At 46.5% G+C, this 212,555-nt stretch overlaps 1 protein-coding gene and 1 long non-coding RNA gene across 7 annotated transcripts; both read left to right on the plus strand.

Moving 5' to 3' along the window:
- The first annotated feature begins 65,171 nt into the window (after nt 1-65,171).
- Nucleotides 65,172-211,514, plus strand: SMOC1 (SPARC related modular calcium binding 1). Of its 6 annotated transcripts, none has more exons than XM_061429269.1 (12): nt 65,172-65,527; nt 133,127-133,292; nt 134,953-135,065; nt 155,601-155,700; nt 157,803-157,850; nt 172,372-172,428; nt 174,474-174,554; nt 191,276-191,468; nt 192,033-192,115; nt 194,323-194,428; nt 204,719-204,963; nt 209,593-211,514. In XM_061429269.1, exons 1-12 carry the CDS (start codon nt 65,429-65,431, stop codon nt 209,607-209,609), a joined length of 1,308 nt encoding a protein of 435 aa, XP_061285253.1. In that variant the 5' UTR covers nt 65,172-65,428; the 3' UTR covers nt 209,610-211,514. The 6 variants fall into 6 exon arrangements, with proteins under 6 accessions (XP_061285253.1, XP_061285251.1, XP_061285255.1 ...); XM_061429267.1 differs by having other exon boundaries at nt 65,175-65,527; nt 172,339-172,428; XM_061429268.1 differs by having other exon boundaries at nt 65,187-65,527; nt 172,339-172,428; nt 209,596-211,514.
- Nucleotides 204,970-207,481, plus strand: LOC133254897 (uncharacterized). Its single transcript, XR_009738799.1, has 2 exons — nt 204,970-207,355; nt 207,401-207,481. It is a non-coding gene; the product is annotated as an uncharacterized LOC133254897 (long non-coding RNA).
- Nucleotides 211,515-212,555: the final 1,041 nt, after the last annotated feature.

Genomic DNA, 212,555 nt, shown 5'->3' on the forward strand with positions numbered 1-212,555 from the left:
ATCAAGTCAGTGATACCATCCAGCCATCTCATCCTCTGTTGTCCCCTTCTCCTCCTGCCCCCAATCCCTCCCAGCATCAGAGTCTTTTCCAATGAGTCAACTCTTCACATCAGATGGCCAAAGTACTGGAGTTTCAGCTTTAGCATCATTCCTTCCAAAGAAATCCCAGGGCTGATCTCCTTCAGAATGGACTAGTTGGATCTCCTTGCAGTCCAAGGGACTCTCAAGAGTCTTCTCCAACACCACAGTTCAAAAGCATCAATTCTTTGGCGCTCAGCTTTCTTCACAGTCCAACTCTCACATCCATACATGACCACTGGAAAAACCACAGCCTTGACTAGACAGACCTTTGTTGGCAAAGTAACGTCTCTGCTTTTGAATATGCTATCTAGGTTGGTCATAACTTTCCTTCCAAGGAGTAAGCATCTTTTAATTTCATGGCTGCAGTCACCATCTGCAGTGATTTTGGAGCCCTAAAAAAAAAAGTCTGCCACTGTTTCCGCTGTTTCCCCATCTATTTCCCATGAAGTGATGGGACCGGATGCCTAGATCTTCGTTTTCTGAATGTTGAGCTTTAAGCCAACTTTTTCACTCTCCACTTTCACTTTCATCAAGAGGCTTTTTAGTTCCTCATAAGGGTGGTGTCATCTGCATATCTGAGGTGATTGATATTTCTCCCGACAATCTTGATTCCAGCTTGTGCTTCTTCCAGTCCAGCGTTTCTCATGATGTACTTACTCTGCATAAAAGTTAAATAAGCAGGGTGACGATATACAGCCTTGACGTACTCCTTTTCCTATTTGGAACCAGTCTGTTGTTCCATGTCCAGTTCTAACTGTTGCTTCCTGAACTGCATACAGATTTCTCAAGGGGCAGATCAGGTGGTCTGGTATTCCCATCTCTTTCAGAATTTTCCACAGTTTATTGTGATCCACACAGTCAAAGGCTTTGGCATAGTCAATAAAGCAGAAATAGATGCTTTTCTGGAACTCTCTTGCTTTTTCCATGATGTTGACAATTTGATCTCTGGTTCCTCTGCCTTTTCTAAAACCAGCTTGAACATCAGGAAGTTCACAGTTCATGTATTGTTGAAGCCTGGCTTGGAGAATTTTGAGCATTACTTTACTAGCATGTGAGATGAGTGCAATTGTGCAGTAGTTTGAGCATTCTTTGGCATTGCCTTTCTTTGGGATTGGAATGAAAACGGACCTTTTCCAGTCCTGTGGCCACTGCTGAGTTTTCCAAATTTGCTGGCATATTGAGTGCAGCACTTTCACAGCATCATCTTTCAGGCTTTGGAATAGCTCCACTGGAATTTCATCACCTCCACTAGCTTTGTTCGTAGTGTTGCTTTCTAAGGCCCACTTGACTTCACATTCCAGGATGTCTGGCTCTAGGTCAGTGATCACACCATCGTGATTATCTGGGTCGTGAAGATCTTTTTTGTACAGTTCTGTGTATTCTTGCCATCTCTTCTTAATATCTTCTGCTTCTGTTAGGTCCATACCATTTCTGTCCTTTATTGAGCCCATCTTTGCATGAAATGTTCCCTTGGTATCTCTAATTTTCTTGAAGAGATCTCTAGTCTTTCCCATTCTGTTGTTTTCCTCTATTTCTTTGCATTGATCGCTGAAGAAGGCTTTCTTATCTCTTCTTGCTATTCTTTGGAACTCTGCATTCAGATGCTTATATCTATCCTGTCTCCTTTGCTTTTCACTTCTCTTCTTTTCACAGCTATTTGTAAGGCCTCCCCAGACAGCCATTTTGCTTTTTTGCATTTCTTTTCCATGGGGATGGTCTTGATCCCCGTCTCCTGTACAATGTCACGAACCTCATTCCATAGTTCATCAGGCACTCTATCTATCAGATCTAGGCCCTTAAATCTATTTCTCACTTCCACTGTATAATCATAAGGGATTTGATTTAGGTCATACCTGAATGGTCTAGTGGTTTTCCCTATTTTCTTCAATTTCAGTCTGAATTTGGTAATAAGGAGTTCATGATCTGAGCCACAGTCAGCTCCTGGTCTTGTTTTTGCTGGCTGTATAGAGCTTCTCCATCTTTGGCTGCAAAGAATATAATCAGTCTGATTTCGGTGTTGACCATCTGGTGATGTCCATGTAGAGTCTTCTCTTGTGTTGTTGGAAGAGGGTGTTTGCTATGACCAGTGCATTTTCTTGGCAAAACTCTATTAGTCTTTGCTCTGCTTCATTCTGTATTCCAAGGCCAAATTTGCCCGTTACTCCAGGTGTTTCTTGACTTCCTACTTTTGCATTCCAGTCCCCTATAATGAAAAGGACATCTTTTTGGGGTGTTAGTTCTAAAAGGTCTTGTAGGTCTTCATAGAACCATTCAGCTTCTTCAGCATTACTGGTTGGGGCATAGACTGGATTACTGTGATATTGAATGGTTTGCCTTGGAAACAAACAGAGATCATTCTGTCATTTTTGAGATTGCATCCAAGTACGGCATTTCCGACTCTTTTGTTGACCATGATGGCTACTCCATTTCTTCTGAGGGATTCCTGCCTGCAGTAGTAGATATAATGGTCATCTGAGTTAAATTCACCCATTCCAGTCCATTTCAGTTCGCTGATTCCTAGAATGTTGACATTTACTCTTGCCATCTCTTGTTTGACCACTTCCAATTTGCCTTGATTCATGGACCTGACATTCCAGGTTCCTATGCAATATTGCTCTTTACAGCATCGGACCTTGCTTCTATCACCAGTCACATCCACAGCTGGGTATTGTTTTTGCTTTGGCTCCATCCCTTCATTCTTTCTGGAGTTATTTCTCCACTGATCTCTAGTAGCATATTGGGCACCTACCAACCTGGGGAGTTCCTCTTTCAGTATCCTATCATTTTGCCTTTTCATACTGTTCATGGGGTTCTCAAGGCAAGAATACTGAAGTGGTTTGCCATTCCCTTCTCCAGTAGACCACATTCTGTCAGATCTCTCCACCATGACCCGCCCATCTTGGGTTGCCCCATGGGCATGGCTTAGTTTCATTGAGTTAGACAAGGCTGTGGTCCTAGTGTGATTAGATTGACTAGTTTTCTGTGAGTATGGTTTCAATGTGTTTGCTCTCTGATGCCCTCTTGCAACACCTACCATCTTACTTGGGTTTCTCTTACCTTGGGCATGGGGTATCTCTTCATGGCTGCTCCAGCAAAGCGCAGCCACTGCTCCTTACCTTGGACGAGGGATATCTCCTCACCATTGCCCTTCCTGAACTTCAAAGTGGGATAGCTCCTCTAGGCCCTCCTGCGCCCGCGCAGCCACTGCTCCTCAGGCGTGGGGTTGCTCCTCCTGGCCGCCGCCCCTGGCCTTGGGTGTGGGGTAGCTCCTCCCGGCCACCGCCCCTGGCCTCGGGCTGAGGTTGCTCCTCCCGGCTGCCGCCCCTGACCTCAGACGCGGGGTAGCTCCTTTCGGCTGTCGCCCCTGACCTCGGACGTGGGGTAGCTCCTCTTGGCCGTGACCTCAGTGACATGAAATTGAAGTCTTTTTCCCTTTGAGAGTCTCTGACACTAATGATTTCCTCGTGCTTGAGTTGATCTGGCCTCAAGGAAAGGGACAAGACAAGTGGGAATGTTCAGATGCTCATGGGGTGGGTGGGGCATGGACTGAATGTGCCTGGAGAGTCAGGGTAGGCCCAAAAAAGGCTGCTTTCTTTCTCTAAAGCTGGTCAGAAGAGACCCCTAACGGAATTTCTAGGGGAGAATTACTGATCATCAACTGAGTGCTAGGCACTGTGGGAGCATTAAAAACTATATAATCCATGTTCCTGCCCTCAGGAGACTTATGGACCATACCATGATTCACAATGCAAAGCAAAGTGTAATCAAGGGTGGAGTCCAGGCAGGGCTGCCATGAGCAGTTGTTCAGGCTGTGCACTGCACAATCCTAGGGACACCACTCACTCAGACACCCTGTGAAGCCACAGGTTTTTATGCATCTGTCTTATGCCCAAGGAGGTGAGGAGCAATCAGTCAGTATCTGTTAAAAGGGTTTCCTGCGGTCTGGTGGTGACAGCATGGTGGCAGGGATGGCTGAGGTGGTGGCAGCCTTGGTGGATGTAGGCTCAGCTGGGCAATTTGAGGAGCTTCGTGCTTCAGAGCCAAGTCCCTCCTTGTCCATTTCTGGGCACCATGGACTCACGGTGCATCAGATGAATGGTGTGATGGCAGAGCTAGCAGAGAGCATTCCCAGGTTTCAATCATGAAGAAATATTTCTAAGGAGTTTTAGTGCAGTGAAGGTGTTCAGACTTCAGATGCCCTTGATATTCTGGGGAATGGTTTTACTAGTGTTCCTGGTCTGGCCTCAGGCAGCTTTGGCTGCCACCGTTGCCTTTGTCTTATTAAGAGTTCGTCTTCTGGGAGCTCTTTTGTGGGGAGGCACATGTAGTGATCCTCCTGGCTTCAGCAGGAGTTTCAAGAACAACACTTGCTTCCCAGAAGAGTTTTCAGTGAGGGACCCTACTGGAAACCAGCAGGAATATGAGACGAGATCGGCTTTTAGGAACATATAGGAATTCGATTTTATGAGTCAGGATGCTACTTGTTTTCTTCTGGCTTAAGACAGTTACCTTGTTTCAGCCTAGTCTTGCCTGTTTTTTGATTTGTGTTACATGATGATTAGAATCAGGAGTGCCGGCGGTGGGGGTCTTCACTGAGCCTGGCCCAGTGCTGTGTGTCGTGGACGCTCAGCAGCTGTTAGTTGAAAGAGTGACTGGGATGCACTGCCTTTGTCATCACCTTTCTGCTCTTCTTTGGTCTGTGTGTGGAATTGTACGGAAGAATATGGCACAGACGTTCCTTAGACTTTAGAAAGAGTCTCTTTTGAGTAGCTGTCTCTGGATGCTTTACCTTCTCTTTGTTCTTTTTCCATTTTCATTGGACAGTGGGGCTGCTCAGGTGGTGCAGTGGTGAAGAATCTGGAGATTCTTCATCAAGAGATGTAAGAGACACCGTTTCAGCCCCTGGGTTGCTAGGATCCCCTGCAGGAGGAAATGGCAACCCATTCCAGTATTCTTGCTAGTAAAATCCCATGAACAGAGGAGCCTGGCGGGCTAGGGTCCAAGGGGTCACAAACAGTTGGACATGACTGAGCGACTGAGCACACACATTGGACAGTTGACACTGATTTTAAAGTGTATATAGTTTTTCACATTAAAAAATGAAAAGAATGTAAAATATTGCTTCAAAAGAGCATTCTAAAGAAAAAAGAATTAAGGTAGTAAAAGAGCACCCAAGAGTATATGAGATGAAAAGTATAAACGGAAGTCAAAGAACTACCTCAAACTGTATCATTGTCATTTATTTGCATAGAAACACCAGATTGGTTAAAGTTATAGATAAAGATAGTATTTTAAGCCCAGTGGAAATCTTTCACTCTTGGAAAACTATGAGCATATATATTTAAAAACCCTTTAACAATGTAACTTTTCAATACATTTCCTATAGATAAAAATGTGAATCCCCCATCCTGGAATGTGAAGTCAAGTGGGCCTTTGAAAGCATCACTACGAACAAAGCTAGTGGAGGTGATGGAATTCCAGTTGAGCTATTCCAAAGCCTGAAAGATGATGCTGTGAAAGTGCTGCACTCAATATGCCAGCAAATTTGGAAAACTCAGCAGTGGCCACAGGACTGGAAAAGGTCCGTTTTCATTCCAATCCCAAAGAAAGGCAATGCCAAAGAATGCTCAAACTACCGCACAATTGCACTCATCTCACATGCTAGTAAAGTAATGCTCAAAATTCTCTAAGCCAGGCTTCAGCAATACGTGAACTGTGAACTTCCAGATGTTCAAGCTGGCTTTAGAAAAGGCAGAGGAACCAGAGATCAAATTGTCAACATCCACTGGATCATGAAAAAAGCAAGAGAGTTCCAGAAAAGCATCTATTTCTGCTTTATTGACTATGCCAAAGCCTTTGACTGTGTGGATCACAATAAACTGTGGAAAATTCTGAAAGAGATGGGAATACCAGACCACCTGATCTGCCTCTTGAGAAACCTATATGCAGTTCAGGAAGCAACAGTTAGAACTGGACATGGAACAACAGACTGGTTCCAAATAGGAAAAGGAGTACGTCAAGGCTGTATATTGTCACCCTGCTTATTTAACTTCTATGCAGAGTACATCATGAGAAACGCTGGACTGGAAGAAGCACAAGCTGGAATCAAGATTGTCGGGAGAAATATCAATCACCTCAGATATGCAGATGACACCACCCTTATGGCAGAAAGTGAAGAGGAACTCAAAAGCCTCTTGATGAAAGTGAAAGAGAAGAGTGAAAAAGTTGGCTTAGAGCTCAACATTCAGAAAACGAAGATCATGGTATCCGGTCCCATCACTTCATGAGAAATAGATGGGGAAACAGTGGAAACAGTGGCAGACTTTATTTTTGGGGCTCCAAAATCACTGCAGATGGTGACTGAAGCCATGAAACTAAAAGATGCTTACTCCTTGGAAGGAAAGTTATGACCAACCTAGATAGCATATTGAAAAGCAGAGATATTACTTTGCCAACAAAGGTCCATCTAGTCAAGGCTATGGTTTTTCCAGTGGTCATGTATGGATGTGAGAGTTGGACTGTGAAGAAAGCTGAGCGCCAAAGAATTGATGCTTTTGATCTGTGGTGTTGGAGAAGACTCTTGAGAGTCCCTTGGACTGCAAGGAGATCCAACCAGTCCATCCTAAAGGAGATCAGTCCTCGGTGTTCTTTGGAAGGACTGATGCTGAAGCTGAAACTGCAATACTTTGGCCACCTCATGCAAAGAGTTGACTCATTGGAAAAGACCCTGATGCTGGGAGGGATTGGGGGCAGGAAGAGAAGGGGACGACAGAGGATGAGATGGTTTGATTGCATCACCAACTCAATGGACATAGATTTGGGTGGACTCTGGGAGTTGGTGATGGACAGGGAGGCCTGGCGTGCTGCGGTTCATGGGGTCGCAAAGAGTTGGACACGACTGAGCAACTGAACTGAACTGAAACTGGATACTAAGCCATTTAATTTCCGTCAACTCTTTGTCCTTTCCCCTTTTCAGAAAACCCAAAGTTCTGCCTCCTACTGTGAATCTTTTCCTTTTGAAAACACATCTTCTTGCTCTCACTTCGCTTCCCTCCTGACTCTTCCCTTATCCATTTTGTGTGTTCCTTTGCAAAGAATGGAAAAATCTCTTGTAGGAAGCTGACAGTCTTCATCCTTTCTCCATATCTCCTCTGCACCTATTCTAATGGCATAAAATTTGGAAGGCAGGCAGGTATTTTGTGTTACATTAACGATGGCTGGATGGCCTCACTGACTCGATGGACGTGAGTCTGAGTGAACTCCAGGAGTTGGTGATGGACAGGGAGGCCTGGCGTGCTGCGATTCATGGGGTCGCAGAGAGTCGGACACGACTGAGTGACTGAACTGAACTGAACTGAACGATAACTGACAGCTATTAAGCACATGGTATGCGACAGACACGGTGGTTTCAGTTACATTTCTTATTCAGTCCTCACAAAGCCTCACGAAGTAGGTATTATTACTATCCTTATTTTACAGATTAGGAAAGTAAGGTTCAGAGAGGTTAAGCAATCTGCTCAATTTGCACTGCTATTGATTGGTGGAATTGATATTCATACGCAGGTCCGAGAGTCTGGGTGTGGACACCCAGCCTGGCTCTGTGCCCCTGACTGTGATGCTGAGTTGTTTTGTTGTGTTCCTTCTTCTGGCCCATCCTGCCTTCTCCTCACCCTGCTTTTAAGACCTGGAAGCTTTGACTGGAAAAGTGCTTGTAATTACGTGTTTCTTCCCAAATTGGACTGGACTGGTTTTTTCATGGGCTGGATATACCAAGCGACACATCATCCAAATGATTTAATAAGGATAGTAGTAGTTGAGGGAATTTAATTAAAGGGCACTGTAGCTTCAGCTCTAGCAAAACGAGTTGTTTTCCCGTATTCTGAAGTGTCATAAAAAGTCTTCAATCAGCTATTGCCCTAAACTCCCAAATTCTACTTATAGAAAATGATCCTACAGAAATATTTGAGTGTGAGGTTATACATACAAGGATTTCCACTGCAGCACTGTTGGTAACAGTGAAATGTTGGGAACAATCTTGTTGCAGTTGTTTCATCGCGAAGTTGTGTCCGACTCTTTTGTGACCCCATGGACTGTAGCCCTCCAAGCTCCTCTGTCCATGGGATTTCCCAGGCAGGAATACTGGGAATGGTTTGCTATTTCCTTGTCCAGAGAAACTTCCTAACTCAGGGATCAAACCCATGTCTCCTGCATTGGCAGGCAGATTATTTATCACCGAGCCACCAGGAAAGCCCATTGCAAACAACCTTAATGTCTATTAACAGGTGATTGGTTATGGTGCATTTAAATGAATGTAGCCATTAAAAAAATATGCTGGTGATTTATGCTATGAAAGTGGCAGGAGAAATTAGAATTTTCCTTTCTTTTCTTGGAAATCATTCAATGATCATAAGAAAACTGGAGGGGAAAACACACAGAAAAATCCTGCATGCCGCAACAGAGACCTGACACAGTAATAAATAAATAAAGGGGCATGGAGGAAAGAAATAAGAATGGCAAACAAAATAGGAAATCAAGGTGTAAGAATGTAAAGAAAGAGTGGAGAGAACATGATAGATATAGAATACAGGAAAAGAAAATTTATTATATACATAATTGGAGTCTCTTTAGGATAAAACCAAAACAGTGGAACATTTCAAATAGGAACATATTTTTTGGAAATACAGAAGACCCTGTATCATGGGAAATTACCCCAGAAGAGTTAACTTAGAGATACTATCCTGGTAAAGTTAGATTACAAAGATGATCCATCAAGGAAAATGACCAAGTCACTTATAGGGGAGAAAAATCAAGCTTGCTTCCGAGTCCTCTACAGCAACATTCAATGCCAGAAGATGGTGGTTTCATACCTAAAATATCTTCAAGGGAAAAGTGTTACCCAGGGACTTTCAGTTCAGTTCAGTTCAGTCGCTCAGTCGTGTCCGACTCCTTGCGACCCCATGAATCTTATCAACAGCCAAATTTCCCTTCAGCTGTGAAGACATGGTCTCAAACCATGTGAAGAGATGGTCTCGAACATGGAAGAATTCAGAGAATATCAATTCTATGAACCTTTCTTAAGGAAATAACCAGAGCCAACTAAGAGATAATTGAGGAAATTATGGAAAAAAAGATTGACTGCAAGTTTTGAATACATTTATTGTGAAACCACTCCAATATTCTTGCCTGGAGAATCCCATAGACAGAGGAACCTGGCAGGCTACAGTCCACAGGGTCACAAAGAGTCAGATATGACTGAGCGAATAAGCATGAAAGCTAAAGTAATTCTACACATTAGGGTGATAGAAAGTATGTAAAAATGATATGTCCTGAGAATATATAAACAATGTAACTAATGGATATTTGCAGTGGAAGTGAGAGAGTAAGTGAGAAGTAGAATAATAAGTGTACTGATTGCTACACCTTTAATCGGAGAAGGCAATGGCACCCCGCTCCAGTACTCTTGCCTGGAAAATCCCTGGATGGAAGAGCCTGGTAGGCTGCAGTCCATGGGGTCGCTAAGAATCAGACATGACTGAGCGACTTCACTTTCACTTTTCACTTTCACGCATTGGAGAAGGAAATGGCAACCCACTCCAGTGTTCTTGCCTGGAGAATCCCAGGGATGGGGGAGCCTGGTGGGCTGCTGTCTCAGGGGTCGCACAGAGTCAGACACGACTGAAGCGACTTAGTAGCAGCAGCAGCACACCTTTAATAACTGGGAGTCAAAAAAATATTCATTAAAGCTGACATACCAGGTGATAAAATAAGCACTTTTAAATACAAAGGTAAATTCTGAGAACTGTATTACTGACTAAAACTGGCCAGGAGAGGAGACAAAAGAAAAGAAAAGGAAATATGCTGACTTTTTCTTCCATTGTTCATAGTAAGGAGCTAATAGATATTTGAAAACAGATAATAGAAAGCTGGAGGTATTAAAGTTTTTATTATAAAAGTAACTTCCAAAAACTTACAACAAGACCACAGGCTACATGGTAAGAGATTATGAAAAACTATAGAATTAAAAAGTATAATATGGTATTAGTGTGATAGAACTAAGGTTAACATATGAGACATATCAATAAATGTCTAAATAGGCTTAACTCAGCTATTAAAAGAAAAAGAAATTCAGATTATATTTCTCAGCAAAACTGACCTTATGCTGTTGTCAAGCAAATGACCCATTTAAGATAAAGTGTTTCCCAGAAGGCTGAAAATTAATGTATAATTATGCATGAGGCAAATGCAAAGAAAAGAAGGCACGAGTCATAATCTCAATATCACATCAGGTGAAGATGAAGAGAGGCACTTTATAACATTCAAAGATGCAAGTCACAATGAGGATATAACAGTTATGAATGCCTGTCTACCAAGAAACAAAGAACAATAATCATAAAGCTAAAAGTACAGGAGATACAGAAAAAATAGACAAACAAATAGTGGGAGACTTTAATTCACCTCTTTTCAATCAGTGATCTTGAATACCTAGAAAAAATAAATTGGATGTAGAAGACCGAAATATCCTATTTGGAGAAACAGATACAGGTTCACAATTCCTTGTCCAAAACCCTCTGTAATTTTCCAAAGTTTGAAAAGGTGATATGGTACATATCAGTTCAGTTCAGTTGCTCAGTCATGTCCGACTCTTTGTGACCCCATGAACCGCAGCACGCCAGGCCTCCCTGTCCATCACCAACTCCCGGAGTTTACTCAGACTCATGTCCATCGAGTAGGTGATGCCATCCAACCATCTCATCCTCTGTCGTCCCCTTCTCCTCCTGCCCTCAATCTTTCCCAGCATCAGGGTCTTTTCAAATGAGTCAGCTCTCTGCATCAGGTGGCCAAAATATTGGAGTTTCAGCTTCAACATCAGTCCCTCCAATGAACACCCAGGACTGGTCTCCTTTAGGATGGACTGGTTGGATCTCCTTGCAGTCCATGGGACTCTCAAGAGTCTTCTCCAACACCACAGTTCAAAGCATCATAAACATATATTATATATCATCCCAATTAGTATTTGGGATGATATATAATACATATGGATTTGGGGCTTGGGGCAGTACCATAATCAAACACACTGATATTTCTGCTGTAAATCATTATGACAGGATAAATGACTACAGATAGCCTCATACCAGTTCATCATAGGGTTTGCTGTCAAAGGAACTACAGAAAAAAAAAAAAATAATAAAACTTTCAGATTTCAGAACATTTTGTTTAGGAATTGAAGAGTTGGGAGGTGAATCTGTTTCTTATTCTGCACAGAGTGAGCTTGAGGCTCAGAAAGCCAAAATCTGACAGCAGGTGTTGCAGCAAAGGAAGGATTTTTGTTTGCAGGGCCCCAAGCAATGAGTGGGAGGTAAGTGTCAGATCCGTTCCATTTTTGTCTTTGAGTTAGGAATGATTTAAAAAGGAGTAACAAAGAAACTGAGATTCATCATTGTTTTGCGACATTTCTTTGATTTTTTCTTGATTGTGGTTTCGGAAGCTAGAAAGTTTTCTGTGTACAATTCTCTGGGAAGGTAGTCCATGGCTTGTTGTGGAGGGGAGGTGGTGGTCTGTGAGCTCATCTTGTCCTGGAGAAACAACCTGAGTTTCTAAGTTAATGGTGATATCTATAATAGTAATTTTAGCACATTAACGATGGTATCAACCACACCAATCTCAGTCATCTGACTGCTTGATTAGTGTCCAGCTACCAAAGGACTGAGGTCAGAAGGGACAAGAAAGGGATTGTGGTCAGATGAGACAAGCAAGGGAATAAAGTCTGGGATGGAGAGAGTAATTATGAACACAGTAAGGGAAACTGGTTCTTCTGGACTTGGTTTCAATTCCACATAGGGAAAACCTTTAACCTGTAACTCTTTAAAAAAGGATGAAGTACCTTGAGGTGCCTGTCACTGCTGGATGTGGGGTGGGTGAGGTTCAGGCAGAGATGACCCTTTTTCATGAGACTCAATTTTTGTTGTTCAGGCGCTAAGTCATGTCTGACTCTTGGTGATCCCATCAACTGTAGCATGCCAAGCTTCCCTGTCCTTCACTATCTCCCAGAGTTTACTCAAACTCATGTCCATTGAGTCGATGGTGCCATCCAACCATCTCATCCTCTGTCGCCCCTTCTTTTGTCCTCAATCTTTCCCAGCATCAGTCTTTTCCAATGAGTCAGCTCTTCGCATCAGGTAGCCAAAGTATCAAAATAACTATCCAAACAGAGATTCTAGGGTTACACTGGTTGAAGGGGGGGATACATTAGAAGGGGTTCATTCCATCCTAAGCACTGCCTGTTAGTTGCAAGTCTGTTGGTTGTGGTTAAAGCAAAATGGCATCCTCTCAATGTTGTAACGTGTGGTTGGGAAATGTGTATCCAAGACAGCAAACATGGTCTTTCAAACACTCTCGGAGGATTGATCTCCTACAAAGTAAATATGGAAAGTGCTGAAAGGTCCATGTGGGGTGTGGAAAGAACAACTATCTGATCCTTGTGGTTTCTATGGCTAGACATAGTGATACCACTCCTGGAGTATGTCTGGACTTTTTCTAGTCCACAAAACACATCAGTAACTGTCTGATTTGGGGGCTTCATTGCTGGGGCCACAGCCAACTCTCAGGTAGTCAGTGATACTGATTATCAAGAACCTGGCCCACCTCTGTGAGCTCAGAGGCCTGGAGGATTCCCTGAGGCAAAGGCAGTGATGGGTGGAGGGCATTAGGCCTTTGACAGACCAAGATTTGACCTGACATTTATGAGCTTGAACTGGGGGATGGGGAAGACAGTTCGCATTGTCTTACAACTTTTAGTGAAGAAGTTCTTCAATGGTCCTCCCAGTATCGCTCGGGCTGTGATTACTGCCATGCTCACTGTGGTTCCTACTCCACTCAGCCTGGAAAATGCTGAGGCTGGTGGAGTGGAGTTTAGCCCCTCCTGCAGCAACTTCTTACCTACGTGTAAGCAAATATTCCATGGTCAGGAGAGAGCAAAGAGCATAGGAGACTAAAGTCCCTGGGGACAGAGAGCTGTAAACCCAGAGGGTCAGCAGTCCTTTTTAACATTGATTTCTGTTCAGCTTAAACAAAATTACATAAGGGGCACAGGTGGATTTTAGAGTAGGCAGAAAGGGAAGATAAGCACAAAGAAGAAAACAAAAGTCTCACCACCAGCAGCGAGCATGGTTAATATTTCAGCCTGGTGGTTTCCAGCTGGGTTCTTGGAGGAGCCGGAAGGTGCTTTTAGGATTCCAAAAATGCTAGTTAGAATTTAATTAAAGAAGGAGGGAAAAACCACATAAAAGTTGCAGTAAACAAATACACAGGTGAGCTTGACTGAGCAGTCACCTTGTGGGGACCTCCAGCACAGGAGGATGCGTGCCTCTGCTGGCTCTGGGTGTTCATGCGCACCGGTCATAGACATGTCTTGGTCGCCAGGCTGCAGCCTCATGGGGAGGGGCACTCATGAGAAATCGCACAGGGTCCCAGGCGGCTCACGGTGCAGGTCTGGATTCAAGGCTCCCAGGCTTAGGGCCTTCCCTTTTGCACGTGGACGTTCACCTCACAGAGGAGGCACAGCTTGCGCAGCAAGAGGTGAATTTGTAACACACTGGTGCCGTTGCGTCACATGATGGATCATTTTAGCTTCTGTCTTTTGTGTTTATTATTGAAGCATGGTGAACGTCTTTGAAAAGAAGTAACTTTTAATAAGTGGTGGGGTGATAACACTGAATATTAACCTTTCCCATCCCTAAACCCACACGAACCTTCATCCTGAGGTCCCTCCGCTGTCTGTCTGGTGAGTACTCTGGCCTTCAGAGGAGGATTTCAGAAATGCAGAGAGAAAGAAGCAAGGGAATACACAGGCTTTTTATTTAAAACTTAAAACAGAGAGGAGTCTTGATCACTTTCAAGACCAATGTCTGAACAACAGTCTCAGAGGATCCGGGAGTGGTAGGAAAGAGAATCAGAGAGGAAGCCAGAGAGAAATGAAGCCCCTTGGAAAGGTGTTGCACTCTGTCCCTGCATCCCACTCAGGATCATGACCCAGCCTGGGGATGGTCACCTGAATAAATCTGGGGGCTCTGTGAGCAAAGAGGACCTGTAATCTTTCTTGGGTGGGGCCTGAGGGAACCACTGAGCTCTAGCCAGCCCCCTACCTGCTGTGGACAACAGGATCCAGGTTTAGAAAAGAAATTGTGAATAAAGGATGCAGAGGGGCCCTGTACCCTTTTTGAGGGCGGCAGGCCAACCCTAAACCCTGCTGCTTCTTGTCTACTTCTAGTCTGATCTGACCTTCCAACCTCCTATGAATTCTGTGAAAACCCGTTTTTCTTTTAACATCCACCCTTTGGTTTAAGACCATTAAAGTTGTTTTTCCCTGTGGTTTTCAATCAGGCACTCTGGCCCACACAAGATGCAAAAACATTATTATATTGGATTCCCCTTACCATGGTGGGGGCTGGGGCACAGAGATACAGCATACAGGGCCTTAGAAGTCATTGTCAGGTTTTATTTCTTGGTCTGGCAGATCCATACTGAAGTATATATTTTATTATTCATTGTATATATGCACTATTTGGACATAGAGAATATTTTGTAAGAAATATGAACATTTGAAAAATCATTGGAATGAATGGAAATCTCATGCCTGTTTACTCAGGTTTCCACATGACACTTTGTGTCAGGGAAAAAGTAACCTGGTCCTGTTTTCATTGATTTTGTGCTCTAAATTAGGAATAAGAAAATCCTTAAAAAAAAAAAGTCCTTGGTAGCTTCAATCTGGATCTAGTAGGTACTTTTGTGACCTGGCAATGCAACCTCTTCAGTGCAATGCTAGGTTGCACTACCAGCTCTGACTGCCATTTGAAATCAGCTAAAATTCTGAAATCAAATAATTATGACATAGTGTTATCCAATGGGGTAATTTATTATCTCCACTTTAAATCTTTAAATTTGCCTCTCAGAATGTTGCCCAACTAGGCAAATTGCAAAAGAAAGCAGAAGAGAGAAGAAATACAGGAAAGTTGGAAATATGTTGTTTACAAATTCAGAAGGAAAAATTTCAAGCACTTTTGGATATTCTTTTATATCCGTGTGCTTGTAAATGATCTCTTTCCTTGGTTAGAATGATTAGAACTTTATATGAGTTCATGGAGGAGATTTCTTATGTGAGCACAAGGAATGATATAATTTCTGTTTTTATTAAATAGAGAATCCGTACTCCAACTAAACATATGTTAAAACAGGTTGAAGGGGTGCCAAGTTATCATCAGCTGCCAGGAACCCGAATGTCTCCATCTGATGCTGGGAGGAGCGTGGGCATGTTGGTCCATCTTTACATTCCCCGTAGCTCCTAGAGCACTGTGAAATAAACGTTTGCTACAGTGGCAATCATATTGCAATGTATAAGTGTATTAACTCAACATGCCCATGTTAAACTTATAGAATGTTACATGTCAATCATATCTGAATTTAGAAAAAAATGCTTTGTGTGTGCTAGATCTCCTTCTGTTATTTTTACCAGAAAAAATAAAAATGAATACAAAACTTTAGCTGCCCTTGCCAAGTCTACCACCGGATGGCAGCAAGTCACCTCTGGTGGGATTGCCCTACACCCAGGCCAGCTGGGGCTTGGGGACCAGGGGTGTATGTAAAGGCCACGAAAAGGGTAGCAGTGGCATTTTTGTTTGTTTTTTTATTTGCTTTTGGTTTTGGCCATGCCACATGACTTGCGGGATCTGTTTTAAAATTTTTTTGGAAAAATTTTAATTGATGTACAGTTGATTTACAAGCTGTGTTAGTTCCTGCTGTACAGCTAAGTGATTCAGTTATATATGTGTGTGCACGCGTGCTCAGTCATGTTTGACTCTTTGTCACCCCCATGGACCTTAGCCTGCCAAGCTCCTCTGTCTATGGAATTTTCCAGACAAGAATAACTGGAGTGGATTGCCATTTCCTATTCCAGAGGATCTTCCTGACCCAGGGATCAAACCCATGCCTCTTGCATCTCCTTCATTGGTAGGTGGATTCTTTACCACTGTGCCACCTGGAAAGCCATCTATATATATGTGTGAATATATATATTGTATGTATATATAAGAATATATATAATACATATTCGTATATATATTGAGCTTCCCTGGTGGCTCAGACAGTAAGGAATTGGCCTGCAATGCAGGAGACCCTGATTCAACGTCTGGGTGGGGAAGATCCCCTGCAGAAGGGAATGGCTACCCACTCCAGTATTCTTGTCAGGAGAATTCTTATATATGTGTGTGTGTATGTGTGTGTGTGTGTGTGTGTGTGTGTGTGCTAAGTCCCTTCAGTTTTGTCTGACTCCTTGTGACCCCATGGACTGTAGCCTGCCAGCCTCCTGCGTCCATGGGATTCTCCAGGTAAGAATACTGAGTGGGTGGCCATGCTATCCTCCAGCCAATCTTCCCAATCCAGGGGTCGAACCTAAGGCTCCCACACTGCAGGCAGATTCTTTACCATCTGAGCCATCAGGGAAGCCCAAATGGAAGTGAAAGTTGCTCAGTCGTGTCCGATTCTTTGTGACCCCATAGACTATGGAGTCCATGGAATTCTCCAGGCCAGAATACTGGAGTGGGTAGCCTTTCCCTTCTCCAGGCGATCTTCCCAATCCAGGAATCAAACCCAGGTCTCCCGCATTGCGGGCGGATTCTTAACGAGCTGAACTACAAGGGAAACCCAAGAATACTAGAGTGGGCAGCCTATTCCTTCTTCAGCAGATCTTCTCAACCCAGGAATTGAACCGGGTCTTCTGCATTGCAGGTGGATTCTTTACCCATATAAATCAGGGAAGCCCATAGAAATATATATATATATTCTTTTTCTAATATTGTTTTCCATTATGGTTTATCACAGAATACTGACTACAGTTCCCTGAGCTATACTGTCGGACCATTCTATATATACTAGTTTGCATCTGCTAACCAGTCCCAAGCTCTCAAGTCACCCATCCCTCACCCATTCCCCTCCTTGGCAACCACAATCTGTTCTCGACGTCTGGGAGTCTGTTTCTGTTTTGTCGATATGTTCATTTGCATCTTATTTTAGATTCTTCACACAAGTGATTTTATATGGTGTTTGTCTTTCTGAATTCACTTCATAAGGTAATCTCAAGAGGCATTTTTAAAGTCATAGCTTTAATGTGTGACATTCCTACAGTTATTGGCTACCAGTTTCTGGAGACACGTTGGAAACTCCCCGAGCCCTCATGAAGCTCACCCACCCAGGTGTCACTGGCTCTGAGCCATGTCTCCACGTGGCCCCTAATTTCTGCCCAGGGAAAGCTCCATTTGAGGAAGAGCCTTGATTTCCTTTATATCAAGAAAATTTCTGGTGTAGGAGGTTATACTCTGCTTTATGCTTCTGGGCTTAATGTTGTCTTGGGGATCTTCGAAGCAAACATGTGATGCTTGTGGGATCTTAGTTTCCAGACCAGGGATCAAATCCTGGCCCTCAGCAATGAGAGTGCTGAGTCCTAACCACTGGACATCCAGGGAATTCCTGGGATGGTGATTTGATCTAGAAAATTCTTAGTGGAAAAGGGAAAACCTGTTAGAAGTATAACTAAGCTTTACACAATTCACTGTGTCTTGCAGTACTGTGTATAAACAACTTCAACTTTTTTTGTTGATTAGCCGAATTTAAGACTGTTTACATTCATATTTCCTCCTCATCTTTTATACAATAGTTGTGAAATGTAAACTTCTCTTGCTTTCATGGTTTAAATGTTCTCTTCCAAACTCCAACACTTCTAATTGATTCATAAAAAGACCTTTAAGATTTAAAAACTGGCTTCCTTTAGGAGCACCTGTGACCTTTATTGAAGACCTATGTTGTGTGAGGCATTTTATGTATCAAATCCCTTTCATTTCTCACAACGGTGCCCTGAAATATTTACCATTAACCCCATGATACAAACGAGAAAACTGAGGCCCAGGGAGACTTAGAAAACTGGTCCCATAACAAGTCAGTGGCAGAGTCAGGTCTGAACCCCCTCCACTCTCATGCATGTCTTACAAGGTTTTTCAGCATCATCACTGTTAACACTTTGGCCTGGATAATTCTTTGTTGGCGGGGTGGGCAGTGGGGTGGGGGGAGGTGCAGGTGTTATCCTGGTTATGGCAGGATGTTTAACAGCATCGCTGGCCTCTACCCACGAGATGCCAGCAACATCTCCCGACTTGTGCCAACCAAAAATCTCTGCTGACATTGCCAAATGACCTCTGGGAGGCAAAACCATGACCAACTGAGAACCACTGATGTATTGGAAGCTTTGCCTGGGCTTCTGGGTGCTGCCTTAGATCAGAGAGACAGGGCTCTGCGAGGTGCTGGCTGTTTGAAAGTCCTGCTCCAGCCGCCTTCCAGCTACTGCTCTCCCCACAGGGCAAGGAGTCTATGGAACCGAGGAGACATGCCCACCTGGAACAACCCCACCCTTCTGGACCACGTTCTGTTTTCCAGGGCCTGTGAGGACTCACTGCCAGTTCTCCTGGCTGTTGGAGCGCCTGCACGTCTGCTCCCGAGGGGTGGCTCAGTGTGTCTGCTGAGTGGGGAGGGAGGCATGCTAAACATGCAAACTATGCGTTTTGGACTCAAACACGCACGCAGGGCTCCTTCTGTGAAGGATGGTGGTGGAGGTGGGAAGGAAAGGATGGTAGGCTCTTGGCAGGGGCCTCCCTGGAATCTTGACTCAGCCTGCAGATATGCGGGTGGCCTCTCCAGACCCCGGCTGCTGGTGTGGTTGTAGCTCACACATTTTTGACCCATCAACGTGAAGACCTCAGAATCATATCTGCCAACAGAAAAAGCCTGTTAGGGCTCCAGGTTTTCTCCTGAAATCCACATTTTCTCTAGAGAAATTTTCACTGTATTTCTCACTTGGTGGTCATTTCTCACCAAGAAACAGCATGTTTTTTTCCTTCTGGAAAAGCAGAAAGGAGTCAAGGACCCAAAGACACACTGAGAGGTGGGGCTCAGCTAGGCTCTGTCACCAGCCGGGGGCTCCTCACCCACAGCAGCCTTCTGGAGGGGGTACAGTCAGCTTTGCAGAAGAGAGATAACGGCCCCCCAAACCTCCCCTCATCCCCCACAAATGGAACTATCTTTACCATTTTTACTTGAGGAAATAAAATTGAGATGACCTCTAGATACACTTGATCACAACTAGTATGGGGTGGGACTGTTTTAACGCATTTGGAATCACTCAAAGCAAAAGTCTACCCATAATCCTCATTAATGGTAATTATAATGTTTTTCCCAGTTAAATTTTTTTATTGTGATATAATTGAGATACATTATAGTTTCAGGCATAAAACACGATATTTGTATATATTGTGAAAAGTTCACCACAATAAGTCTAGCTAACATCTGTCACCATACATAGTTATAGAATTTTTTTTCTTGTGATGAGAGCTTTTAAGATTGCTTTTATCAACAAGTTCCAAACATGCAATACAGGGTTATTACCATGGTCACCATGCTGTATATTACATCCCCACAACTTATTTATTTTATAACTAGAAGCTTCTACCCTTTGACCCCTTCCACCAATTTTTCCCACCTCCAACCTCCTCAACTCTGGCAAGCACCAGACTGTTCTCTATATCTATGAGCTGTTTTCAGTTTTTTGAACATTATAAATAATACATGTCTGTCAGGGGAGGACTGATTATTCGTTCATAGTATGTCCATATGCTGGAACCCAGTGCAACCATTACAACCAGCAGCAAACTTAAAAAGACCAGCTAAGATTCATTTCTTCATTCATTCATGTAACAAATATATTCTGGGCACATAGTATGTATAGGTGCCAGGTTAAGTGCTGAATAATAAAGAAATACATGTTTTGACTTGCAAAGATGTTCATAAGACATTTACATTATGAAATCTAAAAACTCCAGCTCACAGTGTGTAATAAAATCACATATATGCTATCATATATTGGTATAATGCTAATAATAACCATTTACTGAATGCTGAGACCCATTATGCCTGAATTACTAGACTAAGCACTCAGATATGATAATTACACATAATCCTCATATCTACAAGGATTGTATATCCTATCTATTTTGCAAAAGAGATAGTTGAGGCCTTAGAAGTTTAGGTAACATAGTTAAGTTCATCCAGTACAATCTTAAACTGCAGAGCTGGGATCAACTCTGACTAAAGAGCCTGAAATATCTGCAACTGTGCTGTATATCTTTCCCAAAATTGTGTACACATGTAAGACAATCCAGTAAAATTGTCAAAAGAAGTAATCTGTGCTGTTTAGGATTATGGGTAAATTGCAGATTGTACTACTTTCTATATATTTAATTGAATTATATAATAAATTTGTCAAGTTCCAGAAAGAAATTTGAGATTTTGATTAAGATTGCATTTAACTTAGAGAATACTGTGGGTAGAATTACCATACATAATAGTCAGAATTCCTACCTAGTACTTTGGCTGATTTTCCCATACATATTCAAGTTATTTCTGACTTACCCTTAAATTAAGTGTGATAATTTAAAACGCATAGACCTCACATCTTTCCTGTTCAGTTTAATCCTTGGTACTTCATGGTTTCTGTTGCTGCTTTAAAATGAACTTTCCCTCCAGTTTCCTTTTCTAACTGGGTATTTCTGCTCTATGTCAAGGTAACTGATTCTTGGGTGTTAATTTTCTATTCAACCACTGTATTAAACCATCTTATGTTTAAATTTGAGGTGAAATTCACACAACATAAAATTAGCCATTTTAAAGTGAACGATTCAGTGACATTTAGCACATTTACAGTGTTATGCAACCCTTGCTTCTGTGTAGTTCCAAAACATTTAATCATCCTGAAATCAATCCCCTTGCCCGTTAAGCTGTTATTTCCCAAGAACCATACTATTTTTTTGAATTGATTATCAGGAACTGGGGTTATGAAACCCTCCCATGGAAGTCATCAGGCTGTGTGGCTGTGCCACCTGATGGAGGTGGTCGTGATGGTGTTGTGATGAGCTAGGCTGTGGATCTTCTTGTCTCCTAAATTGTGGGAAAGCCCACAGATGTGGAAATTTTTTTTCCATTACAGAATCTCACTGGGATTCCAATCTTCCCTTCTTGCAGCTGGCCCTCCCCACTTCCAAGATAAAGCTGAGGCCCTGCTGACCTGCTTCCTCTCCTCTTAAGACTACTGCCTCAAATTCCTGGGAGTTTCCAAGGAAAGCCCGGGACAGGACACATGTTTTAGGATGAGCTGTGTCGGAAAATGAAATGGGTCTAAGGTTTCTCCAAGTCTTAGACACATCTCTACGCCCATTCTAAGCCTGCTTGAAAATAAACAGTTCAAGAGATTCACACTGGAATGGCCCTCAGACTTCCTTTGGTCAGTCACAAGCCTAGGTCTTGCTGCCAAGGATAATTGGTGCTTCCGCCCGGCTGGAGCCAAGCTACATGCTGCCAGGCTGGTCAAGAAACCCTGGGGGTTTAGTGGAAGTTGAGGGCTGGGAGTGAGGGCAAACGCCTGGGAAACCTGTTCATCTGTGATTGTCAAGACTCAGGGATATTTGCATGGTATCTCATATTATTTGTATAAGCTGAAATTTATTCTTAAATTTCTCATTCTTTAGAAGGTTTATAATGATGCAAATAACACAGGAAAACTTTTCCAATGTTTTTACTGTCATTGTGAGTCTGTTTTCTATTCCATTTTCCATCCATCACTGAGCCAGTGTTGTGTGTGTATGTGTGTGTATCTGGGTGCCAGGTCCTGTGCTAGGCTGAAGATATTAAGACAGTGTATTTTATTGAGTTTCTGTTGGGAGGACTAGAACCCCAACTCCGTTGGCCTCCACCTTCATCTTATGTTGCTGTCTTCACATGCAGCCACAACTGGGATTGTGGGACTGAGTTAGTTACATGAGCAGAAATGAGGTATAAGGTGAAGTAGGCTCATATGCGAAGAGTCAGCTCCCAGTGGATCCCCGTAGTGCCAGGAAATTTGTGACCTTTAGTGTGGAAACCCTGCATGCTCTGAGCCCCTGCCTTGGGGTTTGGTATCTGTTACAGACTGAATATCCATGTTGCTCCCAAATTCATGTGCTGAAACCCTACCCCCAAAAGTGATGGTATTAGGAAGTGGTTAGAATTAGATGCAGTCGTGAGGATGGAGCCTCATGAATGGGATTAGTGCCCTTTAAGAGTTGTGAGAGAGATTGCTTCCTGTCTCTGCCTTCCTCCGTGTGAAGATGCAGCAAGAAGACAGCCGTCTGCAAGCCAGCAGAACTCAACCGTGATCTCAGACATCCAGCCTCCAGAATTGTGAAAAATACATTTCTGTTTCTTATAAGCTTATAGTCGTAGCCCAAATGGACCAAGACAGTATCTAATGCTGATGTTCCAGTGGTACTGGGCAGGAGACTGATCCTGGAAGACATTCTCGATGATGCTTGGTTTAGTTTTCCTTTTCATCCTCCTCCTGGAGTAGCCTCAGAGTACGTGCAGATGGCTCCTCCACCTGCTGGTCTCACAATTCCTACCCTACGTCTCCCGTCCCCTCGCTTGCTCTCTTTTTCAGTTGTGCATTTTCTTTATTGATAATTTAACTTACATTTTCTCATGGCTAGAGTGCGCTAATTAAGTTAAGCATTCAGTAAGTTGCCAATAATCTCATTGTATTGTGGAAATAAATAACGACTGGTCATAGAAAATAGAGTGAAAAGTTTAAAGTGGAATCAAGCAACAGAGAGCTGCCACAGAGACAAAATGATCCACAAGGGTGAGGACTGGAACCCAGGACTCAGGTCATGAGGTCTGAGTTATACCTGTTATCTCATCTTCACGTGTTATGTCTAGAGTTCTACCTACACGTAAGTCAACAGAAGAATTCTGTGCAGTGGCCTCTGTAACCACCATGGCCAGTGGAGTACGGTGGAAATGATACTACATGCCATCTGAGGCCGGTTCATAAAAATGCCATGAACTTTTATCAGCGTTCCTTTATATTTTTTCTTGCAATTGCTAAAGGTTCTTCTTCATGAACACGGTTGCTGTATATTAATAATTTTACATCTTCGTGGTGAATTACAGGCTTTATCCTTATAAAACGCTCTTCCTGGTCTTTAGTGTCACTCCTTGTTGATTCTTGCATTTACATATTCCTGGCATACCTTTGTCCATTTAAAAATTATTATGCTATCTGAATTTCTTTGTCTTTTGAGTGTGTCCCTTGTACATTGCGTAGGTCTTTGTTTTGTTTTGTTGGCCAGTCTAAAAATCTTTTCCTTTTTTAAAAAAACATTTATTTATTTGGCTGTGCCAGGTCTTAGTTGGGTCATGTGGGATCTTTTAGTTGGGGCGTGTGAACTCTTAGTTGCGATCTAGCTCCCTGACCTGGGATCAAATGGCCTACAGTATTGGGAGCACAGAGTCTTAGTCACTGGACCACCGGGGAAGTCCCCGAAATCTTTTCTTTTTAATAGGTGAGTTAAAAGGAAAGTGGTGTCATCAATATGTTTGGCTCATTTCTGTCATATTATTATGACATGGCACGTATCTCTTATACTCTCATACTTCTTATTGTGTATCTTTCACTATGTGGACTTTTGTGTTCTTTCTCTCTTGATACATCTTTTGGTATTTGGGAAGGTTTTAAGTTTTGTTCTAATGGTCATCTTTATAGTCATACCTTTATATAATGCCCAAAGTACCCTCTCTTCTTTGTAGGTGGCCCATTGTCTTTTGGTGCCATAATACTAAACAATGTTAAAATCAGGTAGTGACGTCTTTCCCCTGCCTCCTCCTTCTACACCAGTATTTGAAGTAGTACTGTCATATTTCCAAAAAATACTTATAAGGCAATCAGCATGCTTATTCTACTTTTCATCCACACCCTCAATTCTTATCTGCTTTATTATGATAGTTGCATTTTATTTACATTATCAGAAATGTAAGCACTACATGCTATCCTGTCTCACGACCATAATTCAGTCTTAATTTTACAGGTAAATATGTATTTAATGGCCACCACCAGTGCTTATGCAGGTATCTTTCCAGTCATTTTTTTTGTTTGTTTGTTTTCTGAAACTAATTCTGTAGTGGATTCCTTAGGAAAAGATCATGGAAAAATGTTCCAGAGTTCTCGCATCTCATCAAAAATTTTACTTGTGGCCTTTATGCTTGAAGGTCAGTTTGGCTGAATATAAAACCCACAGCTCACATTTTCCTTTTCTTGAGTATATGGTTGTATTTTGTCAAAAAGCATTGCTGTCAGAGGGTCTGAGGACAACCTCATTTTCTTTCCATTGTAAGTGATTCAGTCTTTTTGCTTGGATGTCACTTCTTTTCTTTCTTTCTTTGGCTGCACTCTACAGTTTATGGGATCTTAGTTCCCCAACCAAAGATTGAACCCAGGCCCTTGGCAGTGGAAGTGTGGAGTCCTAAGCACTGGACCGTCAAGGAATTCCCAAACAACCCTTTTCTCTTTTCTGTTACTGCTTTTTTTATTTTAAAAAAGTGAATTGAGTATTTTTGGAGAAAAGAGTTTTTTAGACTCTTGGTTCTGGAGCTCCTTCTGTTGTTTTTGCAAAGAGATGAAAAATATGGTGTGGCATTTTCTGACGTTAGTTTCCTCTGCTTCACATTTTTTATCCTTTGCTCCTATTGTCCAGTCCTGTTCCACTTGGAAACTACTTCCAGCACCTTCTAGGTTTTCTTCTCAGATTAACTTGCTGTGTTGTTCAATGAATTTGGGGGGTTTGGGGATACTTAGTAGATTGGGGGTACCCTGTTACCTAATACTGTTGTCCGAGGCCTCTGATTTTGCTTTCCTGATGACTTCATCTGTGTTTAGGGGAGCTATAGGAGATTAAAAAGCTGTGCCCTCGCCACCATTTTCTCTGAATCCACTCTTACCCCTACATCTTAATAATAAACTTTAAATTTTTTGACAGTTTTAGATTTATAAGAATATTACAAAGGTAGTACAGAGAGATCCCATATACCCTGCCTCTGGGTTTTTCCTCTTATTAACATCTTCCATTAGTACGGTACCTTCATTATAATAAATGGACCAATATTAATACTTTATTATTAACTGAAGTCCATATTTTATTCAGATTTCCTCACTTTTTACTAACATCCTCTCCTGTCTCAGAATCCCATCTAGGACTCCACGTTACCTGTAGTCATCATCCTCCTTGTGCTTCCCTTGGCCATGGCAGTTTCCTTGTTTTTGAGGAGGACTGGCCAGATATTTTGTAGAATGTCCCCCAGCTGAGGTTTGTCTGATGTTTTTCTCATGATTAGACTGGGTTTATAGGTTTGGGGAGGGCTTCCCTTGTGGCTTAGCTGGTAAAGAATCCGCCTGCAATGCAGGAGACCTTGGGTTCAATCCCTGGGTTGGGAAGATCCCCCGGAGAAGGGAAAGGCTACCCACTCCAGGCTACCCATTCTGGCCTAGAGAATTCCATGGACTGTATAGTCCATGGGGTCACAAAGAGTCAGACACGACTGAATGACTTTCACTTCACTTCACTTCACTTCATGGGTTTGGGGAGGAGGAGCCCAGAAGTATCATGCCATTCTCTTCCCATTGTTGCAAGGGTACAGACAGCCTCTGTCTTCTTGCTGTTTCTGACTCCTCTGTCCAGCTCAGAGAAAATAAGACTGATTCAATCTGAATAAGATTCCAAAGGTAGAAAGTGACAGAAGCCAGGAATCCAACCCAAACTCAGCCTGCTTCACCTGGGAGCCTGACCTCTTAACCACTCTGCCAAGTTGGGTCTAAGAATTAAATCACTGATGTAGCGTAGGCGCCACACCACTTCCCTCATATCCCAGTTGGTAAAGAATCTGCCTGCAATGCAGGAGACCTCAATTCGATTCCTGGGTTGAGAAGATCCCCTGGGGAAGGGAAAGGCTACCCACTCCAGTATTCTGGCCTGGAGAATTCCATGGACTATACAGACCTATACAGGGCCGCAAAGAGTCAGACTGGACTGCGTGACTTTCACTTTCGCTTTCCACACCATTCTTTTCTTTCTGGTTCCTGTTCCTGCCTTGTGTCCTCTCCCCATTGTGTCCTCATCCAGGGGCCATGTCTCCCCTCCTGTCCTTGCTTTATGAAGGAAGTCCACTCTTCCTCCTACCCAGGGGCAGGGCCATTTGCCCCTTGCCCACCTGCCCCCCACCAAGCTGCCAAGAGGCTGTGTGATGAATGGGAAAGGAAAACGGAAGGGGAGGGAGGGAGGGATGAAGAAGAGGAGGGAAGAGGGGGGAGGGGAAGGGGGTGGGGGTCAGAATGGCAGATCCACAAACCCTAATTTAATCACAGGGCCCCATGCTCAATTTAACAGACACAAGGGCTCAGAATGGGGTCCCTGTGCGGCGGTGGGGCAATCAGCCTGCTGCAGTTCCTGGGAAAGCATTAATTGCGGATGACAATGTGTAAACAGTGGGGATGAATGGAGGGTGCAGGTGTGAGCTGCTGGGGCCAGCAGGGCTGTTTTCACACGAGCTGCGGCTCCCTCACTGCTGACTTGCTCCCCAGAACTGGATTAGTGGTAGCAGTTGGGGACCGTTGAGAGTGCTGGAGTTTGGCATGGAGCAAGGGGCTGGGAGCTGCCCCCCTCCAACCTGTTTGTTTTCATTTCCTTTTTCAGAGAGATGAATTATATAGTTTTTCCCCTGCAAGGTCCAGGCACTTGAAGTGAAGTGACTTTCCAACCACAGGGAAGGTCAATGGTAACCCAGATCTAAAACACTGGGAGTGATAAGCTAGATATTGAGTACTATCTGTATTTTTGCATCATTTTCCTATTTGAATTTCATAACAGTGGTTATGGAGTCAGAGCCTGAAATCAGATCCCAGCTCTGTCACTTGCCAGCTGTGTGATTTTGCACAATCCTTAAGCACTCTCTGCCTTGGTTTCTCCATCTATAAAACAAGGATAGTCATACCTACTGCAGGCTTCGCTGGTGGCTTAGATGGCAAAGAATCTGCTTGCTATGCGGGAGACCTGGGTTTGGTCCCTGGGTTGGGAAGATCGCTTGGAGGAGGGTGTGGCAACCCACTTCAGTATTCTTGCCTGGAGACTCTCCATGGACAGAGGAGCCTGGCGGGCTGCAGTCCATGGGGTGGCAAAGAGTTGGACACGACTGAGCGACTAAGCCCAGCACACAATACTTACTGCATGGCACTACCGTGGGGACCACAGTGTTCACGCATCTACTTGCTGAGGAATGTGTCTGGCTCATCCTAAGTATTAGTAAATATTATGATCCTGGGAGTTTCTCAACTTTTCCTGCTTCAGCCCAAGAAATGCTCTTCTTGGGGAGCCCTCTGGCTTTTCTGCTTCATTGGTCCCTATACAGACTGTGCATCAGCTTTTGGGGCCCTCAAGATGGAGTTCAAAAAGGAAGTCATCATTCATATTCTCATCAGAGATGCTTTAGCCCTGTGGGTCAGACTTGAATGTTGGGATTTCTTGAATTAGATTTAAAAATGAAACTGATAGATACAGACTATTGGGGAAGTGGGAATATTAAAGAAAGAACCATCATTATTTCATGCAGGGACATTCTAGCACCAAAAATGTTGAAAGGGAACATTGGACATTGATGCATTTTGACCACCAAGCATCCATTCACCTGCTTTAGCCAACAGCCCCTGTTTTGCTGTGTCCATCTCTCCCGCACAACCAGCCCCTGACTCAGAGCTGAAGCCTGGGGACAAGTGTAAGTCAGTCAGGGCTCCTCATTCCTCTGCCCCAGCAATGAAGCTCAACCAGATGCTGAGACTGATTGGAATTCTGGGGAAAAAGCAGCTGGTCCTTTCTGATGAGCTGGGACCTGAGAGCACAGAGCCTGGAGGTGGTGCTGTCATATTCCAAGCAGCGGGGAGCCTGAGGCCAACAGGGAGGAAGGCTGAATCAAAGGATGAAGAAGATTTTTGAGCTCCAAGTCCAGCGATGCCTGAAGCTTCAGGATTTTTTTTTTTTTTTACAACCTTTTCATTTTAAAACAGTTTTAGATTTACAGAAACATTGTCAAAATAGTATAGAGAATTCCCATAGACCCCATACCCCATTGCTCCTATTATTAACAACTTACCTTATTGTGGCACATGTATCTCAATGAATGAACTGGTATTGGTGCATTACTATTATTATTTAAAAATATTTATTTATTTATTTGCCTGTGCTGGGTCTTAATTTGCGGCACATGGGGTGTTTAGTTGTGGCATGTGGGATCCAGTTCCCTGATGAGGGATTGAACCTGGGCCCCCTGCATTGAGAACTCGGAGTCTTAGCCACTGGGCCACCAGGGAAGTCCCTGGTATTTTATTATTAAACAAGGTCTATATTTTATTCCTGCTTTCTTAGTCTTCACCAATGCCCTTTCCTATTTCAGGGGCCCACTCTGGATACCACATTCTATGTAGATTTCTTCTTGACTATGACAGTTTCTCAGACTTTCCTTGTTTTTGGTGACATTGACACTTTTGATAAATACTGGTCAGATATCCTGTAAAATGCCCCTTAACTGATATTTGTCTGATATTTTTGTTGTGATTAGGTTGGCGTTGTATGTTTTGGGAGGAAGACCATAGAAGCGAAGTGTTGTTCTCATCACATCATATCAAGGGTGCCAGTGGTCAACAGGACATCACGGTTGATGTTGACCTTGATCACCTAACTGAGGTGGGGTCTGTTGGGTTTCTCCACCGCCAAGTTATTGATTTATTTAAGGAATGCTTAGGTTTATTATTTAAATGTTCTTTAAAAAAGTCTCAAGAATGCCTCACTTGACAATGGTTGCTGGATGCTGTCTTTTTCTTTTTTCATTGCTTACTTCTGGCTGTGCTGGGTCTTCACGGCTGCTCTGGCTTTGTCTAGCTGCGGAGCGCAGGGGCTGCTCCCTAGTTGTGGTGTGATGGCTTCTCACTGCAGTGGCTCTCTTACTGCGGAACACGGGCTCCAGGGTGTGGAGGCCTCAGCAGTTGCGGCTTCCAGGCTCTAGAGCACAAGCTCAATAGTTGTGGTGCACGGGCTTAGTTGCTCTGAGGCATGTGGGGTCTTACCCCATCAGGGATCGAACCCGCGTCTCCTGCATTGGCAGGCGGATTCCTTACCACTGAGCCACCAGGGAAGCCCTGTCAAGTTATTTTTTATTGTCCTTTCCATACTGTTCTTTTTGGAAAGAATTCAGTACGTGCAGCCCATGCTTAAGGAGAGGGGATTTATGTTGCTTCCCTTTGAGGATGGAGTATTCTACATAAATTATTTGGAATTCTTCTGCATGGGAGATTTTTCTTCTCCTTTATGTATTCAATCATTTATTTATGTAAGTATGGACTCCTGCATATTTATTTTATACTTAGGGATATAATCCAATGCTACTTTATTTATTTTGTTGCTCAGACTGTTCCAACTTTGAGTACTGGCGGGTGGGGGGTTGGTGTCTGTCAGTTGGCTACCATCATTGTGGTCACCTTGGCTTTTCAGTGACACAAGCTATCAATTCCTTTTTAGTCTAAGTCAGTTTAAGTGAGGGTTTCTGTCATTTGTAACCACAGGATTCTTAACAGCTCTTACGGGAGTATGTAGGTTGCATTACTTGTTGAACATTTCACATGTTGCCAATATTTCTCTTATGTCAATGCAGCTGACTGACTATTTTACCCTGGAAAGAACCAATCCTCTCTTGGGCTGTGGTGACCACTTTGCTGAGTCCTGTGAAAACAGCCGGAGGCTTGGGAGATGGGGGTGGGTGATGGCGGGGGCAGTGGGACAGACAAGTCATGTAACCAGCCTCTGAGTTAGTAAAGGGGCACAGAGATGAGAGGGGATTAAGTGACGCCACGTTGTGTCCAATCCTGTGCCCCGCATCTGCTGAGCCCCTCATCTGCTGAACTGGCTGCTTCAGAAAGTGAATGAGGCCCCCCCCCCCGCCCCCCCCAGCCAACTAGGCTCCCAGATAAAACACAGGACATGCAACCGACTGTGAATTTCAGATGAGTAATGAGGAATTTTTAGTATATGTATGTCCCAAATATTGTAGTTGTTGTTCAGTCACTAAGTCATGTTCAACTCTGTGACCCCATGGACTGCAGCATGCCAGGCTTCCCTGTCCTTCACCATTTCCCAGAGTTTGCTCAAATCATGTCCGTTGAGTTGGTAATGCCATCCAGCCATCTCATCCTCTGTTGTCCCCTTCTCCTCCTGCCTTCAATCTTTCTCAGCATCAGGGTCTTTTCCAATGAGTCGGCTCTTCACATCAGGTGGCCAAAGGTTGGAGCTTCAGCTTCAGCATCAGTCCTTCCAATGAGTATTCAGGATTGATTTCCTTTAGGATTGACTGGTTTGATCTTCTTGCTGTCCAAGGGACTCTCAAGATCTTCTCCAGCACCATAGTTTGAAAGCATCAATTCTTCAGCACTCAGACTTTTTTATGTTCTCTCACATCCATACATGACTACTAGAAAAACCACAACTTTGACTATATTGACTTTTGTCTGCAAAATGATGTCTTTGCTTTTTAATATGCTCTCTAGGTTTGTCATAGCTTTTCTTCCAAGGAGCAAGCGTCTTTTAATTTCGTGGCAACAGTCACTTACTCCGCAGTGATTTTGGAGCCCAAGAAAATAAAAATCTGGCACTGTTTCCACTTTCTCCCCATCTATTTGCCATGAAATGATGGGACAGGATGCCATGATCTTAGTTTTCTGAACGTTGAGTTTTAAGGCAGCTTTTTCACTCTCCTCTTTCACCCTCATCAAGACACGAGTGTATGCTTATACTTAAAAAGTTATTTGTTGTTTATCCAAAATTCAAAGTGGTGCATCCTGGTGCCCCTGCTCAAATGCCCTCACATGTTTAGGCTCCTCAGGGCAGGAACTCCAGGGAAGGTGACTCTGCAACTTCAACTTGACCCATAGCTTGAGCCTTGTGGTGTCCTGGAGACAGACTTTGTCAGACTCTCATGGGTTCAGATCTTACTTCCCTGCCACTTTTGGCCAGTTGCTTGATAATTCTGAGCTCAGTTTCCACACTCCATCGTGCAAAGGGTTGTTAATTCACAGATGCCCTTATAACACTTTATAGGGTTTCTTTGTGGATTAAATGGCCCAATATCCAGTGGGCACTCAGTCAACGGTGGCTGCTAAGGATGATACTCTTATCTGGACAAGCAAACAGAAAGTCCTGTGAAGGTAAGAGACGAGATTCAAGGTCATGGCAAATCAGCCCCCTCATTCCCAACCTATCCCCTTTTCTGAGCCAGAGGGCAGCCCAAATCCCAGAGGCAGAGGCTGGAGGTGAGGATGGGGTGAGGCTGCTCTGTGAGGACTTCTCTGAGGCCTGGGCTCTATGCTGGAGCTCCGCATCCCCTCACTGTCCAGTTTTCTAAGGCCTTGGGATCTCCAGGTGGACCTGGGCCTGGAGGCTGAAGCCAGGAGCCTGATTGAGAGGGTTTGCAAGGTGCTAGTCCTTGGTGGGGGGGCTTCCCAGGTGGCTCAGTAGTAAAGAATATGCCTGCCAATGCAAGAGACACGAGTTCAATCCCTGGGTTGGGAAGATCCCTTGGAGAAGGGAATGGCTACCCACTCCAGTATTCTTGCCTGGGAAATCCCATAGACAGAGGAACCTGGCAGGCTACAGTCCATGGGGTTACAAAAGAATCAGACATGACTAAGCAACAAAACATGTCCTTGTGGACAAAAGAGGAAACTGGTTCCTGGGGAAAGCTGACTTTTCCTATCATAAACAGGGCAGGTACATACACAATCAGATCAGATCAGATCAGTAGCTCAGTCGTGTCCGACTCTTTGAGACCCCATGAATCGCAGCACACCAGGCCTCCCTGTCCATCACCAACTCCCGGAGTTCACTGAGACTCACGTCCATTGAGTCAGTGATGCCATCCAGCCATCTCATCCTCTGTCGTCCCCTTCTCCTCCTGCCCCCAATCCCTCCCAGCATCAGAGTCTTTTCCAATGAGTCAACTCTTCGCATGAGGTGGCCAGAGTACTGGAGTTTCAGCTTTAGCATCAGTCCTTCCAAAGAAATCCCAGGGCTGATCTCCTTCAGAATGGACTGGTTAGATCTCCTTGTAGTCCAAGGGACTCTCAAGAGTCTTCTCCAACACCGCAGTTCAAAAGCATCAATTCTTCCACGCTCAGCCTTCTTCACAGTCCAACTCTCACATCCATACATGACCACAGGAAAAACCATAGTCTTGACTAGATGGACCTTTTTTGGCAAAGTAATGTCTCTGCTTTTGAATACGCTATCTAGGTTGGTCATAACTTTCCTTCCAAGGAGTAAGCGTCTTTTAATTTCATGGCTGCAGTCACCATCTGTAGTGATTTTGGAGCCCAGAAAAATAAAGTCTGACACTGTTTCCACTGTTTCCCCATCTATTTCCCATGAAGTGATGGGACCGGATGCCATGATCTTCGTTTTCTGAACGTTGAGCTTTAAGCCAACTTTTTCACTCTCCACTTTCACTTTCATCAAGAAGCTTTTTAGTTCCTCTTCACTTTCTGCCATAAGGGTGGTGTCATCTGCATATCTGAGGTGATTGATATTTCTCCTGGCAATCTTGATTCCAGCTTGTGTTTCTTCCAGTCCAGCATTTCTCATGATGTACTCTGCATATAAGTTAAATAAACAGGGCGACAATATACAGCCTTGACGAACTCCTTTTCCTATTTGGAACCAGTCTGTTGTTCCATGTCCAGTTCTTACTGTTGCTTCCTGACCTGCATACAAATTTCTCAAGAGGCAGATCAGGTGGTCTGGTATTCCCATCTCTTTCAGAATTTTCCACAGTTTATTGTGAGAGCACTTTGTATGTGCCAGCCATTGTTTTAAGCACTTTTATATTCCAGTTTTATTGTGATATAATTGACATAATATTATACTAGTCCAAGCTATACCACATAATGATTTCATAATTGTATATATTTTGAAATGAGCACCTCAGGAAGTTCAGCTAACACCCATCACCTCACAGTTACTATTTTTTTTTCCTCTTGTGACGAGAACTTTTAATATGTACTCCCTTAGGAACTTTCAAATATACAACAGAGCATTGTTAAGTATTGTCATATGCTGTGTATCACATCCCCAGAATATTATTTTATCTTATAACTGGAGTTATTATCTTTTGATTCCTTCCACCCACTTTCCCCACCCTCTGCTTCTGGCAACCACCAATCTCTTCTCTGTATCTATGAGTTTGTTTTTATTTTTTAATTTTATTTTTAAATTTATTTATCTGGCTGAGTTGGTTCTTAATTGCAGCATGTGGGATCTCAGTTCCCCGATCAGAGATGGAACCCACATCCCCTGCAGTGGAAGATGGCAGATTCTTAACGATTCCAGAAATAAGTGTAAATCATATAGTATTTGTCTTTCTCAGCCTGACTTATTTTGATTAACATAATGCCCTCAAGGGCCATTCATGTTGTTGAAAATGACAAAATTTCATTCTTTTTCATGGCTGACTAACATTCCAGAGTATAGCCCAAGGGTCCCCACCTCCTGGAATCTAAGGCCTGATGATCTGAGGTGGAGCTGATGTAATAATAATAGAAATAAAGTGCACAAAAAATGTAATGCATTTGAATTATCCTGAAACCATCCCTCCTGCCCCAGGCCATGGAAAAATTGTCTTCTATGAAACCGGTCCCTGGGGCCAAAAAGATTGGGGACTACTGATCCAGGCTTTTTCCATGTCTTGGCTATTGTAAATGGTGCTGCAATAAACATGGGAGGACATATATTATTTATCCTCATTATCCTGTTTTTTCCTTCCTTTGGGTATATACCCTAAAGTGGGATGGCTGAGTCTTAGGTTAATTCTGTTTTTTAATGTTTTGAGGACTCTGCATACTGCTCTCCATAGCAGCTGCACCAATTTACATTCCCACCAATGGTGCACAAGCGTTCCCTTTTCGCCACATCCTCACCAGCATGTGTTATCGTTTGCCCTTTTGATAGCAGCCATTCTCACAGAAGTGAGGTATTATTAAAGTATGCTGGGTCTTAGTTGCCGCATGTGGATCTAGCTCCCTGACCAGGGACTGAACTCGGGGCCCCTGTGTTGGGAGCATAGAGTCTCAGCCACTGAACCACCAGGGAAGTCCCAGATGTGAGGTATTATGTATTTTTTGTGTATTACTTCATTTAATGATCAAAACTCAATTTTATTGGTGGAGAAACTGAGGCACAAAAGAATTACGAAACCTGCCCAAAGTTACACAGTTAGTAAATGCTACGGCCTGGCAGCTGTGTGCCAGCTGCACACTCTGGTCTGTGAGCAGCAGGGTAAAGCTCTGGGAAGGCCCACGGCCCACCTTCCCCTCCCAGCCCCACTAGCCTGGAGTCGGCAGGGTTGTATCTTTATTGTGTAGTTGAGGACTCTGCAGTTTATAGAGCTTGCCGGAGGCATGATTTCACAAGTGAATTTCCAACTTGCAGGTGCCTGGAGGTGTCAAGGAGGGGAGGAGAGGCCAGTGATGACCTTTTCCCTTCACGCCAGCCCTCAGAAGATGTGGAAGTGTGTTCTTATGCCTTGATTTATAGCGGGGGCATGGGATTTAGTTCCCGCTATCAACTTAGGAAGCCACTTGAAGATTCTATTAAAAGAAAATTGCCTTGTAATTTATAACAGTGGGGGTGGGAGCTGGAGAAAAGAAACCAAAAGATAAATCCCAACCAAACAGGAAAACAATTTAAATGATGAACAATAGAGGAACCCATTAACTCAACTATGGTACAAGCCCTTGATGGTGTATTTTTGCAGCCATTTAAAAATATTTTCCAGGACTATTAACATAGGAAAATGCCCCAGATAAAGTAAAAGAAGGAGATAAAAACTTTCTATGACATACCTCATTAAACAATGATAAATTTATAAATGACTTATTACACATACAAAAAGGCCCAAAGAAAAGACTCTGAAATATTGATAGTGGTTCTCTCCAGGCTGTGAAACTAATAGCAATTAAAAAAAATTTTTTTTAACTATACTCTTACATACTTGCCACATATTTTACAAATCAGTTCCTTAACTCAGAGACCACTGGCGTTGAAAGGCATCCAGGTGGTATCCAACCATGGCATTTTAAAGGTGGGGAAACTGAGGTCCAGGCCTGGGAAAGGCAGAGGCCGGCAGGCTCCTTTGCCCCAGGGCCCTGCCTGGAGGGGGTCAGCCCACAACTCCAACTCTGTGGATGGGGGGATCGCGTGGGGCGCCCCTCTCCACGGGGCTGGAGTACAGGGGAGGAGGAGGCAGGTGGGGAGACGATGGGAGGGGGCTGACTGGAAGCGAAGATGGGGGAACCTTTCAAAAAATGGAAACCAGATGAACCGTTCAAAGGGGAGCACATTCTTCACGGCGCGCTTCTTTGTTGCAAGCGTGTGAGGCGGCGGCAGCTGCGAGCCTTGCCCCCAGCCCACGGCCCGACGGGGTGGACACGGATAACTGCATTAGACGCACTCAGCTCTTTTCAATAAAACGCTCTTGTTGGCGGCACAATAGGGGGAACGGGGCAGCAACCCCAGGCCCGGCCCGGGGCGCCCTGCCCTCCCCGCGGAGAGCCCAGAGCGCGCTCATTTTTCAGGGCTCGGCTAATTGACGTTTGGTCGCTGTAGGTTCAAAAGAAAAGGCCGAACTCAAGTCCACTTCCACCGGAAATGAGGCCGCCCTCCCCCACCGCCCCCCCGGGGGTCAGTCTCTGGGGGCGCAGCCGGGGACCACAGTGCAGCTGGCCACAGGCTGCGCGGGGGGAACGCGCGCTTGCAGAATCCTATCCCCAGTGTTGCTTTGATCGGAAGATCAGGTGTCCAGAGGGTGTTTACCCCAGGGCTGGGGCGCCATGCCTTCTAGTTTCTGTGGGAGAAATATCAATACATCGGGAAGGGGGCTGGTGACAGTTGTCAGTGTAGACAGTTTCAGGGCGGAAGACTTCAGTAGAGATTACCAAATGCCACATTCTTTTAGTGATTCTAATAAAGATAGCTCAGCACATTCTTTATAAAAAAGAAAAAAAAAAAAAAAAAAAGGAAAGAATGAGTACAATGCTTTATCTAGGAGTGAGGTATTTACTGTCCCGGGTTTACAGATGTGAGAACCGAGAGGTTATTGACTTGCTAAAATTGCCATTAGGAAATGGCCAAGCTGGAATCTGAACCCAGGGCTGTTGACTTTAAGTTTCTTAACCTGGGAGCTATTGACATTCTAGCCTCAATAATTGTTTGCTGAGGACTGTCCAGAGCCCTGCAGATGTGTGATAGCACCCCTTTTTGGTCATGGTGACCAAAATGTCCCTAGATATTGCCAAATATCTCTTGGGGGTGGGGGCAAATTCACCCTCTGCCGAGAGGCAGTGTTTTCAAACAAGCCTGGCATGCTGCATGTCCTGGTATGCTGGTTTGCACTGGGCTCAGTATTTCATCTTTTGGGGAAACCATTTGGACCAGCAATGTGGAATTCTTTTCATAAAGATCAGCCCTGTGGTTTGTCGAGGGTGTGGTAGGAGAGTCGGCTGAAAATGACAAGGTCAGACTGTCTGGACACCAGAACCCAAAGCTATGTTGAGCACTGGGGGGCATTTTGAATTGGGTGTCTGTCTGTCTGTCTGGGGTGGCCCTCAAACCCTTCAGCTGCTCTCCCCATTTCTCTCTGCCAAGACGGTCCTGCAAAGGGTGAGCCAACCTCCTGCCTCCATTCACTCTGCCAAAGAGCAAATGCAGCCTTCTCCACTGGAAGGGCTGAAATTTGGGAGATCGCAGCCCGTGAAGGCAGTATGAAGGAAGGAAACGTCACCCTTAAGAGAGCCTGAGCCTCACTGTGGAATAAGGGGACCTTGTTGCCGGCAGTCAGCCGCCCTGTTGGCCCACGATGATGGGAAGGGGCTTGAGCCTGACTTTCATAAGTAACTGCTCACAACATTTTTAGCTGCAACTTGTGTGTGACCTTTCCTCCACCTCCTCGTCCTGCTGTGGCCTGCTGCTGCTTTAGCTTCCTCAGTGGTCCCACTCCCCAGTCCCCAAAGCTGCTCGGGTCACTCAAAAGCCACCCCCAGGCTCTAGGGCCCCACTGAACTCAGGCCCGTGTCCGTCCAGCTGCCGCTTTCTCACTTAAAGTTGATTGATAACTGGGCAATCTCATATTTGTTTTTCCAGTGGTGACCCTCCTACTATCTAAATGGCTGTGTTGACTTTTTATGGGAAATGCCATTTACAGAAGGCCCTCTGGAAGGAGTGTCAGGTCCACGAGGAAGTCAGAGACACCAGGACCTACCAGGCTTTCCTCTTGTCCCCAGTACCCTTCCGAGCTGCAGTTGATGGGGATGGGGCCCTCAGAGACTTGGAGATGGAGCTTATCTTTTCTAATGGCGCCCTGTCAAGAGAGCATAGAGGATAAGGACTCCAAGGAGTTAAAGAGAGGAACAGACCTCTGTAAAGAAAGGAAACGGGAGACTGGGATAGTAAAGAGCAATCTACGTCTCAGGTAACAAAAGGTTAGGACTTTTGATAACTGAAGTTTGTGTCTTGGGCTTCCTCTAATATACCTGTAAGCATTTGGATTAAGCACAAAAATGTGTATAGCTGTCCCTCGGGATTGGCTCCAGGACCTCCCCCCATATCAGATCCACGGATGCTTAAGTCCCCCGTATAAAATGGTATACTATTTGCATATGAACTATTCAGGTCTTCCCTTATACTTGAAATTTAAAAGGAAGATCTACAATACCTAATACAATGTAAATACTATGTAAATAGTTGCCTGTGAAGCAAATTCAAGTTTTGCTTTTTGGAACTTTCTGTTATTAAATGTTTTTTTTTTTTTCTTTTGAACTGCAGTTGGTGGAATCCATAGATATGGCGGAAACCATGGATAACAGATGAGGCTGAGTATGTATGCACCGCACACACACATCCTTAGTTTAGTTTGGTCCAAGACACACACTTTTTTGGTTTCCCCTCTTAACCAATGATACATATTTGGTGGCCACAACTTCCTTCTAAAAGGACTGTTTTTTTGTTTTATTTTTTTGGCGGCCCTATGAGACATGTGAGATCTTAGTTCCCTGACCAGGGATCAAACCCGTGCCCTCCGCAGCAGAAGCGTTGAAGTATTAACCACTGGACCGCTAGGGAAATCCTAAAGGACTATGTTAACATAAGGAAGACAGGAAAATATGTGTCTGTGTGCCTCCACCATATGTAACTTCTTCTTTTCTCTGCATGTTCCCCCTCCCCTGGGTGGTTCACACTGGCCCTGTTTTGCTGAGATAATCTGCACTATCCAACTTGATTAGTTGCAACCCCCTCCTTCCCTGGGACAAAAAATAGGGCCAAACTGTTCAAAAGAACACATGGAGACCCCATTAATGCGGGGCCTAATTGTGCCAATTCAACCCCCTCAATAACTCTAATTAAAACCTGTCTTGTGTGGGGAGCTGAATGGCCACACAGCTGTCATTCCAGACAATCTCATAACAGAGCTATGAAAAAAAAAAAAAATGGCTCTCGACGCAATTTTGGGTGGTGGTTGTTATGGAAAGGGTCAGTGGGAGAGGATTAAGACCAGGGTGCAGTTGGGGCAGGGAACCTTGAAAAAGTCTTCTCTGTCAGGCCACAGTTGGAAATCGGAAGACCTTTAGCTTTTCCCTCTGGCTTCCCCCTCCTTTCCCTCCCCTCCTCTGCCCGCCAGGCAGGAACACCTGCATACTGACTGGAAGGGGCCATGACCACCAGACACATGGATACCACAAGTTGATTGAAACATCTGAAAGAAGAGGGGGGGCGGGTGGAAACTCAACCAACACAATCGCACAGCCAAACCCGAGAAAGAGCTTTTTTTCTCTGCTTCCACCCTTGTCTGTTAGGATCCAGCTGCACTTTGCTGGGCACCATAAATAACTCTGCAATTACATTAATTGGTTGCATATTTGTTGACACTGAAGGAGCAGGCCTTGAGGTTGGGGGAGGTGGGTTTCAGCTGCAATTTAACACTCTTCCCCTCTGCCCTCCCTCCGGGTCTGATCTCCAACCACCCTGGCGGGCATTTAGTTTTTCTGGATGGAAGGAAGCAGTGGGCTGCCCGGCCTGTATTGAATAAGCTTTGCCAGTTTCCAGGCACACTCCTGTCTCCTCTGTCGGCTGTCCTTGGATCTGTTCGTTGATCCCCTGGGTTTAGAAGTTATACCCTGCTATGGGAGAACGGAGCGATGGGTTCCTGGCAACACTATGGGGCTGAATTCCCTTTGGAGGCAGAGGGTGTGGTGGACTTTTTGTCAGGCATACTGTTTGGATCAAATGAGAACTGGCTAGACCTTTGTCTGAATCCCCAGACCCGTCCTGGATGCTCCTTTCGGCTTAGCCCACTCGATGGAGTTTCTCGAATTCCATTCCTTGGAAAGAGACAGAATCTTTGTTACCTCGTTCACTCTACCGCAGTCTGTGGGCAAGAGCAGGAGAATTTGGTTGGAAAACCAGCTCTCTCTCATCAGGGAGGACTTCACACAATGAAGTGGAGGGCAAGGAGGGGCAGGTACTGAGCTCCAACTGGCAGTTCAAAGTCTGCTGAGTATCAGAAAATTGGGACTCATTCTCCTTCTGCCAGAACTAGAATGGGAGGGTTCCCCTGGGGTTCTGGCCTGGGGCTGGAGGGTGGGTGAGAGTCCGCATGACACCCTGGCGGGGTGTGCCTTGGCAGTGGCCCTGCTGAGTGATTGGAACCATCCTTGGAAGGAGGAGCTGTGCCTGTCGAGTTCAGCACTGTATCCCTGCAACGGCCAGCAGGAGCCCAGCACACAGGAGGCTCTCAGCTCACACTGGACGGATGGATGAAGACCTGAAGTCTGGTTTCCTGATGCTCTGTGCTCTTAAGAAGGAAGGAATTATATCAGTCTGAAATCACTTGGTTTACTTCCAAATGGTATGATGGAAAGGGCATAGGCTTTGGAGCCAGCAGACTGTAACTTTAAAACCTCTACTTTTCAAGCCATTCTAAGGACAAATAAGTGCAGGTAAGTAAACACAACAAAAATGACTTCCTTTTCCTCTCTCTGTGAAACCAGCGAGGGGAAGAACCTTCTGAATTGAGGCCTCTGATGGCCTCATTGCAAAATAAGGATAATGACGTGGTCCTACAAATTAGCAAAATGGAAAGCAGGCTTAAGAACCTGAAAGGTAGGCCAACCTGGTCTCCAGGCTTGCTCTCGCCACTAGTTCTTGGTATTTGCTGTTCCCTGTGTCTGGAATGCTCTTCCCCCAGATCTCTGCAGGGCTCAGGCCCTCAGTCCTTCAGGCCTTTGCCCAAATGTCCAAAAGACCCATTTGGAGAGGTCTTCTTCCAACACCCTACCCAAAACAGCACTCCCCGCCCCACCACCATCACTCTTTAGCTCCCTTACCTGCTTTGTTCTTCCTTGTGGTGCTTATCACCTCTGCCATATTACATATTAATTGCTTTGTTTGTTATCAGTATTCTCTTATTACATACTAAGTTTTATGAAAATAGGAATTTGTTTGTTTTGTTCATGCTGTATCAGTTCAGTTTAGTTGCTCAGTCATGTCCGACTCTTTGTGACCCCATCTGCAGCCCTCCAGACCTCCCTGTCCATCACCAACTCCCAGAGTTCACCCAAACCCATGTCCATCGAGTCGGTGATGCCATCCAACCATCTCATCCTCTGTCACCCCATTTTCCTCTTGCCTTCAATCTTTCCCAGCATCAGGGTCTTTTCCAGTGAGTCGGCTCTTCACATCAGGTGGCCAAAGTATTGGAGTTTCAGCTGCAGCATCAGACTTTTCAATGAATATTCAGGGTTGATTTCCTTTAGGATTGACTGGTTTGATCTCCTTGCAGTCCAAGGGACTCTCAAGAGTCTTCTCCAGCACCACAGTTCAAAAGCATCAATTCTTTGGCACTCAGTGAAGATTGAGTACCTGGCCCTAAATATTTGTTGGATCAAATTATTTCAAGAGAAACCCATTGTAAGAAGTTGGCGAGTGTCTCTTTGGTTTCCAGTTTGGGGGCTCCTAGAGCAGAGGTAAGATTACGGCCTTTGGAGCCAGATGGATCTGATTTCAAATCTTGGCTCCACCCTTCAAGAGTAATGCGAACTTGGGGTAATCACCCAGTACCTCTGAGCCTCAGTTTTCTTTTCTGAAGATGGTAATAGTAGCCCCATAGGACCGTGGGCTGAATCGACATAACATTTGAAAAGTGTCTTCAACATGTACAACAAATGGGGTACCACTGTCATCGTGGTCACAGTCTTCATCATTATCCTGTTGCTGAAACCCTTCCTAACTGGGCCTGGGGCTGGTCTAAGGCTTGGCAATACCATGGGGGTGACTGATGGAAGAGAGTGCAGACTTCTATTTCAAAATACTCTCCCCCCACTAATCACACGTACGGAGGGGTGAGCCAGGCCCTGTGTTGCTGCCTCTACGCCTCTGCTCACTTACTTTTAAAACTTGCTCTTGGTTGCCAGTCACACAGTTATGAAGATGCAGAAGGACCACAGCTTCCACACCGAGTTTGTTCCCTCAAGTTTGGACAGATGGGGCAGAAGGTCCTGAATGGTATTTGGGTCATTATCACCTTGACAAGAGATCTGATTTCTCTTTAAACCAGAACACATTTCTGTGCAGAGCCAGGGTAAATGCCATCCCTTCAAAGAAGCCAAACAGATGAGTCAGAAGCAGACAAATCTGGGCTATTTTTCAGTGTCCCTGGGAGGTGATAAGTGGGCACACCCTCATTCCTTACCGACCATCAAGAGCTGGTCTCAGGTGTGGGCCGAGGAGACGGCCTGCCCCGGGCACTCAGCCTGTCGGTCCGCGTTTGGACCACCGCATTTTGTGGGACATGGCAGCATCCCCTACTCAGTCCCTTATTTAGGCATTCACCCTGTATTCAACTGCACTGTGTGGCAAGATAGGTCTGTTTACATGCACATAGGGGAACACACACTCCACATACAAACAGTAGTCACTCCCTGCTTTTGGAGACTTGGAAACAGCATGCGTTTTGGAATTATCTAGACCTCAACGTCAAATACTAGCTTTGCCATGTAGCTTTGTGACCCAGAGCAAAAAACCTGGGTTCCCTAGAAGTGGAATGTAGTTCCACCTGTGTGAACACTTTATACATCCTCTCCTTATTTCTCCTGTCAGGAGAGGTGGGGTTGACTAAGGGTTCCCAGGGAGAAGAAAAGGGGAGGGAAAGGGGATAAATAGAGAACTACTGGGCATGGAGAGTGGGGGCAAAAGTGAAGAATCACTCCCCAGAGCAAAACCCCCACGTTACAGCCCACCCCGTGAGGCTGGGGTCAGGGGCCCAGCTATGTCCAAGGGGCACTCAGTGCTATTCACACCAGACAGCATGGCCCTTCGAGGTGTGCAGACCCCAGGGCATGACATTACCTTGGCTGAGCTCTCAAGTAGGGTGTGCTCACCAGCAGCAAGTGGAATGCAAAACAGAGAAAGACTCCGTCTATGGAGATACCAGAGAGTCAAAGAACTGTATTGATAAGAGAATTGCAGTGGTTGACAAAGGGTGGCCCCAACACAGTCCTCTGGACAGTCAGAGGAGAAGAATAGAACTCTTGTTTGCAGTCTTCCTAAAAACAAGAAACACAGGTCCTCATTAATGTTTACTCACAGAGTGGCTCTTATTCCCTCCATTGGTCCATCCATCAGATGCTGTGTGCCATGCCGACTGTGTGAGAGTAAATCTGCATTAGGAGGGGTGCCCTCACCCTATTCTGTATTTCCAGCATACTGTGATGTATTATAGTATACTTGTGCCTGTTAACAATCATGTACAAAGTATATCATTTAGCTTGAACTAGTATCTACCCTCACAAAGTAGACAAGCAGCCATAGAAGATTCCTGCAAAAAAAAAAAAACAAACACTATTTTAAAGATAATATTATTAATCCAATGTTGTTTTGCAAGAAAAGCAAACAATGGCAATGGCTGAGTTGAGACTTCTCCAGTTTTTCATAAATTCCCCTTTTAAACCACAATATGAGGTTAAAAACAATGGTCTGGCAAGAAATCAGCAACAAAAACAAATGGAAATTATCTTAAGTCTACTTGAAAAATGGATTTACGGCAACACTCCATGAAGAGTCTTATCCTAAGTAAATATTTGGCCTTGAAATATTAGTGAGTGATAAATTGAAGCCATCATGGTTAATAAAACATAAAAATACCTCTGATTTCATGTTTATTTTATCCTTAAAATAATTTCTATATGTTGTGTTCAGAATATATCAGTACAAATAATACAGGATGATGGTAAAGCGTCTGCCTGCAATGTGGGAGACCTGGATTTGATTCCTGGGTCAGGAAGATCCTCTGGAGAAGGAAAGGGCAACCCACTCCAGTATTCTTGCCTGGAAAATCCCATGGATGGAGCCAGGTAGGCTACAGTCCATGGGGTCACAAAAGAGTTGGACACGACTGAGCGACTTCACTTCACTTCAGACAAATGTATAGTGAGAATGAATGCTCAAAATGTTTTTACTGGTAGATCAGATCAGTCGCTCACTCGTGTCCGACTCTTTGCGACCCCATGAATCGCAGTATGCCAGGCCTCCCTGTCCATCACCAACTCCCGGAGTTCACTGAGACTCACGTCCATCGAGTCAGTGATGCCATCCAGCCATCTCATCCTCTGTCGTCCCCTTCTCCTCCTGCCCCCAATCCCTCCCAGCATCAGAGTCTTTTCCAATAAGTCAACTCTTCGCATGAGGTGGCCAAAGTACTGGAGTTTCAGCTTCAGCATCATTCCTTCCAAAGAAATCCCAGGGCTGATCTCCTTCAGAATGGACTGGTTAGATCTCCTTGCAGTCCAAGGGACTCTCAAGAGTCTTCTCCAACACCACAGTTCAAAAGCATCAATTCTTCGGCGCTCAGCCTTCTTCACAGTCCAACTCTCACATCCATACATGACCACTGGAAAAACCATAGCCTTGACTAGATGGACCTTTGTTGGCAAAGTAATATCTCTGCTTTTGAATATGCTATCTAGGTTGGTCATAACTTTCCTTCCAAGGAGTAAGCATCTTTTAATTTCATGGCTGCAGTCACCATCTGTAGTGATTTTGGAGCCCAGAAAAATAAAGTCTGCCACTGTTTCCACTGTTTCCCCATCTATTTCCCATGAAGTGATGGGACTGGATGCCATATCTTCGTTTACTGAATGTTGAACTTTAAGCCAACTTTTTCACTCTCCACTTTCACTTTCATCAAGAGGCTTTTGAGTTCCTCTTCACTTTCTACCATAAGGGTGGTGTCATCTGTATATCTGAGGTTATTGATATTTCTCCTGGCAATCTTGATTCCAGCTTGTGCTTCTTCCAGCCCAGGGTTTCTCATGATGTACTCTGCATATAAGTTAAATAAACAGGGCGACAATATACAGCCTTGACGAACTCCTTTTCCTATTTGGAACCAGTCTGTTGTTCCATGTCCAGTTCTAACTGTTGCTTCCTGACCTGCATACAAATTTCTCAAGAGGCAGATCAGGTGGTCTGGTATTCCCATCTCTTTCAGAATTTTCCACAGTTTATTGTGATCCACACAGTCAAAGGCTTTGGCTTAGTCAATAAAACAGAAATAGATGCTTTTCTGGAACTCTCTTGCTTTTTCCACGATCCAGCGGATGTTGGCAATTTGATCTCTGGTTCTTCTGCCTTTTCTAAAACCAGCTTGAACATCAGGAAGTTCACGGTTCACATATTGCTGAAGCCTGGCTTGGAGAATTTTGAGCATTACTTTACTAGCATGTGAGATGAGTGCAATTGTGCGGTAGTTTGAGCATTCTTTGGCATTGCCTTTCTTTGGGATTGGAATGAAAACGGACCTTTTCCAGTCCTGTGGCCACTGCTGAGTTTTCCAAATTTGCTGGCATATTGAGTGCAGCACTTTCACAGCATCATCTTTCAGGATTTGGAATAGCTCAACTGGAATTCCATCACCTCCACTAGCTTTGTTCATAGTGATGCTTTCGAAGGCCCACTTGACTTCACATTCCAGGATATCTGGCTCTAGGTCAGTGATCACACCATTGTGATTATCTGGGTCGTGAAGATCTTTTTTGTACAGTTCTTCTGTGTATTCTTACCATCTCTTCATAATATCTTCTGCTTCTGTTAGGTCCATACCATTTCTGTCCTTTATCGAGCCCATCTTTGCATGAAATGTTCCTTTGGTATCTCTGATTTTCTTGAAGAGATCCCTAGTCTTTCCCATTCTGTTGTTTTCCTCTATTTCTTTGCACTGATCGCTGAAGAAGGCTTTCTTATCTCTTCTTGCTATTCTTTGGAACTCTGCATTCAGATGTTTATATCTTTCCTTTTCTCCTTTGCTTTTCACTTCTCTTCTTTTCACAGTTCTTTTACTTCTTTTACTGGTAGACATATACAATAAAAGAATTTGAATCTCACCCATCCAGACTGACCTTCTGGTAGTATAGATGAGGTAATTGAGGGGAAAGAAATCAGGCCATGTGTTCAAAGTGAGTTAGTCTTGGCACCATGCAGGCACTGGGACTCAGGTGAGTGCCTGTCTAGAACTTTTTAGCTGTTTGGATTGTTGTTGTTGTTGTTAAGGATTTAGCACCTGAACATCTATGCAATCAAGGGAAACAGTGTAGGGTGTTTTTTCCTCTCTGTAGTTCAGCTTTATCTGTACAACATGAGGTGGTGGTACCACTGCCCAGAGAATGGTGGTACCACTGTGTCCAGAGAATGTCTGTCACCTCAAGAATCAGGATCTTTAACAGTAACCCTTGCACACTCATGACAAATATACCAATTATATTTAATTTACATCTATTAAAAACTTTGAGTGCTGCTGTCCTGGAACTCTTGGTAGATAGTGTACATTCTAGAAAGCAATAAAATCAAATTTCTTTAGCTGCATTCCATTCACCAAGTATTTGGAAACAGTCCATTCATCAGGGTTTTGAGTGATGGGACTGCTCTCTTCCCTCCTTTAGGGAAGAAAGAGAAAATTTGAGCTCTCAAAAAGGTGCTGGGTGCTGAGAGGAAGAGGCTGCTGGGGGTGAGCTGGAAGGAAAGGAAGAAAGGGAGGTCTGGATGGGAGCATATTGTGGAGGAAGTCAGAAGAGTGTGTCTAGGGAGAAAGAGCTAAGCAGGAGAAGGAGCAAGGTGGAGAGGGAGGGGGAGGTATGGGGAGGGGAACCCTGGGGTGGAAGGGCCCTGGGCTTACTACTCCCGGCTTCTATGAATCCAATTAAAGTGTTGAAAAATCAGATCACATGTGAAGCTTTTAACATGAATTTTTCATTATTTCATGGGAGGGGATGTATGGAGGAGGCGGGTAGGAAGCAGCAAAAGTCATTCTGTGGGAATGGGAGGTCCCCTTGTCCATCTTCTCCAGGACACACATGCCTATGTGACACTAGGTCTATGCTGCCTTCTGCTCTGGGGAGCACTGGCAAGTCTAACCTCCTCCCTCAAGTACCTTCTGCCTTTTTTTTTTTTTTTTTAATTTATTTATCTTTGGCTGTGCTGGGTCTTTGTTATCCTGTGTGGGCTTTCTCTAGTTGCCATGAGTGGGGACTACTCTCTAGTTCCTCAGGAAGGGCTCTAGGAGGCGCAAGCTCCAGTAATTGTGGCAATCCAGCTTCGTTGCTCTGAGGCATGTGGAATCTTCCAGAAAGAGGGATCAAACCCATGTCTCCTGCATTGGCAGGTGGACTCTTAACCACTGGACCACGAGGGAAGTCCACTTTCTGCCTTCTTTTTATTTCCTGTATTTTCTGACCACCCCATTTTCCAGGGACAGTGCTTGCAGGCAGGGTATTGGCATTATCAGTGAGGACACTGGGTCCCAAATGCAAAGGAGAAAGGACTAAGATACCAATGCCAGTCCATACGTGGGACCTCCGTGTGCTTCAGAATTTGGTGCAAGAGTAGCTCAGAACCCCAAGCACTCAAAAACGTCCCTTCTGATCCTGGGATAGCATCACAGGCAACAGGAAAGGTTCCCTTAGGTGGGAAAGGCAGCTCTCTCTTCGCTCATCAGCATCCCTTCCATACTTTTTCCAGTTGACTAAAAAACTGTGTCCAGGCCATACTTGATGCCTGGTCCCCTGCTAGCTTGTCTGGCTCCAGCCCTGAGCTTGTGGCATCCTGCTGGGTGAGACAGACAAGGATCCAGTGAGAAGACAAGCTCCTTCGGATTGTCCTGGGCAGGACCAAGGAAAGAGCTTCTAGTCTTGGTTCGCAGCCTCCCTGCTTGGAGAGCAGGCAGAGGACCAAGCCGGGGCAATGGTCCCAGGTCTGCCTGGTGAGCTGGTAGAGCCGGATGAAAACTCAGACTATGCCTCCTTTCGGTTCCGCCTCCGATCCCGGATTTCCTTCCAAAATAAGCTTGTTGTGTGATAAATAAATTTGGTAAATTAAAAAAAAAGTGATATCTGGTCACCTTCCCGGCCTTCGCCCTCCCGCGTCTGATGCGGGGGATGGAGCAGGGGCGTGGCCGGGGTGAGCGCGATCCGGGTTGGCCGGGTGGGCTCTTCTTGAACTCCCCGCTCCAGGCTCCGCTCGCCTTCTTGGGGGTTGGGGTGGGGGCGCCCCCCCCCCCGCCCCCGCCCCGCCCCTCGCGGCCGCCTGGGGTTTAATCTCCGCCAGGCCTCCGCACCGCTGGGCCTGCTGGTGTGTGGTCTTTCACACTGAAGTGCCCCTGCAGCTGAAACTAGTGAGGAGGGAAGAGGGGGACCGCGGGCTTAAAACCCTGGCACTTCTCAAAACAAAACGAATGGCCTCCAGCTTTTAATCAGTTTAGGGCTGAGGTTGGGGAATTGCGTTTGGTTGGACATAGAGAGCCCTTTTTTAGGTCTCTGCTGAAATGTCAGAGGATCTTCGACAGCCCTTTGTGCAAGTGGCTGCAGCAGCCTGGGCAGGAGGTGCTGGGGCCGATCCAAGCCGGGCCTGCGGGGAAGAGGCCAGACCCTGGGGCCCAGGGTGGCGCTTCAGCCTTTATCGTGGGGGCCCCTCTTCTGCAGTGGCCGCTGGTACGGCGTTATCCCCTCTCCTGATCTCTGAAGCCAGGACAACCACAGCTTTTGGGACTGTGCCTGGCAGTTGCCTTCAGTTTTGACAGGTGGGCTGCTTCAAAAGTGGGGCTGTTACATTTAAGTTTTAAAAATGAGTTTCTGTGATAAGACTGTTGAGAGTTTGCTATTTATAGGACCTCAGCTGTGAACGAGTATATTTGTAAAGTGAAGAATCCTGTTCCATTCTCTGCTCTCCCACCCGCTGGGCTGTCCAGATTGTTAGATACCAGGATATTCTAGGATCTATAATCATGGTAAGCTGACAGTGCAAAGTAGTGACGGATGAGTGGTACCTCTGGCCTAGGACAGCTAGATTTAACAACTAAAAACACAGGAAGCCCAGTTGAATTTGAATGTCAGGTAAACATGAATACATTTTTAGTATTAGTATGTCCCTTACAATAAAATAAGGTTGTACAGTATTTGGGATGTACTTATTACAAAAAATTATTTGTTGTTTGTCTGAGGTTCATTTAACAGGGCAGCCTATAGTTTTCTGGTAACCCTGCTCTGGTCTTCTTTTGCATGTAGCCCTGAAAAGCTTTCTCTCTCCTGGTCTTTTCTAAGACCTCTTCCTTTCATCCCGTGGTCCTTTTGGGATTTAGGTCTCCCTATTGTCTTTCTTTGGAGAAGGAAATGGCAACCCACTCCAGTGTTCTCGCCTGGAGAGTCCCAGGGACGGGGGAGCCTGATGGGCTGCCGTCTATGGGGTTGCAGAGTCGGACACGACTGAAGTGACTTAGCAGCAGCAGCAGCATTGTCTTTTTACTTTTGTGTCTGGTTGCAATTCCCTCATGTCTTAGTCTGGAGTTTTTCTACTCACCTCCTCCTTTTTCAGTCCTACTTGTTGGCTTGGTCAAGATTCAGCCACTGGTTTGAGAACTAAAGCCAATAATGGTGATAGCTGTAATTTAGTAATGCCGTACTATGCACCAGGCGCTGTCAATTGGTTTGCTATGCTATGCTAAGTCACTTCAGTCGTGTCCGACTCTGTGCGACCCCATAGACGGCAGCCCACCAGGCTCCCCCATCCCTGGGATTCTCCAGGCAAGAACACTGGAGTGGGCTGCCATTTCCTTCTCCAATGCATGAAAGTGAAAAGTGAAAGTGTAGTCGCTCAGTTGTGTCCGACTCTTAGCGACCCTATGGACTGCAGCCTACCAGGCTCCTCCGCCCATGGGATTTTCCAAGCAAGAGTACTGGAGTGGGGTGCCATTGCCTTCTCCTATCAATTGGTATACCAACATTAATCCATTTAGCCTCACAATAAAACTGAAGGAAGGCATTTGTGTGGGAATATATATATATATGTATATATGTATGTGTATATGTATATACACTTTCCCCTCCAAGGAAGATCCCCTGGAGGAGGGCATGGCAACCCACTCCAGTATTCTTGCTGGGAGAATCGCCAGAGGAGTCTGGCGGGCTGCAGTCCATGGGGTCTCAAAGAGTCGGACACAACTGAATCAACTTAGCACTCATATATCATAAAATTTACCTTTTAAAAGAAATCGAGATATAATTGATCTACAGTATTATAATAGTTTCAGGTGTACAGCATATTGATTTGATATTTGTATGTATTATGAAATGATCACACCGCAAGTCTAATTAACATTTTTCTTGTAATGAGAACTTTTAACTTTCTTAGTAACTTTTGAATATACAGTACATTAACTTATATTATATTAACAATATATAATACACTAATATTAACTATAGTCACCATGCTGCACATTACATCCTCATAACTTATTAATTTTTTTATATCTGGAGGTTTTTAATCTTTTGACTCCACTTACCCATTTACTCTGGGCTTCCCTGGTAGTTCAGCTGGTGAAGAATCCACCTGCAGTGCAGGAGACTCCAGTTCGATTCCTGGGTTGGGAAGATTCCCTGGAGAAGGGATAGGCTACCCACTCCAATATTCTTGCTCTTCCCTGGTGGCTCAGACAGTAAAGAATCTGCCTGCAGTGTGGGCTACCTGGGTTTGACCCCTGGGTTGGGAAGGTGCCCTGGAGGAGGGCATGGCAACCCACTCCATTATTCTTGCCTGGAGAATCCATGGACAGAGGAGCCTGGTGGGCTACAGTCCATGGACACGACTGAGCGACTAAGTACAGCATAGCCCAGCACCCATGTACTCACTCCCAACCCCGCATTCTTGGCAACCACCAGCCTATTCTCTGTATCTATAAGCTTGGCTTTGTTGTTACTGCTTTCTTTTAGATTCTGCATATAAGTGAAATCATATGATATTTGTCTTTTTTCTGCCTGACTTATTTCACTTAGCATAAAGCCCTCAAAGTCCTTCCAGGTTGTCCCCATACATCAAGATTTCATTCTTTTTTAAAAAAAAACATTTATTTATTTATTTTTGACTGCTCTCGGTCTTTGTTGCTGCGCTCAGGCCTCTCGTTGCGGAGGCTTCTCTTGTGGAGCACGGGGCTCCAGGGAGAGCAGGCTTCAGTAGTTGCAGCATGAGAGCTCAGTAGTTATGGCTCATGGGCCCTGGAGCACAGGCTCGTAGTTGTGGTATAAGGGTTTAGTTGCCCTGTGGCATGCGGAGGCTTCCTGGACCAGGAATTGAACCTGTGTCTCTTGCATTGGCAGGCAGATTCTTAACCACTGGACCACCAGGGAAGTCCCAGGATTTCATTCCGTTCTGTGACTGTATTATATTCCTTTATATATAAAATTGACCATTTTGACCATTTTTAGGTATATAGTTCAGTTGCATTTAAGTATATTCACCTTGTGCAGCCATTACCATCACTCATCTCCAAAACTGAAACTCTGTACTCATTTAACAATAATTCCCCATTTTTTTTCCTTCCTCCAGTCCCTGGCAACAGAGGTTCTATTTTCTGTCCATGAATTTGACCATCCTAGGTACTTCATGTAAGTGGAATCATCTGGTGTGTGTCCTTTTGTGTCCAGCTCATTTCACTTAGCACAATGTCTTCAAGGTTTACCCACGTTGTAGCTTGTGTCAGAATCTCTTACATTTTTAAAGTAGAGTAATCTTCCACTGTATATACATACCACATTTTGTTTTTCCACTCATATGTTGATGGACCTTGGGCTGTTCACATCTTCTGACTACTGTGAACAAAGCTACTCTGAACACAGGTGTACAAATATCTGTTCAAGTCCTTGCTTTCAATTTTTGGGGGAATATGCCCAGAAGTGGAATTGCTGGGTCGTATGGTAATTCTGTGTTTAGCTTTTGAAGGAGCCGGCACCCTGTTTTACACCACTGTGTAAACAGCACACTTACGTCCTTGTGCCTTTCTACCAGCAATGATTTCTCCACATTTTTGTCGATGCTCATTTTCTGTTTTTAATGTATTTTTATTTTTTTACAATAATGGCCATCCTAATGGGTGTGAACAAGGAAGGCACTTTTAATTACAATTTCACAAATGAGGAATCTGAAACTCAGAGAAGTGGAATGACTTCTCTGTGGTTAGCCAGCAAGTCACAGAGATGGAATTTGAACCAAAGTTTGTCTAACTCTCAAATTGGGACTCTTAACTGTTATATTTCCTGCCTCTAATATGTGCCTTCAAATACAAGTTTTTCTGTCTTTGCACAGATGTCTAATTGTGCAAGACATCTGCTAAAGGCACAAAACTGGGGATTAAATATGTCCAAGGAGTTTTTACATGTTCTTAATGAAAATACACCTCTCACATGGGAAAACAGTAATAGCAAATAATTTCTCCTTAATCTACATTTCATCCTAGTTAATTTTCAAATTTTTTCAAGTTGGCTGACCCATAGCCCTTTACCTCAATGTTATCTGACCATTTAAATGGTCTATTTAATGGTGTGAGTGAGCATGGATTTTGACCTTAGGGGGAAGGGTGGAGAAGCCAGAAAATGGAAGTATGGACCCTAACCTTGAGATATTTGTGGTCTACTTGGTCAGAGAGAGATGTGCCCACTTGAGAGGCATTATGCAGCAGCACAGACACAGGACCACAGGAGGCGGTGGGCTGCTGGGAGGATGAAATTCGGGAGACTGAGGCCGATTGCAGTGACCTTGTGGACAGTCAGGGAGTGTTCCTGGCCGAGGGGCAGGGTGCCTCCATGGCTGGGTTCAAGGCCTGGTGTAATCGCAGGCAGTTCATGATGGAGGAGGCTGTGGCTCTGCAGACCTTTCTGTGGAGGCTCTCCAGCCCCTTTCTGAGTGCCACTTTGTGCAGAGGCCACCACCCCTGATTTCACCATTAGCTTTGGACCCAGGTCCCATGGAGATCACAAGGTCTAAAGGCTGCCTTGTAGGAAAAGCTCCACCTGGCTGTCCAGTTCCTCCAACACAGGCTAGTGGTGAGGAACACAGGCTTTGGGGTCAGATGTGGTCAGGTTGGAAAGCAGCTTTGCTACTGAGGCTGTAGCAGGAAAGTGTCTCAGCCTCTCTGAGTTTCAGTTCCCTCTTCTGAAGTATGGGAATTTTATCAGGGGTAGTAAGGTTGCATGAAGATGAAATAAGATATTTGTAAAGTGCTTGGTATATGGCAAACAATAAATAGAAGCCATTAAAATGCATATATGGGATTCAATGGTAAAGAATCCACCTACCAAGGCAGGGGACATGGGTTTGATCCCTGGTCCAGGAAGGTTCCACACGTTGTGTGACAACTAAGCCCATGTGCCACAACTACTGAGCCCACTCTCTAGAGCCTGTGAACCGCAACTACTGAAGCCCACGAGCCCGAGAGCCCACGCTCTGCGACAAGAGAAGCCGTGGCAATGAGAAGTCCAAGTGCAGCCAAAGAGAGATAATAAGGAAAAAATGCATATACATGTAAAGTGGAAAAACCCACTAGATTGATATTTATTTCTTCTTATGGTTGGACAGTTTTGTCACTCTAGCTACACTGTCACAGTTAACCTCAGTGGAAGGAAGAGGTCAATTGACTTGTGGAAGAAGAGAAAAGATGGTCTAGGTGAGGATGGAGGATGAATTGTCTTCTTTTTTAAAAAGTTTTTATATTTATGTACTTACTTATTTGGCTTTGCCAGGTCTTAGCTGCGGCATGTGGGATCTTTAGTTGCCGCAGGTGAACTCTTAGTTGAGGCATGTGGGATCTAGTTCCCTGACTAGGGATCAAACCTGGGCCCCCTGCATTGGAAGCATGGGGTCTTAGCCACTGGACCACCAGGCAAGTCCCTAAATTGCCTTCTGATCTTGCTGCTGGTGCAGATGCTCAGATGGGCTGGTGGCTTCTCCCCACCATAGCCACATGGAATCCACGGGCCTCCTCTTAAACCTGAGCTCTGGGGCCCAGCTCTCCATGTGTCCCAGTTTTCTTACACAGCCCTCCCAGGATGGAAACATCTCCAGGAAGGTAGTGAATTAGGAAGGCCCCAGCCATGCCACTGCTCAGATGTAGAACCAGAGTCCCTCTGCCTCTCCAGTGGCCAGATTCCTCTAAAGGAGCAAAACTGTTTATAGCACAAAAAAGGAGCTTGCTGTACTCTTTTTTCCCCAGGACGCCAAGGCCTACCGACCCCTCATTTACATGACTTCCCTGGTGGTTCAGATGGTGGAGAATCTGCCTGCGATGCAGGAGACACAGGTTCAGTCCCTGGGTCAGGAAGATCCCCTGGAGAAAGGCATGGCAACCTACTCCAGTAGTCTTGCCTGGAGAATTCCATGGACAGAGGAGCCTGGCAGTCTACAGTCCACGGGATCACAAAGAGTCAGACATGACTGAGCGACTAACACTTTCACTGTAGTCTCACTTTCAAAGGGACTGGAGTGACTTTTCTGGAACAAGGCTCTCTGTTTTAAGATGGGTGTCTGTCCCTGTCTGCACCCCAAGCTAGTGGCAGATTATTAAATACCTTGGTAAATGCTCTGGAAAATAATTCCCCTACATTCTCCTAAAACGCATGGTTTTATTTATTACTCCCAGCAACTTTATGAAGAGTTTGTGATCCCTCTTCAGTAGAGACTGCAATTGAATTCAGAGAGGCCTGGATTGGAATCCAAGTCCTCCATCTCCACACTCAGGACGATTCCACTGCCTCAGGCAGTTTCTTAAATGAGATCAGACTGTCCATCTGCCACCCTGGGAATCCATTCCAACGTTTTGTTAAATGGAGAAAGCATTTCTGATGATTTTAGACAGCTCCTTATTCTAATGACCTCTAAAAGCATTCTTTCTCCTAAACTGCAGTCTACCATCATTAACTAGTCTCCTCTTTGTTTGGCTTGCTTGCATCCGCTCACTCTGCTCTGTTGTGAGTGAGGCCTCCAGGTAGAACAAGAAGAGCCCTATGATTGATGTTTGGAGCTGAAGCTGCTTTATCGTGATGTGGCTTCAACTTGTGTCTTGGTTTAGATTCTCCTGACAGCATATTCTTTTTTTTTGTCCTCCCCTCAATGGCAGATTCTAAAACAAGGAATTTCAGTGCACATAGTTTATTTGGAGGTGATCCAAGGAAGCACAGTAAGGGAGTGGGGGAGTACAATAGGGAAAGGAAGAATGCCAGCTAATGATTCATTAATGAGAAAGCAACTGGGGCTTAATCCTGTTGGGGGCCCACTGAGAGATTATGGAACACACCTCAGAATTGTCTTGCTGGGGGGTGAGGAAGTTGGGAAATCTACCCACTAATCCTGGTTCCGAATTGGTTGAGGGTTTCACTTGGTCGGGAGGTAGGGGTATTATTTTCCAGAAGCTTCCAGCTGCTCTCTGCAAAGAATGAGCTAGCACCCATAGCCAGAGGAAGCCTGGGCAGAAATCTGGGGCATGTGGATGGGGCGTGAATAGTGTCTGCTACAGGTCCTGTCGCTGGTGCCACCGCTCCCAGATCTGCTAGGTTACTTGTGTTAATACCATCCAGGCTCCATTGGACCTAATTTTGTTGATTTTTTTAAAGCACTTGTATCTTTTTATAAAGCATTTCTTGTAAATAGCTTTCTTATAAAGATATTTTTTGAGGGACTTTCCTGGTGGTCCAGTGGTTAAGAATCTGCCTTCCAATGCAGGGGATAGGGCTTTTGATCCCTGGTCAGGGAACTAAGATCCCACATGCCACAGAGCAACAAAGCATGCGTGCTGTAACTACTGAGCCCTTTAGCGCCTCAAGCTGGAGAGCCTGTGTGCCGCAACCTGACATAGCCAAAAATAAACAAATATTTAAAGGTATTTCTCGACTTTTATTCTTTTTAAGGTATATTCCAAGGCACAAAATAAATTGACTTATTTTTTAAAGATAGAATTTTTAAAAGATGGGCTTCCTTGGTGGCTCAGATGGTAAAACGTCTGCCTGCAATGTGGGAGACCTGGGTTCGATTCCTGGGTCGGGAAGATCCCCTGGAGAAGGAAATGGCAATCCACTCCAGCACTCTTGCCTGGAAAATCCCATGGACGGAGGAGCCTGATAGGCTACAGTCCATGGGGTCTCAAAGAGTCGGACATGACTGAGCGACTTCACTTTAAAGATAGAATAAAACTCATTCAATCTCACAATTATGATATGGGTACGTGTGTATTGTTTTGTAAATGTAAGATACGTTATGAGATCTTAATGATCTAATTTTTTCTTATGTCTTAAAACATTGTGTTATTTTGTCATCCTAGGAATTATTTTACCATTCAGTTCAGTTCAGTTCAGTCGCTCAGTTGTGTCTGACTCTTTGCGACCCCATGAATCGAAGCACGCCAGGCCTCCCTGTCCATCACCAACTCCTGGAGTTCACTCAAACTCACGTCCATTGAGTCAGTGATGCCATCCAGCCATCTCATCCTCTGTCGTCCCCTTCTCCTCCTGCCCCCAATCCCTCCCAGCATCAGAGTCTTTTCCAATGAGTCAACTCTTCACATGAGGTGGCCAGAGTACTGGAGTTTCAGCTTTAGCATCAGTCCTTCCAAAGAAATCCCAGGACTGATCTCCTTCAGAATGGACTGGTTGGATCTCCTTGCAGTCCAAGGGACTCTCAAGAGTCTTCTCCAACACCACAGTTCAAAAGCATCAATTCTTCGGCGCTCAGCCTTCTTCACAGTTACTCACCAATTATTCCCAGCTATGCTGAAAAAGACTAAAAAACAGTATGAAAACTGAAGAGCAACAGAATTATCTAGAAGAATGATGGAATAATGTCATAAACCATCCAAATTTTATCATCCTTCAGGTTTCTTAATTCAGTACCTGAAGTGTAATATCATTTTCCAAGAAGATATAAAAGAAAACTGGGGACACCATCTTTGTGGTCTATGTTTAGCTTTCATTGGATACAGTTGGATATTCTGAATTTTTCATTTTCTACTTATATAGGCAACAAGAAAAAAATAATAGAGGAAGAGGTTTCAAATTATTACATAAGTCAGAAGACAAATGCAAAGAGGGAGTAGCATTCTAGAATATAAGCAAATGATGACAGTGAAGTTGGTTATGGAAGAGAAATCTTAGCCTATGAATCTTTAGATGATAATATCCGAGATGTTTTTCCTCAAACTCAACTGAATTTTCTCAAACTCAAAAACCTAGATGGTTTTTCTCAAACTTTTAAGGACAAAAAGGAAATGTGATATTTTCACCCAGTTATTGCTCAACAAGAAAGACTTAATTACCCAATATTTTATGACAAGAGGCTGAACTTTCCTATTTTGCAAAAAAGACGTATGGTAATATTCATTAATCTTTTAGATTTTTGCGCACCAAAATTTACTTGGAATGGTTTGTAAACAGACAAATTTTGAAGGCAGATGTGCACGCAAAGAGGAAATAGATGACGTAGAAATGAAAATATTAACTGGATTGAAGATTTTAAATTATGTTTATAAATCTACAGATAGAAATGTTTTGCAATTACAGAGCGAAGAAGATGGCCGTACTCTCTTCAACAAAATTATGAGCCACCAAAGCTTTCAAAAGTTCTGTCTTGATGGTGCAAATGTAAACAGAAGAACTGTAAGGATTGATAAACTAGACCAATTAGAGATATATTTGAGTTCTGGAATCAGTATTCCAGATGAATAAGTTCCAGGATCATGACATTTGATCAGTGGATGGTTTCATCAAAGTTTGTTGTCTGTTTCAAGTATGTTACGGTTTGGGGTTTATTTTTAATTTTTATTTTTTGGCTGTCCTTTGCATCACGTGGCATATTATTTCCCAGACCAGGGACTGAACCTGGCCTTTGGCAGTGAAAGGGCACAGTGCTAACCATTGGACCATTGGCGCTCCCCAAATTTGGGTTTATTATATTTATTTTTTATAATCTTTTAAAAATTTTATTTATTTATTTGAGTAGTTTAGTTTTGTCTCCACTGGGTCCTTCGTTGCTGCATGGGCTTTCTCTAGTGCAGCAAGTGGGAGCTACTCTTCATTGGGGTGCATAGGTCTCCATTGCAGTGGCTTCTTTTGTTGTGGAGCACAGGCTCTAGGGTTCATGGGCTTCAGTAGTTGCAGCTTGCGGGCTCTAGAGAGCAGGCTCAGTAGCTGTGGTGTCTGGATTTATTTGGTCCCATGTGGGAGCTTGTGGGATCTTCCCGAACGAGTGATGCGGGATCTTCCTGGACCAGGGATCGAACCCGTGTCCCCTGCATTGGCAGGTGGATTCTTAACCACTAGACCACCAGGGAAGCCCTGGTGTTCAGTTTCTCAGTCGTCTTTTTGCAACCCTGTGGACTGCAGTACGCCAGGCTTCCCTGTCCTTCACCATCTTCCAGAGCTCGCTCAAACTCATGTCCATTGAGTCGGTGATGCCATCCAACCATTTCGTCCTCTGTCATTCCCTTCTCCTCCTGCCTTCAATCTTGCCCAGCATCACGATCTTTTCCAATGCATTGGCTCTTCGCATCAGGTGGCCAAAGTAGTGAAGCTTCAGCTTCAGCATCAGTCCTTCCAATGAATATTCAGGGTTTATTTCCTTTAGGATTGGTTTGATCTTGCTGTCCAAGGGACTCCCAAGTGTCTTCTCCAGCACTACAGTTTGAAGGCATCAGTTCTCCGGCACTCAGCCTTTTTTTTATTGTCCAGCTCTCATATCCATACATGACTACTGGAAAAAACATAGCTTTGACTATACAAATGTTTGTAGGCAAAGTATTGTCTCTGCTTTTTAATATGCTATCTAGGTTTGTCATTGCTTTTCTTCCAAGGAGTAAGTGTCTTTTAATTTTATGGTTGCAGTCACAGTGATTTTGGAGCCCAAGAAAAGGTTATTACCCAAAGACTGTGGCTTCCATCTGGGCTCTTTCACTGATCACTTGCTCTCAGGAGAAGCCAGCTATCTTGTGAAGACCCATGTGGAGAAAAATGGAGGTATCCTGCCAACAACCAATGAAGACGGAGGCCTGCTAACAACCATGGGAGTGAACTTGGAGGTGGGTCCTTCAGCCTTAGATGACTGTAACCCTGGCTGCTAGGTCAACTGCAGTGAGAACCAGCTACATAATTGCTGGGGTCCAGTGTAAAGTGAAAATGGATGGTTCTGTTTTCAAAAATTTTTATAAATTTAAATTCAGCAGTTGCAGAGTCTTAAGCTAAATGTGGGACTTTTCATGACTGCACAGCTTGCGTGTCTATGACACTGGACCTGACTGTGACCTCAGAGACCCTGAGCCAGAACCACCCAGCTGAGCCCCTCCTAAACACCTGACCCATAGAAACTATGAGATAATCTTTGTTGCTTTAAACTGTTCAAACAAAGAGTACGTTGTTGCATAGCAATGAATAGCTTATGGAATAAATAGCTTATACACTATTCTTACTTTTGTAAATTGTAAAATGACTTAAAAATATAAAATGAATCCACCAGACCAGATTGTGAATGATGATAACTATTTTTCCTGGGATACTGAGAGTTAAAAGGATGAGTGATCCAGTTGATTGAAAATTTATTGCTATGTTTCTCCTGCCTCAGTGCCTTTGCACATGCTGTTTGCTATGCCCAGAATGCTCCCCTCCTCCAATCTTTGTACTGATTAAACCAGACATCCTTTAAATCTAAACTTAAACATCATATTTTAAGTGGACTCTCAAGACTGAGTTAGGTGCCCTTTTTAATAACTCCTCAAATACCCTGGAGAATCCCAGGGACGGCAGAGCCTGGTGGGCTGCCGTCTATGGGGTCGCACAGAATCGGACACGACGGAAGCAGCAGCAGCAGCAAATACCCTGTACATCTTTGCAGGTACTCTGGGCACTTGTGACTAGTGAGTTGATTACTGATAATTTGTTGTTTAGTGTCTGTCTTCCCACTAAAGTGTAAGGTCCTTGAGGTCAGTTGCCTTCTTTCTTTGTGCTCGCTGTATGACAGTGCCTAGTGCAGTGCCTGGCACATAGTAGGGATGCAACAAAATTTGATTGGTATGTCTCTGTGCTCATGAATCAGAAACAAACAGTGATGATTTGCAATGGAGTCTTAAACCCCAGTCTCGGTGGTATCCTCTTGACAATGCTTTCTCTGGAGCACCCATGCATGGTGATTATGAGCCTATAGATGGGAAAGGCTCCTTGTCTAAGGGGATCCCACGTGAACAATACAGACCAATAAAGCTGGCAAATGAAAGATAAAGCAGGTAAGTGGGGAGAATTCATACACATGGAAATAGGAGTTAACTTTCAGTAATACACAAAAGAGCATGTGCAAATACAGCATGTGCTCTGACTCCTAGGACTGAGAGATTTAAGACGATGTGAAAACTTTATTTTTTATTTTTAAAAACTTTTTACTTTATATCAATGTATAGTTGATTCAGTTATACATACACATTTATCTATTCCTTTTTAAATTCTTTTCCCATTTAGGTTGTTATGTAATACTGAGCAGAATTCCCTGTGCTATAAAGTAGGTTTTGTTGGTTATCAATTTTAAATATAGTAGTGTGTATACTTCATTCCCAAACTCCCTAACTATCCCTTCCCTCCACCCCCATCCTTCTCCTCTGGTAACTGTAATAAGTTTGTTCTCTAAGTCTATGAGTCTGTTCTGTTTCGTTAATAAATTCATTTGTATCATTTCTTTTTCAATTCTGCATGTAAGCGATGCCATAAAAAATTTGTCTTTCTCTGACTTATTTCACTATGACAACCTCTAGATCCAGAGGATGCCAAAACTTTTGGTGTGCCTTGGTAAGGTAATCTTTGTTGGTTAAGCCTCAGTTCTTCATCTGAACAATGGGACTAATAATACTGACCTCATATGCTCAGTCTGAGGGTATAAGATCATGTAGAAAAAGTGCTTAGCAAAAAATTCAGCTCTTGATGGACTGGGCTCAAGTTCTGATTCTGCTATTTGTTTCCGGCTGAGTTATGTAACCTCCCCAAGTTTCTACTTCTTCATTAGTAAAACAGGGAAAACGATGGTACCTACCTTGTAGAGTAAATGTGAGAGTATGTATTAAAGTCTTTGTGTTATTGCTCTCTTAGTCATTTTGAATCCAGGTCACAGAAAAGTAACCAGGTGAAAAGAGATTTCCCTGTAGGTGGATGCGGGAGGGAAAGAAACAGAAACAGAAGAGTACAGGCGATTGCCCAGAATATTTTCACAAAGATGGCATTCTTCCCAGTGGTCCTAATTGACTGCTCGTCTCGTCAGGGGGCTTCTTTCTTGCCACTCTGGCACTGTGTGGCTTGAGCCTCATCCAAGTATGTTCTCAGATCCTCCCACTTGAAGGTGCCTAAGAGAGGGAAATACCAGAAGTAAATTTTTGTGGCATCGAGAGTCTGGGTGTCTGGCCCTTAGGCCATTAATGTTTTGAGCATGAGGGAGCTAGATGTGCAGAGCTAGAGGAAAGCCACAGCTAAACATTCTGGACTACATTGCATTGTCCATGGTTCTTTCATTTGGCAACTCAAGATATGATAATGATGATGGCATCTACTTCTATTTTTGTCCCAGGGTTTTCTCCTTCCTTGGTAACATAAACTCTGATTTTCAACTGGACACGTGTGGCCACCTTAAATTAATAACAATTTTTTTTAGCCTTATTTGTGGCTAAGTGTGGTCAGGTCACTAGGTTTTAACCGATGAGATATGGTGACTGTGACTTCTGGGAGTTATCTTTAAAGAGAGGGGCATGCTCTTCTTTCCCCCTTTTTCCTCCCTGTGGGCTGGAAGACAAATGTGATGCATGGAGATTGAGCAGGCATCTTGGATTATGAGGGAGAAGTTGCTTGTTACAAATAGACAAGCTGACAAATAGACAAATAGAAGAAGCCTGGGTTAGAGAGAGCTACCCTAGACCTTGAAGGGAGTTTGTGTCCAAAAGAGATAATCTAAATTTTTGTCATTCTAAACTATTTTTGTCATGTAGATATATTTTTCAGCTTTATTAAGGTATAAATGACAAGTAAAATTGTAAGATATGTAAAGTGTACAATGTAATATACACATTTTATGAAAGGATTCTGCCCATCGAGTTAATTAACACATCCATTACCTCACCTATTTACTTTTGTGTGTGTTATCAGTTGTCATGTATATTTAAAGTGTAAGGACTGACCGTGGTAAGATTACCTTCTGTGGGTCAATCTCACCTGCATAATGGAAATAATAATAACTATCTCAGCCCAATGCTAAGTTTTTCAGCAAGTCTGTCACAAATCTAGAAACAGAGCCCAGGATTCTTGATGTTCCAGGTTTCTGATCTCCGTCGTATATTTGAAAAGAGTCCTGAACCTTAGACACCACTCACCTTTCTCTGTTGGTAGTGGTATCACACGTGAAGCAAGTATAAATCAAGGTGTATTTATATTACAGAAGCACCTTTCTCCAAAGCAGCATTAAAGACCTACCTTTCTGAAACATTCCCTGCCATTAGGTTTTTAGTAGGTCTCTGCTCTCTGAGTCCCCAAAACACACTGCAGTCTTTATTCTTAAATATATTCTCCAGGTCTCTGTCTGCTGTGTCTTAGATTATAACCTTTCAGAGGGCAGGGTATGCATTCAAAGATCCTTTTTATAATGAGCATTGTGTTAGGCATAGAAAGAGATGCATCAAAGTGCTTGTTAAAATGAATAGAAAGAATCTATTCTGAATATGAGACAAGACTCCTGGCCTGTACAGAAACATATATTTGAAATTGGCGTTCCTAGTTGCTAATAAATATTTGAAGCTCTCAGACCTCAACATGGGATATAAAGTATTATTTTTCCTCACTGAAATATCCCCTTGCAAACAGAAGTCCCACAGGACAAGAAGCAAGGCTGAAACTGGACAGACCAGATGCCAGGAGAGCTAGATTTATTTTTGGACCGTAAGCTTGGCCTCCAGGGAAAGAAGGAACTTGTCAATTTCACTTTTGCTTGGATCAGACGATTGAGCCTGGCAGAGAGACGATGTTTGGGACTAGTAGTTCTCTGGAATTTCTAACCTTCTCTGGGCTTGGGAGGAGTCGGGAGAAGAAAATGCATCGTTTGAATGATAGCCATGGTTACAAAAGGCCTCCCATGCCAACCGGAGGGAAAGCAAAATTACTTTGCTGAGCAAAGTAACTGGAAAGCAGTTGCTCATATTTTAAACTAAGCTATATGGTTGAAATCCAGAATAATGTAGACTTTTGGACCAGCGACCACTTGGAAACAAGCTTTCTGGCTAGAGAGCAGCCTGTGGTGTTACGGATGGAAAGGACTATTGCAGTGTCTTTTCCCTCCGCACTTTGTGCTGCCAGATACTGGGGGGCCATCTCAAGCATATTCACTTACTCCAGTAGATTTCTCAATAATTCCAGCAACAGAAAGAACTTGACCAGCTTGATGGGTGCATGTGGTAAGGTGGTAGAGTCAGGACAAACCTACCGCACTGCTGAGCCTGATGGTGACATTCTCATCCTGGGGAGCCCCTGATGGAGGGGCACTTAGGCAGGCACAGGGAAATTGATGTACGTGCTTCATGAGGCATGGGAGAAACGGACAAGTCCAGCTGGGCAAATTCCCAGGATGCCAGATCACAAGGGCTGTTTCCAGGAAAGGCTGACCCTTGCTGTTTCCACGCTTTTCACTGAAACTCAGTGAAGCTCAGAATCGCAGCTCCCTTGCAGGCCACTGAAAAAATTCCCAGGAAGCACACAGGAACTGTCGAACTCTGTGTGAATGGACATCGCAGTTATCAGATGATGGAGGCAGAATTAGACTCTGAAAACCTGTGCTTGAATGTTTGCTGTCGTTTACCAGCCAAACGAGGCCAGGCAAGTCCCAATCGCATGGGATATCTGCTTTACTTACCTGTAAAGCTGGATCTCTCTGTCGACTTCATAGGATCATTCAGAGGGTAAAATGAGATGAGGCATTTGTACTGCCCTCTTCAGGTGCCCGGTTGTGATATTCATAACACAGTCATTCTAAGGAACTTATATATTCCATCTCCTTCAATCCTGACAACTACTCATGAGGTGGGAACTATTTTTATTCCCATTTTACAGAAGGGAAAGCAGCACCTCAGATAAGCAAAGTGACTTGTACAAGGTTATACCACTAGGTGGCAGACCCAGGATTTGAACCCATGCGGACAGGCTCCAGAGAGCATTAACTATTTCCCGCTATTTCCCAGCAGAGGAAGACAGACAATTCTCTTAGAGCAGTTTCTCATTTTTGTTTGAAGAACCATCAGTACTTTATAATTGTTCTAACATCCAGTCAGGGCTTTTTGATCTGATGACACTGGGGACAGCTGAAGCCTTTTAAGCAGAGAGTGACGATTCAGGTTTGAGTTTTAGAAGGGTGACTGGCTGCTGGGTAGAGGCTAGGTGGCAGGCAAGCCGGGTGGGCAAAACTGAATGCAGGAGTTGGGTGGGGAAGCTTGTTAATGCAACCCAGGAGAGAGGCTGTGAGGGAGCAGAGTTAACCTTTGTCAGGACCTCTTAAGCTCACAGGGAGAGGAGTTAAGCCCTGGCGCTGCTTCCAGCGTGGTTAAAGAACCCCTCGCCTTCAAGTGAGTGGTCCATACAAAAGAAAATAAACACTAAGGGTTGTGTTCCACTTGTGAAGGTAAACCATGGTTCTCTTAGGTTGAATGCAGTGGACCTTCTCGCTCCTTTGAAGGGCTGGTGTGATGTGTCTGTGACCATTCCCAAGATGAACTCCTGGGGATTGTCCTGGGCAGAGCCTTCTAACATCCTACCGGCACTCAAGAGAGGTCTCCCTGCCTCCTCTGACCCATCTCTGGGGTCTCTTCATCCACAGATTCCCCCTCCTATCAGTGCTTTTTCCTCTTTCTTTCCCCGGTCAGGAGACCACGTCCCCTCTGACCTCTCCTGCCAGGGCTCCTGGGCCACAGAGAAGCTGCCTGTTGGCCTTCTAGTTCAGGCAGGGAGCCAGGACACCTGGGTTCTAATCCTGTATCCACCACCGGACCATGGGTTGGCATCATCTCATACCCACAGGGGCCCTCCCCAGCAAGGAGATGCCCAGCAGGAGCTTCCTCTCTCTCCCTGACACTGCTCCCGGGCCGCTGCTGTAGAACTTAATGTGTTACTTTGTCTGCAAGCAGCGAATGCGCCCAAGTCCCACTCCTAACGCTGGTGACCTGGCGACTTCCCAGCTGTTCTTGGTGTTGGTGCCGCCGGGAAGCAGATTTGTCAGCCCCTCCTGTGCCCTAGTACCCTCATCTGAGAAAACGGGGCTAGGAGTGTTTTCCCTACCTATTTCATCCGGCTGATGTGACAACTCACTTACTGAAAACTAAACAAGCTTAAGGTGTGATCATTAGCGGGCGGGCATTCTGGTATGTTCAGGCTGCTGGAGCTCTCGGACACTTTTCTGGACCGAAGGGCCAAGATAAAGTTCCTCGTTATGCCGGTCTCTCCTAGATCCCACTCGGCCGAGCCACCGAGTGTCGCTCCTCGGTGGGGACGGTCGCGAGCCGCCCCTCTTTCCTCTCTCCCATTGGCTTTCACCTGCCCGAGGGGCGGCTGCCACGGGCCTCTCGGCCAGTCAGCCAGGGCCGCCGGGCTCCGCCCCGCCCCTCCCGGGGGTTTATAACGGGAATTCCCATGGCCCGGGCTCTGGCATCCAACCTGCTGCCGCCGCGGCCCAGCCGAGCGGAGAGCGCCGCGCGCAGAGCACACGCTAGCGCTCAGCTCCGCTCTCCGGGCGGTTCATGAGCGCGCGCTTCGGCTGCAGCCTCCGCGATCCCGCGCTGCCGCCGCCCGCCGTCGCCAGGGTCCCCCGGGGTGGGAAGGAAGGCAGGAAGCCCGGCGCGGCCGTGCGCTCCGTGAAGCCCGCCACCCCTGCCCGCAGCCCGCTGCCCGGACCGGCCTGGCACCATGCTGCCCGCGCGCTGCGCCCGCCTGCTCACGCCCCACTTGCTGCTGGCGTTAGTGCAGCTGTCCCCGGCTCACGACCACCGCACCACCGGCCCCAGGGTAAGTGTGCCCCCAGCCGCGCGCCCACCTGCGGAAGGAGACCTCAGGTCGCTGGCCTTCATCCCTTGGGGACCGGAGAGGGAGGTATTAGAACCTGTGCCCCCTCCACCCCCCACCTACTACCCCGTCGCCGGTGGGCTTCTTGGCGAAGTTGCTGAAATTAAAATTTCTCCCATTGTTCCCCCCCGCCCTACCCCTTCTTTCTTGCAGCACCGACTCTGCCTTCCCCCTCCTCCCCCTCTCCCCCTACTGTCACTGGTGAGTTCTCTTTCCCCATCTCTCCTCTCGGGGCATTTTGCTCCAAGACCCATAGAGGTACCTCCTGCATCCGAGGTGCCTCCTGGCTCTCCGCTCAAGCAGGGCTGCTCCGTGGGCTCACCCCGCGCGCGGTCCCAGAGCGCTGGCGTTCTTGGCAGGAGGCGTCGGCGGCGGCAGGGGCGGGGGGCGGTTGGGGGGAGAGCAGCTCTGCCTCCAGGGTTTTAGGTTACCGGAGAGCCACACAAGGACCTTGTGTTGTTGTTGTTTTAAAAAGCGATCGCTGCTCGTAAAACCCACAGCAGATAATTTTAATGCTCCCTCCTGCTGGGCACAGCCGCAGAGGAGGGGTGGAGATGGGGGGCTGTGGAGAGCTGGTGGAGAGGAACTGGCAGTGTTCGAGGAGCTCTTTCCTTGCGTTCCGCCCGGGAGGTTGCACTACTTGTTGAACCTTGGTCTGATTGGAGTTCCTGAACGATGTGAAACGTGCCAATTCTGCGCACAGGGCAGGCTGTCCAGGGCATTGTAAAACATCCGGAACCGACAACATTGTGTTCCTTTCTGGGCTAGATTCTTGCTCCCATATAACCCAGTTGTCAAATGAAGGATTCTACTACCTTAAAAAGTGTACTCTTAAACCACCCACTGGTTCATTTGACCAAACTTATCCAGAGGATGGGGCTTCCCAGGTGGTTCAGTGGTAACAACTCGGGCCTGCCAAGCAGGAGGCATGAGTTCTATCCCTGGGTTGGGAAGGTCCCCTGGAGAGGGAAATGGCAACCCACTCCAGGATTCTTGCCTGGATAATTCCATGGACAGAGGAGCCTGGCGGGCTACGGTCCACGGAGTTACAAAAGAGTCAGACACGACTTAGTGACTAAACAACAAGGATGACTAGAGGATCTCTGGCCAACAATTACCTTATGTCAGGGCAGTTGTCTGTAGAGATAGCTGCCTGCCTTCTCCAGGCAGCAGGGGAGTCCATGTGGAAGGAGCTAGTATCTTTGTGAAAAGATTGGCTCCTTAACCAGCTTGTGCTTTCCTGGATATCGTTTGGCCTAGCCCATTGCCACCTGTTCAGATTGCTTGTTCTTTCTTCCTAGCGCTCGCTCTGTGAGAATCATCTTTATATCTGTCGTGTGTGTGGGAAAAGCCTTGCAAAGCTTGACAAGCCTTAATGACTGCCCAGATGCTGGCTGATTACATCTGAGCCTGGCTATCACTGTGAGATCAGATTTGCAGCCACTTAGGAAAGAAAAGTGTTTGTCCCCATGTTGGGCCGGCCCTTGCTTTTATGACCAGATGTGCAACAGCAGCAGTTAAAGTGCGGCCGATTAGAGCCAGGGCGTGTCATAAATCCTCGACAGCAGGCATTCCCGAAGCTGGGGCAAGCCAGGGCTCCGGGAGTGACTTTTATGGATGCAGATGAGGATGCCTTTTAAATGAAGCTGCTTGGTTTGATATTAGGACTCGCAGCTTTTAAACTCTGAGGTCAGGAGAGCCACGGCGTTCCCTCCAATAATTAGGAACAGTCAAGACAGAGACGCAGACCAGAGCACCCGACTGAAAGCTGGATGCCCGCCCACATGAGAGGCCCGGAGACAAATGGTGGGGGGCTCGTTTGTTGCTGGGCGAGTCTAGGGTCTCAAGCCATATGGCTCTCCTTCCTTGCCTCCTGAAACTGGAGGAAGCAGCTCTTAGGGGAAAGCTAGGGACTTCAAGGGAAAACAGAGACATGGGTTAGTTTTCCCTCGGGCTTCTTTAGTTTATTAATTTGATAGAAATGGTGGAACACAAATAGGAAGTGTAAATAGGCCTCTGTGTGTTCCAGCCGAATTTTTTTCTCTCTCTTTCTCCTTTTCTCTGTCTCTCTGTCACACAGACACACACACATACACACACACACATTTAGAAAGTACCAAGGGAAAGCTGCTGTGTTGACCTGGATGCATTTATAGACCCCAGTAAGAGCCCGCATTTATGAATTCTTGGGCCGGGCACTTTCCATGATCACTTATGTTTATAAGAGCAAGAAGGTGGGTCTTTTTAGTGTCATTTTGAAAGTGAGACTCAGGAGGGTAAAAGCCTTGCTTGAAACATGGTGCATGCGTAGCGGTGGGAGCCACGTTCCAGTATATATGGATGTGCACGTTGTGGGCTTGTGTGCTTTTCACACCACCAAGCAGCTGCAGAAGTGTTCGTCCGACTAGCGGTGCCATTCCTGTGAAATGGGCATCAGGCGAGTCTGTCTGTAAGAAAGCACTATTAACAAGATTTTTTTGTGTCTGCATCGCTAAAGGGTGATGCCTTGAGTTTCAACCTATTCTGGAAGCCTGCAGTTCTCTTCTGTGGCTTCTTGGTGGCGTCAGAAATGCGGTCCTGGTTGTGGGCAGCAGTGTCATGAGAGGAGCAGAAACATCTGGCTGTTGCAGTGTTCCCTTGGGCATCCCTGGGTCTCTTCTGTTAATCTTTTGAGTGACAGAGGCTTAGGGATTGGCATCTTTTCCAGCTGGCTTTCTAGGAAACCCAGAGCATGCCCTTTCGGTTTAACTTTATCTGGCTCACTAATTGAGCTCCCTTGAGGCCTAGACTCCAATCCTTGCCCCCTTATTTGCTTCCTGCCTTCATAAAATGCCTGACATTTGTTTGACTCTGGCTCCCAGCAGCTATCAGTTATCAGATTGGACGCTATTATGTAGGAAGCACCTGATTTCTTGGTCTCTCGGCTCTGAGTGGCCACATGGCTACCTGGGATGCCGGTCAGGAGCTTTTTAATTATGGAGGAGGCAGCCATTTATTTAATCCTGCACAATTTACTGAAAATGTTTCTGGGGAGGGTTAGATGGGGGAGGGGCTCTCTCAGGCCCATGGAGTCTGACGGCCAAGCCAAGCCAAGCCACTGCCTGTCTTTGTCTAAACCTCCATCTGTTCTGCAGACTGGGAGCTGGGTGAAGGCAGGTTCGTGCCCAGCTTGTCCATCGGTGTATCCCCCAGAACTCAGCACAGGGCCTGGCACCTGTGGAATGAACAAATAAATGTAGATGATGTGTGCTTTAACATTTTATTTATTTATTTATGTTGGCCTCCCTGAGTGGCATGCCGAATCTTCGTTCCCCAATCAGGATTGAATCCTTGCCCCCTGTACTGGGAGCAGAGTCTTAAGCACTGGGCCACCAGGCAAGTCCCCAGATAATGCGTGTTTATCAGTGATTCACAGGTTCCATTTTCTTGATACAGGACTGGAGGCAGGGAATAGATTTTAAGAAGTTTGAGAAATAGAAGAAAAATTGGATTTCTTAATTTTTTTAGCTGTATTCTTTATCTTCTCTCCTCTCGAGAACTCCTCCTTTGAAACCTAGCTCTAGCATCACTCTCCAAGTTGGTTAGAATTGATCACTCTCTACCTTTGCACAGCTTCAATATCTGATTCACTTGTGTTCTTAACTTTGGCTAATTTTACAGTGAGCATCTTGAGATCAGACCCACATCTTCATCCTCTTAGCATTAACTTGCCCCTTTGGACTCCGTCCATTATCTTGTCTTGTTAAGTGAACAAGTTTACAACCTCTCGAGGGCAGAGTAAAGATGTTATTTGTCAGTGTGCTGGTCACACTGCAAAGTGTACTGTACATATTTATTGAAATGAATTTGACTGTACTGTGACATCCATGCTGTACTCCCTGCTCTCACTTAAATGAAATCGGTTACTTCACAATTTATTATTTTTTTCCATTTTAGGCTTTTGTTCCTAAAGTGTGTGGTGGTTATGGGAGGCGTGGGGGTGGAGAGACTGAGCAAGCAAAACTTGGATGGGGGAACAAGCTTTGGCTCCATGTAAACCCTTTTAAAAAAATCTTGCATTTGCCAAATGTGAAGCAGCTTGTAGATAGTTCCCTTCTCTTTGACTAACCTGTCTCAGTGTCTGGATGAGGGTGGGGCCTTGTGTCTGCAGAGATGCCCTTCTTATTATCTGTGTTCAGAACAAGAGCCTTTTTTCCCCCTTTTTTCCACGTGGTGGATTTAGCTGAGAGGCTACTCTGGTGTTAGGCCAAGAATCTGATTTAAACCTTTTGATGGAGCTGGCACAAATGAGGAAGACAGGAAGAGGAAGCAATCGTCTTAGAAACTCTAGGAAACCCAAGCAAATGGAAAGCACTTTGGTATTATGTCCTAAAGTTGAAGGTGCGCATTTTTTTTGGCCACCCCGCTTGTCTTGTGGGATTTTAGTTCCCCATCCAGGGACTGAACCCGAGCCCTTGGCAGTGAAAGCTTGGAGTCTTAACCATTGGGCTGTAAGTGAATGTCCCAAACGTCCACATTTCTTACGGCCTGGTGATTCCACTTCTAGGTGTACGCGCCCAAGAAAAACTCATGTCCAGAAGGAGACATATGCAACTGAGTTCACACTACCACGAACCTGGAAAGAGCCAAATAAGCCATCAGTTGGAAGGTGGAGGATTATAGTCAGTCAAAACAAATGATCAACAGTGACATGCAAAAATATGGATGCCTCTGAGTAATACGATATTAAGTAAAAGAAATACAATGAAAGATGCAATGTGACATCTTTTATAAATTTATAAACAGCTAAAGTCAAAGAAAAAACTTTTAGGAATACATAGAGCTGCAAGAAAACTATATGAAAAGAAAAACAAGGTATACAAGATCAGGAGAGGTTAGGGTGAGGCAGATATTGGATTGGCTGGGAAAATCATATTAGTGTAAGTTAGTATCAATACTTTACCTTTTCAGAGAAGGGAGGTGAGGTGAGTTTGAAGTTATTTGTCCATTGACAAAGATCAAAATAGCTGGTGTATAAAAAATAAGTGTGGCTCCTGCATAGGCCAATATTGAGTGTGTCATGAACCAGGTTCAGTCCAGTTCAACCGCTCAGTCGTGTCCGACTCTTTGCGACCCCATGAACCGCAGCACGCTAGGCCTCCCTGTCCATCACCAACTCCCAGAGTTTACCCAAACTCATGTCCATTGAGTTGCTAATGCCATCCAACCATCTTATCCTCTGTCGTCCCCTTCTTCTCCTTCCCTCAATCTTTCCCAGCATCAGGGTCTTTTCAAATGAGTCAGCTCTTCGCATCAGGTGGCCAAATTATTGGAGTTTCAGCTTCAACATCAGTCCTTCCAATGAACACCCAGGATTGATCTCCTTTAGGATGGACTGGTTGGATCTCCTTGCCGTTCAATGGACTCTCAAGAGTCTTCTCCAACACCACAGTTCAAAAGCATCAATTCTTCAGCACTCAGCTTTCTTTATAGTCCAACTCTCACATCCATACATGACCACTGGAAAAATCATAGCCAAAGATTATGATTAATTCAGTTCTTTGCACATGATATCAGATGAACACAAATTCCCTGAGTAGGGACTCCTTTCTTGTCTCCTCCTGCTCCCTCCTGTCATCCTTTCCAGATGTACATAGTTAGAAACTACCCGCAATACCATGTTGGGAGTGATTATTGGTTTTTGTTTGAATTCTTGTCTAGTTAGACTCTGAGCCGGCTGAGGCTCTGGCATAAATACCTACATCTTCCTGGCCAATGGGCTCATTTGTAAAGCTGAGCCCTCTGTGGGCCATCGTGCACCTTCCTTGCTCAGGGGGATCGACCTTGTACATCTGAGTTCCCAGCCCTGCGGAGCGGAAAGGTTCACTAGCTGACGCTTGGGCCAGAAGCCTTACTTGCCTGTGGGGGTGGGGAAGGCATGTTTCTGGCTGATCCCTGCCTTCATTCCGGCCTCTTTCTTCAGTCCCCATGGCAGAGGCTGGGAAGGGGAGCATGGCCCCCACTTAGCAGGTACAGGGCACCCTTTCTCTCCTGACCACATAGAGTTCTATTGTTTAAGCGGCCAAGTTCTTGGCATCGCTGCTGCTGGTGGGGGGGTGATGTCAGTGTGGAGGCCCCCTCCTGCTGCATTTGTCACCGTGAAGCAGTTTGGGAGAGGACAAGGGTTGAGCTGCGGATGGGAAATCGATCAGAGCTGCTTGTGAGGCTGCCAAACAGGGTTAGCGTTGTCCAAACGTGCAGTGCGTGAACCCTGAGTCCCTGAGGGGGTAAGAGAACTGGATCTCCACCAACACTCCCAATAGCCTCATAAGGAGACCCCAAGCGACACAGGTCAGTAGAACAATTAGTTGGACTTCCTTTTGCACCTGATGTCATTCTAAACTCAATTGCTAGATCACGAATTAATCTTAACTTGGGCAGACATATTAGGTATGGAGCTCTGTGTACTTCGGCCGTCCTCTCTGTTGATTTCAGCCTCTTTCTTCTGGAGCTGGAGCTGGGTGGCCTCTACAAAGCCACTCAGAAAGTCTGGAGTCTCAGAAGAAACCCCGCCACCATCAGGGGGGACAGGGACAGAGTGAGGTTCTGCGAGATAATGTGTCAGGTGCTTTGAAACCTGACAGATACTCTATAAATGTCTGTGCCCCTTCCCATTAAAAACTATTTCTCACTGCAGCATTGATCTGATTCTACTAGATAAAGGCCAAATGGTGTTTTTTTTTTTTTTTAAGTGTTGGCAGTGGAGAAAAACTGGACTTACTTTTCCAGAATGGTTCATTTTTAGGACTAGATAGCATCTATCAGACAGCACTGGGAGTTCAAAATATGGGGCATATTAATTATGTCTTTCGAGAAATTCTGCAAAGCCCCAAGGGAGAGGACACAACAGTAGTAATAAGTGAGATAGTGAGGCGGACAGTGTTATATACCTGAGCCCCCCTCCAGGTGCTCAGTGCCCCTGAGTGGCTCAGAAACAAGGACTCCAACGACTTCCCTTTGTCAGTGTTGCTGTGGAGCAGACCTTTTGGCCGGGATGAATATGTCCTATATCTGTCCTGTCCAGTATTAGACACTTGGCTATTGAAGGGAGTTTTGTGTTGTTTGTTTGCTTCTTTGCTATTGAAGTGTTAAATGTGGTGCATAAAACTGTGGTGAAGTGGCTTTTTAACTTGATCGTAATGGATTTAAAGTGTCAATAGCCACAGGTGGCTAGTGGCTATCGTATTGGATGGCATTAGGCCCTCTCCGAGGTACCCCAACTTATCTCTCACCGCATATCCCTGCCCCCACATGGGGATATACAGACTTTGGTTGCCCTGAGCTGAACTGTATTTCCTGACCTCTCCTTCCCTCCTCATCTCTGTCCAAATCCCGCCCATCATTCGAAAGCCTCCACACAGTCCTCCCAGCCTCGCCCCAGGAGGGTTCTCTCGGCCCCCTGTGCTTTGCTTACCCCCAGGGCAGTGTGTGTCCCCATCTGCCCTGGATTCCAGGCTGACCAGAGAGGGAGGGCAATGGGGCACAACCTTCAGGGGTAGACACACCCAAGTTTGGTTCTGGCTGTGTCACCGTGAGCCTGGGCTGGTCGTGTAACCTCTTGGGTCCTTGGTTCCCCAGTTTGTCTAGTGGAAGTCATAGCATCTACGTTTCAGGGTGGGGGGAGGATCAAGTGGGAAGTCTTAGCCTCCTATACCTCTTCCTACTCCTATACCTTTTCCTGTTGTAACAAATAGTACAAACCCAGAGGCTTAAGCAACACAAATTTTTTGGGGTCTGAAGCCTGACACAGGTCTCAGTGGGCTGAATAATCATCAGAGCTGAGTTCCCTTCTGGAAGCTCTAGGGGAGAATCCATTTTCTTACCTTTAGAAACTGCCTGCATTCTTTGGCTTGTAGCCCCTTTCCACCTTCAAAGCCAGGTTAGGGCTTTTTCATGCTGCCGTCTCTCTGGTTCTGACTCTTCTGCTTCCCTCTTCCCCACTTAAAGACCCTTGTGATTGAAGACATCAGGCCCACCAGGAGGGCCCAAACCATTCTCCTTATTTTAAGGTTGGCTGATTAGCAACCTTAATTCCTCCTTGCCATATAACTTGGCAGTTATTAGCATGTATTATTTATTAGTATGTATAGCATGGCAGTTAATAGCAGCATTAGGATTAGGACATAGGCATTATTCTGCTTTGGAGAAAGAAATGGCAACCCACTCCAGTATTCTTGCCTAGGAAATCCCATGGACAGAGTCTGAGCCTGGTGGGCTACAGTCCGTGTGCTTAAGAGTTGGACACGATTTAGCAACTGAACATTATTCTGCCTACCACATTCATTGAAGGTCTAATACAGTGCCTAGGTCATAGAGGATACTTGGTGAGTGGGGGCCATTATTGTGACCTACAGCTGTGAGTTTCTTTCCTTTTAGAATGGAAGTCTCTTAATGGTGTCATTGCTTAATTATCTTTATAGACTTCATTCTGTGCTTAGTATATAATTACTGAATAACAGAATTTTTGATAAATGTAGATTGTCTCTTTCCTTTTAAAGAAATATTACACAGTAGAAAGAAGTAAAATGTAAACCAAAATATGTAATCCCCTTTGTGCAAAAAAAAAAAAAAGTTGATTTACGTTTAGAAAAATGAGGTGGGGTATATGTTATGCTGTTAATGGTGGTCATTATGGGGATATTCCATTTCTATGAGATGTGTCTTAGTAATTATTAAAATAATTTTGTTTACAATGAGCATTTTTAATATCAGAGGAAAGTAATGTAGATTAAAACAGGCATGATTCAAAGAAATCCCTGAAACTGTCTTAATCCAGATAAGCCCCCTTCTACATTAGACACAGTCAGTCCTATGCTCATGTGGGATTGATTTTTAAGTTAGTAACTATTAATATCGGCCTCTGACTCAATTTCTGCATGCTTTGAACTCAGTCTGCTTTAAAGGAGAGTTTTCAATTAACCTCAGCAGGACATAACTGTAAAAAGTATATTTATTGCTGCTGGTGGGGATATAAATTAGTACAACCACTTTGTAGAATTATAGTTGAAGCTGCACACACCCTTTGAGCTTGTAATTCCACTCTGGCCTATACCCCAGGGAAATGGGCTGAAATCTGTATTAAGAGATGTATTTAAGGATGTTCACAGGAGCAATTTTTGGTTGGAAAAATTGTAAACCAGCTAACTGTCCATCAACAGGAAACTAGAAATGGAAATTTTGATATATCCAAATAGTGGAATATTACACAATGCTGAAACTAACATAAAGCATCACTTATTATTATGGATCAAATTCATAATCAAAATATGTGGTGAAGAAAGGCAAATTGTAGAATGCATACATCATGGTGCTATATTTATAAGATGGTTGAAAGCATGTGAAAATTATATGTATTTGATTTAGGGGTACATACGTACATAAAGACTCTTGAGAGTCCCTTGGACTGCAAGCAGATCCAATCAGTCCATTCTGAAGGAGATCAGCCCTGGGATTTCTTTGGAAGGAATGATGCTAAAGCTGAAACTCCAGTATTTTGGCCACCTCATGTGAAGAGTTGACTCATTGGAAAAGACCCTGATGCTGGGAGGGATTGAGGGCAGGAGGAGAAGGGGACGACAGAGGATGAGATGGCTGGATGGCATGACTGACTCGATGGACGTGAGTCTGAGTGAACTCACGGAGTTGGTGATGGACAGGGAGGCCTGGCGTGCTGAGATTCATGGGGTCGCAAAGAGTTGGACACGACTGAGCGACTGAACTGAACTGAACTGAACAAACATAAAAATGTATGATGGACTTCCCTAGTGGTCCAGTGGTTAGGACTTTGTCCTTCCATTGCGGGGGCATGGGTTCCATCCCTGGTCTGGAAACTAAGAACCCACATACCACGCATCATGGCCAATAAATAAATAAATATATGAAAATTAAGGGTAATGATAACTCTGAAGCTCAGATTATGGTGGTTACCTAGGGTGCGAGGGCAGGAGAGGGAGAAATACTGGTTGGTATTGTTTCATGGTTTTAAAGTGGAAGGTGAGTACATGGATAAATTCCTTTTTACATGTATTACATACTATATCATAACATTGTCCATAAAAGATAAAAATGCATTTGGATAGATCACAACACAGTTCTAACAGTAGGAAATAGAAGTGCTGTTTCTGCACAGTGTCCTCTGCTCCAAGTGTCTGATCATGTGTTTCCTTTCCCTCGAAGGTCATGCTCAGGGTCGTTCAACCAAACTTGTGATCCCCACCAAGCACTCAAGTATTGCCACCTCCCTCCTGCCCTTGTGAGGCCCTGAGGCCGTGCCTCCGCCCCTGAGCTCCAGGTGGGCCAGGTGGGCACAGGTGCAGTGGCCTTTTTCCATCCCTGCCTGGTGGGCCCTCTGCTCTTGTTGTCCTTGCTGTCCCTTGTAGTTAGAGATGAGGTTGATCATTTTCTCAAATTTATTGGCCATTGGTTAGGGTCACCAGAGTTGGCAAATAAAAATACTAATATAAGGTTGCCTAAATTGTAAATTGCATAAACTTGAATAATATAATGTAAAATAATGTAAATTGCATAAGTTGACATTTACATAAGCACCAGATAATGTTTTAGTATACTTATTATACTAAATATAATAACTTACTATAACAATTCTTTGTTATTTGTCTGAAATTCAAATTTAACTGGGTGTCCAGTATTGTATCTGGCAAACCTGCATTATTTCCTTTTCTTCCAGGAGTCATCTGTCAAGTATTTTTGCTAGTTTTTAAAATAGGAGTGGTAGTTTTTTTTTTTTTTTTTTTTCTTCTTCACCTCACAGACTGACTTGGGAAGAGTTTTTTTTTTTTTAAATACTAAGAATATCAGTTTGTTTTGCTATCATGTCTGGCAAATGCCTTTCATTATGCAAAAATACTAGTTTCAATCTTCTAAATTTTACGCCTTTGTGTAACCCATCTGTCATTATGGTTTCTCTCTTTCGTGTCAGGATGAGAAAGGTCTCTTCCTCCTAAGTTTATAGAAATTAGGGTGCATAAGTTTCTAAAGGCTGTTAGAAATGCAGTACACGGGTCATCCATCGATTTAATGTTTGATATGCATTTGTGTGGGAAATGGGCTTCCCTGGTGGAACTTCTTAAGCAGCCCCTATGGAAGGAGCACTTGTCCTGTATTTCAGAAATCCCCAATAACATTTAGAAAGAAGATATGTCAACCAGAAATATTCTGTCAGGGTTATTACTTGGGGGAAGTTTATATAGAAAGTGTTACTTTGAGTAAGCAGGCTTTCTTCGAAATGACGCTAAGACTTTGGCAAAGAGCTTAGACTCTGCTTCATCTCTGGGTCTTTTCCATTCATTAAGAAAACTTCCAAATATACAGAAGCAAAGACAAGTATAGTGAATTCCAATGAACAACTCCTGGCCAAACTTGATTTTTTCACCTGTGCCTCTAGTCCTTTGATCATATTATTTTGTACCAAGTTCAGACATTATATCTTATTATCCATAAATATTTTCATATATCTCTAAAGATAAAGACTCATTAAAAAGCACCTAACCACAAAACCACATCACAACCAAAGAATATTAACAATAATCCCTTAATATAATAGAATTCAATCAACATTCAAATCTCCTTGATTATGTCTCAGATCAAGATCCAGTTAAGGTTCTTCTCTTTAATCCTCTTTTAATCTACCAGTTTCCTCTCCATCTCCTTTTCACTTTGTAATTTATTTGTTGAATAAACAGGTTTTTCTAGGGTTTTTCATGCTAGCTTTTTTGGGATTATATTCCCATAGAGCTGTGTAACATATTCCTCTATCTTTTATATTTCCTGGAAAATGATAGTTAGACCCAGAGGCTTGATCAGATGTAGATCTGATATTTTTTTCCATTAAGTATATTTCATGGGTGTGCTTCCATCAGGAGGCACATGCCATCAAGGGATGTTAGTGCAGTGGTGGTCATTTTGGACCCATTGATTTGATAGGCATCGCCACTGGTTTTTAAACAAGTAGCAAGTGATACTGAAAAGCACTTCTCCTACCTTTCGTGTGGCAGGACCATCTTTCTTGTCTCTGAGTTGGCATGGAGGGCTGCAGAGGAAGGGGCTGTGTTCCCTTCTCAGCAGTGGCCTCCCAATGGCTGAGACTACATGTGACCCCAGTGCTGTCAGAGAAACTCTGCCTGATTTCCTGGTTGGTGGCCTAGGAAGGGTGTTTCCTTGGTTTCTGGTGGAAGTGGTAAGAGCACAGGGGAGCTGGTTTTATTCTCTGGTGCTAATCCCTAGACCTTTGAAGTGTGACTGTAGATCAGCTTTGTGTGTGATCTTTGGTACCGTGTGTATCAGTTGGGAATTTATCTTATAAGAAACAGATACCATGTTTTGAACTGGCTTATCCAATGAAGGGGATTCACTGGCTCAAGTAATAGAAGGTACAGATATAAAGCAGATTTCAAGACTGGCTTGATTCAGCAGCTTAACGGTGTCATCAAACACTCAGTGCATTCATGTTCTCCCCTCTGCCTTTTTGTGGTGTCTGTTTAACCCAAAGCCTAGCTTTTCTTGGTGGCAGGATTGCTGCAGTGGTTCCACGCTTCATGTCTAAATATCACACTTTCCAGGGGAGGGAAGAGAGAATTGGCCTCCAGACACACTTTTCTGGGTACTCTCAGATAACTTTGGCTTTTAGATTATTGATCTAAATGGAATCAAATGCCCACTCTTTTAACCAGTCCCTTTGGCCAGGAAAGTGCCGTGCTGTGAGTGATGTAGGCCTGGATTCCTTAGACCATCCCTGTGTAGCGAGGGAGGGGGGATACCCATTTCTGGTGCGGAGGGTCAGGTTATTTTTCCTCCTTCCTCCTGACCACATGGGTGTGTAAGGTGGGAGGGTGGAAAGGATGTTGGGGCAACAAGCGCAATATCCATCTGGGGATTTGTAGCTCAGCAGAGTGGCGGGTGGTATGTGGGGTGGGAAGTCTGAGGACATTCCTGGTCAGAGCCCAGAGAGGGCGATCTCCTGTTGCTGTGTGACCAACTCCTGTACCATCACAGGAGAATAAATGACCTCCAAGCTGACATTCCCAGGTGAGGAGCTGATAGGAAAAAGGGAATGTAGGGAAGGTTTGGACGCTTTCAGAGTAGAGTAGGCCACATGAAGATGATCCCAGAGGGCCCCCAACATGAAGAGAATGTGACATCACAGGCCCACAGATGGAAGGAACACTAGAGGTGCCTTATTTCCTCCGTGAGTTAGCCCTGTGGACTGTCCGGAGTCCACACAGCTAACCCTTGGCAGAGCTGGAGCCAGAACCCAGATCTCCATCTCCATTGCTCTGTCCCTGACTTTTCCATTCAAAGATATCCTGGAGAACTTAGGAAAGTGTCAAAAGTCTGGCCAAGAGGAGGAAATAGCCTGAATTTTAGGAGAGGATTATATTTCTGAGTTGCCTTTGGCCAGTTCACCAGCATAAAGTGGTTGGAACATGTGGCCACAAACTCAGGACATGCAGAGTCTTCAACCATCCTCGTTATTATACCTTCCATTTCCTAGGGTTCTGGTTTCTTAGTCCCTGAAAGACATGGATTTCTGGTTTCTGCAAATTCTGATGGTTTCAGTTAAATGCATAGCAGAGCAAATAGAACAAGGAGCCAGTGATAGATGCAGTTTGAAGTAAAGGTAGATCTGGTGTAAGACTCTTCGTGCTTGTCGGTAGCAATGCAGTCAGTGCACATCTGTCCAAGTTAAATGGCAAATGGTCCAGAGCACAGAGAGAGTGTTTTTTGGTTGGCACAGTGTTTTCCTGGGAGACCTTTTAAAATCAATACTCAATTTGAGGGTTGAAGTGGAAACCCTTTGTGTTTGTTGAAGAGCATCTGAAAGTGTCCACAGCCCTCCTTCTGTGGATGCTTCGTATCTCTTGGGGCAGGTTCACAGCTGCACTGGCCCCAGGTAGCCTAAAGTCAGGAGCTGCCCAGAGCATAAGATGCATCCTTTCCATCCTTCTCTCCTCTCCTTTGCCCGGAGGACCAGGTGCCCTCTCCTGATGGTGTGTTATTGTATTTTCTTCTCCCATCAAGGGAGAGGCTTAGAAAAAGACCAGGCCCAAATCTGTTGTGGATTCCCTTTTCTTTTATTAAAGCTGCATTTACCTTGAGAATGAAATACATCCACCGTCTTACCGCTGAGCAACGGAAGCCTGAGCCATTACCATTCGAGCTTTTTTGCCCATCCAGAAGGTAGTGTAGTGGTTGGGGTCTAAAGAAGCCTAAGATTAAGCCCTGGTTTTACTGCTTTCTAGCTGTGTGTCCTTTGGTAAAGTAGCTAATCTCTAGGTTTCAGCTTCCTCGTCTGTAATTTGAAGACATTATGTATCTCATTGGGTCATTGTGGAACTTAAATGAAGTAATGGCAGGATGCTCAGTAAATATTCAGTTCAGTTCAGTTGCTCAGTCGGACTGATTCTTTGCGATCCCATGAATCACAGCACGCCAGGCTTCCCTGTCCATCACCAACTCCTGGAGTCCACCCAAATCCATGTCCATCAAGTCGGTGATGCCATCCAGCCATCTCATCCTCTGTCGTCCCCTTCTCCTCCTGCCCCCAATCCCTACCAGCATCAGGGTCTTTTCTAATGAGTCAACTTTTCACGTGAGGTGGCCAAAATACTGGAGTTTCAGCGTTAGCATCAGTCCTTCCAAAGAAATCCCAGGACTGATCTCCTTCAGAATGGACTAGTTGGATCTCCTTGCAGTTCAAGGGACTCTCAAGAGTCTTCTCCAACACCACAGTTCAAAAGCATCAATTCTTCGGCGCTCAGCCTTCTTCACAGTCCAACTCTCACATCCATACATGACCACAGGAAAAACCATAGCCTTGACTAGACGAACCTTTGTTGGCAAAGTAATATCTCTGCTTTTGAATATGCTATCTAGGTTGGTCATAACTTTCCTTCCAAGGAGTAAGCGTCTTTTAATTTCATGGCTGCAGTCACCATCTGCAGTGATTTTAGAGCCCCCAAAAATAAAGTCTGCCACTGTTTCCACTGTTTCCCCATCTATTTGCCATGAAGTGATGGGACCAGATGCCATGATCTTCGTTTTCTGAATGTTGAGCTTTAAGCCAACTGTTTCACTCTCCTCTTTCACTTTCATCAAGAGGCTTTTGAGTTCCTCTTCACTTTCTGCCATAAAGGTGGTGTCATCTGCATATCTGAGGTTATTGATATTTCTCCCAGCAATCTTGATTCCAGCTTGTGCTTCTTCCAGCCCAGCGTTTCTCATGATGTACTCTGCATATAAGTTAAATAAGCAGGCTGACAATATATAGCCTTGACATACTCCTTTTCCTATTTGGAACCAGTCTGTTGTTCCATGTCCAGTTCTAACTGTTGCTTCCTGACCTGTATATAGGTTTCTCAAGAGGCAGGTCAGGTGGTCTGGTATTCCCATCTCTTTCAGAATTTTCCACAGTTTATTGTGATCCACACAGTCAAAGGCTTTGGCATTACCAACTCATAAAAAGAACAGATGTAACAAGAAAAGGTGATTCATATGAGAACCCAGTATTTTTTTTTTTCCCTATAGTTTTCCCCTCTGGAATTAAAGCTAAAAAGCTCATCAATATATATGGAAGAGCTCTCTCATCTGTGGTTCTATTTCCTTTGTTTAAAACAAAGTTAGTTTTGTGTGCAATAAATCAAATATCCCTATCCCCCATTCCTTTTGCAATCCAGTGTAGGTCAGGAGAAGCCCCTAATGGAAATGGGTGGAGGAGGAAAGATGCTCTTTGGTGAGATCTTCCTCTGTGTGCCATGTGGCTATGTCTGCTCCGAGGGACTGTACTCTCTCTCCTTCCTGAAGTCTTCTTTCATCTTCTCTTTTCCTGGCATGGTAGGTTGCTGGTAAGAGGTAACCAGAAGGCCCTGCTGACATGCCCTCCTTATTTCTGAGCTAGGGGTCAGGCTGGTGACTGCACAGTACATGTCCAGATCTGGTCCCCAGGCAAAGTCTGTGGAGCCAGAGGAGCAGCGCCTGGTTTTGCCCGGCCACCTCCTCCTCTCACTGGATGCTGAGCGTTCCCTTATCTGGAATCAGAAAGCCAGTCCCAGTGAGCCTGTGGGTGGGCCTGCACCTGATCTCCAGGCTGCTTTTAGAGCATTTCAGAAACAAAAATCCTTGCTGTTAGCATGACTTCCAGAAGGGCTATTTCCAGATAGGATGGCTTGTGCCAACCATATCCACTTTTTTTTCTCTATGATGGCTCAGCAGTAAAGAATCCACCTGCTTTGCAGGAGACGCAGGAGACTCAGATTTGATCCCTGGGTCGGGAAGATCCCCTGGAGGAGGAAATGGCAACCTACTCCAGTATTCTTGCCTGAAAAATCCTATGGACAGAGGACCCCGGCGGGCTTGTAGTCCAAAGAGTTGCAAAAAGTTGGACACAGCTGAGCAACTGAGCATTTAGACCATTGACGTTTAAAGTGACTAGTGGTGCTGTTGAATTAATATCTCCCATATTTGCCAGTTTTCTATTTGTTCTTCATGTTCTTTGTTCCAATTTTTTTTTGTCTACCACTCTTTTTCTGGTGTTGTGCTTTTAATTGAGTGTTTTACATGATTTAATTTTCCCTCCTTTCTTAGCATACCCACTATACTTTATTTAAAACTTTTTTTGTGGGTTTCTCCAAATTTGCAATATACATTTACAACTAATTCAAGTCCACTTTCATATATAACTCTGTACTACTTCCATGGGATCCCACAGAGTCGGACATGACTGAGTGACTTCACTTTCACTTTTCACTTTCATGCGTTGGAGAAGGAAATGGCAACCCACTCCAGTGTTCTTGCCTGGAGAATCCCAGGGACAGGGAAGCCTGGTGGGCTGCCGTCTATGGGGTCGCACAGAGTCGGACACGACTGAAGCGAATTAGCAGCAGCAGCAGCAGCATACTACTTCTTGGGTGGTGCAAGTACCTTATAACAACAAAATACTCCAAATTCCTTCCTTCTGTTCCTTGTATCACTCATTTCAGTTATACATAAGCTATCATCATTGAATACATTGGTGCTATTATTGTTTTGAACAAACTGTTATCTTAGATCAAATAAGAATAAGAAATGTGAACGTTTTTATTACTTCTTTAATGCTGTTCCTTTCTTTATGTAGATCCAAGTTCCTGACTTACATACTTTTCTTTCTTTCTGAAAATCTTCTTTTAACACTTCTTATAAGACAACAAATTCCCTCAGTTTTTGTCTGAGAAAATCTTTATTTCTCCTTCACTTTCTCCAAGTTTGCAGGATACAGACTTCTAGGTTGATGAGTTTTTTTTTTTTTAAACACTTTTTTTCATTGTCTTCTCATTTGGATGGTTTCTGAGGAGAACCCCAATGTAATTGTTATCTTTGCTTTCTTATAGATGAGGGGTTTGTTTCCTCTGACTTTTTAAAACATTTCTTTCTTCATCTTGCTTGTGGTTTGAATATAAAATGCTTGCTGCTACTGCTAAGTCGCTTCAGTCATGTCCAACTCTGTGTGACCCCATAGATGGCAGCCCACCAGGCTCCCCTGTCCCTGGGATACTCCAGGCAAGAACACTGGAGAACCATTTCCTTCTCCAATGCATGAAAGTGAAAAGTGAAAGTGAAGTCGCTCAGTCGTGTCCGACTCTTAGCGACCCCATGGACTGCAGCCTACCAGGCTCCTCCGTCCATAGGATTTTCCAGGCAAGAGTACTGGAGTGGGGTGCCATTGCCTTCTCCATAAAATGCTTAGGTGTAGTTTTTTGGAATTTATCTTTTCTGCTGTTCTCTGAGCTTCCTAGACCTGTGGGTTTGGTGTCTGACATTTACTTGGGGGGGGGGCCGGATTCTCATTTATCATTTCTTCAAATATTTCTTCTATTCCATTTCTCTTTTTTCTCATTCTGATATTACTATTACATGCATGTTACATGCCTTTTGTAGTTGTCCAATAATTCTTGGTTATTATGTTCTATTTTGTTTTAGTATTTTTTCTTTGCTTTTCAATTTTCTATTTGAAAAATTTCTGTTGCTGTATCCTCAGGCTCAGGGATTCTTTCCTCAGCCGAGTCCAGTCCACGAATAATCCCATCAAAAGCATTCTTACTTCTGTAACAGTGTTTATCTCTCGCATTTCTTTGGGATTCTTTTTTAGAAGTCCCATTTCTCTCCTTACATGACCCATTCTTGCATGTTGTCTACTTCTTCCATTGGAGCCCTTAGCATACTAATCATAGTTTTTTAAAAGTTCTTGATCTGGTATGTCTCTGCCATATCTGAGTCTGACTCCAGTGGTTGTTCTAAGTCTTCAAATTATGTGGTTTTTTTTTTTTTTTTTGCATTTTTAGTAAGCCTTGTAATTTTTAATTGAAAGTCAGACATGATATCCTGGGTAAAAGTGACTGCAAATAAATAGACGTTTAGTGGTGTGGTGGGAAGGTGTAGGGGCAGGAGGTGCTTTGTAGGCCTGTGATTAGGGTCAGTCTTTGCGTGGACTTGGGCCTCTGCATGGGAAACCCCCCAAGTGTTCTCAGCCTTTTCCTCTCCGTAGGTGGGACAGGATGGCTGAAGGGGGCTGGAATGGGGGTATTTCTCTTCCCCCAGGTCAGTTAGGCTCTGATTAAACCCTAATAAGTTAGACCCAGGTAAAACAGTTTCTCTTGAGAGTGGGCATTATTAATAGCATGAACAAAATGTTCCGGCTAGTTCAAAAAGGCTGCTTTTCCCTCTCTGTGCTGGAAGCATGGAGGGATTCCTCCCTGATAGTTGTTGTGAGACCCTGGTACCTGTTCTTGCGTATCTCCAGCACCCAAGGGTGTTGTGTCAACTGTGGAAAACCTGCTAATCAGGTATTCTTCAGAGCTAGAGCAAGTCAGCTGTGCATCACAGGGTAGATTGCTTGTCCATCCCTGTGTTAACCGAGGTTGGTTGGGCTCATGACCATAAAATCACAAAAGTCTGGCCCGGTTCATGGACCCTTAAGTCATGCCAGCTCTGAGGAGCTGAGACCCAGCAGATAGGAATCTTCTTACATCCTGTAGACTTGTATTTCCTAAAGTAGAGTCTATAGCTCACCTCAGATGCTGCAAGGTCCAGGAATCTGTATTTCTGAAAAGTGCCTTATGCTTACTCTAGCTTGAGGCTTCTTTAGGCTAAAACTGTAGAAAGGAGTAAAATCTATTAGACAGGGACTGGAACCCATGACCTATGCAACCTGTGACTTAAAAGAACATGTGTGCTGTACTTAGTCACTCAGTCGTGTCCAACTCTTTGCAACGCTATGGCCTGAAGCCTGCCAGGCTTCTCTGTCCATGGGGATTCTCCAGGCAACAATACTGGAGTGGGTTGCCATGCCCTCCTCCAGGGGATCTTCCCAACCCAGAGGTCAAACCCAGGTCTCCCGCATTGCAGGCAGATTCTTTATTGACTGAGCCACCAGGGAAGCCAAAAGAACATGAACAAATGCAAATTCCATTTGCCTTTTTTTTTTTTTTTTTAATATTTACTTAGTTACACTGAGTCTTAATTCAGCACGTGGGGTCTTTGTTGCGTCATGTGGACCCTCTGCTGTGGTGCCTGGACTCTCTAGTTGTGGTGCGCAGGCTCAGTAGTTGTGCCACATGGGCTCCAGAGTACGAGGGCTTGGTTGCTCCGAGGCATATAGGATCTTGGTTCCCTAACCAGGGATCGAACTCATGTTCCATGCATTGCAAGGCAGATTCTTAACCACTGGACTACCAGGGAATTCCTCCATTTGCTTTTGCTGATAATTACTTACATATATTTAGGGCTTCCCTGATAGCTCAGTTGGTTAAGAATCAGCCTGCAATGCAGGAGACCTTGGTTTGATTCCTGGGTTGCAAACATCCCCTGGAGAAGGGAAAGGCTACCCATTCCAGTATTCTGGCCTGGAGAATTCCGTGGACATGGGGTTGCAAAGAGTGAGACACAACTTTCATTTTCACTTACATATATTAAGACAAGCTCCCTGGAAAAAAGTGAGCTTCTTGAAGTCTCTGGCCTCTGCTCTTCCAAGTGTTAAGTTCATGTTTGAGGGTAGAGGAACATCTTGTTTTGGGATGGGAGCCATTCCTGTACTGCCATGAAACTGAGGATCTTAGCTGGGTAGCAGTTTTAAAAGGTTTGTGTCCAATTCTGTGGAAGACAAGTCTTAAGGGCTATGTGCAACTGCTATACCATGTGGTAAAATTTAAAACAAAGATTTATTTTTCCAGCTCCATATCCCATACTCAGGGAATGTCCATGAAGATGAAAAGATGAGAGAGCTCCAATGTAGATTAGTATAGCAGACTCCAAGAAGTTCCAAAGAGACAGACTGGTTGGGTTTCTCTATGACCATCTTTGCTTCTTGGACCTGGGAGCTTTGGATCTGAGCAACTCTGATCAGGGAGGGGCATCTTGATTCATTCTCTCATTCATTTATTCTAGTTGCCCCTTGATGGGTCCTTGGCAGGTAAGGAGAAAATTGTATTTGCCTCTGATCTGGAAAAACCACTGAGTTAAAAGACAAAGCATTCTGCTTCCTATTGGGGAGAGCCATCTTTGGGAGCAATGTGACAAATACCCGAGAAAGGACATCTTTTGCCAGATGGAAGCATTGTGCAAGTGCATGTCACTAGAGGCTTTGTCTGACATCTTTGTTTTTCAAATGCACAACAAATCCTTCAATGGTGCATGTACTACCCCGCTGGGAAACTGGGGCATTTCAGCTGGCAGAATAGCATGATGTATTGGGAGAGAGCTTTTCCTTGCATTCTGTGGGGACTCTCTCCTGTGACCTATTGAGAAGCCTATTGTAATAAACACCTGTGGTTTTGGTCTGCCTAATATCTATTCTCTCTTCCCTGGTGATAGAATCTCTGTCTTCTTTTTACTCTCAGTGCCCGTCATCGAAGTGCACTGATTCCTCCTCCTAGTTGCGGGCTACAGGTGTGACCTGGACTTGATCAATGAGTATGTGCTCTCTCTTGGGTCAGGGATGGTCATGAGACCCAACCTGGACCATGAATTTGATTCTAAGGCTTAGGTACAATTGTTGGGGGATGGAATTCTGGTTGGGCTGGGACACTGTGAGGATATAGGCCTAGACTGGTTGGTGGTCACTTGGTCCTTATGAATGAACAGTTTGCTGGAGAATAAAACCAGCACAGAGCAAAGCAAAGCAGAGAGAGGAAAGAGACAGGTTCCTGATAATATGTTGTGAGCATCTGAATACAGCTATGCTTAAAGAGCCCCTGTTTTCTCCCATTTATATATGTCAGTAACTTCCTGTGATAGATAAAGCATGGCCACAGTTTCTTTGTGGCTCCTTCCACAGGAGGTAGAGTCTATGTCCCTGCCTCTTGAATCTGGGCTGGCCTGTGACTTGCTTTGACTCGTAGAATGTGTTGGGAGCAACTCTTTGTGAGGTCTGGAGACTAGGCCTCAAGGGGCCTTGTAGCTTCTGCCTTCACCCTCTGGGACTTCTGCCCTGAAGCCACCAAGTAAGAAAGTCAGCCTAACCTACTGGAGGATGAGTGGCCATGCATAGCAGAACTGAAGTGCTCTAGCCAACTGCTGATACCAGTTGCCCACCTTGTCAGGGAGGGCCTGACAGCCTAATGGACCTTCCAGCCTGATAAGCAGCTGAATGCATCTGCACGAGTGAAACCATCAGAGGAAGCTCCCCGTCAGCCCACAGAATCGTAAGTTGTTATTTTAAGCCACTAAATCTTGACATTTTGTTCTACATCAATAACAGCCCATACACTCCTTTTTTGGCTTAAGTCAGTTTGATATCTCAACTATCATTGCAAATGAGACTGATTTGCAATAGTTCTGATCAATGTAGTTATGTAATAAACTAAGCTTGATCAGAAATGGACCTTTGTGGGACTTCTTCCCACCTCTGCCATCAAGGTGGTGAAATCAGCTATCTACATATAGATCTTCACTTGTTGGGTGTCTACATGAACTCACTTGTTGATGGAATCCATTTCTCGCTCATGTTAGTGTAACTTACCTGAATGATAAGTCCCAGGGTCCTCAAAAGGCCCTTCCCTGGTGCCTCCATTGGTCAAGAATCTGCCTCCAATTTAGGATACTGTCTGCAATGCAGGAGACCTAGGTTTGGTCCCTAGGTTGGGAAGATCCCCTGGAGAAGGAAATACAGCCCACTCCAGTAGTCTTGCCTGGGAAATCCCATGGACAGAGGAGCCTGGTATGTTACAATCCATGGGGTCAAAAGAATCAGATATGACTTAGCAATTAAACCACCACCACCACTGTCTTCAGAAGGGCTAATTTCTCTAGTACACACACTTGAGGGGAGACCACTCAATAACTCTTTGAGTTTTTCATGGAGCAGAGAAAAACCATTCCCACTGTGGCATTTCTGAATTTCTGACCCACAGAATCTGTGAGCATGGAAAAATTGTTGCTTTAAGTTGCTGAGCTTTAAAGGGACTTTAAAAGTTGACTGAATGTTTGTGTTCCCACCTCTGTTTCTGTGTTGAAATCCTAACCCCTCAATGTGATGGTATTGTGTAGGGGGTTGTTTTGGGAGGTGATTAGGTCATGAGGGTGGGGCCCTTATGAATGGGATTAGTGCCCCGATAAAAGAGACCCCGTGAGCTCTCTTGCCCCTCTCCCCTGTGAGAACATAGTGAGAAGATGCCATTATGAAGTAGGAGTTGGGTCCTCACCAGACACAGAATGTGCTGGTAAAGGCAGTGTGCCTCTAATTCAGTGACACTCAGTAAAATGAGGCTGGATAAGACAGAAATGGAAGAGAAGAATTAAGAATGAACCTAAATAGAAAGTAGGAGAGTAAGATATGGCACAGACCTATGGCACACTCCATAAAAATGGTGCTGCGTTTTTGCAATGAATATGTTCACAGTGAATTTAGAGTGGAAAAAAGGGAGGTCCAAACGTTATATATTGTATTCTGAACTCCCATTTTGTAAATGATAAATATACACAGAAAAAGAGTACACATTAAAATGTTAATAGTTTCCTCTGGGTGGTGGGGTTATGAAGATATTCAGTTTTCTCATGTAAAAGGAAGATGTGGTTCTTGTGTGTATAAATACAATTAGTAAAAATGGAACCACCACTGAACCTGAATATCTGTTCATTGCAAATATGAATGTTGAGTGGTAAGACAGAACAGATGTCTACTGCAAGAAGGTAAGGCTGGCTGTTGCCTTTCTTGACGTTTTGCCCTCTTGTATGAAACCATGTTGCACCTTCATGCTGGCTGCTGCCCAGAGGATGGTGGGAACTGGGACAGATGGGCCACAAGACGGGCTGTGTTTAAGTTCAGAAAAGGAAGGAACACTGCTAGACCCCCAAGAGTCTGCTAGCCAGACTGGGAGGGCCTGGACCTCTGCAGCCTTTCTGCCCTGTGCCTCATCTGGCCTCCGTCCTGTTTCTTTGAAAAATATGTATATCTTGGCCACTTCTCTAGCTCTGATGGTGCCTTGGGTTCTGCTTGTGGTGTGCTGGCCTTCCGGTGCCCTGCGACGTCCTTCCTGTGAGTGTTGGAGGATGGAAGAGGACCGTTTTGGTCTATTGTGGTAACCTCCTCAGGTACAATTAGGACGTGGGGTGTGCTGGCTCGAAACAGGGCAGGGGAGTGTTTTCATTCTCTTTCCTTCCCCCCTTTCCTGTTGATCTGAGGTGTTGGGGTGTCTGTATGTGTGTGTTTATTTGAGGCAGAATTTTATTTGGGAGAATTCAACTCTCCAGATCCCACTCCTCTTCCTGTGGGCTTCCCTGATAGCTCAGTTGGTAAAGAATCTGCCTGCAATGTAGGAGACCCTGGTTCAATTCCTGGGTCAGGAAGATCCACTGGAGAAGGGATAGGCTACCCACTTCAGTATTCTTGAGCTTCCCTTGTGGCTCAGATGGTAAAGAATCTGCCTGCAATGAGGGAGACCTGGGTTCAGTCCCTAGATTGGGAAGATCCCCTGGAAGGGGGAAAGGCTACCCACTCCAGTATTCTGGCCTGGAGAATTCCATGGACTGTATAGCCCATGGGGTCGCAAAGAGTCAGACATGACTGAGCAACTTTCACTTTCACTTTCTCCTCTTCCTGTCTGTCCCCCAGCATTTTATACTCATCTCTGCCAGAGTCCTTGATGTTGATGGGTCGGTTTGTTCACTGTAATTTCTCTTTTTGCCCCACTAGATTGTGGGCTCCTTGAGGGCAGGAACCTCATTACTAACTACGTCAAAAGAACTCAGAAGACAAGATATCTGTCTTCAGTCTCTATATTTCTAGGACCATATTGTATCAGATGCTGAATAGCAACCTCTTGATAATGGTACCAGCCAGCGTTTCATCATAAGTGGGGGTGTTTCCTGCATGTCTGAGTCATACTACATGTTTACTGTATATGCTGTGTAATTTAACATGTGAATATGATCTTATGATCTGAACAGGTGATAAACTCCATCCAATAGCAGGGATTGGCTTATGCCCTTCTCTATTTGTTGGAAACTTATCTAAGCAAATACACGTCTGTGATGGACTTTATGTTGATTTTATAGACTGATACATTGAATTCTGACTTACAAAGTTCCCCCTGCAGTGTCTAGATGCTGTAAAGTTAGCCTGGGGTGGGAGACAGCTTTCAGTTCAGAGGGTAACTGGATTGGGGTAACATGATTTCTGGCAAAAGTTTATGTAAAAGTTATTCAAAATTGTGACTGTATCTTTCATGAATGTTCAGTCTCTTATTTTTGCAAAGAGCTATTTTCTATTGGAAAACAATCTTGGGTTTTAAGTTAGGCTGTGTAAAAGGCTTCCAGAAAATGTCAGGGCATTTTCCAAGAGCACCCTAGGGAGTAGGAACAGTTAAATACTTTAAAAAAAATCTGTGTTCTGATGGACCTTGGCCATTTAACTTGTTTTTCATTGATTCTTGGGCCAGAAAGAATTCCACCTGGGCGTGAGTGAGGATGAGGGGAGAGACCAGAGGCTTATTGGTATAACACTCCCTAGGAAGGGAACCCATGTGATTATTAGTCAAGGTGACATTTTGCTAATTATTAGAGAAATGCAAATCAAAACTACAATGAGGTCAGTCAGAATGGTCAACATTAACAAGTCTATAAAAATAATGAATGCTGGAGAGGATCTGGAGAAAAGGGAACCCTCCTACACTGTTGGTGGGGATGTAAATTGGTGCAGCTATTATGGAAAACAATATGTACGTGTGTGTGCTCAGTTACTCAGTTGTGTCTGACTCTTGGAGACCCCATGGTAGCCTGGCAGTCTCCTCTGTCTATGGGATTTCCTAGGTAAAAATACTTCAGTGGGTTGCCATTTCCTCCTCCAGGGATCTTCCCAATTCAGGGATCGAACCTGCGTCTCCTGCATTGCCAAGCAGATTCTTTACTGTCTGAGCCACCAGGGAGGAAGCCTGCCCTGCAGAGGGGGCCACCTATTATCCCCACTGGTAAATGAGCAAGCTGAGGTTTGAGAAGAGCGCTCAGGCGCCTACGAAGAGACTGGACATGAATCCCAAGTCTGTCTATCACCAAGTCCTTGTGTTTTCCAACGCACGATGCTGCCTTCACAGCCCAGGAGAGTAGGCTTTGGGTTACCAAGCGCAGGTGGGTGGAAAGAAACAGTTGGGAAGAAACCTTCCCGTGAAGGTTTTTACTGTAGTTGAAGCATGTAGGGTGGAGTTTATGATGGCCAGGCAGGAGGCCTGAAGCTGGCAGAGTGACTCTGGCACCTTCTGCCCACAAGACAAGCTCTGTTTATTTCATGCCAGCTAATGTGGAGGCTGCCTTAAATGATTTATGTTAGAGGCATTTCTTTTTTGTCGACAAAAGTACCGCTTTTGCAATAAGTCTTGGATACTCGGTTTTTAATAAACCAGGCTTAGCAGCTGCCTAAGGTCAAGAGAGACACATTGTGTTCATGCAGAGGAGGTGTTTAGTTGAGTGTGCCCCTGGTCGGAATCCCTCCTGAGGCTGATGGATTTTTCATGGCTTGAGTCTCACGAATTAACCTTGGACATGCAAATTTTTAGGGTACGGTGTCCTCTGGCAGGTCATCAGGGAAAACGGTTAGGAAGCCTGAAACCGGGGACTCCGGTGGGAATGGGCCCGTTGTCTGTATTATCCCCAGGGGTTTTTCAAGGACTGAGGCTGTTATGAGCTATAGATTTAACTGACACGTTGAACTGTATCCAGGTTCCATGTTACCCTGGGCAGATCCTCAAGTCCTGGGAGCTGGGCAGCTGCAAAGGCCAGTAACAGGGAGTCACCATGGAACTTGTTGCTAATGTTTATGCAGTGGCTTGTATGGGCCACATACAATATGGCTATTGTTCTGCTTTTCAGGGGTGCCAGTTAGTGGCTGGTGTTAAAATGTATCCAGGATTTGGCAGAGAATCCTCTCTGCCTACCACTGTATTAGATTCTGGGGGTTTGTCCAGACAGTGTCTGGGGCTGGGGGCTGGGGATAGAATAGATTGGGGTAGACAGTGAGGCTGGGGCTAAGAGGGGCATCCCAGGAAGGCTGTGTAGCTCAGGTCTATTTTCCTGAAGGGCCTTCATTTACACTTTTTTAAAATTTGGCTTTTAATGTACATGGAGTAAATGAAACAGCTCCTGGTGTGCAGTTCTGTGACTTCTGGCAAATGCATAGAGTTGCGTCCCCACCCCAGGAAAGGTGTGGAGCAGCGCCATCACCTCCCCGACTCCGGGCCGGATTCTCTCACGTTGCTCCTTTTACCGACCTGGCCTAGTTTAGGCTCTGACAGCTGCTGATCTGTTTTCTCTCCCTATAGTTCTGCCTATTCCAGAATATCCTATAAATGGGATGATGTGGTCTTTTGAGTCTGGCGTCTTCCATGTATTATAGTGCTTTTGAGATTCATCCATGTTATTGCATGATCTATGGTTTGTTCTTGTTTATTGCTGAGTATATGTCACAGTTCGTTTATCTACTCATTACCTGAAGGATATTTGGTATTCTTCCAGTTTGGGGCTGTTATGAATAAAGCTGCTAGAAACAATCGTTTACAGGTTTTTGTGTGAACATGAGTTTTCACTTCTAGGAGTAGGATTGCTGGATCATAGGGTAAGTGTATGTCTAACTTTGTGAGAAATAAACTTCTTTCCAGACTAACTGTACCATTTTGTATTTCTATCATTGATGTATGAGGTTTCCAGTTGCTCTCTGTCCCTGTCAGCACCTGGTATTGTCATGATTTTTATCTATTTTGAGCATTCTAATAGGTATGTGGCCTTTCACCGTGGTTTTAACTTGCATTTCTATTTAAATGTTTTGGGTATTGCTTTCAAATGAGGTTATAATTTTTAGAATTGAAAGAGGTAAATAGCAGTTATAGTAAATTGTTTTTTTGTATGGGAAAAAAGTTTTCATTTGTCAAGTGTATATATTTAAAAGGTAATACAATTTTGGTAACCTTGTTTCAGTATGTCTTTATACGTTCAGTCTTCAGTTCAGTCAACATAGCAGCAGAATAAGCCTTCTGTGCCCAGGATCGGCTCCGTCACTGCCTAGCTTCCCATCTTACAGCGGCCTCCAAGGCCCCGTGGGATCCGCTGTCTGCTGCCTCTCTGAGCTGCCCTTCTGGTCCAGCTGCTCTGGCCTCCTGGCTTCTTCCTGAGTACTCCATGTACACTTCCTCCTCAGGGCCTTTGCACTTGCCATGCCCTCTGTGCAGAAGGGTCTCCTCCCAGAAAACTGCTGGGCTAGCTCGTTCACTTCCGTCTGCTCATGTGTCACCTTCTCAGAGAATCTTCCCTGACCACCCTGTTGATAAGAACTGATATCCTTTGTCGGGCTTTGTTTTCCTCCCTAGTAACATTCATACCTGTTAGATTATACATTTACTTGTCTACTAGCTGTATCCTTCCACTGGAAGCAAAGCCCCAATGAGGGCAGTGACCCAGGGCCTAGAATGGTGCCTGAGATCTAGAATGTGCTGGCAGCGGGCGGAATGAATGAAGTCTCACGTCTCAGACTTAGTTCAACTGCGTCATCATAGGAAAGTGGCTGTCGGACTTTTTAAAAGCAAGATAATTCTTCCTCCAAAAATTTGGAAAGAACGTCGATCTGTAGGACAGATATTGTTGATACTTGATCAGTTTGAATTTATCGGATTTTTATGTTGTTTTTGTTATCTTTTTGTAAAGTGTTGAAAAAGTCTGGTATACTTTACAGTAGCAGAATACCTTTGAGTTAAACTGACCCAGAGTTTGAAGGGATAGTAAAATATATGTATTACAAAGTTGAGTTATTAGCAACACTTAACAGCTCTTTGTTCTCCCCCCACTACAACCCCTGCCCCCATCGTCAGGGAAGAAGTCTCCAGATGTATATAGTGTCTCAACTGCCAATAGCTGGCTGTTACTATGATGTGATAAGTTACACGTTCATGGGTTCTTGCGCAATTGACCCTTTGAAGAGAATACTTGCTGAGTATAGGTGCCTGTGCATTCCCCCTAGTGCACATGTGCTGATGTGGTGACCTTGACTTGTTTTTAGAATTTCACGTGAACAGACATGCACAGCCTGAATTAAAACAGAAAATAGAGACCTACATTTTCTTTGTCAGTGAATGACACATTTAAGAAACATTTCAGTATGGCACAGTGATGACCTGGGGAAAGCCCTGTTAGGAGTGTTGTGCAAAAGCCTTGGGGGGAACGTGAGACTGTGTGTTTGCAGTCTTCTGTGTGTTAACAGTTGGACTATAACATATCAGCTTGTTTAAAGGATAGTTCAACACAGTTAGACTCTTATGACTTACTCTCTTTCTTCACCCTCTTTTTTGAAACAGCAAATGTTGTTTCTCTGGTTTATACATGAACAAAATCTACTGAGCAAAGTGCAGTAGGCCAATGAATTTGATGTCTTTTCCAAAGGGCTGTTAGAGACGATTCTGAAGTCTGGGAACATAGTAGATGCTCAATTAGTGAACGTTAGATGTTGAATGAACACAATGAAAGTCAGAAGGGAAGGCAACATCAGCTGCTGCTGCTAAGTCGCTTCAGTCGTGTCCGACTCTGTGTGACCCCATAGACGGCAGCCCACCAGGCTCCTTCGTCCCTGGGATTCTCCAGGCAAGAACACTGGAGTGGGTTGCCATTTCCTTCTCCAGGCAACATGCAGAGTCCTCTTTAAAAGACAAAACCTTGCCTCACTTCCCTTCCTGCTGCTGCTTCTTGGGGGTCCACACACTTGGTTTGGAGCAGTGCTGACTTAGGGTTATTTTTGTAAAAGTGAGTAGAATGAATCTTTTTTCTCATGGGGCTGGCTTCCTGTTGGGAAACCCTGTTACTGCTCTGTATAGCCAGATCAGGTCCATGGGAAGAGCTGGACTAAGCAACCCAATTCTGGCCTAGAGTGGATGTTCAGAAGCCCATGTGTTCCCACAGGCTGAAGAATGACACCCAGGCCTCTGGTAGGCCCTCCCAGCCCCTTCCACCCAATTTGGACTCTGTCTCCCAGTCTTCCATGTCCCTTGTCCAGCTTGTGTTCCAGCCAGCAAGGAAGTTCCCCACACATACCCTGAATGCTTTGCCTCCTGTACTTTAAAAATTATAATGATGATTATTTCAATCACAGCAAGTATTACTACTAATATTTACTGAGACCTGGAAGATGCCAGGCACATGCCCTATCCTCACAGACCTGTGATGGACATACAGAGGAAACTGGGATATTAAACTTAACCTAAACCCAAGGTCACTTGGCTTGTGAATGTGAAACTGGGTTCAAGCCCTTATGGCGACTTCAGATCTCATGCTCCCAACCCACCATTGTCAATGCAGTCAGGATGGATGGACCTAAGACCTGCAGGGACCCTGTCTTCACTCCCTCTCCTGACTTCAAGGAAATCAGTGGAAACCTGCCAGAGGTAGGTTTTTCAAAAAGTGTGTTTTTATTTTATAATTATTCAGCATAAATTTGGAGGATTAGCCAATATAGAATTAACATATTAATTATGTTAAAATGTTAACATTAGCATCTGGACTCAGTTATCTATTGACAAATAATCCACACACACAGACACACACACACACACACACTCTCTCTCTCTCTCTTTTTCTGTCTCTCCTAGACTGGAGGTAAGGGGCACACATCATACCTTAAGACCAGAGTGGGCACCTGCCATGCCCACCATCTCCTGGGAGGTGTGGGTAGTCTTCCTCTCTCCCAAGTGGCTGCCAAGGCTATGACTGTGGAATGGATGCAGTTTGAGGGATCTCATCAGAGTGAGGCCCAGAGCCCTTATATTCTGCCATGGGAAGCTCCTTCCATGACTGGTTTCTTTAGGGCTTTGCTGTGATTGACTCTGTGAATGAATGAACCCTAATGTGCTGATCCTAGATATGATCCGTGCTCAGGCCAGCTCTGTCCTTGCTCACCTACCTGGCTGTAGGTTTTACTGGTATGCAATTTAGGCAGGTGCAGACTAGAAGGAGGGGGCCTTCACCAGGAGCGGGCAGCCCCTGTGTTATTATTGATCGGCAGCTGTGGCCAGAACTCTGGGACTTGGAGGTATAATTCAGATGCTCGTGCATCATAGCCCATTCCTGTCATATTCAAACTATTGGCTCCACCCCAAATGCCATTACTCTGTCCTCCCAACCGTATCCTAACATGCATCCAACACATTTGCTTCTGCTCTGTGCTGGACTCAGCCCCACCCAGGTGTAGATGCAATAGCGATAGCTCAACAGACATCACTGCTGCCGTCAGTCATGGAGCGGGTAGCTAGTCAGGGAGGCCATAAAATAATCACAGAAACAGAATGCAGCTTCCACGTGGTGAGAGGAGTGGGAGAAGAGCTGCTCGGCCCAGGGCTTTGACTCTTTTTGGAGGATCAGAGGGGCGGGAGGGCTTGCCTGAAGATGTGCTGCTCCAGGTGAGGTCTGGACGGGGAGGAAGGCTCACTCAGCGAGGAGTGGGAGATGGGGGTTGCTCCAGGCCAAGGGTTCAGCACAGGGAAAGGCTTGGTGGCTGGAGGTGGCTGTTGAAATTCCACTGGCCCTTTAAGCCAGTCACCAGTCACCTTGCAAATGGGGAGCCCTGTTCTGTGCCTTTTTAGCACTGGGTTCCTCAGGGTGTTTGACACACCCTGGGCCCTCTGAGATGATTCCAAGGGGCTGAGGGCCCACACTTGGCTGCCAGGAATGGCCATGAGCTACCCCTTCTCACACCGACTTCCTGCCTCAGGGCTAGCCAGGTGCCTCCTAAGCTCTGCCTCTGCCTGAGTCACAGCCCAGGGAGCCCAGGGACAGGGGGAGGAGTGAGCTGGACTCTGCAGTCCCCAGCTTCACAGCCTTCAGGCTTGATTACTCCATCGTGGGCAAGATCTTGCCGGCTGGGGGAGAGACGGAGAAGCAAGAACAGCCCTGCGCGTCTCATGCAGTGTGCTTGGACCTTTCTGGGCCATGAGGCTCACAGCGCCCCTGGTTTTCCATTTCCACTTACTGCAAAATTGAGAGTGATGAGTTCTTCACTGTTCTGGGCCAAGTTTCCCAGGAGAGCAGAAGGAGATATCAATTCATTGAACAAACATTTATTGCACACCCCCAATGTGTCATGTACTGAGCCTCTGGGCTCTGGTTCTTAGAGCTTTCAAGGTGAAATGGCTCCATTCCCTGTTCTTTGGGGCTCCCAGCCTGGTGCCATTCCTAATCCCCTACCCCTCTCTGGACTGGTCTGTGAGGTGGGTGAATGAAACCCCATATCTGTGCAAGGCTTTGTATCCTGGGGACGGAGACAGCTGACATAAACCCCAGGAGAATCTTATTAGTTTTCTGTTTCCAGCAGATGAGCATTCCCCAGGGCTGAGCTGGGGCCCTAACTTGGGTGGTCCAGCTACATCATCCAGCTGGAGAATGAACCGATGCTTCTCATGTTTTTTTTTTTTTTTCCTTTTATAAAATGCTCAGTCAGTCTTGAAGCCTCCGGGACTTTGTGGTGGCAACCAGAAATATTAGGGTGGGCAGCAGGGTGAGGAAAGATGGGGGCCAAGGGGAGAAGGCCCCCTTTTTTCCCCTGGACCCCTGAAGGAACCCCTGGTCAGTTTGGCTGGTGGTGGTCATGGGATGCCCCACTGGGCATACAGATCCTCTGTGCCGCACTACCTCCGTCTCCAGACCCAGTGCTCTGTTGCAAAATCAGGCAGTGCCCAGCACAGAGCCACTGGGCTGGCTACTCCATAGCTCACTGAAGATCAGCTCAGATGTCATGATGCAGAGTGCAGCCTTCCAGGTGGGACTGCCTGGGCATTGGCTGTGCTGTCCTGGGCAAGTTATGCCCTTTCTTGTTGGCAAGATATAAGTGCAAATACCACAAGCTGTACAGATAGATTGAAGACCATGCTCAATGTCCTTCACAGGTGCCTGGCATCAAGTCAGAGAACTTGAGAACCAGAGGCGGATGCTCGTTTCACTCTTCCCATCTTGCTTCAGGCGGTCAAGGTTCTGTGCCTCTCTGTGTGCTCAGGCGTAGTATGTGCTGCTTCTGGAGATGCTGGGATGGGCCCTGGGGTTAGCTGAGCCCTGCTGCTTTGTGGGGGAAGTCACAGCTCAGGTTGACCGTCTGCTGTTGCCCTGGACCCTTGCTGTTGGACGTAATGTGTTCTCTATATATTCTCGATGCTCAAAGTGTGGTCCCCCAGCCAGCATCCATGGCATCGCCTAGAAGCTTATCAGAAATGCAGCATCCCAGGCCCCTTCCAGACCCACTGACGTTATGTTTATTAGATTCCAGGTGATGCATGTGCCTTAAAGTTCGAGAAGCACCGCTCAACACTGTTTTAGCTCATGGGCATAGAGGCCTTACTCTGTTTTTGGTGTGTGGAGAAGGTACCTCTGGAAAGAGGAGGGGAGCAGAACGAGCAGATGAGATAACTGAAAACCAATAGAACTTGACCTGTGACTTTCTGCATCCCAGCAGTTGTCATACGGAACCTCCCTCAGCTGCTGACTCCTTCCTCCCCTAGGTGAGCTCCAGGGGCAGGGTCTCCGTGCTGTCTTTACCCCCTCCATGCCGGCTCACTGTCTGCCTCGCTGGAGGACTCATGTCTGAGTGAACATAGCAAATCTATTTCCATGGACATGTGAGTTTCCTCTTCTTGGTCCTGAAACCAAGGTGCAGATAGGGGTGTGGTGGAAGTGTGGGATGACTTGGTGTAGACTAGAAGGAGCAAGAGACTCGCTGCTGCTGCTAAGTCGCGTCAGTCGTGTCCGACTCTGTGCGACCCCATAGACGGCAGCCCACCAGGCTCCCCTGTCCCTGGGATCCTCCAGGCAAGAACACTGGAGTGGGTTGCCGTTTCCTTCTCCAATGCATGAAAGTGAAAGTGCTAGCCTTCCTTTGATCATGCTGGGTTTTCCTTCTCGGTCTCTGTGGCACATCCTCCTATTCTGCCCCTTTTCAGTGTGGGGTTGACCCGTACCTTGGTCCTGGACGCTCTATTTTTCTCTTGACGATCTCATCGTATCCCATGACTTTAAATCTGTGCCCTGGTGACTCTAACATTTGCATCCCTAGCCCTCATTCCAACCTCCTATGCTAGCTGCCTAGGGCACATCTTCATTTAGGTCCTGTCTTACTTGTGTTCCCTGCTGCAGACAGAGCCTGAGACAGGGGTTCTGGTGCAGGGTTTATGGAAAGCACGGTCTCTGGGGAAAGGGAATGAGGGAGACGAGGTAGGGCAGGGAAGAGGCTAGGCAAGGATGTGGTCCCACTTGCTTCTGTGTGGAATCTGAGAAAGTGAAACTCACAGAAACAGTAGAATGGTGTGGGGTTGGGAGCAGGTGGGGCAAGTGGGGAGATACTGATCAAAGGGTACACACTTCCAGTTATAAGAGGGATAAATTCTCAGGAACTAATGTGCAGTTTGGTGACTATAGTTAATAATAATGTATTGCATAATTGGAAGTTGCTGAGAGAGTAGATCTTAAGTGTTTCTCACCACACAAAAGAGGTAACTTTGTGTGGTGATAAATGTGTTAATTAGCCTTGATTGTAGTAGTCATTTTACAATATTTATTTTTCCAAAACATCATGTTGTATACCTTGAATATATACAAGCTTTGTTCATCATACTTTAATAAAGCTGAGGAAAAAATAATATGCTTCCAGGAAATGTCTGGCCTGGGCCTGATATACTGGATGGGGTTGGGGGAATAGGCATGTACCTGGTGTCCCTGGGTAGAGCTTCATCAAGGCAGGTCTGTAGAGAAGGTATGCAGTACTTTGAGCAATTAGGGGATGGATGCACTAGCCTGAGAGGGATTCTACTACTGTTGTCCAATAAGCATCTATGGCTTTGTTGTTCAGTTGCTGAGTCTTGTCCGACTCTTTACAACCCATGGGCAGAAGCATGCCAGGCTTCCCTGTCCTTCACTATCTCCTGGAGCTTGCTCAAACTCATGTCCATTGAATTGGTGATGCCATCCAGCCATCTCATCCTCTGTTGTCCCCTTCTCCTTCTGTCCTCAATCTTTCCCAGCACGAGGGTCTTTTTCAATGACTCGGCTCTTCAAATCAGGTGGCCAAAGTATTGGAGATTCAGCTTCAGCATTCAGTTCAGTTCAGTTCAGTCCAGTCACTCAGTCATGTCCAACTCTTTGCGACCCCATGAGTTGCAGCACACCAGGCCTCCCTGTCCATCACCAACTCCTGGAGTTCACTCAAACCCATGTCCATAGAGGCGGTGATGCCATCCAGCCATCTCATCCTCTGTTGTCCCCTTCTCCTCCTGCCCCCAATCCCTCCCAGCATCAGGGTCTTTTCCAATGAGTCAACTCTTCACATGAGGTGGTCAAAAGTATTGGAGTTCCAGCTTCAGCATCAGTCCTTCCAATGAACACCCAGGACTGATCTCCTTTAGGATGGACTGGTTGAATCTCCTTGCAGTCCAAGGGATGCTCAAGAGTCTTCTCCAACACCACAGTTCAAAAGCATCAATTCTTTGGTGCTCAGCTTTCTTCACAGTCCAACTCTCACATCCATACATGATCACTGGAAAAACCATAGCCTTGACTAGATGGACCTTTGTTGGCAAAGTAATATCGCTGCATTTCAATATGTTATCTAGGTTGGTCCTAACTTTCCTTCCAAGGAGTAAGCGTCTTTTAATTTCATGGCTGCAATCACCATCTGCAGTGATTTTGGAGCCCCAAAAATAAAGTCTGACACTGTTTCCACTGTTTCCCCATCTATCTGCCATGAAGTGACGGGACCAGATGCCATGATCTTCGTTTGCTGAATGTTGAGCTTTAAGCCAACTTTTTCACTCCCCTCTTTCACTTTCATCAACAGGCTTTTTAGTTCCTCTTTACTTTCTGCCATAAGGGTGGTGTCATCTGCATATTTGAGGTTATTGATATTTCTCCCAGCAATCTTGATTCCAGCTTGTGCTTCTTCCAGTCCAGCATTTCTCATGATGTACTCTGCATATAAGTTAAATAAGCAGGGTGACAATATATAGCCTTGACGTACTCCTTTTCCTATTTGGAACCAGTCTGTTCCATGTCCGTTCTAACTGTTGCTTCCTGACCTGCATATAGGTTTCTCAAGAGGCAGTTCAGGTGGTCTGGTATTCCCATCTCTTGAATAATTTTCCAGTTTATTGTGATCCACACAGTCAAAGGCTTTGGCATAGTCAATAAAGCAGAAATAGATGTTTTTCTGGAACTCTCCTGCTTTTTCCATGATCCAGCTGATGTTGGCAATTTGATCTATGGTTCCTCTGCCTTTTCTAAAACCAGCTTGAACATCTTCAGCATTAGTCCTTCCAATAAATATTCAGGGTTGATTTCCTTTAGGCTTGACTGGTTTGGTCTCCTTGCAGTCCAAGGGACTCTCAAGAGTCTTCTCCAACACCATAGTTCGATCTTCCCTTGCAAACTTTGTCCTCCTCAGACTGCTCCTATGTTAGTGGATGGCATCACCATTCACTCACTCATTTGTTCAAGCTAGAAATCTAGGGGTCACTCTTAATCCTGTTTTTTTTTCCCTTAACCACCCATCTGTTCTGTCAGCTAATCCTGTTGCATCTACATCCCAGATGCAATGACTTCTCACTCTCTCCACTTATACTATCCTGCTCTAAACTGATACTGTCCCCCTCGCCCCTCACCAACCACCCCCAGCTCTTGGCCCTGGAGAGCCTCATAACCTCACTATTGATCACCTTGCTTCTGATCTTTTTTCACATAGCAACTGGGGTGAATATTTTTTAAGACTTTACTTTTTAGGTTTTCAGCAAAATTAAAAAGAGGATATGGAGATTTCCCATATGTCCCCTGCCCTGACATGTGCACAGCCTCCCCCATTATCAGTATCCCCCACCAGAGTGGTACATTTATTACAATTGATGAACCAACATTGATGTATCCCTATTATCCAAATATATAAGGGTTTATATAAGGATTCACTCTTGGTGTACATTCTGTGGGTTTGGACAAATGTTTAATGGCATGTACTTTGACTTTACATTTATATTCATTATTGTAATTTAATATGGAGTGGAGTATTTTCACTGCCATGAAAATCCTCTGTGCTCTGCCTGTTCATCCCTGTCCTGCAACTCCTGGCAACTACTGATCTTTTTTCTGTTTCCATCATTTTGCCTTTTCCAGAATGTTTTGTAGCTGGAATCGTGCAGCGTGTGGCATTTTCTGATTGCCTTCTTTTACTAGTAACATGAATTTGTGTTTCCTCCGTGTCTTTTCATGATAGCTCATTTTTTAAAAATGTTGAATAATATTCCAAGTTTTGGCGATGAGGAATACAGCTGCTATAAACATCCATGGGTAGGTTTTTGTGTGGATGTAAATTTTCATCTCTTTTGGTTAAATACCAAGGAGCCTGATTACTGGATTGCATAATAAAGATATGTCTGGTTTTGTAAGAGACCACCAGACCATCTTCAAAAGTGACTGGGCCCTTCTGTGTTCTCAGCAGCAGTTGAAAAGCGTTCCTGTGGCTCCACATTGTCGCCAACATTTGATGTCAGTGTTCCAGGTTTTGGCCTTCCTTCTGGTGTGTAGTAGTATCTTGTTTCCGTTTGCACTTCCCTGATGATGTGGAGTATCTTTTCATGTGCTTATTTGCCTATCTGTATACCTTCTTTTGGAGAAGGCGCTGGCACCCCACTCCAGTACTCTTGCCTGGAAAATCCCATGGATGGAGGAGTCTAGTAGACTGCAGTCCATGGGGTCACTAAGAGTCGTGTCACTTTCCCTTTTCCCTTTCATGCATTGGAGAAGGAAATGGCAACCCACTCCAGTGTTCTTGCCTGGAGAATCCCAGGGATGGGGGAGCCTGGTGGGCTGCTGTCTATGGGGTCGCACAGAGTCGGACACGACTGAAGCGACTTAGCAGCAGCATACCTTCTTTGGTGAGATGTCTGTTAAAGTTTCTGGTTCACTTGTTTTTTAAAATTTTTCATTTCCTATTGGAGTATAGCCGATTAACAATGTTGTGATAGTTTCAGATGAACCGCAAAGGACTCATCCATGCATATACATGAACCCATTCTCCCTCAAAAGCCCCTCCCATCCAGGCTGCCACATAACAGTGAGCAGAGTTCCCTGTGCTAGACAGTAGGTCCTTTTTGGTTATCCTTGTTGGTTAAATATAGCTGTGTGTACCTATTGATCCCCATTTTTTTTCAATTAGGGGTGAATCTTTAAAAATCTTGTATCAAATCATATCATTTCCTTGGGTAGACTCTTTCAGTGCCTTTCCATGGTACTTAGGATGAAATCCAAACTCCTCAGCCCTGTGTCGAGTCCTACATAATCTGACCTTTGTCCCCTCTCCCCTTCCCATCGTCTCCCACCTCCTGCCTCAGGTAGGGTATGGTAAAGTCAGTAAGGTGTGACATGTCTCTCGTGTTTGTGCTTCTTTTCTCCTCAGCTTGGCTGGGAGGTTCTTGAAGGAGGAGCCATGATTGTCCCTGGATTTTGTGTGGGCAGCACATTCTTGACATTTAAGTCTGTGCTCAAATGTCATCCACCCTCCAGTCTTTCTTCAACCTCATGATCCAGTCACTTGCTGTGCCATCAACTGTTTTATTTTCTTCAGAGCACAAATTCCTGTCTGAAATGATTTGTCCATTTATTTGTGCACGGGTCTGTCTGTCTCAGCCCCCTAAGGTGTAAAGCCCATGAGAGCAGGGGCCTGGTGTATTTTACCCACTACTGTATCCCCCACACCAGCAACAGTGCTGGGTACAGACCAGGTTCACGTATGTGTTGACTGAATGACTGAGCACTAGGAGAAGTAAATAAAGAGATGCGAGGGCTGCAGCTCTCTGCTATCTTCAGGGGCCCATTTAACACCAGGCAGCTCTATCCAGAAAGTTCATTGTAGGTTAGAAATTGTCCTTTTTCCAACAACTTCTGCTTTTTCTTATCAAAATAAGCAGAGCAGGAAACAAACCCCAGTTTCCTGCTTATACCTCAGACCACCAGGAAAGACAGATCTGGAAAAATCTGAGAACACACAGAAGGGGTGTTCTGGCTCTTCCCAAGTGAAGACACACCTCCCCAGGGATGGCTCAACTCCCTGCAAGGGGCTTGTCTTAGGAACCCTCTGGTACTGAGGCCTACAGAGCTGGTTAACATCACAGTCTTTTCTAATTATTTTCCCATCTCCTGACTTGGTATTACCCAAACCCTGACAAAGACTGGAAGTTGCACGTTTAGAGAACAAACACAAGTAAGCTACATTCTCCAAATAACAACTTTGTTTGAAGGGCAAGAAACAGGACTTTTCTGATGACGGAGTCTTAGGCAGTAAGGAAGCTAAGCCAGCTGAGCCTCTAAATGGTGAAGTTCTCCTCTGAGGAGAAGTTCTTGGAGGACTTCAGCTCGGAACTAGGACCAATCACTCCCCTGAAGACTAGGTTGAACTTCAGTGTTTGATTTTGTGCCAGGGGGCCAAGGAGGCCTGAACCATCCTCCCTGCTCCAAGCTCTGGGTCAGGCCATGGTGCAGGAAAGGTCCGGATTTCTCTGGGAGCATGGAGAAGAAGAAGTGGAAAAAGATAGGGTTCCAGGGGCCAGGCCGTGGATACAGGGGAGATTTGGAGCCCTTTTCTTGCTGTATCTCCCACTCATCACTTCTAGTCCCAGGGGCTCTGCTGAGGACAAATGGCTTTTTCTTTTGAGGCAGCTGAGCCCTGCTCTATCTCACAACCAGCACCTCTGACCCAGCCTGTCACTTTGCTTCCAAACCAGCTTGTGGTCTTCACAAGTTCTGCTCCTCCAGGGGGCATAGTTGGGGACCATGTTTGCCTTGCTCACTATTGTAGCTCCTTGAGCAGAATAGTGCGTAGGCATCAAATAAGCATGCTTGGATGTTGAATTGTAGAAAATGCTTTGGGGGAAGAAGACCCCGTTGAAAAATGTGTTCTAGCCCTTCTTTCTCTGGTGACTTTGAAGAAGTTGCTTGACCTCTCTGTGTGCATGCTCAGTCGTGTCTGACTCTTTGTGACCTCATGGACTGTAGCCCACCAGGTTCCTCTGTCCATGGGGTTTTCCAGGCAAGAATACTGGAGTGGGTTGCCACTTCCTTCTTCAGGGGATCTTCCCAATCCAGGGATCAAACCCGCATCTCCTGTGTCTCCTGCATTGGCAAGCAGATTCTTTACCACTGAGCCACCTGGGAAGCCCCTTTGACTTCTCTGAACCTCAGTTAATCTCTGCCAGGTTGCTATGAGAGCCTGAGTGTGGTTATGATGGTGACATGAACAATGACCAGCGTTTACTGAGAACTGCCTGGTACCAGGCGTAATGCTATATTCTTTACATGTCTTTGCTGGCACTTCACTTGATGTCCAATACCCTGACGTGGTGGTTCTGTGATCATGCTCATTTTGCAAATGTGGAAACTGAGGCAAAGATAAGTTAAAATCCCTGCCCAAGGCCACAGACCAGAGCTCTACTTCTCATGACCAATTGAGATAATATGGGCAGGACGTGCTGTCAAGTTCTGGCTGACTTCCAACTGCTTCGGTATTATACTTCCAAGGAGGGTTCAGGCCTTGGGTTTGGTCTTGGAGGTCACTGACATCTGAGCCTTTGCCATGCGTGTGCTGGGCCTGACAAACACCAGACTGGAAGGGCTGGTGATTATGTGAGAATATGAGGGGGCCAGCAGGATAAGGAGCTGGACTCAGTAAGGTGGTCACAGGAAGGCTCTTCCTCATGCCAGTGAGGCTCAGAGTGGGTGCAGGACTGTTTGGGGTGAGGCTGCTTCTCTAGCCATTGCTCTGGTTTTCTGGGCGGAGGCTGGAAGGACTTGGTCCTCTTGTCCTGCTCACAGCTGAACCAAGCACTCGGCAAAACTGCTCAGCTGGGCCACCAAGCCCCCTGGGCCAGGGTTCCCTTCTGTCCTGTAACACGAGGTTAAGAGAGAGCCCTTGACAAAACAAGAAGAAGGGTCAGTGTAGGGAAGAGAGGGTAAACAGGGAGCGGGCAACGAGGTTGTGGACGGCTGCTGGCCTTCGGGCAGTGGTGCTCCTACTGGAGAGAAGGGATGCCTTGAGTAAGTTCAGGAGGCTTCAGACCTGAGACCCGGATGGGAGAAGAGACTGGCCCAGGGTCAGCCCCAGAGGAGCATGTGTGTGCGTGTGTGTGTGTGTGTGTGTGAACATCTGCATCTGGCACCCAGCTTGGGAGGCAGGAGGTTGGGCTGGTGGTGAATCAGCCTCCTCCTCCGGGAAGCGGGCCGGCTTCCTCGGCGCCATTGTGCCCGGGGACAGCTCTGACTCTTTTTTGAGATTTTCCTTGTCTGTATCAGAGATGATTTTTCTTGGCCAACTGCAGCTTTTTCAGAAAGCAAGACTGCAGTCTCCTCCTGGCCCTGATGAGTGTGATCCTCTGTTTGTTTATGCAGGCTCTGTGTGCTTGAGGCCAGAGTCAGAGCCAGATGGGGTCAGGGTCCAGCCCAGCACAGGCGGCTTTGTAGCTGGATTTATAGACTCTAGCGCAGCTCCAGCTCTGGGTCCTCCTCATCCTTGGTGTATGTACTTGGGCGGGGTCTTGGTTTCCTCTGAGCCCTACTTTGGGGTGCTTTCTGGTGGCCCCTTTTCTGCTTCCTGGGACCTTTCCTTCAGAGGGCAAGGGAAATAAGAATCTGCCTTATATGACTACTTGGTAGGAAAATCTAGATTAATTCATTTTGCCCAGTTAATATGTCCATCTGTACATTAGTAACATTAGGGTTACTAATATTACATTACATTTCTTCAGAGCCCAGATAGTTAAACCACATATTTATATGCTTCCTAGGCTTGTGTTTATTCTTATTTTCCACCTTTATCATAAATTCTCCAAGAGTGAGTCAGGAAGCAGAGCTCTTGAACCCCCAAGTGGTAGATGGTGTGAGTGCCGGGATGTTTGACAAGGACAGAAGTGTTTCTGGACAGGGAACTGCCCTCTGCAAGTCTCTTTGCCCTGAAGCAGTAGCTGTCTGGAGTGTCTGGATCTCTTGGTAAGACCTCTTCGAGAAATAGGAGCCTTTTCAGGAGAGACAGGCTCCCAAAGGTCATAGGAAAGGACAATTTTGGGACCAGCGTCTGCCATATTTGAGGTCCCTGGAACCTCTGACCCTTAGCAGAGGAAGAAGAAGAAACTGGCTGGAGCTACCCCACTCGCCTGTCCTATTTTGGTTTGAGAGCGGTGAGTGGTCCCAATAAGCATAGCTACCATTTATCGGGTGTCTACAGTGTGCCAGGCACGGGCTGAGCACACTAATATGCGTCATTTCTCTGGTCCTCATGAGATCCATGAAGTGGGCATTATTCTTATTTTACAGATGAAGCAGCTGAGGCTCAGAGAGGTTAAATGACTGTCCCAGGGTCACACAGCAAGTAAGTGCTAGACTCGGGTTTTGAAGTTCTGCTCTGCCTTAAATGTGCTGCACAGGCCACAGCAACGCCTGGGAAACTGAATGCCTTCTGGGACATTGGGGTGAGTGTTCCAAAGAATGTTCAAGAAGGTTCTGGAAGCCATTTGGGAGCTAAGTCTGGAGCATAGGGTACTGAATCTTGGAGGCTTCTTTTCGGAATGTGAACTCCCAGAGCAGGAGGGGAGAGAGACATGATCTCCAGGGGAAAGTACAAGCCAATAAAGAGCTTCTTGGGACTGGATTAAACACAGGTGGGACTTCTCAGTAGTACTAATTGAGAGTTTGGCTAGATGCCATGGGGCTTCTCAGTGTGGACACAGAAGAGAGAAGGCCCAGGGGTGTCAGGTGGGTGAAGGAGAGAAACTTTCTTACAAGAATACCTCTTTGTGGCGTCTGGACCCAGCTGGACACCGTCTCCTTTCTGGAGGTTTGACCAGGGTCTGGTGCAGAACTCAACAAGGGCCCATATTGGGGTTGGGTGGGGGGTATACAGAGGACATCACTGCCCCTGAGAGGAGCCCGACCCCCAAGCCCACCTCGGAGGCGACTGGGCTGCGGTGTCCACACGTGCTTCTGCTGCGCTTGCTTCTGGATCGTCTTGGCTCTGTTCCATCCTTTGCCTCCCACTGCCTCCCGTCCCTGGAGACTGACACCTCTGATGGGCCCTTCCCACCTCTGCACATCTCCAGTGGGTCCCGTGAGGCCCACCTCACTCAAGAAGCACATGTGGCACTGGCCTTGTGCCAGAGACTTTTCTGAGGGTAGATGGATGTGTGCCTGGGGCAAGGGTCAGGGGATACCAAGTCTTCTCTTGGAGGCATTAATGCCTGAACCGTAGCTCAGTTGGTAAAGAATCTGCCTGCAATGCAGGAGACCTGGGTTCAATTCCTGGGTCAGGCAGATGCCCTGGAAAAGGAAATGGCAACCCACTCCAGTATTCTTGCCTGGAGAATCCCATGGACAGAGGAGTCTGGCAGGCTGCAGTCCGTGGGTTCACAAGAGTCGGACACACTTAGTGACTAAACCACCACCACCACCAATGCCTGAACCAAACTGTGGCTTCCGGGAGGGTGTCTTTTTCCCTTTGGCGGCTGATAGGGTGCAGAGTAACACCACCCAGCCACTTCCGAACACTCCTGGCTGGGAGCCAGCAGCTGGGTCCCTGGGCTGGAGTTCGGAGGGCCTGAGGTCTGAGGAGGGTCCCCCAGGACACTGTAGACTGAGTCAGGGGTTGAAGTTGCTAGGCTCCAGGGCTGGGCTTCGGGAAAGTTCGCTCTGGCGCCAGAGGAGCCTGGTGAGAGGGCACGTGTGAAGCTTGCTCCTGACGAGGACCCGCGTCCCCCAGTGCCTGAAGCAGTGCTTGGCCTGGAGCGGGGAAGGCAGGAGGTGACCCAGTTACATCACATTCACTGAAGTGGGCTGGATGCAGAAGATGGTGACAGCCGTTTCCAGAATCTTCCCCTAAACCATCTCCTGAGCTGATTCTTTCTTTCCATCCCCACTGCCACTGGGTAGCCCAGATCCCTGTCAACACCTTGGGTCTGGATTTCTGCCGGTGCCTCTTAACTGTCCATTTTGCATTTATTCTCTTTCCCCTTCCATCTCTTCTACCCACAGTGGCCAGAATAACTAGCTGAAAATGCCAGTTTTATGAAGTGACTTTCCTGCCCAAGCCTCCCATGTTGCCTCTGGCCTGAAGGACTGAGGGACCCGCCTGGTGCTGACATAGACATTCTGCTGCAGGCAGTTTGGTCTTGCCTTTGTCCCTTGCACATGTGCGGTCATTTTGCCAAAAGCTCTCTCCCTTCCTCCTCTCAGCCATGGGCAGAAATCGTATCTGCTCTTCAAAGAGGTGCCCATGTCCTCTGCCTACTGTGTGGTCCCCTCGATTGCTCCAGCTCATCCTAGACACCCTGTAGCTCACTTGCCTTCACTGCTCGTGACAGTTAGGGGATGAGGCGGGCAAGGTATGGTGCCTTCCTGCTTGTCCATCTCTTCTCTGCAACCAGAGCATTGGCTTTTGGAAGGAAGGAGCCAGATCAAGTTCTTTTGTAGCCTGGGGGTTGGCCCTGGGTCAGACCTCTAACAGGGGCTTCCTGCGTGGCACTAGTGCTAAAGAACCTGCCTGGCAATGCAGGAGACGTAAGAGATGCAGGTTCGATCCCTGAGTTGGAAAGATCCCCTGGAGGAGGGCCTGGAAACACACTCCAGTATTCTTGCCTGGAGAATCCCATGGACAGAGGAGCCTGGCGGGCTACAGTCCATGGAGTCGCAGAGTCAGACATGACTGAGCGAGCGGCTGAGCACACATGCACGCAGGTCTCTATACTCAAGAAAGGGTTGTTGGATGAATCAATAGGAAATCAGCTTAATCAATAGGAAATCAGTTGCAGTGTAAGGGATTTATTTTTTTTTAATTAAAATTTTTATTTATGGTTGTGCTGGGTCTTCGTTGCTACGTGGGCCTTTCTCTAGTTGCCGAGAGTGGGGGCTGCTCTCTCTCTGGGGCACACAGGCTTCTCGTTGTGAAGGCTTCTCTTGTTGTGGAGCGTGGGCTCTAGACACAGACTCAGTGGTTATGGGGCATGGGTTTAGCTGCCCCATGGCATGTGGAATCCTGGTTCTCTGACCAGGGATCGAACCCATGTCCATGTATTGGTAGGCAGATTCTTCACCTCTGGACTACCAGGAAGGTCCCAGTGTGAGGGATTTAGATGAGCCTTAAGGAGGAATTTCTAGAGAGCAGTTAGATGTTTCAGATGTTTTGAAAGGATGACTGAGAAGGCTATAGCAGTACTAGCTCTTGTAACATCTATGAAAAATCAGAGAAGATTCTCCTGAGAATTGTCGTCAGGGTTGTGGAGGCGGTGTTGGCAGCACAAAAAGGGGAGGAAGGAAAAAAAAAAATGCCACGTCTGGTTGTAACTTCCATTTACAGAGGCTCTCTGCCTCTCCATTTCTGATTCTTGTCATTGGTTCAGGGCTTTCTTAGCTTTTCTGTCTTGTCACCCAGCCTTGGTCTGGCTGTAACTGAATCAGATTCAAGGGGTGGAAAGAGAAGGGAAGCAAGAGACAGGCAGCGGGGACGGTGGGGTGGGGAGGTATGCAAAACCTTGCCAGGGCTAAAACTTTGGAGCCATCCTCTTGTTTTGGGCATCCCCAACCAAACAGTGGCTTATGCCATCCTGTCCCCTGAGACCAGAGCGGTTCATCAACCAGCAGCCAGGTGTGTAGTTGTTGGAAGGTGCCAGCATCTGTCCCCACCTTCCCCCAACTCAACTTGGCCACCAGGGAAGTGGGAGGGGGCTTTGGCTTTCCAGAGATGTGTGGAACCACGGGTTTAGCTCCTCCACAGTCAGAGTTTCTCAAAGGATGCTGGGGTGGGGGTGGGGGGGTGGGACACTGGTTTTTTAGGAAACATGTTGTATTATGCAGTAGAATGCATGCCTGCCTGGCTAGAATAGGCCACGCCCCAGGGGTAACCTTCTTCTGCTATTTGGGGTGCTTTCTGGAGTGTATTTCAGATTGCTGCCTGCTGTCCCCTATTTACTCCCATCTCCCCAGGGGTGGGGTGGGTAGCCCTGAGGGAAGGGAGCAGGGGATGTGAAAAACAAAGGAGTCAGGAGGGAGGGGGCAGTGGGAGCCAGAGGGGCCTTCTGGTACCCATTTGGGCTACAGATGTAGCATGGTTCACATGGCTGCAGACCTCTTTCCCGGCTCACCACGGCCAGATGAGTTACATTCAGTGGGTCTCTGCTCCACTGTTCACTCAAGGGCAGTTTTATAGGTCTGGGGACTGATCTTTCTGCTTTGGGAATCTTGAGCCTGAAGAAGAGAGATGCTGGCTGGCACGGCCATGTCAATGGTCTCCTGGTGATCACAAGAGCTGGGATGGGAGGGATGTAGAGAGGGGCAAAGATGCTCTGTCAGGCAGGGCTGAAAGATGTGGGGAGATGGGGATACTGGTTCTCCTTCTGTCACCCCACAAGGAGTTCTGAGCAATTCTGAGATGAGCTATACGAGACAAGACCCACCTAGGGCAGCTGCTCTGAGACTTCTTGAACACATGGTGCTCTTACATGAAATCAAACCATATTTTAGTGTGTGCAAGGGGACACACTTATTATGTGCAAAGCAAAAATTTAAAAGTGATATGCTTCTCTGACATTCATTTTGCAACAAAACTGTACTCTTTGCTCAAGCAAAAAAGGGCATAGTTTTGTTGCAACCCAAGTGTTTTTGTTTTTATTTTAATCTTTTATTTCAAGCCAGTGACCCTTATTGGAAAAAATGAGGTCTAAAACAGTGTTTAGAGGAGTAATATTTACTTTTTGTGGAAGTCAGATGGCAATTGTGGGTTTGTAGTAACATTATTCTCCCATTGAAAAAAACTCATTGTTGCCCTCTCCATAAAGACATTTTGATTACAGTTAGTAACAGTCGTACTATTCTTTAATTTGTAACTTTTTAGAACTTAAATATTTTCCATTTCCTTTTGCCATGGTTCTGGATGATACGGCAGAAAATCACTGTACTATGAAATTAGAAAGAAATGCACTCACACAAATGGAAAATACAAAGAAAATGGGCAATTTCTATCCAAAGTTTAACCTTGCCAACCTATCCCCAAAGATTTTCAGTGAGAACATGTAGAACTCAGAATGTAGTTTGAACAACCTTGATTTAGTTAATAATAGAAGTATTAATATAGTAATAGCTTAGATTTATCAAGAACTTTTAAGGTAACCACCTAATCTTTCATCCTTTAATAGTAGAACTGCTCCATTTCCTATCTCCATAGATGAAGAAACGGAGATTCATCTATGGTCGAGAGTATCTTGACCAAGGTCTGAAGTTCAGGGACTGGATCCCAGGTCTGTCTACTCAAAGCCTGTGCTTTTAACACCTGCATTTTCTGCAGAGTACAGAGCACTTTCCAAATAGCATTTTCTTTGTTGTGTCCTGTGAAAGGCTCAGACCTGGTTCTTATTACAAATGTCATAGCTGCCTGGCAGTTGGAGAATTGAGTGAGTTTGTCATCCATCTTCCCCCCAGCTCATAAATATGGACAGTCCCCTTTCCCCACATCAGATAGAATGGCATTGACTCTGAACTTTAACCCCTCTTATTTTCACCTGTGTCAGAGAGCAGTTCCCCGAGAGATACAGAGCACCTACAATCCAGGATGCAGGTAGCTGGGAAGATGGGGTTGAGCTGAGCTGCAGGGGTGGGGAGTGCAGGGCCCTGGGAAAGTGCTGCTGTGCCAGGTGCTGGGGCCTGTTAAGGACCCAGAGTCTCTGTTTAGAGCTGCTCTCTTCCTTGCTGTCCTCCTGTCCTGTCCTTTTTTAAGGGGGTGTGTGGGAGGTGGTGAGAGTGTGGGGACAGAGTATTAGCAGATGACATTGTCTTGACTCAGTAGTTATGTGTGAGGACATATCCATGTCAGATAGCATTTTTTTCCAGATTGCTGAGCCTTGTTGTAGACCAAGGCTAGATCAGGTAACTCTTGGTAAAATTGTTCTCTGATCCTTGCTAGCTGTGATACTATGGAGTCATAGCTCTGGTTTTGGATTCTGACTGTGTGACCTTGGGCAGTTGCTTAGCTTCTCTGAGCCTCACAGTTTTCTCATATGCAAAGTGGGACACAGAGTATTACCTCTTAGATTGCAGGGTCACTGCAAATAATTTATGCAAGATGGCTGCACTGTGCCTTGCACATGGAAACCCTACAATAAATGAGAACCCCTTGCCTCTTTCTCCCTAATTTATTTCTATTATGACCCTTTCCCTACAATTTCTTTCAGAGTGCTTTTAAATTTTAGCTGTGCAATTAGGCACTTTATAGCCTAGGTTAGATAATATAGTCTTCTTTCTTGGAACTTCTGCACTAAAATATGGTGTTTCAAGGCTGTTTTCTGGTGGACCCCAACAGATTTAGATCTGATGTGGAGAATCTATTTAAAGAAAAGATGCTTCTACTTTAAGCATCTTCAAAATGCTTTAAAATACATCAGGACTTGGGAGGACATACTCTGTTGAGGTAAAAAGGGGCACTTGGAAGTTGTCTTTTTCTCCTTTCCCTGGGAGGATGTTTCCTGCACAAGTTCAAGTGCTAGAGCTTGTTACCCTTGCTGTGCTTAGTCGCTCAATCATGTCTGACTCTTTGTGACACCATGGACTATAGCTCGCCAGGCTCCTCTGTCCATGGGGATTCTTCAGGCAAGAACACTGCAATGGGTTGCCCTGCCCTTCTCCAGGGGATCTCCCCAACCCAGGGACTGAACCCAGGAATCCTGCATTGCAGGCAGATTCTTTACTGTCTGAGCCACCAGGGAAGCCCATGTTACCAATAGCCCTGTCTTTTTGGAGATCAAGCTGGGAGGCAGTCTCTCCTGGATCTTGACACAGTCTGAGCCTGAGCAACATCAGGACTTGGTCTGGGGGCCTCATGAATCCCTTTAACAGCAGGTTTTCAGGTTCTCTTTAGGGTGGGTCTGCTTTTCTGGATCAGCTCATGAAATGGCATTGGCTTCTGGGGGCTCCAGCTGTTATGCTTTAGACCAAGAATGTTCCCCAAGGAGTTTGTTACATGTGGATGGCTTGTCCTGCTTTGACTTATCCCTGCTCTGAAGTCCGTGCCTGGATCCTGACACTGTAGAGCTTGGAGGGACCGAGGACCTAGAAGGACATTATCTGTATGCGAAATATGAACGGGAGCATTGCAGAGACTCAGCACAGCCCTTGAGGGCAGGAACCATGTCACTGTGTCCCTTACTGCACCCACTGCCCAGCACCAGGCCTGGTCCATAGAAAGGTTAGTAAATGTTTATCCCATGAATAAATGTGGCAGTTTGTTAAGCCAGGATACAAAACTACTTTGCAAGTTTTGATTCATTTTGCAAGGAAGGAAATGCAGGGACAATTTTGTTCTAAAGGCATCTTGCAGGAATGGGAGGACAGATGGCCCTCTGTTTCCCTCCTATGTGTGCATGCGTGCTAAGGTGCTCAGTTGTATCCGACTCTGTGCGACCCTATGAATTGTAGCCCTCCAGGCTCCTCTGTCCATGGAATTCTCCAGGCAAGAATACTGGAGTGAGTTGCCATACCTTCCTCCAGGGAATCTTCCCGACCTAGGGATCAAACCCACATCTCCTGTAGCTCCTGTGTTGCAGGAAGATTTTTTTTTTTTTTTTTTTACTGAGCCACTGGGGAAGCCCATTTCCCTCCCATACCTGAAGTTGAGCTGCTTGTCCCCCAAGGCTTCATTTTTAGGCATGGACTTACACTTCTCCTCCATTCTCCTCCAGCCCCCACCCCCACCCCACCCCGCCCCATAAGACAGCATACTCAGCACCCATCATCACCTTGTAGTATGATGGCTGATGCAGGCCACACGTGCACCCTTTGGAAGGCTGCTGAATGCACTGGCAAACCTTGTCATACACAGTGTTGGACTGGAAGATGAGAGTCAGAGTTCCTTCAGTCGGGAAGGTTGAGACTGCCTCACCTGGCCACCTGAACTGGAGCAGGAGATGACGTGGTGACCAGGCTGTTGCCTGGGTGGAGGGACCATCCGGGCCCAGCATGACAGCCCATGGAAAGGAGGCCAAGTCTTTCTGTGTCTTCTTTACAAGAGCTGTGTGTGTGATGCAGAACAGGACAGCTGATCAGACGCCAGGAGATAAAAAAGCCCAGAGGAAGGCACCCTCCCCTCCCACTTCCAGGGAGGCAAGCTTCTCCCAGCCCCTGGCCTCAGTTTTGGTGGCAGCTTAGCTGAAAGAGGCAGGCCTGGGTCAGTGCAGTTTTGAGTGTTCTTCACTTTCAAACTCCCTTGAAACAAGCTTATTGTAGGAACCTTGGGAAATGAAGAGTCTAAAGGAAAAGAGCTGACTCATTGGAAAAGACCCTGTTTCTAGGAAAGATTGAAGTTAGAAGGAGAAGAGGGAGACAGAAGATGAGGTAGCTGGATGGCATCACCAAGTTAATGGACATGAACTTGGGCAAAGTGGGGGACAGGGAGGCCTTGGCATCCATGGGATTGCCAAGAGTTGCCAACTGGACAACAGCATAAAGGAAAACACCAGACAAACCCATCTATATTCCCACCATTTGGAGAGAGCCAGCGTTAACATGTTGGTGTATTGCCTTCTATTTTTTGTCCTCTCTGTCTCTCTCTCCGTCTCTGGAGTGCAAAGAAGATATCCTTAAGTAAACATGTGTACATATATATATGTGTGTGTGTGTGTATGCATGTATATATGTATGTCTAAACACACACATTTGTCTCTTTTTCAGTTCAGTTCAGTTCATTTCAGTCGCTCAGTGGTGTCCGACTCTTTGCGCCAGGCTTCCCTGTCCATCACCAATTCCAGGAGTTCACTCAAACTCATGTCCATCCAGTCAGTGATGCCATCCAGCCATCTCATCCTCTGTTGTCCCCTTCTCCTCCTGCCCCCAATCCCTCCCATCATCAGGATCTGTTCCAATGAGTCAATTCTTCGCATGAGGTGGCCAAAAGTATTGGAGTTTCAGTTTTAGCATCAGTCCTTCCAATGAACACCCAGGACTGATCTCCTTTAGAATGGACTGGTTGGAACTCCTTGCAGTCCAACGGACTCTCAAGAGTCTTCTCCAACACCACAGTTCAAAAGCATCAATTCTTCGGTGCTCAGCTTGACTGGTTGGAACTCCTTGCAGTCCAACGGACTCTCAAGAGTCTTCTCCAACACCACAGTTCAAAAGCATCAATTCTTCGGTGCTCAGCTTTCTTCACAGTCCAACTCTCACATCCATACATGACCACTGGAAAAACCATAGCCTTGACTTAGACGGACCTTTGTTGGCAAAGTAATATCTCTGCTTTTTAATATGCTATCTAGGTTGGTCATAACTTTCCTTCCAAGGAGTAAGCGTCTTTTAATTTCATGGCTGCAGTCACCATCTGCAGTGATTTTGGAGCCCCCCAAAATAAAGTCTGACACTGTTTCCACTGTTTCCCCATCTATTTCCCATGAAGTGATGGGACTGGATGCCATGATCTTCGTTTTCTGAATGTTGAGCTTTAAGCCAACTTTTTCACTCTCCTCTTTCACTTTCATCAAGAGGCTTTTTAGTTCCTCTTCACTTTCTGCCATAAGGGTGGTATCATCTGCGTATCTGAGGTTATTGATATTTCTCCCAGCAATCTTGATTCCAGCTTGTGCTTCTTCCAGTCCAGCGTTTCTCATGATGTACTCTGCATATAAGTTAAATAAGCAGGCTGACAATATATAGCCTTGACATACTCCTTTTCCTATTTGGAACCAGTCTGTTGTTCCATGTCCAGTTCTAACTGTTGCTTCCTGACCTGCATATAGGTTTCTCAAGAGGCAGGTCAGGTGGTCTGGTATTCCCAATCTCTTGAAGAATTTTCCACAGTTTATTGTGATCCACACAGTCAAAGGCTTTGGCGTAGTCAATAAAGCAGAAATAGATGTTTTTCTGGAACTCTCTTGCTTTTTCAATGATCCAGCGGATGTTGGCAATTTGATCTCTGGTTCCTCTGCCTTTTCAAAAACCAGCTTGAACATCTGAGTATTACCTATCTCTATCTCTCTGCACACACATACATATGATATTCTGCTTTGCTTTTATTTACTCTATATTATGAGCATTTCCTTGGCCCTGAGACCCCTTTGAGCCTGGATTAACAGTCTTTAGCATGTTGTCTCTGGGGGCATGAACCTTGAAGCACAAAGCCTGAGCAGTCCCATTCCCTGGGATTGTGCCGGCTTGCCCAGCGTGCCCTGCAGGCTCTGCTGAGTGGCTCCAGCCTGCCCCTTGCCACCTCGTTTCCACAGGATAGGCTACTCAGATGGGATCTGCCAAGCGCAGAGGTAGATGTTCCTTTCCGTCAGGTCACTCATCCAGCATTTGAGGAAGATCTGAACTCCAGAAATGTCTGGACTGAAAGAAAAAGGTCCTCAAAAGTCAATTACAAGTTTTTAATTCTTAAAAGAAAGGCTTTTCTCTGTGCCTAGGATCTGAAAGGATTGGAAGAACCATTCTCTCTTTCTCTCTCTCTCAGGAGTGGGCTTGCTCCGGGTTTCCAGTCAGCTTCCTTTCCTGTCTGTAGAACCTGACATGGTTGTATTTACTTTTCTTTGGCCCCAGTTTGGGTCAACAGGATTTCTCCTCTGCCCAGAACAGCCTCACACTTGTGCAAAGTAAGATGTGAGCCTGGGCTCTGGACAGCAGTAATTAATCCTTGTCTGAGCTGCGCGGCAGGGACTCTCAGCCTGGAGACATGTGACAGCATCAGGTTTTATGTGGCACATGGCCGTCCCACGTGGGCTCCACTCTTTCTTCTCTTTTGTCTGTAAGTGACTTTGAAGGCCTTGGGTGTGTGTGTCTCTGCTTGTGTGTTTGGTGATCTGGAGCTCGGCACGCTGCACCAGGGTCTCAAGATGACAGTGGAAATAGCAGTAAAAAGGAAACACACACGCCCCCACATAATTTGATGACATAGCAGGACTGGGATTTCCTCTTCTGTTTGTTTTAGTCTGTGCTTGTTCAGCTCTCATCCCCAGGGCTTAGCGCTGTAAGGGAGTGGATTTCCTCAAGTGTTGTGGATAAAGTGTTTTTTTCCCCCTCTGTTATCTTCCTTGTCAGGATAAATTGCTCCACTCTTTAAGTAGAGATGAAGATGAGCCTGTGTGTATATGCTGTAGGATCTGGTCCAAGCAAGATGGGCATTAAAATGACATTTTCCTCCGTGATAATTCCATGACATTGAAAGTACACCCGTTTCTCCCTTTAGTTATCATGGAGCCATGAAGTAATTCAAAGGGGCCGAGAGGGTGTAATACGCCTGCCTGTAATACTTCTTGCTGTGTTTAGACTTTGTATGGAAGTCTTTTATCTTGGGTGGGCTGGGGTGAGGCAGTTTGGGGGCCCTTCTGTGATGATAAGGGGAGCAGTAAGAGGAAAAGGCTAGAGGCCTCAACTGCAAAATGGGTGAGTGGACAAACATCTTCTAACGGCAGAACGCCAACAGCAGCAACAGCACCAAGAATTCCAAGGGGTGGATGGTGAGGTGGTAGCCCTCTAGCGAGGCAAGGAGGGAGACTTGGCCAAGACCAGAGTCTGTTTTTCAGGTTAAGGGGTTCAGTGCCAAAGTGGGCTTTGGGGCCTCTCCACCACTCAGAAAAACTGGGGGGAGGGCGGTGTGAGGGGTGGGGGCAGGATCCACGCTGGTAGGGAATCACCCGCACAAGTGACCCATTGTTGAGGGGGCAGGAGCGTCTGATCATGACCTCTGTGGGAACCATGGGGTTCACTAAACAGAGTGCCATTCCCCTCCTTTAAGGAACATTTTGTGATGTTAAAGGACTTACAGCTGACAATGCAGAGCAAATTTACGAGGAGAGGAAAATGAAGACTTCCAGAGTCATTGTTTTAGCAAGTAACTTAGTGAGCAGCTTCCCCCACCCAATGTTCTTAACCCTACACTGTTGAACCAGAGGTGGTGATTATGCCCTACAAAAGAGTACTTGCTCAGGGCTCTTAGCAAGTGTGTGAGTGTGTGTACACACACGTGTGTGTGTCTGTACAGTGGACACACTCAGGCCTAAGCTCACAAACAGATGACCAGCCCTGTGGAGGCTATCCAACTCCCACCCTGCTGTTCTGGGCTGTGAGTTAGTAGTTTTATTTTAGCCACATAACAAGTTACTGAGGCATTTTGTAGACCAGCTTGGGAGCCTGACAGCTGTATCTGGTATTGCCGTTTTGGAAAATGGAGTTTTGGATGTTTAATTGGTCTTTGCAAATCTCCCTATGTTCTGGTGCTTGTCTGACTCCTGCAGCCTGCTGAGTGGACCTGCATTCCCACTAGCATCTCTCTTAGAACTGGTATTTCCAAGTCTCTTCTGTCTGTTGATGAGAAAATGGTGTCATATCGGCCTTTACTCCCAAATTACAAAGGAAACAAGACCCTCATCTGCTCAAACACCAATTCCTCTCAGTCTCTACTTTGGGGTGCTTCCACAAACTAGTCATAATTTCCCCCTTTGCCTAAAAGGAACCTCACTGCTGGCAGTATGCATCAAGAGAACACCCGAGCCTGGGCCAATGGAACTGTTCCCAGCTGTTGCCAAAGCTGTTGGTTCAGTTGCCAGAGCAAGGCTGGGTTTCAGGCAGGCTGGGGGGTGGGGGGAAGGACCTGCCTCGCTTCTGTGTCTCTTGGTCACCTAGACCCTGAAATTGCTCTATGTACACCCAGAATCTCTCAAAGTGATCTTGAACTTCCACACCTCCTACTTTCCCCATAATCTCACTCAGCCTCCCGTGAAAACACTTCTATTTTGGGACTTCATCCTTCCAGCCAGAGGGGCTCAATTACTGCCCAGCACCTGGCTGGATCAGGACCAACCCCAGTCTTCTCCCACAGTAGTCATTACCCCCAAGCCTGACCAATATCATCCCTCATTCCCCTGGATATAAACAAATGTCGCGTATCAGTAAAATGCTGCTAGTGGTAGGGGGAGGGCAGAGGACGGTGGGCAGGGCCAGGATGTGCAGGAGTCGTGTCTGGGCCATGTTGCCACTAGCCAGGATGCTCAGTGTTGTGTGAGATAGTTGCATTCTTAGAAAAACCCACGGAAAACTTGGAGCATGGCCCTAGGCAGAGCCTGTGGGAGCATCCAAGGGTAACCATGTAAGGAGCCACTAGCCTTGGTGGAATAAATTGCTCTTGCCGGGTAGAGAGATAGAGCGAATTTAGCAAACCCTGACTGCCAGACGTGTGTGTCATTGGGACGCAAGGTGGAGTGCCTAGAACAAAACAGGTCCTAAGAACACCTTCACGGTCCTCTGGGCTTTGAATCCCATGTCTGAGTTCTCTCTTGTAAATCGGCATCTCCTGAATGCATCTTGAATACAAGACCAATTTGTTGTTCCTTGTTAATACCATTGACTTAACCTTTATTTTTTTTTCCAGTGCTAATGGACTGAGAGAACTGAAAAAAAAAAAAAAAAATCTGGGTTCTGGATCGTGTACTGTTTATTTGATTTGGAGAGAGAGGAGTTTTTTATTTATGCTGATGGCAGACTTTGAGGGATGGGGCATGGGGGATGGGCGGGTGACTTTCTCTATGCCCTCAGTTCCATTGGCTGGGATTTAGTGACTGGGGTGTTGCAAGCAGGAAACAAAAATAAATGCTCTGTGTCTCTGATCAGAAGGCTTGACACCCTGTAGGGCTAACACCTAAACAGATTTTAAGCTAAAGGATTCCACTCATTCAAAGAAATGTTTTCATCCCTACCTGTCCTCTGTGTCTCCTTCTTCCTTGCTGACACGCATGCTTGTGGCACACCCCCTTTCCCTTCCTGCTGCTGCTGCTAAGTTGCTTCAGTCGTGTCCGACTCTGTGCGACCCCAGAGATGGAAGCCCACCAGGCTCCCCTGTCTTTGGGATTCTCTAGGCAAGAACACTGGAGTGGGTTGCCATTTCCTTCTCCAATGCACGAAAGTGAAAAGTGAAAGGGAAGTCGTGTCCGACTCTTAGCGACCCCATAGACTGCAGCCTTTCAGTCTCTTCCATCCATGGGATTTTCCAGGCAAGAGTGCTGAAGTGGGGTGCCATTGCCTTTGCCTTCCTAGCCTTGCGGAAATCCGGTGGGGCTGTGATGGAGAGCACAGACCGTCTCCTCTGGGCAGCAGCCCTACAGCTACCTGGTTCTTGGTGCTTTAATCTCATCCAGTTGTCTCAATCGGCCACTTCCTTGGCCCACATATGCCCCCTCTTTTCGGGATTCCTCTTGTTCTTCTGTTCAGCCATAGGAACTTTTGAATCAGTGTTTTCGTTGTCTTTCAGATCCCTGCCAGAGATTCTAAAGCTCCCGTCTGATCTTCTGATTTTATCTTTTACTTTCTTCACTGGCTTCCAATTCTTCAAGGAAAAAAAAGACAAATGGACGTTTCAAGACCCTCCATGATCTTACCCCCACCCTAGCCCTAAAGCTTTGTATCCTCTATAAATGGTCATTTTGAAACTATGTTTTGAATTTTGTGCTTAACTTTTGTGCACCTTTTGTTGCTGTTGCTCAGGGTGCCTTCCTGCTTGGGGAAATCCTTTGCCACCCAGATTCAGCCCCTTTTCTGAGAAATCTTCCTTCTTCCTTGTAGTCTGTGTTAGTCTCTTGCTCTGTCTGCTCTGCCCCCAACACTCAGCATGGGTGCTCAGTTATTCTTTGTTGAACGAATGCCTCCTTTTCCTTCCTCTCCTGTCTTCTCTCTCTCAGAGTTAGGCATCTCACATCTTGGATTTCCGGGCACCCCATTTTCAAATATTCTCTCCTTTCGTCTGTTTATGACTCAGGCTTTGCTTCCTGGTTGCTGATTTGGAAAATGTTGTCCTGATGAAGTTAGCTGTACACATGTCCATCTTGGCAACTGGATCAACTTTTGGGGGCAGGGCCTTGGTTCTTGTTTATTTTCACAATCCCCAACACACCTTGCATGATGCTTGGTCATTGAAGGGAGTGGGCAGAAAAATTTCCAGAAACCTCTTTGTGTGCCTGTGGGAGGTTTCATGCCTTTTTTTTGGGGGGGGGGGTTGTGCTTTTCTCTCTCTCTCTCTTTTTTGTTTATTGAGATATGATTTACATCCAGTACACTTCCTCCTTTTTAGGTGTACACTTTGATGTTTTTAAACAAGATTATGTAGTTGTATCAGCACCACCATAATCAAGATAGAGCATATCACCACTTCTCCTTTTCTCCCCCTACGTTCAGTTTCCAGCAATCGCAGATCTGATTTCTATTTGTATTGTTTTGCCTTTTCCAGAATGTCACATAAATGGAATCAGACAGTATGTAGCTTTTTGAGTCTGGCTCCGTCACTTAGAAGAAGGCTTCATATTTTAGAAATCTGATGGCCTGGGCCCTAACTCACGCTTGATTTGTGCTCGCCATTCTGATAGGCTGGCATGGGGCATGGCCTGGGGATACGGATGGGGTCTGAGTCAGGAGGTTTACCTTTGCAACCTTGTTAGTGCTTCTTTCCACCCAGGGTCTCAGCTGCTTTGTTGAACCCACTGACCACCTCCTCACCCCTCCCCAACAATGGCACCTGGTGTAAGACAGCCTTGTCTCCTGGGTCCTGCTTGATCATCTCCAGAGCTGTGGGGGACAGAGTGGAGGAGGGAAGCTGGGTGGACAAGCCGGGGTGGCCACGGAATTCCTCCCTTGGGGAGGGGGCGGGGCTGGGGTGACGGGGGTCAGGCCTCTCCTGGCTAAAACAACACAAGCGCTTCCAGCTGCCCAGCAGCTGGAGGGGGCCGTCTGCTTTCCCTCAGCAGCATGAAAAGCCCTTTAATCGGCATGCTGTTGTCAGGCCCTGCCGGGGAGGTGTGGAGAAGAAGAGCAGACACCGCCACGCTGCGGCCCCCACCCGCTTTGACCTCCCTTATCTCCCCTCCTCCATCTCTGGGACTGCTCTGAGGTGCCCTGAGCGAGGCCCTCCTGTGCGCCTGTGTAAATGCGGGGGCTGTGAGGTCAGGGAAGGGTGAGAGCGCGGGCAAAAGTGGGGATGTGGATTTTCAGGGCCGATGATGGATTAGATAGTGGGTGGGTGAGGGATGTCTTCATGTGACTCGGCTCCTCCTCGTTCCCAAGGACGCGGCCCCCGCCCCAGAGAACAGGGCCGAAACCCGGTTCTGCAGATGGCGAAGCCGGTGACAGCAGGCGGACAGGGCCAGCTTGGGACAGGGCCGAGCTGCAGCTGGACGTCCTGGAGTGTGCTTCTTGACTTACTGGCTCCACGAGTGGCCTTTCCCCCTCTTCCAGTAGTAGATTTATCTCCCAGAAATGCTTTTTAGTGCCTGAGTACTAAAACCTTGAGCTGGACTTGGACTTACAAACATAAGGAGGAAAAAATTCCCTCCCTTAGGAAAGCTCTCTTTGCTTGCAGAGCCAGTCTCCTCTCCTGTCCACCAGAGGGGCTACCGCCAAGAACCCTGCCACTGATACCAGAGCTAACAGCAGAGCTCCCTTTGTCCCACCCACCCCCACTCCTGCCCACCTCCCCAGCCGGCCTCCAGGGCTCAGCCCTGACCATCCTGCCTTGAAGGAGGCCATGTGGTGTCACAGAGAGAATCTGGGCCACTGAGTCAGACTTATAGATGTATTCTGCCACTTACTAGCTTAACTTGGCTGAGCCTCAGTTTCCTCTTCATTCATTCAATCAATAGATATTTATTACACACCCATTTTGGGTAAGGCCCCTGCCAGGCACTGGGGATCCAGCAGGGTGACACCCAGCAGATCATGGTTCCTGCCTGCAGGGAGCAGTGGCTTAGTGGGGAGGAGGGGGCACGAAATGCATAATTAAATAGTTGGTCATTTAATTTCAATCGTGACACAGGCCACAGTGGACAGTAGAGGGTGTGTGGAGGCTTATCATAGGGTCCTGACCTAACAGAGAAGACCAATGCCTTGAGGAAACTGCATTTGCATGGAGATTGGAAGGATGAATAGGAGTTTATGAGGTGGAAACAGTCCAGGGAAAAGGGTCCACACATGCCAAGTCCTGAGGCAGGAAGGAACAGTGTGAAGGGCCAGGGATTTCTACCCGGCTGGGGGGCCTGGCCCTGGAAGCCTTGACTGTGCCTGTTACCTACTCATCAGGCACACGGGGAAGGCTCCTTCTCCTTCTCTTCCTTCCAATTCGACATTAGCATATTGGGCTGGGACACTCACCATTATTTACAACGTTGAGTCTATGGAAAAAAAGTAAATTCAGGGTGTCAAAAATATTTTTTATAAATGAATCTGCCTTTTGTTTTTACTCAAGTACATGCATATTATAGCTGCCAGAAAAACCAGAGTGCTAATCACATTGGCTGTTAAATTGTCAGGGTTTCCTGCCTTAACGTACACATTTCAGGCTTAGCAACCTTGGGCATCTCAGATTACTGCCTGTCTTGTGGGTGACGTGAGTTATCTGGGGGGTGGAGTGACTTCCAAGTTTTGTGAGGAGGATTCTCAGGCTAACGCCAGTTTCACTGGGAATGAATTCCATGGACACTGTCTCAGCCACTCAGCTGCATTCTTTTCAATGGCTCAGGAAATTTTTTCCTCCTTAATTCAAGGGGAAAGTCCTGTGGTTAATGTATGGCTTCCTTTATATAATAGATGTTTCTTTAAAAAAAAAAGGAAAAAAAATTTGCGAGTGTTAAGCATTTGGTGGTAGTTTGACAAAGAATATCTCTTTTTACAGTAAGTGATAGAAAAAGGAGCTTCTTTGGGATATCTTTTAGGTAAGGTTTGATATTCCCCCATCCATTCTTCAAACATGTGTTAAACAACTGCATTGGATCAGGCTCTGGCTTAGGCCCTGTGTATATAGAGAGGAATAAGACACAGTCTTTTCTAGACATGTACATACATAAATGTTAACGGAGTATGTAGAAGGTTTTGATAGATGTGTGAAGACAGTGTAGCAGGAGGTCTGAGGAAGTTAACAGTGGTGTTTAAAACATGAAAGCGTTTGCTTCTTAGAGTGGTAACTTCAGTTAATGTGGAACTGGAACTTGGATGGGGAAAAAAATTTGGTGACAGAAAGTTAGACATCTAGATAAGAGATTAAGGATTGAAAGAAATCAATGTGGATAAAAGAAGAAAGTCTTCTGGAGAGGGAGACCTAACCAGGCCCTCTGCACCTTCAGCCACTCCAACTAGGCACCAGTGTGTGAAGTCACAGTGGGTGTTCCAGCCCCAGCCAAGCTCCCAGCTGAATGAAGCCTGTGCGTTATCTCAGCCAAAACCATGTGGAGCAGAAGAACCATCCAGCTGAGCCCAGCCAACCCACAGAAGAGAGACATGATGAATAATTTGGAGCCACTAAGTCTGGGGATGTTTTGTTTTGTAGCAATCTATAAGTGAAACAAAAAAGTTAAAAGTGAGTAACTGAAGCTGTGTTACAAATGAATTTATTTTTAAAAAACCCAAATTATTTGAGTTTGGCCTGTGATTTTTGAGTCTGATATCATAAAGAGGAGCTTCCTTGGTGGCTCAGTAGTAAATAATTTGCCTACAATGCAGGAGACGTGGGTTTAATCCCTGGGTCCAAAAGACCCCATGGAGAAGGAAATGGCAACCCACTCCAGTATTCTTGCTTTGGAAATTGCATGGACAGAGGAGCCTGGTGGGCTACAGTCCATGGGGTTGAAAAAAGTTGGACACAACTTAGCGACTCAACAACAACAACATCATAAAGGTAATGCTGCTTGCTCTTCCAAGTTGTGGATCTCACACTTCCAGACCATTGCTTTGTATAGTATGGTTCCTGCCCCACTTTCTTCACTTGAGAAAACTATAGAAGTAGGCATGTTACTAGCAAAATGCCATTTTAGAATTTTAGATGCTGGTGAAATCAGCATGGTACAGGTAGAACTGTGAATCCAACTCCCTATTATAAAGAATCGAACATCTCCTCCCCAATGGAAACTTAGGCTGCCTCTGTTGTTCCCTCTGTTGTCATGGAAACTTGGCAGTCTGTTAAACCCAACACAGTTTGTGGTAGTGGAATGGTCTCCCTGAGCAAAAGCTGTGGCAGGGTTTACATTGTACTCTGCTGGAAACTGAGGGCAAGGATCAGCATGTACACATTTCAGAGAGAAGGGACTGTTATCTAATATTGATTTCATTTGCCCACGTCTCTTCTCTGGTGAAGATAGTCCCCATCGGTAGCTTAATTTTCCAGTAGAAAGGATGGATTGTTTAAATATATTTCAAGTGCTTGTCCTACTTTACAAATGTGAGCAGAACACAAAAATTCTGCGTGTTTGCTTTGGAACCACTCACTCCCCAAGGAGAGAGGGAGGGAATAGGAGCCATTTGCAAATGCACAATTGTCTTGGCCCCTTTTGTCTGGCTCCCATATTACACAATCATACTTAACATAATTATTTTGTTTTTGTTGTCCTTTGGTGAGGAAGAAGGAAGGGTTGTGAAGATTTTTATGAAAATGCTGTTTCTTCCTCAGAGGGAAATGGTTTGCTTCTTTGGGGAGACGGTTTGCCTCTGCTTAACTCCAAAAATTTCCACCGACTCTGGTTGCTCTTGAGCCCACAGCAGACTTCTCTGGCCCGGGAGTTCAGTCCCAGCAGGGTGACTCAGACTTTGAGTTTTGTCTGTGTGCTGGGAGAAATGACCCAGTCATGGGTGGTGCTGGGGACTTCCATCCTGTCCCTCCTGTCTTCTGAAGAAGAGAGGAAAAAATCTGCCTTTGTGACTTTAGGTGGACTGTGTTGAACTGCTGGGATGTTCTCTTGTTGAAACCTATAAATAATAAATTCATGTTTTCATGTCCAGTTTCCAAATGCAGAAATTATCTCAGAATCTGCTTCTTGGTCTAATCTGTTGTACCTTGGCTCAACTAGGAGAAACTCCAGCGAGGGTGAGCCATCGCGCCCCCATCCCCTATCCCTTGCAATAGCTGTGCTCTTGAATCTGGCAACCACTAGCTACATATAGCTATTCAAAGTTAACTAAAATTAAATGCAACCAAAGATTTAGTTCCTCAGTTGCATTAGCTATGTTTTAGTGCTTCATAGCCACACATGGCTTGTGGCTTCCATAAACTAGATGGCACAGATATAGAGTGTGTCTATCATTGCAGAAAGTTTTACTGGGCTCTGTGGCTTTGTGGCATTGCAGAGTCCCAAGGATGAAATCTTCTCTTCCTCCAGTGGTTTCCTATTCCCTTGTTAACATGGTCAATGTCAGGTTGCTTGTTCTCGATACCCTAGAGTGCAAGCTCATTGAGGACAGGACTATGCTGGTTGTGTTCTGTTTTCCATACCTTGCAGAGCAGGGCGCATCATAGAGCTTGGTTGTTAAGTATAGAACTAGATCAGTGGATGACCGAACAGTGTCCTAGGGCCCCTGGAGGTTTGGGTGATTCTATTAGGGCCTGGTCATTCTACTGTTCCAAGATATGGAAGCGACTTGTGTCCATCAATGGGTGAATGGACAAAGAAGATGATACACACACACACACACACACACACACACACACACACACAATGGACTACCACTCAACCATAAAAAAGAACGAAATGTTGCCACTTGCAACAATGTGGCATGGACCTGGAGGGTATCATGTTTAGTGAAATAAGTCAGGTAGAGAAAGACAAATTATTGTTTGACATCACTTATATAATAAAAAAGAAACAGGCTCACAGATACAGAGAACAAGCTAGTGGTTACCAGTGGGGAGAGAGGAGAGAAGAGGGGTGAGATAGAGGTAAAAGGTTAAGAGGTTAAAAACAACTGTGTATAAATTAAATGAACTAAAAGTGTATATTATACAGCACAGAGAATACAGACAATGTTTTATGAAACTATAAATGGAGTATAATCTTTAAAAATTGCGTATCACTGCATTTTCTACCAGAAACTTATTCAGTATTGTAAATCAACTATCAGTTCAGTTCAGTTGCTCAGTCGTGTCCGACTCTTTGTACGACCCCATGGACTGTAGCATGCCAGGCCTCCCTGTCCATCACTAACTCCCAGAGTTTACTCAAACTCATCTCCATTGAGTTGGTGATACCATCCAACCATCTCATCCTCTGTCGTCCCCTTCTCCTCCTGCCTTCCATCTTTCCCAGCATCAGGGTCTTTTCAAATGAGTCAGCTCTTTGCATCAGGTGGCCAAAGTATTGGAGTTTCAGCTTCAACATTAACTATACCTGAATAATAATAATAAAAGCTCCATTTTATAAAACTCATCTTTTTTTGGGGGAAAGCAATCACAAACACCCACAGTTCCTAAAACAGATAAAGATGAGACACCACAAATGATTGGAGACGGTCTTTAGCAATGGTCCTGGGCTGTTCTGTTACTTTTTCACTTGGCCTTGGGGGCCAGTCGTTTCTGGATGGACCCTTTTGGGAGCTCTTCTGAAGCCAGGAAGGATCTCGGGGAGAGGGGAGAGCAGGTGGAGCTTATTCTGAAGCTGCCTTTAACCTGTCCATCTCTAGGCAGTGCTCTCTGAGTTATGAAGCAGGTCTCTGGCACAGCTGCCATGGCATTTCTGTTGGCCCAAAGCAAACCATTTCCAAACTAAATTTATGGCCCATAGTTCACCACCACGGGGATGCCCGTATCTCCCCTCTCCTGTGAGCTACAGAGGAAACAGCAAGGCAATGCTCAATCCCTCTTTTTTGAAGGTGAAGAGAGCCATATGAGGAGCTACTTACAGCAGGTTTAAAGTGCATGGAGGGCAGGGCCGTCCTAACTGAGTCTTCAGCAGCTGGTGTCTTACATGCAGTAAGCTCTTGGGTAAATAGTTTTTGACTTGGAAATCCAGTTTATTTGTTTAGTTTTCCGTGATGGTTAATTATAAGATATTGAATGTAGTTCCCTGTGCTATACATTCCGGCCTTGTTGTTTATCTATTTTATATATAGCAGTTTGTATCTGCTAATCCGAAACTGAATCCAGTTTTTCAATTGGGTTAGAGTTTCTGTTTGCAGTGTTTCTCTACAATATTGCCAGGCAGTGTGGTATAGTGGTTAGAAGTTGTGGCTCTGGAGCCAGGCCCTGGGTGTCAAGTTCAACACTGACCCTGCCTCTTAGGACTACTGTGGAGGTTACATTAGTTAACATATCATAAGTGACATATTATTATCAGCTCTTATCACTCTTCAGACAAGGTCTGGCTACCAAATTTCTCTGTGACCAAGGATGAGTTTCTTGACTTCCCCAGGCGTCGGAAGATACTGATATTTCTATCCTTGTGTGATTGTGAGAGCCAGCCCTTCCCTAGCTCGTGCAGATTGACATGCAAAGTTGCTAACAAACAGGTCTCGCTTTCTGTGAAGTAACCCCGACTCCCATGGACCAGGAGAGAGCGGTGGGATAGCAGTGTCTTGACCTGCTCCGGGACAGTTTTGAGGCCACTGGCCGGCCTGCGAGCCAGGGTGTGAGAGCATTGATCTCTGGCCGGCGCCGGCTGCCCACCAGGCAGGATGACGGAGCCAGGTGGCTGCTTTTCCAGGCTGCACACAGATTAGGAGTGGGTCTGAGGGAGGGAGAGAGACTTCGAGGCCAGCTCTGCTGGTTGCAGCCCCCTGGGTCCTGTGCCCACCCAGGTGCCCACGACCAGGGCTTCTAAGCCTGAATCATTCAGCTGGACCTTGGGTCCCAAGTTTTCCCTGGTGCCCAGTTGGTCCAAGGCTGGGAAGGCAGGAGTGGCAGAGGGGCCTGGGGAGGGGATGGTGAGAGAAGAGACCCACCTCTCAGCCTCAGATATAACTTAGGTTCTGAAGTGGAGCTAGGGCAGGAGGCTGTGGCCCACCTCAACCCACTATGTTTTGAGGGAGGAAGGGGGAAGCTGAGAGAGGAGGGCCTGGGGGCGGGGTAGGGGAGTAGCCCAGGGACCCCCCCCCCCCCCCCACCCCCGCTCCCCACCAGGGATGGCAGGAGCCTGGGAGACCATGCCTGTCATAATGTCGTGTGGGAAAGACCGCTGCAGGGATGCGTTTGCCCCCAAATAATCAAGTGCCCCAGCATGGCGCTGGATGCCAGAGATGTGTTCACAGGCTGAAAGAGACAGTCTCCTTGTCTTCTTGGTGCTCAGAGTGGGGGATTCCATTGCTAATCAAATCCCACAAATCAGTTTGTCCTCAAACTGTGGTAAGAGCCCTGAAGGTAAAGTAAGGTGTGAGAGGTTCTTATAGGGGGACCCGTCCTCACCTGTGAGAGTCAGGGAGAGCCTCCCAGATGAGCCCAAATCTGAGCAGCAGTGGGAGGAAAGGGAGAAGGAACAGTGTGTCTAAAGGCCTGAGGCAGGGGTGGGGGGCGTACTTGCCTGGTGGCCCAGGGGCTAAACCTCTGGGCTCCCAATGCAGGGTACCAGGGTTCGATCCCTGGTCAGGGAACTAGATCCTGCATGCAGCAACTAAGACTTGGCATAGCTGAATAAAGAAAGGAAGAAAGAAAAGAAAATATTAAGTAAAAATAAAGGCCTAGGGGTAAGAGCCAATGGGACCTGGAAGGCAGGCCAGGGTGCCCCACTAAGCAGTGAGCAGAGTGAGGTCAGAGCAGGAACAGCTGAGGCCAGAGAAGGGTCAGACATGCCAGGGCAGGAGACCCTGTGAAGGTCCCCAGGGACAGAGGGGCACCACCCAAGGGTCTGAAGTGTGGACGACACTGCCTGCCCCTCTCTCCGTCTGCTCATCCCTCCTCTGTGGCAGCCTGGGGGCGTGGCTGCCTCGGGAGATGACTACATATGACAGATTTTTTACCTGGGGACGTGCTTAGTCGCTCAGTCATGTCCGACTCTTTGCAACCTGTTGGTCTATAGTCTGCCAGGGTCCTCTGTCCATGGGATTTTTCAGGCAATAATACTGGCATGGGTTGCCATTTCTTCCTCCAGGGGATCTTCCCAACCCAGGGATTGAACCTGAATTTCCTGTGTCTCCTGCATTGCAGGTGGATTCTTTACCCGCTGGGCCATCACATGTTACCTGGGGACACTAAGACACTATCAGGACATTCCCTTTGAGCTTTGGACAGGACTCAGGCTGGACGTGTGAGTGTGGCTGTCCAGAGCATCTGAAGAGAGGCTGCATCGTGCTGTCTATCCTGATAAGCCTGTGTGTGCAGGGTGGTCTCAGTTCAGTTGCTGCTTCCCTGTGCCGAGCAGCCAGCATCCAAGCGTGTGGTTAGGAGAGTGGGAGGGACTGGGTTTACAGCTGGGAGGTGGTCTGTGTGTTCACTGACAGGCTTGGACTCTCTTTGGATTTGGCCAGTATGGGCCATGTGCTCCTTTGAAGTGAAGGGTACTGCCTCTGGACCTCCCTTGGATGTTCTGGAAAAAGATCAACAAGTTCTCGTCTATTTGATTCACACGAAGGGCCTGCAGATAGAAATAGGGGGTGTAGTCATACCTTTTCCAAACCTTTATGAGCGTGGTGTGATTATCCAGTCAAATCTAACATCACTGATGGCCAGAGGTGTGTGCACCACATTGCCATGTGCCACGATGGGCTTTTCATTCTCTCAGTTCAGTCTGACAAAGAGCCTTCAGTGTGTCTGGAGCTCTGCTATAGAGGGATGAATGAAAGTGGATCCAGCTCTCAAGGCCCATGCAGTCTAATCATGGGTTCTTCAACAGAAGCTCATGGGTTGTAGAATCCAGTTATTATTTTCCAACTGTATCCTACAGTTGTGAACAGGGGTTCACCGAGAAGGGGGTCCATGGTCAAATAAGTTTGAGAGATACAGCATCATATATGCTCTAGATCTGGTTAGCTATTGCTCTGTTTCAGACTACTCAAACCTTAATGGCTTGCCGCATACCTGAAACATTATATATCAACTGTACTTCAATAAAAAGAATTTGAACTTAATGACATAACTTATCATTATCTCTCACAGTTCTGGTGGGTCGACTGGGCTCAGCTGGGCGGGTCTTGCTTGGGCAGGGCTCTCTCAAGCAGTTGCTCCTTTTCATCTCTGTTAGTTACAATGAAGTGACTGCTGAGACTCATTTGAAGGCTTCTTCACTCACATGTCTCTGTGCCTGTGTTTGTTGGGCATTTCTCTCTCCACTCGGTTTTGCCCCGTGCTAGCTTGGGCTTCCTCCTAGCATGGTGGTCTCAGTGTTGGGCTTCTTACGTGGTGGCTGATTTCCCCCAGGCTGAGTGTTGCAAGAGACCTGGGAGGAGGCTGCAAAGCGTCACGTGACTTTGCCCAGAAGTCGCACAACATCACTGCCACAGCATGTTATTGGTTAAGCAAGTTATTGAGGCCAGTCCAGGTTCAAGGGAAGACTCCACACTCAACGGGAAGAGTAGCAAATACTTTACAGCTATCTAATTTACTGTACCTCTGGGAGATTAATAATGCATAAGAATGTACCAAAGGTGTCTGGGAAGTCCTGCCGTAAAGAAAACTTTAACTCAGCATTTCACAATCTGATGATGACGTTCATGTTAAATTAGGAAATTCCCTTCTCATAGAAAATTACTTAACCTGTATTCTGGCAGAGAGCAGTAGGCAGAAATGGAAGGGTGATAGATTTGGGGGCTCAGTAATACTTTCTAGACAATAAAACTTTCCAAAGATAGAGAGTAGAGATTCCTGGTGCATTCCTGGTTTGGGGAGGTACCCAAGTAGGGCCAAGTGCAGAGACCATCAGTGTGGACCAGAGGCTGAAGTTCCCAGTGGTGAAAGCTTGGACTTGACCTCTGACCAGTCTAGGTTCAGACTTGCCACTTAGAACTGTGTGAAACTGGGAAAGTTACCTCTCTCTAGGGCTTCAGTTTCCTTATCTAAAAAATAGGAGTTCCTATTTCATAGGGTTAATGAGGTCCTGCATGTGAGTTACTGAGTCCAGGATGCCGTCCTTTGTTAGAGTTTGTGGTCGCTTGGTTTCCTACCACTTGTAGGGTTTAATAACTTTGGAATTATTCTGGACTTGCTTCCCAAAGGCAAATTAGTATTGTAAATTGTGAACTCATCTTTCCTGTTCTTGCAAAAGTCAGCCCTGTACCATTTCACCTTTTTTTTTTCCAACCCAGTTTCTCATAAGTGACCGTGACCCTCAGTGCAACCTCCACTGCTCCAGGACTCAACCCAAACCTGTCTGCGCCTCCGACGGCAGGTCCTATGAGTCCATGTGTGAGTACCAGCGAGCCAAGTGCCGAGACCCAACCCTGGCTGTGGCGCATCGAGGCAGATGCAAAGGTGAGTGTGCACGCGCCCCATGGAGGAGAGACAGGCCTGCGCACCACACTCCTTGCGTGGGGCACTCCCGAGGAGGGAGCTCAGAATGAGTCTGTTCATTTGGCAGCCTCTCCCCTACCCTTTCCACCAGGGAATATGGAAAGGAGGACTGGCCCACTGAAAGATAAGTACTTTTCTGGCTTTCAAACACTGCCACCAGAGCTTAGAGAGATGCTGCTATTTGGCTATTGCTTTTAATTTTTATAAATATTTTTTTTTTTTTTTGTAGAGAGGCTTAAAATGGCAAAACATGATGGCTGGCTCTTGACTAGGGATTCCACATTGACAGCCAACAGATGTGTTTTGTTTGGTCTGCTCACACATTTAAACATATTAAAAACGTTTGAGACAACATTTAAAAATTGGGAAATTCAACCTAAAAATCTGGATGTTTGTATTTCCCATAAAAAATTGGCAAGTGTGGTGATATGAGGTCTGTGTTCCCTCCGTCAAGGCAAATGTGTGGCTGCTGCTGAGGAGTGGCTACCTCCTTTAAAAGGGAGCCTGTTCTCCAGCTCGCCACAGTCCTCAGCATTCCCTGTGGCGCCACCACGCTGAGCGCCACGCTTAATACACCCAGCCCCTTCTCTAATTTGTATCGCTTTCCTACGCCCTGTTGGTATTTGAGTTTGTGACCCGTGGACTGATCCGAGCTATTACAGAAATTGTGGGAGGCTAAGTGGCACCCCACTCCAGTACTGTTGCCTGGAAAATCCCATGGATAGAGGAGCTTGGTGGGCTGCAGTCCATGGGATCGCTAAGGGTCGGACACGGCTGAGTGACTTCACTTTCACTTTTCACTTTCATGCATTGGAGAAGGAAATGGCAGCCCACTCCAGTGTTCTTGCCTGGAGAATCCCAGGGACGGGGGAGCCTGGTGGGCTGCCATCTATGGGGTCGCACAGAGTTGGACACGACTGAAGCGACTTAGCAGTAGCAGCAGCAAGCCGGCTGCCCTAGGGCCTCTGATTTCCCAAAGAAAGTGCTTGCTGCGGACTTCTCTGATGGTTCAGTGGCTAAGACTCTGTGTTCCAGTACAGTGGGCCTGGGTTCAATCCCTGGTCAGGGAACTAGATCCCACATGCCACAGCTAAGACCTGGCATAGTCACATAAATAAATAAACAAATAAATAGTGAAAAAAAAAAATCCATGGTGGTGCCAGAAAAAAAAAAGAAAAGAGCTTGCAGGTTTTGAATTGCAAGACATCTTTGAGACTCCTTGGGCTTGCATGCTTTTAAAGTCAGTGAAAAATAGTAGAACTTTTTTTCCCCTAGGAGGGATTAGGGATGTTTGGGAGAAAAGAAATAAACAGAACTGGGTATAAGTATGACCCCCCTGACTTTTTCTAAGAATACCTTTAAGAGGCAGGTGAGGCTGTGGGGCATTCGTGTTCCTGGAACAGCCACTTTGATATGTCTGTGTGCCTGTGTGTCTGTGTTTGTGTGGTGTGGTTTCTGCCTGCGTGTGTGTATGTCTGGGTGTGTGTGGTGTGTGTGTGTGACGTGTGGCGGTGTGTGGGCCCCCACAACACAGTGCTTTTCTCTCAGCGCTTCTACAGCTGGAGTCTGTGGCTCCTGCGTGGGGTCCAAGTGACTCTGATGTGCATACCTCCCTCTTTAGACGCTGGCCAGAGCAAGTGTCGCCTGGAGCGGGCTCAGGCCCTGGAGCAAGCCAAGAAGCCCCAGGAGGCGGTGTTTGTCCCGGAGTGCACCGAGGATGGCTCCTTTACCCAGGTAGGCCTTGGCTACTCTCTCAGGCCCCGGGTCGTGGGGGCCTGGGAGCAGGAGGGCCCCGAGAGCCTTGCTTCCTGGAAACAGACGAGGGCTCTGTGACACCCCCGTGCCTGTGTCCCCTCCCGGGCCCCCCGCCACTCGGTGCCAGCACTGGCAGTGGGTGCTGAAAGGCTTGTGCGAGTTCGAGCCAGGAAACTGGCACTGCTTTGTCCCCATCCTCCTGCTGCCCGTCTTCATTGTTCTCTTCTGTCAAATGTAGGCTGGTTATTTTTTCTTATCCTCGTGGGTTTCCATGGGCAGCCTCTGTATTCCCTTCACTGTTCATTGCTACCCCTTCTGCACACCTCTCAGCCTGTCCCAAGCTTCAACTGAAGCCATGTTCCTTTTGAATGTAAAGTGTCTGTGATTTGTGGAGTGCGTGTATGTGTGTGTGATGTATGAGTGTTGTATGGTGTATGTGTGCCTGTGGGTGGGTGTTTGTGTGTGTTGTGTGCTTCTTGTGTATGTGTGTGTCTCTCTGGGTGTTGTGTGGTTTCTGGTATGTGTGTGGGTGCGTGGTATATGTGCGTGATGTATTATATCTGTGTGCATGTGTGTTTGTGTTTGTGTGGTGTGGTTTCTGCCTGCATGTGTGTATGCCTGGGTGTGGTGGTGTATGTGTGTGATGTGAGGTGTGTGGTATCTGCATGTGTGTCTGTGCATGTATTGTGTGGTTTCTATGTGTGTGGAGGCTGTCTGTGTGTGTGTGTGTGTGTGTGTGGTATACGTGTGTGCTGTGTGGTATATGGTATCTACGTGCACATGTGTGTGTGTGGTGTCTGTGCTAGCATGCGTGTGCACTCATGTATGCGTGCACTCAGATTCTAAAATCTCCTTTCAGGCAGTTTTCCCTCTGATCCAGTGTGATCTTCTGGCTGGAGGCTGGGTAAAAGTAATGCTGGCTATGTTGAAGTTGGCACAGATTGGAACGCAGGCAGCGTGGGACAAAGGGGTGGTAGAGCTTTCAGTCTAGCGGACAGTCTAGCTAGGGACAGTCTAGCGGGGCTGAGACAGCTGGGTGAGAGTGGGGAGGGTCACTGGACAGGGTGGGTCAGCCACTGGATTGGGACAGGGTGACTCCCACTGGAATGTAGTGTCGTTTGGGGACCTCTGCCACAAGAGGGCTGGAGGCGGGCGCCTTGGGAGTTTCAAAGTTTCCCTGTAATCGTCCCAGAATTTTCAAGGGGGTGGGAGAGGAGGGAAAGGATGGGTCTGGCCTTTGGTCTGCTGGGTTTCAGGTTTCATTGGGGGCTGGGCCCAGGGGACTGCTGATTTCAGGCCGAGTGCTGGTGGAGGTGGTGGGGTAGGGACGGGGCCTTGTAATTTTTAGTTTCCAGTGTTCAGCCAAGATTGATAGCCACGGAGTTAAACTGACCTTGGCTGCCCGCCCTGTGAGAGGTGCTTTTATTCATCTTCTCACTTAAGTCTCACCACGAGCCTGCCAGGTAGGCGTTGCTATCCTCATTTACAGAAGATGCAACCACAGCGGGAGGCAGAGTGGTCCAGGAACTGGGAGCCACGCTCAGATGTCTCTAGCACCCAGGCTCCCTCGGAGCCCTCCACACTGCTGTTCTCCGTGCTGGCAGCTTAAAAGGATGCTCTCTGCACTCGCTTTGGGGACACGTACTAAAATCAGAACAATACAGAGAAGATTAGCACGGCCCCTGCGTGCAAAGCATTCCCTGTTTTATCTTGATTTTACCCCCTCTCAAAATTCTCCCAGAAATGTAGCTCTTTACTGCGTAGCTATCATAATAAATAAACACATGGTGCAAAATTTTAGATGAATTTATAAAAATATTTAAACTCATATCTCCATAAAGCAATGGCACCCCACTTCAGTCCTCTTGCCTGGAAAATCCCATGGACGGAGGAGCCTGGTGGGTTGCAGTCCATGGGGTCGCTAAGAGTCGGACACGACTGAGCGACTTCACTTTCACTCTTCACTTTCATGCATTGGAGAAGGAAATGGCAACCCACTCCATGTTCTTGCCTGGAGAATCCCAGGGACGGGGGAGCCTGATGGGCTGCAGTCCTTGGGGGTTGCACAGAGTCGGACACGACTGAAGCGACTTAGCAGCAGCAGCAGCAACATAAAACAAATGCATAGTAAAATTCCATTTTTAGAGTTTAGTCAAGTTCTCTCCTTTAATTTGAATATTACACTGGTTGGTTTCTTTTTGATAGAAACAAAAATGCCTATTGAAGAAAAAGTGAAGGAGGCTCTGAGGTGTGGACTAGAGAAAGGCAGTCTACTGCTGTGGCTAGCGCACCATTCCTAGAGCCAGACCGCCTGGGCGTGAGTCCACCCACCCCTCAGGCACATCATTTAATTTCTCTAGGTCGTAATTTCCTTAAGTGTCGAATAGAGATTATTATCTCTATTATTATTTTATATAGTAATTATCATTATCATGGGTTTCCCTGGTGGCTCAGTGGTAGGAATCCATTTGCAATGTAGGAGACGTGGGTTTGATCCCCGGGTCAGGAAGATCCCTTGGAGAAGGAAATGGCAACCCACTCCAGTATTCTTGCCTGGCAAGTCCCATGAACAAAGGAGCCTGGGGGGCTACAGTCCATGGGGTCACAAAAGCTCAGACATGGTTTAGCAACTAAACAACGACAAATTATTATATTATACATTTTATATGTTACTATTATTATTACTATTATTACTGTAGCTTACCTCATGAGGTAGTGATAAGGATTAAATAAGTCAACACATGTGAAATGCTTGGAACACAGAAATACTGTATAAATATCTGCCATTATCAACATTAGCCCCATCTCTACTCTGGTTCTGTCACTCAGATCTTCTCAAGATGTTACAGACGATGTCACCCAAGAAAAAGAAAATCTTCTGTTGCACCTTTCCTCCATGGGTTCTTTATTTATCATTTTTTCTAGTGAAAAGAAGCCAGGTGATCTTTGTACTGAAAATTCACGTATGTGGGAGAGTATCAAACCTCTTGCAGCTGCACTTGGGGCTGAGACAGGGGTCAAGGTGATAGGGAGGAGGCAGAATCCTTTTTCCCCCCTTTGTAGGCTTCTGTAATCCTGAGTGTGTTGCTTACGAGAACGGTTGACCCCTGCCCTCCTGGTTCTGAAGTATTTGCTGCCTCGTGACAGACAGCCGCTGGCCAGCTTTTGTTTGAGGGAGGCCAGGCTGGACCAGGTGGTGTTTGCCGGGGAGGGGAACTTCCAGATTAGTCTGGGCAGAATTGCTAAGTGAGGGGGCCCCTGAAGTTCAGCAGAGGTTGGATAGACAGTCAAGAGCCCCTCATTTGTTTGACACGCTAAGCGCTGCCATGTGTCTGCAGGCTGGAGGCTGGCTCACCCCGGTGGGCAGCCAGGCAGCCAGACAGCCGGTCCGACCCCATCACAGTGATTGAAATGGATGTGCTCTTTCCCTTGATCAAAGACGCTGCAATAACTTCACAAAATGAGGCTGTCTCTTTGAGTGTGCTTCAATTGCATTGACAGGCTGCCAAAAGGCTATGAGAAAAAAAAATGCTTTTCTGCCTCCCCCAACCTCCACTATCACTGACCTGGACTTATTTTGGTTTTGTTTTCTTTAAGACCAAAACCAGAGACCAGGTCCATTATTTCAACATTGCTTAGACTATTGACATGCATGCATCCTGGTGTTAATGACATATTTTTGTCCTGTGAATTATTATACAGTAATGTGCTCTTGAAGTTTATGGAGGGGACCCTCATGGGACTGGGCTTGTCTGGCATGGGATACAACTTGGGACTACATGACTAGGTTGGCTTTAATGGGGTTCGTATGGGATGCAGTGGTCTCTGTTCTCTAATGTGTTTTCCCTTGACCTCTTCTCTTGCTACCCTGCACCCCAACTCAAACAGCAGAGTGGTGAACACTAGAACATCAGGTTTTTAAAAACCTTGATATCTAGACCACATCTCAGGTCATTAAATCAAATTCCGGGTGAGGGACCCAGACATTATGATTATTTCAAGCTCTCCAGATGATACCAGTGTTTAGTCCAGGTTGTGAATGACCTGCTGTTATAAGGGCTTCATCACTCTTGTTCTTGGTTGCATCACTGGAATATAGAGTTAAGGCTTTTTGATGACCTGCTGTGTGAGGATGGGAGCTACTGATTTTGTCCTTTGCTGTGGTCCTGTCTGCTTTCTCTTCTGGGTATCAGGAATATTAACTCCTGACATCTGTTCTCTGAGTCCTTTGCCAAGCTGTTGTCTGCTGCCCAATATGATGAACTGAAATCACAGCCATAGAGGAATGGTATTGGATCACCACCACTAGGATGTTGGCTTGTCAAGCTTGTGCATCACTGAATAATTGTAATGGCAATTCTTTATTGAGTGCTGTTTGCTGCCAGGCATTGATTTTTACACTCATTAATCTTTACTAGAACCTTTTGAGGTGGTTATTAATACCCTTATTTATACCAGAAAACTGAGTTTCAGTGGGGTTAAATAACAAGTTCAAGGTCACTAAGGATTTGTACCCAGGTCTACCTAATTTCAAGGCCTATGCTCTTAACTTTTTTATGCTACCAAAGTGTCCTTGATGTATATGTACTTAATTTGCATTGCCATTGTTATTCCAGAAGTCCCCTCTCTGATGCTGTTGGCCAATCAATCAAGCAGACATAAAAAAGTCCCTTTGCTTATGGAAATTTTTAAATATACAGAAAAGTTGCCAGAGTTCTCTGGTGGTCTAGTGGTTAAGACTCCAGACTTCCACTGCAGGGGGCATGGGTTTGATTCCTCATCAGGGGACTAAGATTCTGCAACCTACAGGACACGTGCCTCCCACCTGCCTCTGTAAAAATACATGTGTGTGTGTATATATACACACAGAAGTAGAAATAATAGCATAATGAACCCCATGTACCCATCACCCAGCTTCAACAATGATTAACACCTGGCTGATTCTGTTTCATCTTTATCCTATTTTCATCTCCTACGCCAAACTGGATTGCTTCAAAGCAGATCCCAGACACAATATTTTTTCATCTCAGACATTTGGAGCTCTGCTCTGTTCTGGGTTATGAGCTGGTTGCTCTGGGGCATTCAAGAAATGCCACGGCCTGTGCTTTCAAGGAGCTTACATGCAGAAAAGATATGAAAACATACCATGAAGTAGCTAGTATATACGACCCTACATGTACAATTGGGTGTATTTCAAATGCCCAGTTATAAGTCAGTAATTTGGAATTCTGAGTGATTTCATTATTGAGAAAATAAGCAAAATTAAAAATTTATGAACATAAAAATTAAACACTTCTGAACATCAAAATTGAAGATTTCTGAACGTAAAAGTGCCTTAAACAAAGCAAAAGGCAAATGATGTATATTAGCCTTAATGAAAAAGGCTAATATTAGATTTAAAAAACTCTTAAAAACCAGGAAGAAAAAGATCTTAGTAGAAAAGTGGACAAGAGATATCAATAAGCAGATTATACAATAATAACAAATAGCCAATAAATGACTATGAATGATATTTTCCTTAGTAATTAAAGAAATATAAATACTAATGATGTGGCATTTTGCTTACCAAATTGTTAAAACTTGGAAAAGAGTAATATTCAGGCCTGGGTGAAGGGAAAGGATTACGCCCCACATCATACTTGAAAAAGTAAATTGGCACTGACGTTTTATGAGAGAATTTTGCAATATGGGTCAAAAGTCCTTAATTGTGTCCAAATCTTGAGCTTGACATTTCACTTCTAGGAATTTATTCTAAAGAAATAATTAAAAATATATGCAAATATTTAGCCACAAGGATTTCCATCTAAGTTCTGCTTATAGTTGCAAAAATTAGGAAACAATCTAATCTAAATATCCAAAATAGAGAAGTGCTTAAACAAATTATGACATCGCCATACTGGGCAGCTAGTAGAATGATATGTTATAGACGCTCATTTCACACAGTACGTGTGTGTATGTGTTATGTATATATACACACATATATATGAGACTAACATATATATATGAGACATTCAAATATTCAAAAGAAAAAATATTTTCATTTTCTTCTAAATCAAAAAGCTGCACACACTTTGTAAAAAAAAAATTCTGAGAGTGTAAAAGTACATAGGAATAAAGGTAAAGGCAGTGAGTTCATCTCTTTGAAGTAGCAGCTGTTAAGTCTACAGCCCACTGGTTTTTCTTCCTTTGTGTACTTATCATTTTTGAGGGTAAAAATAATAAAATGTCATATATCACTTTCTAATTCTTTCTTATTATTAAAAAAAAATTGCTTATTTATTTATCTTGGACTGTGCTAGGGCTTTGTTGCCACACAGGCCTTTCTCTAGTCGTGGCAAGCAGGGGCTACTCTCTAGTTTGCAGCGTGCAGGCTTCTCAGTGCGGTGGCTTTTCTTGTCGTCGAGCAGGGGCTCTACGGCATGTGGACTTCAGTAGCTGCCGCACGTGGGCTCAGTATTTGTGGTTCCTGGGCTCTGGAACTCTGGCTCAGTAGTTGTGGCACTCGGGCTTAGTTGCTCTGTGGCATATGAGATTTTCTTGCCATAAGAAAATCTGTGGGATTGAACCTGTGTCTCTTGCATTGGCAGGCAGATTCTTTACCACTGAGCTACCAGGGAAGCCCTCTAATGCTTTCCTATATTAATTATACTGTGATTTACTTATTTCCAGGTGTATTGCATATTACCCTATGTCATTTAAAAAATCACCGTATGTCCCATTGTATGAAGGTACCATGAATTCTGGAAATTTGGGGATTAAATTTCAGAAAGTTGAATATTGGGTCAAAAGGACATGCCCTTTCAAAGACGTTTGATGCATACTCCCAAACTGCCTTCTGTTGAGCAACGATGTAGTTGATTTAGTGGTTGCTACCAGATACATCCCCAAGCCATTTAATTTATTTTATGTAGATAGATTGTAGTTCTAATAATACTGTAGAGTATAAAACACCACTTGTAACATTACTGCTACGTGAAAAAAATGTATTGTGTGTCCCACTTTAAGCCCCATGTTCCAGGAACAGTCTTTCTTGATATAGCTCTGTCTGGCACCCACACTGTCCCCATTTCTCTTCATTCCAATCTCTGCTCCCCACACCAGCACACACATATATGTTTTTTTATTTCCCAAGGTTAGTTTTTTTTTTTTTTTTTTTGTCGTATGGGTTTGGGGAGCTGTAATTTCTTCTTGATAATGCTTTGTTTAGAAGCTGGAAGTGCAAAGAGAAAGTTCTGTGGCTTTTGGCATAGATGGTGGGCTCCCCTTGTCAGCATTTCTGTAGCTCCTACAGTTTTCTCAAACCTGGGGACTGCAGCTTGTCTCCTAAGTGCTTGGGCTTGAGCTGTGAAGCCGAAGCCGGCCTTGAGGCTCCTTTGCAGTGACTCCTCTCCCCGCCCCCACAGTACAAAACCGCATGTCCTGCAACCAAAACCCCACCCCCACCCCGGCTGAGTGGTATGACTAGCTTGTCTTGGAAACACCTGTGTTTGCCATCTTGGCCTCCGTCTTCCAGATTCTCAGGAAGTGCTAAAGGTACGCTTTATGCTAAAGGTATGGATGCTTTGCATCACTTGTGAGCCTATGTGGACCAACTGTTGAACCTCTGATAAAACACTGGCAGGCTGGAGCACTGAGTATCATCATGGGGGGGAAGGATTTGTCCTGTCCTTGCTGAGTCCAAGGGCTACATCGTTTTGTGTTAACGTGAGACTATCTTACCTGAAGCAATAGTGTGGGCGTCTCCTCAGTGCAGAGGGTTCTGTAGGTAAAGTACTAAGAGCCTGGCTGCATCCATAGCTGGACTCTTCTGAGCTTCTCTGGCCATATCAAGTTCCTTTGGATGCCCCAAGCACAGCCAGTTCTGTGTGTTTTATGGATGGTGCCAACTTTTTTAAAGCAGTCACACTGTTAAATATTTAAGTCCATCCTCTATGTACAGATGGCACAGTGGTCAGGAGACCCACCGTTGCGTCACTTGTCGCTCTTCTTTGTCCTTTTCTGTTGTGTTCAATAAACATATTATTATTGTTACAGTTTGAGCATCTACTGTGCCCAGAGCATCTTACTAGTTGTTCTACATGTGTTTTTCTTTGAATTGCTTTTGTTCCAAACAGCCAGATGCTGCATATGGTAATTTATACAAAAATGCTCACAACATAGCACATAACTGCTGTTCAGCAAATGTTAGTTTTCTTCCTCTTTGGGCTTGGTTTGCTCAACTGTATAATGGGGGAGCTAGCTGAGCTCCTCCAGAGGTCATCCTGTGGGCCAGCCACATGGTTTTATTATTTAAAATAGCAGCTCTATTAAGGTAGAATTCACATGCCATAAAATGTATCCTTTTAAGTGTATGATTCAGTGGTTTTTAGTATGTTTACAGAGTTGTGCAAACGTTACCACTATCTAATGCCAGAATATTTTCATCACCCAAGAACACATCCATGTACCCACTGGAGGTCATATGAAAGTAAATGTTTAATTCTGTAAATCATGGCAGGGACAGGGCCTGATGCCTCCACATGCAGGAAGGACTTGCCTAGTAAGTTACTCGTCTCATCTCTCACAAATAGTGGGAGCCACCACTGCCATCTTTTCAATGAAAGAACCCTGTGGGCACCCACAAGTACAGAGGAGGGCAAGATGAGGGTGGGTGGAGCTCCAATGCTGTATCCATTGTATTCAGTGGTGACCTGCCTACTCCAACCACTGCTCTGTCCTCCTCTCCAATGGCTGCATGGCCCCTGAGCCTCCTCTCCCAGATTGGCTGGCATCATTTGCTTTGGAGCAAGTTGTAGGCTCTGGGTGCTCCCAACTGGGTATCTGACCTCCCTGCAGTCTCTGGTGAATCTTCCCCTAAGTCTATCGTGGAAATGAAAGGAGCAAGCCCTGGGCAGTACCCACAGCTGCTCTTCTGCAAGGGGGTGTACTTGGGAGGAAGGGATGGATGAGGCCTGCTTCTCTGGTCTTCCTGCTGCTCATGGTAACGGGGAGGCTCAGTGATGGAGGCTTCCATCACTCTCTCTGCTGTTCTTTTCTTTTTCAGATGATAGCAGTAACACCTGTATAGCACTTACTTTGTGCCAAGGTGTTTTCTAAGTACCTGACACCCATTAACTTATTCAGCCCTCACTATGACCTATGAGTAGGTACTATTGTATTCTTAATTAATAGATAAGAAAACTGAGCCATAGAGAAGCTGAATAGCTTTCTTGGAGTCACATAGCTTGCAAGTGACAGTCAGGATTCAAACCCAAGCAGCCTGGTGCCAGGATTCTTGGTCCTAACCATTATACCATACTGCCTCTTAAAGGGCATGGCCTTCTTTTATAGTGGTATTGCCAAACTGGAGCTTATCCAGGAGGATAACTCAGGTGAGCAGGTTGGAGAAATCATGTCACATGAGGAATAGTCAAAGGAGCCAGAGGTTGGTTTGAAGATGAGAAGAACCAATGGGTGGATGAGAAAGAGACAACCAAAGGGATGCATGAGGGCCATCTTCACTTTGGTCTGTGGATGCCAATTGCTTTTTCTTGAGTAGTCCCACAGAGCTGACCCAGGATCACTGAGTGAAATATTTAATGACTCAGATTCTGACTCAAACCCAGGAAGAACTTTTTACAAGAGGAGCAATCCACAGATGGAATATTTTACTCAAAGAGGACTTCCCATCCCAGGAAGAGGACAGACAGGACTCAAGGGGCATTCAGGTGGGGTGCTGTGGGGAAGGAGGGTGCTCCTGCACTGGGAAGGGAATTAAACTGATGACCTCTTGGAGTCTCCTTCATACCTACTATGATTTTATGAGTATAATATTCAGTCTGGTGGGTAGGCACACAGTTGACCCACAGCAAACCCTTCTTCAGGAACCTTCCAGGCAGACCCATTAACACACACACAGTCAAGGCTATTGCCACTCTGCTGTGGGTACATATGACATGCCAGGTGGTGACCCTGCAGGCGCAGGTCATGACATGTGACACTGTGTCATAGTATAATGCTGCCTCTGAAGTGGGGGGGAGGTCGAGTCAACTTTTAAAGTCAACTAAACTCTTGGTGGCTCAGACGGTAAAGCGTCTGTCTACAATGCGGGAGACCCAGGTTTGAGCCCTGGGTTGGGAAGATCCCCTGGAGAAGGAAATGGCAATCCATTCCAGTACTGTTGCCTGGAAAAATCCCATGGACAGAGGAGCCTGGTAGGCTACAGTCTATGGGGTTACAAAGAGTCGGACACGACTGAGTGACTTCACTTTCACTAAACTCTTCTGCAAAATGGACAGGATCAGATTTTTTTTTTTCCCCTGTCAAAGTCTGGAAAAGTAAAAGGAACATGGGAGGGAGATATGACGGCAGAAAAGTTTAATTAAAGTGAAATCAGATATAGGAGGGCTTCCCAGGTGGCGCTAGTGGTAAAGAACCCGCCTGCCAATGCAGGAGACAGAAGAGGCAAGTTTGATCCCTGGGTTGCAAAGATCGCCTGGAAGCGGTCATGGCAACCCACTCTAGTATTCTTGCCTTGAGAATCCCATGGACAAAGAAGCCTGGCGCGCTCTTTGCAAAGAGTCGGACACGGCTAAGTGACTTAGCACGCACGCACGCACAGATACAGCAAGCAAGAAAGAGCCCCCACTCCTGCAGGCCACCCTTGTCCCACCACTGGCCGGATCACCACAGCTCTGCTCTGAACAAAGCTCCTACACAAAGGGACTTATTTTTCATTGGATATTTTGAAAACATAAAAAGTATTTGATACCTTCCCCCCCGAAGTGGAAGTAGAAGTGAACAAATGAGAGGTGCCGTGTTTGCTGTTTACAAAACCTGGGTCATTCTAGGCACCAAACAAGGGGGAAGAAGTCAAGAAAATAAAGTTCTTCTGGAACCCTGACACTAAGATTTGAAAAATATCTTTATGTGTGTGTTGGCGGGATGCTCTTTACACTTTTTGGAAACTAAAAAAAAAAAAAAAAGTTCTTCATCATGGATTTGGAAAAGTGGTCCTAACCCTGGCAAGTAGGTGCCAATTTGTAAATTTTGACCTTACTCTTAAGTAGCAGAAGTTCAACTTGGGGTACAGTTGTAGAATCACAGAAGTTTTGGATCAAAAGGGACCTTAGAGATAATCTGGTTCATATTTTCCTTCCTCTCCTTGTCTCACAACATCCAGGGTTCAGATTCTACTTATAATCTCTCACCAAGCCATCATCTATCTTCTGCTTGATTGCCACCAAAGACAGGAAACGTATTACTACCAATGGCAACATAATGCGTTTTGGGCAAGTTTAGTTGGAAAGTCCTTCTCTGTGTTGACATGAGAGTTGTGATTTCCAATAGATGACCCCCTTTCTATCTAAGGGACTTACAGAATCCACAGAAATCTCATTTTCCACAAAAAATCTGAAGACAAACACCATTATGTCCTTGTAAAGTCCTCTCTTACAGCCAAGAAATATTTCTTTTCTCCCTGGCAAAGATATTTAGTTCTAGCACTCATTCCCATATCATAGAGACTTATGTCTCTCTTTCCTCTTGGCTTCTTTCCTCTGATTTCAGTTTGCTGAGTCAACCCCACCCCACCGCCTCCCCCTCCCCGGACCCTGCCCCACACCGCCACAACCCCACCAACCCTGCCCTTATAGAATGTCCTTCCCCAAACTGGATACAGTATTTCAGGTATGGTCAGAAAGAGCTTAGGAAAGAATGGTATTATCTCTTATTCTTAACTCTCTACTGCTTGACTAATATCACATTGGCAGCAATGTTACACCATCAAGTCATAAAAAACATAGTCAACAAGGACTTCCACAGAATTTGAAATTGAGGGGTTACCTTCCCTCCTTGCCTCTCCTCCATTAAATTCTGGAAGACCAGGTAAATACTCTAAAAAGAAAATCCCTCATTCCCCAGCAGACAGTCCTCCCTAGACTTGGCATTGAGCAGGAGACAGTGTCTACAGCCAGCAAGAATAGCAGTGCTTTGAAGCTACAAAGGACATCCTTTCTGCAAACGGGAAGGGGAAAAGGACAAAATCTGCTTGTGCTGAGTGCATTCTCTACATCCAACACTATTTTAGATGCTTTATGTATCTCGTCTCATTTTGTCTTCTCAATAACCTTCAAGGTATGCACCGTTAGTCTTGTTTCATAAATAGGCTTGGAGAGGTTAAGTGACTTTGTGAAAGTCACACAGAGATGGTGTTTAAACCCAGGTCATTTTGACTCCAAAGCCATGTTTTTCCTTCTGCATCCTGTTGCTTCTCATCCAAACCTGACTAAAGATGAGGGGGACATTTGTGGGATAACCTCTTCCAAACTGAGGGAAAAACAGCTCAAGCTAGCCAGACCAAAAGGATTACACCATCTCTCCTGCCTACCCTCGCTTTTCTCACTGCAGTCAAACATTATTCCATGTGTGAAATCACCCAGAAGCTTTAAGGCCACAATCGCTAGATGCCTGAATTAAAAGACCACGTATCATCAAAACAACTGGAACAGAAAAACTTTGGAAAGAAGTGTTGTCCCATGGCCCCTTGCTCCCAAATTCCCACCTAGAAAAGTGCTTGTTTCTTGAGTATTTCACGATAAATGCTGGAAAGGATGGCGTGATGAAGTGTCTCTTAAAACAGTGGTGCTTGGAGTGTGGCCCTGGACCAGCAGCAGCAGCATCACCTGAGGACTTGTTAGAAATGCATATTCTCCAGCTGACCCCATCCCTAATGAATCCAAAACCTCTGTGAGCAGGGCCTAGCAATTTGTTTTCATAAGCCCTCCCCATGGATCTTACTGTGCAATAAGCAATGTTCTCTTGCAGCTTCTGATGGAGAGAGATTCTAGGGCGATAAGTGGCAACCTCAGATGGCCTGGAGACTCTAAGTCATTCAGCTAGGGTGCGTGGCACCAATGGAAAAACATAATTTTCTACAAGGGGTCCTATAGGGAATGCAGAAGAAAGGAAAATATGCCTGCTGAAAATACTGCACTGAAACTAAGTTGTTGGGTAGATCTACAGCAAGATGTTTAACTTTGTGCATTCGTTTAATCCAAAAAACCTACTAACTGCTTTGGAACAACTGGCCGATTAAAGAAAAAAATATGTTTCATAATCCCACTGCCAAGGAGAGTTAGAGAAATATCCACATGCCTTCTGCTTTTAGTTTAACTTTTTCCCGCTGGGAAATGTTCCTGTACATGATAGTAGTCATTTCATTACAAGTTTGGTAGTTGCTACTAAGAATGCTGAATCAAGCCTGTCTTTTTGCATATGGTTCACATTTTTCTGTTTTACAAAAGAAGCACAAAGAAGAGGGATGTGGGAGGGATGTAGCCACTGGGTTGAAGGTGCCTTGGAGGGGACCCCAGTTGTCAGTGAAGGTCTGAGGCAATTCAAGATGGATTTCTTAATAAATAGAACACGAGAGAGCATTACAGAGAAGGAGGTGGGGATTTGCCAGAGGGAAATTGTTTCAAGAAGAGTGAACTAAATGAAAGCCTGATACCTGGATAGTAAGAAAGTATGACTGGGAAAAAGAGAAATATGGCAAGGCCCTGCACATCATTATACTGCCTTTTTTTTTTTTTTAAAAAAAAAAGCATGTTTCATAGAACGCTAATACTACCGTAGAATGCTCCTGAACTGAACTTGGGTTCACGCTCCCTCACCTATGCACAGCAAGGCCAATTAACTGACACCAAGTACAGGTGAAGGGATGTATAGCATTTATCACAGGGCACCAAGCAAAGAGAACAGGCAGCTTATTCTCTAAAGACCTGAATTCCCTCATGACTTTCAGGGCAGCCTTTTTAAAAGCAACATTTGGAAAGAAGGTTGCAGCTTGTGGACTTTCTTTTGATTGGTTGGTGGCGAGGTAATAGGGTGATGTTTCTGGGATCTTAATCATCAATGTCTGGTTCCATCCAGTCTAGGGTCTATATGCTGTGGTCAGCATGTAGTCATCATCATCCATCTATCTGTGTGGGAGGTCATAGTTTCTGCAAAACAACCCAAAGATATGCATCAGATTATTATGTAGATTCCTTGAGGAGGAACTGGGGCTGTTTTTTAAAATTTATTTATTTTTAATTGAAAAATAGTTGCTTTATAGTATTGTGTTGGTTTCTACGAAACATCGACATGAATCAGTCACAGGTTTACCTATGTCGTCTCACACTTGGACATCACTCCCACCTCTCCCCCCATCTCACCTCTCTAGGTTCTTACTGAGCTGGAGCTGGGGCTCTGTTTTATTGAAGACCTATTGTTTAAGCTATCATTACTTTTCTTGCTTGACGGTTCTTCCTTTGTTTCTGCATTCTCTCACTTCCCTAGTTAGTAACTGCTTGAGTCTGCTCTTTGGAACTCAGGGAAGGCCTAGGAGACTAAAGCCTTTTTCTACAAACAAGGAATGGGCTTTGATACCTGAGAGGGCCACACAGGGTCTTGTTCAGTTTCAACTCCACCTTTTCTTTGATATTCCTCTACCCTCTGAGGGGAATACAAGCAGGACCAGAAAGGGGATAAAGTTTTGGATAGAGAGATTAATCATGAACTCAGCAGCGGAACTCAGTTTTAGGGGGATTTGGGTTCACTCACTCACAGTTAAGGGAAGTTCCAACTGTTAAAGAAGTTTAGGAATTGCTGCAAATGGTATCTTCCTCTTAGAGCTGAATTGTGAACTGATTTAAGGTTCTGAGAAGTCCTGCCATCAACAAATCTTTTTATTTTATTTGGCTCAATATATCCAAAGTTATTTGGCTAGAGAACCCCTTCATCCCCAATAATTCCTGGTCACACTCCAAAGGGCATCAACTGGTATCCATCGCTATAGCAAAGTGACAGATAGAAAGATGGAGGAGCAGCAGCTTCACATTCCAGGAGAAGGGAAGACAGAAGCCACACTTGGGGAGACTGTTCTCCTAGGGAAGCTGGTAGGAAAAACAGCAAAAGTCCAACAACAAATAAGCTACTTTGAGATGTGAGGTGCGACCCTGTGCAAGGAGCCCCCCAAGAACAGCTAGAGGAAAGCAGGCTGGCCAGGGGGCACAGCAGAGGCCCCCGTGTTGTCATCCGAACTACTCCAGAAATGGCCTTCCACTCAAACTGGAGCAAAAGGCTCTTGATTTGAGTATTTATCCCACTTCCTCCCCTTCTCCCTCAAAAGAGTTCCATTTTCCAGAGAATTACAAAGAATAAAGATACCTGGGCAGTTCCCTTATATACCAGCCCTGGGACCCAGGCCTTTCTTGGTCTCCCTTCCAGGTCTGGGGGACTCCCGTCTGCCAGGACTAGGTACTGGCCATCATGCTCTCTCTCTTGTCTCTGGGTCTTGGTTTCCCCATTTGTAAAGCGTTTGGGTGAGACTAGTGATCTCTTTAGATTTTTCTCCAGCTCTGTCAATTCTGAAATTTTGTGAGAGCTTGGAGTTTGGGATCTGAATTCCTGTGCTGTTATGAACTAGCTGTGATATTTGAACAAATAACCTCTGCTCCATGCACCTCTCCTATGAAGGATTTGCACACTGGGTGACCTTGAGGCCCAAATGAGATACTGCCTCAGTCATGGCGGTGTTTGGAAAATCATTGTAAAGACAGAAAGTGGTGCTTTCCATTTGGGGTGTGACATGTGAGTGCTCCTTGGCTCTACATATGGCTCATCATCTGCTTTGCTTTTCTCATGGTTTCCTCCCTTTTGATGCCCCCGTTGGTTTGTTTTGCTCTGTTAGCTGGTGTTTGCTCTGTTCTCTGCTCATCAGTTAGTCAACTGCACTCACTGGCAGTGCTGGCCTCCCACATTTTCCCAGGTGTCCACAAGTTGGGCTAATGTTGAAGACTAACAAGCTTAAAATAATTTCAGATTTGTCTTCATTTGGACAGAGAGGTTGACCCGAAGTAAACCACTGGGCTGTTTTTGCAAAGGGCTTCTTGCCAAAAATATTTAAGTATATGAGTCAGAGATGAAATTTCCTACCTAAGAACACACTGCAGTCTAAGCAGAGAGTAACCTCACTTAGATTGATGTAAAAACACTTTTTGTCTTTTAAGGAAGACCCATCAGTTGACATTTTAACCTTCTCAAGGTTGTTCCAGAGTGGGGTAGGAAGAAATGCCATGGTTTGTATCTATACCTTTGTGGTTAGAACAACCCTGAGATCTGAAAACTGCACTAGATGCCAAACCCTAGAAATGGCCAGTTACCTTGTCAGTTCCTCTTGGTCCATGCTCTTCACATACAGTAAGTCTGAAAGTTCATGAATTGGGGGCTGGTGTTTTGAGCAGGGGGAGATAGAACAAAGGTGTTGTTGTTCAGTTGCTCAGTTGTGTCTGACTCTTTGTGACCTCATGGACTGCAGCATGCCAGGCTTTCTTGTCCTTTACTATATCCTGGAGTTTGCTCAAACTCATGTCTATTGAGTCGGTGATGCCATCCAAGCATCTCATCCTCTGTCATCCCCTTCTCCTCTTGCCCTCAATCTTTCCCAGCATCAGGGTCTTTTCCAATGAGTCTGCTCTTCAAATCAGGTGGCCAAAGTATTGCAGCTTCAGCTTCAGCATCAGTCCTTCCAATGAATATTTAGGACTGATTTCTTTTAGGATCAACTTGTTTGATCTCCTTGCAGTCCAAGGGACTCTCAAGAGTCTTCTCCAACATCACAGTTCAAAAGTATCAATTCTTCGATGCTCAGCCGTCTTTATGGCCCAACTCCACATCTGTACATGACTACTGGAAAAATGATAGCTTTGACTATATAGACCTTTGTCAGCAAAGTGATGTCTCTGCTTTTTAATACACTGTCTATGTGTGCCATAGCTTTTCTACCAAGAAGCAAGCATCTTTTAATTTCATGTTGCAGTCACCATCTAAACAAGGAGGATTGCTTATTAATTTAAAACAATAAAGTTTGCAAGGGAAGAAGGGAAACTAGGTAGGATTTAACATTTGGTCATGTATATATAAACCATTATAATTTACATCCTGATTGCTTTTCTACAAGAAACGTTACTTCTCTCTTCTGAGAGTAATGAAACTATTTCTATATGAAAATAAACTTCCCCTTCTTTTACTCAAACTTTTTCACACTTTTTGCTGATTTCAAATTGCCCCTTCCCTTGGGGCTGGTTGGAATAGAATGTTCTCTAGTTTCCATTGGAGAATCTGGCTGTGCTTTGAGTGCAGATAGTTGGCTAAAAAAAATAACACCATGATAATAAAAATAAATAGCTAAGTTTAACTGGGCACTTACCATGTGAGCTAAGTGCTTTATTTACATTATCTAGTGTAATCCGCCCAGCAACTGAGTGAGGTAGGTATTATTATCTCCCTCTTTCTAAATGGTCATGGACAGTCTGAGGCTTGGTTTGACTACAGGCCTTTTCAAGACTGCAGAGGGTTGGAAAGTTCAGTGGTTAACTGGAAGTGGTGGAGCTGGTTAGTTAAGGCAGGCAGGCTACAGTCTGACTCTGTGACCACTGCTTTCTGTCTTCATATGACTTCTTTTTCTTCAAGAAGACATCTTGGAAACTTCCCAAGACAATTTGCAGACAGCCTGTAGGTGGAGAACTGTGGGTCCATTCACTTGGAGATCCTTTAGCAAAGGAAAGTGACCTTGCCGGGTGCTTCCTGCAGCGGTCTAGGTCCTCTGGGTCTTCTTTTGTTCACTGTTGTTCTTTCCTCTGCAGCACACCTGGGGCAGGTGTGCCCATAACTGTGGATTCCAAGCCTCAGAGGAACATGGCAACAATTCCTCATTCAAGCTCAGTTGTAAAACTCTGAAGGACTTAGAAGCAGCCTTCAGCCTGTGGACTTTGTCGTCTGGAGTCTATTCCTTGGAGCCTGGTCTGAGGAAAATGCTGAGGGCCCTGGGGAGAAAGCGGGGCTGTGTTTGGGCCTATGGGCCTGGCGTGGGGGCTGGGAGCCAGCATCTGTATGTCCAAAGGAGCACAGCGGGTACTCGCAGGTAGCATGTGGCCCTGGGGACCCTCGGAGCCCCAAGGTCAGATTATATCCCCTGGAACAAAGGTTTGGACTCTGTCTCTTCTTCAGGCATGTGCTTCTGTCCCCAGCAGCCTCAGCTGGGACTCTGCAGGCCCAGGAGGAGGGGCACTCTGTGTCGTCTAGGAGCCGGACTTGGAGGGGGGCGGGTACCATCCTCAAGAAAGAGATGCTGGCCTTGGCCGTGAGAGCCAAGGGGCCCCTGGGTGAGTCAGCGTGGCCACTGGCCCCAGGGACAGACTTCCCCACGGAGGAAGAAGCAAACAGTCAGGCCCCATTAAAATGTTGCCCTTGGCGAGGAGCTGTCCCCTGCAGGCTGTACTGAGTCTGAAGGGGTGGACTCTAAGTTTCCGGGAGTACTCCCCACCAGAGTCTCCCGGGCTTCCTGGGGGTGTCTGGGCCCATGTTGGAGGCTGGCTGGCCAGACTCTCTGACACAGCCGAGAGCAATCTTGCCCCAGCCGTATCCAGCCATCGGCCCAGGCCAGGCACTGTCTCACACTCGCTGTTTTCCTGGCCAGTGCCCTCGAGGTTCGGTGCTAGGATCCCCGCTTTATAGATGGGGCTCAAAGAGCTAAGCAACATAACTGCCAAATCCGTAACTGGCTGGGTCCAGGATTCAAATCCAGGTGTATCTGGGTTGCTTTCCATTCCACCCTTAGGCCTCCTCGGAAGGTAGCACTAACCTGCCAGAGGACACTAATCTTGAGTGAGCATCTGGGGTAGCAAGCGTGATCTTGGGATTCAGGGCTTGTCTTCACGAGATGAAGCGGGAGTGAAACGTGGTCCTTTGGTGAAGGCATTGAACACAGTTTCCCTGCATGCGTGGTTCAGGTAAATGCCTTAATTATACAGTCATCATACTGGTAGTAGTGAGATGCCCTGCGTCTTGTTCTTAAATCCCAATTTCTGAGTGCAAGTGTGTAATGAAGCAACTAGTTTTGGGGGAAACTGTGGTGTTTGGTGCCGTCACAAGAGCAGAAGTCTTTTCTGTAGCTTTTCTGTCTTGCTGATAACTTACGGATTTTACAGAGGCTGTCTGACCTGTCCTTTCCTTCTGTACCCTGTATCCCTCACCTCTCAGTTTGTATGCTCAATTCTGATATGTCCTTGATCCCAAGAGGCACCTTTTCCCCACACTTTAATGGCACACATCTTGTAATTGAGGTCTACATTTAATGTGGCAGGGCTGTTTAAATTGATGTTACATTTTTAGGATGGATAGAGACCAAGAATTCAGGAAATATGATAATGCATGCATTTATTCAACTCATCAAATGCCTACAATAAATCTCAGGCATTGTGCTAGATGCTTGGAATATAGAAACAGCCAAGTTTCAGTCTCTTGCCTTTGGGAGGTCACAGTCTAATGGGGGAGATAGACTAGACACATCATCAGGCTCGTTGTAATAGGGGGGATTAGGGGAACCAGGCTGTGTGGAGGGTCAGAGGAAGGAGGCGGAGGACATAGGGAGCCTGGGACCACTTTAAGGAGAAGGTGTATCCTGAATGAGGTGGGAAGACAAAGGTTTGGGAGTAGGCTGGGATGGGTTGGGGAATGGTATTCCAGAAAGACTGACTGGTTGAAGCAAACAGAGGCTTAGAATCATAAGACACTAGGGTGTGTTTCTGAGCCTCAACAAGTTGCTTGTGGCTGGAATGGAGGATATGTGGAGACCTGGGGGTAAAACGGGGATGTGGGGAGAGCAGGGGCCAGATCATGGGGATCCCTAAGCTTGTGCAAATCAGCATCATCTCCATCCTGAGTCCGATGGCAAATCTTTGAGGTATTTTAAGCAGGGGATTGATGCCCAGATTTGTGTAGAAAGTGGGTGGAAAAGGGATAGTGGGGTGAGGTGGAGGAGGTGAGCAGAGTGACAACTATTGAAAGAGAAAGAAGAGTGACCCCGAACGAAGCCCAAAGCCTCGTTTTTATGTACTGTTCCCAGGCAGCGTGGACCTGACCATGGAGGCTTGAAGAAGATCAAGCCGTGGTGCAGCAGGGCATCTAGAACTAGCACCTGCAGGCCCAAGTGGTCTTAGCCCCATCACGTGTGGCCTTCTCTCGGGAAAGTCACGTGATCAATAGGCAAACGGACTGTAGGAGCAGATGCTGGGGAAAGCTAGACAAAGAAGAAAAGCCTTTCACTTGTCTCTGCTTCTTAAGGGTTGTATCAACCTACAGCGATGATATTCCAACTTGTACTTGCCAAGTTAGTTCACCAATCCGAACTTCTTACAAAGAGATGGGACATGCAGTGGACATTTCTGAGTGTGGTGTAAGAGATTAAGTGTTAAATGTCATAAGGAAACAGCGCGAAGCCCAAGATAAGTGGCTGTGGTTGCGCCTGAGAGTCACGCAGAAAACCGTGTTTTCTGGCCCATCTTCAAGGGACACGCTGGGGGAGGGCTGCTGGAGTGAGAGGTGGAAGGAGCGCTCTGCCTTGCCGGGGAGGGTTTGAAATGGATGGGAGGCCACTGTTGATACTGTGACCCAAAACTTATGGTTCTTTTCTACTTCCCACTTCCCGAACAGGTGCAGTGCCATACTTACACCGGATACTGCTGGTGTGTCACCCCAGACGGGAAGCCCATCAGTGGCTCTTCTGTGCAGAATAAAACTCCTGTATGTTCAGGTACCGTAGGGAAGGGCGGGAAGAAAGAAAAGGGTTGGAGAGAGACGCCTTGGCCAGTCTCCTGCTTCTGTGGGTGGACCTTTGAAAGACTGGTGGTGGTTATGAGTCCTCTTCCTGGTCAGGGAGGAGTCCACCTGAGCGCGCTTGCTCTGTTGGGAGTTGGGTGATAGGGTCAGTATATGTCTCTGGGTATGTATTTCTTTATTTTGAGTTTAGGTTTCTGGTTCATTGCTCTTTTCCCAAGTATCAGCTGTAACCTCGAGAGAGCATGGTCTATAAGTTTATAGCTTGGGTGCTCTAGGTTGCTAGAGACCCTAGGCACACTTTATCGAGATGGATTTCAAGACTGCACAGGAGTTCAGCATCAAAGGCTATGGCGAGCAATTAGTGATGCCTTTCACGGGTGCAGGAGAGGGAAGTGGTGGTCTATGTTGCCATATGCTTGACACCGGTGTAACATACAGTGATGGAAAACACTTGTGCCAGTGGCCCTGAAATCCGGCTGTCATCAGCGGTGCCTGGGGAATTCAAAAAGAACCCAAATGTTGAGGCTTCTCCTTCAATATTTGGATCCAGTAGGTCTAGAGTGAGACTGGGAGTCTACATGCTTATGAAGCTTCTCAGGTGGTTCTGATGCTGAGACAAATTAGGGAACCACTCTTTCATAGCGACCCTCCTAGTAAGTCCATAGGAAAAATCAAGTCTTTTCTATTTCCAACTCTATGGGCATAGAGAAACTTTGTTCTTAGGTCAGTTTTGTGGGATTGTGTATTATGGATTTATAGAAGCCCTACACTTCCATTCTGATGGTAAGGAAATTCAAGTCACTCCCTTAATTCACTATGCAGCTCAGCCCATGTTAAAAAAAAGTCTGTCCCACCCACCAGCTGCTTCCTATTTCTCTGTAATCTGTGTATATGAGATTTTATGTATTTACGTATTTTTAATTTTTAAGTGCAAGCAAAGTATAAAACATTATTCTAACGCCTATGGGAAATTCCAAACTCCAGCAGTCCTGTCCTAACATTTTTCTTTTTCCCCTAAATTTATTCATTTTTTTCGACCAGCCCTGCTATATAAGGGGAAGAGTGAGTGGAAAGGGCAGTAAGTATCTACATTAGGAAACCAAAATTTGCAGGCCAAAAAGGAAAGTTTACTTTATTTGTGGTTTACATGGAAACTGGAAACCTTAATTGGGGTTGGTGTGGGGAGGGGGAGGAATGAAACATTCTTGCAAATGACCTGGAAAGTTTCATTTAAAGCAAACAAATGTGCTAGAAACAAGTCATGCAGGGTAATATAATTGAATTCGCACAAAGCTCGTATATGGAGAAGGGATCGGATATGAACAGGGATGGATTTCTTCTCTTTTGTCGTGGGGACCTCCCCCGATGCCCTTCCATGCTTGAGCTGGCTGTGCCCTGCATGTGTGGGGCAGGGCATCCCGGGGAAGGCAGGTGCAGCAGGCTCAGGACTGTCAGATGGGGGTTCAGGGCACCCGAGTACATGCAGGGCACCGCATTTGGCAAACCCACCCGCTACCCACCCTCCTTGAGGATTGGGCTGCATCTAGAAAATTGTTTCCATGCCTCAGACTATTTTGGCCCATTCAGTACAATTGGGCCAACAATTTTCTACTTAATGCAGATGGAAAATCGCCGATTTCCTGCCCTCACCAGCAAGGGATGTCAGTCACTGCATTTGCAGTGAGAGGGGTTTTCTTTGCCGTCGGCCCTACTGACTGAATGTGGCTCAGAACGTGGAACTGGTGGGAAGTGGAGGCGAGGGGGCAGTGAGTGGAATGTTCAACAAAGGAGTTATGTGGATGTGGAATTTTGTAAAAATCTGCTCAAAACTATTGCCAGGGAGCCTGGAAATCATGGTTCATCTCAACAGTGCTGTGATACCAGTGACATTGATGTTAAACAAACCCCACTCACATGTATGTATGTACTCACTTTGTATATAATGTTCCTAGTTGTGTATACAGTATCTATATACATAACCATATGCTCCTAACAGCAGGCTTTACCAACTCTTTGAAAGAAACCAACCGCGATGCATTCTGAACGTCTGTGTTTTTGTTTCCCCTCTCACCCAAGGTTCGGTCACCGATAAGCCTGCGAGCCAGGGTAACTCAGGAAGGAAAGGTGAGTGGAGTTTCACGCTTTATCTAAATGTTTGCTTCTAAAGCCCGTCCAAGCAGGCGTTCTTGGACAAGATGGAAGGAGCCTGGCGTGAAAGCTAAAAGTGCCCTGCAGAGAATCTGCATTCTTATTCTGTTCCCTCCCAGAAGCCCTGGAGGTAAGTAAGGCTCATCACCTCCCAGAATTTCTGAGCGAGATGAGCAGTGCACATTGCAGGGGAGGACCCTGAGACCCTTGGTTCCTGGGAAGTTCAGTCAATCAACTACCGGTGTGTAGCCAGAGTTAAACAGAAAAGCACAGCGAAGGTGGGCATGCCCAAGTCTACCCAGACTCTTCTATTTTGGAAACCCATCTGAGCATTTTTTTCCCTCTTTGAGTCTCCTTGACAATTGTTCTGGCACATCTAGAGTCTCTTCACTAAGACTAGTATGCTCCATGGGCATGTGACCTGGGCAGCTGTGGTCCCGAAATTCTTATTTTGGCCTTGAACTTGGGTTTTGTCAGTGCAGTGCAATGGGACAACTAAGCGTGCATGTGGGCAGTAGAGACACGGGTACTGTGTGCATTCACTGTGGCTTCATTGACAGATGGCTTTTGTGATGAGGGCTACTGGTCTTCCATAACCTGCTTAGAATTTTCATTTTTCTTTGCCTAGAAAGTAAGAAAGTATTTGTTACTCAGTCGTTGTCTGATTTTTGCCACCCCATGGAATGTAGCCTGCCAGACTCCTCTGTCCATGGGATTTCCCAGGCAAGAATACTGGAGTGGGTTACCATTTCCTTCTCCAAGGGATCTTCCCAACCCAGGGATCGAACCTGGGTCTCCTGCATTGCAGGCAGATTCTTTACTGTCTGAGCCACTAGGGAAGCCTTTCTTTACCTAGAACAATGATAAATAGCGAGTTGAAAAACACCATGACAAATCAAGAGAGAGACCATGGAGGAGAGGATCAGACTTAATACTTTAGTGTCTTTCATGGCACCCTTTCTCCTGTGTTTTGAAGAAAAGGCTTTTTCACTCTGCACTGGGCCCTACAAATTGTGCAGTTGGCCTTGATGAGGGCATTTATCTAAGTGCTGGTTAGTGGACCAACCGACATGAGGAATGGGCCTCTGGGATGTGCTGACCATACTTTCCAGTATGGAAGACGCTAAGATTCGCCACTTCTTACCTCCAGAACAGCATACACACAGACAGCTGGTGGTTGCATGGAAAACAGGTTTCAATCTTATTGCCCATGCAAGCACTCCAGAAGCCTCATTTTGGGGTCTCAGGTAAAACCCAGGTGGGAGATCTCAGCTGAGTTTGAGCCCTCCTACTTGACTCTGAGCCTTGGGAGCTTCATGCTCATAAGAGCTATATGGAGAGTTGGGCCTGCAAGGATCAGAGTAGGGCAAGCAGGCTTATCCTACACTGCAGTCACAGAGAGGCCAGGGTGAGGCCCTGGCCCTTGCCCCAGCTAATTCCATGGGGACCCAAAGAGGAGGCAGAGTCCCTCTGCTTGAATGGAGGAACTGAGAGTCTGGAGAACCTGCTCTCCCTGCATGCAGGTGCTCCAAGAAGATAGGGAGTAGAGCTTGGTGATACCACCTCCTTCTAGAAACCATGGACCGAAGGACCCAATGGGCTGCTCCCCTACCAGCAAACTGGAATGAGTAAGTGGGCAAAAAGAAAGTACTTCGCAGCCCCAGGGAGACAGCCTTGAATGTTGGTGGTTCCCTCCTGGGGGGAAGGCAGAAGAGGGGATAAACATTTCTTCCTGCAAAGATCTGAAATCATCAACACTGTGAGTGGCATGTCTGCTTGTAATTGATTGGGGTTGGAAAAGGGAACTGCCTTCAGTTTTGCTTGTTGCCACTGAAGTCTTCAGGAGCATAAGCTTTAATCCTGAGCATGAGGTCCTGGTGGTAGGAAAAAGAAAGAGCAGCCATGCAGAACAGACCACCCAGACTTTCCCCACCAAAGGGAACAGAGTGCATGATGCTGGATGAAGCACCTGCCCCAAGAAAGGCCAACCAGAGGATCTGGCTTTTAAACTGCACAAGGAAATAACTTCCCAGGTTGTCTTGTATGTTGTGAATGATAATAGGAATCAGACCGTGCTCACAGCAGGCTCTTGCTGATCCAGGTGGGAGAAGGCAGGGGAATCTGATTCCTCCAGGGAGGGGGGTGGATAGAGTGTGAAGCCTCAAGTTCCTACCTCTTCACTCTCTTATCCCAGCGGGTTCCTCTGTCCCAGATGGTGGTGTAGGGGCTTCCTCTTTGGTGCAAAGGCCTGGCAGCGGGGAGGGAAAGATGCTAGGGCTCACTTGCCCCCTGGAGACTTGACTTCTGCCCAGTGGCCTCTCTTTCCTTCTACTTTGGAGGGTTCCCAGAGGTGCTGCAGTCTGTGGGGTCACAAAGAGTCGAACACAACCGAACAACAGCAGAGGTGTTGAATCTCTTCTCTTTGTCTGCCGCGGGCAGGGCAGTGAGAAGCCACCTGTAGGAAGGCCCACCTGAAGCCACACCTGTCCAGGAAGCTGGGGTTTGAATGGGGACAGGGTGCGAGAGGGCATTGGTAATATCCTGTGTCGGCCCCACCGAGGTGCCTCTTCAGCTGCCACTTGAGAATGGAATGTGCTCCGGAGGGCAGCAGGTGGGAAGACACAAAGGGCCCTTGTCTGAGCTCGTGCCCACATGGGGGGTCTCCCAGAAGGCATCTCCCGAGAGCCGCAGCTCCAGAGACCTGCCCAGAGGGACGCTCGGCCCAGAGGATGTCCAGAAAGAAGGCGAGGCTGGGGGTCTGGGTGTGTGTGCGTGTGGGGGCTGGGGGGGTGGGAGCAGGGGAGGAGCACACCCAGCTCTTTCTTTCCCTACCCTTCTGCCTTTTTGAACATGCTCCATGGACCGGACTTGGAGGGATCGGTTCTCTCCGCCTGGGAGGAATGAAAAGGCGTATTGTGTGACGGAGGGTCTGGTTGCCGGCCAGGAATCAGTCCTCTGAAGGCAAGGAGGAGAAAGGCAGAGTGGGAGGAGGCCCGGGGAGATAGCAGGAGACAGGAGAGAGGGAGAGAGGCCAGGCGGTAGCAGGTCACAGGCGTCTGGCCAGCAAGCAGGTCTGGGTCGCTCCTGCTCCTGGGTCCACAGGTGTGGGGCCCGAGGGGAGAAGTCGGGGGAAGGAGGGAGGGAGGCCCGGTTATCTTACCCAGATGCACGTGCTGCAGGAGAGGAGGAGGGTCAGAACTTCAGACTGTTTACTTAATCCCCTGGAATGTCTTCACTGTGCTCTGTTCTTTGGGCCCCTTGTGTTTCCCCGGACTCCTTTATGGGCACATGTGTGGTAATTAACACATGCGGGGTAGGTCCTGGGCCATGTGTTTGAGTTTCAAATATCCATTGATCTGGGACACTCCCATCCTGCAGCCGTCCCTTCTCTGATGGTCCTCACCCTCCGAGAGAAATGGAAGGGGTATGTGTGCATTTTGGGGGGTGGGGGCACACGTGCATCCACATGTGTTTTATTGATGCTGACAGAGGAATATCAGAAGAGAGGAAAGGACCCCCAGCAACCCCTGAGTTCTGACCATCTGCTGCTAAAATAGTTGAAAGCTACAGAAAGTGAGAGGAAGGAATTTGGGGTTTCCATTGAAGTAGAAAAGTGACTGGGAAGCAAAATGTGATTTAGAAACAGTGACTTTACCCTGAGCAGCTTCTCCTGGCCCACCAGGGCTTGTGGATGTTCCTGAGGTGCCTCTTTCAGGGGTCTAGATGCTAACAAATGTGGGCAATTTGAGGGAGTTTCCAGGATAACCTAACAGAGTCAAGGACTGGTCCTAGGCTTCATTGCTTATAAGGTGCAGTAAGGATGTTCTCAGCTTCCAGTGGGGTGTTGGTGGGGCAGGTGAAGAATGGGAGACTAGTGGGAGAGGACTTGGACAATGATTTCTGGCAGTTTCTGGGAACTTTTTCTCTGGAGCGCCTAGGATACGTGGCCAATGAAAATTTAGGATCATAGGGAGTTTTCTGCAGTTTACTCTTTTCTTACTTCTAAGAGCTCTGGGAGTGAACAGTGTAAGGAAAGTGAAAGAAGAATAAAAACATTTAGAAAACTGCTCTCTTTTCTGCACGTGCTCCTGTATTTGTCAAGCCAGTCTTGGAGAGAAGCGGAACTTCCAAAATACAACTCATAGAGACTTCTTTTATTGCGCCCCCCACCTCCCGCCCCTCCACTGACTGCTTCATAGCATGTGTTCCAAGTGAAGAATGGATCACAGTTATTTTTCCAGAGTCCGTCTCTGGGTCTCGGTTTTGAGGATCTCTCGTGGTGTTTGGTCTACAAGTTGATGCCAGCTTGGACACCTTGTCACTCAAATGGTGGAGCCATCAGCACTCCCTCTCAGGGCCGAGGGATGTGCTTAGGGCAGGGATGATGGATGGTAGGTCTCCCAGATGAAGGGGCTCATGTGCTCTCCAGCCTCCGCTCTCATGGGGGTTAAGTACACCTGAAGGGGTTTCCTTGCATTGCCTCGAACCTGGTGGAGGTGTGCAGAGTCAGCTGTCTCAGAGCATCCTATACACAGAATGTCACCCCGTTCACGTGTCTTTCACCTCTTCCCAGCCACCTCTTTTTTCTCTTCTCTCAGCCCAGAGAGGGCGGCTACGTTCATAGGTGATCTGTCAGCCTTGCCACCAGATGGCTTAAGTCTGATTACCCTCCAGCCTGGGCTGGATTTGAATGGATTTGAATGGATTTGAATGGAGATGGGCAACTGATGACCTCTATGTGTTGACCTTGGCTCACATTGGATTTCCCTGTGGAGAACCATTCATTCTGATGCGTGCCTGCTACAAACTGTACCTAAGTAGCTCCAGGCCCATGAGATGCAGCTCTTTTCTTCTCTGCATGCAGTCGCTGCTGCTGGCTGGTGTCTGAGCCACCCTGACCAAGCCTGGCATATCAGTATATCAGCTTCAAAGAGATCAGTTGCAGAAGCGGTGTGCATGAGTGTGCTTGAGTATTCACGTGTGCCCCTCATCTCCCACTACCCACAGTTCATTATTCCCCCAGCAGGGAGTAGCTGCATCTACTCAACTGCCCACCCTCCATCTCAGCCCCTATTCTGTGGTCTCCAAAAGAAAGTTTACGAATGGAGGATACCTGGTTTCCAAGGAGTGGAGAGGAAACAGGGTTTGTGATCTGGAAAAGCCCTCTAGCCGTGGATTCTAACGAGTGCCCCGGTGTTGTTAGTGACCTCTGGTGTTTTATACATGGCTGTTTTATTCTTTCATTCAACAAATATTCATTAAGACTTCAGTGCCAGCTTTGTGACAGTCCCTGAGGACCCAGTGGTGGGTGAAATGTAAGAGCCCTCAGCTCGTGGAGCTCACACTCTGACGGTCTTAGCCTCTTCTTGTCAAAGGCATCGTCATGGAGGGAAAGCCTCCCAGAGGAGCACAGACTTCTAGATGCTGGGATACTGGAAAGCAGGGGAGGGATGGCAGGTGGCTCCTCCAAATGCCCTGGCCAGTGGCTTCCAGGATTAGAGCCTCTAAGGAGAGACCCCTGGAGGAGGCTGCCTGGGATGAGCATGGTCCACTGGCAAGTTCTTGATTCTTCTGCCTGGTACCTTTGTGGGGCCCCCGAAGTCTAGGGGACGGCTCCGAGCTTGCCTGGCCACTGAGGATATGTTCCTTGGCTGAATGAGTTCAGTTCCAAGTGTGGCCCAGCAAGCTGGAGGGAGGCAGGGATATCAGCCTGTGGGTGGACAGACAGGCCTTGGGGCCACATCTGAACCACTCTTCAGCCCTAAGTAGCTCTTGTGGTCAAGGCCAAGGAGTTGTCACTCTCCGGTCCTGTTGTACCTGTTGAAGGAAAACCATGAGGTTCAAGGGCTGCTTATTCTAAAATTTATGTGGAAAGGCAATGGTGGTGTTGTTGGTTAGTCCTCAAGTTGGGTCCGACTCTTCCTGACCCCACGGTCTGCAGCACGCCAGGCTTCCCTGTCTTTTACTATCTCCCAGAGAAGGCAATGGTACTAGAGTAGCTGAAACAACTTTTAAAAAGAAAGTGAGAGGAATCACTGTATGTGATTTTTTTAAAACCAAGATATCTTTAATATTTTACTCCCTTCATGACCCTTTATGAATTTTCAATTCATGCTTTCCTTTGGTCATCTAAACAAATGTGGTGACTCCATATTTTTAAATGTCTATTTTATTCTGTTTTTATTTTTGACTTAGTTTTTTAAGAGTAGTTTTAGGTTCACAGCAAAATTAAGAGGAAGGTCCTGAAATGTTCTATATGCCCCCTGTCCCCACGCATGTGTCACCTTCTCCACCATCAACAGCCCCCACCAGAGTGGGTACCTTTGCTACAACTGATGAACCTAAGTTGACACATCATTAACACCCAAAGTTCACAGTTTACATTAGGATTCACTCTTGGCGTCGTATACTCTGTGGGAATAGACACAGGAGTAGTGGAATATCCACCACTACAGTGTCATATAGAGTATTTTCACTGTCTGTTGACCTAAGGATCAACAAAACAGAACAGAGAACCCAGAAATAGACGTACACAAGCTCGGCAAACTGATTTTTGAAACGTGCAAAAGGAATTCAGTGGAGAAAAGATAGTCCTTTCAACAAATGGTGCTGTAGCAATCAGGCACCCAGTAGACAAAAAACAAAAACAACTCCCCAAGACCGTCAGCCTAAACCTCACACCTCATACAAAAATTAACTCAAAATGGCTCTTGGACTTAAATGTAAAGTCTAAAGCTATTACAACTTGTATAAGAAAACATAGGAGAAAATTTTTAGAACTTATAAGTAGGTGAACCTTGAGCTTTAGTGTTTTAGAATACCAAACATGTGATTCAAAAAAATTTTTAATTGATAAATTGGACTTAACCAAAATTGAAAACTTGCTTTCAAAATATCTTGTTAAGGAAATTAAAAACTACAGACTTGGAGAAAATACTTACAAACCACCTATCTGACAGAGGACATATGAACATATAAAGAATGCTAAAAAACTTAACAGTTGAAAACCAATTTAATTTAAAAATGGACAAAATACTTGAATAAGCTTTTCACCTAAGCACATATGCAGAAGGCAAATAAACACACAAAAAGATGTTCAACGTCATTAGCTATAAAAAGTGCAAATTAACCAACAAGGACCTATTGCATAGCACAGGGGACCAGACTCAGTATTATGTAATAACCTATAAGGGAAAAGAATCTGAGAAAGAATATGCATATATATGTGCATAACTGAATTGCTGTGCTGTACACCCAAAGCTTACGTGATATTGTAAACCAGCTATACTTTGATCAAAAATTGTAAACTGCAAATTAAGAACATGGTAAGATATTACTACACACCTATTAGAAGAGCTAAGATAGTGACAATACCAAATGTCACTGCAGAGGAACTGGATCTTTCATAAATTGTTGATAAGAATGTAAAATGATACAGCCACTCTGGGAGATAACTTTGGAAGTTTCCTAAAAAAGTAAACAACAAAACATATGCTTACCATATAATCTAGTGATTGCACGTCTGCTTATCTATTCCAGAGAAATGAAAACTTATGTTCACACAAAAACCTGTACACAAGTAGTCACAGCAGCTTTATGTGTAATAGCCAAGGGTGAAAACGTCCCAAATGTCGTTCAGTGGGTGAAACAAACCGAGGTGCGTCCACACCATGGAATACTACTCAGTAACGTAAAGGAACACACTGTTGACACTTGGGGCAACAGCTGGGTGGATTTCAAGGGCATTAGGCAGAGTGAAAAAGTCCAACCTCCAGAGATCGTCTACTGCATGATTCCATTTATATAACATTCTGAAAATGACAAAATTATAGAGATGGAGAAAGGGTTAGTGGTTACCAGGGGTGAACGATGAGGTGGAGAAGGGGAAGTGTGATTATAAAAGGGTAGCACATGGGATATCTTTGTAGTGATGGACTAGTTCTATATTTTGATCGTGGTGGTTGCGTGAATCTGCACATGGATAAAATCGCATAGAGCTACACACCGCCCACCCAACCAGACACCCAGAGCAAGTCCACGCAAAACCGGTGGGATGTGAATAAGGCCCCTGGATTATACCAGTATCAATTTCCTGATTTTGGTATTATACTCCTATGATGTTATCTATATAATTATGCTACCTGTAAAGATGCTACATGGGAGGAAATTGGGTGAAGGGTACACGGGGCCTCTCTGTGTGCAGTTGCCTGTTGCAAAGTCATTTTTAGTTTAAAAAAATTAGCCCAGGCTCTGGGTGCACCCAGCTCTGAACCAGCTCTGCTGCTGCCAGTGCCACTGATCCCCTACACCCCAGCCCTCTCACCACCCTCTTCCGTCTCTGGTTTACCCTTTTCACCAGCCCTTTGTTTCTGTTCTTACTCAAGAAAGAGCTTGACGATGTGGGGAACTGCTTGCAAGAAGACATTTTGAAGCTTGTTTTCACTTGTATTGGGAAGGAGGGTGCAGGTGGGTAGGCAGAATGTAGAGCATTGATCTCTCACTCTGGAAAGGACCCAAAGTACTCAGATAACTTGTGTTCTTAATGGTCAGAATCAGGGCAGCTCAGAGTACATTGCTGAGCCTTGTTGGTCGTGGGACCTCAGGAAATGTTGAGGTTAACAATTCCATCCTCCCCCTGGTATGATTCGGGCCAGGTTCTTAAGGGACATTTCTGTAAACAGGCACTGTTGTCTTCCTGTGATGCCCGGAATAAGTCCTCTCGACTTTCACACTGGGTCTGAGTCACATGCTGAGGGGGATGATGGTGCAGGAATAAATGTAGTCCCTTCAATAGCAAGAACCTTCCAACACTTCTACAGGGCTGAAGTTTATCTCCATGTCTTGCAGCCTGAATGAATCCGAGAGGGAGGGTGACCAGTGATGGACCAGGGTTTGGGCAGAACCCAAGAATCGAAGGGGATTTGGGATCATTGAGAGACTTTCCGAATCTCGGGTTGGGGGTGGTGGTTTCTTTTTCTCTCATTCTCCAAGGCTCCTCAGTCTCAAGACCCCAAGAGATGCCATTAATACAGATTCCTTCTCTGTCCCCTTTGACACATTTGCTTTTGAAGGACCTGGAAGAGAAAGCTCTTTGTATGTGGTCAGAATAAACTCATTGTACACCCAAACAATTAACTCCTCAATGGACTTGCCAGCCCCTTGAAAGGCCCGGCCCTGCCTCCTTGGACCTCTTGGGCTCTATTCAGTCCCTTAAGCACACCAATGTTTTGGGGGTTTTGTTTTGTTTTGTTTGTTATTCTGAAAAGTCTTTCCTTGCGAATAGTCAGAGCCGGTCAACATTGTCCTCAGCGCAGCATTTAGCTCCACTCGCCAGCGAATGTCAATCAGGAGTCAAAAAGCCAAACAGAGGAGGCTTTGAACAGTGTCATTGGGGGTCGAAGTGACTTCCAGCTGTCTGTGCGTGGGCCAGGCCTTCTCGCAGGGCAGGGAATTGTGGTGTCACACAAACCCACTGTCTGGATGGGCTTACAGGGCCCGTGCGGGGGCTGCGGGTCTCTGGGGCTGCACCTGCAAGGGGAGGCGTGGTTGCGGGGCTGGGGAATTTTGGGGAGGCCAGATGCCTGCTCTGGGCCTGAGCAGTTGCCAGCACCGCTTGCTCACTGCCTCTGGGGTCTTGAACAAATCACTTCCTTACGCTGAAGCTCAATCTCTTTTTATCTGCCTGGTGACTTCCTCTGCCCTGGCCAGTGGCAAGAATAGATGAAGAAAGCAACCTGCTAGGAGTTGAGTGTTACAAAATGTGCTAACACGTATTATTCTTGATCTTGACATCATCCTTGAGAAATTTTCTCAGGTTTGACTTATTTTTCGTTGGCTGTTGTTCAGTTTCTCAGTTGTGTCCGACTCTTTGCGACCCCCATGGACTGCAGCACGGTGGGCTCCCCTGTCCTTCCCTGTCTCTGGGAATTTGCTCAGATTCGTGTCCACTGAGTCGGTGATGCCATCTAATCCTCTGTTCCTCTGGTGCCCCCTGCTCCTTTTGCCTTCAGTCTTTCCCAGCATTAAGGTCTTTTCCAATGAGTCGGCTCTTCACAACATCCTAAGTCAGCCTTAGGATTTCTGTATTTCTGTGCCCAATCTCAGGACTGCATCATTTGGAATAATGAGTGTTATGTTTCTATCTACATATGTCCATGGGATTCTCCAGGCAAGAATACTGGAGTGGGTTGCCATGCCCTCCTCCAGGGGATCTTCCCCACCCAGGGTTCAAACCCTTGTCTCTTATGTCTCCTGCATTGGCAGGCGGGTTCTCTACCTCTAGGGCCACCTGTAAACCCCTATTTTTCTTTAATGTTTCCAAATTTACCTTTTCTCCCTGTAAGAGAAATGATCATCTTTGAATTGGGTTTTTTTCAGTGTTCCATCTCCTCCAGCAGGAAGAGTATTATGGCATCAAAGAAAAATAAAGTCTTACTGTTGCAGGTCTGTAAGAATCACCAAGAGTGAACATACACACATGTGAAATCATCATGTGCATATGTGTAAACTGAATTTCAGATGTATTTTTCTTTACACTCTATGGAAGAGTCTCCCCCCAAATTAAGGGTTGCTCAAATAATCTAGCTACTGCCTCCTGATGGTGTATCTGTGACGGCTTTGGTACTCTGGCCCTCTTTTGATTTAAAATCTTTATTAAGCTATAATTACACACCATAAAATTTACCCACAGTAAATGTACAATTCAGTGAATCTAGTACATCTGTAGAGAAGTACAGCTATCACCGGAGAACATTTCCATCACTTCCCAAAGAAACCTTGTACCCATTTATAGTTATATTGACTCTCTCCTCCAGGCAACCATGTATCTGCTTTCTGTCTTTATAGATTTACCTTTACTAGGTATTTTACATAATGGGGTTGTACCATATGTAGTATTTACGCGTGGCTTCTTTTATGTAGTGTAATATTTTTGAAGTCATCTATATGATTATATGTATCAGTAATTCTTTCTTTTTAACTGCTAAATAATACTCCATTGTATGAATGTATCACAATTCGGTTACCTCTACACCAGTAGAAGAACATCTGGATTATTTCCAGTTTGAGGCTGTTAATGAATAATGCTGCTATGAATATGTGTATATATGTCTTTGGGTGGATATGTCTTTATTTTTCTTGGATAGATTCCCAGGAGTAAAATTTCAAGATTGATTGGTAAGTTTATGTTTAATTTTTAAAGAAATTGTCAGACTCTTTTCCAATGTGGCTACCCCATTTTACATTCCCATGAAAAGTGAATGAGGATTTGAGCTCCTCCATATCCTTCTTACTTGATAGTGTCTTTTAAAAAATTTTTAGCCATTCTAGTAGGTACATGGTGGTATCTCATCATGGTTTTGATGTGTGGTTTCCTAACAGTTAATGTTATCGAACACCTTTTTGCATATTTATTACCTGTCTGTCGATCTTGGAAATGTCTATTGAAATATTTTACCCATTTTGAAATCAGGCTGTTTGTCTTCTTATTGAGTTGTAAGGTTTACTTGATTTTTTATTTTAAAAACTGTCGAATTTTCATGCTGCAAATCCAATTTTAAAAGTAAGCAGTTGGATAAGATGATTTAACACTTGATGATTTAATGCCTTCTTTAAGAGGCCTGTAGAGTCTTTTCTAGCCACAGTGTCCAGAGGATATCACTGCCCAGAGAAGAAAAGCGAGGGGTTCAGGTTATCCAACTTAGTGGATGTAAAGCCGGGGTCTGCACAGTGACCCCACTGGAAACTGGGAGGCCAGGGGTACACGTAGAAGCTTTTCTCTCTCCCCAGGGCCCAGCGTGGGGCCCGGTGTCGCCCCAGGGCTTGCCAGGAAGCAGGCTTGATGTGGACCTTGGACCCAGGCCTTGGACCTGTGTTTGGGAGAAGGGTGCGCTTGTTTGCTGGGTTGGACGCCAGGTGCCCAGGTGCCCGGAGATGATGGTCAGAGGGTCCTGTTGGCTTTGGCTTGGCTCCCCACCCTTGGGGCATGCTGGATGCCACAGGTGGCTCTCCTGGCAGCAGGGCGCCTTGTCTTTTCTCACTTCATAAAGATCTCCCGCTAGGGCCTCCGTGGTGGCAGTGCAGCTGTGTGTCTTCACCCTCGGTGACCCTACCCTGCAGGAAGATTCACTCCCTACACGTGGCTTCACGCTCTGTGGGCTTCTGAACCTGCATCTGGGCGATCGTGGAGGTCCTCGACTTCCCCGGGAGTGGGGAGACTGGAAACCCTCCTTCCTCTCCTTGAGCAGCAGACTTCTTTGCTGATTGCTGGACCAGATGGGCCGTCCCAGCCTCTCCTGTCAGTGATGGGAGAAATAAACAGAGTATTTTCTGTCTTCCTGTTCGAGAGAGAGAGATACAGCTCTTGGAGTATGGGATGATTTTAATTGAATATCAAGATATCACATAAGCCATTTTGCACTTGGCTTGTCACCATTGTCCCTGTGAGAATGTTTGATTTCTCACTTTCTCTTTGTTACCTTTAAGACTCCTGAAAGGAAGCCACCCTGTGTGGAGGGGCTGAGCACACTGTGCTGGGCTATTTAGACTGTGAACCCTGCATCCGGCAGGAGCAACCAAATGTGCATTGCAGCTGTCAAAAGACTTCATTCAGTGGTTCATTGAATTCAACGGAAAGGGTGTTAATAGAGTCGGGGAAGTGATGCTATTTTAAAAAATGACATTGTGTGTTTTTTCACTGTGTTTATTCTCCCTCAATGACTTCCAGATCAAATGGGCAGTTTGGTGTCAAAAGATGACTGTTCAGGACTCCAGTTTGAGGCAAATAAGATATTCAGTTTCATTATTCCTCTCCTCCTGAGGCATCTCATGTCCGGGGATGATTGTCGGCTTGTTCAGGATCTCCCTGGCCCCTGTGGGAGTTGGGTCTTACATCGGCACATGGCAATAATAGCAGGGTCAGGTGTCACACAACTCTCAGGTTGCTGGCCTCAGCCTCCAGCAAGGGTCAGGATCTCCATAGCTATTGAGTCTTAAGATCCCAGAGGTAGGGTATTGGTGTGAAAAAAGGGATCTGCTCTCTGTGTTCTTTCTCCTTCCCCTGATAAGATGCAGGGAAGTCTGCCAAGAGTTCTGGGAGCTCCAAATGCTGGAGGTTGTTATTACTGATGATCTGACCTGCGTTGCAGATGATATGAGAACTTGTATTCTCCATTAATAGTTAATGCTTGGAGAATATAGTGTTTAGTCCCCAAAGATCGCTGGGGGTCTTGGGAAGAAGGGATTGTGTAACCACAGTGTCTGAGACCACAGTGCTCACCTTCCTTCCTCTTGCTGAGGGAGAAAATAGAAAAATCGTGGATCTGTGCATTCTCAATGTAAGTAAAGACACCTGTTCCCAGCTTTCAACAAAGAGGTGAAAATTGTTTTGGGGGGGCACAAAAGAACCCTTTCTATTTTTACATATAAAGTACAGACATACATACAGTACATAAATATGTACTGTGTATACAGAGATATGTACAGTGTATACAGAGATACAGTGTATCTTTGTAATTAAAATTTCATTAGGAAACTAGTTAAGGAGAAAAATGCCTAAAAATGCTCCTTAGACAATAATAAAACAAAAGTTGAGAAACAGTGTTCAAAATTAAGGTTTGGGCATCTTGATGAACATAATTCAAAGTCCTGAAAGGGAGATAAAGTCTGCACTTACTCTGACCTGTAGAGGTTCTTGGTCTGCAGAGAGAGCTGCCAACACTACTATGACCATAAGTATTAGGACTTTGTCACTGAGAACTCTCTGCTCCTAGCATCTGTGTTAGAAATTTCAAAGGAAATCCAGAGTGCAATTACTTATGTTCCCTCTCATTTTGTCTGCCTCCATCTCTCCTTGGGAATTGATTTCACAGTTAAAAGTGTTCTAAGGATTCCCAATTCTTTTCAGTTCAGCATGCTGGAGAGAGAATGGTCCTTCTTACCCTCACTTCGTTTTTAGATGAGGACAGAAAAATAGCTAGGGGTTTGGGAGGGAATGGCGCCATGGTCTTTGGTTTTCTTCAGACTCTTCAGTGAGGGCCACTAGGAAGGCACTGGGTTGGTGCCTTGCACAAGAGGGCAGGAAGGAGCTGGGGACATCAGCACTTGATGCCATAAGCGTGCTAGCATCTCCCAACGTGCCTGGCCAGAGCTAAGGGCTCCTGGGAAGACAGCACTGCCAGCTTTCCTGGGGAAAGAGCAAGGGCTGACAGAGTCATGCTGCCACAGAGTCATGAGACGGGGTCCTCCAGAGCCATGATAACTTGGGTTCCTTCCCTGGAATGGCGAGCATGCACCTGGATTTGTCTTACTGTTGGTGTCTCTTCTGTGATGCTCTTTTCTTTCTTGCTCTTTTCTTCTTTCTTTTCTTTTTCTTTGATCTGTTCCTTGGGACTTGGCCGGGCCATGTGCAAACCCCAACCATTCAACAGTGCTGGAGAGTAGATAGTATTTACCTCAATAATGGTAGTCTCCTTTCGATTCTTTTTAACCCTCAATTCAGATGACGGGTCTAAGCCGACACCCACGATGGAGACCCAGCCGGTGTTCGATGGAGACGGTAAGCTCCTGTATTACTTCAGATTTGAGTTGTCCCACTGTTTTCAAATTTGGGACAGGTCTTTCCTTCGGATGTTTGTTTAAGCTTTACTATTATTTTTTTTTCCTTTTTTAATTTCAATTTTTCCCGGTTTAAGCCAGGCTGTTTTTAACGTTTTTAAAAAATGCAAACCCTCCCAGGAACTAGTACACCCTCCACTTCTGGAAAGGCCCTCTGTTCTCACCAGGCTTCCTGCCTGGCTACTAACATCCAACAATAACACAGCCTGGATGGACCCTGCAAACTGCCAAGACCGAGGAGCCATGGCTGAGAAAGACAGGCCGGCAGCATCGTTTTTCTAAATGAGTCAGCTCTTACAAGTCCTTGTAGTGCTCTGTACCCAGCATTGTGCGAGGCCTGCTGGGGACGAAGGAGAAATAGATAAGATGAAAGCCTTTGCTCTCAACAGAGTGGCAACTATTGGAGAATTTATGTATGAAGCTACATGGTCTCAGTTTTATTTCCTCTGTGATAGACATTTCCAGAAGAAAGAGATCACAGTGGTCTGGGAAAAGATTCTGTGAAGAGAGGGAACTTGAGCTGAATCTGAAAGTGTGAGGGAAGAATCAGGGTGTTCCAGGCAGGGACGAAGGAGGGAGTATGGTGGAAACAGTGTAATGAGGAAAGTCACAGGAAAGAGACTGGTGCATGGAGTCGGCTTGGCTGACTTGTAGGGACCATGAGAGTTGAGTCCAGACATTGGGGGAAGAGAAATGCTAGATCAAGAGAAATAGCGGTAGTTGGTGGCAAAGCAGGCTGGGTATCTCTGGAGGTCTGAGGAGCGGACAACTGGAACTTGGGTGCAGAAGGCTGGCTTCAGTTTGAGTTTGAGCTGCTCAGGGCCTATATCCTTCAGCGTGCTTTGCTAAATACTCCAGGTTCCCATGAGGGGGAGCAGGAATCTTGGCAGAGTGTAGTTTCTAGAAAGTCTGACAACGAGATGTGGCACTCAGTGCAATATACAGCAACCTTTTAGCAGCTTTCAGCTGAGTATATCCAGGCTTGGATCCTAAGACTGGACAGTGAGACAGAGGAACAAAAAGAAGTGATGCCACTTGTTGGAACTGTTGGCTAAGGATGGCCCTAGCCCAGGCTCAGCTCTAGACAAAAACACAAGATATCCTTTGCAGCTGGCCGTGGAGTGGAACACTTGTGTGTTCATGCCTAGAAATTCAAATGTTTCTGTGATCCACAAATGTCCTAGATCATTGGCGAGTCTGGGACCCTGGACCCTGGACCCTGGGCAGTCTGGGTAGGAAATGGAGACCACGTCAACTTGGAAGACCTTTACAACGTACTCACGAAAGGTCTCATCTCCAGTGCTCAGGGGCATCCTCAGATTTCCACAGCACCTGTCCACTGGGTGACCCCAGCCCTGGAGAGCCTGGTGGCCTCCTAGAGCTCTCTGGATGAAGAATTCAGCCTCTGTTTGATGAGAAACCATTAGAAAAGAGATTGAAGCACACATTAGGCCCATTACTTTCTTTCCCATGTGGAGCAGAGTCTCAGCGAGCTAAAAGCTGCTGTGGCTCAGCTGTTTCTTCCAAAATGGTCTCTGTGGTTTTTTTGGCATTGGTTTGTTGATTTATTTCCTTTAAATCTTCTTCCAGGGAAGCAGCTGAGAGAGACTTGGCTTGGCGCATTTTCCTCACCTCCTGGGATAATATTTTTATTCCTGGATGGAGTGGCTCAATGCCTCTGGACTCTGACCACTCTGCCTCCCAGCACAAGAGGCCCTAGCTGGCTCCTCTGAGCAGATAGAGAGGAGCTTCCATAGGGAGGAAGCAAGAGGCTGTTGGGATGCAGTGGACATGGGATGAGCGGATAGAGAGGAGCTTCCATAGGGAGGAAGCAAGAGGCTGTTGGGATGAAGTGGACATGGGATGAGGGAGATGGCTCTATCTTTGATGCCTCAGGCTTTTAAAAAGTCTGGGGGTTACATCCCAAGTTTCATACTCTCTGTTGCCCAGACTTTATTTTCTCTCTTCTTTTTTTTTTTTTTCTAGAAATCACAGCTCCCACTCTCTGGATTAAGCACTTGGTAATCAAGGACTCCAAACTGAACAACACCAACATAAGAAATTCAGGTAAATTATCTGCCTTGGATTATGTGCATACCTGATCTACCCATGGGTGCCACATGGTTACTCCATGACTGTTACTGTGTGGGGTTGGGCAAGTCATTTCACCATTTTGGCCTTCAGTTTCTTCCACAGCTGTAAAATGAGGAGATGAGATGAGTTAATCTCTTCCAACTTCAATTGTCTTCAATTAGGACTCAGGGATCATCTTTCATAAGTAGTTGATCCTTTTAGCTAAAAAAAAATAGTTTGATGGTAGGTTTTAATATTTTAATTGACTTTCTATGTGCAATACAGAAGGATTTGGAAGAATGGCTGGGCATAGAGAAGTTGGACTTCAAACCTTAAGAACCTTGGATCTATGTGTTTTTAAGGCTCTAACTAACTGCCTGCAATCATGTCTTTTCTAATCTGATCTTTCAAGATCTTGTAAGTGTCCAGGTTTTAGTACTGGTTGAACCCTTGTAGTTGTTGTTTGGTTTCTAAGTTGTGTCCAACTCTTTCGCGAACCCCTGGACTGTAGCCCACAAGGCTCCTCTGTCTATGGGGTTTCCCAGGCAAGCATACTGGCATGGGTTGCCATTTCCTTCCTTCCTGACCCAGACATCAGACTCATGTCTCCTGCATTGGCAGTCAGATTCTTTAGCACTGAGCCACCAGGGGAACTGGAATCCTTATAGAAAGGTAATCATTTCTGAAGTGATCAGATTATAGAGATCATTTACCATCAATGAAGACCAAAGTTGAAAAGTTCATTTACCATCAATAGAAACTAGATGTCCATCAATGTGTTATTAACAGACCCAATTTATTTCTCTATCAGGGGGACTTACTCTTCTTTCAGCCTCAGACCTAATTCTGAGAAATGCCACTTGGCATATTTCTGCTGGTTATTGAATTTAGCCATATCATCTTTTCCTGATAAATAGCAAGGACTGTGAACTAAAGATACATCCCTTTCACCTGGGAGGCAGTTTTGCATGAGCATCAGTGAATGAGTGAGCTGCCCTTGCCCTCCTTTTGGCTATCTGTATGGTTTGCCAGCTTTGTCCTAAAGGTTGTGGACACTGGGGTGCGTGGAATGGTTTAGACTGTGAGGTGAAGCCACATGGCATCGATTGATTTTCTTGGCCAAGTACCCGGGCCCGTGTCTGGTTCCCTGTTTGACAGAAGCTGGAGGAGACCTGGGACACTGGGGTGGGAAGGAGCCCATGTGACATCCTGTGGGCCAGAGTCGTTGATAGAACAGGGGCCATGGTTAAAACACCGATTTGGGTTCTCTTTCTGGCTTCAACACTTAGTGAAGTCAAGTGAAGTCAAATCAACTGAAGTCAAACACCCACTGAGGTCAAATGCCTCCCTCCCTCCCCACCAAGCCTCAGTGCTCAGCTGCAATAATAATCTCCCCCTTAAAGGATGGTGAGTAAAGGTTAACTAAGTTAGTCTGTATATTACTTAATGCCTGAGTAAGTGATAAACAGTAAGGGCATGATAAATTGTAACTACATTATATTTATTACTATCATCATCTTTGGTGGGAAAATTGGGACTGTAAAGAATTCGCCTGCAATGCGGGAGACTGAGTTTGATCCCTGGCTTGGGAAGATCCCCTGGAGAAGGGAACAGCTACCCACTTCAGTATTCTGGAGTGGAGCATTCCATGGACTGCATAGGCCATGGGTGGCAAAGCACTGGACATGACTGAGCAAATTTCACTTTTCACTCTCAATGATACTGCTTATAGTGAGAATTCCTTAATTAGGAAAGAATTTGTAATTGTCACCTTAAGCAAAAGCATCTATTAGGAAGCTTCTTCTTAGATCTTTCCTCCACTCTTCCCTCACTGTTAAGCAAATACGATAAGTCAAAGAGAAGTCTTGGTACCTGTGCTATCTGTAAGTGGTATCTGCAAAAAGTCCCCAGTAGGGGGCTCACTTCTCATCTGGTGCCCAAGGGGTAGATAGGAGGGAGAGCTCTCTCTGAAATTATGTGGTACTTTTTGCCTGAAACATTTGACCTTTAGCAACTGCTTTTGTGATTCTTTTCACCTGTGTGTGCTATGTTGCTTCAGTCATGTCCAACTCTTTGCGACCCCATGGACTGTAGCCTGCCAGGCTCCTCTGTCTGTGAGATTCTCCAGGCAAGAATACTGGAGTGGATTGCCATGACCTCCTCCAGGACATCTTCCGGACCCAGGGATCAAACCTGTATCTCTTCTGTCTCCTGCATTGGCAGTCGGGTTCATTACTACTGGTGCCACCTGGGAAGCCCCTTTTTCACCTACCAGTGGTTAATTTCTCTATCTAGGCTATACTCTGTGAAGGCAAGGGCTTTAGTGCCTGTGTGTCATATCTATTAAAGAATTTTGCTTAACGCATTTGATTGCTTCAGAGAAGGATGCAGCAGAAAGGATCTTCATCAATAAAGACAGAATTGTCATTGTCATCACAGCTATCAGCTACCTGTATCAGCTATGTGTTCTCTTTGAGCATCGCCATAACACTGTGAGATAAGTGTTGTCGTCCTTGTCTTATAGATGAAGAGTCAAAGGCCAAGAGAGAGGAAGTAACATGTCCTGGTTCACAGCTAGTAAGTGGTTCATTTCAGTTCAGTTCAGTTGCTCAGTCGTGTCGGACTCTTTGCGACCCCATGGACTGCAGCACGCCACGCCGCCCTGTCCATCACCAACTCCTGGAGTTTACTCAAACTCATGTCCATTGAGTCGGTGATGCCATCCAGCCATCTCATCATCTGTCGTCCCCTTCTCCTCCCGCCTTCAATCTTTCCCAGCATCAGGGTCTTTTCAAATGAGTAAGTTCCTTGTATCAGGTGGCCAAAGTATCGGAGTTTCAGCTTTAGCATCAGTCCTTCCAATGAATATTCAGGGCTGATTTCCTTTAGGATGGACTGGTTGGATCTCCTTGTAGTCCAAGGGACTCTTAAGAGTCTCCTCCAACACCACAGTTCAAAAACATCGATTCTTAAACGCTCAGCTTTCTTTATTGTCCAACTCTCACATCCATACATGACTACTGGAAAAACCATAGCTTTGACTAGACGGATCTTTGTAGTAAGTGGTAGGGCTGAAGAAAACGATTTCTCTGGGAATACAGTGCCTATCTTTTGGGCTATGTTCTTTGTGTGTGATGAAGGGCAATGTCAAGTTTGATAATGTTTGCTTCCACTCAAGTCCTTCTTCTTTCCACTCCTTCTTCCTCTGAGTAGTTTCCAGTTGCATGAGTATGGGGTCATGCTGAGGAATGGTTTCCAGGCAGGTACTACCCCCTTACTTTTGTCAGAGGGGCCCAGTCACCTTATTTTTCCATGGTTGGCCCCAGTTATATCTGTGAGGTTGGCATATAGGACAAGATAGTTGGGAGAGAGCTAAAGGTTCCAAGAGAGAAACTGAGACCAGAGATCATTATCAAAGATTGATACCGTGGGCATTTTCTAAGAAACTGGGACATTCTCCATCATGGTCAAGTGGTAATACTGACAGAGTGCCTGCCACCCTTTTTGATGTAATTCTGTGTGAAGGCCATCATGTCTCATACGTGCATAACAGGCTGGCAAAAGGCCTCATGACTGATTTTGCAAATAAAGTTTTATTTGAACACAGCCATGTTCATTTATTTATGTACAGTCATCTATGGCTGTTTCCATGCTGTAACTGTCAAGTTAAAGAGTTGTGTCAGAGACTGTTTGGCCTACAAAGCCTAAAATATGATCTGATCCTTTACATTAAAAAAGCGTGCTGACTGCTGGTATATGATTGTTGCATTGTTGTTGTTCAGTCGCTAAGTCGTGTCTGACTCTTTGTGGCTTCATGGACTGTCGCCCACCAGGCTTCTGTCCATGAGATTTCCCAGGTAAGAATACTGGAGTGGGTTGCCATTTCTTCCTCCAGGGGATCTTCCCAGCCCAGGGATTGAACCCATGTCTGCTGCATTGGCAGGCGGATTCTTTACCACTGAGCCACCAGGGAAGCCCATATAAGATTGAAGTAGAAGCATTTGGGTGGGATCGTGAGTAGAAGTGTGTCTTTCTCACATTTTGTGGTCTCTTTCTTGGAAGTAGGGGCTGTGTCTCCTGAGATGTTTCCTGACGTGCCGTGGGAAGCCTGTATTAGCGTAAAATTCTTCAGGTGGCTCACGTAGCACTTCCACCTCTCCTGTGAGCTTTAACATCCTTTCCCGTGCATGCTCTCACAAGTGCCCAGAAAGCATCCTGAGGCTTGGCCTTCATAGGTGGGAGGGTAGGGAATCTTTTGTGTACAGAAGAGCTCAACCATGTAATGGCATGAGCATGGTCTGGTATCAGCTAATTCTATGGATGTGAGAGTTGGACCATAAAGAAGGCTGAGCTGAAGAATTGATGCTTTTGAACTATGGTGTTGGAGAAGACTCTTGAGAGTCCCTTGGACTGCAAGGAGATCAAACCAGTCAATCCTAAAAGAAATCAGTGCTGAATATTCATTGGAAGGACTGAGGCTGAGGCTGAAGCTCCAGTCCTTTGGCCACCTGATGCAAAGATGCTGGGAAAGATTGAAGACAAGAGGAGAAGGGAACAACAGAGGACGAGATGGTTGGATGGCATCACCGACTCCATGGATATGAATCTGAGCAAGCTCCGGAAGATGGTGATGGACAGGGAAGCCTGGTGTGCTGCAGTCCATAGGGTCGCAGAGTCGGACACCATGGAGTGACTGAACAACAGTAGAACTGGCTGCTTCCTACTGAGAGGCTGGGTGACCTTGAGAAAGTTAATAATTAGCTACCCTGAACCTTGATTTCCTTATTTATTAGATAAAGTCATTAATGCCTTGCAGGATTTTCCTGAGAATTCAGTGTATCTAAAAGGCCCGGCACACAGTAGGAGCGCATAAATTATTGAAAACACCTCAGTGGACTACCTTGATGTGTTGTGTTGGCCAATTTTCACATGATTTCACTTGGTTTGATGAGAAGTCACATAGACTTGAATGATAACTTGTCTGGGTCTGGGGTCTGGAATGGACAGCAGCCTCTGCATGGGGCCCCTGGGACACTTCCCCATTAGAGTTTGATGAAAGATTCTGAGTCTGGAGAGCTTCCACCCACACCCCTGGGGAGGTTGGAGTGGGACTCTGTGAGCCGACTGAGTGAGCACTCTCCTCCTCAGCTCTCTCTCTCCCAGAGGAAAAAGGCCATCCCAGCTTCTTTTACACCCCAAACATCCTTCTTTCACGCTCAGACCCTGTGACGCCAGGCTTGGTTTCTGGCCTGGGGACTGTTGACGTTGGAAAGGTTCCACCGGGCAGCTGAAGTTTTGCAACAACATGACACTTACGCCTGCAGACTTATCCTGTCTCCTTCCCTCCTCCTGAAGGTTTTGGTCCCTGTTTTTAAGGCTTTGTCGTAGTCTTATCATGGTCAGGGTCACCCTCTGAGTACGTGGCAGGGTCCACAGCAGCAAGTTTGCCTGTTGAACTTCTGATTCTCGCCTCCTTTGTACCAGGAGTTCTTCTTGCAGCCAAGCAGACAATGCACCTGGTGGCGAACATCCTAGAATTTGACAGCGAGCATCTTCTCCTATACACGTGTTGGCCAGAAACACATGTATAAGAAAACATTTTTATAAGAAAACAAACTGCTTTTATAAGAAAACAAACTCTTGCTGAGATTTTGGTACCAGGGGCTAGTGATCAAAGCATTTCTTATTATAACTAGATTAAAAAAAAAAACAAACTGTAATCACTTACATGTTAGAGAAGAGAGTACAGAGATCCAAGAAATGACAAAAACTAGGCTTCATCTCATCTTTCATCCATATCTTAACTGCTTCTAATTTTGTTACATGCGGACATGTGCCTACAGCATGTGATTTATAAAAGTCTTTTTTTTTTCCCCTCTCTCTCTTTCTGTGTGACAAAATTCTGTGCTTTCTCCTCTGGGAAAATATTATCTCTCAGGAAATGTGGTCGTGTGAGCCTTCACTTTGCTGTTCATGGAGACAATGCCCTGAAGGCGTGTACTACAGCCCTTTCCCTCTTTCCTGGCCTGATACCCACCGGTGGCCACCTGTGAGGTCATTTGACTTCTCTCCTCCCATCCCTTTCTTTCCTTTATCTCCATCTTTTCTAGTTAACGTCATGATCTGACTTCAAGAGGCCCTAGCACCTGGCGCTGTGGGTTCAATTCAAATGGACTGTGTCTTTCCTTCCTCACCTGTTTGCCTGGCAGACCTTCCTTCAGTCCATCTGCAAATGCAGCAGCCGCTGGTAACCCTGCTCCCTGGAGACCAGCCACCAGCGGAGACACAGGTGGAAATGCACCCCTGCCCTCCTTGAACATGAGGGTGTTTGCCTCAGTCACCATCCGAGTCACAAATAAGCTGTTTTCAGCATCCTGTCCTGACCTGCCAGGGTCGGAACAGTGCTCTCCTAGGCCTACTTTGGGCCCCTCCGTCACCTTTTGGATACACTTCCCTTACCTGGAAGTTCCTGCTGGGGTGGCTGCTCCTAGAGCTGGGACTTCGGGTCACAGAGCAATAGCACCTCCCGGCTGGATCCCCCACCCCCTAAACCAGTACTCTTGGTCTGCCCAGAAACCGCGGGGTGATGTAATGACCTGAGGCCTGGAAAAATAAACAGTTTTCAGGGAAACCAGCGGTAGCCGTTGTAAGCAAATACCCCACAGCCACCTGGAGACTTGCGCATGACGTGATTGGAAGGAAGAATGAGTAACCCACTAACGTTAGCAGCCGCAGATGGGGCTGGGCTGGTGTGCATTTAAAATATCTGTATAAAAACAAATCCTTGATGTTTATTTCTATCACTGGCCTTCTGGATGTCTGCCCACGTGTCTTCTGCAGGTGTCTTGGTCCATCATGGCCAGCAGAATAAGAGCCAGGGGTGGGGATGGGTGGTCATTCTTATGACTTTCTCTCCGACAACAAAGGCCTTTCTTAAGTTCTCCCTTTGCTAAGAGGATCTGAAACACATTTGGAGGCCCCAGAGAGCCTAGCCTTGCAGTCCATTTTAATCTTGTTTTAAGATCGGTTTTCCCAGTCGCCTTGCTCCTTCACCCCATGTTGTCTGTTTGGAACATAGAGGTGCAGTGTGACTGGGAGGGGTCTGGAACTTGCTCCACTAGCAAAGATTTTATTGAGTTTGTATGCTTGTGGTGGTAAGAGCAAACCCACCGCATCCTAATGTTCTACTTTTGGCCTCTGCTGCTGGAAAAAAAGAAAAAACTAATCGAAGGCCCTGCTGAGATAATTGTAATTGACTTCTTCCAACTTGTTAGAAGTCAGCTGCCATCTCTGCTTTGGTCTGAGCAGCCTCATTCTGGGTTTATTTGTAAGAAGACTTTGGAAGTAGACAGGGTATATAGTTTATGAGCACACTCATATGTGCAGTGTTATTGTTTGGAGGAGAAGAGTGAAATTATGATACTTTATTTGACAAATTAAAAAAGACCTCTCTTCCATCTCCCCCTTCCACGACCCCTCCTTCCTTCTCACCTGAATTTTTGTTTTCTAGCTTTTGTCCTTAAAGGAAGAGCTTGTCAGGTCAAGGTCAGCGAAGTTAGTGAGAAAAACTACAGAGATGCCAGCTTACCACTTCTGAGTACTTGTCATTGCAAAACCACTGTGAAGAGTTTCATATTCTTTTTGGTGGAAGGGTCATATGAGCATGAGTCAATAGAGATGGCGCCTTTTCTAAAATTCGAGTGGCTGTGAGTCAGTGATGCTTTGGGGAAAAAGTTTAAAAAAAAGTGCCTATATGCTATATTGGGATAGTCTATCCTAGAAGAAGTATCTTCTGTAGAATTTAGATCTTGTTTTCCTCCAGTTCTCAGCGTCTGTCTGTGTGGGAAGACAGAGGGTACAACTTCAGACAACGGTGAACCGTGCATGCCCATTTTAGGTGCCCCAGAGAGAAATTATTTAGACAGGCTGGTTGGTTTGTAATTTTCCCTTACGCCTCCTGACCCACAGCACTTCATCCGAGCACCGGGCCCTATTTACAGAGCCTACTGCACACACGCCTGTGAGTGGGTGTGTCGGGGACACGAGGCGGGCATTGTTAGTTTTGTTTGGCGGGGGTGGGTTCTAAGCCACAGGCAGTTGGACGCAGTATGGCCATGGCAGGAGTGGGGGTTGGGGGAGCGAGGCATGGGGGCAAACCGGCAGCCTTGCCCCGTGCTCAGCTGCTTCCTGGTTCTAGGGCTCTCCTGGGGTCGGGGAGCCTGAGCTGGCTCAGGCCCGGAGCCGTGGGGAAGCTCTGGCCTGGCTGTAAGGTGGTGGGCTATTGAGGTGGCCGCCTCAAGTACCCCTGCTGCATTTGCCTTTTTAAAGAGATGTATTGTTGTTGTTCAGTCGCTCAGTTGTTTCCGACCCTTTGCGACCCCATGGACTGCACCCTGCCAAGCTTCCCCTGTCCTTCACCATCTCCCCGAGTTTGCTCAGACTCATGTCCGTTGAGTCAGTGATGCCATCCAACCATCTCATCCTGTCGTCCCCTTCTCCTCCTGCCCTTGATCTTTCCCAGCATCAGGGTCTTTTCCACTGAGTCTACTCTTCAAATCAGGTGGCCAAAGTAATGGAGCTTCAGCTTCAGCTCCAGTCCTTCCAATGAATATGTAGGGTTGATTTCCTTCAGGATTGACTGGTTTGATCTCCTTACAGTCCAAGGGACTCTCAAGAGTCTTCATATTATTTGTTTATTTTTGGCTGCTCTGGGTCTTCATTGGTGCAGGCAGGTTTTTTCTAGTTGCGATGAGTGGGAGCTACTCTTTGTTGTGCATGGGCTTCTCATCATGGTGGCTTCTCTTGTTGCAGAGCTCGGGCTCTAGGTGCCTGGGCTCAGCAGTGGTAGCACACAGGCTTGTAATTGGCTTCTTCCATCTTGCTGGAAGTCAAGTTGCTCCATGACATATGGAATGTTCCCAGACCAGGGATCAAGCCCACTACCCCTGCATTAGCAATTGGATTCTTAACCACTGGACCATCAGGGAACTCCACCACTGCTTCATTCTAAACGAGAAAAAGGAGCCCAGACTAATAAGGGCCTTGCCCAGGGCTCCGAACCCATCAACAGCTCTCATGTCAAGGCCTCTTTGTTGTTCAGTTCAGTTCAGTTGCTCAGTTGTGTCTGATTCTTTTGTGACCCCATCCTCGCTATCCATCACCAACTCCCAGAGTTCACTCAGACTCACGTCCATCGAGTCAGTGATGCCATCCAGCCATCTCATCCTCTGTCGTCCTCTTCTCCTCCTGCCCCTAATCCCTCCCAGCATCAGAGTCTTTTCAAATGAGTCAACTCTTCGCATGAGGTGGCCAAAGTACTGGAGTTTCAGCTTTAGCATCATGTTATTCAGTCTCTAAGTTGCGTCTGGCTCTTTGTGACCCTGTGGACTGCAGCACGCCAGGCTTCCCTGTCCTTCACTATCTCCCAGAGTTTGCTCAGATTCATGTTCATTGAGTCAGTGATGCCATCCAACCATCGAATCCTCTACCGTCCCTTGATTAAAGGGTCATTTGGAGAAACCTATTCCCATGGTAGAGGTGACCATTTTAAATCTGTGCGTATTCTGTGTCTATTCTCTCTACATCTACCCCTGCTTGATACACACCTGAGCAGTTTCAAGGGTTGACTTTGTTCTGTTTGTCAGGGGGTCTGCTTCTTCCCTGCCCTGGCAAGACCTCTCCTTTTCTTGGCCACTGTCTGTTCCAGAGGGAGCTCTGAGGAACAGTTCTGTGGGTTCCCCTCCTCTTCAGGGGTTACTTGGGGTCCCTGGATGACTCTGAGACTAGGGGATTGATGACAGCCAACTGACAGCTCACTGCTGGGCATGACGGGAGGACAGAAAAGCGGTCGCAGGTGCTGACACACATGGCCAAATAAATAGAAAGGGCTGCTCAGTGGTGTCCTGCGAACTGTCCGAGATCATACATCCTGCAGCATCTCCTCCCTGGAGTCCGCATGTCCAGTCACAGGACTGGCTGTTTGGAAACAGGAAGTCAGTGCCTTCAAACCTGGTCCTTCCAGTCCCTCCTTTTGTTCCTGCAGTTTCTTCATCGGCCAGATTCTCTGTGAAACTCCCCAGAGCACACGCCACTCGTGCCAACCCAGAGAATCCTGAGGCAGGAGCCATGCAATTTCTTATGCCTCTGGAATTTCATGTTCTGGAATTTCAGGAAAGGTTTTTTTTTTAACTTGTTAAAAACTTTAGCTTGTTATTTTGTGTTATCCTTCAGCATTTCATTCATTTTTGATAAGAGACTAGGTGGGTGTGAGGTATTTGAAGGGCTTCAGGGTAATTGTAGACGACACAATGCTACTGTTTTCCTTTGGTATTCTTGGCTCAGTGGGACAATTCCTTTTACAACATAGATACACTGCTCCTGTTTTTCAGGCGGGTACCATGTATTGATTTTTCTTTTAAGAAAATCTAGTGCTGGATGGTCTGAGGGTTGAGTGTGGCATTTCCTAGGATGAGTCAAAGGGGCAGATTTTCTTTTTCTAGACTCTGTGGTCTCATCCCTCCCCAACCCCCACCACCCCCAACACACACACTTGACTCAGCGGTGAGGGCCCATCTCTGAAGTGTCAGGCTAGCACAGAATCCTGCAGCTGGGGATGGCGCAGCAAGTATTCAAGCAATAGCAGGGTTCTTGGGCTGTATACTCTGAGCATCCTTTACGCCTGGGTCTCCATGGTTCTCCTATGAGTGAGGTGCTGGGGCTCAGGGCTGGATGCGGGGAAGGGTCAGGAAGGCTGCGACAGGGCCCTTGCCCTTGGGAGCTTGCAGTCTTGTTAAGTCCCGGTGCCCAGGGTGAGGAGTCCAGGAGGAGTGCAGAGGGAGGCCTTGCTCTGGGTGGGGCCCCCAGGGAAAGCTCTGGGGATGGAGGAGGCCTAGAATGAGGGTAGGTCAGGATCTCGTGGCTAGTTCTTTCTTCTTGCTGCCTCTTATGAGACTTTTCTGACCTCTTCCTGAGCCTGCCATGGTGCCAGCGCACACCCAGTCCCGGGGGTCAGGAAGTCCCTCGACCCCCTCTGCATCCTCTCTGTGAGCCCCAATCTCCTGTGTTACCCCAGATCCCACATTAGATTTGAGACCCCAGGAGCACTGATCTCTCTCAGGACATTGTTGTCGGCCCTGTCCACACCCCACTGCCCTGTCTGCAGTATAGGTGGTGCTTGGTTGAGTCAGCCTGAAAAGCTGCCTTTAATTCCCAGCTGCTCCTCCCCTCGGAGGAGAGCTTCTGGTTCTTTCTCTGGGAAGATTGCATCATTCATTGAGGCATCTTTCCCGATACATGTTTCTGGGACCCATGACTCTTCTCAGCTTTTCTGTGTATGGTTTTCTATAAGACTGGGCTTTGTTCTTGGTCTCATTTTTCATAGGGACCCAGTGTCGACTAATTTTAGGGGCCAGCTTGACTAGGCCGCAGTAGTCAGTTTGGTCAAACACTAGTTTGGATGTTGCTGCAGAGGTATTATTTTAGACATGATTAACTTTTATAATCAATTGACTTGAAGTAAAGCAGATGACCCTCTGTGGTGTGGGTGGGCCTCATCCAATCAGTTGAAGGCATTAAGAGTGAAACTTGAGATTTCCTGGAAAAGAAGGCATGCTCCCTCCAGACTGTGACATAGATATCCTGCCTGAATTTCCAGCCTGCTGGCCTTACCTATTGATGTTGAACTAGAGACTGCCCCATCACTCTTACCTGAATTTCTAGCTTGTCAGCTTGGAGCCAAATCTTTGAGATAAATCTCTCTCTCTCCAAATATATAGCCATATCCAAATATATATATATTTATATATATATTTGGTTTTTTTTTGGTTGGTTCAGTTTTTTTTTTTTCTATTGGTTCAGTTTCTCTGGAGAGCCCCCACCACTACTGATGCTCTCTGACTTCTGCCTTCTCTCTCCTCCCGTCTCCCTCTGGGTCTCCATCACTATATGGCTCCCCAGCTCCTTCTCCGAAGAGTTCAAGATATGCCTGGCTCGTCAATACCTGCTCACTCGGGTGTTTGGTTACCCAGCCTCCCAGCTTTTCTGTCTGTTCCTTCCTTCAGCAGGTTCTCTGGAATGCAGCAGCCAGAAAGAAAGACCAGCCCAAGGACCTGAAACTTGAATCTTTTCATGTTTATGTTTGTTGGACATTTTTTTTTAAGTAAAGAAGAAAAAAGAAACAGATGATAAAGAAGAAAATGTTCCCAGAAACAAAGGATAAACTGGGCTAAAATCGAGATGGAGAGTTAGCTGGGGGTTAAAATTGTCCATGCTCTCCGTTGCTCCTAATTACCATGGGTCATTGAGAGGTGCAGAGGCAGGGACTGGCTGTAGCAGACAGGGCTGTTTTCCACACTCCTCCCGTCTTGGCTGGACAGCCGAGAATCTGCACCCTGGGCCTGCAGACAGGGTTTGTGTTGTCTGGTTCGGCCTGGTCTCTCTCTCCCCGGCCCCCCTCCCTGCCCACTCCCACCCAGGCGCAGCCCTGCTTTGCTCCGCTGCTGTGTGATTGGTGGGGAGGGCTGTGTGCTTTCCGGTGGCAAGAGTTGGACCGCGTTTTCATTCCTTCCGCGGGCTACTTCTCTGTTGTGTTTCTTCTCTCAGGCAGCCGGAGGTTTGTGAGTGAGAGTGAAATGACCCACTGCCAGGTGGGGAGTACATCGGCTTTCACTTGTTGTCTGCATTGTCTCGGAATGGATTAGAAGGGCTGAGTGTGCTTGAGTGCAAGAATGTGTGGTTAGGTATTCCCGAGTCGCCCTGAACAAGGCCTGCCTGTTCCCTCTCCTCTGATGTTTATGTCTTCCCAGTGTTTACAGATGTCCCAGCCCATTCTCAGAGTTATCAGGCCAGACCTTCTAATCATCTCATCTTTCCCTGAACTTCCCTGAGCAGAGACTGAATGTTTCAGAACAGCGAGTGTCAACTTCTGAGGAGCTTCCTTTCTGAACCAGTGGACAGACCCTTGAAATAGGTCCCCTGGCTTGCATTCTGGAAGGTGACTTCTTCACAGCTGTCAATTTTAAGATTTGTTTGGGAGTGATTGAGAAGGGCAGAGGGTAGCAATGGCCCTAAGGGTGGAGCTGGCTTCTGCATCTTCAGATGCAGAATAAGCTTATGCCTCTCGTTATGTACTGATCAGCATTTGCATGACCTCTGGAGAAGCACTAAAGGAATAATTGATTGATTGATTGGTTGAGGGGTCCAAGAGGGCTGCAATACTTGTGGGGTATATAATACTTATGGGATGATTTTATAAAGAGGATTCCCAGATGGCACAGTGGTAAAGAATCTGCCTGCCAATAGAGGAGATGCAAGAGACTCAGGTTTGACCCTTGGGTCAGGAAGATCCCCTGGAGGGAGGCATGGCAACCCACTCCAGTATTCTTGCCTGGAGAATCCCGTGGACAGAGGAGCCTGGCGGGCTACAGTCCATGGGGTCCCAAAGAGTCAGACATGACTGAGCAGCTGAGTTTGAGTTAACAAGAGTGCCCATTACTGAGCTGGGCATGTAGTAAAAACTCAGAGAGCACTTAGCTATTATTATTCATGTTACTGTCTGTCAGTGGTGGGTGAGTTACAGATTTGGCTTTAGGTATTCTGGTTCGGAGGCAAAGAGGGAAAAATATGAGGGTATGAGGTCCAGGGTGCGCTCTAGCGGAGAAAAATTTTTGGTTCAGAAGAAGCAGTGCTGTGTCAAAAGGGTAAGCGTGGGTTTTTACACATTTGCTTTAGAATGCAGCACGTTTATGGCAGTCTGCAAATGGACTGGCTGGAAAATCTTCACACCATAAAAATAAATGTACTTCCCCCTAAAAGCAAATGATTAGAGGCAACAATCTCTGTCTAGAGTTCAGCAAGACAGGCTTGATTGTCAGAGCCCTTGACCAGAACCTCAGCTCTCCTCTTGCCTGGCTGAGTGAACTTGGGAAAATTCATGAATGTCTCCTGGTCTATAAAGCGGCAAAGGGACTTCCCTGGTGTTCCAGTGATTAAGAATCTGTCTTCCAATGGGGGGGACATGGGTTAGATCCCTGGTCGAGGAACTAAGATGCCACAGGGCAACTAAGCCCATGCATCGCAGCCCATGCGCCACAGCTAAGACCCAACACAGCTAAATAAATAAATACATATTTTTTACAAAATAAAATGGGCTTAATAGCAGCACCTACTTCACAGGGACGAAGAGATTAGGCAAGTGAAGTCCTTATTCTACTGCCTGGCGCATGCTTCTCAGTGAATATTTGCTTTGACTATTATTAGTATAAAGAGGATTTTAGGAGAGATTTTCTCTCTGTTGGAAGACAAACTCTCTGTGTTTTCTTTGCAAATGGTTAGTACTATGATTATAAACCTTTCCTGCCTCTTTCTTAGAGAAGCACTTGGACTTGCAGAGATCATCATAAAGTAATAAGCAAGCAAGCAAACAAAGAAAAAAGTAATAAACCCTGCGTTTAGCCTTTTCTCAAATTCCACTGCTAGCCCCCTAGTTTTTCCAAGTTAGCTCGCGTCATCATTTGTATGGTTTTATTCTCCGTGGAACTCTGTGCAGCCTCTATGGAAGCGGGCTGCAAACATCTCAGAACAGCCTTCAAGGACGTCCAGAAATCTGTCGACAGCCCCCAGACTACGGGTTCCCACCTCTCCTCGGCTGGCTCCTCTCCACATCCCTGCAGTCTCAGGATCCCCGACGGTGTGAAGTCAGGCCCATCATTTGCTCTGTCCCCAGGGAAGCTTTCTCCACCTCTGTTCACATCTCGCCTTCCATCTGATTTACGGCTTTAGAATGTTGGCCTGGAGGATCTTATAATTTAAAGTCTCTGTCAGAGGTTGTTACATGAACGCGGGGCCAGTAAAAAGCTGTTTTCTTTTGGTTTTGCTCATCTGTCACTTTTTTTTTTGTGGCATGAAATACGAGGTAGGAAAATAAAGTTACCCACTTGGGGTTGGGAGAGCTATTGAAACACTCTTGTGTAATCCTTTGGAAGGTGCCAGGCTCCATCCTAGCCAGGGGCCCGATTCAAAATTCTGGGTCTTCAGGCCAGGTCTCCCCAAAGGCCCCCTCTGTCCAGCAGTTTCTGTCTCTTCCCTAAGCTGGCTCTAGGGGCAGTTCTGGTGGTAGTTATAACTGGGTTTAGAATCATAAGTCTATTGTCTATCAACTGTTCTAAACTCCTGTTCATCTAGCCAAGGAGATTCTGTTCAATTTTGCTATGTTTGCATTATGAAAACAGTAATTCCTTTTTTTTTCATTTTCCGTATCAGAATTATATTTTAATAGCAAATATGCTATATATATATATACCATCCAATATTTTTATGCCCTTAAGGAAATATTCCCTCACTCTGCAATGAGAATTTTTCAGCATTTTTTTTAGGAGACCAGAAATCATTTCCCCATCATCTGATTTTCCTCTAAGACAGCATTGCATCTCTGCACACCTACAGTCTGCTTCAACATCTGTCTGGTTCATATGTGTATCATTAACAGAGCCATTATTTCAAAGGCTTTGGCTCCATCAGAGTTTAGCTTCTGTTATTTTCATCTGTTTGTTCAGTGAGCAGGATGAATCTCCACATTGCTGATGCCAAATTCCTGGCTCTCCGAGTGGTACTTTTGTAACACACTGTGAAAAAGTCACGGGATACCCAAGGTGATTCCTGTCACATTCTTCACGAGGAAAGTTGTGGATTACTGTTCATGAGAGAAAGTGATGATAAAGTAAATGAATAAAAAGAGAAATAAGTAGATCAAAAACAGTGGTACAAGTTTATGATATGGTCCCTTTTATTGTTTTTTTAAAAAAACAACCTCGTGTGTGCATATGTATTTGCATATGTATACATGCAAAAGATCCAGGGTAGGTAGAACTTAACTTTGGTGGGATTAGTGATTCTTCAAATATTTCTTTATAATGAGAAAAGAAACCCAATGCTATTTATTTTTAATAACTAAAAAAAAAAAACCCAAAGCCCCACATAGTATCAACAAAAAAACAAGAAGGGGAAGTTGGGCAGGTTGACTGGTTAGGGGCTGTGGGGTACTAAAGCCCCCGGGGCGCAGGGCACCTTGGGGTGCCTCAAGCTGGGCTTGACTCTGGGAAAACTAGGTTTGGCTGTTCAGACACACTGGCATGGTTTCTGAGGCCGCTGAGTACAGACACCTTCCTGTGGGAAGGTGTGTTGTGTAATGGAAGCAGTGTTGTGTAATCAACTCAGCTCCATTCAGCCTACTTTGTCTGCCTCTGATGGAGCCCTGGAAGGAGTGGGTTTGGGCCTTGTTTCTGCTTCTCTTGGGTACCAGGCATCAGAGCATCTTCCCACCCTGAGGACGGTGACTGTGGCCCTGTCCTACGGGGTCTGGGTTTGGGAGAGTGTCCACACACAAAGGCATTCCTGCCTCAGCTGTCAGCTTGCAGGGCTGGAGCTAGGAGACATGAGCAGGGACTGTTCTGAAAACAGGAGATTCCACTCCCAGGCCAACTGCAGCTCTGATGAGGAGTAGCCCTGCCTCCCAGCGTGAATGCTACTGCAGCCTGGCCATGCAAGGGCCAGAGTGAGGTGCTCTGAGCCTCCAGCTCCTCACTCAGGGCTGGCGTGGGGACTCCACACCCCTTGGTGATTCACCAGTCAGCCATCATCAGTTCCTGGGGGCCAGGCCGGGTCCTGACAGGGAAAGCATAGGATTGGGAAGTCACCACGGGCCGTGTCTTTTCTTGCAGAGAAAGTTCACTCGTGTGACCAGGAGAGACAGAGCGCCCTGGAAGAGGCCCGGCAGAACCCCCGCGAGGGCATTGTGATCCCTGAGTGTGCTCCTGGGGGGCTCTATAAACCAGTGCAGTGCCACCAGTCCACTGGCTACTGCTGGTGTGTGCTGGTGGACACTGGGCGTCCGCTGCCGGGGACCTCCACACGGTAAGCCCCTGGAGCCCATCCTGCCCTTCAGATGGACCCTGGGGCAGGAGAACCAGCTTCCTGTTAGGCTGGCGCCTCGCATCTCCTGGATTTATTGTCCTGGCCGGGTGGGAATTGAGACACTAGGGGAGCAGCATCTCTGCTCATGGGCAGAAGAGGTACTGGTGGAAAGACCTGGATCTTGGATTCTGGTCACAGGGCTGGCCTTTTCTAGCTGGGTGGCCTTGGGGAAAGGAGGTAATCTCTGTGAACCTCAGTTCACTCAGGCAGGTTATTGCCCTGCCTGAGTCACTAGGTTCTATGGGTCAAAAAGATCCTGTGTGCAGACATAAGGGGCACCACTCTACTTGAGTAGCTGAGACCATGTGGCAACATGCCTGAACATGTCTCTGTGGGGACGCTGATGCTGGGATTGCCTTGTAGCTAATGGACAGTGTGGGAGATGTTTTTCCACCAGCTCTGGGTGCTCTAGGCTTAGAGACCACACAGATCATTGCTAGTGGAAGGGCTGAAGTCGGCTCAGGTTCCAGTCCCTCCTTATCCCCTGCCTGTCTCTCTTCTCAGCTACGTGATGCCCAGTTGTGAGAGTGATGCCAGGGCTAAGAGTGCGGAGGTGGAGGACCCCTTCAAGGACAGGGAGCTGCCAGGTAGGAGACGACACTGCCTCTTGCTGACATCCTCACCCCTTCCTGTCCCGCCGCCCCCTCATTGTGCAGAAGCAGCACCCACCTCTGGGTCTGTTTCCTCATCTGTAAGCTGGGGTGGGGACGGACAGTGGGCAGGGGCATGGCAGGAGCCACAGGATCAGCATCCAGTCTGGTGTGTGTCCCTAATTAGTCCCGAAGCCTTAAACACATGGTTTCTCCTCCTCGCTCTTCCCTTTTTCATCTTAAAATGTAGTCCTTGGCTTAAAGGGCTTCCCAGATGGCCCTCATAGTAAAGAACATTAAGGAACGTGGGTTCAGTCCCATGGATCAGGAAGATCCCCTGGAGGAAGCCATGGCAACACACTCTAGTATTCTTGCCTGGAGAATCCCACAGACAGAAGAGCCTGGCTATGGTTCATAGGGTTGCAAAGAGTAGGACACAACTGAAGCGACTTAGCACGCACACGTGTTGGCTTAAAATCCTACCCTCAAAAAATGCTCCAGTTTTTTCTCTAACCTAGGGTGATTGGGTGGAGAAGGAAATGGCAACCGACTCCAGTATTCTTGCCTGGAGAATCCCAGGGACAGAGGAGCTTGATGGGATTCTGTCTATGGGGTTGCACAGAGTTGGACATGACTGATGTGACTTAGCAGCAGCAGCAGCAGCAGGGTGATTGGGACAGTGATCTGGGGACTGTGGACCCTTTTCTCCAGGGCTGCAAAGAGAAGCTAACTCTCAGAACAGGCTTTCCTGCAGGGTGTGGTAGTGTCCGTTGCCAACCCTGTAGAGTGCCTTTGCAATGACCCTTGGTGGCCCAGAACTGTCCCTGGAGTATGGCACAAGAGGCATAGGCAGGGGCCAGGGCCTCTGAAGGGCTGCTGGGCTGGGTTTCCCTTATCTACCGGGTTCTCTGCCCGTGAGTTACAATATGATTACTAAATAGTGATGTCTCGAAACACTGTAGTTTTAATCAGGTCAGTGCTGATGGGAGCTCCCACTGTTCCCATCAAGACTCCAAAGGAGAACTGAAAACAGAGGCTCTTGAAAGTCCGGGGGTTCCCAAGTGAGGTTTGTAGAAATCACTCTGTCGTGAGAACAGAGTCGTAGAGACCAGGATCCCTCTGTCTAGCCATCCCTTCAACAAATGTGAACTGAGATTTCACTGTGTGCCAGGCGCTGGGTATGTCTAGTAATCAAAACGGAAGTGAAGCTTATGTAGTGTGGGAGACAGAGTACACAAATAAAAGAATACAAACACATGAAGATGGTGACAGGTACTCTAAAGGGAAAGAGTGAGGTGCTGGGAGAAGGACAGGAAGAAATCCGTGGCTTCACTGAGAAAGTGGCATTTAACCAGAGACCCGGGGGAACTGCAGAGAGAGGAGAATGAAATGATTGCTGCAGAGAGGAGAATTGTAGGTAGTGCTGAGGGACTGTTTGGGGCTGGCAGTCATGAATTTACAGGAAAACCATCTCTCCAGTGGTGTGGTGGTGTTTACACCAGCAACATGCAGCTCTGGGGGTGTGGATTTGGAGAAGGCATATCTGTGCGAAGGTTCATCCATGCTTGGGGTTTTGCTGGAGTCCCACCATGAGGAATAAACAAAGGATTTGAGAGTACTTCTAAGGGAGGGTTGATCATTATAATCTAAGCTGGCTGAGGAGAGATGTAAAAAAAGGAAGAGGTTCTTGGATAGGTAAACTGGTAGGTCTGTTGAGTCAACTTTGACCTTGGATTTCTTGCATTCCTAATGCCCTTTTACCACTGGTCCTCACCTCTGGAGTAGCCTGGTCTCACTGTACCACTTGAGTTTCCCAGCAGACTATGGACTTTATGAGGAGAAGAGCGCTGTCTAGTATATTCCTAACATATACCATAGTGCCTGAGTTGATACTCAGCAAAAATTTGTGGAATGGAAGAACACCAAAAGCTTTATTGTCCACGTGGTCTGATGGTCCCTTGTGGGCTGTGGGGAGAGGAACTCTGGAGGTTTATGAGAATCATCTGGGGCTTCCCTGGCTCAGCTGGTAAAGAATCCGCCTGTAATGCTAGAGACCGAATCATTTGAGCTGTGGACAATTCCCAAAGTGGATTTGGCTGGACAAGAAGGACTTGGAGAAGTTGAAGAAACAGTGGTAGTGGAGGAAGCTGGTTTACTTGATCATTTACCTGGCACGTGCCTTCAGATCTCACTTTGTCTTTCAGGCTGTCCAGAAGGGAAGAAACTGGAATTTATCACCAGCCTACTGGATGCCCTCACCACTGACATGGTGCAGGCCATTAACTCAGCAGCGCCCACTGGAGGTGGGAGGTGAGAGTGCGAGCAGGACTCAGGCCCAGTGGGACCTCGGGGCCCCTGATCTTTTAGATGCTGCAGGACGCCGAGAGAGTGGGGAGGGCTTGGGTAGCGCAAGGGCTGGAAGTTGATCCTTTTCCTGAAACCATGTAGCTGTGACTTTGTCCAACATTCTGCCAAAAATCTCACCACCCCTCTCCCCTTTCCAGTCCTTGGGAGTTGCTTTTCTCTAGCTTGTAGTTATCTGATTACAGGTAAGTCCAGGAGTGTCTGGGACTTCCTAGGTGGTGCTAGTGGTAAAGAATCTGCCTGCCAATGCAGGAGACATAAGAGACATGGGTTCGATCGATCCATCAGGAAGATTCTCTGGAGAAGAGAATGGCAACCCACTCCAGTAGTCTTGCCTGGAAAATTCCATGGACAGAGGAGCCTGGCAGGCTACAGTCCATGGGGTTCCAAAGAGTCGGACATGACTGGAGCCACTTAGCATGCCACGCACCAGGAGTGTCTGGAGACTTCCAGCACTTTAGTCTCAGCAGTGTATGCCTTAGGGTGAGTCCAGAACGGCAGGAAGTGGGGTGGGCATGTGATGGGGACAGCAAGGAGGAAGTCTGGAGCACTTGGTGGTTTTGTCTTCTGAGGAGGCAGGAGCCACATGCCTGAGAATCCCAAGGGGCTCCGAGTGTTGGGATTGGACACTACCATAGCCAGACCCTACCTAAATCAGGAGCTGATATGCTGACCAAGGCAGTCTTGACACAGGGCCGAAATCCACCTGCTCCTTAACAACCAGCATCACCAGTGCTCACTGATTTGGGCCCATTGGGTCGGTTGGAGCATGCATGCTCAGACCTATTGAACATGCACAGCACAGCAAGCCCTGGGCTAGGGATTGGGAATCCAGGAATGTGAGGCATGTCCTTATCTTCAAAGAAGGCACCTAGTGAGAAGGCAATGGCAACCCACTCCAGTGTTCTCGCCTGGAGAATCCCAGGGACGGGGGAGCCTGGTGGGCTGCTGTCTGTGGGGTCGCACAGAGTCGGACACGACTGAAGCAACTTAGCAGCAGCAGCAGCAGTGAGAATACTAGGCTGTGGACAGATGCAAACTCTGTGGTAAGTGCTAGATAAGAGGTAAAAGAACAGAGAAGGGTTTGCTCATTCAGTCTGGAGGAATCAGAGAAGGCTTCCAGGAGGAGGTGATACCTGAACTGGATTTTGAAGGACAGGTAGGACTTAGCTAGTAAAAGAAGGAAAGCCATTCTAGGAGAAAAAGAAAGGACATTGTGACCCCAGGCAAGTGCATGGCCATAGTTCAGTATGGCTGGGCTGGGGTGGATGGAAGAGGAGAGGAGAGGATGGAGAAGATGACAGAGGTGGCAGATGACGCAGAGAAGGAGGTGGGGACCAAGTCCCAAAGGGCCCATGCGATGTGCTTCCCATTATGAAGCCAGAGGGTGAGGCTCGGCAGAGCTGGGTGGTGTTCAGGTCCCTGAACAGGAGCTACCATGTGCTTGGCAGGAGTGGGCAGCCTGACTCTGAGCTTGTGGGGTTCACCAAGGAGGGAGGGCTGATTCTTCCGCACCTGCTCAGAGGCAAGGAGTGCCACCGTGAGACCGGCCCAGGCCCCCAGGCCGGTGGAAGGCTGACTGCCTCAGCGGCGATCAGCGAGACCACAGGGCATGTATCTAGGGTGGGAACCAGGACTCCCAGCACAGCTGTCAGCACTTCTGTGTCCCAAGGCAGACGAGGGCAGTGGCCCCCCAGTTTTTTTTTTTTTTTTTAAGCGTGCAACTGTTTTCATTATATTCACAAAGTGGTACAGTTACCACTAGCCAAAATTCCACAACATTTTCATCAACCCCCAAAGAAACTCTGTACCCATTAACAGTCACTCCTCAGTGGCCCTCCCCCAGACTACTACTGCTGCTGCTAATTAACTTTTGTCTCTATGGATTTGCCTACTCTGGACATTTTATATAGATGGGCTCATACAGTGAGTGGCCTTTGGTAAAAGCCATTATGTCCCATCATGATGAGTGCAGAGACTGCCTCGTGGATTGCCACTCTAGGAAACCCCCTGTCTGGGGTTGCTTGCCCTCAGCTACTCTGTGGTCCTGTGAGCTCTGAGGCTGGTTTGTTTTGCTCACCCTGTGAATGGGGCCAGGCCTCCCCAGCAGCAGGAGGAGCAGGGCAGATGGAGACAGTGTCTGACAGGTCGGCAGATGGGAACTGCCCAGAGGTAGTGCTCAGCCACTGGAGGTCTAAGACAGAGAGAGCTGTGTCCTCATCTCCAGGAAGAGGGATGGGAAATTACGAACAGATGTATTCAGGATTATGGAGAAGGCAATGGTACCCCACTCCAGTACTCTTGCCTGGAAAATCCCATGGACGGAGGAGCCTGGTAGGCTGAAGTCCATGGGATCGCTACAAGTCGGACACGACTGAGCGACTTCACTTTCACTTTTCACTTTCATGCATTGGAGGAGGAAATGGCAACCCACTCCAGAGTTCTTGCCCGGAGAATCCCAGGGATGGGGGAGCCTGGTGGGCTGCCATCTATGGGGTCACACAGAGTCGGACACGACTGAAGCGACTTAGCAGTAGCAGTAGCAGCATTCAGGATTGTATACCTTTTTGCTTTTCATGATTGGAATGTGAAAACATACCTGTTGTTTCATGCAAAAATGAGTATGAGCTATTTATGTTTTTTTAGAAGAGAGAGACTAAAGAAACAAGGAGGGGACATGGCCCTAAAAATCCAAAATCTGGATCCTCTCTACACACAACTCTTCTGGGCTGCTGGCTCTGACCCACCCCTCAGGGAGCCTGCCTTGTGCTTGTACTTGGGTCCTAAGGAGATAGCACTTCACCTTCCATCCTGTTTGCTTCTGCAGGAGGCCAGCCCTTGAGCCTTGCCTGGCCTCAGATCCAGGCAGGCTTCAGTGACGGGGAAAGCAGAGCCCAGCTGGGTCCTGGGCCAGGAGGTCAAAAGCACAGGCAGGCCTGCTGCCAGACCAAGTTCAGATGGACGCTCTGCCCTCAAACTGCAGGGGAGGACATTTTTACAGAAAATAAAAACTAAGAAGTTTATAAATGCTTTTAATCCTAGTATGTCCTTAGGGAAGTGATTTTCTTTTTCTTTCCAAAAAACTCTCTTTTAGGTATAATGAGAGTTGGAAGAAAAAAAAAATTTTTTTTAATATTCTTTCCTAAACATGTTTTTCATTTTAAGCTCATATGAACTTGACCGTGTTTGGTTCTGATGAGAATGAAAGGTTTGAACTGCATTTGGTAATTGTGTTACCTGGAGGCTATACTTGTAATCAAAAGACAGACAAGATGAATCGAGAAGTAGTTTAGAGATCAAGGGAGTCGGGGTGGGCCTGGGGGGAAAAGGAGAGAGGAGTGGTTACACAGGGGGGTAGTTGGTCAGGGTTACTGGTTTTACTGCATTTAAATCCCTCTCAGATCTCTCTATTATATTGGGTTGGCAAAAAAATTCATTCGGGTTTTTCCATAATTTGTTACGGAAAAACCTGAGTGAACTTTGATGTCTACCCAATGTTTAGGAAAATCAAGCCCTAACTCTGACCATGAATTGGCTCTGAAGGATGGTCTTGATGGCGCTCACCCTCCTTTCGTATGCCACTACCTCCCATCATTACATGCCAGCTGCCGCTGGTCCTTCTCAGGTGCTCAAACAGGCCAAGCTCTCACCACCCCTGCTTCCTCAGGCTGGAATGTGAGTCCCTTATCTTCCCGTGACTTGCCCCATTTAAATAGCACCTTCTCAGTGGCCATCCGAACGAAAGGAACAGCCCTGTCACCTTCTATCATGACACCTCTTTCTAATTTTCAGCCTAGTGCTTATCACTACCTGATGTCTTGCTGGTTTGTTTATTTATATCTGCCTCACCCCACCCAATGAAAATGGAAGTTCGGTGAGAAAAGGAACGTTTTTCACCTTCTTCCCTGCTTATTCCTGGAACTCAGAAAAGTGCCTGGCATACAGTAGGTGCTCCGTAAACGTTTGTTAAATGAATAAATAGCCAGAAGGATGGGTGGCTAGATGGATGGATCTCTGTCAGGCACAGAGAGGGATGTCTCAGTGAGGCCTCTTTTCCTTGGCACACGTCTGAGGGTCCAGCAGCTACTTCAAGACTAACTATGAGGCCAAACCCAGCCCTGAAGCTCACTGCCACCAGAGCTTTACGGTGCCCTGGCTGGGCCCACAGGACTTGGGCGCTGTGTGGACAGCCCCTGGTCAGCGCTTTTCTAGGACAGAAGAGCAAAGGCAGAGGAGCAGGACCAGTGAAGAGAATGAGGGGATCCAGGCTGCCTGGGTTTAGGCCTTGGCTCTGAATTCAGGCAGAGTTGGGACTGCAAGCATGAGGTCAAGGAAGCCACAGCTGATCCCTCCTGCATCCTCTCAGGGTCTGGCAAGTAAAGCTGGACACCAGCTGGGGCCAGTGGGAAACAGTCTTATTTAGTGACGTTGGGAAGAAGGGACGGGGGGACGTTTGGGTTGAGTAGAAGAGAGGGTGTCTTTGTCCCAAACTACCACCTGTCAGGCTTGGAGATTTTAGCTTTGCACAAACTCTTACATCTCACACCCAGTGTAAGCTCTGTGCTGGGTTCTGGGGACATACAGGGATGCAGACTTGGTTCCTGGGCTGGAGAAGCTCCTGGGAGAAGAGCTGTGTAGTCAGGTGAGTGCCCTGTAAAGCCAGTGTGATAACAGAGGCAGATGAAGTCGTGCAGGCAGGGACTCGGGAGGAAGGCACGTGAGAGAAGGCTTTCCATAGGAGGTGATGTTTAAGCCACATCTTCACTTACGAATGAGACAACGTCCTGACCTAGATGGACCAGGAGTAAGAACTTCCCAGCAGAGGGACCCTTGGGATAGTGAGGTATGAACAAGGTAGGGTCTGTGGGCTTCCCTGGTGGCTCAGATGGTAAAGAATCTGCCTGCAATGCAGGAGACCCAGGTTCGATCCCTGGGTCAGGAAGATCCCCTGCAGAAGGGAATGGCAACCCACTCCAGTATTCTTACCTGGAAAATCCCATGGACAGAGGAACCTGGTGGGTTACAGTCCATAGAGTCACAAAGACTTGGACGCAAGTGAGCAACTAACACACACACACACACACACACACACACACATAGGGTCTGTGGAAGGAATCATGAGCAGAGTTTTAGGCTTGGGAGGCAGGTTGTAGGAGATGAGGCTGTAGAGTTGGGCAGAGCCCAGACCCTGGTGGACCTTGTGATCCATGCCAGAGAGGCTGCAGGGAGTCATGGAGTTAGATAGGCATTCCTATGGGAGCTGGACGGGAGGGGTGTTGGATGGGGCAGGAAGGTTACAGCATCATCTGAGTGAAAGGTGATGAGAGCGTGGATTACAGATGTGGGGGGTAGGATCATCTACTGAAGTTCAAGTAATGAAATCAATAGGATTTGAAGACTCATCGGATGTAGGGAGTGGAAGAGAGAAATGTCTACTTCCTTTTCTGGCATCTAGCTTGATTTGTGGGGGAAGCACTGTGGCCCAAATTTAAAAATAGGCCAAGTGAAAGGGGTACCCATGGAAACATCTGTGGCCAGAGCCTGAGAGGGAGCAAATTGCATTGCATGTGTGTCTGATTCTTGGCGACCCCATGGACTGTGTAGCCTCCCAGGCTCCTCTGTCCATAGGATCCTCCAGGCAGGAATACTGGAGTGGGTTGCCATGCCCTCCTCCAGGGGATCTTCCCAACCCAGGGATCTTCCCAACCCAGGGATCGAACTCACATCTGATGCAACACCTGCATTGCAGGTGGATTCTTTACCCCTGAGCCACAGGTGAAGCCCACACGTATCACTAGATGATAGCTTTTCTCAGTGAAGGGTTGATGGATCATTGAACTATGCTTTTGGTCCTTCCTCCGGCAAGAAGCAGAGCCCTCCTCCCCCTACCCCATAGATCAGCCTTCCTAGAAAAAGCCAACATCGAGAGGAGGTGGGCTGAGCTGCATGAGCCTCCCAGCCCCTCACGTGGTCCTGAAAGGAGAGGCCCTTTGTCTTGAGGCTTCCTCCTTCCTGCCCAGTGTGGTTACTTGTTGATGGTCTTGCAAGGAAGAGGCCGAGAATGTGGCTGACTTGGCATTTCCCAGCCCCACCCGCCCGCACAGCTGGTGGGGCCTGGACCCGATTCCAGATGGGGCTCCGTTGGTCTGCTTGGCTTGGCTCGTGCCTCCAGGCCATCCCACCTCACCTTGTTTAAAACTGCTTGGGACAGCAGAATCGGGCCCAAGATCTCGGCCAGCACCGGTTTCCCTGTGGTAAATGGGGCTGGCTCTCCAGCTGTGCATTGCAGCCAAGGCCTGGCCCGGCTGAGGCTGCAGAAGCGACGCAGTGAGGGCTGCAGGGGAAGGGCGGCACCTGCCGCTTCTCAGTGTGGGAGAAGACTCGGTGGGGCCAGTCCAGGGAGGGACCTGGTTCTAGTGGTTTTCCTTCTCCCAGGAGGCGGGAGGCACGAGGACGGCTACCAAAAAAGCCCAGAGGCAGGGCTAACACCAACATTTTACTGGCTCTTCATGCCATACCGGAGAAAACTTGGATCCTCTGCACACCCAAGGAGCCCTTTTAATAGAAGTGGACTTTTACCTGTAGGGAGGCCCATAGCAAGGACCTGGGTGTCACTGTTAGGTGACCTAAGGAGCCATTATTGGCTCTAATGTTGGGTCCTCAGCCCTTGCCCGATGAGTAGCTTTGATGACCCCAGCGGGGTTTCTGTGTGCACGTGTACAGCAGAGTTTGGAGTCCATGTCAGTGTAACCCTGGAACTGGGAGTGCAAGTAGCCTGTGTTTTTAAAGGATTCTGCTAGAAAGCTGCAAGAGCTGGAGGGATCAGTGGGGTGTGGCTTTGAGGTCAGTGGTAAATAGTGGGGAGCCTAGCTGTGATGGGAAGGACTCCAGCAAAGACTGTTGAGAGATTCCTGGGGCCTCTGGAGGAGGCCATCTTGCCCCACCCCCACGCCCCCCTGGGAAAATCCCAGCCTCTCCTCTGTTAACGGAGGTACCCATCTTTCACACATGCCCACTGCTAGTTTGGCTAAATCAGGACTCCTGATAAGTCTCACTCTTAACTAGTTCTTGTATGAAGTATGGTAGTTTGGGGACTTAAAGCTGCTGTGAAGCCAGAAACCTCACTTTCAGAGCTTTGAGCCAGATGCCTTTGGTAGTTTTCTTTCTTTTTTTTTTTTTTTTTTCATTATGCTTTGCTGGAAACATGAAAACTACTCCCAGGCTCCTTCCAAGTGCTGTTTTTTTGTCTCATCCCATCTTCTCCCAGAAGGTGCATACTTATTCTTCTAGGGCCATGTCTGGAGTCTCTTTCCCTCTAGACGAGGGTTCTTAAGTTGAATGACGTTTGGAGCATCTATTAAACCCCTAAAATCCGCGGCGTTCTGGGTGCACGTGCATTTTAGAGAGAGGGACTGTGGCTTTGTTTGTGTTCTCTAAGGGTCCATGATCTCCCCCAGGCTAAGAAATTCTTGCCTTAAATGTACTTGGAGCTCGGCCTAGACAAAAGGTTGGATTCCAAAGCAGGACCCTAGCGCTGCCCAACTATACGTGTAGAGCTGGACCCTGTTGTCCGGGGGAGGATGCAGCATGGGTTCTGGAAGTCAGAGGAGTTCAGAAGCAGAGAGCCTCGCACAGGCTGGGGAGAAGGGAGGGAAGAGGCAGCCTGTGGGTTGCAGCAGAGCTCTGGGAGCCAGAGGCAGGCATGGAGGGCCCCCGGAGCACCTCTCCTGGGCCAAGTGTCCTCAGTGGAGGCTGGGGGTGGGACATGCAGGGGTGTAGCTGTCCGAAGTTGTGGCTGCTCCAGGCTGGGAGGTCCTGCTGGGAGTGAGGAGGGCAGAAACTTGGCTCTCCAGACCAGGGAGATGGAGAAGGGAGGGGAAAAGAAGTAAGGAGCCAAGTGACAGTCACTCTCTGGCCTGAGACGAAACTCTTAGAGGTTGTCGCCTGGGGAGAAGAGCCGCTTCTTGCTGCAGACTAGCCCAAAGGAAGGTGCAGGGACCCCCAGTCACAGAGTCGCCGAGAACCGGGCAGGCAGGCGGGAGCCCAGGAACACGTGCTGGAGGCAGCGAGCCTCTCCTGGCAGGGCGTCTGGGTGGGATGACCTCATCCCTTCCGTCTCAGCAACTGAGGCTTTATTATTCCAGCTTCTAGGTAGACATGACGCTATGCTGAGCCTAAAGGTTAAAGGAAGAGCTGCCTTTGCCAGGGGCGCTCATGGCCCCCCAAGGGAGGGGCTGAGGGGGAAAACCCTGACTCCCTCCCCTGGACGCCTTAGAAAGCTTGGAGGGGAATAACTGGAGCGCCTCCCCTGGGGCCTGTCCTGGCTCTCCTCCCTGGCCTGGGTCCTCCCTCATTTGGGGAAAGTTGGAGGCAGACAGGGTGCTCTGCAAGGGAGCTGACCACTCTCCTTCCTGCTCCAGGAGCATCCTGATAGAGACGTTTCTGGGGCCCTCCTGGTATATGCCCCGCAGGCTCGAGAGTGAATATTGGAGTGAAAATAAAGGAAGCTCAAAACCACCAAAATGCCATGCACTGGCAGAGACAACAGTCTGAGCCCTGTCTGTTTGCAAGCCGTTCCAAGCCTGGTTTCTATGACAGACCTAGCAGATTCCCCAAGAGCTAGAAGCAGACAGTCCCTCACACCTTCCTCAGGTACTCCCTGCTCCAGACATGTCAGGATGAGGTCCTGCTGGCTGATCTACTCACTGTGCTGTCTTGGACCTGGCCCAGGGTGCCCAGTGGGGCCTGCCCAAGACCATAATACACTTAATTAGGAATGGGCATTCAGCAGGGACGCCTGGCTTTTTTTGGTAATGAAACTTCTTTTTCCCTAAATGGTGAGGTCACTTGGGGGATGGCGGGGGAGGGAGTTTGCCGGCTCATTCATAGAGGAGGGGTCAGGGTTGTCCCTTCCCTCCTGGAAACCTCGGCAAATTCCAGAGAAGAACCCCAAGGCATTGGCAAGTGCCTTGAATATTTTTCTTGCTAGGTACAGCTTCAGAGTGTGCTGGCAGGTCCTGAATCCCTGCTGTAGGACCCCTGGTGTAGTCTGTCTGGTTCCCTGCAGACGATGGGCCAACCTCAGCCTCAGTCCCCCAACCGAGGGAAGGTTACCCAGGGCTATAAACACAAGGTTCTGGGCCACATTCACTCCGTGCCAATCCTGGCAGCAGGAGCCATGGGACTCGTGTGGCTCCGTTCTCCTGGCCAGTCACCCGCTCTAGAACAGACTCATCATTGGCTTTTAAAGTTTTCAGTATAACCTAGCACCCTGAATCCTTTTGGGGAAAAATTTGAGGCATGAGTAAGTAAAATGAATGGGTAGACCTTGTGTATGTTACACGTGTGGCCGTTGCTCTTGTCATGTTACAATCAGGGGCGTGTTAGATGCAGTCACCACCATGCATCTCGACCCCCAGAAAGCTTTCTTGGTTACTCTAGGTTACTCTGCTTCTTAGCAGAATTCCCCAGGTGTTGGAGTTAACATGTGGTTTCCTGGGTCTGCCCTCTCTTAAGACCTCTGTATGGAGAGACTCACCGTTAGTAGATCAGGACTCACCAGTGATAGAACCTCTCTTTGTGTCCGTCTCAATTGCCTCCTTCTCTCAATTCCTACCGCACTTGGTATCCGACAGCGATGGCCCACGGGAACTTCACACTTTACGTTGACTTGTTGCTGCCTGGTTTCACTCTTTCTGACTCTGTCTTGCCAAGACAACAGTTTGAAGCCAGGGGCTGCTCCTGCTGCTTTGGAAGCCCTCCTGGGACCCAGCCTGGACGCTGATTACGTGGTACAGGCTCCAAGCTCCCTTCATAGTCACTCATTTGGGTGTCAAGTTCATGTGTGATGGCAGTTTGTGCATCAGCCACACTAGGCTAGGAGAAGAACAGTTTGGATCCCTGTGGTTTTCTCACGTGGATGAAATCCAGTCCATATGTCCTGAGCATCCCTCTTGCACGAGAACATCCCTAGCTATGGTGCAGGGTGTGGCGGGTTCACCTAGTTGGGGATCCCCCAGAAATGAACTGTCTGGGCTGGAGGCTAAGTTGGAAAGGGTGACATGATTCTGCTGCAGGCTGAGCAGGGCAGGGAGGGTTTGGGCTTGGAGGAGCCATTTCTACCTGGCTGCCAGCAACCCTTGGCTTCTTAGCATGTGGGAGAGGCTTGTGGTGGGGCTGGTGGTTCCTGCAGGATCCTGAGTGGGGCTTGGGGGTGGGTGTCTGCCCGTGGCCCAGGTTCTCGGAGCCAGACCCCAGCCACACCCTGGAGGAGCGCGTGGTGCACTGGTATTTCAGCCAGCTGGACAGCAACAGCAGCAGCGACATCAACAAGCGCGAGATGAAGCCCTTCAAGCGCTACGTAAAGAAGAAAGCCAAGCCCAAGAAATGTGCCCGGCGTTTCACTGACTACTGTGACCTGAACAAGGACAAGGTCATCTCACTGCCCGAGCTGAAGGGCTGCCTGGGTGTTAGCAAAGAAGGTGAGTGATCGCCTGTGCTCCTGGCCCTCCAGGACTTGCCCCTCCTGGAGGGAGGGGACCAAGGGAACCCCACACCCCGACCCTGCAATAGATGAGATTCCCAGGTATGTGTTTATTTGACTACTTACTGGGAGCGCACCGTGCTTTGCACTAGACACCTGACACAGTGGAGGAATGGAAGGGTAAGTTTCCTATCCTTCCACAGTCTATTGAAGAGGCAGATGCTAAAGCGTTTACATACACTATGGTGAGCACCATGAGGGTGTATTGGGATACACCAGGCTGCAGTGACAAGTAGGACCACACAAGTAATGGCTCAACACAGTGGAAATTAGTTCCTCTTGCCCATATAGTAATTCACCGTGATTCCAGGTCTTAGGGTGTGTGTGTGTGTGTGTGTGTGTGTGTAGGGGGATAGTGGAGATTGCTCCAGGTGCAGTCACTCTGAGAGCCAGGCTGAGAATGACTCTGCCAACTTCATTCTCTGACATCCAAGGTCACCCTGTGGGTCTTCTCCCTCCCCAGTCAGCCGGATGGCTTAAACCCTGGAGCAGTGCCCATGGGGCAGGGTTGATGGACCAGTCCTGGAAGTGACATACATCACCTCTCCTATTTCACTGGCTGGATCTCCATCACTAGACCAACACCCCACAGTGAGGAGGGCTTGGGGCCCAGGAAGAGGAGGAGAGCGTGGATTCTGGTGGACGCCTGATGGTCTCTGTCACAGTGCAGCAAGTGCAGAGTATTGTGGGAATATACCTAAGGCACCTACATCCGCTCAGGGTCCATCAGGCTTGGAAATCTTCGGGAAGGAAGTGATGTCTTAGCCAGAGGTCAGCCAACCACAGCCCATGGGCCCAGTCTAGTCCACGGCCTGTTTCTGTACAGCCTGTGAGCGAAGAGTGGCTTTTCTATTTTTCAGTTCAGTTCAGTCACTCAGTCATGTCTGACTCTTTGTGACCCCGTGGACTGCAGCACGCCAGGCCTTCCTGCCCATCACCAACTCCCAGAGTTCACTCAAACTCATGTTCATTGATGCCATCCAACCAGCTCATCCTCTGTCGTCCCCTTCTCCTCCCGCCTTCACTCTTTCCCAGCATCAGGGTCTTTTCCAATGAGTCAGTTCTTCACATCAGGTGGCCAAAGTATTGGAGTTTCAGCTTCAGCATCAGTCCTTCCAATGAATACTCAGGACTGATCTCCTTTAGGATTGACTGGTTGGGTCTCCTTGCAGTCCAAAGAATTCTCAAGAGTCTTCTCCAATACCACAGTTCAAAAGCGTCAGTTCTTCTGCACTCAGCTTTGTTTATAGTCCAACTCCCACATCCATATTTGACTACTGGAAAAACCATAGCTTTGACTAGATGGGCCTTTGCTGGCAAAGTAACGTCTCTGCTTTTTAATATGCTGTCTAGGTTGGTCATAACTTTCCTTCCAAGGAGCAAACGTCCTTTCTATTTTTAAAAGGATGTAATTTTCAAAAAAGAAGACTATACAACCAAGATTGTTGTATATTGTCCGTGGTCCACAAAACTAAAATGATTGCATCTAGTTCTTCACAGAAAACCTTGCTGCCCTTGCTCTGGACAAATCCTTGACCAGTGAGTAAGAGGAAGCTGAGCTGAAAGGTCATGGAAGGGAGGAGTGTTCTGAACTGAGACAAGTGAAGGGTGAGGCTGTGGAAGTGGGGAAGGAGAGTATTAGAGGAGCTGAAGGATGTCAGGGTGACTGGGATGCATGTTTAGGGGTGGAAGGAGAGGGGAGGCAGCAGGAGGTAAGGTGAGAGAGTTTAAACTATATAAGGGTGATGGGAAGCTGTTGAAGGGATTCAGTCAGAGAAACGATATCATCAGTTTTGATTAAAAAAAATTCTTCTAGTGCAGCGTGGGAAATGGATCAGGGGATGAGTGAGGGCAGAGACCCCAGAGGAGGCCAGAGCACTGACCAGCAGGAGATGAGGGAGGCCTGAGTTAGGGAAAACCCGGCGGGGTTGCAGAGTACTGGGGGAGGTGACTAGGTAGGACTTCAGGGCTTGGTGATCGAGTGCAGAGAGGGATGAAGGCTGGCGTGGGCAACTGGAGAGCGGGCCACTCACTGAGATGGGCAGCATGGGAGGAAGAGCAGAGCAGGTCTAGGGGGTGGGGAAGATAACAGACATGACTTGGACCTGTCAAGTTGGTTGCACCCCAAAAATTAGAGAGTCGCAGTGCAGGTGACGGGTCTGGGCTGATGATGCCGATTTGGGTAATTCTGACTTGTTTGGTGCCGAGAACTGCCTTGAAGGGAACATAAGGGCTTTTCCTTGTTCTAACCCTTGGTTGACAGGGTAAACCCAAAAGGTAGCTGAGTGGCTGAGGTACCCAGTCTTGGGATCTGGCCCTGGTTCTGGGATGTGTGACCCTGGGTGAGTGACCTGTAGTGGCCCTGACCCTGGCAGATGTGACCCTGGGTGAGTGATGCTCATCCCCAATCTGTTTCCCACACTGCCCCAGAAGAATTTTTTTTTTTTTTACCAAAACTGATGCTATTGTTTCTCGGACTGAATCCCTTCAACAACTTCCCATCACACTTATATAGTTTAAACTCTCTCACCTCCTGTTGCCTCCCCTCTCCTTCCATCTGTAAACATTATCTCAGTCACCCTGATGTCCGTCAGCTCCTCTAGGCAGTCCTGTCTGATGAGGACGCCTCTCTGTGACCCCATGACTCTGAGTCCCCAGGACATGGTGCAGCATCATGGCTCAAACCCTGCTTCAGCCACAGGCCAGCTTTCACCCAAGTACAAACTACTCAACCATCCCAGATTTCCATTTCTTCATCTGTGAGATGGAAATAAGCATAGTATCCACCTCACAGGGCCACTGTGCCGACGTACTGAGACAGGAAGTCAAAGCAGTTGTCGAAGTGGTTGAAGCATTGAGGGACCTCCGTGAAAGCTCCATAGATAATACTGTTCTTCTTCATGAGACCGCTGCAGCTGTCAGAAGCACTGACCGCACTGCATGCAGTCCACGCTCCTGATTCTCCCCTGCCATCAGGGTGTGCCTTCTCAATTCCTAACCTCAGGCACAGTGCATTAGATCCTGGTCAAATGACGAAGGGCTGGGAGAGGGATGTCCTGTGTGGTCACGTTACGCTTTGGCATACTTAGAATCTATGCCCATTTCTCAGAGCACAAGCTGGGGCCCAGTGTTGGAAAGAGAATACCCAGTGTTTGCATTGACCCCCAGGCCCACCTGGAGCACTTCTGAGCTCAGTAGGTTCGGAATCACAGAGCTCCACCAGCCCGCTGCCCTTGGTCCGCTTCCCGTGCTGGTAGTTAAGGTCTGCACAGCACACAGCAGCTAGGGGAAGGCTGAGTGTGCTTAGCACCTCAGGTCCACGCAGCTCACAGAGGCCTCCGGTCTGCCCTCTGAAGCTTTGTCAGGTACCAGGTGCGCAGGACCCAAAGGAAGCAGGCAGCCCTGGCACTTCCCAGCTCTGTAATCTTTAGCAAGCTACCCAAAGTCTCTGAGGCTCAATTTCCTCATCTGCAAAGTGGATATGATAGCGTCTGCCTCACAGTTTTGGTGTGGAGATTTAACAAGCTGGTGCCTGGTTTACGGTGAATGCACAGAAGAAATTAGAAATAGTCGAGGAACACAAGAGGCACCAGTGGTAAAGAACTCTTCTGCCAACGCAAGAGACATAAAAGACCCAGGTTTGATCACTGAGTTAGGAAGATCCCCTGGAGGAGGAAATGGCAAGCCACTCCAGTATTCTTGCCTGGAGAATCCCATGGACAGAGGAGCCTGGTGGGTTATAGTCCATAGGGTTGCAGAGTCGGACACGACTTCAGCAACACAGAGCGACACAGCCCTGGGCTGCCAGCAGCTTTGCTGGGTCTCTGTGCTCTGGGAGCAGCAGAAAAGCCACCTGGGTAGATTGTATGCGGGGACTGAAGCAGACATTGGTCATCTGGTGTCGTGCGGTGCCCTCTGGTGGGCTGAGAGGGGCTTGCACACCTAGTGGGGGGCAAAAGTCAGGTGGGGCAGGACATAGAGTTTGGGGGTGAATGTAGCTTTGGGTCCGAGGGACTGAATTTTGGGAAATGCCCCATGAATCCAGGCATTTTCACCCACCAGACTCCTCACTGGGGAGCTGACTTCCCAGCACAGTGCTCTCAGGGCTGGGTCTCTTTCTTAACTGGTCCTTCCCAGTTTATGAAGCGCAGTTATCAGGATTATTTTTCAGTGAGACTGGAGACAAGTCCTTCCATTGAAAAAACCCACCAGCTCTCCCATTGACTTGCTGAGGATGGTGCCTAACCCTGAACAGAAAAACCCTCTCGAATGATGGAATGGATATATGTATTTGGAGTCCTCACAAAAGTGTTTTAGTCGCTCAGTTGTGTCTGACTCTCTGTGACCCCAGGGACTGTAGCCCACCAGGTTCCTCCATCTGTGGGATTTTCCAGGCAAGAATACTGGAGTGGATTGCCATTTCCTTCTCCAGGGGATCTTCCAGCCTCAGGGATTGAACTCAGATTTCCTGCATTGCAGGCAGAGTCTTTACCATCTGAGCCACCAGGGAAGCCCAGAGTTCTCTTAAACCCAGCTCTGATTTCTTGCTTATTCCTCCCCTTCTCAGTAGGACGCCTCGTCTAAGGAGCAGAAAACCAAAGGGCAGGTGGAGAGACCAGGGAGGCAGGATGGATCATCAGACAGCTAACCTTCGACGTTGCCACGGCCCAGCCACATCCCATGTAACATAAGTGGTGCCCATCGTGTTTGCACTTTTAATAACTCTTATTTGTGTGTTTTCTTTTTCGGCTTTATTTTTAAACACCAGTATCTAATATCGCAGTGGGAAAAGGAAAGGGAAGAAAGACTATTCTCTTTTATTGTTAAGTTTTTGGATCTGCTACTGACAACTTTTAGGGTTTGGAGGGCGGGGAGCTTTCTGGGACTGAGAAGAAAGAGATTTATATACTGTATATAAATATATATGTAAATTGTATAGTTCTTTTGTACAGGTGTTGGCATTGCTATCTGTTTATTCTCCTCCCTCTCCCTGCTCTGAGCTGTGAGAGCTCTGGACACATAGCCCCACTCTCTAGAACCCAGGACTCCATCCCTGGCCAGCCTGAATTCCACTGTGATCACAGTGCAGACTCCATGGGTATCTTTTCTGGTGGGAGGAAGGGGCCACCTTCTGCCGTGGCTGTCAGAGCGGCAAGTCACTTGGCGGTTGACCTTCTCAAGGGAGGGAGTGGACATTGCAGGACAATGGGAGTGGCCCCTGGAGGGAGGCCTGTAGCCCTCACAAGTCCCATCCTCCAACGCCCACGTGGTCAGGCCATCCAGACCCCCAGGTGGCCCAGACTCAGTGGGTGCAGTGTTGTTGGCGCCCGCTGAACAAATTGCCCTAAGGATTTGCGTTAGGGTCCCTTGAAACATTTCCAGCTACGTTTAGCCTCTACTCCACGTAAAGCAGGAGAGGGGAGGCAGAGAAGAAAAAGACACCCCGCAGGACCTTTTATTTAGTAGTTAAATGTAATATCTGAGCTGTGGAGGTAGAAGCACAGAAGGCCTGTCCTGGTGAGTCCAGTGCCCACCCAAGGCTTCTCACCTGTCACACACCCATGAATGAGGCTTCCTGAGACAGCGCCCAATGCCAAGGTCAGACTAGGCAGCTACTTCTGCAGTCCTCTTTCTCCCCTCCTGTTCTCCAGCTCAGCGTAAGCCTGCGGGAAGAGTTATGTCCATCACCTTGTTGGTCACTCAACCTTTTCTATTTTTTTTTTTTAAACTCAGTACCAAGGTTCTTCCTGTTTTCCTAAACGCTCTTATGGGCTTCCAGGCTTGAGGCCAGTTCCAGGGCCAAATTCATGTTGGGCCTGTTACTTCTGCATCCCTTGGAAGTGAGGACGGAATGGCCCAGCCATGGGGAAATCCAGGCCTAGCTTCCCACAGGCGTTTTACTGTGATTCCAACGTGGACCGCCCAGCCTTCTGGTCATACCCCAGCTTCCTCTTGCCCGGGGTGGCAGGGGTGGGGGCATGCCCATCCGACAGTCATCCAACAAAGGGTGCTGGGTGACACCGAGCCCTCCTTTCCGTGAGCAGCCAGAGCGGCAGGGAGGGAGGGTGGGCAGTTTTCCAGGACCGGCGCCTTTGTGGATTACTTTTGGAAATCTGGCCGCATCTCTGTGCATCTCCTACCCCATCCCATCCTCTGACTGGAGAAGGTTCTTGCTGTCCTAATGAAAGTCCCAGAGGTTGTGTCAGGGTGACTGGAGACCCCATCCCAACATGGTAGGATGGAACGAGAGCCCTGGCCCATCAGTCTGGACCAGAAAGCCCCGTGTGCTGGCTGGGTGGACTTTCCGGGAGACCTCCGCCTCCTTCCCTGCCCTGAAGGAAGCACCTCCGTGAAGAAAGTTGGAATCTCCCTGGGACGTCTTCTCTCTCACACACGTGTGGAGGCTGAGTTGTGTGGTTTTCCTTTGTGAGGAGGGAGGGAGACCGTTTGTAGCTTGTTTTATAAAAAATAAAAAATGCGTAAACCTTGGTGGCGGTTGCCTCTTTCTTTGGGTGGCTTCCTTTGATGGAAAGCGTTCATTTCCTTAACGGTTTAGTTGTTTACTGTGGCCGAGGTGCCCTCCTCTCTGATCTTAGGAAGTCTGAGGGGCTAGACCAGAAAGGGAGCCAGAGGTGGCCGTGAGGTGGTGCCACGCTTGCAGTGAAGACCTGGACCCCCTGGGCCCTTGCCTACAGTGCCGGAACCCTGTTTGTAACGCTTCCTCTGACCTGCCCCTGTGCAGCCAGCCCCACAAGCCATCGCTTGAAAGCAGGGGATGTTGCTGGCGGTGCTTGGCGGGCAGGGCTGGGGGAGCCCGTTCCATGGCTCGGGCTGATGGGACTGGGCATGTTGGCTGTAATCCTGAGCTCAAGACCCCAGGCTGGGAAGCGACTGTAAACAGGGAGCAGGCCCCAGTGGGGTTCACGCCGTCTGTGCCCTAGTTTTGTGGGGCACGTATTCAGGTCAAGGCTGCTGGTCTGGCTCACGTTGCCAGAGGCCTTCAGCATGGACACTGCGGCAGAGATGAGGCTCCAGACTGTTTCTGGTGCTACAGACATCTTTCCCCTTTGCCTCCCTCTCTGCACAAGCAGCTGTGTCCATAAGTGGCTTCCTCTCCCGCCTCTGAGAACTTCCTTCTGCCACCTCCATTTCCTTACCCTTTGCAGGTAAACAGAATACAATGCCCTTGAAAATGACCCTGCCCTGAGCCCTTTCTTTAGCTAAGCGTTCCTGGGGAAGGAGCTCAGCCTTCAGATGGGGTCCGGCTGGTTTCTCTCCTCCAGGGCTAACAGTGAGCTGCTGTGTCCACGGGCCCTGAACTAATACTCACACTAGCCCAGTGCCACAGGCGTCATTATCCCCATCTCACAGGTGTGGTCACAGGCTCGGAACCTCAGTGACTTGCTGGGTTGCACCAGGCTAGGAAAGGCAGAGCCGGGCATCACCTTCAGATCTTCCCCTCCATGCCCGGAGCTCTGCCCACTGCGGGCTGCCTTCCTTCAGGCACTAGAACATCAGCCTTCTCCTTCC

The sequence above is a fragment of the Bos javanicus genome, chromosome 10 (genome assembly GCF_032452875.1).
Source record: "Bos javanicus breed banteng chromosome 10, ARS-OSU_banteng_1.0, whole genome shotgun sequence".
Classification (NCBI taxonomy): domain Eukaryota; kingdom Metazoa; phylum Chordata; class Mammalia; order Artiodactyla; family Bovidae; genus Bos; species Bos javanicus.

Coding starts and splice junctions, on each gene's coding strand:
- SMOC1 (XM_061429267.1), top strand. CDS start 65,429: ATGCTGCCCGCGCGCTGCGCCCGCCTGCTCACGCCCCACTTGCTGCTG. Junction 174,555..191,275: donor CACCAACATAAGAAATTCAG/GTAAATTATCTG, acceptor CTTTTCTTGCAG/AGAAAGTTCACTCGTGTGAC. Junction 194,429..204,718: donor GCGCCCACTGGAGGTGGGAG/GTGAGAGTGCGA, acceptor CCCGTGGCCCAG/GTTCTCGGAGCCAGACCCCA.